This window comes from Mastigoproctus giganteus, chromosome 1 (genome assembly GCF_048544385.1).
Source record: "Mastigoproctus giganteus isolate SK-2022 chromosome 1, ASM4854438v1, whole genome shotgun sequence".
In the NCBI taxonomy this organism is placed as follows: domain Eukaryota; kingdom Metazoa; phylum Arthropoda; class Arachnida; order Uropygi; family Thelyphonidae; genus Mastigoproctus; species Mastigoproctus giganteus.
The window spans coordinates 258,522,170-258,810,527 of record NC_143575.1 but is presented as its reverse complement, the minus strand read 5'-3'; the positions used below and the strand labels follow the sequence as shown (position 1 = coordinate 258,810,527).

Sequence of the window (288,358 nt, the reverse complement as noted above, 5' to 3'; positions counted from 1 at the left end):
CCACCAAATACGGAGGATGCGGAAAGGTCAGGGAATTACAACCGCATATCCCCGGAGCAATATGGCCTTAGTTGCTAATGCTCCTAAAACCAAATAACAATATAAAGAATCCAATCAGTACATACAGAATATGCTCCCATACCATGATACCACCTCTGGTCAATTGGGTAGTGGAAACAAGAATCTGGTTGAACGAAGACGCATCAAACCACATGATATTCTTCCATTGTTCCACAATCTAGTTTTGGCATTGGTGGCACCGCGGAACCACTCCAGTTGAAGGACTACCAAATCCCAAATTCTTCCTCTCCCTTCCCATAGTTCGGTTGGAAATTGATCTTTCTTTGTCTAAATTGAATTTTTCAGTTGTTTTCTGCACACTGTACTTTCTATTTCGACGCCAAATTTGCTTTATATTCCTGCGGTCTTGTTCTTGAAGTACCGTCTCGCATTTCTTTCTTTTAGAGCTGCATTCTCTATTCGTGTTCCACTCATTGTGTATGTTTTTCAGATTGTTGCTTTCGACACACCAGCGATTTTGTTTCCTCAATTGTGCCTCCCACTAAACGTGCTCCAACCATGTGACAATCTATATTTCCATACCGTACGTTTAATTATCTATTGACTCGAATTAAAAATTGTTTCTAACTTTTTGGCCAGTAAGTGTACTTGTCATATAGACAAGCTATTTGCTTGAAAACAGAATGCTGAAAATCTAAATCACTAACAAGATGCAACGCCAAAAATATCCAACTTGAACACAAATAAGCCCATAAAATGTTTAAAATTTAATAAATCAGAACCACGTTGATAAAACCAAGAAATATTTTGTAAACAGTGCGCAAAGAAGCATGCCAAAACATAGTTAATAAACACAAACCGATGGAGAAATTCTATAAATCAAATGGGTATTTTCTTCTTAGAAAGCAAATTCGTATTACATTCCTGCTACTATCCATTAAAAAGATTCTCATGTTCCAAATGAAATATTTTCAGATGAACCACAGAAAGTAATTCGAAGTTTGTTTTTTTTCCTGAAAGTAAAGAAAGAAAGAAAAACATATAAAAAACACTTTCTGCCTATTTGTTACCTTGTGCGCATTCAAACAGCACGTCTTAGTAGAAAGAGTACAAGAAATAGCTCTCAGAGGTTGACATCCGGGACATTCTGAAATACTCTTCCACTACTGTGGTCTAGTTCAATGGAAGCTGTCCAGAGCATGGATATTTTGATAACTTATTTATGGCGCTCTTAGAAACTCGGCAGCAGTTCCCTGAAAAAAAAAAAAAAAAATAGATATTATAAAATACTATATAAGCGATTTTAAGATGCAGTTACAACGCTGAAGTACAACGCGCAGTGCAGTCTGCGAAGACACGTTCTTACATGTCTAGACAAGTTTTTTGACTGCGGAATATGTTTGCTATCTTCAACGCTGTTTTGATTGGGTTTAGAAGGTCGATTTTCTGTTTTCTGGATGAAAAACCGGAGTTTCTTCACATCACAGACGGGACTCGAACTCAGGTCTTTTCCACTCGGAGCTGGGAAGACAGCGATTCTACCAACTGTGCTACTCACGAGGGGAAGGAGTGAATGCATTTCTCTCTTCTAATTTTTATATGCTCTGCTGTTCGAACTGTTGTCGTAGGTGGTTTTATCTCACAGCATAACACTAACTGAAGACGTACTGTTTGCGTCGATACATGGGTAAACTCCTTTACTGCCTATACTACAACTGCAGAGCATCAATGATTCTGTGATACCAATGTAATCCAGCACGCTATGCACTTTTTCATTTCTATAGAACAGGAGGTATGAGGATATTAGAACTCTGGGTTCTCTCAATAAATGTGGTTTTCACTAAGAATAACTAAAAAAAAAAGAGAAGTAGTAATAGTTTGTAGATGGTAGTAATTATTAATTCACTTTTAAAAAAGAATACTAACACATATTAGAAGCTTCGAAATGCAGATCATATAAGGATAAAAAAAAAGGGCTTAATTTACATTTTAAAGGATTTTGAATGGCGTCAGTATTAGAATTCAACAGCCGTACTATTAATATTCGGACATCCCTCCATTGATAGTTGGGCATCCTATCCAAGCACTACTTGTCAGACACAATAAGTGGTGCTTGGTGCTATAAATATCCTAGTAGGCTTTCAAGGTGACAGCAGTGTGAATGTGGATGTTAGATGCCGTGATCTACGCAGTTAACAGACTCCCAGCGTCTGGAATGATAATAGGGTGCCACATAAGAAATCGGTGCGTAAAGTGACATTTCAACTGCATCAAAGATCAATATGTTGAGGACTGGTAATATAATCTGGAAATGTAATCGTGCTGAGACTATCACTAAACGACCCGGAAAACCTTCGAATGTGATGGAACTTGGAGAAGAGAGCTCTGTTCTCTCGGAAGGCAAGTCGACGTTGTTGCAGCACACAACAAGCCCACAATGAGACGATTGGGACACATCGAAACCAATCGCAACTTAAGTACAGTGCGCAGGTCGCTGCATGACAGAGGCTGCGTCATGCAGCAGTCCACAAGTCAATAATAATCTTGACAAATGCCACACGCAGTGGCATCAGAGGTGGTAGATGACTTTCATCAACCGGTGAAATACCACCACTTTGCTTATTGGAGGCTTGAAGTGGTGAAACCCATGTTTAGTCTCTAGAGCAAAGTTTCCGGCATCCCCCTCCCTCCGTACTTCTCCTTCAACCCATGCACAGTACTAAGTACTATAGGTTTGATACCTTTTGTGTTTGGGGTTTTTCATAAAAAAAAAAAAAAAATTAATGGTAAAGCAGTGTACAACTCAGTCCGGTCCCGTCAGAGGTGTCTAGTTACTAAGCTTTGCTGTCCTCAACTTCTACGCCATTCTTCATATGGACATCTATCAGCACCTTTCACTAATTTGGTGCCCTTTTTTTTTAACCCTTCCTAGAAGTTCTATGACTTTCTTCAAGTGTGGGCTCTAGACCCGAACATAATATTCTCAATGCGGTCTCACAAAGTCTTATAAAAGGTACAATGATATCCATTTCCTTACTTGCGAAGAGTCCTATGTATCATAGACAGGACACTAAGCACCTCCCTAGCTGCTTGTTCACACTTCAAGAAAATTTCCAATCTGTGTTCTTTTTACTCAACCGAAGAGCGAGAAAACTGAGGCAATAATGAAGTTCAGCCCCACCAGAGGATGAATTTACGATTTGATTTATTCACATGGACACTAATGTTACACTTCTTTGCTGCCATTGGGCCATTGAAAACGAGGAGTTCGATTCTCTATTTCTCATTGGAATGGTAGGTATCTGTAGCTATCTATAGATATCTAACGTGGCTAGAGGGCTAGAGCAACGTTTGTATTATCTTCCGCGAGGAACTAGCATTTTTCGTTCAGCAAACAAACAAATTTTGTCTCCAAATATTCTTAGACAATAACATTTGCAGACAAAAATACATGAGTATAATGAGAGGACCTACGAACTTAAGATTTGGAAATTCTTAAACAGTTAAGGGATTATGTTCGATTGAAAAGAAAGATCTCTGGCCAACTATGGATTGATTATTTACCATCACGGTATACCAGCTTAAAAGTTTTTTAAAAAGTTTTTAAACGTTTTTTATAAAGAGATTCTACCAACTGTCCAGGACGGCATGATTTGGAAGACAGACCAAAGATAAGGATGTGGTTTCTGAGAAATTAAAAGATATATTTATCTACAGGACCATTGCAAAATGTAAAGAACGCCTGTAATGGATTCAGTAAAGAACCCTGTTAACCGGTCGGTGGACAATCGAGTCTACTGTAGATTGCTTAGCTATTTATAAAACTCCTTTGTGCAGCAAATTTAGATTTGACACTGATCACCCCTATAGCTTCATACCTTGTATTTGTCTTCATATATATTCACTTGTCCAATGAATTCTCCTGGGACTTTCCTTTCATAATGCTCGTCCTAGTGACCTCTTTCAGATGTGGATGTCACATAAATGGACTAATTATCTTTGTTAGAGACTTACGAGATGGCCGGCAACAGTGATTAGTAGCTGAAATCTCTTTGTCCGCATTACATGCAAAAGTCAGTAATGCGTACAGCTTATCTTGGATGCCTAAGTAAACATCTGTTTGTCTTCTTCGCTATGAAAGATTTATGGGACTATTCCTCAGGGCGCATCAGACGTAAGATCAAACATTACTAGTTCCAGAGAAAAGATTAAGGTTTGAAAAGATCGGCGGAGTGTGTTTTATTTCAAATCGCATTGCAATACCTTTGTTGGAAACTGGAATATATATTAGTATTTCTTACATAGAAACTTCGACCTTTACCATTGGTATAGTCTTTCCACAAATGTTTTTCTTAACAGTCTTGCCCTTCATCAAATAAAAACTTGCAGGCTTTCGCAATTCTTAAAGCAAATTCCTCTTTTGAAATTGAGCGACAACGAGCATCATACAAATCCTTTGCATTGGATGTTCGTGTCAAACGTACCTGGAGATGTATAAATGAATAGCATTTATATGCATTCAGGTGAAAATTTATGCGAAGCCTTTGTTCATAAATAGCAGAGCACATATGGAACTTCCCTAAATTTAAACTGTGTATAGACTACCAGTATAAACAGTTTTCATTGGGGAGCATAACTCCATTTATAATGGAAAAAAAGTTGCCGGGATTTCGGTTGCTTTCGTCAAACTTAAAGCTAGAAAGACAAATCAGAATCATGCAGACAGGAAAAATAATCACACGAAGGTTCTCAGCAATAATGGGATTGTCGTTGGGTTTTAGGCACATCGGCAACCCAGAACATATTTCATGTATACTGAGGTCGAGCGATTTGGTGTTTGCTGGATGAAAAACCCCAGTTTTTGGGCGAAAAAACCATGTTACCCTCACCTGAGATCGACTAACTCAGTCACATTGTGAAAAAGACCCAAAAAATTCCTCGTATCATTGGCGGGTTTCGAAATCAGGTCTTAAGAGAATAAAATTTTAAAAATTTCCAAAAATTCCCTTCCCATTAAGGTTTTTCCATCAGATATTACTGAACATAGGGACATTTAGCCATCTTGAAAATAGAAAGCACGTTTTCTTTCGTAAATTTTAATATGCAAAATAGGTATACATGCACTGGCAGCACTGCGCATGCCCATGTCGCCCTCTGCAAGTTCGCATAATTCCTATTTCGGCGATTGATTCTGCAATATAAATTCAGAATTCAAGGTCTTGGATGCAACTACACGTATTCTCAAAATTATTTTTTATTATTATTTACACTTTGTTCAAAAAGTAAAGTTCCATCCATACTTTTTAACGCAATTGCATAAATATCCTCCATACCAAAAAACACTGCCGCCACCTGTCTGTTTCTGCTGGACCAGGACCGGAGTGATTCCTCTCCGCAATTTGTCGCCATATCCTCCATCTACCGTCCAAACGAAAAAGGCAACTGTTTTCGAGCGCCAATGGTCCAATGATGCCATTCAGAAGTGAGCGGGGTTTTTTTTTCTAAATGTTAGTTTCTGCTAGAAAAGGTTTTTTTATTCCCTCTAAGAATTAGCTACTGGTAGTAGCTACCAGAGGACACCGTAGCCTAAAGCCTAAAGAGGACGTCGTAGCCTAGTAGTCAGGCGCGCGGGTGCATAAGTACACATTCCTTGAGTGACCAGGGTTCAAACCCGTGACTACTGAATACAGTGCTGTTTCTTGTATTCTGTCTATCTTGTGAATTGCTCTGACTGTTTGGTCGTCCCAGAGTATAAACAGAAAATTTATTAGTCAGGATTTTTTTTTTTTAAGTGGTTCTGGTTCTAGATATTTTTGCCATAAACATCTGGTAGTAACTGTTTTTTTCTCTCTGTAAGTGTTAGTTTCTAGTAGTAAGGGTTTTTTCCCCTCTAAGTGTTAGTTTCTGGTAGAACTGTTTTTTTTTTTTTTTTTTTGTTTTTTTTTTCCCTCTGTAAGTGTTAGTTTCTAGTAGTAAGTGGTCAATTTCTGGTAGTAACTGTTTTTTTTTTTTTTTCTCTGTAAGTGGTGTTAGTTTCTGGTAGTAAGTATTTTTTTTTCCTCAAAGTGTCAGTTTCTAGTAGTAAATGTGTTTTGTTTTTTTTTTCTAAATGTTAGTTTCTGTTTATAAATGTTTTTTATTTTTTTATTTTTAAATATTAGTTTCTAGTAGTAAGTCTCTCTCTCTCTCTCTCTCTCTCTCTCTCTCTCTCTCTCTCTCTCTCTCTCTCTTTCTCTCTGGTAGTAAAGTGTTATTATCCGTTTTTTAAGTGGCAAAGTTCGTTTCAAAGTGCTAATTTCTTTAATTTTTTTATTTAACAGACATTTTCTGTTATGTTCGCAGTTTTCTACATTTGGGTACCATCATTATGTTATTTAATCAACTGCTATCTAATTAAAACAAATAAAATATATTTTTTTACTGTTTCTATGACAGGAGTTTGTCATCCTGGGCCACTTAAGAATGTCAAATGACAAAGATTTAGCACTAGATGACACTAATGATGTCTAGAACCCTAATACACACACAGAGATTAATTCACATCCCGCCCCCCCAAAAAAAATCAAAACCCACACAATTAAAATTAAAGCGAATTGGGAATAATAATTAGGCGTATTTACTTTCAGAAAACAATGAAAAGAGAATTAAGGGGCAGTACAAACTGTCACTGCAAAAAGAGCTGCAGATTGTCCTTTTTATATTAATTACGATTGAGATGTTTTTCAGCTTTCGACAAGTTGATGCTAGCATGTTCCTCTTCAGTATATCTCGACTGGAAGACGCTCAAGATAAAGCAAACTTTTATTCGGCATACATCTTAAGAAAATATACAAGAATGCAATCTCAGAAGTTTTTCCATCGTATTCTATTTTGCTGATTATAAGCGAATTGCAAAGGTGTACGTCATCTGTTCTGTAGGAACTATGATACAGCCTCTACCAATTGTGATAGTACAGCCAGAAGAAGTAGTTCCTTCGACAAATAACAAATTTGTCGACAGCAGCACATATTTAAACCAAAAACTCTCAGATTTATATCCCAACAATTTCTATGTACGTCCATTTCTCGCCCTGTCTGGTGCGTGTATGCAATAGGGCGCACCAGAATGCGTTTACAATATCAACTGTCATTTTGAAGAACGACCAGGACGGAAGATCATCACTGATACAGACATGCGAGTTATTGTAAGGCTACAAAAAAAAGAAAAATAAGATACAGTTTTCTGTGTGGTTGAATTCCATCCAGACTAAAATGAATTCTGACAACAAAGCAGGAATGCCATTATTAAGTAATAGCGAACAACTTTAATATTTTCATCGCCTCGATATTTCTATTAATGTCCAACACTTCATATTTTTGGACCAATTTTGCATTCGTCTGGAAACGGTGTGATTTTTTAGGACTCGAGTCTGACATATTCGTACTGGAATTCGGTTGAGTTGTTTTCGATTAGAGCCAGGAAAAAGAAGATTATAAAATGTCTGGAAACTTGGGTGTACTAATCCCAAACTAGAGATTTCTTCTAACATTCCGACATGGGTTAAAAACAAGTTAGATAATTTACGCAATGCATTATACTTGTATTTCAGAACGTCTGATGTTTATTTCATAAAAGTGAGAAGTTTTTTGTTGGATTTTTTAGAAGCATCAGCGTTTATCTCTTTTTGTATATTATCTGTAAATTGTGTGTTCTGAAGTCGATTTTCTGTTTGCTGTATGAAAATACCCAAGTTTCGGGGAAATTTGTAGGAAAATACCCAAGTTTCCGGGAAATTTGTATGAAAATACCCAGGTTTCAGGGAGAAAAAACCATGCTACCCTCGCCTCAGACCGCCTAACTCATCCACGTTGTGAAAAAGGCCCATAAAGATTCTTTCCGTCATCGCCGGGACTCGAACTGAGGTCTTTTCCACTCGGTGTGGGGAGGATAGCGATCCTACCAACTGGGCTACCCACGAGGACTGACTTGCAGGAGCTTGTGAGCAGCATGTAAGAATTCTTCGAAGTTTTTAGTCAAATCCAGCTTGAGTCCATTGGCAAGAGAAGTTGCTCGGATAAGAAAGATCTTTTGGTGTAGGTACTGAAGTTTGAAACCTAGGAATATGAAAAGCAAACTGTTGTCTAAAAAAAAACTGTCATATTAGGGCTACCTAGAGCTAACTCATCTGCCCATGTGGTGTAATATACGTATGTTACCCATGTGATGTAATATACGTATGTTCTCTGGTCGATTTGCCTGTTTTGCTGGACCCTCCACCCCCAAGTTTCTGGGAGAAAAATCTTGCTGTCCGCACCTGAGACGGGCTAACTCAGCCAAGCAGTGAAAACGCCCATAAAAATTCCTCACCGCACTGACGGATTCGAACCTGGGTCTTTATCACTTGGTTTGAGGAGGATGGTAATTATAACTATCCTCCTCTGAGCTGGGCGCGCAGGCTATCCTGTTCCAGCAGCTTGAATGTGGAGAGATGTTGAAGGAGATCTGGTGCCAAATTGCTCCAGTGAACATCTATTACAACATATCAGCGCTCAACCCTTAACCTAATTGTGAATTTTCCGCCCCAAGAGGGGTACTAGTACCATGGGGTGGTTAGTTGTGTCCAATTACTATCATTATTATTGTTACTGTTCGTCGAGGCTGTCCTACTGGTGTTCAGGATCGCGGCTTTCTGAAGTTCCATGTAAGTGTTTCCCTAGTCTGCTATTCGCTGTTCGGTAACCTGAACAGTCGGGAATCTTTCCACCCACTTGTGTAATTCCGTCCTGTACATTGTCATGTCTGTCTCTAACTTTGTTACTTCGCAGTATGCTCCCATGATTACTTCATGCGTTGGCTTCTTCTTCTTCCCTCCTGAGCAGTTGTCCAGGAAGTACTTCCAGTTGGTTGGTCTGGATAGTCTTGCCGTTTAGTTTTGGTAGCTATACGGGAAACAGCGCCACTCGTTCCACTGTCGTCCGCGGGAGACGACTGGGCTAGCCGAGTGGGTAAAGTACCTGCCCGGCAACCCAAAGGTCGCGGGTTCGATTCCCGCCTCGGGCTTGAATCAAAGTACTGCAAAAACCTTGGGAGGTGCAATATATGGCCACAGAAGCCGATGCGCCAACAACTACCAAATCAAAAAAAAAAAAAAAAAAAAAAAATCCGCGGGAGACCGCCTCCGACTTTTAGAACTGATCCCTTTGCCTAAGGCCTGAACGCGAGTGACTTTAGCCTGCGCCACACTCGATGCAGTATGTTCAATATTTATACTTCTCATCCTCACCAGTGGTGGGTAGTAGTTATGAGGGCGACAGCAGATGGCCACTCTGCCTCAGCCATCGCTTCGACCTGGGAGTAGTAGTTCCAATAAGCTACTTTCGCGATTTTTTATTATTTTTTTTCTGCGGTGGGATTTGAACCTGGGTCCATGATATTGGTGGTCCGGCATCGTAACCATTGGGCTTATCGTACCCCCATTATTATTGTTATTATTATTTTATTTATTTTATTATTTTTTTTTTCATCCCTTAACTGGACTGGTACCAAGTACATGGAAAGGTTGCTTGTGTCAGGTTACTATTATTATTATTATTATTATTACATTATGGCAACAAACCAAGACCTAATTGTGAATAATTTAGTCCTTTCAATCTCCATAAATGTATTCCAGTGAACAGAATGGTGGCGCCATTTTTTCTGCCTAATAATTATACACGGGATACGTTTTCTTCACACACTGTCGCTAAGAGTACAACTCAATCGCTACTCATTTGCATAAATACCAAAAAGATTCCATGTAAGCGCAGTCTCTTTCTTTAGTAGAGGTTATCTTAGCCTTAACACTCGGACCAGCAAGCACATTCAGGAACGCTGCTTTAAATGATGGGGGGGGGGGTGAGAAAGAAATCGAACAATTACCGTCATTTAGTCCCGGCAGGTGGGCGTACCTGGAGAAAATCGATCGACAAGTAAACTGTGAGGCTAACTAGTTTAAACGTCCAAAGAATTTTTTTCCCTCCTTTATGATACAGTAACTCGCTCAAACTACACGAGCGAAAAGAAAGGAAAAGAGCGATTCAAAGGAAAATGAGTAACACAACATCCTAATGGTTAGAAATCTCGATGAGGAATGCTTAGAAGTTCTTTTCAATTATTATTTCACAAAATGCCAGGATAAAATAAGCGAAATAACAGCTGAAAATAATTAGCCTGTGGACTTACATACATTTCAGTCAACAATCACCGGTGATCAACAACAGCGCCATCCAACGGCTGAAACACTTGCGCAATCACAATGTGGAACTACTACAAATTAATAATAATTTGAAAATTGACTGTCGTAAAATTATACACCTCTACAAGTATAATATAAAGTAATATAAATCATGGTACAAAGTTCTAAAAGTTAATATCTCCTAAAAAAGCATGAGGATGTTCAGTTTGGGGGTCCTGATCATTCTATACTGCGTCCATTCGAAAGTCAAGTTTCTACCATACTTTGCTAGTTTGCTGCTCTTGATATCATTTACCTCTCCTTGTACACAGCAACAACGTCTTTTATGGGATGCGGCCAGGTCAGCAGACTTGAAGTCATGCTCTGGAGTTTTTCTGCTCAATCCATTGTCCTTTCAGCCATTGTTATAACACTGAAGTATCCTCTAACCTTTGACAGTTCCCTCCACAAAGGAAAACGGCCCTACCCTTTTTTTTATTCGAAAGAGAACTAAGAAAAAGTGCATTAATCATCGGGCTGTCTCTTATATATTCAGTAACAGTTCCAGGATTTTTTTTCGTCCCAGATTCGAACAGTGGGACATTGCCACAGATAAAAAAAGGCAGCTTCATCACTGAATACGAAGACATTTCATCTTTCAAGCCATACGAGGACGTTGAAATTTCTTCTACAAAGTTTCTATTCAGTGGTGAGGCTTTCTTTCACGAGCAGCTTCAGGTGTTTGGGGGCCACAGAAAAGATGTTGGCGACGTTCCTGGAATAGAGACGTCACCAACATCTTTTGTTGATTTATGAAAGGCATTCACCGGCAAGATATTGTTTATATTCTCTCGTGTAAAAATGTAAATAAACTTTCAAGTGCTAGTTGTCCAATAAATTTTAGCACATTTGCATATCTTCGGTGCTTTTAATACCTCCTATGAACAGCTCCTTCTGGAGACAACGCCAACGCTAATTCTCCTGTAATATGCTGGCCCTGATCACAACAGAAACTGCATCGTACGTATTTATTACTCGGGCTTGAGACATTACTGACACTAGGAAAAATGTTGAGAGTTGTACGGGCTCAATGGCGCAGGTCACTGTGCGACAGTTGACATGGTAACACAATATGGGGAATGCAAGAACAATATCCTAGATGACAATACACCACACACTGTGATGCACTGTATACGTATAATCTTTACTGTATACAAAAGTGATATATACAATATACTCTTCACAGCAGCAATGCCAAGGGCTTTACAAAGGCTGGTGACAATGGCCTTGGGGAACGGGGCCTACATCGAGATTGGGGTTCATCCTCCAGGGCCAACAACAGAATAAGTTTCATGAATTATTTACAATATATTCGTACAGACATACTTTTGACATTATTTACAATATTACACAGACATTATGCTCTTTAATTTTATTACGCTTCCCTCAAAAAAAAAAAAAAATCAAATTATTATATCAGGGTTGCCCGTGATTGATTACATAAACCTGTATTTGTGTCTGTAAATTGCGTGTGTTCTCTGGTCGATTTGCCTGTTTTGCTGGACGAAAAAACCCCAGTTTCTGGGGGAGAAAGCTTGCTATCCACGCCTGAGACCGACTAACTCAGCCACGGAGTGAAAAAAGCCCATTAAAGTTCCTCGCGTCATCGACGGGATTCGAACCCGAGCCTTTTCCATCCGGTGTGGGGAGGACGGTGACGATACCACTGTGCGCGCATTACTGTGCTTCCCACATTACTGTGCAGTTTGCCTGGTTTAGGTTAGACCATCAAGGATCTGTCTCCGGTATTTCCCATCCTTTTCAAATTTGTAGAGGTCGCCGTCGATTGCTTGGACTGTGATGAGCATCTGCCTGGGGAGAAAACGGTCACTAAGGGCTAGTCTATTAGAGTGGGCTATAGGTTTCGGGTTGAGGGATTCTCCAGCCGCACAGTTCCCAGATGTGTTTGGCTCCGATATACCTGGTGCAACACGCCGACGGACGCTTTCGTGTGTGCTGAGAGCAGCGTAAGTCCATGGACCCATCATGAATAGTGCCCTCTATCCAGGCAGGTGGTTGCTAAATATATGGAGTTTTATTTTTTTTTGGCAAGAACTAGTATCCCTGGTGTGTATGAACCAACGTCTCACTGGTCTACCAGCAGCTCTTAGGAGACTCTTTCTGTATGGGAAAAATGTTCATTTTTCCCAGAAGAAAAGATATCTTACAAAACGATATGTACCATACCTTTGAACTCGCATCGGTACTAGTGGTTCAAGGAACACTGTGAAAGTATCATCCATCTTGATTGGCCTCTGAATTCAACTGTGTCAATTCAATGAAATGTTTTGAGGTGAAGTGAGGAGTATGCATACGAAAGTGAAAGTGAGGAGTATGCATACGAAAAGGCCCGGGTTCGAATCCCGTCGATAACGCGAAGAACTTTACGGGCTTTTTTCACTCCGTGGCTGAGTTAGTTGGTCTCAGGCGTAGATAGCAAGGTTTTTCCCCGAAACTGGGGTTTTTTGTTTAGCAAAACAGGCAAATCGACCTGAGAACACGCGCAATTTACAGACACAATATACGTGAGTATATGAAATAACTTTCAGGGTGACCATAATATAACGTTTTTTTTTTTTTCACTCCGTGGACAAAAGAAGACAGTTAGGTTAATTAATGACTCATCTCTAACAAAGTTTTTCCACTCTTTGTCTCATAGACGTTCTGTTTCTGCTGCATGCCGCCTTTTCTACAGATACTTCCATGGGCACTGTTCTTCTGAATTGGCTTCTTTAATTCCCGCTCTTTGTTCCAAACCTCTCTGAACACGTACCGTAATCAATCAGCATCTTTTTACTGTCCAACGTCAACTAACAGAACCGATTTTTCTTCTTCCTCATTTATTCCTTCAACTTTCGTTTTCTGGGACAACCTTCCTTCGGACGTATTTCCTGAAAATTGCAATCTATAGAAATTCAAGTCTAATGGCAAAAAGTATCTTCTTTCGCCTTCCCAACCTTCAACCCAAGAATAGTACTAAGTGCTATAGATTCTAATACGTCTCGTGCTTGAGGGTTTCATAATACAATAATATATTTATTCAAGTCGTCCAACGGCCAGCCATCCATCCGAAGGAATCAGCTAAACGATGATGACTTGCCATCCTGAGTATTGGAGATGTGGCTATGCCACTGAGCAAGTCAAAGAACGGGAATGAGGTGATGTGGTCGCAACCCATGTTTTTATAGCGATGAAAAATTTGCATAATGTGGGCGTTGTAAGATGGTAGATCGATTTCTATTGGATACTCGGAATTTTCATGCCAGGATTCCCATTACATCAAATAGTCGCCTTCAGCAGCACTGTTCACAATAACATATTCATAAAAACATTTTGTTCTCTTAATTTTGTCGAGCAGTGTAGATCCATATATAACTGATGCACTGGACATTTTTTGTTGCCTTACTCTAATTGGAGGATGAATGCTCTTCTTTTTAAATTTGTACACACGTTTTCCTTTAATTTCTATGGCGGGATTTTTCTGCGAAATGCCAAGTTGACAGGTGTACCTTTGCCTTACTCTCTCTTGCTCTTCGTCTCCACATGACCTGCGTTGTAACCCACCATCCATGTCCCAGATGTTGCACCAACGGAAACTCTCAGATCTCGAAGACACAGAGCATCTTAAGCCTTTTGCCCGTTTCCTGCAAGTTTTTTCTTTCTTTTTTTTTATTTTATTGACGATAAAACAAAAATCGTTGAGGTACAATGAAAGTCAAAGCCTCTGTGACAACTAAAAACATACGAGGCAGTGAATGGAGTGTCGGACAGAGACAGGAAGGAAATAAAACAGGACATGTGCGCAAATGATAAATTCACATTGATTACAGAAAATCTCATTTTGCTATCCATTTCTGTCATAAGGGAGCTTCCGGGAGGATAATGAAGTTTCAGTGGAGGAATATCCAACCATTGTGACTTTATTTACACTATCAATGGTTTCTTCGATTCCAAATTACGATACGCAGGGATAAAATGATTACTGATCATTGGTATAATAATCTAAAATTCTTAATTTTATCTGAATTTTTTAAATTTTAACACTCATGTACTACACTGAAGCGGGACAATATTATCCCGCTTCAATTGATAGGCCTTTATATCGAGAATGAGATCTGCAAGACGGAGGAAGAAATTATACACTGCTCGACAAAATTAAGAGAACACGTAGAAGACGTGGAGTAACTCGTGCAGCTTGCGATGAAGCGGGACAAAATTGGGTACAGTTCTGTTCTCGAGTCCCGGTTCAGCCTACAAACAGATTCTAGACATTGTTTCATCTGGAGATGTTCCATATTTTTGATAGGGATAACGTAACGTATCGAAAACAGATTCTCGAACCCTATGAGCGACTTTTCAGGGGTGCGATTGGCCCATATTTTCTTTTCATGCTCGACAATGCCACTGCACATAGAGCTCAAGTGGTGAAGTAATATCTTTAAACTGAAGATATCCAACGACTGCAGTAGACAGCAGGATCAGCAGACTTAAATCAGATTATAACATACATGGGACGCCTTTGGGCGTCGCATTGCACGCCGACAGCCAACTCCTTCGTCAATTGATGAGCTAAGGTCTGTGCTGGTGGAAGAATGGAATTTGTTTCCACAGAATCTTATAGACACCTTTACATCGAGTATGGGGTAACTGCTGTCAGGCCTGTTTAGCCGTTTGAGGGGATCGTACGCCGTACTGATGTCATATGACTTTATTTTCTAACATCTTCCATCGACCTCTGTAACGTGACCTTTTTGGTAATTCTTATACGACCCCTATAAATATCCCTTATACCTGTCCGAAGTTTCTCGCTGTATCTTCATTTCATCGTTATTCTATTGTCCACCACCATACCAAATTTTGTCATAAACCTTGTATATTATTTTACAAAAGTTACGAGGTGCAAGCCGAACGTTTCCGGTCAATCAGTTTACAAAAATGGATTTCTTACTTTCCTTCTTTTCACGCCAGCCTAATTATTATCAGATTAAAATAAAGAAACAAAACTACTTACTTATTCGTAAGTTAAGAGTCAAACACCACAACACAAGCGTGAGCTAATAAGATTGCCAATAACCAGAAAGGAAAAGATATTTTTCTTTCATCAAATAAATTTATCCAACCGAACAGATAAAAAAGAATTTAGCGATATTAATTAATTAATTAATTAATGTTCATCGCAACATAAGAATTAGAAAACGATACACCAAAGATAAAACACAGCCATAATTGCCAAAAAGGAGCCACGGATTTCACAAAGGAGTTTAACATAAACTCGGAACCAAAAATATCTGCATAATCAAGCCATTAACTGATATTCATGTAACCATAATGAATTGGGAAATCTGTTCCCTCTGCAGTATTTCCAAGAATCACTTAATCATGTGACTAATAAGTAAGCCATCTTCGCCGGCTCTACTCGGCGCAGTCCCTTTCCATCTATTTTAGTCGGGCCCAAATCCCATTAGTGCAATGGAAATCCAGTTATCTTTTGGACTTCTCTAAAAGTCGTTGAACTGGCAACTTCAAAAGTTTAGATTAAACACTTAAGGGACACACTAAGCGACAAGTATTAGAGTTGTAAAAGAACGCTCCGAAGATTATGATAACATTACCACCCTTGTTTGCTCTTTCTATCGCAAATCGATACACTGGCAATAGCCAACCTGCATTCACCTCTAGCAAAATGAATTCGCAGCGAGAACTGACGCCTTATTTTTCACAACGTAATACTGAGCGAATGAGGTTATTCCATCCCGCATATAAAATTATATTTATAATTCGTAAACCCTCTAGATGGATGAGGTGTCACGACCGCGGCTCCCTCTGTCGAATGCTATTTAACTGTAGGCATCCTAGAAGCTATATGATAAGTTGTAGTAAAATTTCTGTAAATTCCGTGTGTTTTAAGATAGATTTTCTGTTTGCTGGATGAAAAATAGGATTTTTTGGGAAGAATAATCATGCTACCACGCCTGAGACCGACTAACTCGGCCACGTTGTGAAAAAGGCTCTTAAAAATTCCTCTCGTCATCGACGGGACTCGAACTGAGGCTTTTTTTCACTCGGTGTGGGAAGGATGGCGACTGTGCTACACACGATGGCATATGATAAGTAACTTTGTATTTTAAAATGCATATGATTTTCATATTTTTTGGTGATATATACTGAAATCAATAGTATTGGTTGCGTTTATCGTTTCAGGCTGAAGTAGCAACGAATTTAGCAATTCAGGAGGCGATAACGAGGACTAAGAATCGGTAACCAGAGAAACAAAACACTGTCAATAGGAATTTAACCCGGAAGTGGTAGCTTGGAGAAAAAGTGCCAAGGGACGTTTTCTGGAATTCTTTGTTTTAAAAAACTTATGTTCTTGTTTTTCCCGGTTCCTTTCCCTATCCCCTCCTCCAGTGAATGTCATAACCACTTATTTCTGATTTACCGAATGTTGTATACAGCGAGTTTTCTTTGCGTATGTTTAGTTTTGGGATAGAAATTCCCCACGCCACCACTAACGTTGGTGTAAAATTTTTTCCGCTATTTTTCTAGTTTGTTGAGAATTAATGTCTGTTAGGTGACCAAAAAAGCACTTGCAGATTTTTGGATAAAATTAAAACATACTTAAAAAAATAAACGAAAATGGTGTACATCCCCTGTGGTTGTTGGCCAGAGGGTAGACGCGCTTAATCGAAGATACCAGCTGTATTCTACAAAAAAGCAGCAAAATCTCAAGTTAGTGAAGTGAAGGTTTTGATACTATCTCTTAAACGTGTGTGCAGAACACCTTTATAGGATAATAACCGATGATGGAATCGTTTGGTGTCGCTGTAAATAAGCCACTTTTCGTTGCACCTCCGAAATTCGGTTCAAAATTGGCTTTTTGTGACTGAAAGCCCTAACAAACAAATTTACAGACTGCAGTTTGCTGTCGTTTGTAGGTTAGTATTAGTAGTGGTAAATGATGCAAGAAAGCAGGCCTATTAGGCATCAGCCAAAAAAAAGAAGGAAAAAACGCTTCCCATATCACTTGTTCATACACTGTAATAGTTTTTCCAGTTCTTCCTGGAATTTATCCAAACTGCCCACCTCTACAACAACAGATGTAAGTTTGTCCCAACAATCAACTAACCGGTGCCTGAAGGCAAATTTCCGCACATTTATCCAGCAACCATTCTTCCTCATTTTCAATTTATGCCTCATCATGTGTCTTAAGCAAGAGGAAGGATTCCATCAGCATTGAACTTACTCAATTCATTCAAGGCCTTAAACACTTCAATCATATCTACTCGCAGATGCCTAGTCTCCAGATGCTGCAATTTGCAGACTTGGAGCCTTTCCTGCTAAGAACACCCTTCTGATCCTCTCACTAAGCTCTTCTCTGCACTTCAAACAGATCCACATCCTTCTGTAAATGAGACATCCAGACCTATATGCAGTACTCAAGGTATGACATATCTATTGCCTTATACAAGGGACAATCACCTTTTTATCCACACTGGCTTAGTATACAAGGAATGTTAATTGCTGTAGTACTGTTTCCGGTGTATCAGCAACTGAGACCACATTGAGACGTATATATTATATCTGTAAATCGTGTGTTCTGTGGTAGATCTGCTGTTTACTGGACGAAAAATCCGAGTTTAAGGGAGGAAAAACCACGCTATCCGCTTCTGCGACCTACTAACTCCACCACATTATGAAAAAGAAGCCCATAAAAATTCCTCGCGTCACTGACCCGAATTCGAACTCAAGTCTTTTCCACCCGCTGTGGGGAAGACGGAGATTATTATTTACTGCATCAAAAACTATTATACCAAATGTGCTACCATCAATATTTTATCTGAGAAAACCGAGTTCTATTATGTTTAAAAATTGAAGTTCATTCGAATGAAAACCACAAAAACCAACATAAAATGCATATTATGCAAAAACTGATAATAATCTTCTATCTGATGATTGAATCAAAGTCTGTCGGCAACAAGGAATACCCACATGGCCTTAGTAACACTATAATTTGATCATCTACTGGTATTATTCGGTAGCAGTAAACTTTCAACATCTGGATGAGTTAGTCGGTCTCAGGGGAGGGTAGCATGGGTTTTTTATCCCGGAAACTCGGGATTTTCGTCCAGCAAACAGAAAATCGACCACAGAACACGCAATTTACAGCCAGTATACACGGAGAAATATGGCCTTAGTCGCTGATGCTCCAAGAACCACAACGACAACTTCTTCGCTGGATAATATTTTCATTTTATTTTATTTCTCTTTTAGTAGTAAATGGAAAACGACAAACTCACTACCAGCGAATAACACTGAGAAAAACTTCTATACAGTTACATATGACTGTTGTCAAAATGCAGAGGATACTTAGCGCATGAGTACAAACATGAAGACGACAAAGGTTGGAGTAGTTTGCAGTCAGCAGATGCCTTGTTAGAGTAATTGGTCGACTTCATTATTCGGATTGGTTACGCTTTATCTCCAATAGCGTTCACAGGAAAGGTGTTTCCCGTTGTGAAAATCGTGAGTAATGGCGAAAAGGAAACTCATCTCCGGACTCCGACTGCTGCCGAAATAATTTGAACAGAGCTTCTTTCCAGAAAAATAAAAGTGCTGAGAAGGCGTTTGAAGCAGACCAATAACTGTCTTTATGACCACTTCGAAATAAATAATACTCTTGTCAAATATTATTTTATAAGTAATTTATGAGAGAATTTCAACACGTTTATTGCAGTAATCGGGGTTCCAACATTAGGAGACAAAGATAAATTGGAACCAGCGGCAGTTCGCTCTCATTCTATTAGATGTACGACAGAATAATTTTGGATTTGTTTTGTTTTCTTTTGGACCGCTTTGAATGAGTGTCAAAGAAATCAGGTCACGAGGTAAGTGAGTCTATTACGGTATATTTACGGGATCAAAACATTCTCTGATGACCCTACACCTAGTTTATTCTCATTTGCAAAGCATCAACAATACGTTATCCTAGAGTTTGAACCCGGAAAGATCCGAGTTCGAATTTCTTGGCTTAAGAGACCACTGATGTCCTCCACTACATGCGATGGCGCAACAGCTTAAAAGCAATTACGGTTCCAGGAGTTGTGGATTGAGAACCCACTAATATTGAGGTAGGATTTCTCCGAGTCTTGTAATACCCGCATAATTAATTTTATTGATTCACTACATCACTGAAATCAAAAGAAATTCCTTTGGATTGAAGAGGTGCCAACGTATCCCCAGCAAACATAGACGGCTCCAAAAGCCAAGTGGGTAACTGCAGACAAGTCAGTGGCAGCGAAAATCATTCTGGAAGGTCAATCTGCTGTCAGTGGTAGAGGATTCTAAACGATAAACAACATGGATTTCTTAAGGGAAAATCATGTTTCACTAACCTGGTTAGCTGTTTTGACAGAGTCATTAATGAATTGAATGTCAGAAATAATTTCCACAATGTTTATTTTGGTTTTAGCAGAGCACCTGACTCATTCCCATAAAAAGTCACTATATAACCTGAAACAAGTTGGAATTACGGATAAATCGAAAGTATCCCCAATTCACAAAGAAGTATCAAAAACTGACATGAGTAATTAGGCTTGTTAGCTTAACTTCTATTCCAAGGAAAATAATGGAGTCACTAGTTAAAGAAGAAATGCAAGACCATCTACACAGGAATGCAGTTATACTGCAGTCAGAGCATGGATTTGTTAAGGAAAGAGCTTGTTTGGCCAATCTGATTGAATACTACGATACAGTTACAAAGGAGCTAGACTGAAATAATAATTGTTATATATTTGTATTTTAGGAAAGCTTTTGACCTTGCACATAAAACACTGGTGTACAAATTGGAGTAGTGTAACATTAATGGCAAATTACTGCTGTGCATAAAGGGATGGGTGAGTTCGAGAATACAGAGAGTGATTGTTAATGGCCGCTGCTCTTCAAGGACTAATGTTATTAAAGAAGTCCCCCATGGTTCAGTGCTGGACCCATTGTTTTTTCCTATATTTAATAATGATAGTGATGAACAGTGGCGTAGCCAGGTTATTTTTTCAGCAGGTACATTTACAAAAAAAGGAGCCAATTGCCTAATGCCAAAAACGCGTCACAATACCAGATTTCGGCGTCTGGGGGTACAATGTACGATGCAACGCTGGTTGAAAACGGTTAGCAAGGCAAAAGGCGTTTCAAAACGCTATAGGTAGTTTAGTCATAATGTTTTGACTCATGAGTGTAGGTAATTTATTGTATTTTTTATTATTATCTTTTTTTTAATTTTTTGGCTGGTATAGCAAAAGCCTGAGGCTTCCTTGCACCATCTAATAGTAATTCTAATCCATGAATATGAAATAATAGTTTGGGTTAAAGATAAAGTATTCTAAATTTGTTGCGTCCATAACTCAAGGAAATTTTAAAAGGGATCGAAATTCTGAATGAAACTGTTTTTAAAGCACAAAATTTACATAAGGTTTTTTCCTTTATATTAAAGGAAATAAAAAGCGAGGAGGGGCAAAATTGCAAACGTTTTTGCTACGACTTCGGCAGAAAATCTAATTAAAAGAGGACTGCGTACCCTAATTGTGAAACTTGTTTTCAATGACAAAAGCAGATAATCACGTTTTTACTATTTATAATTATTTCATTATTTATTTATTTTTCAATTTTCTTTTCTTGATACTGCTTACAGTGGTAATGTACGTTCTACCATCAAAACGCAGGTAATATAAAATATTAGGGATGAAACTTTCTTTCGCATAATATAAAATCTGTAAGGTGAATAAAAGTGAATATGTCGTCTAACTGGGTCGATATTACAGAGTATTCATATACCCTTCAAAATAATCACGCAGTCACGTGATTATTTTGAAGGGTATATGAATACCATTTAGTTTCGCTGTTGGTCGCTGGATGGGTGTGAACGGATTTTAAAACCAGGTACTTCAACAGGATGGATCATTCAGCAACTTTTCCATAAAATTATTACACACAATGGCCAAAAAAATACGAATCTTTGTATTAAGACAGTCACAGACAAAATAAATTCAAAGAAAATAAAATAAATGCAAACAGATGAAAAGAAAATTGTGCACCAAAGCAAAAGTTCTTATCTTGGGTGTATGCTCCAAAGCATCCATCTCAAGACTTTTAATGATTGGGAAGCAAGCGGTTCTTCCACATCTCATAGGCTAAAATGTGGCAGAAAAGCAATACTTCATGGGCGAGGCCATCGTACTGTAAGGAGGGCTCTACGGGAAAATAGGATATACAATGTGCAATAAATAACATCTGAATTCAACCAAACCAGAACTGCCCTATTTCAACCTGTACGATGCGCAGGGAATTGAATAAATTGGGTATTGGCAGTCGCCTGCCTATTTGGAAGCCACTTGTTTCAGGGAAAAACAGAAAAATCCGCTTGCCGTGGTGCCGAAAGCGTCATGATTAGGTAGTGGAACAATGGAAGAAAGTCATGTGGTCAGACGAATCACGATACACTTTGTTCTGCACTGATGGTATGCAGAGAGTGTGGCCAGAAACTCAAGAAGCAATGGACCCTGCTTGCCTTGTTAAGAAGACAATCCACGCATCTGGAGGTGATATCATGGTATGAGGAATATTTTGTCGGCACGGACTTTGTGGTGGTTGGATGTCATCCAGGGTGTGCCTGAATTTTGTATCAGATCTACTGCACCTGCAATGTTTCATTTTTATCCCGAAGGTGATGGCCACTTTATGGATAACAATGCAACAGCGCATCGTTCCAGAATTGTGTAAAAATGGTTCGCAAAACATGACAAGGATTTCCACCATCTTCCCCGGCCCCCAACATTCATCTGATCTCAATCCTATTCAGAATGTGTGGGGATGTGCTGGAGAGAGAGATTGGGCAATGAAGTCCCCTTCCTTCAACTTTATCTCATCTGCGCGATATTTTGATGGAAGAACGGCTGCTTAGATCAAAACACACAAAAACATCTTATAGAATCCATACTTCGCCGCATATTGCTCTTATTCGAAAAAAAAGGAGGCTTGATTCGATACTAAAATAAATTATCGAATAAAAAATACGCAATAAAGGTTTGTATTTGTTGGCCAGTGTTTGTATTGTCCATAGAAATCTTTATATTTATGAAAAATAAACTCCCCTATGATGTAACCAGGTTCTTTCATTTCAAAGTAAGTCTATTTTCTACATAAAGGAATCCGAAGAAAAACACATTCATCCAATCCCACATTAAATATGTACTACACTTAGGTATGCCGTTGGCCTCCACCAGCAAACATTAGTGAAAATTCGGTCTTCGCCTGTCATCAAGACAGTAACCACTTTCTCTACTTACTGAAGACGTTATCCAGTCTCTAAGGAACAGCTTTACAGAGAAAAGCTAAGTTCACAAGGGAAAACAGAATACTTACAATATTAAATTTTGCATAATTGATCTCTAGTTTTTGTGGGACAAAAGTGATAGTCCAGTTCTGAAAAAGGCTGCCATATAGGATTTTAAAACATAATATCTGCTGTTATTAAGGGAAAGTCAAGTTGATATTAGGGACTCCTGCAGAGAATAATTAGATATTTCATGACATAAGTTAGGTCCAGACATTGGTTAATTAAATATTTAAATACTTTCTTTGCCTTTTAGGAAACAAAACGGGTTCTACGATGCGTAAATCCGATGTGAGATTATGAAAAGAACTGTGTTGAACTTTAAAAAGTTCAAATAAAAAAAATGGGTTTTCTTAAAAGGTGATAAGACACCAGATATGTATCAACAAACTTGTATGTACACCAAGGTTCGACAAATCCGGTCGCCTGGTCGCCACTGGCCACTAAGAAACTCGACTTGCGACTAGCATTTTACAGGTCTGCGAATTCTTTGTTTTACGATTGCTGTCTGTATGACTTTTAACGAAAGTACAGTAGGATAGACTCCTAGTAACGAAGCTTAACCATCCACAACTAATCCATTCAGAAGAAAAGCAAACAAATATTCGAAGATTGTTAATTTGTGAAAAAGTTATACTGTTTGCCTTATGGAGCTTTGTTTACATGCACGATTTTCGTAAGTGGGTTGATCCGTGTTCTGAGATCAATTTTCTCTTTTGCTAGACGAAAAACCAAGCTACCCTTGCCTGAGACCGACTAACTTGGCCGCGTTGTGAAAAAGGCCCATAAAAATTCCTCCCGTCATAGAAGGAACTAGAACTTAGGTCTTTTCCACCTGATGTGGGGAGGACAACATACAAATCCGTCCGTGATCACACACTTACATACTTCATGTAAGTATGTAAGTGCATTACATGTGTCCCTCCACAGGGGTACTCCTCTGTCCCTTTAATTTCTAGGTGGATAATCTTTTATCTTCACCTCCTTTCTTTCCCAAGCCCTCGTGGGTAGAACTGCCGTCCTCCCCACACCGGATACAAAAGACCTGAGTTCGAGCCCCGTCGATGACGTCAGGAATGTTTATCACAATGTGGCCGAGTTAGTCGGTCTAGGAGATGGTAGAATTTTTTTTTGTCCAGCAAACACAAAATCAACCTTAGAACACATGCAATTTACAGACAATATACACCGAGAGCAATATGGCTTTAGTCGCTGATACTCCTAAAACCTTATTACAACTACAATTTCTTTCCCAAACTCTTAAACTATTACCCAGCGCCCCACTTCCAATAAAAATATTTCGACCATTTTTTAGGTGGAGGGTGTCTCCTCGGCAAGCTCAGGTGCAGACCAGAGTTGACCCCTGTCAGAGTCTATACCTACTCCCTACCATTATTAATATCTTTATTGTAATCAGCGAATAGAAATAGAAATAAAGCTTTACATGGAAGACTGATGCAATACCGATAACAGTAACAATGCAATGCCATACCCGGCCGGCTGTCTCTTCGTGGGGGTTAACGGGAATTGTGGGTGTCCCACTAGAATCCCCGAGGCTAAATTCCGGAGGAACAAGAGACCAACACAACCGAACACCACACTATGTAGACCAACAACAAACTCACACTATCACTACTGGCGTTTACAGAGTTTTCTGCGACACAGAGTATACAAATACGTAGTTGTGGGGGGGGGGATCCTGGTGCCGCTGGACAATCAACACTATACATTACTGCCCCGGGTGACTGGGTAGGTTCCAGTGGTCTATACCACTCTACCGCCAACTGAAGGCCACACTCAGCACTCTCGCTGTATGGGTTTTTTTCTCCTACCCTGAAGCCTCATGGAGCCCGTTTCGATGGAACCTTCTCCCTTTCGATGGAAATTTCTACCTTTCGATGGAACCTTCTTCTTCTTTTGATGGAACCTTCTCCCTTTTCGCCTGATGGAGCAAACGCTCCACTGTCAATTTAGGGGATGCCTTCACCTACATCTCCTCCAGAGAATAATGGGCAACCTGGCTACCTCCTAACGGTGTGTGGGAGCGATATGGGGTCCCACCATGGGGCCGACGGCCGAATGAAAGAACAGAACAATAGAACCTAATACAATACTACACGTACAACACAGGACAGTTTTCTGGAATTTACATTAGTACTGTTCTACATTTCTTTACAGCGTACATATGGCGCAGATGTGGAAATCACAGGCTGCGCCTGACCCTAAGCACTATGCCACCGTGTGCATTACGTGCATAATGCACAATGAAGAAATATGGTCTAAGTCTTTGATGAGCTTAAAATCCAACAAAAACAACAACACTGCCCACAGATAGCATCAGTTTAAATTAAAACGCTTCTAGTAAGCTTCTTCATGTCAGAAAAATGATAAAAACTAAATATCACCACACAGAAATGCATTTCAATACAAAAACCTTTCTCTCTAATGAGTAATAAAAAAATCTCATTTTCATAGTTGTCATGGAAACGGACTTTTGATCTAGCTCTTAATATCTTATGCTCATAACTTACCTCATTCACGATGGTCTGTCGGGAGTTTTGAACATTTTTATTTAAGTGCTCTCTCTTCCAGATAGTGTGGAAAAATACAAACACACGGAATGCGCCTGCAAGATAAATAATTGCTTTCTTTCGGGTGATGGATGACCTTAGATGTGTTGTTGAACCGAACCGATCTTAAGAAAGAGAAGGAGTGCCCACGTGATAATCTCGTTTGGATCTCTAATTTTGTTTGGAGGAGCATCGTAATCCCTGTAGATGAAACGGAGCTTTTTCCAAGATGGATAAAATGCAGATGCTGTTATCGCTTTTAGTTACTGCAAACGGTAATATCAAATTTCGTTCGGTGTTGCTAGGGGAATTGATATGAGTTTTGATGGTAATGTACAAGCCTCAACAGGGCCTGTACATGACAGGGCCTGAGGTCGATTTTCGGTGGCTGTTCAATAAAGAATAATCATAATTTTTTTCAATATACCTTTATCAATCATCCATTTTTGATGGTCCTTTTCAAAGTAGTACCATTTGATGATATGCACTTAATTTCTGCCATTCTTCAAAAACATGGTGGAAACCATTTTCTGATATGCGTTTCAGGATCACCTCCGATGTCTTTACATGTCTTGACGCCTGGAAAAATTTTCCTTGCAGCTCGTTCTTTAACTTTGAAAATAAAAAAAAATCATAGGGTGCAAAGTCAGGGCTGAAAAGTGAACGAGGATAATATTAGGTATCGCACTGTCGTGATGCAGCATCCACCCATCTGCATGGAGTCGTGGTCGTCTGCAACGAATGTGATCCCCAAAGTGCAATACAGTTCTGTAGTTAGGTTCCGTAACAGTCGTATGACGTGGCACAACATGCTGGTAAATCATTCCTTGAATGTCAAAAAAAGAGATGACCATAACCTTTCCTGTAGAAGTCACAACGTTTGCTCTTTTTCGGTGTTCGTGATGTAGATTTCCAAACAGAGCTCTGTTGCTTACTCTCTGGGTCGAAATGATGAAGCCATGTCCCATCCGCCACTATCACCTTGTGCAGAAACTCACCATCTTCAGTAACCATCCATTGCAGATCCTGCAAACCTCTCCACGCGAACTTGCTGTTGCTCAGGTGTGACTAGTCTTGAAACCCAGCGAGCACAAACACATGTCATATGCAAATTGTCATGGAGAGTATCGTGCGTGCTTCCTACTGATATTCTCAAATCTCTGCTCGTTGCCTTACTGTTATACTACGATATTCTCTCACGATTACAGAAGCAGTGTTTATGGTTTCTGTGGTGAAAGCAGTGGTTGCAGCTCCAGGACTGCCGATTTTTGTGATTGAATCACGTCCATCGTTAAACATTCCAAACCATCTGAGAACTGTGCTATATGGAAGAGTAGATTAACCATAAGCCTCTTTTAAAATTTCCTGTTTCAGATAATGTTTTCTTGAAATGGAAACAAAATCTGAGAGCAGGATACTGTTCCTCCCTGTCACGTCCATTGTTTCGTAGACGAAACTGAACAGGCATAAACTTGACCGACTGCCACCATGCGCATGAGTCAACTGCGCAGTTGCTATATGATGCAGCTTGGTTTGGTCTTAAATTTCGCAGTTCTTCTAGAACTAGCAAGCAGTACGCTTGTTCGTGAAAAATTATAATCATTCTTTATTGAATAGCACTTATACAGGGTGTTTCAGTTAAACGTTTCAGAACTTCTAAGAGGGGTAGGGTACATCCTGACAACTCGAAATCATATAGCAATGTGGGGTCGGAAATGCTTTCCTGAAGCGGTGTTGTACACAGAAGCACCATAAAGAAAAGAGACCGTAAGTGAGAAATCGTTTTAATAATACATGAAAAGAAGCAAAAGGTACATGGATTAAAGTAAGTGTTCGAAGTTTCTTCCACGGGCTACAATGCACGCCTCACATCTCCGACGCATGGACATCCGAACATTCTGGAATACTCCAGGCGAATTTCGAATTTCTTCGGCAGCTACTGCGATTCTTGCAACCAGCTCCTCAGCATTGTCAACAGGGGTGTCATAAACTAGCGATTTCATATGACCCCAGAAATAAAAATCAAGACATGATAGGTCGGGTAACCGAGCAGGCCAACACACGGGACCACCACGTCCGATCCACTGTTGACCAAATGTGACATCCAGGTAGTTGCGAACATCTCCGCTATAATGGGCAGGGGCTCCATCGTGTTGGAACCACATTGTCTGTTGCGTCGATGCAGAAATCTGTTCATCTCTCAAAAGTTGTGGCAATACTTGCTGCAGAAAGATCAAGTAGATAGGTCCGGTTAGACGACACGGTAACAGGTAAGGTCCGATGAGGTGATCGCCCATAATACCGGCCCATACATTGACCGAAAATCGAATCTGTGCTGCACGACGTCGTATTGCATGCGGGTTCTCGACTGCCCAGATATGGTCGTTATGCGTGTTGAAAATTCCTTCCTTGTGAAGGATGCCTCATCGGAAAACAACACTTCAGCAGAAAAAAGGGGATTTGTAGCACATTTTCCAAGGTACCACTGTGCGAAAGCAATACGAGGTGCATAATCCTCCGGTTGCTGTGTCTGGACACGCTGCACGTGAAACGGATGCATGTCTTGTTCTCGAGAATCCTCCAGACGCTGCAATGGGAAACCCCGACTGCGTTTGCTAGACTTCGTGTACTCGTTCTTGGATTCCCCTGTACATGCTGCAGCACATTCTGTTCGACGGCTGGAGTCCGTGCTGTTCTTACCCTGTCCCTGTCAGCTCTTTCAAATGAACCTCTCTCAGCTAACCTCTGGTGCAGTCTTGCAAAGAAATTATGACTGGGAATACGCCTCGTCGGATATCGTTCCGCGTACAAACGCTGTGCGGCTGGCCCACTACAATTTGCAGCCCCGTACGCCAAATGCATATCGGCTAACTCTGCGTTCGTGTAATAATGCATCCTACTAACTTGGCGTTCTTGTTCAAGAAATTCGAAATTCGCCTGGAGTATTCCAGAATGTTCGGATGTCCATGCGTCGGAGATGTGAGGCGTGCATTGTAGCCCGTGGAAGAAACTTCGAACACTTACTTTAATCCATGTACCTTTTGCTTCTTTTCATGTATTATTAAAACGATTTCTCACTTACGGTCTCTTTTCTTTATGGTGCTTCTGTGTACAACACCGCTTCAGGAAAGCATTTCCGACCCCACATTGCTATATGATTTCGAGTTGTCAGGATGTACCCTACCCCTCTTAGAAGTTCTGAAACGTTTAACTGAAACACCCTGTATAACATAAATAAAATTCTATTTCGAAAAATGCATAATTAATGGTAAGGAAGTAATCTAGCGGTCCTAATCTTCAGAATTTTATCTGTCTTGAACCATAACTCAAAACGGCTGGTCGCTCCTGATTTCCTGATTTTGAGTTTTAATACATTTATATGCAAATTTAAATTGAGTACAATAAACATACACTAATTCCCCTCACCTACCCCCAAATCTCCACGCCACCCTTCTTGGTGTGCGTGGCCTAGATTCGACCTTGAGTGGAACATAATATTACTGGTTATCGGGTAAAAATGGGTTAAATTCACAGAAGCAATGAATAAATAAATAAATTTTCTCTTTATATTTCGTTGGACCACACGGTCAGAGGAGTTCAGAGAATACGAGAAACAGCATCGTATTTAGCAGTCACGGGCTTGAACCTTGGTCACTCAAAGCATGTGTACTTATGCACCCGCGCGCCTTTTTAAAAAAATAAAGCATAATTTTACAATATAAGAAATAAAAAAAAATAATAATTTTAAAACCAAAAAAAAATAATACTGTTCTGGTTTATTTACATTTTATTCAAAATTAAAAAAAAACAAAAAAAACAACGCAAGTCTTTAAATACGGATATGCATTTAAAATTGTCTGTAGATGCAATTATAGTATAAAAGGAAAGAATTAAAAGAAATTGCAAGCATTTCCCGAATAAATAAATAGCCATTTTGTTGGAGAGTAACATCCAATAGCCATTATCCACACAGAATATGAAGCAATCAATACATGGAGCGGTTTCTTGAATCTCTATTCGCTAAGACCCTCTCTCTCTCTCTCTCTCTCTCTTTGAACGATTCCTGCTAGCTTTTACTGAATAAAAGCTCGCCATGAGCATATCAGAAAATAATTTTAACCATTCAACTAACGAGAAAGAGGGAAAGTACTTTGTGAATGTCGATAATGGATTTCCTACCAGCTAAAGCCAAGAATTTGCCACCGTCCACGTGATCACATAACGTAACGTATAATGATCTGAAGTAATGAGACTTAACTTAATTTCCACGTACTTTCTAATTAAATTTCTGTACTTACAAACGGAAGGCTGAAAATAATAGTTTGTTGCTTAAGGGCACATTCGAATTGCCTTTCAAATCTCGCCACCCAAGGTGACAGTTCTCTGACGTCATTAACAGTTTGCAACAGACGAGCGCGCAAAAAAGGTAAAAATTTCTTCTATCAAAAGCTAAAAATGGAAAATGCTCGAGGATTTCGAAAACTTTATTTATTCACGTAATAAAATTTCCCAAATAACTCTGCATCACTTCGTTCTATATCAGGATAAAAGACTAGAAAATAATTAAGAATAGTGTCACAGTGTTTGGGGAGGGGGCGCCACCGGTGGTTTCCCACAACTGTGCCATTTGTACTCACATGAAGTAAACAGACCTCTGGAAATGTCAGAAGTGTGCTGTTTTGTGTTTGAGTAGTGTTATGATCGGTTATTCTTCTGGCTTTTGGCCGCAGGGGCCCTAGTGGGACTCTAAATTTCCTGCCACCACTGCTGGGAAGTAGCCAGGTAGTCCACTGCCTCTAGCTAGTCTCTGTCAGGAAGCTTAAGCGACCCTGGCAGAGACTACCCAAAGACTTCGTTCCCACCCTACCTCCCCTCCAGATAAGGGAGGCAGGGAGGTTGGAGACCCCTGGACTGGGGAACCACTCCCCAAGGACCATGGAAAGAAAACAGGTTGCCCGGCTAGATTTACCCTGCAAAAAGAGGGGACGCCATATGGCATTTCACACCCGAATTCATCAGTAGCACCTAGCCATACTAATGTCATCCTACAACCGAAAGTGTCAGCAGGTTTGTAGTTAATCCTACCCCGAAAGGATGAGCAGTGTATGGAACCCTGAAAGAGGTACTAGTTTATTCCAACTGGGCTACAGAACAAGAATGGCCAACCAAGACCAGGTCGTCTGCAAAGGCCAGAGACACAGCACACTCAAGGTCCATTTCTAGGAACTCGTCCAAGACAATAGACCTGACGTAGCCCAGTGGTCAGGAGCGAGAGTGCATAGCACGCGTTCCTTGAGTGGACCGGGGTTCAAACCTGTGACTACTAAATACGATAAATATTTGTATTGACGATTCATTGTAAACTCTACTGACTTGGTTGTCGTGCCGGAGTATAAACAGAAAATTTAAATTTAAATTTAAGAATGGTCCAAGGACCGAGTCCTGAGGACAATCGCGGGTGATCACCCTCGAGGATTTCTGATACTTGGTGATAAGCATGATCTTCTGCTGTTTAAGGTACAAGGAAATACATCTGTAAACTTCCTGAGGATGCTTGGACCACAGGCGATCAAAAGCACCAGCAAAGTCCACTGTGATGGGCAGCGAGTATTTAACAGAACAGTTTTTCGCCAAAGAGCCCTGACAAATGGGATACAGTTCTGGTCTCTTATGAGTCTCGTGTTAGCCTACAAACAGATTTTAGACGTTATTTCATCTGCAGACAACGAGGAATGTTTTACCATCCCTCCAACATCAGAGGACGGGACACTTACGGTGGAGGCAGTGTACTTATATGGTCAGAATAATGATCAACGTCCGCACCCATTTTAATGTTTTTGATAGGGAGTATATCTGTGCAGAGATCTGAGAACAGATGCTGGAACCCAATGTACGACTTTTTAGGTGAGCGGTTGGCCCAGATTCTCTTTTCATGCACGACAACGCCACTGCATATAGAGCTCAAGTGGTAGAGGAACATCTTGAAACCGAAGATAAAAACGATTATATTAGGGTTATTCGAAAAGTTATTTCATCTACACCTGTTTATTGTGTCTGTAAATTGCATGTGTTCTTTGGTCGATTTTCCTGCTTTGTTGGACAAAAACCCCGAATTCCGGGGTAAAACCTTGCTATCTACGGCTGATTGAAGCCGAAGATATCAAACGACTGCCGTGGTTAGCACAATCAGCAGATTTACACCCGATCGAATTGGAGGCCCTTGGGCGTCAGACTGCACGCCGACAGCCAACTCCTCGATCACTTAGTGAGCTAAGGTCTGTGTTGGTGGAAGAATGGGATTTGTTGCCACAAAATCTTATAGAGACCGTTATATCGAGCTTGGTCCAATAATGTCAGGCCTGTTTAGCCGTTGGAGATCATATGCCATACTGATGTCATGTGACCATATTTTCGAGCCTTTTGTATCGACTTCTGTAATGAGACCTCTTTGGTAATTCCTATATAACCCCTATAAATGTCCCTTATACCTGTCCAAAGTTTCTCTCCTCATTTCACCGTTATTCTATGGTACACCACCATACCAACTTTTATACCGAGTCATCGTAAGCTGTAGGAATTACACCACGTTTTCTAGTGTTCTGTTAATTTTGTCGAGCAGTGTATTTCGTTGCCTGACAAATTCCGACATTGAAATCCGGTCAGTAATCTTGCCGATTTACGTTTACATGGCACCATCTTCTTATCCAGTGGACTATTCTAAATAAAAGTGATTCCAATTAACGTTCAATGGCTAAGTGGCCAAATGTTAAAACAGCGTTGCCTCTTCGCGTTTGACTACGCTCTTTTGTACTCGTGATGACGTGTCAAATGGAACTTGACAACCTGTCAACTGACTAGTTTTAAAATCCCCGACAATTAATGTTCCTTGTAGTTCCCAGTCGCTTCGGTTTTTAGCCAGTGCCTTTTGATTCTTCATCCGTTTCAAAGCACGCTTCAACAATTAAATTTAATTGCTCACGTGCACCTCATTTAATTTGTTAATTAGTTAGCGGTCGTTGTCTCCAATAATCAGCCGTAAAACTGAGACAGATGGTGATTTTACTTTTTCATTGTTTTCATTTTTAATATCAGCTTTAAAATGTGAAAAGAACTTATGAATGTTTATTACATGTCAGTGTAACAACGGAATGTAACGAAGATGCGAGACAAAAAAAAAGAAATTGTTGGCTAATATTTGTATTGTTGCAGTCATATGACAAATACTTCCTACAGTAGTAATTGCAGGAAATATGATTGCAATGACGTTTCGCTAACCTCTTCCAAGCCAAGGATGTTTTCTCATAAAATTAAACATCTTTCGTGCGTACAAGGTATACAAGCGTTTTTTTTTTTTTTTTTTTTTGTTATTTATTTTATTGTTTTTCTAATGCAGTTCGACGAAATTCAAACAAATGAGTTTGTAATTTTGTAATGCGGTTCACTAGAACTCGAGATATCATACCGGTCACGAATAATGAGTCACGCTAGTGAGTTCTCGGCACAGACTAGTGGTGGAAGCGTTAACACGCCTCTAACGGAAGTCACGGATGACATAATCACCTCCGTGACGCATTTTTCTTGATCAATCAGATTTACTCCGTTAGGTGCCCCCCAAGGATGTTTCACATCAAAAAGTTGATTATGGTTCGGCACAAGATTAATCAAGCATTAACTATTAGTATTCTAAGGGATAGATAATACAACGAAACGAACTTTTTTCTGTATCTGCCTAAAAAACGGAAAAATTTCCTATCATTCATACGTTCTCCGTTGCTAAGAGGTGGCTATTAAATTCTGATTTGAATTTCACCAAACCCTCTGCCTCAACCACCGTGGTATGAAATTAATTGGAGTGGTCTACGACACGCTGCCCGAAGGTAAATTTCACGAGATACAACCTTCTCATACTCTCCAAAGCTTTATATGCTCCTGGTTCTCTCTTCGCCCTCGTGTTATTGGATTTTTTTAGGACCATCGGCAACTAAGGCCATGTTGCTCCGTGTATACTGTCTGTAAATTGCGTGTTCTGAGGTTGATTTTCTATTTACTGGAAGAAAAATCCGAGTTTCCGGGAGAAAAGCCATGCTACCCTCTCCTGAGACCCACTGACCCCAGAACAGAACCCTGGAGCTACCCTCAGGGTGCTGTTCTGAGGCTGCTCCTGTTAAACATGGTTCTGGACGGGTTCTTGGGTTTGGACCTCGGCGATGTGCGCTCCCAGGCCTTTGCCGATGATTTGGTCCTCATCATTGTTGCGGATAGCAGGGCCCTGTTAGAGGAAAAGGCCAACCAGTCAATATTGATATTGCAAAACTGGACCAGAACCCACTGCCTGACGATATCACCAACAAAGGCGTCCTCCATCCTGCTAAAAAGCAAGCTACGTAATCCGCCATAAGTAAAGGTGGGACCTACCACAATAAAACTAGTGACCCAGTTAAAATATTTAGGGGTTATACTGGATGATAACCTTTCCTTTAAACACCATCTAACATACATCACAGCTAAAACTAAAAGATACTCAGGATTGGTAGCTAGGATCCCCAGGAGGGAATGAGGGTTAAACCAACGGACCCTGTAATTGTTTTATAAAAAAACCTTTCTACCGATCATCACTTACGCCTCAGCGATATGGTTTCCCAAAAACAGCAACTGTAGTAAACCGACGTCTCCTTGATGCAACACAAAGAACCATCCTACTAACAGTTACAAGTGCGTGTACAACCAGTACCTATGCGCTGCAGGTCTTGGCCGGGTCTCTCCCCCTTGACTTAGAGATGATGCGCAGGGGAATAAGCTACCACATAGAGAAAGGAATCCCCTGTACATACCATGGCTATACTGTGGACGTTAATGCACCACGCAAAAATGAAAAGATAAGACTGCAAAAACACCTTATGCAAATTTGGCAGAAGCTCTGGGCCAACTCCAACATGAGAAATATCACCAAGAAATTCTTTCCGAACATCGACAGGATGTACCCAAGGCCCCCCAACTTGGTTTCAACCCGGCTTATACACCACCTATTTACTGACTGGAAACAGGGCCTCTAAAGCCAAGTTGATAGCGCTGGGTATTGAGGAGGATCCGAGCTGCGCCTGGGGAGAGCTTGAGTGCTGGGAGCACATTATGTACGATTGCACCCATTATGAGGACCTCAGGTGCAGACTGATCACCGCGATACAGTACCTCCCCAAAAACATGGAATCACATCTACTGGACTCACTAGAGGAATATAGGGCGCTTAAGGAATATGCACAAAAACTATTTGCTAGCCGTAAAACACTGATAGCCATCAACAGAAGAAACAGATAAAAAAAAATGAGACACAGAACACGCGTGTAGAGGACTCAGGGAGAACCTCCCTCAGGAACCTGCTCACTACTAATAATATCTAATACCTAGTGAACTCGAGAATAACCCAATGGAGACAAATGCATCCTCCCATGATGAAGAGAACCACAGCCATTGATAACGGACTGACAACGGCCCTGACCAGTGTTCATAGCTGAGAGGACAAACTTGTCCTCTCAGCTATGAACACTGGTCACTAATACTAAAAACCCACCAATGACAGAGAAGACCGACGAAGATCTCACACTGCATAGAAACTTCAAGTTGCCGCCTTGACAGAGCCATTATTAAAATTATTAAATTATTATTTTAGGGTTGCCCGTAATTAAACACATTAACCCGTATTTGTGTCTGTAAATTGCGTATGTTCTATGGTTGACTTGCCTGTTTTGCTGGACGAAAAAAACCCCAGTTACTGGGGAGAAAAAACTTTGCTATCTACGCCTGAGACCAACTAACTCAGCCACGGAGTGAAAAAAGCCCATTAAAGTTCCTCGCGTCATCGACGGGATTCGAACCCAGGCCTTTTCCACCCGGTGTGGGGAGGACGGTGACGATACCACTGTGCTACCCGCGCAGACTGACAGAGCCATATTGGCTCAAGGCTCTGCACTCTCTCGTGCGGTGCAACCCATTTTCTCCCACACCAGGCAGGGGGGAGGTGACGGCTCGCTGTCTCCTCTCTCCCCTGCTACACCGTTCCTTCCCTCTGGTGAGGCATGGCACGCCTCACTGAATAATAGGGGGTCACCTACCCTATCGACCCTCTTCTTCCTATTTCACCCCCTAGTCTTCACTCTCCCCTCCCAGCACTTTCTCTTGCACAGCGCATAGACCTACACGTCCAAATTTAAAATACACAAAAAAAAAAAAAAAAAAAAAAAATTTCGCCCGACCTTTTAGGCACTTCAGAAACAGGCCTTCAGCGTCAAATCCCATGTTAGCGCCTTAAACGGTGAGCACCCACGCTCTGCAGGTCCTGGCAGGAGCTCTTCCGCTGGACCTCGAGGTGACTAGATGTGGACTCATGTATTTACTGTCCAAGGATATACCTGCCTCCATCTATGACTTTACCTTGGACCCAACCAACAGCCGGACGGTAGAGAAACAACAAATAGTGGCTCACATGTTGAAGATATGGCAGCACAGATGGGAGATGTCGCCAAAGGGTCAAGTTACAAGATACTTCATACCGATAGTCGCAAAAATGTACCCAAAAGCCCCCTCGTGGTTCTATCCTGGGCTAAATACAACCTTCCTCCTGACGGGCAAGGGCCCATTTAAAGCAAAACTGAACGCACTTGGAATAATAGAAGAGTCCACATGCACCTGTGGAGAACCTGAAACCTGGCAGCATATTATGCACGACTGTGAATGCTATGAAGAACACAGAAGTAGACTTATAACTGAGATTCAATACTTGCCGAAAAATCAAGAGTACCATCTCCTGGATTCAGAAGATGAATACAAAGCCCTCAGCTGATTTGCACTTGACGTCTTCAATAGACGACGAACAGAAACAGCCATCCACAACGAATAGATGACCACAAATAACAAATAAAGGCAAACTGATAAAACATCAACACAGAGGAAAGGATAGCAAAATACTAAGGACAATAAATGAAACAGCATCGAACTAGGAACCAGTGGGAATGGCTCCAGCCAGGATGTCGTCGCACCCAGGAAGAACCCACACACCTAGAAAAGGACCAAGCCCCACCAACGAATCATCATCAGACTGCACTTGCTGGAGGGCACTGCAAATTGCCGCTATGGCGAACTGGGCAGGGCTCCCTTGCCCAGCCCACTTTCTCTCCCTATCCCTGGTGGGGTGAGGGGAAGGACTTTCTGCCCCCTCCCCACCCCACCCACCCCCTCATTTCCCTCTGGTGGGGCAAGGGCATGCCCCACTGATATACCTGGGGTCGCCTTCCCTATTGACCCCATACTTCTGTCTTTTCCCCCCAGCCTTCCATCTCTCCCCTACTCTACCTATATCGCCAGCGAAAAGCGAATGCCCCACACAACGTAAAAATTTTAAATGCCAAACTCGACACACTTGCAACCTCTTTCGGCCTAATTAAATTCAAGCGTTTATCCCCCCCCCCCTTTTTTTTTTTTTTAGGTCCTAGCCACTGAAATCTCAGGAAATTAGGTGGCAGGACCTGCCAGAGTACTTATCTAAAAATACTGGTGTACCTGGTCTGCCTCCACGGGGCTAAGTGTGGGCAACGTTGGGCCTTAGTACGGGTCCAGCGGCTAAATGGCCAGATGAACAACGGTACAGAACACAACACATGAACAATTCCCACACACTTTTAAATCTCTGGCCTTCCCAGTGAACTGGTACACCCACAATGAAAGCAACGCGGAGATGGGGGAAACCCCTGGTGCCGTTAGACACTAAATACACTTTACACTTTACTTTTGACCCACACACTTCTAAATCTCTGGCTCTGACAGGGTGCTGTCACCGATACATAGAACATTCGCGGAGACGAGAGAAATCCCAGGAGCTGTTAGACCCTCAACATACCACATACCTCATTTCCAGACCCTCCAAACGAATTATGAGTTGTAAAACCACTATACTGTCTCGCAGGACGGTCACAGGATACTTAGAATTGGTTCCGAAAATACACACGTCAAAAAGCCAGAACTGGTTCCTAGAACATGAGAGTGGTGGCCTGTTCAAACACCAGGTCTCAATGCAGTTGAGCATCTTGGGGTTTATAAGGTGAAGCAAGCTCTTCGGAGTACAGATCCGCAACAAATGTGAAAATAAATTGGGTCAACAAGGACCAAAGTTGCTGTGGCCGCTTTAACCACCTCATTGAGTTCATGCCAGGACGAATCATGGTTGTTCTGAGAGCTAAAAGAGAACCTACACGGAATTAGGGAGGTTTACCAACCTAATTCCGAGTATTTTCATCCTTCAGGTCTCATAAAATGGCACTCACTGTATATTAATCTTCAAAATAGCATTCGATTCGTAACTCAGTTCGAGAAACTAGTCATTTCTGTCACATTTATGCAATCTAGAGCTTGCTTCACACCTATAGCAGTCTTCTTTTCGAGATGAACGTGGTCTTTCGTTTATAGGGAAATTAGCAACACTTCAACGTGGTTTGAATGTTCGATGAGGAAGTACTTACTAAGGGTTTTTCAAGAGATGAGTCTTTCCGTTCCGAGCGAAACCCCAGGGTCCTGAATTGAATATCATCATTCTTCTCTCTCTCTCTTGGTGATTTCTTTCTACTCCTCTCTCTCTCTCTCTCTCTCTCTCGGGAATTTTTTTTTTTTTTTTTTGGTTGGTGCAGCATAAGCCTCAGGCTTCCTTGCACCATAAAGCTAATAACAATAATGATAATGAAACTTGCATGTTTCATTACCTCTACCATACTTCGGGGTTTTCATCCTGCAAAACAGACAAACCAATCAGAGCACGTACGCAATTTAAAGAGAAGATATTTTGACGCCTGGCAGTAGACTCCTAGGGGGATATTCTAAAAGAATCCCACCTAAATCGCCATTAGTATTCAGGCCATTCAGCGATCTCACGCTACCAACTCCCTCTGCCTTGAACGCCATGAAAAACGCCACCCCAAATTCAATCGCTTTAATTTAGTCCCAACTAATCCATTTATACGTGTTAAACTTGGGTAAGTTAACAAGCTACTACCGAACAATAGTTGTTAGGGAAATGCTATAGTAATTAGTTCGCGTGCTCCGTTACAAGTGTGGCAACCAGAGAGCGAACTTGAATCACGTGACTGCGTTGTTGGCAGTCATCGCGCGGCAAGAGATAGTACACTAATTGCGATACTGATGTTGCTCGTTCCGGACAAATTAAACAAGCAATAGAAATTCTCCGCATATTCAATAAGCAACCAGAAGTGGGAGGATTTCGATCGCTTCCGTTTACGAGTGCTTAGTAACCACCGGAAGTGAGTGGAAAGATTCTGCCACTTCCTGAACGAAAGACTTTTCCACATTCGTCATGCTAAATGAGGAAGATAATTAGAATAAGGATATATGTAGTTAAGGGAGTGAGATATTGGTACATCTTATTGACAAACTGCGCGCTGGAGGGATGAAACACGTAAATTCCCGGGAGAAAAAACATCCAACTCTCGCCGAGACATGTAGAGATGAGATGAGATGTGGAATTTGTAATGGCTTGAGAAATCTCTCTGTGAGGCACAAATATAAAATTTCATCCAAATCCATCTGCTGGAAGTTGAGTTTTTACATGCGGACGCAGACGGACATAATGTTACGACTTGGTGCTCTACGCATTTTGGCGAACGCGTCTGAATAGGTAATTTTGACTTCTTTCAATGAGAAATAGTGGAAGTTTCTGAATAATAGTCTGCAGCCCGTCGTCAGTAAATGGTTCTTCCCAACTATGGCGTCATATATTCTAACCGGCCACGGGTATTTAACAGCTAAACTGTTCCAACTTGGTCTTGAGACTAGTCCCTCGTGTCAATGTGCTCCTGAAGGATCCTGGTCTCACTTATTCTTTCACTGTCCATTTTGTGATGCACAGAGAAATATTCCCTTGAATTCTGTTCCATCTGTTCGTAAAGGCCATGAGGACATTTTACTCGAAGGTCCAACTAATTTCATCAGAGGTCTTTATCGGAAGAATCTTGTGGATGTTGAATTTGTGATCGGGCTTATCTGTTGCACCTGTTTGGATTTTGACTGAACTTTCTCAAGGGACTAATGATATTAAACGCACAAGACCTGACCATCTGTTGGATAAATATAGGACTAGGCTGAAAAAATGCCGCGAGTTAGGTCAGTATGTGCATGTGTCTGCAATTCTGTCAGACACTTTAGGAGAGATTATGTGCTAAAAGCCTTGTGGATTAACTCGAGACTTGAGGGAATCTACAAGAATCCAGGGGAGAAATTTTATAAGCGTGGCCCACATTTCTGTAGGCATATTCATAATTATTATTCAAGTTTATGCAATTATTGAAGAAAAAAATTAAAAAAAATGAAATTGTAACCTAACTTTTGGACACCAGTATATTATGGACTGAGGATCTCTTTTTTTTTATTCTTTTTCAGCTTTTCGTAAGAGGGAGTTCTGTATTCCCTAATATGGTCCATAGATAAATTTCTGAGTTAATGCGACAATGAGGATTACAGAGGATCCCAGAAAGCCTTCCCGGATGCTGTTTCAGAGATCAATAGCATTTCCTGTAGGGCTCTCTGTCGCATCGGTTTTGTTCTCTATTCGTCTCTGCTTCATCCAGCTTATCAATCGACAAGAACCATGTCGATTGATAAGCTGTGCATTGTTTTCGACTTCTTTCTTCTGTGGCGCAAATGTCACCACGGTTGTGTCCACGAAGTGTGCCCCCCCCAGATGGGACTTATTAGATTAGTAACAAGAGCACATATGAGGCAAAACACCGAATTGAGATAAAGAGTTTATCTGGCTGTTCTTCGGTAATTTGAGAAATTTGATAAACATTTCCTCCAGGGGATATTCTCAATTGGCGCAATTGAACGATACATCGCATAACCTGAAACACAAATACAGCAAGAACAGTAATGAAGATGTTTATCGAAAAGACGCCAAATTAACACAAAGGCAGGCGATTGCATCCGAAGAGAAAGCTGAAATGAGGTCAGAGAGAAAAGAGTGAGCCAAGGGGAAAAAAAGTAAACTGAAAGGAAACACTCAAGCGTATAGATAGAGTTGTCAGATGAAAGAGGAAATTTGCACTGATCGTCAAATAGAGTAGGAAGGAACACCATCTCAAATGGCGAACATTTACCGAAAGAAAGAAAGAATATAAAAAAGTGAGACAGTTTATGGTTCTCCTAGTAAAATACTGACCCTAATATTTCAAATATATTTTTTTGAAAATTCATGATTTCTTTTAAAACATTTCGCTACAAACATAATATTTTTAAGAAAGAGAATATGGGTCATTCTTTAAGTACAGTACTGCACATACTTTAGTTCAGATGTTCAAAGCAAGATGTCAGAACAACGAACATATTACATACAGTATATATACACTACATCGCAAAATGTGTCCGGACACTACTGAGATTCGGGGCCCTCGTGGGTAGCACAGTTGGTAGGATTGCCGTCCTCCCACACTTTCTGTTTTCTGGATTGCTCGTCCGGAAAATTGAAAATCAGCCTCAATTTACAAACAATATACACGGAGCAATATGGCCTTAGTTGCCGATGCTCCTAAAACCCAACAACAACCACTGAGACTGGAGGAAATAAACCATGTCCACCATTCACGTGTCAGACGAATACAAAAAACACATTCGTTGATATAATAGATATATTTGTTGATCTGCTTACAGCATGAACCACATTCACGCTAGAATTCAGATCAACGAAATGGATCGGGGAATTGAGCTTACCGAATTACGATTATCATGATACCATATGTGTATGTATTGTGTTAAGCGCCAGAGCAACTAAGGGCATGAGGCGTCATTGTATTGTGTCTGTAAGCTGTGTTCTGCGGTTGAGCCTTCGTGTACAGCACAGTTGGTAGAATTCCCGTTGATGACGAGAATAATTTTTTTATGGCCTTTTTCACAACGTGGGTGAGTTAGTCGGTTTCAGGGGAGGGTAGAATGGTTTTTTCTCCCGGAAATTCGGGTTTTTCGTCCAGTAAAACATAAAATGGACCACAGAACATACGCAATTCACAGACAGTATATACAGAGCAATATAGCCTAAGTCACTAATGCTCCTAAATGCGTTTCTGTGGCTCAGGAAGGCCACAGAAACTGATATTAGTACAAGAACGATATGTAGGGAGTTGCTTGGCATCGGATTTTATGAAAGAGCTGCAGCACATACATCAAACATCGAAGCAAATAATGCATAGCATCAACTTCCATGTTGCAAAACCTACCGCAATGGATCTCTGTAACATCGGAAAAGCATGATGGAGCAAGTAAATGGTTGTCCGATCTGATGACCGTGTTTGAATAATCAGATCGGTCAACCGTGTGGGTTTGTCGAACACCTGCACTACACTGTTTACCACAGTATGTCATCCAACTATGCTGTTGTGGTAGAAAGCCGTTGATGCATGAGTTTTTTCCCCTCGTGGTTTGGATTTGGACCATTAGTCGTCGCTCCTGGAACAATGAATGCCAAGCGGTACATTGACATTCTGGACAATTCCGCTCTTACTACACTATGGCAATGGTATGGGGAACAATTTTCTGTTTCAAAATGACAATGCACCATATAATGCTGAACAGCATGTAGTGACAGTTTGAAAACATAAACACGCAAAGGTTTCACTGGACTGTACAGATATCGGTCTTAACTCTACTGAAAGCATAGAAAAAAAAAAAAAAAACATCTTTTACCCGAGGCCGACTTACTCGACTACGGTATGAAAAAACCCTGTAAAAGTTTCTACCGTATGTTGCAGTGCACGCGGCAATGTCGGTTATTACTATGCATCTTCTGGAATCTTCAAAGCGTAGTTTATTTTGAAGTGTTCCAATAAAAGGCGGACAATGTCTATGCCAACTCCAAAGTTTGAGAGCTGCTTTGAAATCAAATTTTTTGACCAATCGTAAAGGCGTTGTTTTTCATCAGATTGCGAATTTTACTGATGTGTTGAACAAAATCACTAGGTGGCGCCCTTGAAGCATGACAGTCTACCCATCACTGAAAGCTGCGTCTACGCCTGGTTTGCCAGAAATTATTTTATACAACATCTCTGACTGGGCGTTAATTTTATTCTTACCACGCAGTGTATAAATATGCGAAGCAAAATATTTGGATTGGCATCAACCCCTACCGCCTAGTACAGTTTCACTCAGGGGGTTGACAAGCTATTTCTTAAAGGAATACGCCTAAGTCTTATTGATAGATTTTTACTCCCAGCCGAAGTTAAGCTGCTATGAAAGACTTTACACATCTTACAGAGAGTTCTCAACAAAGCAATCTGTTCTTTCTTTCTCTCTTTTTCCCCCTCTTTCTTTCTGAAGTGCGAATTCGGAAAGGCGATCAATATGGTCTGATAACAAACATCTTGGAGGTATCTTGTGGACACTTCCTGTCACCATAAATTGATTAAATAAATGCAAAACAGTTCTTCAGTTGGAACATCAGAAAATACAAACTTTATCACTAAACTTTCTGGATTCAGTCAATATCGAATCCTTATCCGATAACACTATTTAACAAATAAGTTTTTGTTTACATTTAACTGTTTTTGTACGTGTTTTGGTGCTGAATCCAAAGGTATTGTTTTTTCTCTCGTATCAATACTTTGCCGACAAATAATAGGTTTATGTTTATGCATTTATATATTACATAGTGCGTACCAATACTACGACATATAAGAGCTCGCAGTATTCGAAATAATAAGTGTTTCTTGTTTTTTTTTCTATACGAGGAATGTTTGGAAAGTTAGTGGCCTGAGCATGAAAGAGTAGAGATACAGTGTTAAAAATTTCTGTACTTAATTTATAACACTTCAAATAGCAATTCACCAAATTGGGGAAAGATGGACAATACCGCTCACCGTACAGTCATCCAATATTTGGGAGAAAGGTGAACTAAGGACAAAGACAATTCATAGGATATGGTTACATCACTGGGGAAGATGCTCTTTCCTGTTCCATAGTTAAGAAGTGGGCAGCAGAATTTAAACGAGGGAGAGAGAGAGGGCCTGGAAGACAACCCACACTGTGGAAGACCTGAAATGTTCATCACTCCAAAAGAAATTACTAACAGCGTGATGAATGTTCTTTGTGATGAGCAGTGGCGTAGCTACCATGTAGGCAGGCAAGGCAATTACCTCCGGGGCCCTTTAAGGGCCATGCGTCTTTGACTGTCTCCTGTTTTTGCAATTTTCATTAAGTATGGGCCCGAACATGTTCTTTACCTCCGGGCCCGAAAAAGGATAGCTACGCTAGTGGTGATGAGTATGTGTCTCCACGGCGTGAAATCCAAGTTGGCGTATAAAATAGCCCTTGAGATAGTAAAAACTGCGTAATGAGCCTGTTTAACCATCTTAGTTGCATGTCCACATGCGTCACTTCCTCTTTCAAAACATCCCACAGGTGTTCAATTGGACTAAGGTCTGGCGAATTTGGAAGCCAATCAAGGCAGGTGATATCTTTATTGTGTTCCTCGAACCACTCATACACAGTGTGGGCCCGATGACAAGGGGCATTACGTCTTGGAAGATCCCATTTATTTCCGGGGGAAAAATGCAACAGTGCACATGGTCTTCTAAGAGCTGCCGGTAAACCTCACCAGTGAAACGTTTGTCCATACACACCAGGGGTACTAGTTCTTGTCAGCAAAACATGTCCCATATTAAACAGCCGCCACCACCTGCTTGAGAACTACACGGCACCGTCCATTATGGATGGGGTGGTCACAATTCTGTGATCACTGAGTGTATGTTTCCAAATTTGTTAAATTTGCAAAACTGAAAAGTGGCATATTTACTGGTAGACATGTTAAGCAAATGTTGGCTTCTCAAGAACTGGAAGGCAAAATAACCAACTGCTGAGGGAAATGCGTGGTAATTGTTTCGCCTTGTAGTGAATGGCTCCTCGGTAACATTAAACGAATGGGCAGTTGAAAGGTGAATTGAAAATAATGGGAAAAATATGATGCAGAATGCAATCATGTTCCATTACTTCATGTTACATCTTTACTAGATTTTTCAGACCAAATCTGGGTGTTCAGAGAATAGCATGGGAAGAGATTCCATCCTGAAAAACAGTCAATAGAAAAGAGGTATAAATACCAAAATTGGATAATTTAATTTTCTATTTTGTTTGTTTTTTAGCCCATCGTCTGTTTATCAACGTTCCGAGTTCGTCCCATTTGAGCACATCAATATCCGGGCATTTTACAAAAACTACGAATTTTCTTTAAAGGTAATGCCGATAACTTAAAAAGATTCGCCATTTCCCAGAGCCCACATCCTTGAAGTAAGATAACGTAGCTCACTTTATAACTGCTAATAGGCTTTCTACAAACATCGTGTCTTGCATACAAGAAAAGTCGGTTCTAGGGATAACTTTGAACATCGATTTGGACACAGGGCTTGCGGATACTCTTGGGAATTCGAGCAACTGCCGAATGAGTAACGCAAGAAGAAAACGGAGACGCCGAAAGAAAAAGAAGGGCCCTGTTTTCACCTTAAAGAAAAACGTGGGTGACCTTGGAAGAACGTAATTTTGTTCATAGCGTATTTCTTGGTAATCTGACACATCCTTTAATCGCTCAAAGAAGATCGATCGGCAACAGACTTCTGTGTGTGCGTGTGTTGTGAAGAGGAGCGAACGCATCCTGTGCATGCGCAGGATGGTTGCTCTCCTCTTCAGTCATCCGCAGCGGTTTCAATTAGCACACTTCACTCACTGTAATCATCTCTGACTTCAAAGATGCGTTTTATCAAAAAGGTAACTTCTAAAACAGGGCTAGCAAGGTCTAATTTTATTTTTATTTATTTTTTATTATTTTTTTTTCAAAATGCAAATGGAACCGGCCATACAGAACCGAGCAACTTTTATTGATTTTTGGATCTTCCCTTGCTGTAGGTAGTCATCGTGAAGTACTTTACAAGATTTAGACAGCTGCACATTAATATTAATGATATATATATATTTATTTATTTATTAATTATAAATATTTAATATATATTTATATAATATACAACGTGTTTCATACGTTTGCGCGAAAAATTCTGGAATGTATTCTAGGGTTAAGAAATAAGTTTTATGAGCACTGTTTATGAAAAAGAAACGATAATTACCACAAAAAGAGTTAAATCTACTACTGTGGTTATTCTGGACCTGGGATCCATGTCAATTCTGAATGCCACAATTTGGTGTATGACAATTGGTGGTTGGTGCAATTCGGCCAGTATGACGATTTGGTGTTTCACATAGAGATCAGAAATTATCAAAATCAATGAATGTTAATGAAGTGAGATACTACATTATTATATAACGTGGTATATTAAGTAATTTCTTGCCCTCGTGAATAGCACTGTTGCTAGGATTGCAGTCCTCCCCAAGCCGTTGGAAAAGACCTGCGTTCGATGATGGGAGGAATTTTTATGGGCCTTTTTCACAACGTGGCTGAGTTAGCCGATCTCGGGCGAGGGTAGCCTTGATTTTTTCGTCCCGAAAACTAGGATTTTTGTTCCAGCACGCGCAATTTACAGACAATATACACAGAGCAGTATGGCCTTAGTCGTTGATGCTCCTAAAATTATACCACAACAAGTAATTTATTATCAAAATGATACACTCTTAAAGGAATTGAACCATCTAAATGCCAAACACAAACTATTTATGACTACGTTTCGGGAACTCATTGTTTCCCGTCTTTAGGCCTATAGAGGGGATATCGTTTGAATCCAATAGGCTTTAAGACGGGAAACAATGAGTTCCCGAAACGTAGCCATAAACAGCTTGTGTTTGGCATTGAGTTGGTTCAATTCCTTTAAAATTGTATCGTTTCGATAATAAATTCCTTAATCTACCACTTGATATAATAGTGCAGTGTCTATCAATTATTCGCCCTCGTGAGTAACAGTTGGTAGAATCGCCGTCCTCCCCCACACCGGGTTGGAAAGATCTGAGTTCGAGTCCCGAAGATGACGTGAGGACGTTTTATAGGTCTTTTTCACAATGTGGCTGAGTTAGTTGGTCTCAGGCGAGGATAGCATGCTTTTTCTCCAGGAAACTAAAGTTTTTCGTCCAGCAAACAGAAAATCGACCACAGAACAGACGCCATTTACAGACAGTATACACGAAGCAATACAGTCTTAGTCGCTGATACGCCTAAACTCTACAACCTCTAAGCCTATAAAAAAATATATATAAAAATTTTTAAAAAAGATTGTTATATTTTAAATGGCGTCAACCCTCCTTCATAATTAGCCAATTTTCGATTATGAAAATTGATAGATATTCAATTTGACGGAATAAATAATGTATGTAGACACGTATGACGGAATAAATAATGAAATCGATTTTGGTGACGACAAGTTTTTTTTTTTTTTACAACACTGGTACTAGCGTTTTTCATCCTACGAACCACAGAATGTACTGTACATTAGACAAAGTAACAAAATGTAATTCACTAATACAATGACCACAGTTGCGAACCCCTTTATTCTGAACATTTTAACCAAATCCAACCCACTTACTAATTACAAAGTAGATGAAGGTGTCGCTTATTCGAAGTCATAGGGAGGCTGGCTATTTCGGAACTACTGTACTTTGTTAGAATAATCGATTTTTTAAAATAAAAATGAGGAGTTTGTTTTAAAAACCGACTCTTTGCATGTCTGAAATTGCTAATGTCTGCATTTCCTATTCGGTCACCATACTGGCATCAGTTTTATCATCTACAGGTATAACTACATGATTACGTTTCGTAGACACGTACAAATAACAGTACAATCTAACTATGCAGTCTAAACTTTTAACGCCATTTGAGTCATTTAACGTCACCTCATTTAAAATACATTATTCAGCTTTGTAATATCGAAATAGATTACTGTACGCAAGTTCCCACAAAAGGAAAAGTTTCTCAGAGGAGAATTCTAAACATCAACAAAGATTTTCTCAAGCCACAAACAAATTAAACTATGAATACAAACTACCCAACATGCCTTTTAAACAACATATCCAAGAAACATGACATACTGCACAGATTTACAAAACAGTTACCTTACTAGTCCGAAAAGACAATAACGAGTCTGAAACAGTTACCCCACTAATCCAAAAAGACAAGTTGATACTGTATGTATTACGTTACATCTCAGACGATTTCGATTATAAAATAATCCTAACTAAGGACAGGGGTGGTCTTAAAGTATAGACGCAAGAATTATTATTAGGACTACCAAGTCCTCCTTACCAACTGAGAGGCACCCCCTTTGGATTTGGAACCCATTTCAATGGGAGCCCCGGTGCATTGCACGTGCTGCAACCCCTTCCCCACCTTAAGGACCGTACTCAAGTGTTTACCAAAACTTCATGTAACGTTGATTATTAGGACTACCAAGTCCTCCTTACCAACTGAGAGGCACCCCCTTTGGATTTGGAACCCATTTCAATGGGAGCCCCGGTGCATTGCACGTGCTGCAACCCCTTCCCCACCTTAAGGACCGTACTCAAGTGTTTACCAAAACTTCATGTAACGTTCACGTGATGGGTAGCCGTGAGGTGGGATTTATGTAGCAGTTCATTTAAGAAAGGGGAGGGGGACACTGCACAAGAGAAATGGATTAACTTATATGAAATCTGGTACAAAGGACCCTAAGATTTTAGTTTGAAATTTCGAAAATGATCAGACTATTAGTTGACATGTGTCGGTACAGAAGAACCGGGTTGTGGGAGGTTATCAAATGGAAACTGGGACTAAAAGACCACTGTTAACGAACAAAGCAGGCGCTGATTTGGTGTCTTTATCAAATAATGTCCAGATATCCAAAATATACTTATATTTATTTATAAATAAGGTAACTCGAAACTCAAGTTCGAATAGCAAAGCTTAATATTCGAACTTGAGTCCAATCATATCGGTACTTTAATAAATCCTATAACTTATCTAACTGGGTAACTCGAAATTAAAAAAAAAAAAAAAAAAAAAAAAAACCGAATATCTATTGGTCTGATTTGATGAAATTTGGACTGTCTTAACAAATCTTTCTAAAACACCCAAATATAAATTTTCATGAAGTCTCCCTTGAGAATTTGGTTGTTACTTGTGGGCGGACATGATAAAGACACGCACTTTGTACATTCTATTTATTTTGTGCGAAGGGGAGTGGTATTAAAATATTTCACTCGACAAACTTTGGATTGGAAGACCACATTCGTAATTTTCCACCGCCCACATTTGGTCCAACTTGTCTGATATCCTTTCTATTCAGTAAAATAAGCAACAACCGAATTTCAACGTTCGTACTTTTCATGGAAAATACAAACGAAATAAAAAAAAAATAGAATACTTTTTTTGGTTGTCAATATAAATACCATTAGTACCAAACATTCATATTAATAACCACCGGGCAAAGTTCAATTTTCGGCAAAGTGATTCTGTTTAGTGCGTTTCATATATAACCCCTAATGACGTTACAACTCTCCTATTTAGCATAAACATCGTCAGTAACTTGAATATTTCATTTAATCTTCAAGATACAGAAATAACTTCGACAATACCAAAAATTTCTTGTTGGCCAAAGAACGCGTTTCCCAGAGCAGCTATTTATGCATTTCCTCTTCAGATTGCAAGTGTAGATGCAGCGTAAAATTGCACGACACCAGCTGGGAATGTATTTTTAATGCATATGATATTCTTGTGGCAAACAACCAAAAAGGAAATACAGAGCATTTACGTTATATTTTCAATGGTTACTAAAAAAACTCATTCTTATTCATTTACTCCAAAATCTCACGAAATTAAACAGAAGAATGGTACCGGATTAACCATCTTTCTAATCTACCTAAATTAATTGAATATTACATCGTCTTTTGAAATCCATCACTGATCTATGAAGTACAGTGAGAAGACTAGCCAATGATCTCCAGCCGCCAATTGTTTTTCCCCTTATAAAATAGACTATCCCTTTAAAATAACCTTGTCACGAGAGTATTGCATATACCTCCAGTAATAGTCTGGGTAGCTGTTAACCTACAGCAAGTCCCACTTGTTTATATTTAATGCGATAGCTGAAGGGTAAAGTTGTTTTTCTTTTAAGAAGAGTTAGCATTTGGTGTCCAGAAGTTTCTTAAAATGTAAGTCGTTGAAGCAAAGATTTCCAGATGAGTGTAAAAGAAAAGTATTTCTTCTGGTAAGGGAAATAACTGTTTTCCGCTGCGATTTGCATTGCCTATTCCGATATCTGTAACTTCACTCCGTTCCACCCCCCAGCTTGTCTAAATCCAAGGGAAATGCTACGCCAAGTTGTTATTCGTAATTTGATCAAAGATGATATTCCAGCATTACTGGAGCTTCCTAGAATGGAACATAGACATATGGGGCTCGATGCGGAATTGGAAACGTGGTTGAAATTTGATCCCCAAGGGATTTTCGTAGCTGTGAGCGACAGCGGTGAAATTGTTGGATCGTGTAGTGGTATGGCTCTGTCGGAAAACCATGGCTACATAGGAATGTACGTAGTTCGCTGCGACTACAGAGGGAGCGGAATCGGGAAGGCATTGTGGAATGCGGCTATTTCTCATCTGGGAGAAAGAAACAAGACACTGAGTGCAGTGGAGTCTTTATTTCATCTGTACAAAGACAAAGCAGGATTTTCGGTGATTGCCGACTGGACTGTCGACCTGTACATTTGTGAATATCCCAAGTTACTAACCGACGACATATTTCAAATGGCCCATTCGTTCAACACGAAACCAATGTTTTGTGACGAAATCATCACCCAGGTGGTTGAATACGACTGTAACCTCCATGGTTACGACAGATCACGGATCGTCACGTCGACCGTGAAGGAACGCGGCTGTATTTCCAGAGTTTCGTTCATAGGAGAAAGAGTGGTCGGGTATGGATGTGTGAAGAAGAGTCTTCAAGGATACTGGCTAGTCGCCCCTCTTTACGCCGACAACGAAGTAGTTGCTACGCTTCTCTTAAACGACATCATGGCTTCTATGAGAATCGACGATCTGGAAATGGGATTTGTCTTGAAGATGCCCAGTGCCAACACATCGGCCAAACGACTCGTGGAGAAACTTGGATTTGTTCAAACCCAATACAGACTAAGACGGTGCCACACGAAAACTGTCTACCCTGTGCCAACGGACAAGGTCTATGCCCTTCAAACATCAATGTTTTGTACTGAGTGAGTTGTATTTGATATCTAAGCTCTTAATTCGGTGATGGGGTATTACTCGGTTTCATGAAATCAGGATCACCAGTGCTTCCCAGAATCCGACGTAAGCGAAGTTCAAAGGTACGTTACCGGGAAATTCCAAATGCATTTGGAACAAACCAAATTCATCCTCAATGTCTCATTTTCCATTTGATTTTAAACTACTTAATTATAATTACTACTGAATATTAATTGTTTATTTTTTTAAATTCACGTGTCTAGTATTACTTCAAGGTTTAAACAATTTCAATTCCAAGGATGATGGCGTTAAAATTGAATGTTGAAGCCTGATTAGTTTAGCTGGAGCAATCCCTGTTTTTCCACTTAAATTGATTTAATCTTTGAATAAAGATTAAATCAATTTAAGTGCCCTTATTAAAGTCAGGATATTCTTCACTTTACTGACAAGTCAACGAACTCTTATTGTTGTATTATTCCTGCTATCACACATTTGCATGTTTTAGATGGTCTGAAGGACTAGAAATATCAGAAACGTTAACTGTTTAAAATTATCAGTACTACGTCCAACATTTTATATGAAGTCTCCTACAACGAATACTGTTCCTCCTAACTTAAGAAAATAGCATCACTAGAGCCAGACTCTTGATGAATGTTATATCGATTGGTTGCTCTTGGAGTTGAAATAGTTTATTCTTATTTTGGTTTATTTTCTGGTGTTCTTGGCAATAGAAGTGCCGAAGAGTACACCTTATTAAAGATTTCACTGAGTATCGTTTTTACTATGGCATCAACCGAAATGTTAAGTTTAACTGACAGATTTCAAACAGGATTTGTTAGTCTTTGTTAAACTGTAATGATTGTACCCCTTCATAGTTTCATAATCCAATATTAGTTAAATTTTCTACATAGCTTGTTATTCAAATTATTAGTATATATATTTGTTCCCTATTGGTCTTAACTCAATGTATATTCCTATATTAAAATAAAGTCTTATTCCAGAATAAGAAGCAAACTTTTTTTTTTTTTTTTTCTAACAAGACTCAACTTCTTTCTTGTTAAAGCTGGTGGGAGTAATATATGAAGGCCGAATTTCAATGTCTTTCGGGGAATTAGAAATACACTCAAGGTATTTTCGTCCAAAGGGTGGAAACAACTCGCCCAAATTACTCTGAAAGTTAAGTGTTAGAAATAAAGGTTAAAATGTCTATATTCCATTAACTTAATACACTGCCTCAGATTAAAGTCAAAATTGCAAAACATAATTAGGGGACAGGAATTTTTTTATGTGTATTCACATTAAGTAACGTTAAGGATTTTTAAATATTAAAAAACGATATTGGCAACCTTTCAAGACGCGATAATGGCTGATATCATACTGTGTAACTACTTCACTCTTGCTAACACGCAAAATGTAGATATTATTAGATTTCCTAAACCTAGAACGGTAGCTTTCCGAGTCCTCTTGAGAACGTTGGATTAGTCACACAAAACTCATTTTCGCATTTGAAAAGAAAGCGTCTAGAGGAAGTCGAAGGCGTAATCTTAAATTGACAGATAATTGTTTCAGGCTAACCGCTGGCTTTTCCAGTGAAGTCGTTACACATAACTCAGAGGGCCCTCGTGGGTAGCACAGTTGATAGGGTCGCTGTCCTCCCTACACCGAGTGGAAAAGATCTGAGTTCCAGTCTCGCCGATCTGAGGAATTTTTATGGGCCTTTTTCACAACGTGGCTGAGTTAGTCTCTCAGGCGAGGGTAGCATAGTTTTTTCTCCCAGGAACTAGGGTTTTTCGTCCAGACAATACACGCTTAGCAATATGGCCTTAGTCACTGATGCTCCTAAAACCATACTACTACATAACTCAGAAGTGGTCAAATCTGAATAAAGCGAAAGGGGATGAACAAAACCTTTCTGATGATCTTCACATCACCAGCTGATCAAACTTTCGATGGTTTGTGGAGGTGTTATGAGACGGGCTGAACTCCAGTGAGTACACCTTTCCATCGCGTTGTGGGCATAGCAAAATTCGGGATGGATTCAAGAAAAAGAAGTGTGGGTTTTTTAAGACTTTCATGTCTAGCTAATGAAAAAAGATTGTTAGTTTACGCCAGTAATTCGGAACGGATTCAAGCAAAAGAAGCCACTTCCTCCGGAGGTGTACCTATAAACTGTACTATAACATACATATTTTTATATGTTTAAAAATTTAAGCCGAATAAAACACGCTTGTTGGTTTTTACCTTCAGAGAGAATAGCACAGACAAGAATATGCCCAATTTATAGGCGCGACATGGCGTTAGGTAACCTAACGCCATGTCGTTGTGAAAGTTGATGGCTTAAATTCAAGGAGGAATTGGACATTCTTTTAGAGGAATGGATGTGTGAAATAAGTGGGGGGGGGGACAGATGCTACATAAGCTTGCTTTCTTGCATCACATGCCTCTACTACCTCAGTGCTAATTTTGAAATAACTAAACCAAACAGACATTTTTGCCACCTTATGATGAATAATTTTGAAGTGATACACCATCCATTGTGTTTAATATACTACTGTATTTAAAGCAAAGTAATAGTGAAGGATAGCCTTACGACATTAAATGTATAAAACTGAGGTTAAATGCATATGTTTATGATATCAGAAGTCAGTTTTTTTAAATTTATATACAAAACAGCTGATATTATGCAAATTCGGGCAGCGATACTGCAGAGTCAAGAATATTTATTTTCTTCCCCTAATGGATATGCTGACGCTAGGTTTGGAGTCCGTCATACTGTACCTTTGTCGAAAACCGTGCCAATGCTCGACAAGATACAGAGCCAGGGTGATGCTAAAACTAACTCGCAATTCATCTCATAGTTGCTAGATTGACCTGAAAATTTACTAATGCAAGGATAAATTTTTCAGTCACTAATGGTGGCGAAGCTGCCGGATTTTTCATGCTCTAATTAGAAATACCGTATTTTTCCGGACAATAAGTCACTCAAGTGTTTGAAGGCAAAGTTTAGGAAAAAATACTTTTGCATATTTTTAAACAAATTCACAATGATTGCAAACCAAAATTTTAGTGAAAAAGGAAGCTTTCTCATCGTCAGGGTACTGCTGATTCCACACTTCTTTTAAACATGGCAACTATGTTGTTATTCTCTAACTACACTAATTTTTCACCCATTCGTACACCTAGTAAATGACTGATCGCTTTATTCGTACTGTTAGTGTGAATTTTTTGGTGTTTCTATCTATTTGGTCACAAAGGGTTTGCTGACTGACGTCCAATAATTGCAGACTGCACACCTATTCCTTCGGACCGTAAGTAGAGGAATTTTGGGCAAACGTTTACCGAGGGGGAAGCGTATTGTGGCCATAAAATACTGTCTATAATAAGTGGAGGAAATGCAGCAAACTGCCAAAACAAACGTAACAGGTTAGACTTAACCCGGCGTACCAATGGGTAAAATTTCAAGCACGGCCTTGCATGTGGACTTTTTTTTAAAAAAAAAGAATACCAAACGTTAAAATATAGTAACTCATATTTACCCAGTAAAAGTAAAAAAAAAAAAAAAATTTACCCAGTACGCATTCTCAAATACCTTTCAACAAAAAGAAATTACAAATATTAGTACAATAATGTTCAGTAGTAAATTTGATACAGAATGTACAGAAATTCCTAAATGGTGGTTGGACCATATTGCTCGGTTTTCGAATCCTGCGACCCCCGACACCCCCATCTCCGCGTGCTATACAATTGTGGGTGTGAAACAGAACACTGTCGATGCCAGAGGTTTAAAAGTATATGGATTTTGTATTTGTGTAGTGTCGTGTACCGTTGTTCATCTGGTCATTTAGCCGCTGGGCCCCTAATGTCACCCAACGTTGTCCCACTCCACCCCGTGGAGACAGACCAGGTACACCACTATTAGAGTTATTTACTCTGGCCGGTCCTGTCACCTAATTTCCTGAGATTTCAGTGGCAAGGACCTAAAAAAAACAGCTATAGATAGGGGTCAGCCAAAACAAAGGGAGTGCTAGTTGGGCGATTTGATGTTAAGTTTTTTGGGTATAGGGCTCAAGCAATTTAGAGTTGATTCGAACGCTAGTTGCAAGTTATGGAAGGGAAGGGAGAGTGAAGACGGGGGAAAAGATAGAGATACGGGGTCCATAGAGAAGATGACTCCAAGTCAGTGGAACAGGCTCATGCCCCACCAGAGTGAAAAAGAGGGGTGGCGAGGGGGAAGGGCACCAGGGGTAATCTTCCCCCTCCCGCCGGAGAGTAGCGGCAAAGGACCACGCAAGCGAGCGTGGCTAGGGAGGCTTAATGGCAGCAGCTGAGCTGTGCTGGTGGGTTCTGTCACTCCTGGAAGGAAAGAAGGTTGTTTTTTTTTCCCCTCCTGAGAGGACTGTCATATCCAGGAAGTTTTTTTCTTTGATCTTCAATGGGTGGTGTTTGGGTGCCTAACCTGTCTAGCAGTGAAGACAGACTGCGCAAACTGAGTAAAGGCGGCGTAGCGCTGCTCGTCCATTATAATCAGGTGCTCACAATGCCGAGGATTTTCTTGGATTTTAGCGGCAAACCTTAGCCGAAACTCGTCATATTCATGGCAATCATACATTATGTGATCCCACGTTTCTTTAGCCCCGCAGTGACACAGTGGATCATCTTCAATGCCTAGGGATGTTAGCTTCGCTTTAAAGGGTCCGTGGCCTGTCAATAGATGTAGTATGGAGGCCTGATGAGTACCAGGGAAGGAGGCTTTGGACTGATGAGGTTCACAGAGGGAATTAACTTTTTGGTTATTAATGCGTTGTTGGTGGTGTCCCATGTCTTTTGCCAGGTCCTGTACATAATTTCAGAGATTCTCTTCCTTTCCTGTTTGGTGTTGTTATCAAGGTTAAGAGTGATGCCTGCTGTTTCGGTGGGACTCTTCTTCAACCTTTGATACAATCCTCTTCTTATTACGTCTAGGTGTAGGGGTATACATCCAGCTAGCACCTGTAGAGCTGGGGTGCTTACTGTACGGCACGCCCTTGTTACGGCAAGGAGCATAGAACGCTGTATGAAGTCTAGTTTACGGCGATTTCGGTCGAGGGAGGTCCTAGTACACGATACTGAGGCTCCATAGCAAGCTATTGGGAAAAATATGGCATTATAGATGAGGGTCAGAGCCCGGCGCTTAAGGCCCCAGTCTGCACGGCTTATACGGATGATCATGGCCGAGTATTATTTTTTTTTTTTTTTTTTTTTATTTTCTGTGACATATATTTCAAGTGAGGATGGAAATTTAGCTTCATATCTAAGACGATTCTTAAATACTTGATTTCTGGGTATAATCTTATGGATGTGTTGTCAATTTTGATAACCGGTTGGACCGTTCCCTTGAGCAATATAGATTTTGTTTTCTCTCCCGAGATCTTTAGTCGGTGAATGGCTGCCCAATCCTAGAGCTTAGTGCGCAATTTGCGCGCTCCTCTAGATCAGCTCTTGTGTCACCATGCACCACCGAAACCAAATCGTCAGCAAACGCAAGGGGGTTGAGTCATCCCCAAGTCCATCCCAAGGAACTCGTCCAGGACGATGGACCAAAAGAAAGGCCCCAGGACCGAGCCCTGGGGACAGCCTCGGGAGACCTGGCTAATGACAGATTTGTACTTGGTACTAACATGGACAGTGCGGTGTCGTCTCAGGTACTCCTTGACACAGCTATAAAGGTTTGAGTGGTGTTTTGGCTTGTCGGAGTCTTCTGAGAATACTTGGCCACTACAGCCGATAAAATGCTCCAGAAAAGTCAACTGTGATGGCTAGCGCATACTTGGCTTGAGTGCTTGAAGCAGTAGATATTAGTTTAAGAAGAGCATCTTCAGTGCTGCAACCAGCTTTGAAACCGTACTGAAGTGGAGAAATGAGGTTTTCTTTAGAGTAGCATTTTGACACAAGGTAACTCATCCGTCGACATCCCAACTTGATGTGCTAGCTACTATTTACATCACCAGAGAGCAACTCATAACTGCTATAAATGGACTGTCGCCCACTGCAAGGGAGTTGATGATTGTCAGTTGATAAAATGCCTCAGCACACTCATCATCGACCCACTAACAGGTTCCTCAGAGAGATATGTCAACCAGCCACCCTCATTAAACAACTCGGGCCAGTCTCTCGCTCAGCTAGCCTCTTCAAACTAAAAAACACTGCTGAAACATGACCAACCAGGTCATTCTCCACAAACTCATGCCATTTCTGGAAGATCCACTGTCATCAACCTAACCTCCATAAGCAGTACCATTCTCAGAACTAGAAGCTAAAGCAGAACTGTCACATATGTCGCTCTGGCAGTTGCGTTCGTCTCCATCAGCATCTCCTCCTTCTCCCTTATGTACCTCCTAGAAAACTTGTGCGTACACATACTGCATGACATGTTCATAAAAGCCCTTTTATCTGACAGAACGTAGTAGAAAGTCTTCCACAACGCACTGAAGCAGTCATTATGGCCAGCACGCTGTTAATTCCCCTTGATAAACACAGCTTTGTTCTTTAACTGCAACTGTACAATCATTTCTGGTAAAAACGTGGTATATCTGCAGTAACGATGAATGAGGCTTTTCCAGTAACTTGCGAATTTTATAAATAAATACAAACCTGCCTTCAAAAGACGAGGAAACTCAAACTGAAATCCCCATCAAAATTCTGTTCTTAAAATGCACGATAATCGTTCAGAACAAACGGAGGTAAAATGCAAGTGAAACCATTTCTACTAATACTTATTGCATTGAGAGATAATTACAGTTAAAGCTAAAGAGTTTTTTGCTTGCTGTAATTAACTCGCTTGTTTCACCAATTGGATTAATGGCCATCTCGGGACTTTTTTTTTTTTTTTTTATCTCTCTCTGTCTCTTTCTCCTCCATTCCTCGGTATATCTATAGGCTACGTTGACTGAGACATCAGAACGACTTTCTGGCGAGTAGAAAATACTACAACTGAAAAGTCAGATGACATGTCTATAGATGTTTATCTACAGCTGGTCCTCAAATGGGCTGTCATATTGGTCTGGTCTTTTAAAGAAATGGCCAGTTAACCTTTTGGCAAGTTCGTCTGTTTGAAAGTAGCGCAATATCAAGGCAATTCGTTGCAAAGGCAAGTTTCTTCTGCTCTGAAAATTAAGACCATTGCATTATTCATGCAGTTTAAATCCCTGGCCGGCAAAGCATTAAAACACAAAATAATCCTGCAAGTACCTCTTAAAGAAAGAAATGTCAACCTTTTTATGCACGGATTCTTAGACAAATGCGACCGCTGATACGAGTGCCGAAGTGTGTTTTTTTTTTTTTTTTTTTTTTTTTAATATTTCCTAATTTTAAAATGATTTTTTTCTCTTTTGTAAAATGTGCCAGTTTTTGCAGCTTATTGTAATTAACTCATAAAATATAAAAGTAATTCTTTTCACTTCGTTCTCGCAAAGTAATAATAACTAACTCAACATTTTTAATGTACTGTACTTGTTTTCGCCTGGATTTTAATAAAAATTATTGAAATACATTATTTCACGGATCTTCTCTGACTGACGTAATATATAAATTTTAATATCATTTATATATTTAGTAAGACTGATAACAAAAACGAGCACTTCAAAAAAACTTTCCTATGCGTTGTGCTTAAACCAAAATTTTCCTTTCTGCATATCCGCGTATATTGCCCATTAATTCTTTCAATTGGCACTCTGTAACAACGCTCAGTGCTTCACCTACAGTATAGGAATAACTTACGAATATGTTGGGAAAAATAAAATAAATACAATATCTAGATTTTCTTCGATTTTAGTGAAGTTTGGGATGACTCAACAAATCTTTCTGAAAGAGCAAATGTAAAATTACATGAAAATTCGTCGTCCGCTGAATTGCGCAACTGATAGGACCACCTGTGAGGGGTACTAGTTTAAGGGAACGGTCTCCTTGTAGAATATATTTTTCCTTTTGGAACATTTTTAATAGCTGTATAGACATGTCGTTGGTCATCCTCTTGGCATCTTTCATTAATTTTTTTTTCTATAGCCATGAGTGTAATCCATGATAAGTATTTCTTTTATTTCTTCCATCATGCCATAGTTTTCCTCAAATTTTGGGGAATATCAGTCTTTTATCCTTGAGTAATCTATGCTTCGCATCCATCTATTAAACTGGACCTCGAGAAAGAGGTTGACAAGCTTCATTCTGTAGCTTGCATTCAATAATTTTTCATCATCTTCATATAGCTGAAATGTGGCTTAAATATTTAAAACCATTCTCTTCAGAAGTGTTTTATTATTTATAGACAATTTACTTCTTAAAATTGCCATTCCCTTTAAAAATTAGACTCCCACTGCGCAAGTTGAAAAGATAAGAATAACGGATCAGAGGTAAGAAATATAAATTATACAGTGCTCAAGTACCTAGCGTTGCCTAGTGAAACTTCAAGAAAAATTCCTGAGTTTTATTCGTACAGTACTGTTACCGATCTTGAATATCGTAAAATGCACTCTGACCCTTTTATTTTAATCTTTGTGCCAAACGGGAGGCCAACTTTTGGCCGAAACTGTCATCACTGGAATTTTTAAAGACCAGGTTTATCAGTTACCAACACCAGAAAATTTAGACGAATTAGTTTCTATTGATCGTGTAACCTTTAACATATTAGCACGGATATGGTATGACTTTTGTTGGGGGGGTATGCCACATGTATGATGGTAGTCCCATTGCGATGTTATGGTCAAAAATTCGAGTTATGGCTTTCACTCGGTTGATCGGTTAAGTTTTATTAAGTTATATAAGTTTAAAAGTTTGTGACTATATTAGCATATCAGCGGTTTGCAAAGTGGTCAGAGGGCTGCTTGTCCATCGAAGATAATCCTCGCTCTGGCCGCACTTTAACTTCAAAAAACAATGATTCAATCGTTCGTGATCTAAGTTTAACTATCCGCGAAGCTGCTAATGAAATTGTTATTTCTTATGGGACATGCTAATAAAACACTAGATTGAGGAATGCAACGTTTCAGCCAAATTTACGCCTCGCAATTTCACTGTTGATCACGGAGAGCCCTCGCATGTCAAGATCTTTGTCGTCCAGATGCTGCTGGCTGAAGACTTTATTTATTCCAACATGACGAATCGTGAAACTTGAAGGTCCGTTCCTCTCAATGGAAGGCTTCTGCAATGTGTCCACCTTTTCCAAAAAAAGCATGACAATCTCGATCAAATGTAAAAATTGTTTTTTTTTTTTTTTTTTTTTTTTTTTAAACTTTCAGAGCACTATTCAATTATGAATTTGTCCGGCATTTTCACACAGTTTACTACAAATAATGTCCACTACGGAATACTACCAAACAGTTCTACAGCGACTGGGTGAAATAGCCGGAAAATTGAACTTCAAAGAATTGGAGCTTACATCGTGACGACACCCATGCATGCACTCGGTGCTTTCTAATCAAAAATTTCTTGTGAATCATCCCCTCACTATAGTCCCAAATCAGCCCAAAGAAGCCTATCAGGAATGCTTCCAAAAGTTGCAAGAAGAAACGTTGCAATCGGTGTATACAGTGTCAAGGAGACTACGTTGAAGTAAATCCATCCGAAAAGCCAATAAGCTTCATTTCCCAATTAACAGTTCAGTACCTGAACTTATTGATTATACTCTACCTCATAAAACAATGACAGCTGGAAAATTTTAATAAATCGTTTGCAATTTATACAAGATGATCCCATGCTATGGGCGACGTTTGAAAAGTTCGTGGCCTGAATATGAAGGGTTTATTTGAGTAATCTGGTAACATGTTACTTTACAACATAGTTCCCTTGGAGTCATTACACTATTGCCACCGATGCTGCATTGCGCTGATTCCAGCAGCGAAGAAAGTTTTCTCTTGGGCTTCCAGGAATGCATCCACTAAAAGAATAATATCACTATCGGTGGGAAAACGGATGCCAGCCAGGTATTTCTTTCAAATTAAAAAATCGATGAAAGTCTGATCCTAGATCTCGTGAGTATGGAAGATGGTCCAAGGTTTCAAAGTCGCACTCATGCAATGTAGACATGCAATGTGAGCAGGAGCGTTGTCTCGGTGGAACAAGACTCCTTTGAAGAGGTTTTTCTCCGCGTTTGGCTTTGATGTATTAATACAAACTCCTTATAATGTCTGCGTAATATGCCACTCTGACTGCCTCGCCTTTCTGAAGGTAATCCACTAGCAACACTCCATCAGCATCCTGAAAAACCGATGGCATCAACTTACAGCAGAAGGAATCGGCTTGGCTTTCTTCGGAGGAGAGCAGCTATGTTCCCACTGTTTAGATTGATCCTTTGCCTCTGGCTAAGTGATGGAACCACATTTTTCATGGTCAGACCGTGCAAGGAAATTTGCTGGATCTGCTTGAAAACGATTCAAATGTTCTCTTGACTTTACAACTCTTGTGCATCTTTGACCTGCTTTCAACAACTTTGCAACCCACCGTGCTGCCGCCTTTTTCATAGCAAGAACCTGTGTTATGTGACACACGTTCAGATGAAATGTCCAAGATGCTGGCAATGCACCGAACTGTGATCACTTATCACCAGGTCATGCACACTATCAACAACTTCTGGAGTGATGAACGTTACAGGTTTTCCACAGCTTATTTCACGTTCCAGGCTCTCTCTCTCTCTCCTGCCCACTTCTCAATGATGGAATAGGAAGGTTGTAGAGTTTTAAGAGTGTCAGCGTCTAAGGCCATGTTTCGTGTAAATTGCGTGCGTTCTGAGGTCGATTTTCTAAAACTCGGGAGAAAAATCAGTTACCCTCATCTGAGACCAACTAACTCAGCCACGTTGTGAAAAAAGGCCCATAAAAATTCCTCTCGTCATCGAGAGGATTCGAACTCAGGCCACAAGGGCTTGCCTATGGCGTTAGTTTCTTTGCTATAATAATTAAAAAATAACTTATTGAAACTATATACATTGAACTTGGCTTAAAATGCGAAGGGCGTTTGAACTTTTCAAACGCCCTTCGCATTTTAAGAAAGAAGAGGAAAAAAAGGTCTACACCCAGTTACTGGCACAAAATTCGCCATATCATTACCTTTCGGAAAATTTAATCTAAAAATATTCGAGAACATTTGCGTGCTTGCTGAACACACAGTCGACATTGCTAGATCGTTTAAGAAGAACCTTGGTTCATCAACGAACCTACCAATATTGACTTGTTACACTCCAAATGCTGCAAAAGAAAAATTAATCTAGCTTTACTCCGGTCACTAAAGTACTCCATGGATATGGTGGACCCTAAAGTAAACAGGGATGACTTTTCTTTTCGACCGTACTGTAAAAATAACATTTTATGAAGGCGAAGACAAAAGAAGAAAGAAAGAAATGTGCCCCGTTACAATATTAGCTCATATCTAATGGCACTTTTGATATTTTAAATCGTTAGTTCAAACACTCTTCTCCCTTCATTCTGTGACTGAATTACACCTCTCTGGATTATCTATTTGAAACTTATCTAAATAATCAGCGAATATTTTTTTCATGAATATTTTTTAAGAAATACAAATATAGAATAAATGTGGAGTTTCCATACCCAAAATAAGCCTATCAGGAATGCTTCCAGAGGTTGCAAAAGCGTTGGAATCGGTATAATTTTTATTTATTCTGGTAATTTTGTTTCATTCATAGTTCTTATAATTCTGTTCCCCACCTAGACCAGTAATACACGCGTTTGAGTTGACCGTGGTCCGTGTCCATGGTAACGTTCTTGTATTCTCCATCTTCTAAACTCTAAGGGGTTTTTAAAATGGGGAGGAGATCACAAATTTGGTTCCAGACATGGCTTCAGCCTTCTGCTGCACAAAAGAGGGTGGTACTAAAACAAGAGGATTGCTAATACGCGACCCTTGGTAGCCCTTTCGCCCAACAGGAAATCGCCTACACTTCCAAGCAGGAAAATTAAGCACCGTAATTAGGGATATAAAGGCACAAACGTGATCCTCAATAGATTTAGAAAATATAAAACTGCTGCACGTTGTCCTGACACTGGTCATTTTAAGCTTAAGGTCACAACTCTGTTCTGCGTAACCCCTTAAGTAATTAAAGGATTAGGTAGAACCCCATTATTCACCCGGAGGTGTAGTTAACAATGACATGCGCTTTATCCATGACACTTTGCCTTTTATATATCACAAGACATCAGAGTACGATAAACTGTGCTTTACTCTTTAAAATAAAGAAGCCCTTCTTTAAGTCACATTCGTAGCTTCTTTTACACTAAATTCTCTTATTGTAGACTATTTACTTCCATAGTATGAACCAGAGCTGTAATGCTCAATACGTTCTACGTTAATATCAATATTTGTAAAATAATAAGAGGAGTTTACCTCAATATAGTACGCAGAATACTTCCGAATGATACTCTCCAGAAATTAAAAGGAAAAAATCGAAAAACTTGCATTAGAGTAGCAAATAATTAAAACTCAGTTTAACCCAATTAAAAATCAATTCAACGCAATTAAAAGAATTTTAACGAAAAAATTGCAAAACGATTTTTTTCGGAAGTATTCTACGTACTATATTGAGGTAAACTCCTATTATTTTGCAACTATTTACTTCCATGCTTTTATTTGTGGTATAGTGGTTCATAGCCGCTAAGACGTAACATTGGTTGAACAGACGCTATGCGAAATAACACGCGAAAATAAATTACAACAAATAAATGAATAAAACTGGAAATAAGGTAATAGTTGAATATGTTCCAGGCAATTAAAGCGTTGAGGCATCAGTATATCGTTTCTGTAAATTTCCTACAATCCATAATCGGCTGATTTCTTTTGCAGCGTGAAAACCCATTGTTTATGAGAGAGAACTTGACTATCCATATTTGGATCATCTTCAACGAGAAATGTCATCCCTTTCTCGAATGGTCTGAAAGCTTCAGTCATCGGTAAGTCGTGAGCTTCTTGCTTGCGGTGATGGCTGCATTCCCTCTTCGCATGCTTACTCTTTGCTGCTCCAACTCCACTCCATCAGATCCAGCTTAGCATGGCGCGATTCCAGCGTTTCCACCACGTTACTAACATCCACTTCGTCAGAACCAATCTCATTTTCCAATTTCGCAATCTGTAACTGAATTTTGGGGACACCGGCGAGTTTCTGAACACCGCGAACGCAATCCGGCCATATTTTCTGCCAAACATTCATCACAACTAGAGTGACTATTTCCCAACTATAGACTTCATAACATTTCTTGCAGAATTCCTGCGCTGATGGCACTCCAATTTCATTTCAAAGATTCCCTTGGGTACATTCCCTGCACCTATTTACAATGTGTCCCATCTTATCGCACCTAATATCATTTAAAACGTAGAATCCACAGAGTAGTACGATATTTTACTACTCTGTGGTAGGCTCATGTAACGATGCATAAATTCGGCAGTGCCTTTTTTGTTGTTTTAAATTCCTACTGGCCTATCTCCTAGTGTAGGTGACCCTCTTGGATCGCCTACACAAGGAGAAAAATCCAAAAAAGTGTCTGATTTGGAGTATTCCAGATTTTTTAGGTTCTACTGTACTGAAACAGTTTTTAAAAACGTGATAATAATTATTCCTAGGTAAAATTAAAAATCTTAACTCAAAATATAATGGGAAATTTACTGAACAAATATGAGAAGTAAAACAAATTACCTTGATTCAATGTATAAACAGTTTTATATTGCAAAAGAGAAATTAGTAATTAAAGTTCCTGCTAAAAATATTAATTACTCCTTTATACTTTTTTTTTTTTTTTTTTTTTGTTACCTAGTAGGCCTGACATAAAGATAAGCAAAAATAGACCGATAATAATCTGTACATTCAATTTACGCTAGGGAATTGGAAAATTGGTTGTAAATAAAACATTTAGTTTTATTTATAACCATAACGCTTGTGAATAAACAATAATGGCGTATGTTTTGAAGACATATTACATTGACTAATGTAATGACGTATGCATTATTTAATACAGTAACTATCATTAATGAACATTAATGAATATTAATGATAGTTACTGTACTTAAAATGGTAGCGTGAGAATACTTATATTACAATCGGTCTAACCTGAATACAGCAGCAGCAGCTATTTTTACAACATACTCCGAACTTTTAAATACTGTATTAAAATATCATCGCACAATTACAGCAACATAACGACATTGAAATTTAATTCCAGACAAAACCGCTAGGCTAAATGAACTGCCAAATTCTTGGGAATCAGTAATTAAAAATAAATAAATATTGAAAATATCAAGAAATAGCAGGATTTCATAAAATATCGTATTGATAAATTCACATCATAAGAAATAATACAAAATATCCGAAATGTTTTTATTTTGCAGAATCTTTGCTGTGTGATATTTTACGTTTTCCTTCTGCAGTATCGCCATTTAAATTTTGGCATGGCGTGCGGGAATCACATACCTTATTTTAGATCACCTTTACTCAGAGTAACAACCAGATTTCATCCGGCCACTGTGTTCCACGTGAAATATGGCATTGTCATCCGTATCATCGAGTACGTTGATGTGATGCTCGAACAAACGTATCTACTGATATCTCCCTTGGCAGCGTTTAGAAAATTCATTTCCTCTTCGCGAGTGAAGAATGTTTCGCCATCGGGGTGGAAATTAACTCCGTCACAGACACGTACTGTATCTGTCTTTCAGCTTATTTGTCACTTTGAGTGGGGAAGGCAAAATGTGAACAGTTGACAGACTGAAAGTAAAACAGAGGCGATAGAACAGAAATAGAAGAGCAAAATCCAGGGAGAAAAACTAGAAATTAAACTAGGGTAAAGAGAATGGTATACAGTTTTTGCTTTCTTCTGGTGATCGTCACTGTATTGAATATCTTGTGCGCCTCTATTCTTAGCATAATTTATTTTCAGTTATTGTATTAATGTCCTCTTTCAAGATATATATACCATTATCGATAATTTCATTATTCTGTATTGTTATTTAAGATTTTATTATAAAGACTGATCAATTTTCATTTCTTTTTTGGAATTTAGATGGTTATTACAGGATATTTGCATATTTATTCCATTACTTATTTTATAATTTGTTTATGATTGTAAGTTGGTATTATTAGTTTAGTCTTTCTTCGTGCTGGTGGAACGTCTCGCTTTTTTGTTCTTTTACAATAAGTGGATAAATTTCGTGATGATGAAGGCCATCAGCAACTAAATAAATTTTCTTGAACTTTGTTTTGTGGTTTGTTTCAATGGAAATAAATATCTTCATTACATCATAAATTATATTTGGCATGCAGCATTTCTTCGAATATAGAGCACGGTAAACAAAATAGCATGACATTCATTTCCAAGAGGAAAAAAGGACCGGAATCATTCTTTTTGATCATTTTTTATCCAAAAAGAATTTTTGGGATAAAAATTTAGGAGAGTATTCTGACCTTTCCAAAGATTTTATTTTATTTTTTTCCTCTCTTCTAAAAATAGTAATCTAAACACTCCTCTTTGAACCTATCGTGTTCTCGTATAGTGAATGGCATAAGAAAACTATTAAAAGAGGATTTCAATATCTGTAAGTTCCACCCTTCACTAGCCAGCGTTGTTTTCTCTCACTTTCGACAGGAGTTGAGAAATAATGCCTATCGGGCATTATTTCTCAGACGAGACAAACTTTTACGGGCTCGTTCATCGTGACCGAGCTAGTCAAATTCGGGAGGGGGCTGTGTGGTTTTTCTGCCAAAAGTTTGGAATCTTGTCGAGCTGATAAAATACATGCGATTTACAGACATTATATACTGAAGTTTCATGATCATAGTTACTCGGTAATATAAAGTTCAAGTGTAAACTTCAGGAAAGCAAATATCCTTTCCTGAAGTTTACACTTGAACTTTATATAGAAGGTGTCTAGTTGATGCACGTGTTCTAACTTTTTTCATGGTTTTGGGGGAAAAAAAAAATCCAAATTAGAAAAAAACATTACTGTAGTTTCTAAATCAGACAAACAGTGTTAATGGAAATGTTTGTACAAAAAAAGTCTGCAGCAGGAATTAAACTGCTGGTTAGGAGTGAAGTGAATCGATGAGAGAGGTACGGTGAGGTACTGATTAACATAATCACTCTCTTTTCAGGCGAGTCGAACTTTTTACGAGATTTTCGGAGAACCTTGCCAAGATGTAAGAAAGTAGTCTGTGATAGCAATTTGTGATTTTTAAGGCCAGTAGTTGTTTAGTAGAAAAATAGCGCTGGAAGGAAAGAGGAAACCTGCCTGTGTGTGCTGAGGAAGCTCTAAATGTAATATATTAGGATCATTAAGTAACCAGAACTTTATTTCTGTCATTACAGAAAACATAGGAGCCGAATGACCCATTGCGAAAAGTGCTAGTTATATGCGAGCATTATCACCCCATTTCCCTAAGTAATGATATGCTGTTTCGATCGCGTATTTGGCAGTTTTGTTTTAAAACAGCGATACAACTAGTAGCGTATAAGCAGGAAGTGATGGGAAATGTTGATACACGTTAAAGTGAGAATTGTATGGAACCTGATATATAGCAATAAATTCTACATGATGCTGTATATTGATCCATGCAAAGCTTGCGCAATTTCAAGTGAGAAATCATGCCTTATTCGGCACGATTTGGCTCATTTAGCCAAACAAAAACAGGTTTACATCACAGGTATACATTTCTCTTAGAAAGGAAGGACAGTCTTCCAGTGTAATGCAATAGAAGACAAGTAAACAGAAGCAGTATCTAAAAATCTTGGTGCCTTACGAAGACATTATGTATTACTCTAGCTTCTTAACAACCAAGCAATAAATTTGAAAAATATAACTGAGTTATTATTAGCCATATGGCGTAAGGAAGCCTGAGGCTTATGCTACACCAACCATAAAAAAAAAAAAAAAAAAAAAAAATTCCAAAGTTATCCTGAGAGAGAAGTAGAAAGGCGTCACCAAGAAAGAGAAGAATGATGATATCCAGCTCAGGACCCTGGGTTTGCCAAGCCCATACTCACCAGATGTGAGCCCCTGGCGTTCTGGTTACTCAATGATAACCTCTTTATGGAAACAGAAAATAGAAATTAATTAGGTATGAGTTAAAGTACGAGTACAGATAATCTGTTTATTATATTTCATAGAAATATTCTGTTTATTATATTTCATAGAAATATTTGATCTGTTTATATCGTAAGTTGTACAAGTTATACGGAATATACGTTTTAAGATTACTGCTTAGCGACATTAATGCTACTGCTCGACAAAAGTAACAGAACAAAATGTTTTACATGAATATTTACAGTTTACATGAATATTTACATTATGAACAGTGTGGCCGAAGGGGAACATTCAATATAATAGGCATCCTAGCATGCAAATTCCGAGTTTCCGATAGAAATCCATCCTTACAGAGCCACGCATTATGCAAATTATCCACGCCTATAAAAACACGGGTTGCGACTACCTTACTTCATTCCAGTTTTATGGCTTGCTCAGTGGGACAGACATCTCCAGTACTCAGGATGGCATCATCGTTGTTTAGAAACTTTACATGATTATTTGAGATGACGGGCTGTTGGACGACTTGAAGCCGGGCAGTCGCAGGTGGTTTAATGTGTAACGCAGTGTCGTGTCAGCACTAAGTAAGCAGTGTCAGGACCCATTACAAGAAGAGCTGGGAGTGGCCAAGGTCGCCTGAGGGCTACATAAACCAGAATAGACCGTTGTGGCCCAAACAGCAAGATGGAACCCTACAATGTCCTGTCATTACCAGTCTCTTAAGGTTGCTGTGGCCACAGGCGGAAGCATTTCCAACCGGACTGTGTTAACAAGACTCAGTTCAAGTGGACTCTACGCACGAAAGCCAGTGGTTTATTATTATTATTATTAGCTACATGGTGCAAGGAAGCCTGAGGCTTATGCTGCACTAACAAAAAAAAAAAAAAAAAAACCCTGAGAGAGAGAAGGGAATCACCACGAAGAGAAGAATGATGATATCCAGCTCAGGACCCTGGGTGTGCCATGCCCATACTCGCCAGATGTGAGCCCCTGGGGTTTGTATCCCATTAACCCCAAACCACCACAGAGCTCGTCGAATGTGACTTGGAGTGGTGACAAATGGGGCACAGTTCTGTTCTCTGATGAGTCCCGTTTTAGCTTACAAACAGATTCTAGACATTACTCATCTCGAGACAACGAGAAACGCAATACCACCCCTCTGTCAGCGAAAGCAACACTTACAGTGGAGGCGGTGTTCTCGTGTGGGACGGAATAATGATCAATGGCTTCACTCCTTTGTTTTTGACAGGGCTACCGTAACTGCGAGAATAGATCGTTAAACCCTATGTGTGACTTTTTAGGAGTGCGGTTGGCCCAGGTTTTTCATACACAACAATGCCACTGCACACACAGAGTTTAAATAGTGGAGGAATATCTTGAAACTGAAGATGTAGACATGTATAGTGTCTTATGTAGGACGGCAACTGAACGAAATTTCAACTCCGCCTTCGTACACTGTGATGATTTCAGAGCACTCTAACAGGCCAGAAATGTGTGTAATATCAAATGACTGCCATGACCAGCACAATCATCACACTTATATCCGATGGAACATGTGGAATATCCTTGGGCGTAGCATTGAACGCCGTCAGCCAACTTCGGTCACTTGATGAGCTAAAGTGTGCACTTGTGGAAGAATGGGATTTGTTGCCATGGTATCTGGCAGGCACCCATATATCGAGCATGATTCGTCGCTGTCGGGCCTGTGTAGAGGGGATCATATGCCTTGCTAATGTCGTGATATTTTGGAACATCTTGCATCGACTTCTGAAATGACCTTTGTCGCAATTCTTGTGCAACCTCTAGAAATGTCCATTATACCTGTCCGAAGTTTTTTGCTGTCTCCTCATGCCATCGTTAATCTATAGTACACCACCATACCAAATTTTGTCCCGCTTAATCGCAAGCTGCGTGAGTTACACCACTTTTTCTATGCATTCTGTTAATTTTGTCAAGCAGTGTATTCTGTCAGCTTCAGCTGCTATATGACAGGTCATACTCCCTCCCATACCCCGTTAAAGTGAGGTTTTGCTAAAAATCTTTCTCATATTATCTGTGCTTCATCAATTTCAAGCAGGCATTTGACTCTGTAAACAGAGAAAATTTAATGAGGCAACTACAAAAAATCCCACTTGATCATGAAATGTTTGTAAACAATTTCTACAAAAATACAAGAGCAATAGTAAAATTCAACAACCTTAAAACAGAGAAATTTGAAATAGAGAAAGGAGTCATGCAGGGATGCCCTTTATCTTCCATATCTATTTAATATCTACCTAGAACTAATGAAATCAATTGAAGGAAAAAAGAGGCACAATAAAAAATGGAAAAAATATAAACCACATAAAATATGCAGATGATATTGTGATTTTAACAGAAACCAAAGAACAACTAAAAGAAATATTAACAAACATCGATACAGCAAGCAACAATTATAGAATTAATATAAATAAAACCAAAGTAATGCAAATTGGAAAAAACATATAAGACATAAACATTCAAAATCAACAAATAGAACACAAAAAAAAATTTGTATACCTGGGCTATCTAATAACTGGAAACCTAAGTAATATTGACCAAATTAATCACAGACTGAACATCGATGAAAGATGAACATCGACTGAACATATGGAAGAGCAATAAAATCTCAAAATAGTCTAAAAATTAAACTATGTGAAACTGTCATCATACCCACAGCAACTTATGGATCAGAGAATTGGAGAATAAATAAGAAAGGCAGGCAAAAAATGACATTTGAAATGAGATGTCTAAGGAAAATCAATAAAACAAATTGGCGAGAACATAAAACTAATGAAATAGTAAGGAGAGATCTAAATTTTGAATGCAGAATAATAGAGCAGATCTACAAAAAATAACTCAGTGGTTTGGACATGTGAACCAGATGAAACAACACAGGCTGCCTAATGTAGTACTGACAGGAAGAATTGGAGATAAGAGACCACCAGGAAGACCCAAAAGAGAATGGCTCCAATGCCTAAAGGAAAACACAGGCTTTCAGAGCTATCAACAAATGATTCAAGAGATTGACAACAATGGGGGACGATATCTAAATAGGGCCTCAACCCGTGCCAAACAGAAGAGTAGAATAATGATGATTATCTGTATTAGCATATATTGTACACTTTTTAATTTGGCAATAGAGCTACTAATTACTCAATTATTCCTATATTCTATTATCTTATGAGATGCTGTAACAGGGACTACCTTTTTTTTTTTTAATGTAAAAAATTACAAACACAAAATTAATGCTTTTGAAATTAGCACCAAAATAATTCCACCAATTTAATCATACAAAATTTATGACAAAATAATTACAATGGAAAAGCCATATATCTTTTTTCATATAATTTTTTTTTTTTTTTTAATTGAGTAGAGTAAAACTGTTCTTGGTGCTAATTTTAAAAGCATTAATTTTGTGTTTGTAAAGTGGCATGGAAATTTAATTAATACTATTGTATTCTACATTAAAATCTGACATACAGATTTTACGCTTTGTACAATTATTGTGATTTACTGCTATCTAGTGTCTTTTGGCCAGTGGTTCTTAAAAACAAAGTTCGGTTTTTTTTATGTTAACAACCGAGGAGATTCATTATTAATGGCATGATCACCTTTTATAGAAGCACTCATTGTGCAAAAACACCTACAAGCATAAAACGTTAAAACTACTGTACTGTTTTTTTTTTTTTTTTTTTTTAAATTAACATCCAAGCACTAAAACAACGGCATTAAATCTGATTCTTTCAATTTCTGATTCAGTATGTTCCTAAAATTTTAGGAAAAGGAACATCACGAACTCTTCAATCGCAGATAGATCTCACCAAGTTTATTGGTACAGATCTGTGCAAGAAAAAGAGGTAACTTGGATTAGTCCCATTCACCCTGACACTAACTCACCATAAGGAAATAAAATTTATCTAAATTTAATAATATCATTGAAACTTATGTTATTTAAATAATTCCATGAATTTAAGTAAATATCTTAAAAACAGAAGTAAAAATTTTGAGCAAAAATTTAATGCAACAGGAGTTCAATACTTTGGCCTATTTTGAAAAATGCCTCTTTTGTATAGCAGAGCAAAACAACTCATTTGCTTATTAAGTTTATACAGCTAAAGCTCTCATGAGTAGAACAGGGGATATAAAATCACCATCCTCCCCACACTGGGTGGAAAATGCCTGGATTCGCATTCTGTCAATAGTGCGAAGAATTTTATTTCCATAAAGTTGCTGAATTAGTCTTTCTCAAATGAGGGCATGTGGTTCCCTTCCCCTGAAATTCTGGTTTTTTGTCCAGCAAACAGGCCATTTGACAACAAAATATACACAATTTCCAGACACAATACATTGATTAATTCAGTATATATTATTTATTTTATTATTAATTTTTTTTCTTGGTACCCTTGGTCTGGGCCCAAGGAGTATGGGTTTTGCATTGCACTTCTGCCAGTGGGTACAGGATTCTGTCCAACTCATGGATGTCATATGATAGTAGACATTGGTCCACCTGGTGGTTAGGTTACACTTAGTTGCAGCCCACCTCCTTGTGGTGTAGACACATTGAGCGGGCTTTCCATATGCACTGCACAAACATAACATACATTTTTGACCTTTTTACAAAGTTCTGTGTCATCACAAAGTAACTCAGCAGAGTTGAACTAACATTTTAGTGCTGCTATACATAAGATACTATACATGTCTACATACATAACAAAAAAATCAAAGGCTAGTTGGGCAAGAAAAAAAATCCCATTGCTTCTGGATTTGATCATGTGTATCTGAAATAACACAAATTCTTCTAGGAATTACACTACTAGTTTAGCTGTGATCATTGTTCTTATAATATCCTGATTTAAATTATTAATTAGTCATTTGTGCAAGTGCAGCAATTATTGAATTTCAAATTTAAAAATTAACTCATTAATGGTTAATATCATAAACTCAATAAACTTGTTGACACTTCATATGCTTTAATCTCTGTAGATACAAAACTCAAGGCTAATATTGTGAACGAACATACAAGTATATTCAAGAATGGTTTTCATAATGTATGATAGAATTTTTTGTATCTTCCAGACTTTTGCCATCTCATTACTTTTATTATATCATAACAATGAATTAAAAAAAAAACAACCTCTCCCATGGTGCACCTACAACAGAAAAAGTAATTTACTTTGTGGAGTATCACCAATTATATCTTGTCTAAGGCATACAAACCAAAATGTCCGAACCTGCTTTGTTACAAAGACACACTTTTTCATGAGAGTGGGAAAGAGAATCTATCCCCTCAAACTCCTATTACATTTTCCCCCTTCTGCTAAACAAAAACCAGAGATTTCAAGAGTAGTATGGAAGCAGATTGAGGCCAATTTCAGACATCAGGAATTTTCAGAAACACTAGTCCAAAGCCAGAGGCGAAAGTATAAATAATAGACTTACGCAAGATTTCCAATGGGACTTCAACACAGGATGACTACTATACATAGTGCACTCAAAAGTTTTGGGAAGAATTGTCATGTCTGTGCATGTAAATACATGTACATATTCAATGACTGGTTTGGGCATATATGTTGCCTTTATGTAAAGACTGGGTAAAAGAGATGATCAAGTGGCAGCTGACTATAAAGTGACATTGAGCCATAGTATTGCAACAGTAACATTAAAAAAAATGAAAGTACATCCTTTTTTTGTATTTATTATTGATTTGAATATTATAACTAATGTTATAAGTGATTAAATATTATATAGCCACATTCATAGATTAAGAAGAAAGCAATGTTCCACTTAAAAAGTGCATCTCACTCTGTCCATAATAGAAAATAACCTATGCATGAACACAGTGATGCTCTGGAGCTTTTATCTGCCAGCAGAAGGATGGAAAAGGTTTGGTAATTTCTATTCACAATGAATAAGATAATTTATTTAAAAAAAAAATTGTCTGTCACTTGATGATAAACTCGGAATTAAATGTGATTAGGAAGACACCTACTAATTTAAATATTGTGAAAAAGCAATGGTCTAACAAAAAAAATTATATCATACTATCAGCTGTCACTAATATGTTTTCTCTTTCATTGGGCCATGTTCATTTGAAAGTCTGAACAACCAAAATATTAAGTTTTTGACGTATTTAGGAAAGACTCTCATAAACTACTGACATGATGAGAAGAGCATTTGGAGAAAGTACATTTTTAGGACTCATGATGTCTAAAATGCTTCTGGCATTTCCAGAAAGCTGACTATAACTGGAAGGTAATGGTTTGTGTGAAGGGAAGCACATAACAATGAGACATTATGCATTATCTAAGATAAGAGTCATTCAACACTACCATAGCCTGATTGACAATACTGCCAATATTGCTGGCGTGTAACATGGAATACCATGTTATTCCTGATGACACGAATATGTAATGCTTATTCATGAATATGCAATGCCATAAACATTGCCTAAGATAGGATTACTGAATGTTCAGCCATGTACACAAGGACATGGTCTTACCTGCTGCAGTGGGTTGCTATTCCTTAGCCAGTCTGTGAAAAATAGTTGTAAAACATGCTCAGTTTATAGTTAAGCAGAGGTTTTTATTATAATGACCTGTTTTTTGACAACTCAAAGAAACAAATTCAAAATATTGTGTGCTTTGTAAATTTGATATTTGGAACAAGAGGGATCCTGACTGTCCTTAAATAAAAGGGGGAGACATTTTTAATAATATTGGATTTCATTGTGAGAGCAAGGGTGACAAGGCCATGATGGGCCAAGTCCAAGAAATGAGAAAGGTAAGGATTAAAATATTTAAGTATACATATTTAAATTAAAGGTGTATTGGACTTTACATATAGTCCTATTAACAAAGAGACAGGACTTGAACCAAGACATTTTCCCCACAGCACAGAAGGATGACAGTTATGAGGGATGCTTGAAATGTAACGAGACTACTCACATTATTCAGTGTCTGAGGCATCCCCAAGCTTATGAATCTTTCCTTTTAAAAGTGTCTTTCAAAATATATACATATCAAGGACATTACACAACAGTATATGACAAAATGTTCCGTCTTCAAAATTTTCCATTAAGCAACTCACAAAACAGTTCACACTTATGGCACATAACCTAGAGTCACTTTGAAACTACCAAACAACATGTCAAAAATTGTCATATAGCCCTGTGTAGACTACAATACATTTTCTATAGGTTAACTTCACAAAAAAAAAAAAAATTTTTTTTTGAAGTTAACAACCAAAGTCACCCTGGGTTGTTAACTTTTGGGCAATCTTGAACTTTCCTTCAAGGCAAGTCTATCTGTTGATGATGTTGTCATAACTTTGAAATTACTGTTCTTGATGTATTGAAGACTTTTTTTCCTGTCTCCACTTGAAAGAGTTTGCGGCAGAGATAAAAACTGGATTTACAACTATTGTGTTAAAAAAATAAATAAATAAAATAAGCAGAATACTTAACATGTGTAATTAACATAAGAGTTCATTTAACTTTTGACACTTAAGCAATTACATTAAGAAACTTCAAAACCACATATTTCAATTCAATCTCATCCTTGAGATTTTTAGTTGCAGTAAGAAAGAACTAAAAGGGAGTTTTCTTACCACAGAAAAAATAGTGAAATGTATGGCTTTAATTATATTAATGTTAACTATATGCAGTGAAGTGTTCTACCCATTTTATAAAGTATACTTATGTATTTTGCAAAAATTCTAATAAAAAAAAAAAAAAAAAAAAGAAGTTTGAACTCAACTTTTGACACCAGTACATGTGGATATTACAAAACAGAGATTTCAACACCCTCTTAGAGAAGCACTTGCAATCAAGAATTACAGATCCTTCTGCAAGTATTTGTAATTACTGACTGAAAATGCTTAGCTAATTCTAAATTTTGTATGAGTGGCCATCATCCCCCAATGACAACCACGCATGCAACATTTATATTTCATATACAGGGTGGGTGGGAAGTCACTCCCTATTTTTAAATTGTTATATCCGATAAAGTAATGCATGTATTGGAATTAACAGTATGTTGTTTTATTGTGTCTTGTATGCCATGCTTATGCTGTTTTCATTGTTTCAGATCCCTGTGACATCCCATAGAAATGGCCAGTATACAAATTCATTCTGATATTCCATTGAGGAAAGAGCTAAAATTGCCACCAGGTATGAGGTGTGGCAGTCAGTTGTCCAAGTGCAACAGTGGTGGAGGAGCAACATGGCAGGCATGCTGTTTTGAATCCAAAAACAATCAGAAACTGTCACAAAAAGTTATTGACGACTGGTAGTGTACTGGACAGCAAGAGATCTGGTAGGCCTTTGATGTCAAGGTCTGTAGATACAAACTACAGACCTGAAACTGACTCAACTGAAAGAGATTTTGATCAAAGCCTTTGAAATCCACATGGCAAGCCTCAAGAGAGAGTGGTTTAATGCATCATGCTGTGCATGTTGTTCTCCATAAAGACAATATCGACCATGGAAGCCACATTATGTGCAGCAATTGTTCCCGGAAGGTTGGGACAGGCGTGTTGAATTTTGTGAAATGATGCTCGCATGAGAGGAAGCTTTTCCAGACCTGTTCAAAAACATTCTTTGGACAGACAAGGCTGTGTTTCATGTAGGGGGGGGAGGGATTGTTAATCGACATAACAGTCATTATTGGGCAGATAAAGATCCCCAGGAGATGGCTGAAAGGATGCAGAACAAGCCGAATGATGGTGTGGTGCGGTATAACTTCTTCTCATATCACTGGACCATATCTGATACGAGACACCATGAACAGTGAACGATACTTAGAAAAATTTTGTGTGGCCTATAATTTCGTCATGGGGAAACACTCAAGAGTTGATGTTTATGCAAGACTGTGCTCCCCTGCATTTTGCCTTGACTATTAGGGAGTGGCTCAATGAGCATTTCCCAGGACGATGGATAGGTTGTCGGGGACCCACAGAATGGCCTGCACGAAGTCCTGACCTAACCACATGTGATTACTTTTTATAGGGATGAGACAAGGAAGAAGTATATAAGAGTAAACCTAAGAATACTGATGAACTTGAAAACAAGATCCATCAGGTCATCTCTGGTGTTCCTGTCCAATTTTTAAGGAAGGTCACAGAAAATGTACCTGCCTATTTAAAAAAATGTGTGGAAAATGCTGGGGGTCTCATTGAGTTGTAACTTTCAGGGAACTAATGGCAAACAATAAGCTAAAAATCAGAAAAAAATATGTGCAGTGCTATTTTGTATATTTTAGGAAATATAACATTATTAAAATAGGGAGTGACTTCCCGCCCACCCTGTACATTGAGTGACAACTTTTATCAGGCACACCTATCTGAGAGTGAGAGTAAGTCTCCATTTAGCCCTCAGAACAGCTCGACTTCACCACAGCATGGACTCAGTGATGTTGAAAGTGGGCCAGCCACAGGGAGGATGCTGGACCATGTTGATTCAACTGCTTCCCACAACTGTTGCAAACTGGATGGTTGAGGATCTGTACTCTGAAGAGCTTGTTCCACCTCATCAACTGAAAATAACTGATGAGTTGGAATGTGTTCCTCTGGATTAAGATCTTCTAAGAGAGGCCACCACAGTAGGCTGAATTCATTCTGATATTCCATAAACCAGTGTTCTACAATTCTGACCTTGTGACATGGTGCATTAATCTTCTGGAAGAACCCATTCACAAATGGATACACTGTGGCTAAAAAGGGATGAACCTAGTTAAACAATTTCCAGATAATTTGTGGCACCCAAATGTTATCCCACTGGTATCAAAGGATCCAAACTGCCCCATTAAAATGTTCCCAACACCATTACACTACCATCACCAACATGCATTGCTGACACCTGATATGATGGGTCCATAGACTCATGCTATTTTTGCCATAATTTGGTCCTCTCATCAGCATGAAACATCTGGAACTGGGATTCACAGACCAGGCAAATGTTTTTCCAATCCTGCAATGTCCAGTACCGGTGTTCCATAACTGTATCTTGTTTTTTTGCTGAGAGGAGTGGAAACTGATTCAGTCATTAGCTACAATACACCATCTGTGACAAGGTACAAGTTGCATGTTTTGAAATATCTCTTTGTTTACCACTGTTGCACTGGGTTGTTATTTGACTGACAGTAGCCTTTCTATTACCCTGCACAAGCCTTGTCATCCTCTGCTGATTTGTTTCATCAACAAGCTATTTTCAGCTGCAGAGTGCTACTGGCTGGATGTTGTTTGATTGTTGGGCTGTTTATTCATTTATTTATTGTGTGTGTGTGTGTGTGGCCCATTCAAGAGTGAAAAATCACTCTTGAAAAATCACTCCTGTATGTGAAAAATCCAAGCATTGCAGTTTCTGAGTTACTCAAACCTGTGCATCTGGCACCTACTACCATGGAATGTTCAAAGTCACTTAAATCTTTTGTCTTGCTCATTCTCACATTGACCTATATATATACACCATCCCTACATATCTACCCATCTCCTTATTGATTAGTTTGAACTACTAATGCTATTATTAAAGGAGCAATCCATTTCAAGAAAATGGTAGGTGTACCTAACAACAATCTGGTAAAATATCAGTGACCTTATGTATACAAGTGTAATGTAAAATTCATGTTTGCTTAAAAACTTTATTTTACAAATTTCATATACAATACATATCAAACAATTTTTATATAAATATTTTTTTAATTAGTATATTAATCTAGAATATACACATTTTAGACATAAACCAATCACAATGGTTTCAATTCACTGATTCACATCTTCTGCCATCTTTACAAGCTGAGCATTCTTAGTTACACTGTCTCCAACTTTGAAAAAGATTTTCTCAACTATGCCAGCTTTAGGTGCCCGAATAACATACTGAAAAATAAAATAAACATAGCTATTTTAATTTAAATCAAGTATAAACAGTCTACTTTATTTAAAATACAGCTCTTCCCTCTCTCTTTGTGCCTATGCACAGATAATTAAAAAAATTGCTGATTTCACTTGAAGTGCAGTGTTTTTCAATATAATTGAAAGCTTCACAGTTACTTTCTTTTTTCTTGGTGTTTAAGCCAAATCCAGGCATTTTGTTCAGTATGAATCACAATCAAAAAAAGTCCCTACAAATTTCATCTCTCCATAGCATGTGTGTTAAGTGCTAAGGCTATGAGGAGAATAGTATATTGTCTTTTTTACTGCATGTATTCTGTGGTTGAATTTCCATGTTTGCTAGACAAAAAAACAAGTTTCCAAGAGAAAACTATGCAACCCTCACCCAAGACCCACTACCTCAGCAACATAGTAAAAAAAGCCTTAAAAATCCCTTGATCACTGACAGGATATGAACCCAGAACATTTTCTAACTGGTGTGTGGGGAGGACAGTAATTACATCCACTGTGGTACCAACAAGGGCTGTATAATTGTGGAGTGTAAAAGAAATTTGTTAATCAACCAGTACTGATACAGCAAGCAAAAGTAGTGGGCCAGTACTTGTTAAATATAAACCTTTTGGTTACTGTCTAAATGTTTATATTATTGGTCTACCTGAAGCAGTGGCTATTTACGAATCATGTTATATAATTTTTGAAAACTTCTAGGGTAATACTGAGCTATTCTTCTTTGAGAGAAGATGCAAAGCTTGCTCAGCTGTGGTCCTGAGGTAATATATGCAAACAAATTTGTACATTGCAAAACTGAGCCCACATGCTTCCACAAAAAGTGAGTAGCCCATTGTTAGCTACTGCACTGCTACATTGGCTGCAATAAAACAGTTATAGTAAAGTTGCAAATGCTTCTGTCCTTGGCCATCCAGAATATAAAAAGACATTTATTTACATTTCAAAGATGCTCCTGAGTAGTTCAAGCGTATGGAGTGTGAACTAAGCTAGCATTGACCAAGCTAGATATGGAAAGTTTTCAATCTCTTGTTGAATCAAGTGACAGTTATTAGTGTTAATATCAAAGGAAAATGGTGCAAGAATATCAGGCTTATTTATTTAGTATAAAATTAACCTTCATAAAAAACCTGTCACCTGACTGTCATGTGGATATCCTGGCTTTTTCTTAATTTTACCCAAGCTCTCCAGTTTTACAAGATAAATAGCAATCTGTCTTGATAATTAATAACCCTCCAGGTCAGTGGTTCCCAACTAGTGTGCCACAACCCTAGAAAAAATTCCATTGAGTTCAATGGCAATCACTATTTCGCTGTGCCGTTAATATTTGTCTTTTAACTTAAAGTGTGACTCGAGTGACAAAAGATTGGGAATCACTGCTCTAGGCAAAAGAAAATTTTCTTATATCCAGTCTGCAATGTTCTTCCTTAATTTACTTATATTCTCTCTAATCTGTGACTTGTTAAAGAAAATACAGTAGACTTCTGAATACAAGGTGGTTGAGAAATAAATTGGGCAGATAAAACCGCAAAATGAAAGAAAAGCTTGTGATAAACATGAATTTTTTTAACACACATATATGAGAAGATCTGACAAAATTTTACTATGAACATGCAATTTTCTCAAAAAGGTAAACAATGGAGCTTCCCCTTGTTTTCCTTCCTACAAAGAAAGTAAATTTTGAAGTATCATTTTGTCAGTGAGAGTGGTATGTCCTTTTTGTTCCATGCAGTCAAAGAGAGACTAAAGTTGACACTTTAGTACCTTTTCAAGTTTATTGATAAGCTGAAGTTTTTGTTTGATAGAAAGGGCAATCCTTTTCCATTTTAACATGATGGATGCATACAGACAAAAAAAAATTGGAGAAGGAGTAATTGTCCTGCACTGTTCAGAGAACTTCATGTCAGATTGTATAATTACTCCTAAGTGTTTTTTATTGTCAAGTTTATTGCTTCCTAAGTAATAACACAATCTATGATTACTATTATCAAAACAAAGAACCCTACATTTACTAGAATTATAGTTAACTGCTATTTTTAATGCCAATAAATAATTTATCTTTGAGCTTGCTGAAGTAGCATACCTTAGTTGTTATTATTATTAACCATCCTTCTAATCTTTATAACATCAGCAAACTTTAATATCAAATTTGTTTTACCTCCATCAACACCATTAACAAATATCAGACACAATGGCAATAAGGAAACCAGTACTAGTGGACCCACATAAACTGATGGTAATGATGATAAAATGGTGAATTTTGGCATTTATTATTGTGAGCAGTACAAGAATATACCCCACAATGAACCATTTTTTGAACTATGACAATACCCTCAAATGAGACATTAAGAATAAAAAATTTTATTCACCTTTTTCAATTTTTTTCTTATGAATAATAGTGAAAACAATCTAATGGTATAAACCATATACTTTTTCACTACTTTAAAAATTTTTGAGTCACATTTCCTGTCTGGTTGGTGTCGACAGGAATATTGTTGTTATTTCACTCCCAACCTCTCAAAAAGAAAAAAAAAAAAAAAAGCCATTAGATTACACTATAGGTAACTGATGCTAAAAATATCATCAGTTACAACCAGATGTGTCCACAATTGGAGGAACTGCAATCAAGGATTGTTTGTAAAATGAGGAGCCTACCACATTAAAAGGTACCTATCCAACAGCTTTTGGATGAAGCATTTCCTAGCAGGCAGATACATTTCATGTCCTCTACCGTCACCTGATGTGATTCACATTAATTTTCTTCTATACATGCAGAATGTGTGCAATTTATTGGTCCAGACCACTGATGAATTGGATGTAAAATTTGCACATGCTTTGGAAATGATTATTTAAAATGTAAGTGATAGTTTCTTAATTTTCTCAAAATCTGTTAGCAAGTGGAGATAATTGATCTTGACAAGCTACAAAGGTTTATTAGTGTGTAAAAAACACTTTTGGAATTCTTCACTCCAACAAAAATCATAAGCTGATAATGAGGTAGCATTATTAATTTATGAAAAAGGATGATTCTTTTCCAGATTGCCTGTATTTAAATTGCACCTCTGAATACTATGAATTCCTCATCGAAATTAGCAAATGAGGTAAATAAATTATCATCATCAGTAATTCTCGTAATGCAACTTTTTACAGTATTAATAAAAGACACGTCTGAAAAGAAGGTAAACTTACCTCCATTTTCATAGCAATCATCACCACAAGAGGATCACCCTTTTCTATATGATCCCCCTCTTTTACAGAGATTTTTTCAATCACCCCAGGCATTGGTGCTACAGCTCCTTTTGTATGTGTACCAGAAGCACTTAAAGTTAAAAATTTTGGTGTAGCTAGAAAGAACTCATAAGGCCCATCCTAAGTAAAAAAGAAAATTTTCACAAATAAGGATGAAATCTACAACTAACAATTAGGTTTATTAATTAAGAAGTGAAAATTATTTTAAAAAATTATATCTGTCTGTAAAAGAACTTCTTATTTTAACTTGTTAAAATAATAATAAATAAATAAAAAGTTCTCAAAAATTCTTTCAAAATATTTTGAATGCATACAAAAAGACAGCATTTATCTTTCAGAGAAGCTTTACAGCCTTCCATTTTCTACATTTATATCTACGAGAAAACACAAGCATCACATTCAAAGTTAAATGAATGTACAGTTAATAAGTTCTCATATGTGTATCAAAACACAGACACATCCAAAAACCAGATGTCATTTATAAAAAAATTCAATTAAAAAATTCCAGGTCAGCAGTGCTCAAAATCAATTCATTTGAACCTGGAGCTGAGCAGTTTTTCCAACTAATACTATTTTCTGCCAGACTACAGCAAATATTTAACATCAGTGATAGCGCACAAAATTTCAGACTGATATTATGAGATACAGCAATGTTCGGTTAAGCAGTACTGTGAAAAATCCTTTAAATAGATATGAAAAATTTCAAAAATGTCAGTCAAAAAGATATATGAACTTTCTTTGATAGTTCTTGTGTGGTTAGCCTATGTGGTTTATTGTTCAAAAACCAGCAATCTGCAAATTAAGGTTGCTGATTTTGGGACTTGAAAATTAAAATAGTGTCAACTCGAGTATCCACTTCCAATTCCTTAAATGCTGATTTCCAGGTAATTTGCCAGTGAAATAAAGATAACTTAGTTGATTTCAATCCTTCCAAAATTCAGTCCTATCTTATATCTCAAAAAGAATTCTTCTGCTCCTATGCTTATTTTCAATGACACTGATTTCTAGGCAAGATCATGTCTATTGGGGATTACCCTGACTTCCAATCTCCCTTGGCATAAGCACATTACAAATATTGCTTCCTCTTCCCCAAAACCTCTCTCAGGCTTCTAGATTCCATCCAAAAGCAGGCAGTTAGGTTAATTAATGACTCATCTCTAACAAAGTCTCTCCACTCTGTCTCATAGACATTCTGTTTCTGCTGCATGCCTTTTCTATAGATATTTTCATGGGCATTGTTCTTCTGAATTGTCTTCTATAATTCCTACTCTCTCTCTCTCTCTCTCTCTCTCTCTCTCTCTCTTCCAAAACAGTCTGAACACATACCACAACCTTTACAGAACTCACAGAACTAACTTTTCCTCATTTATTCATTCAACTTGTTTTCTGGAACAACCTCCCTTCATATGTATTTCCTTAAAATTACAATCTACAGAAATTCAAGTCTAATGTCAAAAAGTATCTGGTACTAAGTACTATAGGTTCTAATACTTCTCATACTTGGGGTTTGATAAAAAAAAAAAAAAATGTATTAAGAATGGAAGTGTTTTAATTATTCTAGTTCAGAATAAATATAAGTGTGGGCAACAGTTACCAAAGATGGAATCTGATCCTTACAATGGGCACATCATCTTATGACATATAATAGCCAACTACACCAATTCTTTTATAATGCAGAAAACAGCTGCCTAAATTTCAGTTAAAACAGAGAATAAAGCATCTCTCTTAAATACAAACTGAATATCTGTTTATTTTTAATAGGAAATTATAAGTAAATTGCCATCGCACGTTTTTTGGGACATTCCTACCACTTCTCCAGTGATTCTGTCATTGTTACTTCTCCATTACAAAAGAACAGGATGCCCCAAGAGTTAACATATAAGTCCATAAATCACATATGTTAAATCTTTGATCATTCTGTTTTTGTAATGGTGAAGGAGCAGCATTGGCAATCTAAAGAAATGGCAGAAATGTGCCACAATATGCCTGATTATGATCTGTATCTAATAGATCTGGTTATGATCTATTGGAAATAAACAGACATTAATTTCACACATAGATAAATGTGCTTCTTTCCTTATTTTAATTTACATAACCTATACACTATACCACTAAAGCTACATATAAATTTAAAATTACCCTAACCAAGAAATAACAACCTAAATTAAACATTTTAGATAATGCTAGTTTACTGTTTGCTAACAGTGCAATGAATGAATGCTTGCTTAAGCCTTTCAATGAAAAAGACCACAAAGATTAAATAATCAGAATGGTATATTAGTATATGATTATATATACACTGGCCAAAAAAAAAAACCTTTGTATAACAACAGTCACAACAGAAGAAATGCAAATAGATGCAAAGAAAACTGATGTGGGGTAATGCCTTGTTCAGTATAAAGACTGCACAGGCTGTTCAACTGCAGTAACCTCAAGCCAGAATGGTGATAACATGCATGATCTACCAGACTTTGAAAAAGGTCTCATCGTAGGTGCATACTTAGCAGGAGCCATGATTCAAAAAATAAAAGACATAACTGCTTTCTCAAAAACATCCATCTCAAAGGTATAAATGTGGCAGAAAAACAACACTTCAAGGGTGAAGCCATTGTGCTCATATCTGGTGAATATGGGCTTGGCACACCCAGGGACCTGAACTGAATATCATCATTCTTCTCTTTCTTGGTGATTCCCTTCTACTTCTCTCTCTCTCTCTCTCTCTCGCTCAGGGTAACTCGGAAATATATTTTAGCTGATGCACCATAAGCCTCAGGCTTCCTTGCATTATATGGCTAGTAATAATAATAATAATACTCTAAGGACTGTATGGAACTACAATACATCCAGTGTGCACTAAATAACATCTGAATTAAACCAAGACCAGAACTGCCCTATTTCAACTAGTACCATATGCAGAAAATTGAAGAAATTGGATATTGGCAGATGCCTGCCTATTTGGAAGCCACTAGCCTCAGAGAAAAACAGAAAAATCCACTTGCATTAGTGCCAAGAATGTCATGATTGGACAGTGGAACAATGGAAGAAAGTCACGTGGTCAGACGAATCACAATACACTTTGTTTTGCACTGATGTGGATAGTGTGGCGAAAACCTCACAAAGTAATGGACTCTGCTTGCCTTGTTAAAACAATCCAATCATCTGGAGGTGGTATCATGGTATGAAGAATCTTTTGTCAGTGCAGACTGGATCTATTGATACCAGTGGAAGGTTAAATGTCATGCAGAGAGTACCTGAATTTTGTATCACATTTACTGCATCCTGCAATGTTACACTTTTATATCCTGAAGATGATGGCCACTTTATGGATGACAATGCAACAGCTCATCATTCCAGAATCATGTAAGAATGGTTCAGAGAACATGGCATGGATTTTCACCATCTTCCCTGGCCCCCAACATTCATCTGATCTCAATCCTATTGAGAATGCGTGGGATATGCTACCGAGAGGTATTTGGCAAATGATGTCATCTTTTTTCAACTTTGTCACAACTATGTGATATTTTGCTGGAAGAATAGTTACAATTAGACCAAAACACACTAAAGCAACTTATAGAATCATCCATGCCATGCCACATACCTGCTGTTATTCGAAACAGAGGTGGCCCGATTTGATACTGAATAAGGTTCATATTTTTTTTGGCAAGTGTGTAAACAATTATAATTATAAACATTTTATTTAATTAACAAAGACAGTTTCATGACTACAGAGATGGCTGCAAAATCTTGTCAAACTCAGTGTTTTTAAAGCTTATGTATTATACTCATGTATTGATTAGATTTATTTTATATTCTATAATATTCATTATCATATTCTATAGTAAGATTCAAAATCTTTAAAGTACTTTCATATTAGACATTTTGAACATATAGCAAATTACTTTTCCATACAATATATTTAATATTTATTAAATAAACTGCTTCAGAAAGCCTTAAGGAATTAAATGTAAAAATATTACTTAGTGATGCATGGCCTTTTAGATTGTTTTTTTTTTTACCTGAGTTAATATATAGATAACATCATTCATTAAAACAATCTTGCTTGTAGAAGTAAAATCATTCACTCTGCATGCCAACTGTAAATTTCCATTGTTTTGCTGCAATTCACCTGCTACATGATAAATCTGACCATCAACAATCATCTTATAACTACCATCCATATTATAAAAAACCTGCACACAGTATTCTGAAACATAAAATATAGCAGAGTATAAGTATTGCAGATATAAGGTTGCATTTTACAGAGAAAACATTACATGAAAAAAATTTATTACCAATTAAATGAATATCCTGCATTTTTTATATAAAATTAAATTTCATATTCCCTATTATCACACTAGACTGCAAGAACTTTGCAGGGTATATTTCAAACTTTTCAAGATTCAATAATGTTATAAAGAAGATAACAACAGTGGGATCAGTACATTCTAAATTAATAACAGAAAAAATCTTACAATTTTAAATCACAAAATGCTAACATCTCACTAACTGTTTTCAACTAAACTAATTATAGCTATTTGACTTGGAAATTTTACTGAATATTTTTCTGTATATTGCCATATTTTTTAAATAAGTTTTTTTTTTGTTTATCGCTTGCTGTTTCCATTTGCATATAAAAGTTGTTAGAAGCATGTGTTTTCCTTTTTTTTTTTTAATGAGCAGAGTATAGCTCTGCTCATTAAAAAAAATCAATTTTTTACATACATTTTGACATCCTAATGTAATTTAACATCATAAATCTGAATATGATTTTTTCTGGAACATGCAGATCATGCTATATATATAATATGTAAACTGTGTGTGTGCACGTGTGTTTTATGTGATCAATTTTCCTGTTTACTGGATGAAAAACTTGAGTTTCCAGGGGGAACCACACAACCCTTGGCTGAGACCAACTAAACTCGGTCATGTTGTGAAAAAAGCCCCTAAAAATTTCTTGCATCAGTGATGGGATTCAAACCTGGGCCTTTTCCATCTAGTATGGGGAGAATGGTGCTTATATACACTGTGCTGTGCTACCCATGAGGGTACATTATATAATAGTGCCAATCATTTCTATCCTAAGTGTATAAAAATGTGTGTGTTAGATAGTATGAACCAGAGCTGTAATACTCAATGTTATATGTTGATATCAATATTTGTAAAATAATAAGGGAAGTTTACCTCAATATAGTATGTAGAACACTTCCGTATGATACTCTCCAGAAATTAAAACAAAAAAATTGAAAAACTTACATTAGAGAAACAAATAATTTAAAAAATAATTAAAAATCAATTTAACACAATTAAAAATAAGAAAATTAATCAGAAGAATTTCAAATGCAATTATTTTTAATTGTGTTAAACTGATTTTTAATTGTGTTAAATTGATTTTTAATTATTTTTAAAATTATTTGTTACTCTAATGTAAGTTTTTCGATTTTTTTTGTTTTAATTTCTGGAGAGTATCATAGGGAAGTGTTCTACGTACTATATTGAGGTAAACTTCTCTTATTATATGTGTATATGAAGAACACATCTTACTCTGTCTATAAGGTGCAGTGTGGACATTTGGATGTGAGATGCATCACAGTTCATGTTCCCTCACCTAATCCCACAGGAGATCCCTTTAGACGGGGCACACAATGCTAACTTCTGGAGCCAAGTTCTCCTTACAAATAAGTAGAGATTTAATTTTGAAAATGATTCTTAACATGGTATCCTCTAATGGAAAAGTTGTTTTGAAGGGGAATTTTCTTGATATATTGACTACCTGGTTCATATTGCAGCAATTACTATAATATTACCTGGAATTTTTTTTAATGTATTATGTTTATGTTCAGGTATGTGTTCACAGCCCAAATGCATGCTGTGTAGGCTGAAAAATATAACTCATGGGAGAAGCCAAATAGTTCTGAAACTAGTCATAACCATGCCTTCAAGTTTTTAATGAATAATGGATTCACTTCTTTGGTGATGTTATTTGATTAACACAGGATGCAATTGGCCTGGTAATGACTACATGGATAAATATAACCAAAGAGTATAAAGCCCAGCTCTGTAACTGGAGGAATAATAGTGTCCTTGCAGCAGTTACAGATAGTTGCATTCATTGTAAAAATAATTAACTGTAAACTACTCTGACTTAGTGGTAATGCCAAAGTATAAACAAAGCGGAACTTCTCTATTAGCATGTGTGTGTGTGAAGCTAACCATACTTGAATAAATTAGCCAGATATATACGTGACATGGGCCAAAATGATATGTAGACGACTGCACAAGTAAAAATTTGATTAAATCAATGAATTTTACACACAAAAGGCCAATTATTAATAGAATAAATTAAATGATAAGTTATGAAGCCACCATTCATTATATATTTAAAACATAATTAGCTGTAGCTATCTGTTTCTGATTGTTATGAAGTTATAACTAAGCCTAAAGATTGGTCCCATGGCCAGCCAAGTTTAGTAGTAGTACTGGCACTTGATGCAAGAAAGCAAGTGTAGGAGCTCATGCAGCATCAGCCAAAAAAAAAAAAAAAAAATAAAAAAAAATAAAAAAATCACACCATACCCTCCAAATGCCTGTCCAGTTCCTCCTTAAATTTATTTAACCTATCAACTTCCACAACGACAGATGGAAGTTTGTTCCAGCAATTAACCACCCGCTGGCTAAAGGCAAATTTCCGCACATCTATTCTACATCTATCCTTTCTTAATTTGAACTTATGTCCCCGTAGGTTCGTATTCTGAACAAGTGGGAGGATCCCATCAGAATTCAGCGTGCTCAACCCATTCAAGGCCTTATAGACCTCAATCAGATCACCGCGCAGGTGCCTAGTCTCCAGCCACTGCAATTTGCAGAACTTAAGCCTCTCTTGGTAAGAGGATCCCTTCATTCCCCTCACCAATCGTGTTGCTCTTCTCTGTACATGCTCAAGCAAATCTACATCCTTCCTAAAATGAGGCCTCCAGACCTGTACGCAGTACTCAAGGCGTGGCCTGACCATTGCCTTATACAGAGGGACAATCACCTCCTTTTCCCTGCTAGCAAAATTCCTATATATCATTGACAAAACCCCATGACCTGCCCTAGCAGCCTGTCTACATTGCTCAGAAAACTTCATATCTGACTGCACAATTACTCCCAGGTCTTTTTCATTTTCTACCACCTTAAGTGTAGTACCACACAGTTGGTACGTTTCTCTGGGGTTACTTCTACCCATATGCAGTACTTTGCATTTGTCAAGGTTAAACTTCAGTTGCCACTTCTTAGCCCATCTGCCCAAATTATCTAGATCCTGTTGCAGTAGCACACTGCCATTACTGTCATTAACAACCCTGCCAACCTTCGTGTCATCTGCAAACTTCGACATTAAGCCTGATATACCTTCATCAATATCATTGATAAATATACAAAACAACAGTGGACCCAACACCGAACCCTGTGGGACTCCACTAATAACATTAGTCCACGAAGAGCAGCACCCATTGATTACCACCCTCTGTCTTCTCCCACTTAACCATCCTTTTATCCATTGTAGCAACTTACCCTTAATACCATTCTGCTCCAATTTGTACAGTAGTCTTCCATGCGCAACAGTGTCAAAAGCTTTCCTGAAATCCAAGTATATGATATCAAAATTATTTTTTGCATCCAGTTCCTTTGTGACCACATCATAATAACCAATCAAATTTGTCAGACAAGACTTTCCCTTAACAAACCCATGCTGTGTCTGAATTATTGCTGCAGTCTTGTCTAGATGATCCTGCAATGCATCTTTAACCAGTGACTCCATTATTTTACCCGGAACAGAAGTTAAACTAACTGGTCTGTAATTACTCGTGTCACTCTTTGATCCCCCCTTTGTGAATTGGGGATACATTTGCACATCTCCAGTCCGTGGGAACCTCCCCTGAATCCAAGGATGCTCTCATAATTATGGCTAAGGGTTTGCTTAGTTGCTTTGCCGCCTCCTTTAATATAACTGGATAGATCCCATCCACCCCAGGTGCCTTTCTTATGTTTAACTTCAACAATTTCTCCTCCACTTTGCTCTCAGTTATTACAAAATCATTAAGCACACTGCTACAATTTGATAACCTTCTTCCATTTTCAAACTGTAATAATTCCTCACGTGTGAATGTAGATGCAAAATACTCATTCAGTTTGTTTGCTATCTGAGCAGGATCATCAACAGTCGAACCATCGATGTCAAGTGGACCAATCATAAAATTATCCCCTTCCTTTTAGAGTTTATATAAGTAAAGAAATCCTTGCTGTTTCTCTTAGCATCTTTTGCCAAAGATTTCTCGTAATCCGCCTTTGCCTGCCGAACCTCCTTTGTGACCTGATTACAGACTAGCTTATATCTGCTACAGGCTTCTGCGTCGCCTGATAATTTATATGCATCCCATGCATTTTTCTTCTCTGTCACGAGTCTCATTAGTTCATTTGATAACCATTTAGGCCTAAACCTTGAACAATATTTCTTCATCGGTATGAAAAGTCTAGTAGCTTCCACGATTAATTCCTTGAATGCTTCCCACTTAGAATTTACTGTTTGTAACATCGTCAGTTGATCCCACTGTACAGAATTTAAAAACTGTCTGAGACCACTGTACTCCCCTTTACGGAAGCAAAAACCCTTTCCTTTACCCCTGACGGTAGTTAGCTCTTTGAGTAAATCCCACTTCAGCACACTGTGATCACTGCCACCTAGTGGTTCCTTTATCTGCAAATTCTTAATACACGAATGATCACTGCTGATAATCAGATCAAGAGTATTACTTTCTCTGGTTGCCTCTCGAACATGCTGCTGCAGAAAACAATCATCCAATAAATCCACAAAAGTCTGACTAGTGTGTGAGTGACCAACCCACAAGTTCCAGTCAATATCTGGGAAGTTAAAATCCCCCATTATAAGACATTCTGATTTACTGGCCCACTCTATTTCTCTGTACAATTGTTCATTGTACTCATTCGAGTCATTAGGCCTATAACACACTCCTACTCTTATTATTTTTGCTTTCGCAGTGCTTATGTCACACCAAACTGACTCAACAGTGCACTGTCCATCTATATCAACTGGATGCACTTCTTTTGATTTTATGTTTTTCTTAATTAACAGCATAACACCTCCTCCCTTTCTGTCCTGTCTATCCTTTCTGTACACATTGTACTCCCCAAATTCCAGTTCTGCATTCCTTATATCTTTGTGACACCACGTCTCTGCTATCCCAACAATATCTGCCTTTGATGTCTTGACCAACACTTCAAATTCATCAAATTTATTTACTATACTTCTAGCATTGGTATACATGCAAGCATACATGCTCCTATGCCTATTCCTTGTTACCCTAACACATCCCATATACCCAACTATTCCAGGATGACTGCCATCCGTCCCTGAAACCCCCAACACCCCTCGCTCCAGGTCGCTTCTTATTCTAATAGAAGTTGTGCAAGAATCACCTTCACCTCTGCCTGCGGTTACTGTTAAACTATTAGTCTTTGTATCCCCCCAAGCTAGCAGTTTTCCGACCCACCTAACACTGCCTCGATAGCATCAGCAAATATTCTTGCACCCTTTCTATTTAAGTGTATCCCATCCCTGTAGAAGCAGTCTCTCCTGTTAACAAGTACAGTCCAGGCTGAAAAAAATTCTACCCCTTGAGCCTTGCACAATCCTTCCAGGGCCGAATTGATCGACAAGGCTCTCATCATATACTCCCTCCTATCGTGTCTGGGCAGAATTGCAGACACTTTCAAATGCAACCCTAATTCTCGGCTTTTTTTTCAACAGTGACCTGTACTTGTTGAGTAATTCTGCCGGTCTCCTACTCTTAATATCATTAGTGCCAACGTGTACAACTATATCACCTTTTGTGCCCTTGAAAGATGATATCCGCTCTACAACGTCATCAACCTTTGCCCCTGGCAGACATACCCTGGTCCTGTTCCACCTATCCTTTTTACATAGCATGTTCCCCGTTTCCCTGACAATAGAGTCACCAACAACTAATAGTTCCTGTGGGACCAGCGCATTCTGCCTTGGGGTTTGCCGCTGTGTTGCGCGATGACCAAGTGCAAGCTCTGGCGTTGATGTGGGCAGCTGAGAGCTTGATGGGCCCCTCAATTTATTTCCTTCGAGGGCATCCACCCTGTTTAGGAGAATATTATACTATATTTTCCACAATTTAGCTGCTCACTGGCAGCTCAACAGATAGCAAGCTATACAAACAATAGCTAATCATATTCTATACAAAAAGTGAGAGAAGGAGAAAGAGTAGGGGAGGGTTTATAAGCAAAAGCTTAACTTAGGTAGAAATGGGATAGAAAGAGAACCCCTATCTTTCGAGTATTCTAAAAGATTGTGGGATATAAAAATTAGAAACAAAAATTAAAAAGAATAAAAGACATGAGTTACATATCTGACAATAGTAGTTGAACATATTGGGAGTATAACTGCCCATCTCGTAAGATGGGGTCCTGATAAATATACATCAACAGCAAATAGGACAGAGTAAAAGTCTGGATAATAGTTTGTAAAGTGGATTGTTAAAATAGACATAATTAGAAATGGGGGGGGGGGAAGAGAGAGAGTGAGTGAGACAAATATCACTAATTTCAACAATAAAACCATACACTAAAAGTGCATGAATCAAAAGAAGCAGGAATGTATATGCTTTTATAACAAAAAAAACCATAACATAATGAATAAGAATAAGGAGATACATAACTAGTAAAATGTTTATTCATACTAGGTGTGGTTTCTTATTCTTATTTTCATTATTTTTTTATCACCAAAAACTGCACAGCCAAATTTTAAGATTCAGCCATAACTTTATAACTGTTCAGAATCACACACGTTTATATGAACTTTCTGAATTGTTTCAGGTTTTGAATCAAACCCGAAAGCTTATTTGACAGACCCACGTGCCATGGAACACATTGTGTATGTGTGTACATACACATACACAATGTGTTCCATGTTAGAACTGGACGTTAGAAGACTGGAAGAAGGTGTGCTGGTCAGATGAGTCACGTTGTTTACTCCACACCATGGATGGTTGTGTATGGATTTGGCATCAACATGAGGCTCTTCATCCATCATGCATGGTATCAAAAGTGCAGGCCGGTGGAGGCGGTTGTATGCTGTGGGGCGTGTTTCACTGGCAGGAACTTGGACCCGTGGTGAATGTGGAACAATGTATCGGTGGTCTCTGCTATCGTCAACTGCTTGCTGACTGTGTACACTCCGCTATGTTAACACTTTTTCCCAAATGGTGATGGTGTCTTCCAAGATGACAATGCACTGAGCCATCGGGCACTTGATGTGCAGGAATGGTTTGAGAAATACAGTTCTGATTTCCAGCATATCAATTGGCCTCCAAACTCCCTCCGATATCAATCCCATAGAGCACTTGTGGGACACTATGGAAAGGCATATCAGGCATCTGGATACACCAATCACCTCCATACCTGCATTGCTGACCACATTACACACAGCTTGGTTGGCCATACCTCCCGAACGCTTCCGACATCTTATTCAATCAATGCAACATCAGATAGCTGCTGTACTGAGGGAAAAAGGAGGCCCTATAAAGTATTAGGTAGGTGGTCATAATTCAGTGATCACTCAGTGTATAGTGATCTGTGATGGAATCCTAACTAACGATTAGTTCTTTCTTTTAAGGTAGGCAATTTCGCAACTGGTAGCAGTTTTATTATTTATTTATTTTTTTTATTTTTTTCGGAAAGAAGGACATGATTGTGCAAATATGCAAATTGTTAATCAGAAAAAAATGCCTTATCAACTTAGACTACTGTTTGTTTAACAGTTAACATTTTCCTGTGGCTCCATCTAAGAACTGAATGTTGAGCTATTTTCATTTGTAGTACAAAACTGGCCCATTCCATAAAATAAAGCTATTTGAGACCACTTCCAGCCCGATTGATTAAGCCTATCGTTCACACTGACGGAATAAAGGAAATGGCTTCCATATTAAATATATAGACATTAACTAAAAACCATATATTTCTTTTTTTTTTTTTTAGGCCAAAAATTTTCTCTGGTAGATATTTAAGAATCTTATCTTTCCAAAATCATGATCTTTTCATTATGGAAATCTCTTTATAATGAAACACGTCTAACAAAATCATATGCTAATAAATAATATTTCAACTTTAAAGGAGCAGACAATCAGCACAAAAATAGTGTGAATAACAGGGCCATACTAAAATTACATAAAAGAAAACGTTTATACAAAATAACTTTTACACCAAATATTTTTAATCCTTACCTTTATTTTCATTGATTAAATTGAATTTTCTTTCATATACAGTGTTCAGCCTCATTCCAATTAATAAATGATGTGGATCTAAGAATACACAAACAACATATGTCAGAACCCTTACATCAGTTCATAAATAAAAGATTACAGTTGAGCAAGAATGAACTTATAACCGGTAAGCCTTTAATGATGAAATTAAGATTTTTGTGAAAATGTTATGCTATAACCGTGCATTTACAGTTCAAAATGCATTGTTCGTTGAAAAAAAATGCGCAGTACATAAATACATCTCTGAATAGACATATACATTGTCTATTCAGAGATGTAGTAGTAGTAGTAGTAGTAGTGGCATGTGATGCAAGAAAGCAAGTGTATTGAGCTTATGCAGCATCAGCCAAAAAAAAAAAAAAAAAAAATCACACCATTCCCTCCAAATGCCTGTCCAGTTCCTCCTTAAATTTATTCAACCTATCAACTTCCACAACGACAGATGGAAGTTTGTTCCAGCAATTAACCACCCGCTGGCTAAAGACAAATTTCCGCACATATATTCTACATCTGTCTTTTCTTAATTTGAATTTATGCCCCCTTAGGTTCGTAATCTGAACAAGTGGAAGGATCCCATCAGAATTCAGCGTGCTCAACCCATTCAAGGCCTTATAGACCCCAATCAGATCACCGCACAGGTGCCTAGTCTCCAGCCACTGCAATTTGCAGAACTTAAGCCTCTCTTGGTAAGAGGATCCCTTCATTCCCCTCACCAATCTTGTTGCCCTTCTCTGTACACGCTCAAGTAAATCTCCATCCTTCCTAAAATGAGGCCTCCAGACCTGTACGCAGTACAGGTCTGGAGGCCTCATTGAGAGAGCTTATAAATGAAATTAAGAAAATGTATATTCCAAGGAACGCTAAGAGAAGATATGCAAATCTGAAAAAAAACTTATAATCAGGATGATAAAAATCAATTTAATTTAAAAGGTATTGTTAAGGGTATGAAATCATAAAAATGCTATAACAATATCAAAGTCTTAAAAGCAATAAAATTTGTATAAGACTAAGGCGCATTTAGGGCTAGAGCCTCAAGCTGCGAACAAATTTAGACTATGTATATAAAGTGCTTAGCATCATAATACACAGCCATTTCTGAATAAACAGAAAATTTTTAAGGTGGCATCGTTTTAGGTTATATCTCATATTGTGAATGCCTTCACAACGAGTTGCCATGATATTGCACTACTTCGAATAAGTAACGCTTCACCTAAGGAGAAGACTAGTGTTACTTATTCTCAGATAGGTACCACCACCCAGACAGCACTGTTTCAGGGCTATTTGGCCCTTCGTCAGTGAGTGGGTAGGTACCCAAGTGATGCAATGATGGCAAAAACAGTTATGAAGTATAACTCCACAATATGAGAGATGCCTGATGGTGTATGATGTATTTAGACTAAGGCGCATTTAGGGCTAGAGCCTCAAGCTGCGAACAAATTTAGACTATGTATATAAAGTGCTTAGCATCATAATACACAGCCATTTCTGAATAAACAGAAAATTTTTAAGGTGGCATCGTTTTAGGTTATATCTCATATTGTGAATGCCTTCACAACGAGTTGCCATGATATTGCACTACTTCGAATAAGTAACGCTTCACCTAAGGAGAAGACTAGTGTTACTTATTCTCAGATAGGTACCACCACCCAGACAGCACTGTTTCAGGGCTATTTGGCCCTTCGTCAGTGAGTGGGTAGGTATGCTAAGCACTTTATATACATAGTCTAAATTTGTTCGCAGCTTGAGGCTCTAGCCCTAAATGCGCCTTAGTCTAAATACATCATACACCATCAGGCATCTCTCATATTGTGGAGTTATACTTCATAACTGTTTTTGCCATCATTGCATCACTTGGGTACCTACCCACTCACTGACGAAGGGCCAAATAGCCCTGAAACAGTGCTGTCTGGGTGGTGGTACCTATCTGAGAATAAGTAACACTAGTCTTCTCCTTAGGTGAAGCGTTACTTATTCGAAGTAGTGCAATATCATGGCAACTCGTTGTGAAGGCATTCACAATATGAGATATAACCTAAAACGATGCCACCTTAAAAATTTTCTGTTTATTCAGAAATGGCTGTGTATTATGATGCTAAGCACTTTATATACATAGTCTAAATTTGTTCGCAGCTTGAGGCTCTAGCCCTAAATGCGCCTTAGTCTAAATACATCATACACCATCAGGCATCTCTCATATTGTGGAGTTATACTTCATAACTGTTTTTGCCATCATTGCATCACTTGGGTACCTACCCACTCACTGACGAAGGGCCAAATAGCCCTGAAACAGTGCTGTCTGGGTGGTGGTACCTATCTGAGAATAAGTAACACTAGTCTTCTCCTTAGGTGAAGCGTTACTTATTCGAAGTAGTGCAATATCATGGCAACTCGTTGTGAAGGCATTCACAATATGAGATATAACCTAAAACGATGCCACCTTAAAAATTTTCTGTTTATTCAGAAATGGCTGTGTATTATGATGCTAAGCACTCTATATACATAGTCTAAATTTGTATAAGATTAAAAATACATATGTTATGTATATAAATTAATAAATACATTTTTTATTTATTAATTTATATGCATAAATTAATTTGACAGGCCCACATGTATTTACTTGATTTTAAATTCCATATTTTATTTTAAAATCACTTCAACCACAATAATCTAAAGTGGAAAGAATCAACTGTTTAAACAGGTTAAAATTAGTGCACTGCTTGAGAAAAACACAGGAAAATATTTCATTAAACCTAACAATTTAAATGACCAAGTCTATAACATTAATGACCAGAAAGCTGAAAATTGAGTCTTCAAATAATGCTGTCTAGATTCTTAAACTACACTACAGAGTCAATATTCAAATTTGAAAAAGATACTCGTATACTGCCGGGCCACTTTATTAGGAGCTAATAGTATGTTGGACTCCCACTGGCCTGAATAAACATACCTAGTAAAACATATTTTATTTACATAAGCAAAGGATTGTGCTAATGAATATGCTTTTCCAGTTCAACTTGCTTGAAGTCTTCTTCATATTCCTTAAATTACTTTTTCACACATTTTGTGTGAAAGAGGGATTTTAGGAACATGAAAACTTCAAGCAACTGCTTCAGCAAACCTAACTCTAGCATTCACAATACTTTCTGGTGGGTTCAGGAGACCAAGGACATACCACAAAATGTGCCCCACACCTTCTCAGCAGCCAGTATTATCAGTACACAATGGGATGGTTTTAATGCATCAAGTGGTTTCCTCCATATGTGCATTTTTCCATCAGTACTGAAAAGCATAAATCGGGCTTCACCAGAACAAAACATACCTCCAGTTCTCCTGCATCCAATCTCTGCATTTCTAGCATTAATACAGCTGCATTTTCCAGGGGATGTCCAAGATCAGTGGTTTCCATAACGGTCTCCTATTCTCTTAGGGTATTCTTTGTAGAGTTATTTATATGGTGTGGGTAGTGGTGCTTTGTGATGTTTCCATATCAAATGTAAAGGTTAAGAATTCTGTTGTTTAACAATCTTGCATCTTTATCACCTAATAATGCAAGAACACTTCTTCAGAAAAAAAGAAAAAAAAAAACTGCAAAGTATTTTAATGAAATAAAAAAAGATTTCAACAGCCCAGAACAGCTTTTTTTTTTATGCAAGACAAGTTTTTAATTCTGATCAATTCAAGTGCTTAGATATTTCTGCAAGTGACAGGTTCAAAGATATAACCATGTTCAAAAAAGATAACATTAAAGGTCAATTAACACTGCTATGCACAAACGCTGAAGAATTAAATACCACTCTTAATTCTTTAAAACTTAATTATTTTCTAGTTTTCCAAAAAAGAATGATTTCCCTACCTTTCAAAGGTAGTGCTCCAATATTTTTACTTCCAATGAACAGTGCTGATGCAAAGTGATATTTTTTTCAAAATATGGCAATATTCTACGAAATGATCAGGGAAATACAAAAAGAAGGGAATTTATATATAACATGTTGTATAAAAAATTTCACTTTTGCTATTGAATATGTCAGGTATGACTTGAACTTCAATAAAGCAAATCAATTTGTGAATTGCTTTGCTTTATTTAAGTTTTGGTTTAAACCTCATTTAGGTTTTCAAGTCATATCTTTATTTAAGTTTTTTTTCTATTCATCTTCTAAGGCAGTTACACAGATCCAACTATTAATGCTTTGTTGATGTCAGAATGACATGTGAGAACTTTATCATTTGGATAACTAAAAATATACAAATTTTCTAATTTTGTCCCATGAATTTTAACTTTTTTTCCATGAAAAAAAGTAAAAAAAAAGTGAAATTTATGGGAATTTTGATTCACATAAATTTCACTTTTTTGATTGAAAAAAATTTGCAGCCTTTTAAGAATAGCCCATCATTTTTCTATGGTTCTCAAAGTAGTGTATATAACAAAGGGGTTTCTACAATGATTTGGTTAGAATCATCACAGTTTGCACTTGTTTGGATTCTGTAAAATGTTATTCACACTAAACTACTCATAAATATTATCCAAAAAATTCTGCATGACCTGAGCATCTGAGGTGGATCAAATCATTTTATAAATCTTCACATCATCTGCAAACAAATGCAAGTTAACATTTGAACACTGAAATATAGATACATCATTAAGATACACAGTGGACAAAAGAGGACCCAGATGGGAACCCTCTAGGACTTCACAAGATGAAAAAAAAGAAAAACAATTTCAACTGCTATGGATAATAGTCAATTGTACAAGAGATTAAGACAGTTTAGCAGAAGGATCATCCCAAAAAAAGAGCACATTACATAAAATTCTAGGATAAACTGAATCAAACAGATGTAAAATTTAGTCACTTCCCAAGGAGGTAAATTGCACTATCTAGATTGCACTGTGGATGCATTAAATCATGTTTTGATGTGTCCACTGTATACTGGCATTTTTACAACTTATTATACTGCCATTTTTACAGTTCATATTTTATTTATCAACAATGTATCTGCGTTATTAATATGTTAATTTTCATAATGTTAATAAAAAACATATTCATAGCATACCAATTTATTTTTTTGTAAAAATACAATTCTACCATAATGATATACCATGGAACATAAAAAAAAAAAAAAAATTGAAAGCAATATCTGGGTATACAAGACCATTTAAATTTATTTTACATTAAAGGGTGACACTGCTCAAACAGTAAAGTGAACTGTGATATGTCGTGTCACATGACCTAATGCTTAAAAAAGTGAGATGTAAATGCTATGTTTTATGGCAATTAACATGTTCATATTAAATTTAAAATAAATTTATGACAGGTTATATAACAATTTAAAGTTTGGGAGTGAATTACATAGAACTTGTATATATTCATACTGATTTTCAAATGGGAAAAATTAAACAAACAAAAAAAAAAAGATTAAAACCATCAGCATGTGGTAGAGAAGAAGACATAGCAAGGCCAATTCTCAATGTTTTCAAAGATATTTCTTTTAAAATTATTCCTGACCACCAATAGATTACAAAGAAAAATAACCTTCGTATACAGAAAACAGCATAAATTCAATCCTAAGTTTTTGTGGTCTTGTGCATGCATAAGACCACAAATGTTAACACAATTCTATTTACTGTTTCTAGAATTTTAGAATATTCTGTATATATTCTTACCTGAGTTTACACCTCCTTTGTTCTCATGAAGGAGAAGCCCTAAGGCAGCTTTACACAGCATCTGTGATGATGGAATCTGTTGTGAGAACAGCTCATCTTTATAATCCGCTATGAAATCAGTATTCACATTTCCCTTTTGGAATTGATTATGGCTGGCAAGACTCATCAGAAATAAGATATTGTTACTGACTCCTACTACCTAAAACATTAAAATAAGTGATTTTTGAAATCTGAAATAAAACAAAGGACAATTAACTAAAAACTGTATTTTCCTTTGCATAACATAAGTATAATAATATCACCTCCATAGATCCGAATAGTATTGTGCAAGACGAAGGGGCATATTATAATGGGATAATTTTATAAATTAATTACATGGAAATGATGTTACATGACAAAATAATGAAGAACTTGGCCATGCATAAGTTCTGAACATGTTTATTATAAACAGACTCTGTATCTGGGACATTCCTCCTTTACTTCTTAAATTAATGCACTTAGTTTATTCTAAGTGACTCTTAGAATAAACTAAAACAGTATATTAGATTTGACAAAGGGGTCTGAGTTTAAAAGTAGCCTGAAGTCTGACAACAGATAACCTAAAACCTGATTTCAAGTGATGTCACCAGCTTATATATATATATACAGGGTGGCACAAAATAAGTTGAACAGTTTGTTTTCTCTGTAACTTTAGAACAAAATGTAATAAATGAACTATCTAAACAGTGAATGAAAGTTTTATTCTTGGAAATTTTTTACATCATATGTGAAAAATAATATCGGCCAAATGACCACTGCCTACTTGCTCACAAACATATGCTCTTCTCACAGCATTTTCCATGGCTTTTCTCAGAGTTTCAGGAGATATTGCAGCTATCACATGCCGGATGTTCTCTTTTAGGGCCTCTATAGTTTGAGGATTATTGGCATACACTTTATCCTTGAGATAGCCCCATAGAAAAAAGTCTGGGGCGGCCAAATCCAGTGAGTGCGGTGGCAATCTCATATCACCATTTGTTGAAATAATGCAATTGGGAAAATGCTGCCTTAGGAGGTCCATTGTGGCTCGAGCAGTGTGAGCCGTGGTGCCATCTTGTTGGAACCACATATTGTGGTCTTCTGGTAGTTGTGGCATCAAAAAAGTTTCAACCATTGTCCTATAGCACTTTCCATTGATCATCTGAACAACACCATCATCATCATCCTCAAAGAAATAAGATCCAATGATGTGTTCGGCTGTTATGGCACACTAAACCGTTACCTTAGCTGGATGCAGTGGTCTCTGGTGAGTTATTCTTGGGTTCACACGGCCCCAAAATCAACAGTTTTGTTTATTAACAGAACTGAAAATGTGCTTTGTTGCTCATCATCAAATTTCAAATGAAATTCTCATCATTTTTTGCAATGTTTATGAAGGCACAGATGTGTTCCAGATGCACTTGCTTGTCTTAAGGGGCGCCTCCGTAGCCAAGTGGGAAAGAGCAGCAGTGCTTAGCACACACTTCTTGATTAGACCGGGGTTCAAGCCCGTCACCACCAAATACGGAGGATGCGGAAAAGTCAGGGAATGACCACTGCATTTCCCGGAGCAATATGGCCTTAGTTGCTAATGCTCCTAAAAACCAAATAACAAACAAACAACAAGCTTGTCTTAGGGATGAAGGGCTTGGACTAATTGAATCTTGTATGGAAAGTGATGCAAGTCCAACACAAAATTTGCTGCAGCGAGCAATGAGAGATCATAAATTGAGCAGAGTGTCTTCTGGTCGATGTTTGGGGTTGATCTGCAACACTCTCCCATACACATGCAATGTTTTCCTTTGATCAACCACTACGAGGTCTTCCAGTGTGTCTGGCATCAGCAGTTCTCCTTTCTTCAAAATTTTGAACTGCAGTGTAAATTATGTTCCTACTCGATGCCTTGCGAACGTTATAAAATTATCTATATGCTCGTTGCGTTAGAACTACTAACCGATTGTTTTCCAAGAACATTGTGACTATTTTGGTCTGCCGAGCAATTGTGTACCTCTCCATAATTAAATTCTCCAAGGGTTACCATGTAAGATAAACACAAAAAATTACAAACCTAAAAAGAACTAAAAAAGTTATGATTTTTTTTAAAATGGTCAGCTTATTATGCACCACCAGTCACATTATTATGATCACCTACCTAGTATCCAGAATATGTGCCTTTCGCAGCATGCACCGCAGCCAGCCAATGTGAGAGGGACTCAATAAGCCTGCGGAAGGTTGCTATGGATATCTGTGACCATGCAGACTGCAGTGCACCCCAGAATTCCTGTAGGTTCCTTGGTGGAGGATCCACCCATCTGATTTTTCGATCAAGGTGGTCCCATAGATTTTCAATTGGGTTAAGATGCAGGGAATTCGGTGGCCAAGGGAGTAGCTTGAAGTCTTCATCATGCTCCTCAAGCCACTCACAGACAATTCTGGCAACATGGCATGGCGTATTGTCTTGCTGATAGATGTCATCGCCCCCAGGGAACACGGTAAACATGTACAGGTACCTGATCGGCAATGATCGATAGGTAATCATTTGCATTCAGGGTGCCCTCCAGAGGTATCAGCAGACCCAAGCCATGCCATGAAAACATTCCCCCCAGACCATAACACCGCCCCCCACCAGACGGCCCTCTGCCAACAATCGTGTCCAGGTGTCTGTCCTTGGATGTTTCACACCTAATATGCCACCGTCCATCCACTCGGTGGAGCAGAAATCATGATTCATTGGAGAATGCCACCTGTTGCTACTTGGCCGGGGTTCAGTGTCAGTATTGCTTTGCAAACTAATGGCTTTGTTTGCAATGAGCGGCCATCAGCATGGGTGCTGTCACCAAGTGTCTGCTCCGGAGTCCAATGCACAATAGGGTTCACTGCACTGTCATGTTGGAGACCTTTCTGGTGGCCCCACGGTTCATTTAGATGGCCAGTTGAGCAACAGTAGTGCGCCAATCGGTCCTGACCAACTGTTTCAGCTGACGTTCGAATGGCACATGGGGCTCCACAATTGGCATGTCAAGTCGTTAAAACTGTCCCGTTCATCTAGTCTTGATACACTTTTGCCACTGCAGCGCATGAGCATTTTACACAAAGTCCGCTGTTTCAGAAATGCTGGCACCCCTGGCCCAATAGACAATGCATTTCCTTTTTGCAGGTCTGACAGGTCGCGTGCTTTGCCTATGAAAGAGGCTGTTACTGTGTTTACAGATGCTGAACATCAAGCCTTATATGCTTGCGGTGTGTGAACTTGACATGTGCACTGTATGATTCGCTAGGCGTGTCTGATGTCTGCATGAGGAGGTGGCCATAACATCATGACTGGACTCTGTGTGTGTGTATATATATATATATATATATGGTATTTATAAATGTTTGTAAAATATTTTTCTCACTTATGTGCATTAAGAAGGAAACCAGAAAAGGTATTCATTCCCATAAGTTTCATAGAATAGAACAGAATACAATTTTTCCTTTTAAACTACCTCAAAATCTTCCATTTGATCAAGGAATGTCAATATGGATTCCATTAGTGTTAATACATTGGTGATATGCTGCTACTCATCTTTGGACAAATTTGATGAAAAAATTTTGTTAAACTCAAGCAATGGCCCGATGGTGCATGCATTTGAGTGGACCATGGTTCATGCCTGTGTGAATGCTAAATAAGGTTAATTGTATTTATTGTCAAAATGATTAACTATAAACTCCTTTGACCTAGTGGTCATGCTGAAATAAAAACAGGACTTTTTTTTCCCTTTTAATATGGATGAATAATATGCTATTTTCTCAAGATACACTTTATGGAATCATATGTCCTGATACTATAAACTTTTAGGAGCTTACAACTAGCAATACGAAATTAATGTCATATTTATTTTCATCTAGAACAGAAGCTCAACATCTAATTATCTTTTTTTGGTGGGAGGAAGGGGGGGAGGAAGAGTCATGCCTGAGGATGTTTTGGAGGTTTTTCATACATCAACTACTTTGGTCATAGGCATTAGATCATATGGTATGCCAAATTCATATGGTGTTTATTATATATATTATGTCTGCACAAGTAATGTCTGAACCCAAACCATTACAATCAAGTGACCAGTGGTAAACTTACTGTACTGTTATGGAAGACAAAATATCCTGGCTTTGACCATTAAGTATCATTGCGATAGTGCAATGGCATAATTTTCCAATGATAACCTTCCTCATAAAGAACTACAGCTCTGTGGCCTCATCTTTATCAACTATACCGCAACCTCAATAATCAGACCTCAGATTCAAGAGTTTACTATTTCTGCTCAATAGACAATGCGGAGGCAGGCACATATTTAGTTCTAAAGCAGTTGTCTCATCAACTACTACTTCAAAAGGATCGGCAGCAAAAATCATAGGAGCCATGACAATAGGCCAGGCCTCTGTTATTGTAAGAACCTACAGCTGTGGGTCCTAGGACTTTAACTACTACTTCAAAAGGGTCGGCAACAACTGGTTTGGAAGAGTAAAAGTAGTTAAAGTCCTAGGACCTACAGCTTTAGGTTCTTACAATAATTATGCCCTTATTAATTGCATTTTATTTTTATTTCAGGTAAATTGATTTTTTTATTTCAGGTAAATTGATTTTTTACTTACAGTTTCTCCCTATTCTTCCATGGTTATTACACCTGATAGCTCAACTTCCCTACCATATACACAAATATACTGATTTTTACTTTTTTGTCTATTATTTATTATGGTTGCTGGTCTTTTCTGCATTTACCATAGTATCCGGATCCATAACTCTTATAGCTCATTCCTATTTGATAAGACTTTTGTAATTTCATTGCACCTTTATCATTTTTTATATATATATAATTTTGTTTCTCCACACTTTTCTGTCCTCCCAGTCTCCAGTCATCAATTTCCTCTTTTCCATAGCTGCCCTCACTCCTTCCACCATGTGCTTCTAAGTCTTCCTCTCCTTTTCTTTCTAGGTGGTGTCCATTCCATTGCAAAAAGATTGTTCAAGAGAACAAAAACAGAAGGGATAAATGAGGAAAGTTGGTTCTGAGTGTGGAGTTGAACAGTGAATGGATACTTACTGGATTTGGCATGTTTTTGGAATGGTTTGGAAGAGTAAAAGAATTACAGATATCAATTCAGAAGAACAGTATCCATGGAATTATCTAGAGAAGAGGCAAGCAGCAGAAACTGAATGCCTATGAGACAAAGAGTGAGGTCAATAAGAGACAAGTTGTTAATTAACCTGGATGACCACTGAATAGTCTTAGAAGCTAAATATATGGAGCAAAGATCTGTATAAGCAAGAGGTGGTCTAATTCAAAAGATTTAAAGATAGAAATGATGCACAAAGTTAATGTCTAACAACCCACAACACTGATAAAAATATTCTTCATGTTCATTAATATATAGTTAGTTTAATGCTTAACTGTTAAATAGCTATATTTAGCTAAAGGAAGAGTTACTCTCATTTTGAGAACACTTAGGCATGAGGAAAATTTCTTCTAACTTAAATCATCAATCTTCATGATTTAAGATTTTAGAAAAAAACAAAAAACAACAAAGAAATCAATTGCTGCAATGAACTCATAAGCAGAGTTCATGGCAGCAATCTTTTCAGAAAGTTATAACTGACGATGAAACATGGGTATTTCATTATGACTCAAAATGTCACTTTTAAATGGAAGACTTCTCGATTACTAGACGTCAAAGAGGTATGCATGTCGAAATAACAGAAAAAAAATGTGTTCATTTATAGTCTTCATAGTGATGGAATAATTTTCATAACTGACGATGAAACATAAGGATTTCATTATGACTCAAAATGTCACTTTTAAATGGAAGACTTCTCAATTACTAGAAGTGAAAGAGGTATGCATGTTGAAATAACAGAAAAAAAAATGTGTTCATTTATATTCTTCATAGCGATGGTATAATTCATTTAAACTCAACCTTTGGAGTTAAACAGTTATTCACTAATTATTTGAAAATTCTAAGATGGTTATAGAATTCTGCTCAGTGAAAAAGGAAAATTCCTTGCCAAACTGAATGGAATGTTCAATGTGTTAGGTACAAAGAGATACAGAATTACAAAGGAAGATGAACAAAGTGTCATTGTACAAAGAGATATGGAATGTTTAATGTGTTTACGTAACAGTTTGCAATGAACTTTCTTTAAGGAAGCTTTTGCAAAAAAAAAAGTTTATTACACATCTGAATCATTCAACTTATTCATCACATTTAGTCCCTGAACTTCATTCTCTTTCCTAAATGAAAACTCAATATAAAGAAATGTTTCCACACACTGAACACATACAACATGCATTCTGGTATTTTCAAAAGGATAATTATAGAAATGGTTCCAAAAGATATGCAATGGGAAAAGTAATGACTAATGGATATAAATGGTGTTCTGGTCCCCAAACAATTAAGCACAACACAGCACAGCTTGTAAAGGAAAAATCATGTTTAAACTACCTGCTTATTAGCTTTTCTGACAAGGTCACACAAGTTTGATGCCAGAAATAATTCTGGTATTTCTTTGTATTACAGCAAAGCATCCGACTCAGTCCTGCAAAAGAAGTTATTGCATAAACAAGAACATGTTGGGATCATATAATAAACATATAAACTAATTAAATTAAATTTAAAAAAATTAAATGGTCATTTTTAGCCAGCAAGTTATTAATTACTGGAATAAATTACTTGTGTGGGTTGCGAAGATCAGCTGGATAGGTAACTGCATGAGGAGGGGAAACAAATAGCTAGTTTATTTATTGATTTTATGTTTGGCTTTTGCAGCAAAAGCCTGGAGCTTCCTTACACTGTATGACTAATACTAATGATTATATCCTTCCAGAGAGTGTAAGAATTCAATTTATCTTTTCCATGAAATCTGAGATCAACATTTCATTTCACATATTAATGTGGAAAACAAAAATAGAAAAAAAAAAACACAATTACTGTAAACATCTGAAGACAAACTGCTGAAAAAATCAATTGAATGTTTTAAATGGCTGTAAGAATATTACTTACACTATATTCAGAAAGGGACTGATGTAATTTTCGTAAGGCAGCATGTCTATCTGGTCCCCAAACAATTAATTTAGCTATCATTGGATCATAATGTACAGATACCTGATCACCTGTAAAAGTAATTATATTAAAATATCAGTGACAGCATTGTTATTAAAAGCATCAATAGCATTATTAGAGTATAAGAATCAAAATTTTCATTAGCAGCTGAAAACTTTGTTTTTCTATGGCATACTTCAAACAAAATTAATCTTTTCTTAAGTGAATTTCACAAACGTGGTTTCTCTGAGTTTTCAGTAGGGGTGGGATCTGTTCAGTGTTTCTTTATTATATTTTGCAGTTTTATAACAATAAAAACTTTGTGCTTGCATGCTTTTAAATATTAATTCCTTCTTAATTTGAATTGAGTGCCCATCATTAAAGTAATATTGCCAAAAATGAAACCAGAATTTAAAAAAAAAAAAAAAGTAAAAAGAAAATCATTTTTTTATAATAAAGATAAATAATATACCCTCGACATTTGCTCATGTTTCACTTAATTCGATTCCATCATTTTATTGATCAAATTCCAAAGCCAAAATAATTGTCCAATTTTGGCTTTGTAAGGCAAAATTGGACATTTTTGGCCAACAGTGACTGACAAGTGTAATGTCTTCATCTGATTTTCAAAGCTATTTTTGCATTGCCATGAAAACTCTGTCTATTAGTTGGAAATGTTTACTTCTAAAACATGTTCACTTCTAAAAGAGTTAATTATCTACAGTTATTTAGTACTTAAATATAGCCAAAGCTTTTTGCAAGTTATAAGGTTAACTTATCTAAGCAAAATTATAAAATAGCTTTACCACAATGTTCTTGTTTATACTCCGGCACGACCGCCAGGTCAGTGGAGTTTACAATAAATCAATCAATACAAATGTTAATCATATTTAGTAGTCATGAGCTTGAACCCCAATCCACTCAAAGAGCATGTGCTACTGCACTCACACTCTTGACCACTCGGGTACGTCAATTAATCCCTGAAAAAAATAAGTTAAAATAAAAAGGAATCCAAACAGTTTCATCATCCAAATCTCTTATACCCAGTAGATGTACAAGTCACTATGATAGTACAAATCAGTCCTCCTGAACTATCAGCCTTTGATTCATTCTTCTGCATGCTACCCTATTTCCTTTTAGATCATTAGCCCTAGCCAGAGTAAGCTCTTTTGATTTTAAAGCTTGCTTGGCACCATTGATACAACTTCTTCTTAGTCTGCCTCTGGACTTGTTACCATTTTTTTGCTTCAAATAGCTGTTTAGCTAATCTCCTATCTCACATTCTTCAAATGTGCCCATACCATCTTAGGTTTATTTCTTTTACCCTTTGATTTCGTATCTGCTACCCAAAGATTTTTTTATAATTTTCTCATTTGTAAAAGGGTCATTATTTCTGAAGGTTCTCATTTTTTGATCAATTCCTTTATTTCATACCTAGCTCTCAACTGCACAGGATAAAATAATATTTTGTATTTTGGCTAATATAATAAAAAATAAAATTTTATATATAATATTGCTCCAAATGAATTTCTTTAAACTGGCTTCTTAAACATCCTGCTTCCATTATTCTATTATTTTCATGTCTAATCTTCCATTTTCATTAAAGACTGTTTCTAGATAAACAGAATTACTTAAGTTGTTAAATTTTTTTTTTTATTTAGTCTATACTGAATTTTCCTTTTCTCTTCCAAGCACTTCCAACCTTAAACCCTTTTCCATGCTTCATTCTATCCTCACTACAGATTTGCTACATTCATAAAAACTTTTTATTCCTCTCAAAAGATTGGCCTCGATGCCACATTTTTTCAAAAATTTGCATTTCAATCTTATTTTTCTAAAATAAGATTGAAATTGGGAAATATTTAATGCTGGCATCTGCTGTTTGGCCTAAAACCAGATTGTTCTCCCCAAAGGTTACATTTATTATTTCTAAACCTCTTCTCTAAGACAACTACATTGGCTTTATTCAGTAGGGTAATGAGCGTTTGTTTGTTATTTGGTTTTCAGGAGCATTAGCAACTAAGGCCATATTGCTCCGGGATATGCGGTGGTCATTCCCTGACCTTTCCGCATCCTCCGTATTTTGTGGTGATGGGCTCAAACCCCGGTCTAATCAAGAAGCATGTGCTACGCACTGCTGCTCCTTCCCACCTGGCTACGGAGGCGCCTGGGTAATGAGTGAAGTTAGTAATTTCCACATTCAGCTTTATTTCCCTTTTTATATATTGGTACAATTAATGTCTTTGCTCCAACCTTCTGGAACTTGTCCTTTGCAAAAAAACTTTGGTTAACATGATATAACCAGTGTAACTCTACATTTTGTCCTGCTTTCAGCATTTCATGTCTAATTTCATCTGCACTTACAGAATTTTCATATTTCACATTTTCCATGACATTTTCTACCTCAATAATTGAGATAGTATCTAAAATTTCCCAATTTCAATCTTTTATTTGGAATAAATAATCGGAAACAAATGCTTATTGCATTCATTTCCGATTATTTATTTGAAGATATATGCAGTATGGCATAGAAATATTTTGGTCTTGGCGTATTATAGTCTTAGTTGCTAATGCGCCAATAAAATCCAAACCAAACCAAACCAAACCAAAAAGCATAGAAATAGTCTTAATTTGTCATTAGTTAAAAATCAAATGTTGGCTTTAGCTACTGTGTGGACCCAGGACAGTCTCCTGTGACCTTCCCAAGATTTGTTATACTCTTATTTGTGTGCCATTCTACCTCAATAATTGTGGTAACAAACCATTACTTGTGTTTGTTTATTTCTGTTTATGTAAAAAAAGTGTAATTTATAGGTAAAACTATGTAAAACAATTAGGTAAGTTCAAAATAAATATAATATACATTGTTTCTTCAAAACATTTTGGTTATTATTTACAAACCATTTCCTAAATCAATTATTTTTTATGATACTTCATATTTCAAAATACAGTAATACTTCATATTTCAAAATACAATAATTTAATTGTAGCCCCAATTACACTTTGTTTCATATAAACTGGGTAATCTCATGTATGTTTAATTATATGAACTATTTGATTAATCGAACCAACCCTGGTCCTGATTAGTTTGGATAATCGATATTCTACTGTATTTACTCCATACTTCTAAAATATCCTTTACTTCTGGTTTAACTTGAAGGGTATTGTCTCTGATTACCTCGATTATAATATTCCTCATTGTTCTGAGTTTTAACTAAGCAAAAAAAACTTTTTCCACCTGACACTTGTTTTTCATATCTTTTAACAAAACCTTTTTTTTTTTTTTTGCCTAATTCATACAACCCCAGGGGCTCACATCTGGTGAGTATGGGCTTGGTACACCAAGGTCCTGAGCTGGATATCAGCATTCTTCTATTTCTTGGTGATTCCTTTCTACTTCTCTCTCTCTCAGGGTAATTCAGAAATTTTTTTTTCTTGGCTGGTGCAGCAAAAGCCTCAGGCTTCCTCACACCATAGACTAATAATAATAATAATAATAATAATAATAATAATAATAAATATCTTAGCCTTCATGCACTTTTATTTATGTTCCAATAATGATTTATCAGTTTTATTTGCCAAAAATTTTTTATTTTTTCTTCTTTATTGTTTCTTTAACTTTTTGGAGCTAACATATCTTTCTGAATTTTCAGTTCTCAAACTTTTTAATCACACCTCATAATTGAATTTTTCTTATAATGAAAATAAGAACTGCATCTGATAAAGATGCTAAATTGAGAAACACTACCCAAAAAGACAAATTTTTATCAATGATGGTTATGTGAAGCACAATTGATTTCTGACTCTATATGTAGTCTGTTTTACTTATATTGAATGATGAACATCTCTTAAAGCAAATAACTGGAGATTTTTTAATTAATAAAAATTTGAATAAACTAAACATTTATTTAAATTTGAATAATAATAAACTTAGAGTACTAATAATCCTAATTGCTTGTTACTTTGATTGAATAAAAATATTTCTGCAGCAACAAATAATAAGTCCTATTTTTTAAGAACTATTCTGAAGGCATTTTATTTTAATCTAAAGAACATGGAAAATGAAGTAGTTACAAGGTTTGGAAAGAGGTGAAAAGTAAGAGGACTAATAAAAAGCACAGTTTATTGTTTGTTTCATTGCATTAAAAAAAATTTAAATTTAAAATATGTAATTAACAAATAAGATAATCTGATTATCATACCTTGTCTAACACCTGTATCTATACGAACATGAGCAGATGGCAAAGGTGTGGAAAGATAATGAAGATCTCCAGCAGCTGGCATAAAATTGTTTTTTGGATCTTCTGCATATATTCGAGCTTCAAATGCATGTCCATGTAATTTTATATCCTCTTGAGTTACGTGAAGCTTTTCTCCGGAGGCAGCCTTAAAAAATATAAATAAATGTGTCAAGTATTTTTCAGAAAGTACATATCCACTTGCAAATACAAACCTATAAATTATAATGGGAATTGCAGTTTTCCTTGAATGAAACCATTGACAGCAAGAACAGTATTTCCAAAAAAAAAAAAAATGAATGGAAGGTTAAAACCAAATATATATTCGATTTTTTTTCTTATATAAGAAAATGCTTTTAATTTATAATAAACATATTTACTGTAGTAACACCACCCAGATTATGTTCTAAAGGAGTTAATCCTTCTAGTCATTATTTCGAAAACAGCCCCTACAGCTTCATACAACAGTGTATGACAATAGGGCATGTCCCCCCCAGCAAGGGAAGTAAGAGCAATTACTTAGGGAAAGGATGCAAAAAGTTCCAAAAATAAAAGAATAAAAATAATAATCTCATTTTAATAACTGCCCTTTATATTACAATAAACTTTCATATCAATATTTTTTGAAAAGCAATATGAAAATAATTACAAAATTATTTTTATACTGCTTTAAAAAACTGTGTCCAATATATATTTTTAAAAAAACTGTGTCCAACAGTAAGGAGAGGAATACACACAAAAGATACTCTAATTAGCAATATAAAAGGCAAAAATTGGAGCAAAATACTGATCGATAGGATGTTCTACTCAGATATATCAATTTTAATTTCTGAATCATTGAATCTTATAACTTTCCATTAATTCAAACTAACATGGGATGGTATAGTCTTTGAAATTTTATACAAAACTGAATTAAATGCCACACGTTTGTTTTAGTTCCAAAATGACAAAGTATTTAAACTTGCATTAATGACAAAAAAAATAACAAGGTGGATTAAAGCAAGGATGTAATGCCATAGTTCTTGGTCAGGTTGGCATAAACTTCACTCTCCATGGATTTGTTTTTTTTTTTGGAGGATTTCATCAAAGATATAGTTTATATTATGCAACCGAGTCCTTGTATGACCTATGCAATCACATCACTGATGCTGTTCATGCATATACTGAGTCATCTGAAAGAAATGTTTAGGTGTAGTACTCAACATATCTTGAAAATTTGAGTATTTAACAATATTTTCAAACTAAAGTCCCATATCAATATGAAATGGAAATTTGTATGCCCTTGTAATAATTAGAGAAATAAAATGGCTACTGCTGAGAGGAATGCATAACATCCTTCTCAGCGGTAACCATTTTATTTCTCCAATTATTACATTAGATTTTCTAATTTAATTACATTAGATTAGAAAAATTAGCTTTTTAAAAAGTCAATTTTTTTTTGTGCTGGCACATAAAAATATTATACCTTTTAAAATCCTCTTTAAACTTCTTAAAATCTCCTTTTTAAAATCCTCTTTAGTCTTTTTATTAATCTCCTGACATCCTATACAGTCAGAAAATTACTAAATATGAAATTCTCAATAATTAGATTTCAACAGGTAAACAACATCTAACTGCTACCAAAACAAAAAAATTACCTGAAGCTGCCACTCAACTAAATCGACTCCTGTTACCATTTCTGTAACCGGATGCTCAACTTGCAATCGTGTATTCATTTCCATAAAATAAAAATTGTGATTTTGATCCATAATAAATTCGACAGTTCCTAGGGGAAAAAAAAAAAAAAAAAATGAAACTAGTCAGTATTAATATTTCACCTATAAAAATATAAGCTAAAAATATATAAACTTTATAGAAAATTAAATATTAAGAAATTATCTGACTTAATTTTACTAATACACTTTCACGTTATGCTGACAAATGCTCTGCATACTTAATTAAATTCAATTCTCATTTACTACCAGCTAAAATATCCTTTACATGAATTGCAGGAATAAAAATTATGCACAAGTTTATATAATTACTTTATTTTAGCTGTATGCTACAGATCTGGTAAACTCAGCCACTGTTCACACCAAAAAGTTAGGAAAATTAAACATTTAAATGAAATTTAAATGTTTAATTTTCCTAACTTAATTAAAAAACATAATTGCAAATAAATTATTTATTATGTATTTTAGTATAGTAATGGATAATATTTCATTATTGTTGCATGTTATGTGCATTTGGAGCAAGGATGAAAAGCTTTCCACTGCTTTTCTACTTTGAGAATCAGTTTATGGGGAAGTGTACCTGATAGCTGTCTCATTGGTGTTTTGTACAATATTAATAGACAAGTAATTAGTAGTAGTAATGGAGATTTGTGATGCAATAAAGCAAGCATATGATCTTATGTAGCATCAGTCAAAAAAAAAAAAAAAAAAAAATTCACACAACCATTCCCTCTAAACATTTGTCCAGTTCCTCCTTGAATTTATTTAAACTATCAACTTTCACCATGACAGATGGAAGTTTGGTCCAGCAATTAACCACCCATTGGCTAAAGACAAATTTTCACACATTTATTCTACAACCGTCTTTCCTCAATTTGAATTTATGCCCTCTCAGGTTCGTAATCTGAGCAAGCGGAAGAATCCCATCAGAATTCAGTATGCTCAACCCACTCAAGGCCCTATACACCTCAATCAGATCACCTCGCAGGTGCCTAGTCTCCAGCCACTGCAATTTGCAGAACTTAAGCCTTTCTTGGTAAGAGGACCCCTATGTTCCCCTCATCAATCTTGTTACCCTTCTCTGTACACGCTCAAGCAACTCAACATCCTTCCTAAAATGAGGCATCTAGACCTGTACGCAGTACACAAGGCATGGCCTGACCATTGCCTTATACAAAGGGATAATCACCTCCTTTTCCCTACTGGAAAAATTCCTGTATATCATTGGCAATACCCCATGATCTGCTGTGGCAGCCTGTCTGCACTGATCAGAAAACTTCATATCTGACTGCACAATTACTCCCAGTACTTTTTCATTTTCTACCACCCTAAGTGTAGTACTACATAGTTTGTACAATTCTTTGGACTTCTACCCATATGCAGTACTTTGCATTTGTCAATGTTAAATTTCAGTTGCCACTTCTCAGCCCATCTGCCCAAATTTTGCAAGAGTGCCAGAAAACTGAGAAAGCATATTGTTTGTGGGATTGATTGGATAATTTTTCTTGCCAGCATAGCTCTCTGGCAAAGCCACTTAGTGATCATGGAAGTGGTATGCAACATATGGAAATACTGCTCCTCTCAGTTAGGGAGGTACTGCAACTATTTTCCCAAAGGTTCTGCTGAAATAATTCCGTCTTGGATGCAATGGTTCCTAGTTTCAGCAAACTCTCCATCAAATGCATCACCTCTCCAAAGCATCTGTAAATTTTATTATTAGGTTGAGTTGATGAATGTTCTTCCAAATAGATGAAGTCTTGAGGCAAACATTTTGTTCATTGGCTTTGTTTCTGCACAGGATGATAGAGAGTGTTAGCAAAAGTCCTCAGCCAACACTAAAAATACTCCTCCCATTCCTATGTTATTATGTTGAATAACTTACTGATATGATCAAGAACTTCTAAGGCAGCTTTATGCAACAATGTGCACTCGTCCCATGTAAGATCATTTCTTTCTTTCCTGATGCACCTGGAAATGTTGCACAATGGTGCCTCTTTATTTGCCAGATTTAAGGGAAACCCAAATAATGAACCTGTTCTCCCTCCTGTTAGCAGTATGGTAGACTAATTTGTATGATAATGTATTAGCAGTATTCAAGAGAAAATCACTTTCCAATCAACCGTTTTTCAAGCATGACAATTTAAAGCTGTATTTGCCTTAGCAAATTTGCAGTTGAATATTGCAAATCTGTTAAGGTAAAGGATTTTTTTTTCCCTCATTTTCTCCACCTTTTCACACCTTAGTTTTCTGTCTCTTCCCATTTTTCTGTGGAAACTCAGGTCACATGGTATGAGTGGGGGGTGTGTGTCTGTAAACTGTCTGTCTATGGCTTGTTAATCTGCAAAAGGAAAACTCAGTGAAAATCCTAACAGAAGGCCACTTCCAGAAAAAAACACCTCTTCTGAAAGGTAGATACAGAAATTGTAATCTGTCCAACCTGTCCTGGTTACAGCATGAATAATGGAACACCAATGAAAAACTAACTTGTTACTTTGTTATTGGTAGTCATTTCATTTATTTTTCACTAGAAATTATGAACTATGAAATAACTAGGATAAATCTCAGATACCTGCTCCAACATAACCAACAGCTTTAGCAGCCTTAACAGCTGTTTCTCCAAGATTTCTTCTCACATCCTCTGTCAGTCCAGGCTACAAAAAAAAATTAATTAATGGAATAAATAAAAATAAATATAAGTCTTTAGCTTTATCAAAATATGCAAATAGGATGATTCATAATTAAGTGCATTCCAATCATGATGAATTTGGAGTTAAGTTAAATTCTGAGATAAAAATACCTATTCAGCATTAGATTCTCAATGATTTTGAGATTATAGTACTACAAAGTTTGCAGCATGTGTGGTCCAAATGCAGATAAAGATAAACCTCAACAATGCACAAGGGATAAAAATAAAGAAATAAGGGAGAGAAAGAGAACAAGTAAGCAATAATAGATAATAGAAGAAAAGAGATAAAAAGGAGGGGGGGGAGAGAGAGAGAGAGAGAGAGAGAGAGAGAGAGAGAGAGAGAGAGAGAGAAGAAAGGATAGGTAAAAAAAAATATTGTATAATAAATAAAAAGCATATAAAATTAATCAAGAAAGGATGTTGCTGTACAACTCACAACCCTGGCATCTTAATCAGGTGTCAACCACATGATGAAGATGACGATATTGCTGTTATTGCAAGAAATAACAGCAATATCATGTCTCTATTTCTGACGTAAAATTCATGGCAATAAGAGTAAAAACAAGTTATAAGTATAAGTTTTAGATTAAAATTAACAGAAATGAATATAAACCAAAATAAATGCAGTATTTGACAGTTGACATAGAAACAAATACAGATCTGAAATTTTAATTAAAAAAACATATAAAATGTAAAATGCAATGAAAAATTTTAGTGTTTCATTGCATTTTGAAATGCAATGAAGCACTTAAATCATACAATTACAGTATGTAGTTATCTACATACTGCAATTGTATGATTTCATTGAGCAGCAAATATGCATTAAATTTTGTTTCAAATTATGGAAAAGTGCAAAACGAACCCACAAAATGTTAAAAACTTGTTTTGAAGAAGAGTCTATGTCTTCAAAGACTTTTCAGTGGTTTGCAAAATTTCAAGGGTGGTAGCTTGTTTGCCAAAGATGATTCTTGCTCTAGCCACCTTTAAATTTTAAAAAGGATGGATCAATTGCACATGTTAGAAATATGATTTCAAAGCCAAGGTCATTATTAATATTTAATTTATTCTTCCTTCAATGTACTAAAATTACTTTGGCTGTCAAAGAGATATTAATCAAAAAGACTATACCAAGCTTTTAAAAAAAAAAAAAGTTATTACTAAAGGCAGTGAATACAACAGACAAAAAAATAACAAAAATAATCCTTCCATCACAATATTTCATATAAAAACAATAGAAAAATGCATTAAAAGTTAAAAATAAAAAATAATAAAAAATGTCAGAAACAAAATTGTAAAAATTAACTTCTCGCACCTTTTGGAATCCCTCATATTATTAAATCATATCACAACTAGGTTGTTAGCTCATACACTTAGGGTGTTTACCCACCTAACAATGAGGAGAATCTCTGAAATGGTGTCTAGATAGATTCACTGAAATGAGGATAACAGTATAGTTCTCCTTTTATTGAAGTGCTACTCATTTACAATATGCTTCAGTAATGCAACTTGTTTTTATTTTATTTTTTATTCTATTAATAACAGAAGATCCATTACATATAGGTTGAATTTCAATTTTCATTAAAATTCACGAAGAAATAAATAAAGTACTGAGAAATTAGTTATTTTGGATTTTAGGAGCATTAGCAACTAAGGCCATATTGCTCCAGGAAATATGCGGTGGTCATTCCCTGACCTTTCTGCATCCTCCGTATTTGGTGGTGACGGGCTCGAACCCTGGTCTAATCAAGAAGTGTGTGCTATGCACTGCTGCTCCTTCCCACCTGGCTACGGAGGTGCCTACTGAGAAATAGTTGAGTGTATATTATGTTATTAGACATGTGCAACAAATGAATTACTATTATTACTAATACATATTACTAGTCACTTAACTAGTAATTATTTAATGTGAAAAGTTAGTTACAGTCGAACTTGGTTATAACGATCACGGAAATAACGAGATCGTGCTGTAGCAAGCCAAAATGCATAATGATTTTAATTTACACATATTCCCATACTCACTATTATAACGAGCCTACCACACGGATATACCGAACAAATTTTGGTAACTATACAGACATTCTTAATTGCGTGGGTAGTTGAAAAAACCCAATTCTTGGAATAGATGAAAATGAAAAGGGCGATTAGCTTTATGACCATTTGCATCGGATTAGCGGCCAGTTTATGACCTTGTCCTTCCAGGGACGGAGACTATACAATAGTGTATTGGTGTTCCACTTGTTGCATTACCCTATTTACAGATTGTCTTTACCCTATTTACAGAATGAATACAGATCTTGTATTCACTGAACCATTAATTTATTTCGGGACTTCTAGAAACTTTGTATGCATTTCGAGACTTCTAAGAACGTTGCATGCATTTTGGGACTTCTAAGAACATTGTAAGCATTTCGGGGTTCTAAGAACTGTGTATGCAGATCAATTTATCATTTAAAAGTAAAATCAGTTAGAAAAGAACTCTTCCTTTGGAAAATTGTCTACTAACAAAAGAAAGTGTCTCTCGATTCGTGAAAAAAATCGAAATTATTTGTGAGTTAGAATGTGGTGCAAAAAATGTTGAGATTTGTAAAAAGTTTTCTTTGTCTTCTTCAAGTGTATCGACATTTTGGAAGAATAAAGGTGTTTACACATCAGCATTGGAAAAGAACATAACCAAAAAAAAAAAAAAATTTAGAAAGTGCGAGGTTACAAATATTGAAAAAGCATTGCTTCAATGGTTAACTACACAAAGAAGTGCTGGATTTTCAATAGACGGTCCAATCTTGAAGGCTCAAGCAGAAAAATTTGCTAAACAATTGCTTGACGAATTGACGAATTGGTCATGAAGATTTTGTGTGTAACAATGGTTGGCTGGATCAATTTAAAAACCGACATAACATTGTTTATGCAAAAATTAGTGCAGGTCCAATAATGACCTAGACATGATACAATTTGGGATTAAGAACTACGATACAGTATTTAATAACCTTAAGGACTGTAGACTTGGCAGTAATGATAATTTATTCTCACTAGATGTTACCTCGTTATATATGAATGTAAACATTGAATACACATTAGATATTCTTTGGGATATGTTAAATAATAACTCGATACCGATTAATTATACGAAGCTTCCTATTAAGGAAATTTTTCACTTAAACTCTTAGTTGAAGCCAACTATATCACCTTTCGAGACAAAGTATACAAACAAATTTTTGGTTTGCCAATGGGATTAAGCCTGAGTGGCCTAATATCGGAGATCTATCTCTCAACGATTGAACTTATACATTTGATGCCTTTTCAACCCCTTATCACATAATATGGGAGGTATTTAGATGATATTCTAGTCATTACCAATAGTAGCACTATCCAAGACATTTTACATTCATTTAATAATATTCATTCTAGACTCAAATTTACATTGGAGAGGGAGAATACGGATACTAAGTCATTAAATTTTCTAAATTTCACGCTTACTCGGGACACGAATAAAATCCAATTTAACATCTATCGTAAACCTACAAACACCAGTATGCTTCCGCATTATAACAGCTATCACCCGTTCGGCTACAAAAGGTTGATTATCTTTAATCAATTTCTCAATGCTTATAAATATTCAACGACGGAATCGGCTTTGGGCTCAGAAATACAAATATTAACCAGCAGATTCTTAAACAGGGCTTACCCACTTGCTACAATAGACAGAATTAGGGTACAAGCTAAAGATAGAATACAAAAAAAATACACCAACCAACAATAGTAATATCAAAAAATACTTCATATTTCTGTCCCATATGTTGAACAGTGTTACAAACAACTTAACAGATTCTTTAAAGATACCGAATTTAAAATTGGAGCCAGGCCAATACAGAAATTACACACTATACTGAACAATTGCTCAATCCTTTCCTCATTCGCAACACAAATAAATGACCTAGTATACATTTCTTAGGCACCTCTGTAGCCAGGTGGGCAGGAGCAGCAGTGTGTAGCACACGCTTCTTGATTAGACCGGGGTTCGAGCCTGTGCCCACCAAATACGGAGGATGCGGAAAGGTCAGGGAATGACCACCGCATATCCCCAGAGCAATATGGCCTTAGTTGCTAATGCTCCTAAAAACCAAATAACAACAACATTTCTTGCGGGGATTGCAACTCCTCTTATCAGAGTTCTACACAATTTCCTCTGAATTTTTGTGCTAATCAACTCATTTCATGCTTCTTGTTCAGAAACATCAGAATTAGCCTTTCATACCATTAATGAAAAACATACTTTTTTATTTAACGAGGCCAAAATACTTAGCGTCCAACATAATTATACGAGACTATTAATTGCAGAAACCGTCGAAATGAAATTAAATTACGAGAATTCTGTTAATGTTCACCGGCCATATCTAATCTCCGACTCATGGTCCTTTGTGTGCATGCATGAAGACAAATAATCCCTATTTAAGTTCCATGCTCACTCCTATTCGGTAATTTTCATTCCTGTGATCACAACATACGGTCGAAAAGCATTGTCAGCTTCAGGAAGGAAAATCGTTTTACAATTTTTTTTGTGAAATTTATTTTTTACTTAATTTTTAATTGCATTAAATTGATTTTTAACTGTGTTCATTTGATTTTTAATTATTTTTAATTATTTCTTACTGTAATGTAAGATTTTCGATTTTTTAATTGTTTTTGTTTTAATTTCTGGAGAGTACCATATGGTAGTGTTCTACGTATCATATTGAGGTATACTTCTCTTATTCTTTTACAAATATTGATATCAACGTAGAATGTATTGAGCATTATAGCTCTGGTTCATACCATCACTACCTAAGTTAGTAAGTAGTAAGTGTCACTATCTCAAAACATTATAATTTTCTTGTGCCACTTTTTTTTCATAATAAGGTGTATACTATTTATTTATTTTTTCATATATACTTCAGTACTTCCAAACTTATAGTGTATATGCCACTGTTGTATATGTGTACTAAGGGAGTAATATGGCCTTAGTTGCTAATGCTCCTAAAAACCAAATAACAACAACAGCTGATTACCACTCTTCCATTTGACATTTTGACATGTGTACTAAGATTGGGTAGTGCTCAGCTATAGGTTGTACTTCTGTGTTACAATCATGATAAACCAAAATTAATAGAACTCATACCCATTTACTTAGTACACCATACTATTATTTAACACACAGACATAAATCCCACTAATTAAATAAAAAAATTAAAACACAAATGAATACATATTTAGTTCTAAAAACAGTGGTAAATAAAACATCTTACAGCAGGTGCTTCTTCAATTATCTTTTGATGCCTTCTTTGAACACTGCAATCTCTCTCAAAAAGGTACACATAGTTACCATACTGATCTCCAAAGATTTGAACTTCTATATGCCTGATAATAAGAAATTTTCACATGAATATTCCCTGCAAGAATTATTTAAAAGGTCTATGCTTCACATAATGCACAATAATTTTTCATAACTAATCATTAACAGTATTACTAACATTATTCTAGCTAAAAGAGACATTTTAACATAACATGTTAACTATTATCAGTTTATCCTTTAATCTGGAAATATATCTTGGTATTCATATTGCAACTTTATACGCAGTAGCATGCCAAAATATTAGTATTAATAGTGCCAAATGATACAAAGAAGCAAACTTATACAGCATCAGTCAAAAAAAAAAAAAAAAAATACCCACATCATCTCTCTAATATTTGTCTAACCCTGCCTTAAATTTATACAAATTAGCCACCTGAACTTTTTGCCTTTTTCAATTTAAATTTATGTCCCTTTACATGTGTCATCCAAAAAAGAGCAAGGATACCATCAGAACTGAGTTTACTCAGTGTTTAAATGCTTATTCAGGCTTAAATGCTTGAATCAAGTCTCCTCATAGGTGCTTAGTTTTCATATGCTGCATTTGCAGAATTGAAGTCACATAAATAAAGAGTATCATTTTGCACACCTGATTAAAATTGTTGCTCTTCTCTGGATCTGTTCCAATAGATTTACATTCTTCCTAATATGAGCTTCCAGACCTGTATACAGTAATCAAGTGTGCAAATATAAGTAGTTATAACCTGAATTTAATGAGTTCTGGAATATTACCTGGTGTGATATTACTTCATTTCTATAGCAATTTCTTCAAGAATAGCATAATTCGTCTGTTATAGAAATTTTGAAAAGTCCTACATTAAGATTTCAACAGTGTGGTTTACATGTCAAATTACAATCACGTTTCAGATTTAGTTATGTTATATAAAGTATAGCAAATTTGATTTATGGATAGGGTTTAAAGAAACCTTTATGTTATATAAAGTATAGTGAATTTAATTTATGGATAGGGTTTAAAGAGAAACCAGTTGATCACATCTCAGATTTATGTTATCATACTAACTGTTATACAATTTCAGGGTGGTTCAGATTTCCATTCCTTCTGACATTATTACCACCTACCTCTGTCTTACACAGCTTTTCAAGATATGCCTGAGTTACTTCTTTTGAAATAAGTTTATTATTGTTTAACCATGTTTCACTAATCCTTGTGATGGTAACCTTAGATAATCTGGTGAATTTCAAGGGTGTTTTGTCACTCAAAAAAGAACACTGCAAAAAAACTGCACTCAAAAAGAACAATGCACAACAAGCAGTGTTCTTTTGTCTGAACCTGTTGTGCCTGTTGTAAAATGGAGTTTCAAGCTGTGCGGCTGAATTTAAGATAATACTGGGGATGCATTAAACCATATGACCAAAAAAAATTCAACAAACAGTGGGTGAAATTTAATATTTTTAACAAAAAACATATCTAAAAGGTAAAAACAACAAATAGCTACTAGAAATTCTAAGAAAGAAAATTAACCAAGAAAGCTGTATGCTAACAAAAAGCATTAACTAGAAATTAACACAACCTTAACCTATTTGCTAAACAGACTTTGATTTAATAGAAAATCTGTGCTTTAGGAAACAGATAAAAGTTCCACTGATATTTATAGGCAATACCTTTTATATATTGGTATTTCATTAAAGTTATGAATAGTAACATCATAAAAAATGATTCAGTAAGAAATAACTTTTCCTCAAGATAAAAATGCTATATATACATTTAAAGCTGTGACAAACTTAATATAATAGAAAGGGCATAAGTAAGAATGTATTAATGGCAGAATATAACATTGGATTGTCAACATGTTTATGTTTTTTTATGTGCAGTTAATAAAATTGCATTCTTAACCTCACTATTTCTTATTTAGCCTCATTATTTCTGCATTAAATATATTAAAAATAAAACTTTCTAGATAACGAAAACAAGAAATAATGACATCATGAATCCCCTGAAGGTGCTGTTATTCTTAAAGTCTACTGTACTTTAAAAGCAAATAAATTAGATTCCAGTGTCATGAATTGATAGTACAACAACATTCTCAATTTAAAGTGAACTAAAAATACACATACTTTTCATATAAATGGATTGTTATCATAATCAAAAGTATTTATTTATTGAATATCAATAAAGAAAGCAACATGAGCAATTATTCTTTACCAAGTTTGCTACAAATGCATAAAACAACTCATAGTTACAAATCCCTGTGAACTGCCACTGCCTTACACTGCATGTAAACAGTATTGCTCTCCAAGGAGTAGAATACTGCTGTTTATTTGTAATTACTCCAATGTTGATTTGGAATTCACTGGTGAGAAACAAAGCACAGACTTTGATTTTAATTTTATTGCACTACAAAACTGAAGAAAACTGTGCTGAATTGATTCACAACATGCATGAATTGTTTGATGTATTGGTAGAAAGCTCATCTTGGTCTCCACACATACAAATTATGCATTCGTAATATAGCTATAAATTATTCCGAGACTTTCTTTACCTTGGTGTATCTACAAACTTTTCTATTAACATAGCATCATCTGCAAATGATTTCAGAGCTTCACGTCTAGCAGATTCTAGTTGGCTCTCAAATTCATTCTCAGAAAATGCAATTCTCATTCCCTAAGTAGAAATGTAATATATGAATTAGTAATGATTAAAAAAACAAAGGGCATTAAAAATATACATATAAGGAAATAGTTTGTGCTGTAAATACTGAAAAATTCTAAAAGGGAAATAAAACAACATGAAATATATATGTACTAACAAAACTGTTATTATTGGTAAATCCAAAAAACTGTTATTATTGGTAAATCCAATTTGTATTCTGGATACAAATTGGAATTTGTATCCAGAATTATAAATTCTGGATACAAATTCCAATAATAACAATATTTTTTTCATTGGATAATCCGAATAGTATCAAAGAGTTGACAGAACAGAAAACCTTAGCAAGGGCAGACAAAGTTTGTAGTGACCGACCTTCCCATGGTGTAGACGGACACTGGACAGGCTTTCCAGGTGATTGCCTTCCTTTTGACTATGTGGCTAAAAACATCTAAACATCACAACACGCTGATGAGTGTTTGCCAAGTGCTAATATGGATACTGATCAGTGAGTCTCTGAAAGTGACCCACTTATCAGTATCCATATGAGTGAATCTTTGAAATGGCCTGTTATAATATTTTTCACTATTAACTAACTGTAATTTCAAATGGTTGAACAGAGAATTCTTAAAAATTTTGTAATGATCATGTAATCATTTTGAAATACATTCCAATTGTTAATAGAGCCCTGTGCTTACAATTTTAATCCAACTGACGAAATTTACACCTAAATAATTAAAATCTGATAAAAACTGAAAACAATGTTATTCAGTAAATATTATTAGGCATTATGCATAATTTCTGTGCATGCATATTTATCAAGAAAGATCAAAATCATTTTCATCACTCTATTAAAGACATTAAAGTATATCTACAGACATCTGGGGAACAGTGTACATTTTGGATATTAAAATTTTCTCCTATTCGACTTATTTTTTTAATTGAAACTTAAGAGTAAATTAAGTTAAACATGTTAATTGAAGTTTGTATTTTATTAAAAATGTGATATACCTTACCACCACCTCCTCTCACTGCTTTAATCATGATAGGGTACCCAATCTTCTTAGCTTCTGACTTTAATCTAGAATCTGACTGATCTTCACCATGATATCCTTCAATAATTGGTACTCCAGCTGCAGCCATTATGGCCTTAGATGTACTGTTATACAAATTAATTTATAATAATTTTAAAAATAAATAGTTTATATATTTCAATATCATTTTCAGTATAAATACAGTAATTTTAACTGCTTGTTCACAGTAATAAAACCAATGAAAGGATTTGACTGAATACTGTGTAACTGAATCAGTATATTATAAATCTAATATTTTATATTATATAAAATATTATAGGGAAAATGTACTTAGTCAAAGCTTAATAAAAAAGGTGGCACTCACCTCAATAATCCATTATGGTTACATGAATTATGAAACAATGGTGTGGGAAATCTCTGATTGAAACTAAAATCGGAAGTTAAGAATCGTGATTAAGAAAGTGTAATTTAAAAAACTTAGCCCAGAGGAGGGGGAGGTGCCATATACAGTACTCACATTTTGCACCATGAATTCTTTTTTTTTTTTTTATCGTTTTCCAGCATCACATACTTTATTATACAAATTAGATAAAGGGATATCATATTCTTTTACAATGTCTGTATTACTTCATTCCATTCTATCAACCTCTTGTATAAATTTTCAGTTTTATTTATGGGTTTAATTCTCTCTATTTAGGGTTTGTCACCATAACTGCTAGATGGGATTTAATATAAACAGATTTTAAATTAATTTAAAGGCCCAAGCCCTAAAAAGATATTGGCTCAGACCCATTTAAAATTGCAAAAAAAAAAAAAAAAAAACAATTGATGATAAAAAAACAAAAAACAAAAAAAAAAAAAAAAAAAAACAACGATTAAATTGATGTTTTTCAGTGTATTTATATTGCACCAAAAAAAAAAAATTTCTGAATTATCAAGAGAGAGAGAGAACAAAAGTCAGAAGTAGAAGGGTATCACCAAGAAGGAGAAGAATGATGATATCCTGCTCAGGACCCTAGGTGTGCCAAGCCTATACTCACCAGATATGAGTGACTTGTATATTAACCAAATTTTGTAATAAATAAGTATATTTACATAAAAAGCCTATGTAAATAGGCTTTCTATGTAAATATATGTATACTATGTATACTATCCTTCTCCGGGGGAACAATACATATTACATACAAATGAGAATTTTATTTTGTTGTTATGGGGGTTTAATGGCACATAAGCTACTATGGCTATAATGCGCCTCGAGAATTTTGTATAAACCAAGTTTGTATTAACGAGATTCTACTGTAATTATGCAAAACAAGTGTTGGAAAAGTGCCCACATTCGTTATTTTAACAAATGTTGCTTTTATCATATATTTGTACATATTCCTTTAAATTTTTAAATACTCCATAATATAGAATTTTGCATGCATTTTCCCTGCCAAAACTGGACAAATATGTACATATTAAAGAGCAGAATATTCTGAATCAGAGTATAAGCTCTGTTGCATTTGCAACATATCCTTCAGCATATTCAATTACATATAAACTCTATAAACTATGTTGCATTTGCAACATATCCTTCAGGATATTCAATTACATATAAACTCTATAAACTATGTTGCATTTGCAACATATCCTTCAGGATATTCAATTATATTAGAAAATTCTGTATTAGAAGATATTATAAGAAGATCAAGATAATTTTCAAGTGAACTCAATTTCTAATGTATTTATTACTGTGCTTAAACCTATAACAACATACTATTCATCAATGTTTTATATCATTATTTCTACAGCATGTAATATAATTATGATTTTATATACTATATAAATAATGATATTAAAGTATGCATTCACCTAGAATTGATAATCAGTTCTGGATAAATATATAATTGGATATCAATCATCATCAATAGAAACTTTTATATGCATACATGATATAGTTAATTTTTCATTTCACTGAAATATTAATATATACATATTCTTTAATAATTAAAAAATACTAACCTTTTAATTCCCATATCTCTGATTGCTGAGGACGGTGGACCAATGAAAATAATTCCTGATTTTTGACAGAGATCAGCAAATTCAAGGTTTTCTGATAAAAATCCATAACCTGGATGTATAGCTTGTGATCCAGAAAGCTTAGCTACTGATATTACTTTTTCTTTGTTCAAGTAACTTTGTTGAGATGGTGCTTGACCTATCAAATAGGCCTCATCTGCCTAAAAATATTATACTTTAATTTTAAAGTTAAGAAAGATAAAACAAAATACTACCTCATTTTGAAGAAAAAATTCTGCACATTACTATAAGTGTAACATAATTTTCAAAAATTCCTTACTATTTTAATATAGTTAACACACACAACAGTAATTAATTAAAATTAATTTATGCAATTCAATGAATATTTTGCTGATTAAATTAGTAAAATATTTTTAATGAGTTTAAAGCTATTTTAAGTGGCTGATTAACACAAACAACAGAACTTACTTTCATTTGCAATAAATTGGCATTTTCAATGAAAAAATAATCAAATAAGCTTTTCACAATTGCACTGGACACTTATTTTCTAAGGGAGTCATGATAGTTTGCCTCAGCACTGCATTACAAATAAACAACAGTTCTAATTAAGTCTAGAACTATTTATTGGGTGCCACTACACAGCTATACAGTTGTTTTGATGGTTACTGCCATTTTATTGACGAATTGCCAAGAAGCTGATTAATGATCAGTTAACTTACAAGTAGAGAGAGAGAGAATTCATCACTTATGGGCTGCCTGGCCATTCATCAAATAACTGTCTAGTTGTGTAGTGACATTGAATTAACAAAAAAAAAAAAAAAAGTACAAAATTATGAGAACTGTTGTTTACTTGCATTACTGAGGCAAATTATGATTCTTTTACAAAATAAGTGGCAAGTACTATAGTGAAGATTGTCTTTAGAAAAGATTATTTTATAATTTCTCCATTGCAAATGATTGTGATGAATTAACTTGCAAGCAAAAAGAGAGAGAGAGAGAGAGAGAGAGAGAGAGAGAGAGAGAGAGAGAGAGAGAGAGAGAGAGAGAGAGAGAGAGAGAGAGAGAGAGAGAGAGAGAGATGTCAGATGGTGATCAAAATTTCTAATTAAAAATAAAAGGTTTTCTAGTTTAAATTATCACTGACTTATCAGGTGTTGCAGTGATAGGTGACTGATCGTCCATTAATGAAGTGGTAATCATCAACATGACTGTAAGTGGTAGCACTATGCTACACATAAACAGCGTCATATAGGGTTAACACAAATTATTTTTATAACTTCACTGTTAAATATTCAAAAGTAAATGAGAAAGATTAAAAAAAAAGTCTCCCACTATTTTAGGAAAGCTCGAAAATCTTGCCTTACTGAAATGTTTAAACAATCTACATGTGTAACTTTAGTTGTGCATAAACACATCTAATTAATAACTAATTTCATATCAAATTCTTTCCAAAATTGTAGCATTAACATTCTTCAGTGCTGTGATAATTCGTGTCATCAAGTTATTGATGATTGTCACTGGAGTTCACAACATGTCTATGACTCAGCAAATGTGCTGATTACAGAATCAGACAACCACATCTCATCCAGTAGGTTGGGAAGTGGTAATCAAGTGAAGCATATATCCAATATGGTGGTTCTCTTATTTAAAAAAAGACTAACTATAACTATAAGCTGCAGACACAAACTCAAAAGCACAGCCAAGTAACTGTTGAAATTCACAATCCACTCTACAAAGAAGAACAAAGTAATCACTTGATCATGAAACAAAACACCAGATATTCACTTCTGATCTGCTGCATAGGCGCTTCTTTACAGTGCAGGAATTTTGTGATCCCCAAATCCTCATGTTTATGTCTACTTATTTCAAATAAATGAAAAATAGCTTCATCTGAAAACAGAATGAAATTAAGAAAATATTTGTTTTCCATTTAATCAAAGTTTGCTTAGAGGAAAAGTTTTCCTTGTTGGCTTTTTAGTGTTAGTATCAATAATAGCAAATGATGATAGGAAGCAAGCTTATACAGAATCAGTCAAAAAAAAAAAAAAAAAAAACTTCCCACATCACCTGTCCATCTCCTCTAATAATCTGTCTGATTCTCTTATATTTATTCAAACTACCCACTTCCACAACACCAAATGAAGGTTTGTTCTAACAATCAACTACCTGCTGGCATCCCTTTATTAATGGACAAGCACCTCTTGTATTTGCTCAACATGTTCTTCAAAGGCAGACAATTAACCATGATTATACGTTTGTTGTGAAAGACACTACTTGTCTTTTTAAACAGTTTATAACAAGAATAGATTGATGGCCATTATGATGGTTCTTTCTTTCTTGTAGGTTTCCCCAATACATCCTTTGAGGGATCACATTTGACATGAACACACCATTCAATGCACTCTACCTTCTCCAATACTAATATTGATTTCATTAATTGTTATGTGAAACAAAGTCAACTCTGTGGTACTACGCTGACAGTGGTAGAGAATGAAAAGGACCTGGGGGTAATTGTGCAGGCAGATATGAAGTTCTCTGAGCAGTGCAGACGAGCTGCAAGAGTAGCTCATGGTGTCTTGTCAATGATATACAGGAATTTTTCTAGCAGGGATAGGGATGTGATTATTCCCTTGTATAAGGCATTGGTCAGGCCACACCTTGAGTACTGTATACAGGTCTGGAGGCCTCATTTCAAGAAGGATGTAGAGCTGCTGGAACGAGTACAGAGAAGGGCAACAAGATTAGTGAATGGAACAAAGGGTTGCTCTTACGAAGAAAGGCTTAAGTTTTGCAAATTACAGAGTCTGGAGACTAGGCATCGGCGAGGTGATCTGATAGAGGTGTATAAGGCTTTGAATGGCTTGAGCATGCTCAATGCCGATGGGATTCTTCCTCTTGCTCAGAATAATCACCTGAGAGGGCATAAATTCAAATTGAGGAAGGACGGATGTCGGATAGATGTGCGGAAATTTGCTTTTAGCCAGCGGGCAGTTGGTTTGTGGAATAGACTTCCATCACTTGTTGTTGAAGTTGATAGCCTAAACAAATTTAAGGCTCAGCTGGACAGGTATTTCGAATGAACGGAGGGGTGAAATGGGAGTAGTGGTTGTGCTTTTTTTTTTCTTTTTTTTTTTTTTTGGCTGATGCTGAATAAGCTTGCTTTCTTGCATCATATGCCTCTACTAATGCTAATGCTAAAGTCAAAACACCTACTGCCATCACTGAAAGTGTCAATGCCATTGCAAAAAAGACTTCTGACTAAAAACCTATTTTTGTATTAACCAAAGATTTTATTTAAAGATATGAAATATAAGGTATATTTTACTTATTTGCTTTATTCTAAAAAAAAAACATTTCTTTTATCATTCAACATATTACCAAGGGTCCTTAGATTAAATATGATTATTTAAATGTTAACAGTAAACTCCCATTACAGTGCTTTCGAAGAGATTGGCCCAAAGAATAATATAAGAGGGAAAGCATTATAAGCATCAATCCACTCTGGAGATTTTTTTTTTTTTTCATCAATATTTTGGAGTGTTTATGAAGAATGGCTGCACGCTTAATGTCCTATGCTTGCATTTATAGCACATTAACCCTATTTTTGCTTAAAAAGAATGAACTTTTTAAAAAGATTTTATTAAACTAAACATATCTTGAGTATTACTGTATAAACATTGTATTAATATAATAATACTAATGCTGTTATTAATGAAATTTATTGATGCCATGTTGAATAAACATTAAATACGTGCAAAAGGCATTAATTACTACCAGCAAAGAAAGCAGACAAATAATGTTAAATTTAAAAAACTGTAGGGCATGTAAAAGCAATGATGAATAATTAGACACTGAGTTGTAATGTAATCTACCTCAAAGATTTGAGTTAAATATGAAATAAACAAACTGTACAATTAATGATTCTTAGAATTTTGTTTCTATCATCCCTTCCCAAAAGTCAAGAAAGTCAAGAATCATAAGGAGCATTGTACCTGGGTTTATTCCTTCTTGGGACATTAAAAAACAAAAAAATAAATCAATAAAAAAGCAATGCAACATTATAAGCATTCAAAAAATACATGCCAATTCACAGGATTGACCATAAGAAAAGAGCATCAAAAGCAGGATAGTGCTATAAGCAGGAGTGTTCTAACATAAAATTATGCAATATATATATGGATACATTTCCAAACTTACCATAGCTACATGCATAGACTTGTAATCAGCATCACTATATACTGCAACTGTTTGTATGCCCAATTTTTTAGCTGTTTTTATAACTCTGCAAGCAATTTCTCCTCGATTTGCTATAAGCACTTTGTTGAGAGGAGTCACTGAAACTATATAGTGAACCATGAGACAGAAATCCTCAAATAACAGTTTAAAGATAGTCTGAAATCAAATCTATTAATATATATTTAAAAAGTTGAATTTTAAAAGAATTTGATAAAAATAATGATTAAAATAGTGAAACTGAAGAGTACTTGAATTTATATAGCTTACCAAAACTCAATATAAATAAGAACAACCCATAAAAATATTTGAATGAAAACAGTTCTCTGCATTCTTTGGTAGAAAGAATTTACTGGAAAATTACTGGAAAATTTTCACAAAACTTTTCCAATAAATTCTTTGTATCAGTGAACAGCAAAGAAGCATTTTCATTTGAATATTCTGAAGAACTTACATTGATGTCTTTCAACCATTGTATTTAGAACTTCAAAAACAAGCTATAATCACTAGCACTAAATATATTAGCTTGCATATATATTTTTTAAAGAAATTAATAAAATGTTACCAAAATATAATCATCATTAATAATACTGTGGGTCTCTCTCTCTCTCTCTCTCTCTCTCTCTCTCAGGATAACTCAATTTTTTTTTTTTTTTTGGCTGGTGCAGCAAAAGCTTCAGGCTTCCTTGCACCATATGTCTAATAATAATAATACTGAAGCTATAACAAACTTCTCTTAACCATAAATTATGTACAGAAGAACTTCTTTGAAACCAGTAATATCACAGAAAGGCTAATCTATCATTTGTTTAAAATACAAATATACAAAGCATTGCCCATTTTGGAACTCCAAGCTCTCTAAGACCACAGCAATACTTATGAAAGTCTGCCAAATACCAGATGGACAAGATAGTCCTCATTATTACTAATTTTATATAGCTTTTGCTATATTAGATATTCAAAGTGCACTTATAGTTGCTGTTCACTAAAAGTTAATCATACTTTCTGCTGCCTAGGTAGCCAACCACATTTTTTGCTTAAGATTCCTTTGTTTTGTACAAATGTGGAATATGTATCGTGGCATCCAAGGTAAAAGTACTAATAATAAATGTTATATATTGAAAGTTATTAGAAGTAACAAATGACGCAAGGAAGCAAGCTTAAAAAAAAAAAAAAACTTTTGACATCACCTGTCCATCCCCCTAATAATCAATTCTTCTTTAAATTTATTCAAATTACCCACTTCCACAACCAGATAGAAGTGTGTTTCGATGATAAACTACCCTCTGCCTGAAAGCAAAATAAATTTAAAGCAATGTTTCCCATTTAGGGCTATGCTTCTAATGTACTCAAGATTTTCAAATTTGTTTGTGAAATGATGCATGGCTTGATCTGAACAGAGTAGAACCTACACACACACACATACACACACACACAGCAATATTCACATACTACTGCTTTTACATGGACATTTCCAGTATAGAAAAGTTGCAGTCCTCACTTGTTGCATAAATAATTCATCTGCATGCAAAAAAATATAAAAATTATTTCTGATAAAGACAAAGAAGGAGTGAAGGCAACTATCTCATATACTTTCACAAAATTAAGCCACACATGCACACAGAGAGAAGAAATTCAATTTTTAAATATGTATACTTACCTGATGACTTTCTCAAAAATATTTCATTCAGGTTTAATCTAGAAATTAAAAAACCAAAATTTATTATTAACTTATACATAAACAACTATTATATCAGTGATCTAATGTGATTAAAAGAAAAAAAACTACATAAAAAAACAACAACAAAAATTTCTTACTTATAGTGAATACATTAGTTAAAGGGCATGGTTACAATAATGAGAAATACATATTTCACTATATCAAAGCTGATTTTTATTATAAGACCATACATTTTTACTCTACCCAGGTCCTGAATAGAAAGCATAGTTAAGAATAATTAAAATTTACATAACAAGAAACAGAAAAAAAATATAATAATAAAGCAATAATAATTTTAAACAATTTAATAAAATCATCACTTAATTTAAATATTACATTAAATAATGACTTTAGTAAATTCAAAGAAGACAGTAGGACAATTTTGAGGGCAGTACAGGAGTCTGACTGCTACTTAATGTAAAATCTATAAAAGTCACTAGGAGTAGTAGTAGTAATAAAGACAATGAATGGTGCCAATGCTGGTTCAAATAGTCTGTGAACTTGGTGCACATAAATAGCTAGCAGGGATAAGGAGGTGATTATCCCTTTGTACAAGGCCATGGTTAGGTTACATCTTAAGTACTATATATGGCTGGAGACCTCATTTTAGGAAGGATGTATATCTGTTGGAATGGGTGCAGATGAGGGCAATGAGATTGTTGCTGAAAGGAACAAAAGGGTGTTCTTATCAAGAAAGGCTTCAGTTCTGCAAATTGCAGCATTTGGGGACTAAACACATGAGAGAAAATCTCATTAAGGTGTTTAAGGCTTTGAATGTATTGAGTAATCTCAATGTTGATGGCATTCTTCCTAAACAACTTAATAGCCCTCTTGCCAAGATTACAAATTTCAGGTAGCATAAATTCAAATTAATGAAGGATGGTTGCAATTTTCCTTCAGCCAGCAGGTGGTTATTGTTGGAACAAACTTCAATCTGTTGTTTTTGTTGTGGAAGTGAATTTACTCAAGATTCCTTGAGAAAATTCAAGGAAGAAGAACTAGACAAATTTTTGGAGGGGATGGATGAGTGAGGTGGGCAGTTTTTATTATTATTATTATTTTTGCTGATTCCGTATAGGCTTGTATTCTTGCATCATTCCGCTACTAATACTAATACAAAAGCTAAATAATTTTACCTATTATAGTAATTACACTGAACTGGGAGTTCTCACCCCATTAATTTGGGGCCCTGAAGGCAACGAAATTTGCCTTCACTCCTTTGTCTTTATCAGAAATAATTTTTATATTTTATTACATTTTGAAAATTTTTTTTTATTTACTTTTTTTTGGCTGGTGCAGCATAAGCCATAAGCTTCCTTGCACCATGTGGCCATTGCTAATACTAACTGTGCTGCATCTCAGTAAATCCAGCCAGCCTTGAATGGTGTCCGGAAGTGCTTTAGTACAGAGGGTTTATATCAATACAAACTGATATATTCTTATTTCTAGGATAATTTATAAGAAAGGTAAAAGAAAAGACTATAGCTCAATGTTCCTGGTAGATTTATGTGTGGATTGAAAGACATAAATATATTCACTTTAATTTTTATTACAAACAAACAATATATTTAAACATTCCTATTTATATGGATGAGTTACAACTGTTTAAGATGATTAACCTATTCAGATGTTGCAAATATTTTTGAACTCTGCTAAATCACAATTATAAAAACTATTTTCATGGCACTGCTAAAGTTTAAAATGAATATCCTTTTAATTTTTAATCAGAAAGTTTAAAGCCTCTCCTACAGTTGTTGCAAGCCTCATGATGCATATGGCTTGTAGGAAAAAATAAACTTCAGTATCTGTAATTCATGGTGTAGTATAAATGAATATTATAGAAAAAAAAATGGCTTCTTAATGGTTACACGGCTGGAAATAAACAAGCTAATCCCAGAACTCAACATCATAAACTGTACCATTATACACCACTATGAAACGCAATATGTGATAATGCACCTCAAACCATGAAACTGTCTCAATACGTAAATTGAAATAAACTTGTTAATATAATACACAGTCTCTCCCCATCAAGTTTATCCATACTCATAACATAACTGATTGAGTAGGTCAAAAATATCTATACTCATCATCCTCCACAACAATATATTGGTTTTGCCATTTGTCACTCATTTGGAAAGGTCTGGGTTTGATTCCTGTCTATGACTGAAGGAATTTATAGTCCTCTTCACTAGATGGTATAGTTAGCTGATCTCATACAAAAGGACTAGGGTCTCCCCCCCCAAAGAGTTATTCCAGGTTTTTCAGGTTGTACAACATGTAAACTGGCCCATGAACACACAGTTTTACAGACATAATAAACAACAACAACACAATAAAGTCTAAGACATTGATGTACCTAAATTCCATAAGTCTTATCAATAAATACTGCAGATTTCTCTATACATAATAATTCTCCAGCCACACAGACTATATTGCTGTATGGCTAGATGCAGTAATATAGTCATAGTTGCAGCAGAAAACAATAGAAAGAAACACCTAAAAGTCTTTTTAAATCCCCTCTAAAATGTCATTTGGTCACTAACTTAATTTATTATTATTATTTCTGGTATTGCACAAAGGCAACTAACAGAAACAAAAATACATCATAAATCTAAGGTTGAATAGGTCTGCAACAGGTCTGAATAAGAAAAGAAAGGTTCAATAGGTCTGCACACATAAAGGGTAAAATTTTTCGCTGCTGGAAGTCCTAGAACTAATCCAGTCAATCAATATCAATTTATTTAGCAGTTAGGTACAGTGATTCTGCTGCAAAGAGAAAGATCAAATACATAGGTTTAAGGAAAAGCCTTTAACAAAGTGGGAACATTATGGCACAAACCTCTCTCTGTTGCAGCATAAACCGAGGTACAATTACTTTGTAACTTAATATTTATATGAATTTCTTAAACACTTACATCTTAAATCCGAACTTCAACTTAAACAGCATTTTGGAAATCAACGGATTGTAACCACACACATGCAATTCTACCTAAATCCTAAAGGATGATTTTATTGAGGAAACAATTTTACACATTTCCTTCTCAGTAACGCTTTTATTTTCATCTAATCTTCTATGGTTTTCGGTGAGAAAATTATTTTTTTAAACCATTTTTATTGCTTCAAACAATAAGGGAAATACAAAATTTCAGATCACAAATTAACTATATAATAACACCCAATACTCTACAATCGTTTCTATACTGCAATCACCTGGCTGAAAGCACTTATACATGGGCGCTCTCTGGCGAGCAGAATAACAAATTTAGCATTGATAGTTTAAATTAATGTCGTATTATTATTATTATTATTATTATTATTATTATTATTATTATTATTATTGTGGCTCATTTCTTCCTGATTGGAGGATTCCACTCCGTGACGGGTACTGCTACCGAGTACACAGGGTGGTTGTAATGTCTGGTGTTACTGTTGGTCGAGGAAATCTCTGACTATGCTACAGGTGTTCAGGATTGCGACTTTCTGGAGTTCCTTGTAGGTGTTCTCTGGGAGACCTATTGTAGCTAGGCTGCTATGTAGAGTATTTGGCATGGTCGGGATGGTCGATACTTCTTACATATGCCACATTTCCTTGACCTCATGTCTCAGGTTCGTGTACTTCTAATTTTTTTTCTCATGGGTTTTCTGGACATTGCTAGTGTTGGGCACCGCTATGTCAATCAGGTAGGTAGCCCTTTCCATCTTGTCCACAAGGGTTATGTCCAGTCTGTTGTGCGGGATGGTCTTATCCGTTTTAATGGCGCGGTCCCAGTACAGCTTCTGGTTCGGGTCTCTAGTACTGTCTGGGGTTCGTACTTGTAGTATGGTACACTTTCTTTGGTCAACTGGTATTTCCTCGCTAACTTCTGATGTATTATCCTGGCTATCTGGTGGTGTCTATGAGTGCACTCAGTCTGGGTAATCACCTTGCATCCCGCGGTGATGTTTTGGATGGTTTCTGAGACCAAGTGGCATCATCGACATGTGTCATCTGACATTCCGGGCTCCTTTGCGATGTGTTTTCTATAGTTTCTAGTGTTTATTACCTGTTCTTGGATGGCCAGCATGAATCCTTTAGTCTCGGGGAAAAGCGTCCCGCTTGTGAGCCATGCATTCGAAGCAATGTTATCGATGTGATCTTGATGGAGGTCATTGTAGTGTCTGCCGTGGAGTGTCTCCTGTTTATAACTTCGTTTCTTGTGCCGTCTGGGCGGGAGGGGATTCCTCGCTCAGGTTGAGTGGGGTATACCACTTGTGGTATACCCCACTCAACCTGAGTGGTGGAGTGGTGCTGTGTTGTTCTCGAAGTAATCCTTCAGGATAACTATCGCTGTTTTCTGTTGCTCTATCAGGTCTATCAGGCCCCTTCCTCCCTCCCTCTTTCCGAGCTATTGTTAGTCTCTCCACCGCTGACTTCGGGTGGTGTTGGCGGCTTTTGATCAGCATTGTCCTTGTCTTTCGCATGATATCTTCTAGATCGGTATTAGTCCAATCTATAACCCCAAAGTGTATGTTAGTACTCAAGCTGCATAGATGTTTATGGCTTTAACTGTGTTCCCTCCGTTAAATTTTGCTTTCAGCGAGCTTCTGAGTATCTGACGATATTTTTCGGTCAGGCACTTCTTGATTTCCTTGTGCTCTAACTGCTGAGCCTGCATCATCCCTAGGTATTTGTAGGTCTTTCCTTCTGTCATAGCTTCGATTTCTTTACCAATCAGCAGCTGGTAGTTTCGGCCAACTAATTTTCCCTGGTGCAGTCTGCGGGTCTTGCATTTGTCTAGACCAAATTCCATCGTGCTGTCCTTGCTGAATTCTTCGGTGATCCGGAGTAGTTACTAGAGTTGTTTCTCGGTTGCCGCCTAGAGCTTGATGTCATCCATGTACATCAGGTGGGTGAGGGTGTACAGTTTCTTTCTTCCTTCTTTGAGGTTATATCCATACTTGCTGCCGTTAAGCTTTGTTGATAGCGGGTTAGTGCTAGACAGAACCACAGTGGGCTCAAGCATCTCCCTGAAAGATTCCTCTTCTAATGGCAACTGGCCCGGTTGCGATGTTCTCAACCTTAATGGTGGTACTCCATTTCGCCATCGTTGCTCCTATGAAATTGTTCACTATCGGATTGACCTTGTAGACCTTCAGGATCTCTATTTGCCAGCTATGAGGTACGGAGTCGAAAGCCTTGCGATAATCAATGTAGGCCGTGTATAGTAGTAGTAGTAGTGGCACGTGATGCAAGAAAGCAAGTGTATGAGCTTATGCAGCATCAGCCAAAAAAAAAAAAAAAAAAAAAAAAATCACACCATTCCCTCCAAATGCCTGTCCAGTTCCTCCTTAAATTTATTTAACCTATCAACTTCCACAACGACAGATGGAAGTTTGTTCCAGCAATTAACCACCCACTGGCTAAAGGCAAATTTCCGCACATCTATTCTACATCTGTCCTTTCTTAATTTGAACTTATGTCCCCGTAGGTTCGTAATCTGAACAAGTGGAAGAATCCCATCAGAATTCAGCGTGCTCAACCCATTCAAGGCCTTATAGACCTCAATCAGATCACTGCGCAGGGGCCTAGTCTCCAGCCACTGCAATTTGAAGAACTTAAGCCTCTCTTAGTAAGAGGATCCCTTCATTCCCCTCACCAATCGTGTTGCTCTTCTCTGTACACGCTCAAGCAAATCTACATCCTTCCTAAAATGAGGCCTCCAGACCTGTACGCAGTACTCAAGCCGTGGCCTGACCATTGCCTTATACAGAGGGACAATCACCTCCTTCTCCCTGCTAGCAAAATTCCTATATATCATTGACAAAACCCCATGACCTGCCCTAGCAGCCTGTCTGCATTGCTCAGAAAACTTCATATCTGACTGCACAATTACTCCCAGATATTTTTCATTTTCTACCACCTTAAGTGTAGTACCACACAGTTGGTACGTTTCTCTGGGGTTACTTCTACCCATATGCAGTACTTTGCATTTGTCAAGGTTAAACTTCAGTTGCCACTTCTTAGCCCATCTGCCCAAATTATCTAGATCCTGTTGCAGTAGCACACTGCCATTACTGTCATTAACAACCTTGCCAACCTTTGTGTCATCTGCAAACTTCGACATTAAGCCTGATATACCTTCATCAATATCATTGATAAATACACAAAACAACAGTGGACCCAACACCGAACCCTGTGGGACTCCACTAAAAACATTAGTCCACGAAGAGCAGCACCCATTGATTACCACCCTCTGTCTTCTCCCACTTAACCATCCTTTTATCCATTGTAGCAACTTACCCTTAATACCATTCTGCTCCAATTTGTACAGTAGTCTTCCTTGCGCAACAGTGTCAAAAGCTTTCCTGAAATCCAAGTATATGATATCAAAATTAGGCTTCTTGGTTATGCAGCTGATACCTTCTTGGTTATGCAGCTGGTCAGGATCTTGTACATCATTGCGAGGCAGGTGATTGGCCTGTTTTTCTCCGGGTTTCTTGTATCTTCGTCTTTAGGCTTCAGATATGTGACTCCTTCAGTGAGAAACTTCAGGATTGTCTCTGGGTGCCTTATCATTCGAGTAAACTGATCTGCTCGGTGCTTGTGTGTGTAGGTGAGCTTCTTGTACCAGTAGTTGTGGATGTTATCAATTCCTGGGGTTGGCCAGTTGTGGGTGTTCCTGGTCGATTAGCATTAGCATTAGCATTAGCAGAGGCATATGATGCAAGAAAGCAAGCTTATTCAGCATCAGCCAAAAAAAAAAAAAAAAAAAACCCACTCCCATTTCACCCCTCCGTTCGTTCGAAATACCTGTCCAGTTGAGCTTTAAATTTGTTTAGGCTATCAACAACAAGTGATGGAAGTCGGTTCCACCAACCAACCACCCGCTGGCCAAAGGCAAATTTCCGCACATCTATCCGATATCCGTCCTTCCTCAATTTGAATTTATGCCCTCTGAGGTGATTATTCTGAGAAAGATGAAGAATCCCACTGGCATTGAGCATGCTCAAACCATTCAAAGCCTTATACACCTCTATCAGATCACCTTGCCGGTGCCTAGTCTCCAAACTCTGTAATTTGCAAAACTTAAGCCTTTCTTCGTAAGAGAAACCCTTTGTTCCATTTACTAATCTTGTTGCCCTTCTCTGTACCCGTTCCAGCAGCTCTACATCCTTCTTGAAATGAGGCCTCCAGACCTGTATACAGTACTCAAGATGTGGCCTTACCATTGCCTTATACAAGGGAATAATCACCTCCTTATCCCTGCTAGAAAAATTCCTGTATATCATTGACAAGACACCATGAGCTACTCTTGCAGCTCGTCTGCACTGCTCAGAGAACTTCATATCTGCCTGCACAATTACCCCCAGGTCCTTTTCATTCTCCACCACTGTCAGTGTAGTACCGCAGAGTTGATACGTTGCTCTGGGGTTACTGTTTCCCATATGCAGCACTTTACATTTGTCGATGTTAAACCTCATTTGCCACCTCTCAGCCCATCTGTTCAACCTTTCCAGATCCTGTTGCAGCAGCATAGCGTCAGTATTGTCCTTAACGACCCTGCCAACCTTTGTATCATCTGCAAACTTGGACATTAAACTTGATATCCCATCATCAATATCATTCATAAACACCGAAAACAACAACGGACCCAACACTGAACCTTGAGGAACTCCACTAATAACATTAGTCCACGTTGAGCAGTGTCCATTGATTACTACTCTCTGTCTTCTGCCACTCAACCATCCCCTTATCCATAGCAGCAATTTGCCTCCAATGCCACACTGCTCCAATTTGTGCAGCAGTCTTCCATGTGCAACAGTATCAAAAGCCTTTCTAAGATCCAAGTATATAATATCAAAGTTATTCCCTGCATCCAGTTCTTTTGTGACTACATCATTTACTTTATCTTCTCGAACCTCCCACTCTCTCATCTCTTGTATGTCCTTGGTGTTCTTCCGTTCTACTTCTATCCAGGATGCTCTGCTGTTATGTCTTACTTCACTGCTCCAGATATTTCCCCAGAACTCCTCGATCGTCTTCTTCTCTGGTGGTCCGTTTCCTGCTTTCTCATCTTCACCCAGTTTCCTGTAGAAGGCTCTTTGGTCTTCATCGAAGATTCGGTTGTTAATTTTCCTCTGGGAGCTCTCTTTGTATCGGTGTAGTCTCTTTCTGAGTGCGAGGAGGTTCTGCTTCAGTGTGTCCAAGTATTCTCCTATTCTCTGATTTCTGGTCTCATGTTTGCTATGAATGCTGCCTCTCTTGAGAATGCTCTTCACCTTTCCAATCCAATCAATTTCTTACTTCTATTACCCTGTTGGTACTGGGTCAACTGACCTATCTTGACTCTTAATTCTTCTATCTTCTGCTGAAGTCTTCTTTCCCAAGCTGGCGGTTCCTTCTGCTGCTGGTCTCTCGTTTCTTTTCCATTAATTGTAGTAGCTGCTATGGCAGCACAGTATACGGCTGTGTGGATAGCCTCCAGCGTTGCACTATTGTTGTCAAGGTAATGTGGCATTATTTGCCGATTGAGGTGGTCGATTGAGTCTCTCCACAGAATTTTATTTAGCCTCTTCTTAGGTATCACGTGGGTTCTTGTCGGATCCATTCCTTCGAATTCTTTTAGGGCCTTCTTTCCCTCGTCTTCTATTCTGGATATCATGACTTCGTCTCTTTCCCCTGATTTCTGGAACAAACTGTTGTTGTTGAAGTTGATAGCTTAAGTAGATTCAATGCAGAACTAGACAAACATTTGGAGCGAGTGGATGGGTGAAATAAGAGGAAAAGTTTTTTTTTTTTTTTTTTTTTGGTGTTGCCATCCACTGCTTTCTTACATCGAAAGAATCTTACATCGAAAGATCTTACATCCACTGCTTTCTTACATCGTATGCCTTTACTAATGTTAACATTTCCCTGACTGCAGGGCCCTCATGGGTAGTACAGTTATAATCACCGTCTTCCCATTCCAGGTTGTAAAAACCTGAGTTTGAATCCCGTCAGTGGAGAAAGAAATTTTTTACGATCTTTTTGCACAACGTGGCTGAGTTAGGCTGTCTCAGGGAGGGTTTCGCCGTTTTTCGTTCAGCCAACTGATTTAAAATACACGCAGTTACAGACACAATATATTGATGTTTGGGGCCTCATAGACTTAGTTGCATCAGCAACTAAGTCATTCCTAACACACACATACACAATCTTAACCCTTCATTCCAGGAAATTATATGTATGACTACGAATATAAAAGTATTTCGGTATATAACGGCGATCAGCAGTTAGCTCGAAATTCATTTCAAACATTGATGTCGAACAAACACTAAGAGCTGACAGAGATTCAATAGGAATAATAATTGGGTATCGCGTGAAAAGGATGTGGATACTATTGCTCAAGAATTAAATATTCTGTAGACAATAGTTTAGTCAACTGGAACGACCCTAGAAGAAGCCTGAAGGAGGACTGAAGATAGATTAGAATGGCGTAAAATTATGGATCAAATCAAGAGCCCTCAAGCTTGAAGAGACTGAAGAAGAAGAAGCCGATGAAGTCAATAGTTTATTACGTATGTAAGATATATGAACTGTTGCCACTTGTATCAATGTAACTGAGTCTAGATGATATTAGCTATATGAAGTATACCAGTGTAACTGAGCCTGGATGATATTAAGATGACCTGGATAACCTTCTTCCCACATCGTCTGGAAAATACCCAGTATTCAATTACGTAAATTACCGAAGGAACTTTTATCAAGTTTTTTCCATACTGTAGCCGATTACACTGTCTCGGCAAGGAAAGGAAGGCTTTTTCTTCAGAATCTCAGGTTTTTAAATCAATTAAAACAGGGAAAACCAACCAGAGAATACATGCAATTTGCACACAAAACTAACTACATTGTTTAATACCCGTAGATGATAGCATAGTTATACTAGTGTGTTTCAGCCGTTACACCTAGACACCTAACCCACAGAGTAGCGGTTTGCTAAGCATGTGCATTCCTTAATCAGAACGTTCCGAAAGCTTATATTTCATTTGATATATTTTTATAATATCTTGGACTATGCAGTTATACTTAATAAAAATTCAAAAAGCATTTATTAGCAACTCCTTTTGAAAACATAACGCATTCACGCTGTTTGTGAATATGAGAAAACCTACCGCGACAATGATTTTGATGAAAGCAAAGAGCAACGTTCTGAGTAGGAAAACTACCATACCGCCAAGTCTGCCATCGCAGGGGGCCCCACAGCTCTTTGGTATAGTTGTTAAAGATCACGTGGAGGCTTTCGGCAATCAAAGGTGGAGACCAGCATCATAGTTTCGTCTTTAAAAGTTTTTGAGAAGTGTTATTTCTCATGCAGCAGCTTATTTTCAGTTATCTAAGTTTTAAATATTCCAGATATGTACACATCGAATAAAAAGAACAATATAAAGTCTTCTCAGCACAATAATCAACAGGTATGTTATCGTTTACTGTAGTTCAGGGAGGGCATGCATCTGCAATATTTAACGAAATATTTGCATACTGTCGGCCTGTTGGAGAACTTATTAATTTACATCTGCATGTGAATTTACAGTTTTTGTGAACGTGTGCGTTAATAAATTTACTGATGCAGCGTTTTCAGAAAAATCCTTAATATTTGTGCTGATAGAATATTGCAGAATTTAGAGAAATATCATTAGAACTGTTTTTAGAATACGCATGTTTAATATTACTAATTCAGAAGAACTAAATAATGTAATGAAAATGAGAGAATTTAAAAAAAATTACAAATATTGCGTTTCAGTAAAAAAGTAGTTTTGTATAATATGTATAATGATTTGTTTCCTGATTGCTATATTATAATTATATCTAATAGAATTAGTCCGTTCATGTAATTGGATAATTAATCAATAGGTGGCGTTTCGACCATTCCAACATTCTTAGTGGTTAAATCGTGGTGTTGATAGGCAGTATTTGGAGTTACAAATAACTTATGATTTAAACTCGAAATTTCTGATTAAATTATTCTTTTAAAATGGGCATTGACTACTATAATGTATTAGAAGTTCCTAGGTCAGCAACATACACTGATATTAAAAAGGCGTAAGTATCGACTTATAAATTCATAAGTACGTACTGCAGAACGCAGTAACAGCAGTATTATCTTTAAAAAAAAAAGAAAAAAAGAAAAAATACACCTTGTTAATGAAATATTAGCGCTTTTTTTTAAATATTTTTTTCATTTTTCTAGTGAGTAAAATTATTATCGTATTACCAGACACATTTTAAAGCAGCATATCCAGAAAAAAATTTTAACGTAATTGCGCGTTAATCGCAAAGAAATTCGTTCCTGTCCCTGCCAAAATTACCAGGAGTAAGTTGAAATCCATTTTTATTATTAATTGTAATGATAAATACATTAGTTATTATTTTCAATTTTTTAATATTATATATATCAAAAATAAAATTTATAATAAACAGCAAAATCACTGGTATTTTTCTCTGTGGTGGGGGGGGGGGGGAGAACTGAAAGGTTTGCCGCGATTGATATACAGTACAGTATTAGAATCGTGCAAAGTACGTAATGATGCATTGCACATGACATCACTTCCGGCAAGTATCCGGGAATTCCACTGTGTGTTCCGGTTTAAATATTTCAAAATGTGCTAACCCAATTCGTTCTGCTCAAAATATTTCTTATTAAAATATTTCAGGTAGCTTGTACAGTTCTAGAAATTCCGTCAATAATCTACAGAAAATTGAAGCACCAGAAATTGTTAAGTGCAGTGCTGGGTGAGAGGTTCATCATATACTACTGTTTTATTACCCCAGGGGCTCACATCCGGTGAGTATGGGCTTGGCACACCCAGGTCCTGAACTGGATATCATCATTCTTCTCTTCTTGATTCCCTTCTACTTTTGACTCTCTCTCTCTCTCTCTCTCTCAGGGTAGCTCGGGAAATTTTTTTTTTTTTTTTTTTTCTGGCTGGTGCAGCATAAGCCTCAGGCTTCCTTGCACCATATAGCTAATAATAATAATAATAATATGAAAACCACAAATAAAAATATCATAACAAAACATTAGATTTACCCACTTCATCCCGACGTTAAATGGAACTTAACAAATGTTAATTGAAAAATGCATGCTTTTACCACATGTTAGCCATAGAGCAAAGTGGTGATAATCACTGTTTCCACAGGTAGAAAAGGCCTGAGTTCGAATCCGGTCAATGACAAAAGCAATTTTATGGATTTTTTTCACAATGTGGCTGAGTTAGTCGGTCCCAGAAAGACGGTAGCATGGTTTTTTGATCCAGAAACTAGGATTTTTCTTCCAGCAAACCTACTGAAGAATACACGCAGTTATAGATATAATATATTGATTCCTCATAGCTTTAGTTGCTTTCTCACTTTCACACACACATATCTAATCCAACCACATGTGCGGTTGTATGAATTGTCTGTTGAAATTTGATCATTTCAGTACTCTTCAATTCTCAACTTGAAAATTAGGATCGAATTCTTGAATTAGTCAATTCTAATTGAACTAATTCTCAAGTCGAGAACTTGTTCTCGACTTTAGAATTAGGACTGACTAACTCAGCCACTCTGTGAAAGAAACCCATAAAATTTCCTCGTTCCTTGACTAGATTCGAGCCCTAACTTTTTCCAACTAGTGTTGGAGGACGGTTATTATAATCATTGGGCTACATGCGCAGGCTTTGTTAAAGAGAACGTTCGATATTTTTGATGTATTTGTTCATGTATATTTTCTTATATGTATTAAATAGGGCCGTAACGAGAACGCCACTGTGAAGATTCTGGAATGTATCCAGACCACGGAAATAGTTGATGAGATTTGGGGTACCTCCTCCCTTCCCTTACATCTTTGTGTGCAGAAAGGAGCATTAATTGTTGGTTGGTTAGTTGTAGTGTTTATCGAATAAAATCGAATATAAAAATGAAAATTTCACTAGTACTTTTTTCTCATTCGTCAGCATATCTCTTATATTCTCTTAAAGTATTCCCGAATGTACACGAAACCTGTACCCATGGGCAACAACAGTTACAGATTGCAGCTAGATGAAATTGGAAGTCGAAATAACCCATTCCGCAATTAGCAGCTGATTTTACTTATTCGAGAATGATTAGGTTTTTCTTTCTTTTTTTTTTTTTTTTGCTTCAGTTTTCTATGAAGAAACCCTGGCTAAATTTCTGATGTGTGCATTAGACAATGATATTTCTTCTTCTATGTTCGTTTTAGATACAGAAGATTGGCACTGAAGTATCATCCAGAAAGATGTTCAACTCCTGGAGCTGAAGAAAAATTTTATCTCATCTGTGAAGCATATGATATCCTCAGCATCCGTAGGTTGAGAAGTATTTTGATATAATTGTTTATTCAAGACTTCGAAATGTATATTAGTATAATGTTAACACAGCCGTGATCGAATGATAACCCACAGACTTCATTCCACCCTGGAAACAGTTCTATGAAACGCAGTAATATTTCCCTTTTATGTCCAGCATGTCAAATACTATCAGTTCACCTCGATAATTTTAAGGCTAAGCCTCCCTTTCAATCGTTCGGTCGGTTGGTTGGTTGATGTTAGGTTTTAGGCACATCAGTGACTTATGCCATAAAGCACCATGTGTATTATGTCTGTAAATTGGTTGTGTTCTATGATCGATTTGCTCTTTGTTGGACGAAAATCCCGAGTTCTTCGGGCAACTACGTCATGCAGACCTCGCTTGAAACTGGCTAACTGGACCACCTTGTGGAAAAGGCCCATAAAAATTCTTTGGATCATTGAAGGGATTCAAACTTGAGTCTTTTCCATTCAGTATGGGGAAGATGGCAGTTCTAAAAACTGTGCTATCCACGAGGGCTAATCGTTCAGAGTGTGACAGCATATTGTATGTATTTAACTGACCTTATACGGTGTCGTATAACCTCAACTAGGTTTATTTTTGATACTCCAAACACAGTCTTAAATTGTCTTCTTTTAATTGATAATAAACCTTCCAAAGAGGTCGTTACCTCTCCCTTCGATATAATTCTTCCTGCTCAGCATTTTTCACATTCTCTTAGTTTACTAATTACAAAGGAACATTGCGTTTTAATTAAGGAAAACAGTCTTTTATTTATCTACTCTTCTTGAGAAACTTAAAGCAATTATCACATTCCAAAGAGAACTTTGATGATTTTCAATTATAACCGAGTTGCTTTTGCATTTGCAATGACGTCGTTTACGACTAGAAAGAATATTGGAGAATATTCCAGTGGCTGATATATTTAGGGAAAATGAACGAATCACGCTATATACGTCTATTTTCAATTATTCCATTAAAATAAATGCATACATTATTACTATTGTAAATTCCATGAATTCTGGTTATTTCTTTGTTTCTTGGTATTTTCATTAGAACTTCGTTACACAATAGTCATTTTGATATTTTGTTAATCAGAAACTATAACGTTTACTTTTATAATGTTTGAATAATGTTATCATGGCATTTAATACCTCATCATAACATTACGAGCTAAATACTAGGGGTGATCATTTAATTCGCGGACTGGTCAAGGTCTTACCTTAATTGTCTTCATCTGAATCTTCTGTGGATTTCTCCTTCTCGAAGTACTCCCCTTTGAACTTAACACATTTTCGCCACCATTGTATCCACGCATTAAGTGCTTCTTGTAGGCCATTTTTCGAAAGACTGCGAAGTGCTTCCGTTCCGGCCCTGCGAACATCGTTGTGTCTGACGCGAAACGCTTACCTTTCAGAGCTTTCTTCAGACATGGAAACAGGAAGAAATTGAATGGGGCTAAGTCAGTTGAATAAGGGTGTGGCAGAACCTCGGCACCTATGGCAGTGATCACTGGCTGCACAATATTAGCCGTATGGGGCCTGGCATTGTTGTTATGGAGAAACCACTTCACACCCGAAAGTTCGGTCACACCGGATTACGGGCGTCTTACCAAGACACTCATTACCATACAGTGGCAGACTAAGTAAAAATCTGACCTTAGGCAAGATTCTCATTTCGGGCCCCACCAAGGGTTGCCACCTTTCAGAAATTGTAATGGAGGACACAGTTGAATGGGTTAAAAAAGGTCTTCTATTACTAAATATAAAAATACAGGCCTTGTATTATGTAGAAAGCTAAAAAGAGTCCTCTGCCTATAAAAATTTATACTTTAAGTCAAAATCTAAAAATGGAGGATATTTTCGTTGCAATAGGATGGAAGAGGACATCATTAGGCTAATCGAGGACTGTCATGCACAAAGGAGGTTGGCTGGCAACCCTAACCCTACCTAGCCCTAGCGACTACCGCTATCTGGTGAATCATTGTGTATACCGCGCCTGGCGCGGTATATATGATGATTCACCAGATAGCGTGGCGTGCAAAGATGCTTTGATTGATTGGCGCGAATCAACGGAACATTATAAATTAAATAAAATAATGAAAAAATGTATAATAAAACCGTTTTCGAGCCCCAAAAAATTACGGACCCTAGGCAGTTGCCTAGGCCAAAGTCCGCCCCTGTTACCATATGCTTTATTCATCTCTTTAACCGTTTCCAATGCATTTAAGCCCCGTCTACACGATGACTAATCACATATCGCTGTTCAATCTGTATGTCCGAAATGATACTTGCTTCAAAACGATCTTCAGTGACACGCGGCTAAAAACTCTCTTCATGCAACACTAGCTCGACAATTACTGGCATGCGAACACAGTCTGTTCAGTAGCGATCAGAGAGAGAGCACCTCTGGCAGAAGTTATGGGAAGTTCACGCGGTAAACATAAAATCTTGCACCAAGGTAGTGAATCCTGTCGACATGGGTGACCAGTGCAATGTTTCAGTCAGTTGGGTGTGATATAATCACTGAGAAAACAAAATTGAGAGTAGGAGTGTGTTATAGGCCTATTGACTGTGATGAGTATACCAAAGATCTACGCAGGAAAATAGAATGGACTAGTAAATCAGAATGTCTTATAACGGGGATTTTAACTTTCCAGATATTGACTAAAATTTGTAGGTTGGTCACTCACACACTAGCAAGACTTTTGTAGGTTTCTTGGATGACTTTTCTACAGGAGTATGTTAGAGAGGGGAAAAAATAGGAAACAATACACTTGAACTGGTTATCAGCAATGATTCTTCATGCATTACGAATCTGCAGGTAAAAAACCCACTGTGTGGCAGTGATCACAGTGTACTAATGTGGAATTTAATTAAAGGCATAACTACTATCAAGGGTAAATGGAAAGACTTTTGCTTTCGGAAGGGTGACTACATTGGTCTCAGACAGTGGCGTAGCTACCATGTAGGCAGGCAAGGCAATTGCCTCAGGGCCAGGGCCCTTTTAGGGGCCCGGCGTCTTTGGCTGTCTCCTGTTTTTGCAATTTTCATTAATTAAGTGGGGGCCCGAACATGTTCTTTGCCTCCGGGCCCGAAAAAGGGTAGCTACGCTAGTGGTCTCAGACGTTTTTAAATTCTAATGCAATGGGATCTAGTCTCCCGATCTAGCACTATCAGACTTCTTCCTCTTTCCCAAGGTGAAAACTGTCCTCAAAGGAAAAAGATTTCATTATAAAGAAAATCGCAACCACCAAACTGAACAGAATCTTTGGGCTCCTTCGATGACTCTTTTCAGAAACTTTCAGAAAGGTGTAATACGTGCATTCAATCAGGTAATGATTACTTCGAATAAAAATAAAACCATTTTTGAGCTCCTACACTTTGTGTTCTTTTTATTGCATCAGTCCGGGAACTTTTTTTTCACACCTCGTATATTAATTTTATAGATTATGCAGTATGCATAGGATTGTGCAGTGGTATTGGAGCCCTAAGGTGCATAGTTTCATTGGATCGCCCCGCTATCATTTTTCATAACTAAATTATAATTATTAAGCAAACATTTAGGGTTTTCTTTTTTATTTTGAGGGCTATGTGCTTCGCATCTATTGTATGCCTCTTTTGTAGAGCTCTAAGTGAGTATACATAATATTTCTTGTTGCCTTCAGAAGTTTAAAAGAAATCTCTTTCCAGCTAAAAGAAGAGCCTCGTTTGATCAATTTGGAGAAGAAGGACTGAAGAAAGGATTGACCTTCCCGGGGAACGAAGATGAAGAAACACCTGAAGAGACGCAAAAGCGTGTACTATTTGAACCTTATGTATTTCATGGAGACTGTTACAAAGTCTATAGAGACTTTTTTGGTGTGGATAATCCGTTTGCCGGTAGGTTCACTTTAAAATACTTTACCCTAAATGTGAGAATTTTCTTATTTTAGCAAAAATATTTGTTTTATATTTAATTAATACTTTAATTTCATTTCGATAAAAAATTTAAACAAAAAATCGATTTTTTTTATTTGACGTCATGATTAGGTATGATATTCTGAATTTGGTTCACAAATTTAGAATTGAAAAATATCCCTAATTTCAGTTTCTCTGTATTGTTTTTCGACCTGAAACATTTATTTGGCCTTTAGAAATGTATATGCCTAATATTGAATACGCACAGTTTGTTGGAGAAAGTGGTAGATCTAAGAAGACAGTTGGAGTCTCGTCGGAGCACCAGATACCGTTGACATTGGAAGACGTTTTCTATGGTTGTAAACGAACGCCAAAACTTCCAATAAAAGTAAGTAGTTTCCTTCATTTCTATTGATTACAAGTTTACAATGAATAGCATTAATACAGTATGGCATTTCATAACAAAATCATAATGAATAGCATTTGTACAGCGTTAATATCAAGAAATATTTTGGAGATATCAAACTCAATACGAATTTCATGTTTGATATTTGAAGATTAAAGATATGGCAATACCTATAAGTCCAACTTAAATAAAACCTAAAAACAAAACTTTTTCGTAACGAAATAACACTTCATGTTGAGAAATATTTTATAATCATTTGACTCGAAGTTAAAAAAAAAATAAATAAATAAATAAAATCTCTGTGTATTATGTCCATAAACTGCGTGTGTTGCCCGTTTTGCTGGATGAAAAACCCGAGTTCCAGGGCAGGAGAGCCTTGCTATCTACGCTTGAAACCAACTAACTTAGCCACGGCATGAAAAAAGCCCATAGATGTTCCGCGCGTTTTTAAGGTCCTATTCACACCGTTTCCACCCGGTGTGGGAAGAACCGCAGCTATAACCACCGTGTTACATGCGTAGACTGGGGCACAGATAAACTCTCGATTGTAGCACAGTAGATATAATTGCCGTTAGAACCAATTTCCGGCCAGATTAGTTGGTTGGCGCGTAATATACACGCAACGACTTACATTTTCTTTGAGATAATGCTGGTAGGACAGTAGCTGTCCCGGACAGCACAGTTGGTATAATCACCGTCCTGCCCACACTGGGTGTAAAAGACCCGAGTTCGAATCCCATCAATGACACCAGGAATTTTTATAGATCTATGTCACAACGTGGCTGACTTAGTCGGTCTCAGGCAAGGGTAGCATAGTGTTTTCGTCTAGAAAACAGAAAAATAACCATAGGATACACAAAATTTACAGTCATATTACTATTATATACGACTCAATGTGCACTAAGTCGCTGATGAACTTAAAACCCAACAAGCAGGAAGACAGTAATATGCTTTTTAACTAAGCAGCTTTTCGATCATACTATTCATCTACCGTATAACCTGAAAATACTGTAGTCATGTCCTATCAATCTACTGAGATGCTATTAGAGAGCAGCGGACCACATCATCGAAGTGCACTGAAAGGACGGAATTCATGGGATATCTGGTTCCTGGGTAACGCGACGCTCTCACCCCCTCTTGCTAGTGGACGAACCTACCACTTGGCAGGTATACAGGGTGTTTCAGTTAAACGTTTCAGAACTTCTAAGAGGGGTAGGGTACATCCTGACAACTCGAAATCATATAGCAATGTGGGGTCGGAAATGCTTTCCTGAAGCGGTGTTGTACACAGAAGCACCATAAAGAAAAGAGACCGTAAGTGAGAAATCGTTTTAATAATACATGAAAAGAAGCAAAAGGTACATGGATTAAAGTAAGTGTTCGAAGTTTCTTCCACGGGCTACAATGCACGCCTCACATCTCCGACGCATGGACATCCGAACATTCTGGAATACTCCAGGCGAATTTCGAATTTCTTCGGCAGCTACTGCGATTCTTGCAACCAGCTCCTCAGCATTGTCAACAGAGGTGTCATAAACTAGCGATTTCATATGACCCCAGAAATAAAAATCAAGACATGATAGGTCGGGTGACCGAGCAGGCCAACGCACGGGACCACGCGTCCGATCCACTGTTGACCAAATGTGACATCCAGGTAGTTACGAACATCTCCGCTATAATGGGCAGGGGCTCCATCGTGTTGGAACCACATTGTCTGTTGCGTCGATGCAGAAATCTGTTCATCTCTCAAAAGTTGTGGCAATACTTGCTGCAGAAAGATCAAGTAGATAGGTCCGGTTAGACCTATCTACTTGATAATCCATGTACCTACGGTAATCCATGTACCTTTTGCTTCTTTTCATGTATTATATTAAAACGATTTCTCACTTACGGTCTCTTTTCTTTATGGTGCTTCTGTGTAGAACACCGCTTCAGGAAAGCATTTCCGACCCCACATTGCTATATGATTTCGAGTTGTCAGGATGTACCCTACCTCTCTTAGAAGTTCTGAAACGTTTAACTGAAACACCCTGTATAGTTACACTGCATTCACGTGGACGGTAATTCGATGTCAGTATGGATAAACATCGTGAGTTAACCAACTTTGAAAGAGGGATGATAGTGGGTGCCCGACGCATGGGTCATTCTATCGCGGAGGTGGTACAGAAATTGCGCAGTATCAAGAATGTATCGGGAATACGCATTTCCGGAATAACGTCTCATCCTGGACACAGCGCTGCTGGCGGACAAAGGTGGGTGGATGAACGTGGCCATCTGTCTCACATTATTTCAGCCAATCGGAGAGCGGCAGAGGCACAAATCACCCACAACTTCAACGAGGGAGATGCCAGAAACGTCTCCACCAAGACCATCAGGCGATCATTAGCCGCAATAGGTTATGGGAGCCACCGACCCACCTGAGTCCCATTGCTAACACCACGGCACAGGACCCTATGCCTCAACTAGGCGAAAGAACATCGCACTGGACCTTGGATGATTGGAGACGGGTCTCCTGATCCGATGAGTCCTGTGCCGAGCAGACGGGAGGGTGCGTATCTGGCGGAAACCGCACGAAGCTGTACACCCGTTATGTCAACAAGGAACTGTTCAGGCAGGTGAACTGTCGGTAATGGCCTGGAGTGTGTTCAACTGGCACTCGTTGGGACCTCTGGTACGTCTACACGCAACTCTGAATGGTCGAGGTTACGTGTCCATCCTTACAGACTATCTGCATCACTTCATGGTCATCATTCACCCACAGAACAATGGACTCTTCCAGCAGGACAATGTGCTTCCCCACAATGCTGTGGTGACTAGAACATAGTTCGAAGAGCATTCCGCAGATTTTACCACCATGGAATGGCCTCCCCGTTCACTGGACATGAATGCTGTGGAGCATCTTTGGGATGCTGTGTAAAGGTCCGTTTGAGCTTTGGATCTTCCACCCAGGAATGTGATGGAATTATGGACAGCAGCGGTGCAGCAAGCCTGGATGGAAATACCTGTGGGACACTTTCGTAAACTAGTGGACTCGTTGCCTCGCCGTGTGATTGCCCTTATCCGGGGAAAGGTGGGCTTACCCGTTACTGTGTAGGTATCCCATGATTTTTGTCCATTCAGTATGGATAATATATAGAATATTGGATAAACATACCTTTGGATATATTTAACGATGAAACGAGAGCTATTTTTACCCGTGAGTTCTATGCGTGGATGTTTACCAAGAACTGATTCTAAGAAAATATTCATGACAACCGGCCACATCTTCTTTCCTTTTCTTATGTCTAGTGGAGGTCTTTGTGGGGCAGATTTTGAATGCACTTGCCGTGCCATTCTGCAGTGGACCTTTCTACTTCCTATGCCATTCCACCTCCTGTGGTCTAAAAAGTGAAATTCTACGTGAACAGTGGACAAACAATATGCGTTGTATGGTGAGAAAATCTGCTTTGCAATTGCCATTGTAAAAACTCGCTGGTTACGTTTATACCAAATGATCGAGTATTAAAATTTTCGAAATATGTAAGTCTCTTTCCTTCTGGAAGAAAAACTGGCGAAACTTATTGTAAAGGTTTTTGAATGACCATTGAATGAAGCATACTTCCATTTTATGCATAGAGTGCTTGGCTTGTTCAATGAGCAATTGCTACAAATAGAGGCCAGAGTTACATGTATGAGACGATCGAAATGCCGAACTTATTCATCGAAGAAAACTTCTCTCAAGCTTGCAGAATTTTAACATCTCGAATTTATTCACCTTTTAATGTACGCTCTTAGACTAAAATGATCATCCTGTAGATAGTACAAGGACAGCTTTTCTGTGTTGGATTTCCAGGCTTCCTGGTTTGGAACTGTTTCGCAAGTCGATTTAATTAGTACATTAATGAAGCGTTTATATTAACTGATAAGGTCAAGTGGATTGAATGAAGAATGCAAGATCATCTGCATATGAAGAGAGGTTAGCGTTAGCGATAAGAAGGAGAATTTATTCTACTGCTATGGTTCGATTACCATTGAGACATGAGGAATTTTCATTTTTGTTTGTTCGTTAGTGTCATATTATGGTCAGTAGTCCATCTCTGGTAAAAGAAATGTTACGACCGATAAGGAATACCTGATATTGATTGAAGGATGGATTTTTCATCCCGCAAAATAGCCAGCCTGATATAGAAGATACCCAATTTAGATAAATGATATAGTGACGCTTCTTGAGATCAGTTACCTGAGCTGTAATTCTGAACAGTCCAACTTAATCTTTTGACTTCGAACTTTAATTAAGGTGTGATAGTAGTCTATACAGCTGACGCACATAATCAAGTTCATGTAACATCGTGCGGTTTTAGTTAAAAATAAACTAGCGCATTTATGCGACCGTCATGGGTCCAATCACCGCTCACCCCACATCCTGCGGAAAACACCTGAGTTCGAATCCCGTCAATGACGCCAGAAATTTTGATGGGCATTTTTTACAGCGTGGCTGAGTTAGTCGGTCTTAGGCGAGGATGGCATGGTTTTGTCTCTCCTGGAAACTCGGCTTTTTCGTCCATTAAACAGGCAAATCGACCTCAGAACATGCAATTAACAGACATAATATATATATGGCGCAGTATGATCCAAGTCGCTGGTTGCCTAAAACTATTTAACAATCAACCGGCACTCAACGCATATTATTTATACATTATGTAAATAATAAAAATAATGCTGCAAGTAGTCATACCTTTAAAATCCACCAACCATATATATATATATTTTTTTTTTTCTTTTTTTCTTATAGTTGACAGATTTTAAAGGCAGATCATGTACTGTCCAAAAAATATTCACCATAAATATCCCCCGTGGGTGCCATGATAACAGACGATTTACTTTTCCTGAATCTGGAGACCAAGGACCCAATGTGATACCAGGCGATATAAGTTTTGTCGTGAAGATTAAGTGAGTATATAAGAAATTGGCAATGTACAGAGTGAGTGGCATAGTATTTTGGGTCAGGCGCCACCGGTGGTTTCCCACATCTGCGCCTGTGTACAGGGTGAGCGAAAAGTACAGTAATGAGTCAAAACGTTTTGGTCACCTACCTAATAGCGTGCTGAGTCGTCTATACCCTTGATAACCGCTTGCGGCCGGCATGGTATCAACTCCACGAGGCCGCCGAAGGTAGCTTCAACTGTCCACTGCATCCCACAAATGTTCGTTAGGATTGATGCCGGGGAAATTTGGCGGCCAGTCTGAACATGGAATGCTTGTACATGATCATTGAACGATTCCTGCAAAATGCAAGCCTTGTGACATTTGGCTTCGTCTTGTTGGAAGAGTTCAGTGCCATCTGGACGGAAAAAACTTGGTCTAAAACAAAGCCGATGTAGGATCTGGTGGTGAGAGTGCGTTCGGTGGGGATGAGGGGACTCAGTGATGTCTATGAATAATAAATAAATAAGATCTTTATTGTAAAGTTCATCGGTACACGCAGGTACCACGACCCTACAATACCCATCATGGCATCATGCCAGGGGTTAACAAGCGGCAGAGATAACCTCGCCGGGATTATAAAGATTAAATTATAGGAAGATTATATATATATACTACCATTAAATATTGACAAAAGTTACATTATAATAAAATAAATAATTGAGCATTCATTAGAGGCAGCGACTTGCAATTCCTCCATATGAAGCCGAAATATATTTTAAATTAAATAAAATACAATAAAATAAATTCTCCTTTTAATATAGTATTATAAATTATTAGGAGGGGATCACTTAGATATGGGATCAAACATTTCATGATAAATTGTGGTACTTTGTCAATTCCCGCTGTACCAGTTACAGGCAACTTATTAATCGCATATAAAGGTCTTGTCTTGTTAATTCGATGGTTTCAGGTGCATCTCAGCCATGGGAATATCACTAGGCACATGGTGGTTTTGCTGAACTGGTGCAATAAAGTCCATCCACATTTCAGGATCAAATTGGAGGGAATACATTCCCCAAACCATGATACCACCGACACCGGCCTGTTTTTGTCCAACCGATCAGTGTGGATGTAGCTTTACCTGCCCGCCGTCGGATATGCACCTGTCCATTGGCATGCTGGAATCTTGATTCATCAGTCCAGGTGTCTCTTTTCCAGTAGTCCAATGTCCAGGATGAGTGCTCACATGCCCACTACAGGCAGTGTCGTCGATGACAGTCGGTCAACATGGGAACATGAACAGGTCGCTTAGGCCGCAAGAGAGGTTGCTGGATGGTAGAGTGTAGAGTGTGTTTTGTATCAAACGGCACCACTGGTTTCTCCCATCTCCGAGTACTATACATGGTGGGTGTGAAACAGAACACTGTCAATGCCAGAGGTTTAAAAGTGTATGGATTTTGTACATGTGTAGTGTCGTGTACTGTTGTTCCTCTTGTCATTTAGTCGCTGGGACCTAACGTTGTGCACACTGGTTGTAGTCTTCTGTTAATTGAGGAATCACGAACCGTCTCTTGTCTCGGACAGCACATCCCTACGTCCGCTCACCTCGACTGTCAACCAGTGGCGGCCTTCCTGTCGCGGCACGTTAGCGTGCCGAAACAGGAGGACCACCACCAACGTACCGTGACTACGGCGAACCGCGAACTGTCGACAACCTGCGGTTACCGAGATGCTGGCGCCCGACTTCCTTACTCCGCAAGTCATTCCTCGTTCAAACTCCATCAGGTACTTCCCTTTTCTCATTTCATGGGTTTCGTACTGACGAATTGATAGGCATTACCCATGTCGCCTTCGTGGATAGCACAGTTGGTAGGATCGCTGTCCACCCACACCGATTGAAAAAGAATTGAGTTTGAGTAGTCCCGTCGTTGACAGGAGGAATTTTTATGGGTCTTTCTCATAATGTGGCTGAGTTATTCGGTCCCTGACAAGGACAGCATGTTTTTTTTTTTCCAGGAAATTCGGCTTTTTTGTCCAAAAAACAGAAAATCGACTTCAGAACACGCAATTATTACACGGAGCAATATGGTCTTAGTTGCTGATTCTCCTAAAACCGCGCAACAACAGGACCATTACCCGTGTCGTCACAATATATGCTTCGCCGGTCGGTGACGTCATTCCAAGGTGCCGTGGGGGTGCGTCCACTCGTAGAGACAGGAGAAGTCACTGTTTTGGTTTCTAAATGTATAGTAGCAGAGTTAAAATAAGTGTTTGAAGTAGCTTCCACGGGCAAACATCTACTTTTTTTTGTATCTTGTGGGTCTCCTGCTGGAAATTAGGCTATCACCGAATTCCATATGATAACGCTCTATTAGCGTTCTTAAAAAATATGGGAAAAATTACTCGTCTCTGCGATATCGCTCATCGCACAGTTGTGTTTCCTGAATGGCACGTGAATTAACAGCCGACCATGTTTTGGGAGTTGACTTATCCTAATAAATGGAACTACGCCTAACCGTCAAAAGATGTAACCTCCAGAATGTCTTCTTTATTAGGTAAGGAAGTCTCTAAAACCATCGGCAGTTTTGTTGTTGTTGTTGTTGTCGTAGGGTTTTAGGAGCATCGGCAACTAAGGCCATATTGCTCCTTGTATATTGTCTGTAAATTGCGTGTGTTCTGTGGTCGATTTTCTGTTTGCTTGACGAAAAACTAGAGTTTCCGATAGGAAAAAACCATTATACCCTCGCCTGATCAACTTGGCCACTTTGTGAAAAAGGCTATAAAAATCCATCCAGTCATTTACGAGACTGGAACTCAGGTCTTTTCCACCCTGTGTTGGGAGGACAGCGATCCTACCAACTGCGCTACCCACGAGGGCTCAGCAGCATTGCACACATTCACGCTATCATGTCCTTGCAGTTAATGTACTGATGATATTTTATGTAGGTGCATCTTCAAGTTTTTTTAAGCACTTTCCTTGTTGAGCCAGTCACACAAGACGGCTGCTTGCTGTAACAATCTTCGAACTTTTCCCTCGCAGGTAGCATACGTGATATAAGCATCGTTCTCTCCACACCAGTTGGAAGAGATGTGTTTAATGCTGTCATTGACGTGAGGAAGTTTTATGAGCCTTTTTCAAACGTGGCTGATTTAATCAGTCTCAGGCAAGGATTACTTGGTTTTTTTCTCCCGGAAACTTGGGTTTCTCTTCAGCAAGCATCTCACGATCTGAAGGCGTTGCTTGCTAGCAGGCAGGTTTCGACCGAAGGGCTATTTGGGATATCCTCCACTTAGTGGTTTCCCAAACGTCAGGAGGATTCAGATCACCAGTGAGTATTTTAGTACTTGGGACTAGCCGTGCATTATAAATTTTGATATTTAACCTCTGATAGTCAAGAGCTCTTGCAAGTTGTGAATAGATACAATATTTTTAAGAAATCCACTTCAACAACCAGTATTCATCCGCCAACATTCTGTCAATAGTTAGGGGGGAGAGCACCAGCGGATGTCCAAATTTTCACTGCACATAGGATTCCTGGGTATGTAGATGAGTCACATGATCATGAAAGGTTAATTTGGAATCGAAGATGTGATCCCTAAATCAGTGTGAAAAATAACTTGTGGAATGGGTATGGGAATCATATTGGCTGGTTGATGGCTGGGCTTTTCTTGAGAGAAAATATCATTACGGCTGATTTATTAGGTTTTAAGCTAAGACCAAAGCGAGACAAATGTTGAGACGATCTATGGAGGGTAGATGCAAGCGGTGAGCTAGGGCTTGTGGGTCATCTCCAGCTTTTAATACCTGTGAAGGGCTTTATGTTATCTGCACAGCAGACAATATCAGCAACAGAGATACTGTTCCTGATATCGTCTACATAAAAGTTTGAATTCAGTCAATACCGTCACCTAAGGCGTGTTTGTGAGACTTTTCGCTCAACCTGTATGACTATTGTTAGTTCATATGATAATAAATTGTCCGATCTCAAAGATTCAGTTAACGGATTTACATGAGACATTAGTTTTGACTTGAAATTGTTTTTTTTATATATATATAATTTCATTTTTATCCATGTGAGAAATTAATATTTACAACTTCTAAATAAATCTTGCAGGCCTCATCCTCAGTTTGTTCGAGATGGTAACAATTTGGTGACCAAAGTAGATATATCGCTTGCTGAAGCTGTTGCCGGTACTGTTGTAGACATCACTACTTTCGATAAAAAGCTTCTGCACGTTCCAGTAACTAGTATTGTTAGGTAAGACCAGCCAGGAATCCTTTTCTTCAATATATACACTGCTCTGCCAAAATATTGAGAACATACGTAATGGTGGAACAGCAACAGTTTTGCGAGTAATGGATTCAACTGGATGTCGACAGATTTTCTGGGTCCAGAATGACCTTTACATCTGTTAGATTCGTTGTAAGTAGCGGAGGCTTGTCACGGATGGCTTATTTCACCGGAAACCAATCTACATGGCACTACTTCTCTTCTAACAGGTCTGTCGTACGAAGTGACTCTCGCTGGTAACACGGTCGATGTCCCCTGAGTAAGGGGACATCGACCGTGTATCACTTTCCCCTGAGTAAGATTTTTCCCTGCGTGGCCTGCGCTTGTTAACAGGAGAGACTGTTTTTACAGGAATGGGATACACTTGAATAAATGGGGGACTTTAACTTCCAGTTAACTTCCAGTCAAATTCAAAAGGATTTTAACTTCCAGTCAAATTCAGATTAAACCCACAAATTCCAGTCAACAGATGTTGACTGGAATTTGTGAGTTTAATCTGAATCTGATGCCGTACTAGCTTGCTTTCTTGTTCTATTTGCTTCTACTACTATACTACTAACTGACCCAAAAGGCCTGAATTCGTTAAAAAATTGTGAAATCTTTAAAAGTTTGAATTTAGTCAATTACGTAAGGAACTTGTATGGGCTTTTTTTTTTCATAAACTGACTGAGTTTTTGGTCTCAAGCGAAGGTTACAGGGTTTTTACTCCCGAAAACTCGGGGGTTTCCTCCAGAAAACAGAAAAATCGACCATAGAATACATGCGTTTTACAGATACAATATACTGACTCCTCATCGCCTTATTAGCTGAGGCGCTGAACACACACACACACACACACACACACACACACATGCACGAACCCCACCACATGAACCAACCGTCCTGGCCTGTTTATTCATATGCGATGGATAGCATGCATATATCGGAACGATGTGTTCTCTAATAAATTGGTAGGGCAGTGCATTTCGCTTGTAATAATACTCACATCTGGTGAGTGTTATTTCAAGTTATAAATTACTTTATAATTTATTTTTATTTATATTAACAGTATTTAATGTCGCTTGTATTTTGTCAACTTGCCTGTTTAGTTATTACAGATCCTTTGTTTGATGTGTTCAAGATTAATTTGTATTCTTTAAAAGTAAAGTCTTAGGAATGTACAGTTATGTAAGAAATAATAACACTATTAGTTCTTACGTATACGAGGTGTGATCGAAAAGTTCGGGCCTGAACTAATATTTAGGAAATGACGAAACTTATCTACTATTCGTTGGATCTCTTTCGAAGTTTCTATTTTGATACTGTATTCACTGATTCTACCATTTTGCAACTTCTGGTAACTTCTTGAAAAGCTTCGTTGGAATTGCTAATAGTTCCTGGGTGTATTCTGAATAATTCTATCTATTGGGAATCAAAAAGATCCTGGGGGTAATTGGGTTAGATATGAAGTTCTCTGGGCAATCCAGACGGGCTTCCAAGATAGCTCATGGGATTTGGTCAGTGATATACCGGAACTTTGCTAGCAGGAATAAGGAGATGATTATCCCATTATACAAGGCCGTGGTTAAGCCGCATTTTGAGTACTGCGTACAGGTCTGGATGCCTCATTTTAGGAAGGATGTAGATTTGCTGGAACGGGTGTGCAGAGAAGAGCAGCGAGATTAGTGAAGGGAACGAAATGGTAGTCTTACCAAGAAAGGCTTTAGTTCTGTAAATTGCATCCTCTGGAGACTAGGCGCCTGCAAGGTGATCTGGTTAAGGCTTTGAATGGAATGAGAGAGCTCAATGTTGACAATGATCCTGCAAACAATGATGTTTGTAGGATTTGCAGGATTGTGCGGAGGTTTTCCTTCAGCCAGCGAGTGATTGATTGTTGGAACAAACTTCCATCTGTTGTTGTGGAAGTGGGTAGTTTAAATAAATTCAAGGAAGAACTACATACATTATTGGAGGGGATGGACAGGTGATATGTGAAGGTTTTTTTTTTTTTTTTGTTTTTTTTTGCTGAAGCTTTATAAGCTTGCTTTCTTTTATCACATGCCAGTACTTCTACTACTGATAATAAAAATACGATACGTGTGATCTTCATATTTGATCGAGATTGTCTTGGTCCTTGGAGCAAACAGTCTTCTGTTGAGAGGACTGGAAGACTCCGTTTCCGGGTCATAGCCACACACTCATTCGGCACCAGTAACGATGAAAGAAACAAAGTGTGGGTCAGAGGAAGCATGCTGACGAAGATCCTGACGTGCAAAAATTCTCCTCTATGATCACAAAAGCTGAAACGCGTCGCATTCCTAAATCTTGTGTTAAAATTCGCATGCAGAATAATCTGGAGTAAAACTAGACAAGTATGGTTTGGAATATACGTCGAAATACGAAACTCACGTTTTAACACAAGATGCCACTTTTAATCCGACAAATTAATAGATGCCACTACACAGCATCTATTAATTGGGCGGATTTAAGAATGAGGGTGGATACATTAGAATCATGGAATACCTTCAAAGCAAATCATGAAGCAATGAATGCATATATACCGTGAAGAAAATATAGCACGAGGAGAATGCGGGGATGGACGAATACGGACCTAGCCAGCCCAATAGTGCAGAAAAAGACAGTTTGGGAAAGTCACAGAGTGATGAAAAGCACTGAAGCCTACAACAGCAACAAGTTGATCTGTAATGGTACCACGATAAGGTTAGGCGATCAGGAGTGAGATGAGAAAGCACTGGCTAAGAGAGCAAAGAGTGGGGAAAAGGATTTTTTCGTGTATATGCAAAGAAGAAGAAGAAAACGAATCGTTTCGGACCCTGGGAAAGTCTTAGATAACCCAGCTGATGTTGCTGATGAATTGAATAGGTATTTCGTATCAGTTTTTACTGACGAGAGAACCTTTATGCTAAGGAGAGTGTGTGAGGGGAAGGCTGAGCCTTATGAAATTGGTGATTTCGAAATTACAGACGACTATTAGAAAAACTCTTGAGCCTAAAGGCAAGTAAGGCTCCTGGAGTTGATAGAATAAACCTAGTAATTTTGAGGGAGGCGACAAGAGAATGTATTGAATCATTTAAGTTAATTATGAGTGCATCTTTGGACTCGGGAGAAATTCCTTTGGATTGAAGAAGTGACAACATATTGCCAATACATAAAGGTGGCCCTAAGAGTGAAATCGGTAATTACAGACCATTTAATGGACTTCCGTAGTAGCGAAAATATTATAGGCAGTGATTAAAAGTGCATTCCAGGGACATTTAGATAGAAAGGTAATCTGAAGGGCACAGAACATGGTTTTGTTAAGGGAAAATCATGGTAGATTATAATAACCTGTTAGGTTATTTTGACACAGTTACTCATGAGCCAGATGTAGGGAACAATTACGACATAGTTTATTTGGATTTTAGCAAGACATTTGACTCAGACCCTGATGAGAGGTTATTGTATAACTTGGAACATGTTGGGATTACTGAAAAGATTCTTAGATGGATTGCAGAGTGGCTGCAGGGCAGAAAGCAGAGGGTTGGTATTAATGGATATTTAGGTTGATGTAAAGTCAGAAGTGGGGTTCTCAAGGATCAGTTCTTGGACCACTGTTGTTTCTGATTTTTATATCGACGATGGGATAGAAGGCTTATTATCAAACTTTGCAGACGACGTAAAGATTGGTAGAGTAGTTAATGATCAGTACTAAGCAGCGCTCCTTCAGTATGACTTGAACAGACTGCAATAACATTCAGAAAAGTAGCAGTTATGTTGTAAGGCAAATACAAGATTTTATACTTGTGGAACAGCAACCCCAGAATAACTTATAAACTTGGTGCGGTCGAATTAAAAACAGTAGTAGAAGAAGAAAGGGATCTGGGAGAAATTCGCAAATATTAAGTCTTCTGAGCAGTGTAAACAGGCGCCAGGGAAAGTCCATCATCTCCTATGGATCATTTATCGAACAATATCCTGTAGAGATACGGAGGTCATAATTCCACTGAGAGGGCAATTGTAAGACCTCATTTGAAATACTGTGTCTAAATATGGAGATCTCATCTGGAAAAAAAAAAAAGACATTCAGCTTCTTGAAAGGGTCCAAAGAAGGGCACTCGCGTGGTGAAATCGGTAAAAGGGCGACTATACGAGGAAATTCGATTATGTGGGCTACAGAGCTTGGCAACCAAGCACCTGAGTGAGGTTTATTCATTTTACTACTTCCCTCTGAGAGGGAAGTAGTAAAATGAATGAAGGCCGAATTTCCATTGTTATAAAGAATTCCAGAAGTAGGGGCCACACAAGAAGAGGTTTAGACTAGATTGTAGGAGGTTTTCTTTTAGCCAGCGAGTTATTGATTACTGGAACAAGTTATCTTCGCAGGTAGTTTGCTAATACTAATAAAATAATACTAAATGAACATCATCTCTTTGGAGGCCTTCGCTGATTCTCTTCAGATACTTTTAGATCGATGTAATAAGTACGTTTAGGTGATTACTTTGAACAAAAAAATGAAACCATTTTTGAGCTCCGTCACTTTGCGTTCTATTTATTTCCCAACTCCAGGAGCTTTATAATATTCACCCCTCGTATATGTTTGGAGCAGCGCATAACATCTCTCTTGAAGTTGTTATGCGTTATCAACTGTTTTGCCACTTTGTCTCTGTTTGGTGTACTACTAGTTAACTGACGATTCAGTCAAACAGTTCTGGGAAAGGTAACAGTGTCGTAAATACAGTTAACAGCAACTAATCTAATCGGGAGTCATCTATCAAATTCTTCAATAATGTTTTTTCGTATCTACGATGTGAAAACATTAGTCTTGGGACATTTTCAAGTTTAGAACTTGAATTACACTTTTTTCTAATTTTTGTTACTTGATGTGCAATGGAAACATGGAACTGTAACAACAGTTCATTTATTTTGCAGTCCTGGCTACAAAATGAAGATTCCCAACGATGGTATGCCTATTGAAGGAAGTGGAGATAAACGAGGGGATCTTATACTTGACTTTAATGTGGTTTTTCCTATTGATCTAGCTAAGGAACAGAGGTCATTAATTCGTGAAATTCTACTGCAAGATATTTCCGAACTTGAGAAATTAGAATCAAAGGCAGAAAAAAGGGTCTTGTCGAAGGACAAAAAAAATCGGAAACAATCAAAATAATTAGAAGATATAATTAAGATTGATGAGATTACATAATATAAAGCCTATTACTCCGGTTTTATTTATTTATGAGGCAACAAACTCTAGTAGACCTGCTTAGGATCATTTTTCTATTAATTTTCTTCTACATATTTTATGTATCTCCTTTCTAAGATTAGGAACATTGACAAGTGGATTAGTCCAGCTAATTTTTGCAACATTAAGCGAAAACTATATTCAAATAAATAAAGTAGAGACGTTTACTTTACTACTCACCTCTTAATTTTTATTTTTTTAAATTAAAATTCTGCTTCGAGTATTTATTGGTTTATTTTTCTTATTTATATTATAATGTTTTATGTCTTTCAGAAAGAACTGATTTTGTATCCTAAACTACTCGTAAAGGCATAAATAAATTAGTTGGAATCAGAAAATACTCTTCAGAGATTCAAAAATTAACTACATAAAACTATTTATTCTTGTTTAGTTAAAATTCGACTGCAACTTCGCAAGTTGATCAGTCCCTAATAAGTATTACAGATTGAAAAACAGAAAATGACAATTACAGTAAACCCTCGATTTAACGGACTAATAGGGATGAAGGGGTGTCCTTAAATCGAATGTAACCTGGGGGCATGTTTATTGTTCTTAATGTAAAAAAAAAATCTTTAATACAATATAAATTTCTTTTAACTCCGCTATCACTTGATGCCATTTTAAATTGTAAGGATTGCAAAATTATTTAATAAATAAAGTCACAATTCAGAAATTACAGAAATACTCTGTATACAACCTGACCGCACGATAGTTTGAGGCAGACTGAGACCGAAACTAAGCGAGTCGGTAGACCTGCAGTTTAGTGTCCCGAGTCACGTTCAGCTCGCAAGTCACCACCTGCTCTTATCTGTAATATGGGAAAACAGCTATTTGAACACGTTTTCGGAAAGAATAAAAAACAATTTCCTGAATTTGATTATAAAAATAAAAGTAGGTAATTATCAAAACAATAATGGAAATAGGTAATTATTATTAATTTTTAATTAATAATAACACTGAAGTTTTGTATAACCTAAAAAAAAAAATAATATGGTCGAGATTAATATGTACATTACTGTATTATTATTTTTCCGGTCCGTTAAATCCGAAATCTGTTATATCGGGGTCCGTTAAATCGATGGTTTACTGTAATGGTAAAATGACAACGAATGCTATTTAAAAAATCCAAGGGGCAATAGGATCTTCCCGGTTAGACCTGCTGGTTAGAAGATAGTAATACATTTCCCAAGAACATCCTAAGGGTGGGCAGGAGCAGCAGTGCGTAGCGCACGCTTCTTGATTAGACCGGGGTTCGAGCCCGTGCCCACCAAATACGTAGGATGCGGAAAGGTCAGGGAATGACCACCGCATATCCCAGGAGCAATATGGCCTTAGTTGCTAATGCTCCTAAAAACCAAATAATAACAACAACAACAACATCATAAGCATGCTCTGTAGCAGTGGTTCTCAAAGTACAGTCTGCGGACTGGTCAATTATGCTAGTCACTGAAGCCAAACGAGAAACCGGATCAAAACCATTCCCACCAGAGACTAGATTGAGGATGATCCTATTTGAAGAAGTTAATGCTTAGCGTTAACTGACAAGTGGCACCTGTTGTCTTCCACAACTCCGCATAGTGAGCTCTGTGTCGTATACAAACTGTAAAGACTGAGGCAGTGTGCGTTTGTGTAACTATAACTTTTCTCTTATACACTGGAACGCCAATTGCCCTGTGTGAAGTGAGGGCGAATGAACATGTAACTTTTCCATACTGAATTTTGTTGGTTGTCATGAGCAAAAGTACCCACTTGTCTCTTTGTACTGCGCAAGGAGATCAAAATCTACCTGCAGGACAGTGGTTGAAGTCCACTTCTAGGACTGTATACATCATATGGAAAAACCTAATATTACCAAAAATGGATATTTTCAAAATTCAGTTTGAAAGTGTAATTTATGACACCTTAGTTTTAAACTTGGCCGACACACACTTAAGGCTACACAATTCGAAGGAAGTCCTTGCGGTAGCACACTAGCCGTCCTCCCCACACCTGGTGGAAAAGACCCGAGTTCGAAACCGTTGATGATGTGAGGAATTTTGTGGGGCTTTTTCACAAAGTAGCTGAATTAATTGGTCTCAGACGAGGATAGTATGGCTTTTTAACTCCGACATATTATATACGGCGCAATGTGTCCTAAGTTGCTAATGCGCCAAAAATCCTACAACAACAATATGAAGGAATGGGTTGCGGATTGGCCATCCCTGTGATAAGTGTTCAAATCGCATGAGTAACTTCAATAGAAATATCAGTCCTTTCATAATCTTCACCGAATGGACCTTTGTGCATTCACATTAAAACTAAAAGAATCGTAACTAAAACCAAACTGAAAAAAAAAATAGAAGTTTAGAACTAATGGAGCATACTTGCCGATATCTAAGACATCTTGAAGGTTGTTGTAGGATTTTAGGCACATGAGCAACTTAGGCCATATTGCGCCTTATATACCGTCTGTAAATTGCGTGTGTTCTATGGTCGATTTGCTGTTTGCTGTACGAAAAACTCGAGTTTCCGGGAGAAAAAAACCATGCTATCCCCGCATGAGAACAACTAACTCAGCCATATTGTGAAAAAGGCCCATGAAAAATTCCTTACATTATTGACGGGATTCGAACTCAGGCCTTTTCCACCGGGTATGGTGGAGTACGGTGATATACCAACTATTCTATCCACCATTGCGTCTTGAATGTATTTCAGTCTTGAAAATTCATCACATAACAAAATACATTATAACTCATTTTATTAATAATTCAGAACAACAAATATGGACAACTTTTTATTGGATCTATTTTATACACATACAACTAATTTTATTTTCATAATACTAGAAACCACATCAATAATGACGATACTGTAATGATACCAAATATTTTCATGAGAATTTCGGTAGACAGAAGTGGCAAATACCTGTTTTTCATACCATGTGTGTCTATAAAGCTGTAGGTATAAAACAGCCTAAACCAAAGTGCGTTACGGTTTATACACATCAAAAAAGTCAACATTTTTGCATTAATTAAAAAACGAAACATTGAAAATCACAGTTATGTAAGAAAAGGCCCATAAACTACACGAAAATCAGTATTAAAGCTCCAAACTTCAGCACTTTTAAACCTTAAATACACTGTATAATAAGGAGTGAAAGAGTTAAGTCCAAGTATTTAGAGTACACACGTTGTGTTGTAATATATCTTATAATGAACACGAACAAAGAATTGTAGCCATTATACTCCCAAGGATTTTCATCCTTGTGAGTCATCGTTTATGCCCTATTTGTAATTCAGTTATTTGTAATTCCATTTATGTCATATACAATAAAAATGCCGTTCATAATAAATTTAATTGATAACGTATATCGATTACATAAAATGTACAATAATTTTTTCATTATTTTCAGAATATTAAAGTTCTAAGCATCGCATTCCAACATTTTGTAAAATTTCAATACACGTATTGGATGAAACAATTTTTTTTTTTTGCTCGTATATTTATTTATAGTATCCCATTCATAATAATATACGAGGAGTGATTTAATTCACAGACTGGTGCAAGATTTTATGTTTACCACGTGAACTACCGCTAGAGGCGCTCTCCCTGATCGCTACTGAGCAGACTCTGTGCGTGCATGCCATACTTGTCGAGCTAGTACTGCTTGAAGAAAGTTTTTTTTAACCGCGTGTCACTGACGATCGTTTTGAAGCAAGTATCATGTCGGACATACAGATTGAACAGCGATATGTAATTCGTTATTGTGTCAGACGTTTAATGCATCGGAAACAGTTAAAGAGATGAATGAAGCATATGGTAATGAGCGTCTTGGTAGGACGGCCATATTCCGGTTTGACCGAACTTTCCGGTGTGAAGTTGTTTCTCCCTCAAGACAATGCGAGGCCCCATACGGCTAATATTGTGCAAGCAGTGATCACTGCCATAGGTGCCGAGGTTCTGCCACATCCCCCTTATGCATCAGACTTAGCCCCGTGAGATTTCTTCCTGTTTCCACATCTGAAGAAAGCTCTGAAAGGCAAGCGTTTCGCGTCCTGCACAACGATGCTCGCAGAGCCCCCAACTCAAGCACTTCGCAGTCTTTCGAAAAATGGATTGCAAGAATCATTTAATGCGTGGCTACGAAAGTGGCGAAAGTGTGTAAAGTTCATCGGAGAGTATTTCGAGAAGGAGAAATCCACAGAAGATTCAGATGATGACAGTTAAGATCTTGCACGCGAATTAAATGATCACCCCTCGTATTTTTGAGTTTCTATAACCAGGAAAATTTTACATTCTTCAAATGTGCATCACTATATGCTTTGTATTCATTATTAAATCAAAAGAGAGCATTAATCATATGTGAAACATCACAAATTAATTCCTTCAACAGACTATGGATATTAAATGAAAATTTACATGCACAGAATATTAATTTAATAATTATTTTAACTTGTTGATATTATTTCAGGAATTATTCTATTACAGACAACAACAAAGTAACAGTATATTTTTTAAAAAAATGCACATCAAATGTTATTAACCGTCAGGTGGCGGAATGAATAAATAAATACAGTTAATATTTTCATACTATTAAGATATACATAAATAATATAATAATGTGCTACTTCATTTTATAACTTAGATGTTAATGTAAAAATGAGAATTTACTCTATACATAATAAAATATAAAAATACTCATTGCACATAATGTTGATATAATAATTATTTTTAACTTTTAAAAATTATTTCAGGAACTAGTCTGTTACAGACAGACGACAATGTGATGGTATTTAAAAAAAATTATATCGAATATTATTAATCGTTAGATGGCGCAATTAATAAATAATAAAAAAATTAAATATTTTAATACCATTAAAAGATATACAAAATAAATATCGAAATAAAGTAATACGCGACTTAATTTTTTAATATATATATATCAATATAAAATTACAGAATGTACTATATGCATAATAAAAATATAAAAATATTCATTACACGTAATTCACATTTCCTTACTACAAGGATGGCAATAAAATTATACTAGTTATGCGAATAAATCAATATAAATTTGTGTTCAATTATTCACATTGCGTCACATTTTTTTAAACCTTTAAAATATATGCAATATCAAATACAGTAAAACTGCAAATTTAATATCAGTTTCAATCAGAAAATGAATTAAACGTAACTTATTAGCCCAGTATGATTATTATTATTTCATGGTAAATTTATACTAAAATAGTAAGATGATGTAAAACTCACGAAAGAGTATATATGAATTCGTAACTGCGTCAGCTTTTGTCATGCATATAGTTGTATGTAGTTATAAATTTAAAAAAAAAAAAAAATGGAGGATAAGCTTAGGACTGGGAGGTATTAAATGAAACTTGTTAGTACTGTACTGGACAACAACTGTAGGCCGTTATTTTGAAAGAACGTTGTTTCAAAGAATAGAAACAGTGTTACTGGCATACCTCACTCACGTAAGATTGAAGCCCTGGATCTCTCTCTCTGCGCATGACTAAACTAGCTTGTCCAATTGTCTAATACAGAGAAGGAAAGGTTCGGCATATTCCTTTTAGGCAAGTTTCAAAGTACCCCTGGACCTGCAGAGGAGTGAAACACAATTTTGTTTTGTTATTTATTTATTCATTGAGATGAGAGAAAAGTTTGTGGCTGTCTTACAACATATGGCCGTAGTTGAAGTTAGTGTCCTAGCGGATAGTACTGTGGTTACAATACCTACCTCCGTACTCACCGGGTAGAAGGCCCGGGTTCGAATCCCTCAATAACATAAACTTTTATGGGCATTTTTCACTCCGTAGCCGAGTTAATCGATCTCCGGCGAGGACAGCAATGTTCCTCCCACGGAAACCTGGGTTTCGCTTTCAACAAAACAAGCAAGGCGACTAGAGAACACGCAGTTGATGGATTATCATACATGGGTGAATGAGGTTTTTTTCAGATAACCCTAATATGAGAGTTTTTTTTTTTTTTTTTTTTTTGTAATATTTGAAGTTGTAAAATTCGAACCCAACCCTTTTCCACACAGTGTGGATGGTGATCATTACCACCCCCCCCCCCCCCCCCGGAAACTTGGGTTTCTCTTCTAACAAAACAAACAAGCCGCTTAGAGAACACAGTTCATGGTTATCACACATGGATGAATGAAGTTTTTCTCGGCCGCATGGGTGGATGAAGTTTTTCTCAGGTAACCCTAATATGAGAATTTTTATATATACTGTATATATATTTGAAGTAAAAATAAATAAATAAACTTTGGTAATTAAAAAAAATATATATTTATTATTTTCACTTTAATTACAAATTTTATGAAATAAACAAGATTTATAATAAAATATTTAAAAAAAATACAATTCCGTGATTAATTATCACGGAATTGTATTTTTTGTAAATATTTGGAGCGATGGAGGATTACTGTTTCTCGGTCTACTGGTTCTTAGCATTAGGCTAACGTAATGCATACCCTGAATACCAAACGACCTTTACAGGTTCACAGTAAAGGTCACACACACACAGAGACGGCGGGTTTTTAAACGACGTTAATACAGGAACTTTCATCCAGTTACATGAAATTGGGAGTACTTCCCCATCCTTTCATGCTTGTCCGTGGCCAACAAGATTAAAACTTCCTTATCACTCAAAGTAGAACAAACTTTGCCTTCACAGCGAGTTGCCCTGCTATAGCACGCCTCTCAAACACTAAAAGAAATCTGTCATTCATCTAAAAGAAATCACCTGCGACCTGATGATTATGGAGCAGAAAGTCCTGAAGCAGGCTGACATAGCAGTCTCAATTTTAAAATGAATGGATTAACCATTTGGTAGATTAACAACTTTAAAACAAGCGAAGTTACTTGTTTTAAAGTAATGCAATACCACGGCAACCCGATATGAAAGCAATGTTTGTTCTGCCATGAGCTTTAAGACCATTGCATGAACTAGGCAGTAGGCAGTTTAATTCTTGTTGGCCGCAAAACACATGGATGTGTGCGGCTAATATGTTCATTAGCAATTTTATAAAATTATTAGATATTTTATAATTTTGAAACTCTAACTTCTCTAATTAAAATAAAGTGACTCTGTACTAAACGTTTTTACTATTTTATTGCATAAAATAATAATTAGATGAAATATAAATAAATAGCATTTAGAAACACACACACACCAAATTGTGTTTCTTTTTCGGTATATTTGTACAATCCGATCACGTTTGTGAAATGTGATTATAAAAGTTCAAAAATTCCTGGATTCGAATGGCATCTCATTAACGGAATTCGAACCCAAACCTTTCCCACACAGTGTGGATGGTGGTTATTACCTCCCTCTGCTACTCGAAAGGACACTCTAGCGCTGTAATCAGACTCCTCCTACTATACAAATGAAATATTCCAGGCAATTTGCCAGCGAAGGGACTATCTCAAGCAGGTGACTATACGTTCGTGGTTGGTTACCGCAAGAATTTTTTATACAGTGTATACTGTATACCGTATAAAACGTATATATGCATCAAAATATTTGTTATGTTACTATGAAATTTGAAAATAATGAACTGACAATTACCAGCGAATGAAGGCTCTCGGATGATATTATGGAAATCTCCATATTCGGCAATTAAATTTACATTTCGGGCCAATGAATGTTGATAATCATTGTAGCTGACCGATGGAGTTTTATAAGATTTTACAGTGATTCCAAAATATGAAATATTAAAACCTATAGTAGTCTAGTAATATGGATGGTGGAGGAGACAAGAAACTTCAGAGAACAGTAGTAGACGGAATAAATTAAAGAAGAAAAGTTATTTCAGTGAGTTTTAAGTCTGGCTATGAATGGATTTCGATTAGTTGATGCCCGTTACTGGTTTGGAAGGAATAGGTGTAATTACAAATATCATTTCAGAACAGCACCCATGAAAATATCCAAAGATGGTGAGAGGGAACTGAACATGTGTGTTATAGGAAGTAGAGTAAGTTTGTGAGAGATGGGTCATTGATTAATCGGATTAACCTCTTCTGGGTGGAGTTCAGGTGTATTAGAAAGATTCTGAGAGTATTTATTATGGGACTGATAAAGTTAAATTTGATAAATCAGTATTACTCCTCTCAGATATAAATAATTTTACAGAGATGAGAGGAAGTCAACTGACTTATAGGCCGCCCTTGGGGAACAATATTCTATAGTAAGCCGAGCTTCAGATTTGTACAAAATTAACAACTGCTCAGAAAAATGTTGGAACGAAAGAGAACACCTAGGTTTTGTATTCAGAGGAAGTGATACGTTTGGGCCAAGAAAAGTTAGATATCCAAGTAAACTGTTCTTGTTCTATAATTCTGAGTATTGAAGAAGATGATCATAGGTGCCACGGATTCTTTTTGTGCAGGATTAGACAGGGCTGAGTTAAAGAAAGCTTGAAGCGATAGAAGCAAAAGATGACCTGCCGAGGTCATTCTTCAATGAGACAGATTCTTTCCTTACACTATCAATAGCAATGGACATAATTTTCATAAGTTATAGGTAGGTTAAGCTACATTATCTTTGTCTAAAATTTAGATTATCTAGAAAAATAACCTGACCTCCACTTCGCCACTTAACTCCCTACCCTGTGAGATTTACAGATCATTTGGGTAAGGCAGTCCTGGATTAGGCAGTCTTAGCTGCCCCTGTTAAAGTCTCTGTAAAAGCAGAACAGGAAGGACAGCAACAATAAGACTGTTTTCTAGCATCAGAAGGGACAGAAATATGCAACAACGTAGCATCCTCCCAGCTAAGACTTGATCACAGTAAGCAAGTAGAAGGCAACATACGCAGAGGATTACGCAGAGGATTAGTGCTCTAGGCCAAACAAACTATAGCCGCTCATAGGTGTTCATCAACTTCCCAGAACAAAAGAGAGAATGTTTGCTTTGTTGCAGAGAGATTGTCTTTTGGATGTAGCTTAGAGTTTCAAACTTTAAAAAATCCTTAAGGAGAGATCTTTTTTACAATGTAAGAAAAGTTAGAATGTATAAAAGTCGATAGATATGTTTTAATGAAAAAAAAGTCTCTTTGCATGTTAATATAACAATATTTATGTAAATGTTGACGTAATAGGGGTTTTAGGAGCATCAGTGACTAAGGCTCCGTGTATATTGTCTGTAAATTTTGTGTGTTCTCATGTCGATTTTCTGTTTGCTAGACGAAAAATCCATGCTACCCTCGCATGAGACCGACTAACTCGGCCACGTTGTGAAAAAGGTCCATACAAATTCCTCAGTTCATCGACAGGACTCTTCCAGCCGGTGTGAGGAGGACGACGATCCTACCAACCAACTGTGCTACCCACAAGGGCCCATTTATTTAATGAAAACACTCAATTTACAATTACGAAAAAAGTTAGTGTATAAATAATCATATTATAATTATGAATTACTATCTATGTTCAATCTATACATTACAGTCAATTCACTTTTAATCAAATATATTTTGCACCTATTCTTCTCATCAATATTAATTGCGAATTTTCTTTCGTTGCTTATTTTTAAAGTACATTACTAAAATTAATTTTATATAATAATAAAAACCAATCTTTTGAAGGCATGGTAATTTATTAAATGACTTTATACATACCTTGTGTACAGTTTTTTGTATTTAAAAATAATCGACGATGAATTCGCTTAGTTAAAAGAATAATTCGGGTAAGTTTGCATCATCCCCTAAGTGGTGATGAGGGGAGGTGAAAATGTAACAAACTCAATAATTACAATACTATAGGCTCTTTTATAAATTCGTATTGGAAACTGGATTTCTCATAAGTTTATATTTTAAGAAATATTTCTTATTTTACCACAATTTCATTTTTCGTATAACTAGGACTTACGTGCACATGTTCACAACGCGTTTTGCTATTCGTTAATTACTTTGGCTATCTATAAAATTAAAAGAAAGTAACTTGACTTCACTCCACTTCACTCCAAATTTGGGCTGAAACTTAGATGAACAAGTAGCAAACTGCTGTACTTCTTTTATGAATTTGTGATATTTCCAATTCTCCTATAGGATGGACGGAAGAATTCCAAAATGGCTTATACAATTGGCGTGGCTGTATTCCACTGAACTGTCGCACCCTGCCACCTGAAACAAAATTTATATTTGTAAAATATCCGAATTTTAATAATTTAACAATTTACTAACTTAATATTAAAATTTCGATATAGTTATCTTTGTGCAATACTGTCACTTATATTTATTTACGTTATCCACAAATATACTTTATTATTTTTTTTTTAATTTACAGACATGCGTGCATAATTTTGTCGACCAAACGACCTTTTTTTTTTTCTGAAATCGTTTGATAAGGCCAGTGATGTCGCTTTCACCCATTCCGATCTTCTGCTGAATATGAATAAAATAAAATAAAAAAATAAATAAAAATAATACTCACTTGGTCAAAATAAGTCTTTCGAGTAAAGATGAGCTGTATTCTTCTTTCACTCTTGTAAGCCGAGTATCTGAAATATAGACGAAAATAAAATGCACACCTTTCACTGCTAATATAGTCTAAATTTAATAATCTAATTCTGGTGACTCTGGAGGGAGATATATAATTAAATTTTAATGCACATATCGCAGTATGCATTAGATATCGCTATTTTCATCGACTTGTGATGCCTAGAACACCAAGCGATCGTTCAAGTCAGATGGAACAAGCGTAAAATTCTAAAGTAGATTTTAACTTTTCTTTTCCAGCATTTTACTTGTCAAGTGTGCACTTGCCATTTGATCATATTAAGTTCGTGTCTTCAAAATTAGCTCATTAAAAATCTCTCATGTACACCTATTGTTCCTCAGAATAAAGAATCACTTAGAGAGTCACTTTTCGTATCAGTTAACCGTGTTTAATTCGGTTAGCTGACGACTGAGTTAATTTTTCAGAAAAGTAGCATAAGATAATTTTTTTTACAGATTCTTCCTCTTTTTCCTCATTGTATATGCACTGCATAACTTCAGAAGTTTCCTCAAATAATAAAAGTAAAATCTTGTTATGGTTATTTCGTGCGAGTGCATTAATACAGCTGGTCCACAATGATTCGCTTGCTAGTCTTACTAGCTCACTTGCTCACTGATACGTGCAAGTGTTATTAATGCGGGTAGACAGTCTCTCTCTCTCTCTCTCTCTCTCTCTTTGACTACTTTGTTTTGTTATTTAAGATGCAGTGGTGTTATTATGTGGGCCCTGTATTTCTATTAAATTTCGTTTCGGTGCATCCGAACATATTGCCCATTCATTTCCTCAACTCCAATATCCAATATCCAAACAATATCCAGTACATCAATTATAATATATGGTATATGGATAGCTCTATGTGATATGCATGAAAAAAATAAATAATAATTGCCAGATTTCTATTGGTCTGATTTTAATGAAATTTAAGAACGGTCGACAAATCGTTCTAAAGAGGGATATAAAAAAATTATGGAAATCCATTCACCGGGAGTCGAGTTATTACATGTGGACGGACGGACGGACAAAAAATATTAATTATTGGATTTATGTTAGTCCGATTTTAATGAAATCGTTCGGATGGACGTTCGGATGGATGGAAAGACAATTCAATTCAATTTATTTCTCTACCTCTTGTAGAACGCTACCTGAGCCTTTTTGGCTCATTCACGTTACAAACTTATTTTACACATAATCAACATTATGTATAGTTTAAAAACAAAATTCAGTCACTTGTCCCCCCCCCCCCCAAAAAAGCCATTCATGCAACATTCGAGTACAATAAACCAATTCTTAAATATATAAAACTCCAAAATAAATAGCTCTAAAACAATATTATTTAAATTCTATCAAATAATCTCATAAAAGTATATTGTGTACACTATATAATAAACAAACATATACACATTTACAATTTCTCATAAAAAATATGTTCAATATAAATCCTAAAAACGCGTACAATACATCGAAAACGCTAAATACAATATTTACATATTCACATTAAATACTTAATCCGGCCATATTAAAACTTTTTCCAAAAGCATCTTACGACTACATCATATAACATTTAATCATGTTAGCATCAGTTGCTATAAATATGAAATAAATCCAAATCATAGCAAACAAAATAAATCAGCAATTAATAAAAAATTTCAAAAAAAAGTAGAGGATATCCACAAACCTTTACAAAACTAAAACGTTATTGCGTGAATAGGGTACATGATACAAACCCGAACCACTTCCAGATAATAGAGGATATCTTCAAGTTTTTATTCACCAACTGGAAAAATGTGCGCGCTGCAGCAGATGGCAGCATAATTGCTAAAGAGTAATCATGACGGAATTTACCAACAAAATTACAATCGCTTGGTTTGTCGTCGATCACCACTTTCTGTACAAGCTATAAGTTGTATAGTTTCATCCTCAGACGGCGAAACAACACACTACACACTGTTGACCTTGATATGTTATTCTTACAACTGGCAAGTTTTATGGATTTACCCGGGGTTCGCTTTGTTCGGCAATCACCTCTGCCGAAGTGATTGCATAAACAGACTTCCTTTATGAATTTTCCGTACCATTGCAGAACTGTTAGGTCTATTCGGTGGATTCTTTTTACACTGTGTTCGAAATTTACGTATAACACCGATATCAGACCACAACTCGTTGAATCAAAGTACGCACTGCGCTTTCTTAGGGTTGGTAAATTCCGTCATGATTACAGTTTTCGATTTATGCTGCCATCTACTGCAGCGCGCACGTTTTCCTGTTGGTGAATTAAAATTTTAATATATATTATATCACTAGGAAGTGGTTTCAGGTTTTTTTTTTTGGTAGTTGTTGGCGCATCGACTTCTGTGGCCATAATGCACCTCCCAAGGTTTTTGCCGTACTTTGATCCAAGCCCGAGGCGGGATTCGAACCTTTGGGTTGCCAGGCAGGCAGTTTACCTACCCGGCTAGCCCGGTCGGCTTCAGGTTTGTATCGTGTATCCTATTCATACAGTAACATTTTATTTTGGTGAAAGGGTTTCGTGGACACCTTGTATTTACTTTTATTATTATTATTTTTTAGCGTTCTTGTGGAAGAACCAATGCTCAATGGAACTTATCACCAGCTACCACAGTAATCACCATGGAGGCAAATGCTAAAATAAAATTCTTCCTTGGAGCTATTTTATTCGTATACAGTCCGCTGATATAACAGCGTTTAAAACCACTAAGCATCCTGAAAAGCTTTTTTGTTGTTTTTCAAGCAAGCTGCTTGGATTACTTACTGATATTTAAAATGATTGGTTCATTCTGGTAGGCAGAACTGTTGTAGTAATACAGGTCGAAAGCGTGTTCCGCCCGAAAATCTTTCACCAACTCTGTTCTGGGATTAAACAAAACACCATACTGATCTTCAACACATGTCACCCAGACTGGCAGCGTAGGAGTTTTGAACCTACTTCCAATCTGAAAATAGAGAAATATTAGTAGCCATTTTGCTGTTTCAGAGAGTGATGGGCATAATCGAATGAATAATCAGTAATCAAGAGATTTCAATAATCGAATGTTTAATAATTACTAAATACTAATCATTCGAAGAAATAATTGAATGACATAATCGAAGGATATAATGGAATGAATTATTCGAATGGTATGAGTACGATAGAAATAATGAAATGATATGAATATAATATAATGCTCGACAAAATGAACAGAACACGTTGGCATAACTCGTGCAGCTTGCGATGAAGCGGGACAAAATTTGGTATGGTGGTGTACCATAGAAGAACGATGAAAAGAGGAAACAGTGAGAAACTTCGGACAGGTATAAGAGACTTTCATAGGGGTTGTATAAGAATTACCAAAAAAAGGTCACATTACAGAAGTCAGTACATAATGCTCAAAAATATGGTCACATGACATCAGTACGGCGTATGATCCCCTCCAATGGCTAAACAGGCCTGACAGCAGTGAACCATGCTCGATATAAGACAGTCTATAAGATTCTATGGCAAAAAATCCCATTCTTCCACCACAGACCTTAGTTCGCCAAGTGACCGAGGAGTTTGCTGTCGGCATGCAATGCGACGCCCAAGGGCGTCCCACACATGTTCAATATGATTTAAGTCTGGTGATCGTACTGACCACGGCAGTCATTGGATATATTCAATTTCAAGATATTCCTCTACCACTTGAGCTCGATGTGCAGTGGCATTGTCGTGCATGAAATTAAATCTGGGTCAACCGCCCTTCTCTAAAAAGTCGCACATACAGCATACCGTTATCTGTTCTCGATACCTCTCGAGAACTGATAGCGGGCTGTTCTGGTTGACGTAGCCCTCGGGTGAGCTTTTCCAGCTATTCTTGTAATGGTTCCCGTTTCATGAAACTGCTTCCATAGTGCTGAGACGACACTGCTTAAGCCAACGTACCACCTCCGACTGCGACTGCCCGGCTTCATGGCGGCCATCTCAAAGAATCATCTAAATGACGATGACTTGCATCCTGAGTACTGGAGATGTGGCTGTCCCACTAAGCAAGCAAAAAAAAAAAAAAAAAAAAAAAACCAACGAGAATGAAGTGATGTGGTCGTATTTTTATAGGCATGAATAATTTGCATAATGTACGGCTCTGTAAGGTGGTAGATTGATTTCTATTGGATACTCGAAATTTGCATATGCCAGGATGCCTATTATATCAAATATTCGCCTTCGGAAACAGTTCACAATAAAATATTCATGAAAAACATTTTGTTCTGTTAATTTAGTGAGCAGTGTAGAAATAATCAAATGATTTTCCATAATCAAATGAATCAATCGAATGTATTATCAAAATAACTGAATGGTTTTCTATAAGCGAAATAATCAATTATAATCTCTCGATTATCCCCATCACTAGTTTCAGATTGGAATTTAATCACAGATATTTAAGATGAAATATTTAGTACATCATAAACAAGTATATTCTGAAACAAAATAAAAATGCCAGTTCGGTTCCCTATGCAGGAACTGGACTGAAAGTGAAAGTAAGCTAGAACACCTATTGTCGCATAGAGGCTGTTAACAAATTACACAATGAGATTTTGTAACTTTTCGAACACCTTCCCACCCCTGCAACGACCTCTTTGACTCCCCTCATCATTATTTGTTACAAAATGTTTTACTTCAAATCACATTATAATAGCAAAAATTGCAGGATTATATTATTTTGCGATCTCCCTCCACGTAAATAATCTTCATTTGTCTAGTGGTAATTGGAAAAATGAGGGGAGTCAGCGCGATGTTGATGCCACAAAGAAAAAAAATTATAGAAGAAAGAAAAAAAATTGACATTTCGAGAAATGCTGTGATAATTTTATGTGTTAACTCGAAACAGTTTGCATTTAACATTATATCAAGACTATATACAGCACATATCAGGAAATCAGAATAATCTTCCACAAATTTTAGTTTTAACTCAGTCTACGTAATATTAATCATAATATTTATATTGATATATTACAATATAATTATTAATAATTAATAATAATATTTATGTTAATATAATATTATTTATATTTTTACAATATTTGTATCTACACTCTCTGTGAACGAGACTGCTTCTTCACGTAAAGAAGGTGCAGACGAATTTATGGAAATGGTGTGGTGTGAGCGTATTTTCGTATCAGTGTTTAAACTGTGCTTTTTTTACAATATGTGCAATTTTGAATTATTTGTGTGATTTAATAAATGTTTTTATTTAAGCACATAAACAATGTTGCTTGAGTAGTTCCAAAAATTCTTTAAAACTGTTTAATAATTAGCAGTAGCCTACAATTCATAGATATGCTTTTGACTTCACTTAAATCTTCCATCAAATCTCTGCTGTTGTAGTTAAACATGGAGGATACACGCGAGTCTGATTGTTTAATAGAATGGGTGTCACAGAGTTATTATCCTTCCATGCGATTGTGGACTCCAACACGCGAGTTTCAAATTCGCAATTAATCTGCTGTGTTAACCTAAAAAAACTCATTTATTTATCCTAACAGAATGCAGCGTAATCGAAGTTTAAAATGCAAGCCACGCTAATGTCAGCAAACGGTAAGTACATCATTTATTATTACACCTCTGAATAATATTGTTATAGGTGACAAAACAAATTATAATAAATTTTATAGAAATATTTTGTTGAAAGCAAAAATACAGTATTAATGTAGTAAGTATATTTTTACCTGATTGTCTTGATCTCCTGTCCGAGCGATCATTAAAAATCCAATCTCACTTCGCCTAATTATGCCAGTTCGTGGTTTTACCTAAAAATAAAATTTAAAAAATAATAATTAATTGTTTGTAATCAATTAATTGCGGTTTTGCTTTTTTGGATTATAGAAGTACTGAAATTGGTTTCTATTTTTGTGATTTCTAGTCACCTCGACTTTAATAAAATCTATCTATAGTGGAAACAAAGTTGGGGTGAAGTAATAGGAGTTTGACACAATATATTATTTATAATAATTGTTATTAAATTATATTTATATACTTCTGTAGTAAATAAATTTTCAAAAAGGCTAATTTTATGTTGTTTATAAATAAAGAATACTGTTTTGCTGAATAATTTGAAGAATACTGTTTTGCTTCTAAGTTATAAGTTGTACTTTAAATAATTATGTTTTGGATTATCTGAATTTTTAAAAAAATTCAATTTGGGAAACTTCAAAAATTTAAGTGCACAAAAGAAAAAAAGTAAAATTAAGAAACAGAAAATTTAATTCGAAGAAATAATATTATTTCTGTAGTAGCAAGACTGTATACATATTAGCGAAATTAAAATAGTAAAATAACAGCTTTAATAACAAATGTCGTGCATCTTAATTAAATTAAGAGCTTTTCCCCTAGCAACATTATTTCTTTTTCACCCTTATTATGGATATTTTTTATATATACCTGAGTACTTTTTTTTGTCAGTTAGTTCTTTGCCCGATAAAGAAACGTCGATAAAATTTATTGATTCATTCTAGGTAGAAATGAAGTGAAATTAAGGTTATGCATATTCTAGGTCAGCTTGTTTTTTTTTTTTTTTTTTTTTTTTGTCCCACTGCTACATGGAGTCGACGTATTGATCTTTGCCATGTTCCAATTTTTTTTTTTTTTTGCTGGAAACATTTCTTCGTAGATTATATAAGGAAGAGATCCAGTTCTTGGAAATATAATTTACTGCAGCAGAATATATAGTAGTACTGCAGTGTTCAGTTTCGATTAGCGCCAAGGCAGCTCTGGTGGCGAGGCGTCAGCAGATCTTATCTATGAGCACATATATTGTTTGCAAAATGAAAATTTCCTAGAAAATGTACTTATAGAAGTGCTTAAAAAGTATCAAAAGCAACCAGATGTTCCACTTAAAAATAGCTAATTAATTTCTCCTAATTTAAAAATCGCTTAATAAGTGATAGGCAGAATGCAAACCTGGTCGTTCTAAACGACTGGCAAGGGAGGTATTATTATTGTAATCCAATGCATGGAATTAATGCCACTGGATTAGCTTGTAATTCACAGTCGGGCAATAAAGATTATTTATTTATTGTTTCTTCTATTAACCGTATTTCCCAAACCTTTGTATTTACTTTCACATTTATTTCCTTTTTTGTGTATGCTTGATATTTAAACGGGATGTTTGTTGTGTTTAACTTTTCCCTCGTGCAGTTACTTTTTAATTAAAAATGGCTCCTTCAGTTACGACGATCATTTGCTGAATTTTATTGGCACACTGTTTATCGTATTTTGAATTTTTAAAAATAACTTATTATACAAATAAGGGATCGTCGTTCTGTACGTAGCAATAAGCAAACTAGGTCTGTTAATTAGTACAATATACTTCTTCATTGGAATAGTACTTTTTGTTTAGAGTAGTGCAATACCAAGTTAACTCCTGGTGAAGCATCTACTCAATATGATCGATGCACCAAGTAACGAACCTAGTTTGTTCATTGCTAGCATGAGACGACACTTTTCCCCTAAATTTACTTGAAATAAATTACCGTATTTTCCTGACAATAAGACGTATCGGACCATAAGTCATGTTTAGGTTTTAGAAGGCAAACTTTGATTAAAATATAATAATAAATAAATTTAAAAAATATATTACGTTTTTGATATTTTCTTGGATAAAGAAAACATCAATAAAACCACTAGGATTCGACTTGTGAAACATGCGCAAATCTTCAGTCGCATATGCTAAGAAAGCACAACCTACGGTTGAGCTAAGAAAAAAAAAATTCTTTGCATGCCCCCAGGAAGAAAAGTGCGTCTTATGGTCTGGAAAATACGGTATTAAAATTTATATCACCATTTTTTTAGTATACCCACCACAGAATCTTTACCAGCAAAAAAAGCCGTTCCATTGTGCAAGTATGGAGTTGCCCGACCAGTCAAGAAGAGAGTGATCATACTAACTCCTGCTTCACCTTGTACCGTTAGTAAATGATTATCTTCGCCACATAGATCTTCGATAATCCTATAAGACGCAACAGAATAAAACTATTAATATAAATTTCTACATTACCTTTTCATTTCAACAGTGTGAAGCCAAATTTAAAAATTAGCCAAGAAAATTAAAAACAGCAGCAAATAAAATGGCTGCCACCACTCTCGAGAAACATTTTTTTATAACTAAGAAGTTACAAAATATTAAGTTACCTGTTTGGTTCACGCGAAAGAAGAACACTGTACACAAGGAGAAGAACCCCACTGCCGTTTTCTTGCTGAAACTGATATGTAAATTATTTAATAATGAACAATTTTAAATTCCCACATCACTATTTTATAACATCAGAACACTACTAAAAAAATCTATAATCTCTCAGGCTGATCATTTAATTCGTAGAATAGCAGCGCCACCGTACAACCACCCAAGTTTCGAAGAACTGCCAGTAGATGGCAGGAGAGTGTATGTTCAAGACAACACCCAAACAGCATCCAGGCATCAGCGATCCTGTGTTCGAAAACAGCTGCTAATGCGAGAAGATAATAGTGGCTGACAGGTTTGTGCAGGGTAACAGAAAGCCAAATAGTCAAGGGTAACAGTCAGTCGAATAACAATCCAGTACAAGCGGTGATCAAAGAGGCATTTAAGAACGACCAACTCGTATTTTATCACGGATGCGGTATCGCAAGCAACGACCGAACCGAGGTCTACCTCTATCAGCAAAATATAGAAGGTTTTTTTTTTTTTTTATGAAAACCCCAAACACGAAAGGTATCAAAACCTACAGTACTTAGTACTGTGCGTGGGTTGAAGGAGAAATATGGGGGGAGGGGAATGCCGGAAACTTTGCTCTAGAGACTAAACATGGGTTTCACCACTTCAAGCCTCCAATAAGCAAAGTGGCGGTATTTCACCGGTTGATGAAAATAAACCGGACACGAAGGATTGAAACCATTTCCAAGACAAACTCCGATTCCTACTGTTTCACGAAAATGACCAGATTCAGGCATAAAAAGCATGAATCCATGGACCCATCCCATCAACAATTCAGTCTGATGTTATTGGTGTGGAGGTGTTTTTTTAAGTGCACATTGGATCCTTGATACCAGTGGAGCAAAATTTGGCTGCCACAGGTTAACTGGAAATTGTTTCCAACCAGGCGCAACCCTTCATGGCTACAATATATCCATCTGCGTATGGGTTCTCATACAGGATAAGGAGCCGTGTCACAAGATCATAATTGTACAGAACTGGCTGAAGCAGCATGAGAGTGAATTCAGCCAACAGTGTGTTGTCTTTCTCAGCCACTAAGTCTTAATTGAGCACCTGTACGATAAGGTCGAATGAGCTGTTCAGAGTAGAGATCCACAATCATCCAATTTGTAACAACTGTGAGAAATGGTTGAATCAACTTGGACCAGCCTCCCTGTGGCATACTTTGGACACCTCCTTCAGTCCTTGCCACGACGAATCCAATCTGTTCTTAGAGCTAAAGGGGGGCGTATACTCGCTATTAGGTAGGTGTAACTAATAAAGTAGCCACTCAGTGTAAATGTGTTCAAGCTACAGAATATACGTACAAGTAATACTAAAGCACCAATTCTGTGCGTTGATGCGTTACGACTCGAACAGTATGGCATGGCGCGTTGTCTTGCTGATACAGATATAGGCCTTCTCTGAAGTATTGCCATAATGTTGAAAATGCATAATTGTCCAGGATGGCCTGGTATTGCACAGCATTCATGGTTTTATCGATAACGACTAATGGGCCCAAGCCAAACCATGAAAGGAGTCCCATACCATGACACTTCCTCCACCAAACTTCATTGTTGGGAGAATACAGTCAGGAAGGAACTGTTCCCCTGGCATTCGCCACACCCAGGAACGGCCATCAGACTGGTAGAGTGCGAACCTCGGCTCGTCTGTCCATAGGACTGTTTTCCACTGCTGTACAGTCCAGGATTCGCGATCCTTACACCATGTTAATTGGCACCTAGAATTTGTTGAGGTGACCAGTTCTGTTGAACTGTTGAGGTAATTCTGTTGATCGTGTCATCTTGCATGCCCACTTTTGCAATTGTCTGTTTGAAGCCCAATGTGCATGTTTATAGCGGGTTCTGTGACGTGTTACATGCATAGGACCTGTTTCCCCATCCATGGAGGGGTGTCCGGATATTAATGGTAGGACAGTGTATATACTGTAGACTTATTACACACTATAATTAAATTTATAATTATAATTAAATATAATTTTAATTCATTAAAATTATTATAATTTTAATAATTATTTAAATTTTAATATTATTTTAAGTTTAATTATTTTAATTTTTATAAGTATTTAAAATTTAATACAATTTTAATTTTAATAATTTTAAAAAGTTCTATAATTATTTAAATTTTAATAAAATTTTAATTTTAATATTATTATTATTATAATTCATTAATTAAATTTAATTATGATTCATAATTAAATTTATATACGTCGTAAATATATTGCCTTTAACACATACTCACTTTAACACAAATAATTAAATTTATATAAAATATATTTCCATTTGAAAAATCAGAACAAATATTTTTGAACGGTCTTCGCGGCAGAAATAGTATTCCGTGCGCCTTAATACATTTGGAACTAGGTAAATAGGATGCTTCCATAGACTCAAAATTGACTCACGGTGCTGTCGCGAAGTATAGCTTTGCTATAAAAGCATCAAACATCTCATATTGTGAAGCAAATCGCCACGAATTTCCTCAGTCACACAATTTACCTCTTTTAGGGGAAGCTGCTGTTTATTTGCAATGTACGACTGAGGCATGGTGTGGTGATCTGCTTCATAATATGAAATATCTAGACGTTTTCATAGCAAACATAATCTACTTTTCCACTGCTATTTATAAAAATAATCCTTTAGAACCGTTGGTATATAATTGCTTATAAAATATTTGAGCAATTGTAATATATATTCTTCAGCATCCGCTCTTAAGAAACATTAAAATAGTTAACTATGTTTAAAATTATTAATTAATAATCGGATAATACTAATGAATATGAATACTCACCATGTATATGTATTTCACAATAAAGTTAAGTAGGTCTTCATATCGGGTAAACACAAAGATCTTCAGCTGTTTAAAAAAAAGAAATCGTTCAGGCATCTTTTACGTATTTTGTTAAAGCTTGCTTATAGAAGACATTTTCTGATAGTGAAATCGTTACCTTTTCTGTTAGACCATCTGGTACGAAGTCGAAATCTTTTTCTAAGTAGGCAGTATCGTCTGGAAGACACACTGTACTCTGGTTATTTTCAGCCCCAGCCTTCCATACAATGTCAGCTATAGCTTTGCATAAAGATTCCTCTTGTTCCGCAGCAGTCGGATGCAAGAGATCCTTGGCATTAACTCTGCAATAATTAAGCAATTATCTCTGCAATTATCATTAATAAAGTTTTTCCTACAACTATTTACTGTATACAGCGTATATATATGGTACATTTTCATACGCTGAATGTTGGTATTTTTGGCGCGTTAGCATGCGAGTTGCCGCAATAAAGTTCCCTGACTGGTGCTGCTGCGGTCAATGGCCGTTTGAAAATAAACGGAAGTAGTATTTTGGAGTTCAAACTTCCTCCAATGCATGGTGATACAGAGATTGTGCAGTAGGCTGGCAGGTTACAACCAGTTTCGTTAGTAGAGTTAACGTTCCATGTCACGATTTTCCAATGGACGAACCAACGAATATCAAATTTTGCTTTAAACTGGAAATATCTACAACAGAAACGTACGATATGTTGAAAACTGTTTATGATGATGAAACGTTAAGTTTAGTCACACGTTATCATTAAAGCATACCAGTGTCTTTGAATGGTATAAGCGGTTCAAAGACGGACGTAAGGATGTTCGCGATGACCCAAGGAGTGGACGTCCGTCAGCCTCTCGAAATGAGGTCAGAGTTGAAAAAGTTCAGGAAATTGTGGTAAGAGATCGTCGTTTGAACCTCAGAATGATGACTGCTGAGTTGGATATGAATAAGGAGACGATTCATCAAATACTGCATGCAGGTTTAAGGAAGAGGAAGATATATATATACAATTTTTTTGCCTCACGGATGAGCAGAAGCAACGAAGAGCGTTATCATGTGAAGACTTCATCCAGATTTGTCATTAGAATCCTAATTTTTTCGACTGTGTTGTCACGGGAGATGAGTGTTGGGCATTTCATTACCAAGGCGCAAAAAGTTTCATTTAGAGAAGTCATGGATTAAGACGATGCTGATCGTGTTTTTCAACAGAGTGCGAGTCACAATGAATTTGTACGTGAAGGGGATAGAGTTAATGCTACGTTCTACGTATAGATACTTCAAAGGCTATTGAAGCGCATTTCCCCGGGTGAGGCCCGCAATTTCGAGAGAAAGACAGCTGGTTCTTGTTGCATGACGGTGCTCCCACCCATTCCGCACTTGTTGTGAGGACATTTCTGACTAGAACATGGAATTGTACAGATCCACCACCTACTCTTCCGATTTAGCACTATCTGACTTCTTCCTCTTTCCAAGGTGAAAATTGCCCTCATAGGAAAGATATTTCAGGATGTTAAAGACAAAGAAAACCGTAACCGACGAACTGAACATCATCTCTTTGGATGCCTGCACTGACTCTTTTCAGATACTCTTAAATGGTGTAATAAGCGCATTCAATCAGGTGGTGATTACTTTGAATAAAAATAAAACCATTTTTGAGCTCCTTCACTTTGTGTTCCTTTTTAGTGCACTAGTCCGGAAAATTTATTGCCACACCTCGTATATGTGTAAAGCACGTATTGTCTGTCCTTCCGTCCGCATGTAATAACTTGACTCCTACTGTATGAATTTAATAAAATTTAATACTTGGCTCTTTTAGAAAGTTTTCTCGAGCCATTCCAAATATCATTAAAATCAGATCAACAGAAATCCAGCAATTATTATTTCTTTGTTTCGTCCTTCCGCAATAACTTGTAATAACTCCATTCTCAGTGAATGGATTTCGTCATAAAAATATTGTCAGTTATTTCTTAGCTTTTATAGTCTTTAGTTTTCATATGTATTTTAAATTTATTATTATTTATTCTTTAGTTTTCATATGTATTTTAAATTTATTATTATTTATTCTTTAGTTTTCGTATGTATTTTAAAATTAGTTAAAATGAAACATAACTGAACAAATCTAAGGTCCTACCTTTCTCCTTCTCCTTCTCCTGTGGTTCCAGGCTTCTTCCGAAAAAGAAGGTGTTTGAGTACATATCCCTGAACACACATCGTCACTGCCTTTGTCATATTCTGAATACAAATTAGGTATTCGTTTTAACTAACAATAATAATAATTTAAAAAATCGCTTAACTAAAAAAATCACTTAACTAATTTAATGTACTTCATTAGTATAGTTAATTATTGATAATCATTAAATATGTATTACGGCAATTAATACTTAAAAATTTATTTAATATTAAATTTTATCGTGACAAAACGGCAATTGATTTTAATCAAATAATATTAAGGGGGTTGAGAAAAGAAAAAAGACTGGTTAGCCACTTCAAGATGTGATTTACTTCTTTCAGATCAAGAATAAGAAGTAAAGCAGTAATAGAGCTTTGGTTTGTAAAAAAACAAAAAACAAACCTAGAATTATTCAACAGAGTTTTGCATTTTAGTATGTAATAAAATATTCTCAAGGTACTTGTAATTTTCATTTTATGTACTCAAGAGTACACTCGCTATGAGGACCATAGAGTACAAATCTCGAAATTAGGACTTAAAAACAAAACAAATCATATAAACATAGGTCTCATTTCGCCTTATTTCCGAGGTACAGCCATTTTCTTTGTTCCAGCAACTATCTGCTTACGTTTGCAGGAAATGCTCAAATTTATCACCGTGCGCCTGAATAAGCCTGCAAAAGCTTCGGCATAGACCTGCTCAAAAGTTTCAAATGTCTGTCGGATTTGCTCTTCTGGTGCTGATGGCTCTATTACCATTTGAAACTCGTTTCCTAAATGAACCAGTTTCCGCAAGGCGTTCACGTATTCTCTAAAAGGTTTTTTCATTTGGCACAGGACGATAAGGGAAGTTTTCTGCATTCAGATGTCTTGCCTCAGCAATATTGTATTTAGTAAGTCCATACATGAGATACATGTCTGTCATCTCGCGGTTTGAATAAGACTCCATTATCACAGCAAATGCACAGTTTCAAAATGTTAATAACAAGCTCCAAACCCATATTGATTATACATTTTGGACTTATCCTTGAACGTTATCTACACATAATCCTGTATATATTACTCACTCATCATTAGAATACTCGTATTCTAATGATGAGTTAAATATAAAGCCTCCCCCGATATAGATGAAATCTTGGTCCATGGATGGTCAGTTTGATTTTACTCCGTAAATATATGATTGAATTGCGATCAAAGAAGTTGACTGACTAAGGAAAAATATAAGAGTTCTGAATGTTTCTTGACCCATCCCTGCCCTTTTCTGGTACCTTACCATCGCACTATACTGTACTCTTGAACACTTTGCAACTTTATTCGAACAACCAGCTCTCAGTAAGTATTGCCAATATTCCCGGAATTATTAACAAAGTTTCGTCCTCCAGACCATAACACTACTGTCAATGGCCTGTGTAGAGTCTCAGCCTACAAAATCGATCCACTTAGTATCCTATTATCCGCATGGCCCAAAAAGTAGCGTGATTCATTCACCAGCAAATCTTTGCCCATTGTCATTGTTCCACTGACGACATTCCTAGTGTCTTACCATTTCCTATGAAGTTGGGATACACTCTGTGGGCTCTTTTCTTCTGCCTTGCATAGAGTTGGGCCCATTGTGCTGCTCAAAATGGATACTGGCAAAGACATGATCTATTACATAGCAAGTTCTCTATCACTGTCCCCCTCGTGGGTGGCATAGTTGGTATTATCACCATCCTTCCCACACTGGGATAAACGTGACTACAGTTAAGAGGTAATTAAAGTTTAGAAAATTATATTCCTTGTTTACTCAAAGAATTTTCACTATTTTTTAATCTTAAAACTTGACGTAGGAGAAAACATAGATATTGAACAGTGAAACTGCAAGTGTGCAAAACAGGACTATATTATATCGCCAAAAGTAAGAGATCTTATAAACTGTATAATTTTATTGCACAACTGACCCTCCAAATCAGGAAAAAGCATGCCATTAACTAATCTACGCTTACCTTGGTTGCTATTAAACCATAGGCAAATATAGACTGCGTATCATGAAATCTGAACGACCCCTTTGCCCATTCTTGTTTGCATGCTTCATTCCTGGACCCGAACATAGTCTCTTGTAGTTGCTGTAAGATAATAAATTTTGAAGATTCAGGGTTGCAGAACACAAAGATAAACCAGTTATGTTTTCAGTATTTGTATTTTTATGGCTTTTCCAAACACGAAAGAACCAATAGTAAATTAGGGCTTTGCATGACTGTGCTAGAGTACTGAAAGTTTTAACGATCTTTAATATACAAGCATATACATATACAAATAAAGTAAAGTAAACTAACATATGAAGGCCACCCAAGAACGATCTAATCTGCCGTGTATATTATGTCCATAAATTGCATGTGTTCTCTGGTCGATCTGCCTGTGTTGCTGGAAGAAACACCGGCTTTTCCAGGAGGAGGGAAAAAAAACCATGCTTTCCTCGCAGGAGATCAACTAATGAAAAAGCTCATAAAAGTTCCTCGCGTCATTGACGGTATTTGAATTCGGGCCTTTTTCACCCAATGTGGGGAGGAGAGTAATTATAATCACTGTGCTACTAACGCGGAATAGAGTACTGGCGAACATTGTTGTTATTAGATTTTTAGGAGCATCGGCAACTAAGGCCACGTTGCTCCGTGTATATTGTCTGCAAATTGCATGTGTTCTGAGGTCGATTTTCTGTTTTGCTGGACGAAAACCCCGAGTTTCCGGGAGAAAAAACATACTACCCTCTCCTGAGACCGACTAACTTAGCGACGTTGTGAACAAGACCCATAAAAATTCCTCCCGTCATCGACGGGATTCCAACTTAGGTCTTTTCCACCCGGTGTGGTAGAACGGCGATCCTACCAACTGCATTACCCACAAGGGCGTTGGTGTTGTCTTGAACGTCTATAAAATAAAGTAATTTTCTTGAAATTTTTGAGAAGTGGTTTGGCCAACGGAATAAACGAAATGCAGGCTAAATAAAAGTCAGTTGAATTTGGGGTTGGACTTTTTGGAATTTATAGGAAACTGACAAAAAAAGTAATAAACTTAGTTTTTAATTAAAAAAAAAAAAAAAGCTCGTGGACCATAATAGATAAGCGTCATGGACTCCCTTTAATCTATTTAAAAACAAAATTTAATTTCACTTCTCGTCATTGAAATTTCCCCATTCAAAAGTGGTGTATGCTTTAAGCATCAACACATGCACTCCTTTTACAAAGGCCAATTACAAATATTAGTGCAGACAAAAAATGATTAAGCCTGATACTGTTGTTATAGGGTTTTAGGCGCATCAATAATTTAGGCCATATTGTGCTGTGTATGTTATATCTATAAATTGCGTATGTCTGTGTTCTGTTTGCCTGCTTGCTGAAGTAAATTGGGCTGCAAGTTATGCAAGAGTGGTGTGAGGCTTAGAGCCGGAGGTCAGCAAACGTCCCATCATATCCCAAACGTGTTCGATGATCGACATGTTTGTAATTGTTGTAGGGTTTTGGGGCGCATCAGAGAGACCAGACGCTGCAATTTGCAGAACTAAAGCATTTCTAGGTAAGAGTACATCTTTGTTTCCCTCACCAATTTCATGGCCCTTACTGTACTCGTTCCAGCAGCTCTATATCCTTCCTAAAATGAGGCCTCCAAACCTTATACAATGGTATAAACATCTCCTTATCTCTGATAGTAAAATTCACGTTAACCGTTCCAGCTACAGACCGTCGATATACGGTACTTAAATTATGCTCATCCTGTTTATATATACACAAATCTGTAATGTTTACTTAATTATTAATAACATGAAATCTCTCTTTCAATCTACAGTACTTTGACTTATCAACTTTCTTATTTACGATCACAACAAGAAAAAATATTTAATTGGACGCTTACCACTGCCACTTCCACAGTGATTGGTTCTCCTCCCACCAGGGGTGCGTTAACAGAAACACTGCGTGCTGGTGTTTCTCTGTGCCTGGCATAAAGAACACGCTCTGTAAAAGCAAATGGGCATAGAGTTATATTGCAATCACTGTGTACATGGAATAGTAAATCATACATAATATAATAATAGTAAATGAATAGTAAATGTATACTATGGATCAATGGAATACGAAAATAAGCTAATATTAAAATAACTAATACAGTACTAAAATTTTTTTATACGAAATGAAAATCCCTTTGTGGCGTTTCTGTAAACAGATGGAACATATAAAATAAACATATTTTTTCTGATTATACTCCGGGACGACCAAACGGTCAGAGTTCACAAGATAGATAGAATACAAGAAACAGCACCGTATTCAGTAGTCACGGGCTTAAACCCCGGTCACTCAAGGCACGTGTACTTATGACCCGCGCGCCTGGCCACTAGGCTAGGGCTCATCATCGGCGCCAAATATTTTATTTAATATTAGTTTTAGTTTTCATAGTGCACAAAGGCCGCCGTAGCCTAGTGGTCAGGCGCGCGGGTGCATAAGTATTCGTGCCTTGAATGACCGGGGTTCAAGCCCGTGACTGCTGAATACGGTGCTGTTTCTTGTATTCTGTGTATCTTGTAAACTCCTCTGACCGTTTGGTCGTCCCGGAGTATAAACAGAAAATTTATTTATTTATTAGCTAATAAACGGCGTAGATTTTGGAGGGCATAAGTCACAATCGTTCAGGACCTCTGTTATACAGTTTCGTATGCTGAGAGCTTCATCAGAGGAGGCAAGTAATCCACTTTCCCCCTCTCATGAATTTCAATTGGCAGCATGGTTGAAATCCACTATGATTGTTTTTCTAAAACAACCATGAATGATTTCAATCATACTCGGCAGTTACTTGAGGCTCGACAATCAGTTTTGGTTTCTCATCGAAAGGATAGTATTAGTGGACACATACACTAAACTCAAAAATATACAAACACCCCTCGTTTCATCGTCCATTGGACCCTCTTGGAGAAGCAAGTGACTCAGCCTCACAAGTTAGCTGTTCTCATCATGGCACGTAGAGACGAGTTGACTGATTTGGAGAGAGAGGTTATTGTGGTATGTCGCATTGCTGGACTCTCAATTGTTTGATTGCTGATGGCTTACGGCCCCGAAGTCAAACATCGATGACGGTATCGTGAAATTGAAACGTAATCGTATTACTACTGTTTAGCAAGCACAGGAAGACCATAGAAGCTCACTCCACGTACCGGAAGATACTCGGAAGCGTAGTACGACAATCTCGTCAGAAATCCCTGCAAAATATCAACTAAGAGTTTAAGGCGTCAACAGGGATTGAGGTCTAGATGAACACACTACATACTGAGCTCCACCACTTCGGTTTTCATAGAAATGCGGTGTAGAAGCCACACATCATAAACTGCAATATGGTCTCACCTTGCATGGTATAACAAATGCCGTAATCAGTCTGCAGAGTTGTGGAAATCAGTTCTATGTAGTGACTAATCTCGCTTCACCCTATTCCGATCACATGCGTGGGTGTCGAGAATGTTTGCTGCTGTGGTGCATTGTGTAAATAATGAGGTTCGGAAGAGGTGAGGTTATAGTATGGGCTGTTTCAACGTGAACGCCAACACCTATCTTATATCGAACAATTTTATGCCCTACGATGTGGCAGTTCTTTGGTACACAGTCATGTTTGATTCCAGAGGATAAAACCCCATGCCATACCGCTGGTGCTGTTCGGGAATGGTTCATGGACATGCATGTACAAAAGTTGGATTGGCCGGCAAAGAGCCCGATTTGAATCCTATGGGAGAAGCTGGAACGTCGGGTGAAGGCCAGACTAACACATCCTAGGTCGATAGAACAACGTAAGCTTTCTATAGCCTGCTGCAATCTGTTATTCTTTGGTGGAATGCCAACCCAGATGGGCAGAATGTTTTAGCAGCCAAAGGGAAACTGATGTACTATTATAGCGAGTGGCAATGACATTAGCGTGAAACTAATGTGTCCGGATATTCTTTTGGAGGACAGTTTACCTTGTGGTACGCAAGGTCTTGAACCTAGACAAGACTATTAACATGCAATGGTGTTGAAGCATCCTCTCTTTTTACGCAGACTTTGCCATGCACAATTTCCATATTTAATTGTCTCCTGAAAAGGGGACTGAGAAGATATTAATTTCACTCGAAACCTGAAATGAGGTAGATTACATGTAATTACACTTGTGCGCACTAGTTAAAGAAGTTACACATTTTAAGAAATATCCCATATTTCGGCCATCGGCTATTTTGCTGCAATGGCATCCTTTGATGACTCCCTGTTGGAAGTACACAAGCCCCATCCAACTCCTCGCCCTATCTACTATTCTCCTCTTCTGTCTGCGCGGTAGCACAGTGGTATCGTCACTGTCCTCCCCACACCGGGTGGAAAAGGCCTGGGTTCGAATCCCGTCGATGACGCGAGGAACTTTAATGGGCTTTTTTCACTCCGTGGCTGAGTTAGTTGGTCTCAGGCGTAGATAGCAAGGTTTTTCTCCCCAGTAACTAGGGTTTTTTCGTCCAGCAAAACAGGCAAATCAACCATAGAACATACGCAATTTACAGACACAAATACGGGTTAATGTATTTAATTACGGGCAACCCTAAAAAAATAAGTAAATAAGTATTCTCCTCTTCGATCGATGGCATCTAGTGGATGCCGTTGATCTGCTTACTTCTAGGAAAACGCAGTTGCTTTTGTACCTATTTCTGAGGTAGATGCCGATAGTGTTCTTTTTCCTAAAATAAAATAAAAAAAATAATTCGAAAAGGAGCGCTAAGTGATTGTTCATTTTATGGGAATGTATTAATTAAGTAGCACTGATATTCACCTAAAAGCCTAAGTTGCTTTATTGAAAATATTACAATTACTAGTTAAATTACTCGTACGTTGAAAACCCTCAAGAAGCATTTGGTGATGCCGTCAGGCCTTTGGAGAAGCTCTTGAAGAGACCAGACTTGAACTACTGTAACTCGTACCAAGGACGACAGGAACTACAGATCCGGTAACTGAAGCCTCTTTCATCCAAGAGCTTCTCCAACAGGCCTGCTGATAAGAAATAGTGGCTTCTCGAAATATTGTGAAATTGCTTAAGTGTTTGTATTGAGATATTTTCGATGTAATTGTAACATTTTCAATAAAATAACTTGGTATTTCATGTTATATTAATTTCTTAATTCATTCCCACAAAAATAAATAATTTTCTGTTTATACTCCAGACGCCCACATAGGGTCAAAAGAGCTCACAATATAAATAAAATAGAGAAAGGGAAAATTTAACGTGTGTTCGGATACTTTTGACCATATAGTGTACCTATGAATTACGAAACTTTTGTATGTACTTTGGTTTTCATATAACCCAAAGGTTATATGAAAACCAAATGAGCTCAAATGTTATATGAGCAGGAGGAATTTTTTTAAAAAATTAGTGATCTAAATATTTGTTATTCATTGCAACCTTGAAAGGACGAACTATTCTTAAAGACCTCTCTTTCCGTTTGGGATTGGTGAAACCAATAATCCCTGCCAAAATTTCCTAGCCATTTGGATCAGATAGAATCAGACGGTTCCCTCGTTAAGAGACACCGCACACCTTATTTGTTTAAACATTCTCCTGGGCATAGCTATACATAAAAATAGGTTTCCTATGGACATATCCCAAAACACCGGGGGCATATTTCCTGGCTGCTATACTGATTGAGAGCAATTCAGCAATGAAGAGCAGGTTTCCTATCAAAAAAGAGCAGGATTTCAACAGCAATCATTCAATGGCTTATTATTCAAATGTATTAAATATTTAAGTAAACTTATAGTTAGAGATTTGATTTATGCTGCTGGCCAAGTGAACTAAGAACTTTAAAAATTCAAAAACTTCTAAGTGAGTAAACACAATACTAGAACTTGGTAACTATCTGGAGGCAACTGGTCTCCACTTGAGACCTGCTAAATTAGCACAAGTATCTATAACCAATAAGAGAATTATCAATGACCCTACTGTTTATGTTATACGATTCCACAGAATCTTGACTTCAATGTGATGGTGAACGAGATCTCACCCTTGCACGACACTTTTTTTTGGCGAAGCACAGTCCAAAACTGCAGGCGAAACGGCAATGGTTCTTACAACGCATTATATTATCGTTTTAGCCATTTCCAGTGTATCGCAAATATGGTCTTAAACCTTTGGGATTGGACAGTAGCTATTGAACTAAGTTGTAAATCGCTTCACTTGAACATAACATCATTAGGTAGAAACAATTAATAATCGCAATGGATGTTACACTTTGGCCCAACTTATTGCTGAAAGACTAAAAGAGCCAAATATCAAAACTTGGATGTAAAGACCTGTCCGACTGTGAAACATCTAGACAGACTTCATTAACTTCATTGTAGCAGGCTCAGTAAGCGAGACGACCAAAGCAACTCCTTTCAGCAAACAATTGAAATGTAAGATGAACTCAAAAACTGTGCAATTAAGGAGTAGATAAGATAAATTATGTGCGACTCATACATCCTACCACAAATTTAAGGAACACGGAAAAGTCAAACAGAACCAGGACCACAACTTGCATAATGAACAAAGAATCAAATGGCACCAGTGGAAATGAAACCCCTACAAGCGCTCCAAGACTTTTCAGACTACAAAAGAGTCCATAAAAGAATCTATCAAGAAAGATTAGCAGGAATAATAGACTAATAACTTCAAACTACTCCATTGAGCTATAAGGCATTCATTTTTTTGGGATAAACAAATCTTCTACGATGTAATGCAGATATAGTGGTGCTTTTAACTTAAAGTGTAGCTCTAATTGTTCTATAGTTAAAAATTAAAGAGTATCCAGCATACTGGAAATAGAAATGATGCATGATGATTATGTAGTTTTTTCTCCCGGAAACTCAACCTTTTCTTTCAGCAAACAAACAAACAAACAAATCAACCAAAGAATTCACGCTATTACAGATACAATATGCTACTGCCTCATACCGTTAGTTTCTTTGGCGCTTAGCGCACAAATATGTGACATAAATAAGAACTTTTCATCAATTAATGTTATTAGTATTAGCCAAATAGTGCAAGGAAGCGTCTGCACGGTAGCACAGTGGTGTCGCCACCGTTCTCCCGACACCCGATGGAAAAGGCAAGAGTTCGAATCTCGTCGATGACGCGAACAACTTTTATGGGCTTTTTTCACTCTGTGGCTGAGTTAGTCGGGCTCAGCCATAGATAGCAAGGTTTTTGACCCAAAAAAACTGAAGTTTTTCGTCCAACAAAGCAGGCAAATCGATCGGAGAACACATGATATTCCAGACAGACACAATACATATATGGGTAGTTGAAGTGACTTTCTAGGTGACCCTAATATAATAGTTTAGTGCAAGGAGGCTACAGGCTTCTGCTACATTAACAAACAAAAAATGTAAAAAATAGATAAGGAAACAAATTATGCATAGCCCTCGTGAGTAACAAAGTAAAATCGCAGTCCCCCCACCACCTAACTCCGTGTAGAAGAGACTTGAGTCCGAAACCCGTCAATGACGCGAGGAATATTTATGGGTCTTTTTCACAACGTGGCTGTGTTAGTCGGTCTCAGGCGAGGTTAGCTTAGCATGGATTTTTCTCCCGGAAGCGCGGGTTTTTCTTCCAGAAAACCGACCAGGAACACGCGCAATTACAGCGCAATATGGCCTACATTGCTGATGCGCATAAACCTTGCAAAACGTTATGTGCTTTTATCTCGTCCTTACGTAGATAACTTTTCAGTTGACCTTTGAATTCATTCAAACTGTCAGTCTCAACTACCTTCTGAGGCAACTTGTTCCAATAATCAACGACTCACTGGCTATTAGAAAACTTCCTACAATCTAGTCTAAAATCTACAAAAGAGATTCAATTCTTCTGAGATTCAAATCACAGAAGAGTCCACTTCTTCTGTGATTTGAAGTTATGTCCCCGAATTCTGAAATTCTTTATAACAGAGGAAATTTCGCCTTCATTCATTTTACTACTTCCCCCTCAGAGTCTTTAAACCTCAATCAGGTCCACATCTAAGGTTCCTGGTTGACAAGCTCTGTAGCCCACATAATCGAAGTCTTTTATCGTAATAGCGTAGCTACCGTTTTTCGTGCCCGGAGGCAAAAAACATGTTCGGGCCCCTACTTAATTAATGAAAATTGCAAAAAAAGGAGACAGCCAAAGACGCTGGGCCCCTAAAGGACCCGGGTCCGAAGGAAATTGCCTTGCCTGCATACATGGTAGCTACGCCACTGTATAATTGTATGGTCGTCCTTTTGCCGATTTCACCACTCGAGTTGCTCGTCTTTGGACCCTTTCAATATGCTCAATGTATTTTTTCAGATGAGGTCTCCATACTTGGACACAGTATTCCAAATGCAGTCTTACAATTGCTTTATACAATGGGATTATGTCCTCCCTATCTCTTCGGGAATAATCGAAAAATCATTAATAGGACACCATCGGCTTTCCTGGCTGGCATGTGTTAAAAACAGTGGATATTAACTAATGACACAACAAATAGATCTACTATCCATCTTAAATCAGTACACAGTGAAGTACGACCCTAATAAATAAGGTAATGTGTAGTGTGTTAGCATCATGAAATGTGTCAAAATAAGGTGTGATTAACCAAAAGCTACATCACGTGGCTTCTCACCTAAATTTGTATAAATTACCCTTCCTAGCCCAAGGCTGTTCCTGGGTGTCGCACAAGTGTTTATATAAACGAATTTTAATAATAAGTTATGTATATATTTCTAATAAATAAAAGTATTAACAAATATCTACCGGAAAGAGGAGAATATGCATTAAAAACAATAAGGCAGGCATCATAACTGATGAGACAATTTTCGAAAATAATCTTTGGTTTTAGCTATTTTACGCATAAATGATCCCAAAACGTTGTAGTGAGGAGAGTAACTATGATATATTGCAACATATTATCTTTCGAACCATTTATCCCATTTATGATCGAATAGTAGGCCTTAGAGAAATATAAAATTCTCTTTAAAATATGGCTAATTGATCCTTACTGGAATGAAAAGTATTCTAAAATCGAAAAGAATAATTAGATTCACCTGTACTGTGCAAGCAATATGGTTCTAGATATGTTGTTTTTCTTTATAATACACTATACTACTAAATACCAAAAAATAAATATAAAGAAGCACATTACCTGCACAAAGGATTGAGGCTACGCGACTAGATAGCATCCTGAAGAGCCAGGAAACTGGTGTCTGTACCTTTTCATAAACGTGTCTGAGTGAACAAAAATCACTTATGGATCTCTTCTGTTCCAGACAGAAGATTACGCAAAACGAAATGAATAATGACGTGAACGCCATCTATATTCTCTTGTCACGATAGAAGATGTATCCTGCTATCAGCTACGAAATCATTATATATATATTTACTTAAAGTTTAATAGATTTACCCGGATAGGACAATCTCCACGTCTATGAGACAAAATGAATTTCCTGTCTGGAAGCGCAGGTTTCGTGAACAGGCCAACTCGGACTTCAAAGGCCTTATCGAGAAAGTATATTGTATATAAAGTTAACCTTCTATAAGGTTAACTTTATATACAATATGTACACAGGCAACAGCCAGAAGTATTGGAAGAATATATTCATTATTTGTTACTTGATGGTCGATCGATAATGATGCCTTTATTTAATTTCTTATTAAAAGAGAACATGCATATTACAGTGCTCCCAATAATAGTGTGAGTTAACTGTGGTGGAACTTAAATATACAAACATTTTATATGTATAAATTGAAGTGGATACAGCATACCGGCAGGGCCGTGTCAAAACAATACTGTTTTCATTTTGTCGCCGCCTATGTACATGAAAAGATTCCATTACTACTGTTCATTTTGTTTCCCCCGAAAGCTTCAAGGCTTCCATCGTAACACGATCCTACGGTCTGTTTTTTCTTCATATCACAAATATTTTTGAATCTCTGAGATATACACACATGTGATTTCAGGAAGATCTGATTTTTGCAGAGTTTAATCCGTCTATTAATGAAAGTATCCTTGGATTTCCATTTTAAAAAAGAAAATTACATAGCCACTTTTCTGCTAATAGGAATATCAGATTCGCGGCTTCTTATACCCTGAGTGGACAGAAATTGTGGGATACCTACCCAGTAACGGGTAGGCTCACCTTTCGCCCGGATAAGGCAGTCACACGGGGAGGCATTGAGTACACTAGTTCATAAATCGTTCCACAGGTATTTCCTTCCATGCTTGCTGCACCGCTGTCCATAATTCCGTCGCATTCCTTGGTGGAGGATCCAAAGCTCGAACGGACCTTTCTACAGCATCTCAAAGATGCTCCACAGGGTTCATGTCCGGTGAACGGGGAGGTCATTCCATGGTTGTAAAATCTGCGGAATGCTCTTCTATCCATGTTCTATTGACCGCAGCTCTGCTGGGAGGCTCATTGTCCTGCTGGAAGTGTCCATTGTTCTGTGCGTGCACGATGACCGCGAAGGGATGCAGATGGTCTACAAGGATGGACACGTAACCTGGACCGTTCAGAGATGCGTCTAGACGTACCAGATGTCCCAACATGTGCCAGTTGAACACGCCCCAGACCATTACCGACCTTCTACCTGCCTGAACAGTTCCTTGTTGACATGGCGGGTGCATGGCTTCGTGCGATTTCTGCCAGATGCGCACCCTCCCGTCCGCTCGAAATGACTGCTGGAAAAGGGACTCATCGGAGCAGGAGACCCATCTCCAATCATCCGAGGTCCAGTGCCGATGGTCTTTTGCCCAGTTGAGGTGTAGAGTCCTGTGTCGTGGTGTTAACAATGAGACTCTGGTAAGTCGGCGGTCTTGGTGGAGACGGGTCTGGCACCTCTCTCGTTGAAGTTGGCGGTGATTTGTGCCACTGTCGCTCTCCGGTTGGCTGAAAAAAAAATGCGAGACACGTCGACAGCCACATTCATCCACCATCTTCCTCCGCCAACAGCGCTGTCCACGATGAGATGTTATTCGGGAAATGGCGTATTCCCGATACACTCTTCATACTGTCGAACGGGGATAGTGCAATTTCTGTACCACCTCCGCGATAGAGTGACCTATGCGCCGGGCAACCACTATTACTCCTCTTTCAAAGTCGGTAAGCTCACGACGTTTATCCATATTGACATCGAATTACCATCTACGTGAATTCAGTATACCTATATACCTACAAAGCGGTGGGTTCGTCCACTAGCGAGAGGGGGTGACAGCGTCGCGTTGCCCAGAAACCAGGTATCCAATTAATTTTGTCCTTTCAGAATGTGTTATTGTTCCGTTCAGTTTTCATGATGCACCAGTAAGCTAATATACACTGAGTGATCACTGAATTATGACCACCCTTATGAATACTGAATGCGACCCGTCGACCACTTGAAGTACAAGAGTGCGCAGTTAGTCGACGTACGTAGCATAGATAAGGTGTCGGTGGTTCAGTAGGTAGTAAAATTCCGAGCGTAATGGGTAAAATGAAGGATTTATCGGACTTTGATAAAGGACAGATTGTGGGAGCTAGACGAACTGGTGCCTCGATTTCCCAAACGGCTGAACTGGTGGGATGTTCGAGAGCCGCCGTAGTTAGAGTGTACCAGGATTGGCGTCAAATTTGTCAAACGACGACCCGACGGCAAAACTGCAAAGGTCAGCGAAAGGTTGAAGTTAGAGGTGAGCGCCGGGTCTGACGACTCATACAGGCGAACAGGCGCAGCACTGTTCAAGAGTTGACTACCCAATACAAACATGGGCCAGCCCGGAACAATATCTGCCATGACCATGCATCGCACGCTCGCACGTATGGGTTATACCAGCAGACGACCCCTACGGCATCCTCTCCTAACCAAGGTTCATCGGCGTAAAAGACTCGCCTGGTGCAAAGAGCATGCAAGTTGGACGTTAGAAGACTGGAAGAAAGTGTTTTGGTCGGATGAATTCACGTTATTTACTCCACACCGTGGATGGTCGTGTACGAATTTGGCGTCAACAACATGAGGCTCTTCATCCATCATGCATAGTATCAAAAGTGCAGGCCGGTGGAGGCGGTTGTACGGTGTGGGGCATGTTTTACTGGCAGTAACTTGGATCCCTGGTGCATGTGGAACAACGTATCAGTTGGTTCCGCTATCGTCAACTGCATGCTGACTGTGTACACCCTGCTACATTACACTTTTTTCCCGAATGGCGATGGTGTCTTCCAAGATGACAATGCGCAGAGACATCAGGCACTTGTTGTGCAGGAATGGTCTGATGAATACAGTTCTGACTTCCAGCATATCGATTGGCCTCCGCATTCCGCCGATATCAATCCCATAGAGCACTTGTGGGACCCTATAGAAAGGCATATCAGGCGTCTGGATACACCAATCACCTCCATACTTGCATTGCTGACCGAATTACACACAGCTTAGTTGGCCATACCTCCCGAACGCTTCCGACATCTTGTTGAATCAATGCTACGTCTGATAACTGCTGTACTGAGGGCAAAAGGATGACCTACGAAGTATTAGATAGGTGGTCATAATTCAGTGATCACTCAGTATATGTTAACAATATAAATACCATAGTCGCATTAAGTTATTTGTTACTCCATACAGTATCCTCATTATAGGATCTTGCTAAGTCATAGTATAGCAGTGAGATAATGCATCTTTAGTCTTCTCTAATTTCTTGTTCTCTTTGGAACATCCATGGATTCAGAAACTCTGATTCCATGTCCTGAAAACTGCCTAAGATTATATACTGGAATAGATCTGAAAAGAAGTGATTTTGAGATGTGACTTTTAAACCAAGTCTCGCATACTCGATGACGTGGTGCATTATAACCATAGTTATTTTTGCGCCATAAAAATCCAAACCAACCAACCAATAGCATACTTGTGAAGTGAAAACTGATATTTTTGAATAGGTTCTTTGCCTTCTCTTTTACGCACCAGGCCCTGCCAAGATGACCTTAAGGGGACAAAGTTAAGAAAGTTAGTTGGGAAATGTTGCGGATGTTATATGATATAATGTATAGAGTATGATATAATGTATAAGACCATAACACATTTCTAAACGCAATAGACGATTTACTGCACCTGAAGTCCGAGCTGAGTTCAACATCCACTGTACAGCTTGGTCTTAAATAAGCAGGATTTCATAGTCGTGTAGCGGTCCGAAAACCCTTATTAAAATCGGAAAATCGGGGAAAAAAAAAACCGGTTGGCTTGGGCTAAGCGCCATCAACATTAGACAATTGAACAGTGGAAAAACGAAATGTGGACGGACGAATTCAAAATTTATATTTTTGGATCCGAACGCAGAGTTTATGTGAGCCGATCAACTGAAGCGAAAATGGCGCCACATTGTTTAGTGCCTACACAGGCACTAAAGCACAGTGGTGGTTCCGTCCGTGATCTGGGGTTTCTTCTGTTTATCTCAGGTGGGTGACATCGTCAGAACTGAATTATAATACATTCTTTAACATAATGCAGTATCTTCTGAACTTCGACTTTGTGAAAGAAATGTTATATTAGAAGACAATGACCCGAAGCACAGTTCTAAGCTGTGCAGAGCTTTCTAGCAACTAAACAACAGGAGGGGGTATAACAAATTATGGTGTGGACACCACAATCGCCTTACTTAAACCCAATAGAGCTTTTATGGGATCACTAGACAGTTAAGTCCCTGAAGTCTGGCCATCTTCACAAAATTTGTGGGAACCTTGCAGGTCTCTTGGAATAATGTTAGTCAATACACTATTATAAAATTGATCGGCAGAATTAATGATATCAGGGTCGCCGCAACTGGGCGAGGGAACGTCACCTGAGGGCGCCAGATTTCGTTTTTGACACTGCTTTCTGATTGGTTAACGTTTTTCAGTATTCAGCATTTAGGGCGCTAAAATTTTATTTCGTTTATTAGCGGCATATAGGGTAGCAGCGCTACTGGTGGATATTTTAATAAAAAATCAGTATAGTTAATATTAATCATCTCAATATTTTTTGCTATAAATTATTCCGTGCTTAATAAAAAAAAATCTTCAAATACTTTTTTTTTATCAAACCTTTCATTTTCACAACTAATTAAAAAAAAAAAAAAAAACGAACTGTTGCCATACGCTGTGATTCCAAACTTTTAGGCGGAAGTGGTTTTGAAATACACGTTAACTCAGAGAAGTCCTATATTTTTTATTTTGTGAATAATCCCGTTTTTTTTTTTTTTTTTTTTGTATATTTTTGAATAATGAAATCATAAAGGCTATTTCAGTTGTAAGTTCCTCGTATTACTTTACATTTGAAACACCTTCAGAAAGCATTTTGTAAACTTACAAAAATCTATATGAAGGCAGGTTGGTTACTTGAGACAGATCTAATTAATGTATTAAAACCTGATATAAATAGAAAATTCTTTGTCTTATATTAGACCTATTGAAATATATACAGCGTCGATATGAGCTGGTGCTCCATCGTATAGTACTAGACTAATAACTGGTGCTGAATTTTGTCCCTTAGCTTAGTCTAAAATCCGGATTTTCGTACACTAAATTGAGACCAGATTAGTGTCAAATTTAGCCTTACAAGACTTGAAGTGGTGTTGGAGGATTGTACAGTTGAAATATACCATTGACATTCTAAATGGGAAATAAGATGGCCTTCAAATTGGTGTCTTCTTGAAGAATTCCTTATAAGAGTTTACGTTTCACTCTACGGATCTGTTCTTCGTTGCAAAGATTCAAGAAATTTGATTCCTTCTTTTTTAATAGTGCATATAAAGGTAAAGTGCAGCCATTATCAACCCACTGCAGGAAGCCTCCTCAACAATTCATGCTGAGGGAAATGGACCATAATCTGCCACGCTGGTCCAGTGCGGGTTGGCAGATCGACGGTATTCAGCAGGCAGGGGCTTGGACCCCGGTCTACTCAAAGAGCGTGTGATACTGCACTCCCGCTCCTGACCACTCGGCTACGGAATACATGTCGTTAATTAACAAAATTCCAGTGGACGACCATTCATGGCACAAGGATGTGTTTTACATGAGAACCATCAAAAATGTAATCACTGCTCATTTAGTAAAAAATGGTACCAATTATGGTACCATTTTTTATTGTTTCAGTAAACTCTATAGTGTATATCTAGTGTAAATGATCATTCTATTACTTGATTTTAATTTAGTGATCATACTTTCTCGTTTTGGTATTTTTTATCTGGCAATAAGCTGATTTCATATATGTACATTTGAATAAATAAATTTTTAAATGCCGATTCGACATTGGTTATGCGCTAGTTTACCAATCTAGCCTTTAAACCTTAAAAAAGACAGTTTAAACAAATTCAGTTCAAACTATGAACATGACAGTACTGTAATATTAATAAAATAACTTAATAATATACATACTATATACGAAGTATAGTGCAATATTTAGACTCAAAGCGCTACCTGTATGTTATACATTTTCGTTCTGACTGTACTGTTTTAAAAAATAGTGTAGTAAGTACACGTTGACCTAACCGACATACCACCGAATATGATTTAAAGTATTATCTTGTGATAATTTAATCTGGTAATAAATGTTTTTAAAAAGTCGACCATATTCAGAGAGTCTCAATGAGAATGCGTGTTATAAATGTTAAAACTTTGATTACACATTTGCTATACTTTTTTAGCACACAGTAGTCATTTTACCTTACCTGGAAGTATACCGTATTCTGTGGTCGACTTTTCTGTGATATTTGCGATCCAAGATTCTTTTATTTATATCTCTCATTATTCGTTCAATTTTTCTGTGGAAGAATCGAGGAATATGTAGTTTAAAAAATGAAAAAAAAAAAAAAAAAAAAAAAAGACTTCTATCTGTTTTATTACACACCCGAAATAGTAAAAACTCTTGGTTCGACTGTGAACGTTATGCTTACAATATTCTGGTTCATAATTTTAGCTAGACATTTGCTCAAAATCATCAGTTACTTAATGCAAATTGCCCTTGTTAACAAACATACTATGGTGGCATTGTAGCTAAAGAATGTTAATAATTACTCAATTAATTACTTAATAAGCATCAGTTACTTAATTAAGTAATTGATGCTTATTAATCACTTAATAAGCATCAATTACTTAATTAAAGCGTCAGTTACTTAAGCATTAATTACTTAATTAAAGCATGAATTACTTAAGCATTAATTACTTAATTAAACTCTGATTAATATTATAAACTCGATTCGTTTTTCGAATGGTATATGATTTATCTTTGTGAATCAAAACTCAAAGCCAATAACGTGAACAAACATATATTCAAGAATGGTTTTGATAATTTTTAATATATTGTTTATTAGTCTATGCCATATAGGAACGAAACCATGCCATGCAGCCAATCGGGCCTCCTGACTCCTCGGGCCCCCTCTGCTATGGAAGACCTGACAATGTTGTAATTTCGCCATAATGCCACATATGATGTTTTGTTTATCTCTTTCTAAGTATATATATTCTCGTTAAAGCTGATCTTAAATTTCCTTACGAATTCCATTTTGTTTATTGAAAATCAGACATTCTTAGAGAAATAAAAAATCAGACGATGTTCTTAGAGAAATAAAAAATCAGACGTTCTTAGAGAAATAAAAAATCAGACGATGTTCTTAGAGAAATAAAAAATCAGACGAAAAAAATTCTTAGGGAAAAAAATCGTAATTATGAGTATTAGGAAATTGAATAATCTCATAAACGTAAGTAGTTTTACTGTTAGATCATTATAACATTTAACCAGATTTCAAATAATTTAGTTCATTAATTAGTAAAGTTGATTAGCTTACAATAAGAGCAAGGTTCGTTCCCAGGTAAGGGCTAAATGGGGTTAAAATCCCCTTATGATTAAAATAATGTGGATTTTATTACTGCTATATGATGATTAAAGCTTAACGATTCCCCGAACACTGCTTTATTTGCCCCCCCCCCCCTCGTTTAGAAAATTCTAAGTCCGCCCCTGATGATAGTACATTATTACTTGGAAAAGTAGTCCTACCGTAACATCGAATGCTGTAAAATGTATTTACCTAAGCCATCTGTAAAATGCATATACCTAAGCCAGCTCTTAAATGTATTTGAACTTTTGAAGTGACTAAAATTAGTCATTTTTGGTATCAGACATTAGTTTCACATTGTGATTCGGTCTACTGATTTCATATTCCTGTGACAGGCTCATCGGTAAATTTTCCATCTTTCAAGCTGCTTTGCTTTTATTCTGCGCAGGAAAATTAACTTTATAATGCGTGATATAAAATACATTACGTATAATCTAGAAAATTGCGTACTGGACATATGCAACCTATGAATATATGGCACTTATCTCATTCCTTCTGCCGTTTAATTAACATTCTATCCCCCATCTAAACACGACTATCTTCCCATTTCGTGTATTTGAAACCACAGTGCGCGCACTCACACACAAAATCATATAACGTAAGGATATTCTAAGAATGACGTGACTTATCTGATAAAGGTAAGACAAAGATAGCCACAGCTATCATTACGTACCCTTGTGTTTGGCAAAAGGATTCTGTTGTAACACAAAACTCAAAGGTTTGAAACGATGCAAAGAAACTCGCACTACCTCACCCGTGTTTTCATCCACAAACATTTCACCTACGTCCTCCATTGGGACGGCTGAAGCACGTCGCAATTCTAACAGCGGTGTGGGTGTACCTGACAAACTATGACGTCATATTTTGGCCACGAAGTCCGCTAGATGACCACGGTAAGTGTGTGACGCCGAACAAACTGAACAAGTGCCTAGTATGGATTTTTTTCCTATTTGACAGAAACAAAGTTTGGTGGCGTGGTTATTTTAGAAAAGGAGGACAGTTGCTAATCTCGTCTGTGGAAATGACCTTAGATGGCTGGAGTCGGCGCATTATGTATTGCCGATGCACCAGAAAAAAAAGAAAAGAAACAAGACAACCAAAAACGTCGCCCCATACGCTTGTGGCGTGCACATCTTGCAAAATTATGTGATTAACTACATGAAATGCTGTTTTATAATTCAAATTGTCCTTGTTAACAAACATGCTGTGGTGGCATTATAGTTAAAGAATGTTAATAAAACTCAGGGAGTTCAGATGTTTCGTTGGTTGTCATGACAACGAACTGTAGCGGTCATAGCTGAAGTAAACAAAAGAAACAATTTCGTTAAGTGCATTAAAGAAACTTTCGCTCGTTCGCTTTTTTAACCCCTTTGTCGTTATTATAAATCTTCTTCCTGATTTGGTGAATTCTCTATGGCTTAGTTTGTAATAACTTCCGCCTGCCCAAAGAAAAAGTTTACTGATCGAATCTGATTACAAGTGAAGAAGAAATACAGTGGAACTTTTTTGCTGGATATGCAAAAGAAATCTTTCAGAAGTTGTTTTAGATTAATTAGGAGAATTGTTCAAGGAGTATTTCTTTTTCTATTAAATTTAAGAAGAGTTTAAGGATTTGAGGAAATTTTGTTGAAATTGGATTCAAATTTCATGTTCAATTAATATAGATCCTTGGGTGGACTGCGTATCAATTTTTATGGTTTTATTATTATGGCCATGGAAGAAATCGCTTGAGGGGAGAAAAACAGTTTTAAAAGATGCGGCAAAAAGAATTCATTATCACACCCTCCACTGCGTTTTCCACCTTTTTGAATGAGTGTCCTTTTTTTTTTTTATTCTGGTCCTACCCACATATTTTTGATAATAACAGATTTTCTAAATCGATTGCACCGTATTTAATAAAACAAAAGCCTATATTTGACAATAAATCGGAATTTTTTCCTTAAGTGTCACCCATGGTTTTTTGTGCCTACGTTTATTTCTAATAATATTTTCCTATTTTCTCCAGTTGCTCCTTCCTGTTCCTTTCTATCACTACTGATTTGCTAATACTGTAATGTTTTCAACCTTTTTTCCTTTGATATTTCATACTGTTATTGGACGAGTTAATATCGACTCCTTAAGCGATTATTCCTAGGTAATTGGAGTTACATAATTCTCCAGCAGCAAAATCATTATACGGGGTTAATTCGGTTCGTGTTATAATTATTTATCCAGCAACTTATTGAAGCAGGGGCCTGCAGGTGACCTGTCATTTAACTCTCGAGGAAAATTGTTAAGAGATGTGATTAATATAACTACTCCACTTACTGTCTCCGTTCGTGAAAAATCAAAAATCAAATTATTTCCGGTATCTTTGCTTTTTCTCAAATTCTAAGCCCTACTCTGAACACGTTCCTAACTCTGTTTCTTCATAACATTGACATAACCTTATCACTCTTACTTTTCTCGGTATTCCTTATTCAAAATCGCTATCGCCAGAAATTAGGTCATCATGGTCTCTTTTCATTCCAGTCAAAACATGCCACGTGCAGAAATTAATGGCTCTTCTACAATAAAAGAAAGAATATATATATATATATATATTTCTTTTTTGTATATTTTCCGACTCGCCCATTGCATGGTGTCATCCTATCTGAAGATCCATTACGTGACAAAGTTCCATGAGGAGAAGGAAGATTTCATGTATATCACCACTATCTACAGTCCATTTCCTACTTAATAGACTCTGTTTCCATTATCCAAACCACGAAAAGGAGGAGGTTAATTTAGTCGTTCCTCTTAGAGAAGGTCTAATTCGTACGGTTCGCTCGGATTCGCACTGCTACATATCAGAAATAGGGTCAAGGGCGAAACTGTTTCTCACAAGATGACGTCGTCAGCTTTTTTCACCTTTAATTAAGGGATATCATTGGTCTTACTCTTCCTAAAAAACAAATGCGTAGACTCATCCGTGGATGTACTAGCATATACCGTTAGCTAGTCCGAGTGAGCCTCTTTCTGTCTGTACTGTGGTTAGCGTTTATTTAGGAACGCTTAGAGAAAATCTAATCACAGTACTTTGTACATAACACTTCTGTACTAATAGTACAGTAAAAGGTCTGATCACAAACAGACGTGGTGAGCTAAATGGCGAATCGGGTAGACCTGTGAGTTTTAACGCATATAGTAGAGACAAAAATTTTCGCAACTTTTGAAAACAGCTACTGAAGAATGCAGTGCTAGTGTGCATCTTTATATCTGCGCACGCGTTGACATGTATTGTTACGTGCTGTTAGTGATTTAGTTTAGACATGGGTGCTAATTCAGTTTGTGGATGTTGGGACACGTAGAGGTGCAAAGTGAGTTTGTTTTTTTTCTTACTGCGGCTTCAACAACAAAACATTAAATTTTATCTCTAACTTAGGAGAAAGTCCTTTCCAAACGCACACAAAACTTGATTCTTACTCGTTGTTTACATTACGCCATCCTGGTACACATGTATTAAAACTAGTCTATCCGACGAGTCGATGAAAAGTACACCTACGTCTCCTACTTCTACATTCACAAACTGACTGAACGCGCATATCTAAACGAATCATTTACTAAGTACACTTGTGACCAAAATTTAACTGAATGTATTTTAAATATTGTACAAATAAAAATAACAGTCTCATTGATGAAACAAAACAATCTCTGTCTGACTCTATGGCATGGAAACTTTCTTCAGTTTGCTAGATCAGCAGAAGAGCTTCAATCTGGACATGCCAATAGAAGGCTTTATGAGACGTTGTCTTCAAGTGCAAAAACCAGTTGTCTGTGCTTCCTTGTTCACTATACACAAAAGGACCCATTACAATTAGTGCCAACAACGTGTCGCCTGAACCAGCAAAAACTGGCCATGGTGCTCTTTACCGATGAGTCAAGACTCCCGCAATATGAAAGCCCCAGAATCCGATCAAAGATCGGATTCTGGGGCTTTCATATTGCGGGAATCGAAAAACCAGATTCCATTTCCCTTGACATCACGGAAAGGACACGTTTGGAGGTGGTGTTGATTTATTGGTACAAGTTGAAATCACTATCAGTGGTGGTACAGATCTGCTATTTCAGTGAACTCTTGGAGCTGTAAACTATAGAGATGAGATCTCGATTTTCATGTGGCTTGTTAACAGGAGCTGTTGTTGTAGTAGGGTTTTAGGAGCATCAGCGACTAATTTTTTCCGTGTATATTGTCTGTAAAATACTTATGTTCTTGGGTCGAGTTTTTTTTTTTTTTTTTTATGAAAACCCCAAACACGAAAGGTATCGAAACCTATAATACTTAGTACCGTGCATGGGTTGAAGGAGAAGTATGGGGAGAGGGGGATGCCGGAAACTTTGCTCTAGAGACTAAACATGGGTTTCACCACTTCAAGCCTCCAATAAGCAAAGTGGTGGTATTTTTCTGTTTGCTGGACAGAAAAAACAGAGTTTCCGGGAGAAAAACCATGCTACCCCCCGCCTGAGATCGACTAAATCAGCCACGGCTTGAAAAAGGCTCACACAAATTCCTTCCGTCATCGATGGGACTCGAACTCGTCTTTTCCATCTGGGGTGGGAAGAATGGCGATCCTACCAACTGTGCTACCCACGAGAGTGCTTAACAGGAACATTTGGTTCAGACTTTCTGTTAATGGACGATAATGCATGTCTACTCAGAGAATGCATGTTCTCTGCCTGTATTTGTTGGGGAACTTAGTAATTTCCATCGCATAATTGATCCATGAACGTGTGCTGTCAACGTGGACATGTCATTGAAGCAGTAAATTGTGCAAGAGATTATGCAGTAATCCTCTATTTGTCTTGACCAATGTAGATAAAAAAAAAAAATCAATCAGCATTTTAACATATACTGTACTCTGTGTTCATCAGAACTGTTTCTGTGGGACTTTCGGCCCTCGTGGGTAGCAGTGTTCATATAATCACTGTCCTTCCCATGTTGGTTTGAAAAAACTTGAGTTCGAATTCCATCAATGACTCGAGGAATTTTTATGGTCTTTTTTCAAAATTTAGCTGAGTTAGTCGGTCTCAGGAAAGGGTGGCATGGTTTTTCTCCTAGAAACTGGGTTTTTTTTTTTTTTTTTTCCAGAAAACAAAAACTCGACCTCAGAACAGAAATTTACAGACAATATACAGGGAGCAAAATGACCTTAGTCGCTAATGCACCTGAAACCCAACAACAACTGTGGGACTTTTACCCCGGCTCAAAGGAGTACGGTCAAAGGTCATTGCTACGAGCCATTCCAAGCGCCGTGACAGAGTGTTTTACAGTGTTGCTTCAATAACCTTCAACAATGCTAGCAACGGTGTATCTGTGCAGGAAGAGTACCTTGGCAGAAAGAAATGTTAATAATTCATAAATATTTTGTCTTCTTTCATTTCTTTGGCTATTTGTGTATTTCTCTATTTCTGTATTCCCTGTATAAACGAATCAAAAAAAAAAAAAAAAAAACCAGCAAAGAATAACAGTTAAAACTCAACAAGGATGACTGAAACGTTATCTCGTCAATACCGCCCTCCAGAATATCATCTCCCAGTTAACATTCGATATTCGGTTTAAGGATGTTAAATTAAAACAGAAATTTATCATTTGAGAGTTACAATAACTCAGTTGGAGTTCATTAGTTATTACCAGTTTGCAGAATAATGTCCATCAGAAGACAGAAACGAAAGTGTCTCACCGAAGATTAAAATAATAACGCATCTATCCAAAAGCCAAAGTTCATAAAAAGAACAAAAAAAAAAAAAAAGGAAAAAAAAGCAGCAGAATACTGCTATTCTTGCATTCCGTTTATTATTACTGTAGTAGTAAACTGCATTAATTTTTCTAACAATATCATGAGTTTAAATAATTTTGTACTTTGGCTTGTTGAAAGTATGACTAATAGTTGTCCACTAGTTGTGAAATAAAAAAAAAAATCACAGAAAACTCACCACCATATAAAAGCCCGTGTTGAGCTTCTTTCTTGTTTCGAATTTTTCCATGATGAAAGGCACATTTAAGGGGAAGGGTTGGACTTTTGGACATCACTCTTGCTCGTGCTCCGTTCCTAAATTCTCTGTCCACGAATGAACTTGGTAGGTGTGATGCTCTCAGAACCCACGACTGTCCCTAGAAATATGAAAACCTTTAGTACATCGGCATTATCAGTACCACACATAGCAATCTTCATTCTGCTCTTAAATACTATATATAATATATATTATTTACTTTGTACTATTCTTCGTCAGAATAAGAGAAACACCAATAATTATAAAATTAGTTTTATTTTGGCATACTTCAATCCAGGGCTGAATCTAGAATTTAGTGAACTACTGGTGCTAGAACTGAGGAAAGGACAGAAGGAGGAGGAGTTTTCCTTGCCCTGATTTTGAGCCCCCTCCCCTCAATACTCTTTGTTGGGATTTTGAGCCGGGATCGGAATGAAGTTCTACTTTAGTTATTTATTTATTTATTTACTCATTCCAGCAATGAAAGCGATGATTGCAAGTTTGACCTTGACTCCACTTAATTATTTGAGCGTAAATGTAAGTTTATTAGTTCGAGATAAAAAGTTATACAGTAAATGCATTTGACTCGGTCTCGCATAAGAGGTTATTGTATAAGCTGGACCATTTTGGAATTACAGGGAAAATCCTTAAATGGATTGCAGGATGTTTACAGGTCAGGAGGCAGTGTTTAACAGTTATTTAACAGTTATAGCATATTTATCTGTGATTGTCTGAGATTGACAGTTATTCTTCAGATTGAACTACCTTGGGGAGTAAAGTGGGATTTTTCAAGAATAGGATTGAAAAACTCTTGTTTTTGATTTTCTTAAGTGATAGCGACGAAGGGATAGAGGGCGTGTTATCAAAATTTGCAGGTGATATCAAGATAGGTATGGTAGTTAATAATCAGTGCCAAGCATAGCTTCTTCACTACGATATAGATAGCCTTCAGAGATAGCCAGAAAAGTGGCAGCTATATTTTAATGCAGCACTTGGGAATAGCAAACCCGGAATAACTTATATGGTGCGATTGAACTAAAAGCTGTAAAGGAAAAAAAATATTTAGGAGTTGCGATATGGTTTGACATGAAGTTATCTGAGCAGTGTAAGGCAGGCAGCAAAGTGGGCCATGGTGTCATGTCGATGATTTATCAAACATTTGCTTGCAGAGACAGATAGGGCATCATACCACTGTATAAGGCAGTTGTGAGACCATACTTGGAATATTTTGTCCATCTATGGAGACCGCACCAAAAAAAAAAAAAAAAAAAACATATCTAGCTTCTTATAAGGGTCCGAAGGCTGGTAACGCACTTTGTGAAAAGGGCGTACATATGAGGCAAGACCGAATATTTGAACTGCAAAGCTGGGAAATTAAATACCTTAGAGATTGATTGATTGAGATGTATAAGGTTCTGTGAAGTGAAAGTAAAATGAATGAGGGTGAAATTTGATATATATATCAATAAATTAAGGATGACTGCAAGATTTTTTGTAGGTTCCTGGCAATGCTCTTTCTTCTAGTATTGGTATTAATGGAGGGGACAAACCACCTGCGTTTAGCAGTGTTAATGTGCAGTTCTGAAAATTCTTAATAATATTTTGCACCAATGGAAGAGCATGATCGGAGTACTCGATTTGGCGCCGACATGTTTCGAGTTTGCGAAATAATATATCACTTTACCTGACTGGGTGTTACTTTTATTCTGACTAGACGTATACATGGGTGCACAGTGTGTTCGTAGCTAGATGGCGCGTCAGTGATTGCTCTAATATTAGCACCGGTTACTCATCTGTATCACGCACGTTAAAAACATTTACTGTAATTCTTACTTCTGCTACTTATACTTAGCCCGTCTCAGTTTGGGAAATAGTTTCAAATACCTGACAAAGTTTTGCATGTTTATTTTATTTTCATTTTTATTTTTATTTTTTTTGTTTTTTGATAACATTTTCTTTCATTCGGAACAATCAGTCATCAGCCTGAAGATATAGCTCCCATTCCTTTGGGTTTCTTCACAGCTACAAAAAAAGAAATCCTCGTCTTAAATACGAGTATTTCTATTAGTAAGATAAATATTTTGCGAGTCTCCTGCTAGACGTTGATTAATATGTTTTCCCTCTTTTGCTGACCTCTTTTAACTTCAGTAATGAATGATAAAAGCAATAAATTCAGAAGTATAATTGAAGTTGCGAATCTCGTGCACCCTCGATACACACACACCTAATAATAATGAATATAACTGTCACGCTACACGTATAGCAGTTATGGATATACGTGTAACTAGGAAAGTACCTTATCTGTTTCATTCCAAACGTTGTGCACATGTGAATGACTATTAAGGGAGTCCGATAGAGAATCCGAACTGAACACCAACAACTTAGTAATGTCTAATTAAAAATAGAAATGAAAACAATAAAAGAACAAATTTAAAGTCAATGACCTTTGCGGAAAAGGCCTGGAGTGATTTTGTTATTTCGGAAAACATTTTTTTTTTTTTAAATAATATTCCAGAATTAAAGCAGCAAACAACTTATTTCAAGTTTTTTCGTTCGACTGTAATTTAAATACCAAATTTATTTTCTGCTTGTGTATACCACCGTAATATGAACATCATGCGATAATTTTTTTTTATAAATATGCAAATACAGCGAATGAACATGAATCTGATAGATCATCCAGAGCAGCAACACCTGATGTAATTCAGCCTGCTTATGAACTTGGATTATCCCATTAGTTTGCATGAAATCTTATTATTGTCAAAAGTAAACACCCTTCGATTTGGGAAAAATAAGCCGTACCAAACTGATTATTAACTACATACAAAGGTATTGGAACTCCATAGTAGTGTAAATCAACGAAAGGATAAAGGGCGGAATGCCAAAATTTGACGTAAAGTTAGTAGAGCCATTAAGGATCAGTGTCAAGCAGCGTTCCTTCAGGACGAATTGAACAAGCTTCAAGACGGTCAGAAAAGTGGCAGCTGTGTTTTAATGCAGCAAAATGCAAGGCTTACACTTGGGGAATAGAAACCCCAAAACAACTTATACACTTGGTGAGAGCTAATTAAAAACAGTAGATGAAGAATGGGGTCTAGGAACTGCGATGCAGGCAGATATGAAATTCTCTGAGCAGTGTAAACAGGCGGCCAGAAAAGCCCGTGGTGTCCTATCACTGATTTATCGGTCATGGGTCAAAATTCCATTGTACAAGGCAATTGTAAGACCGCATTTGGAATACTATATCCAAGTATGGAGACATCATCTGAAAAAAAAAAAAAAAAAAAAAAAATCATTAACCTCTTCGAAAGGGTTCATTGGCGACCGTACGAGGAAAGACTCCGATAATGTGGGCTACAGAGCTTGGCAACAAGGCACCTTAGAGCGGACCTGATTTATAAGGCTTTGAGAGGAATTAGTAAAATGAACGAAGGCGGAATTTTCACTGTTTTAAAGAATTCCACAAATAGGGACATAAATTCAAATTACAGGGGAAGAGGTATAAACTAGATTGTAGGAAGTTTTCTTTCAGCCAGAGAGTTGTTGATTACTGAAACAAATTGCCAAGTAGTTGAGGCTGACAGTGAAGAAATTCAAAGATCAACTGGATATTTACCTACATAAGGTGGGAAGTGCATAATTTGTATTTTCTTATCTACTTTTTAAAAGTTTTTCTGGCCGTTGCAGCAAAAGCTCGTGGCTTCCTTGCTAATACCCATCTTTTGGGTTCCTCCACGCCAAGAACAAAGGGTCGAAATGGACTAGAGTGTACGGAAACGCCGTACCGGTTTGTCACAGGCATCAGTAATTATCATGTACATTATTTCTCTATACATTAAAAAAGGTTTATGGCGAGGCAATTACGTCACTATAAATGCAATTAATTGTTGACAACTGCCTCCATAATGTTCACCAACCTCGTGCACGTGCTTCCCTGTGTAACATTTGATGTTCCATTCTAATGTTTTTTGTATATTAATGAATATTGTATATTTGTAAATACAGTAATTTAGTATTTTGTAAATAGTTTAAATATTTGTATAGTTTGTAAATATTTCAGTGAAATGTTTTAGTCCTGCTCTTTGGGATGCAACAATATTCCTCATGCATTATGAAACCCGAAGCAAAAGGCCTTTTCCTAAGTGACCTATATAAACGCAGGTAAATAATTACATTGTGATATTTATTCCACCTTGAGAATTCCGCGCACTACAATGCACAGGTAAATAATTACATGCGTCATTTCCTGATTAGATATCGATAATAGTGTTTTTATGTCTGGCGGCACCGAGGGTTCTCCTCTAACTCCGCGTTTTTACTCTGTGTAGAATACAATACTCTGCATAAGGCCAGAGTGTATGTTTTGTGAAGTATTAATGTGGGTTGTGTTGTTCCTCTGGCCACTTAGCCTGAGGGCTTGTGGAGAGCCACTAACATCCCCAGTTTCCATCACCGCCCCGGGGAGGCGGGCCAGGACACATTAGGAGAGAAGAAAGCTGTGGCGGGGCGAATCCTGGTGTAGCCTAGGCATCCAAGGAGAGCCAAAAAAAAAAAAAAAAAATTTAGTGGAGAGATAATGGGGAGTTATGAAGAGGGTGGGATAAAAGGGGCAGAGAACAGAGGAAGGGCAATAATTGAGGCACTCGCCTGATTTGAAAGGAGAGACAGTAAGGGAACCCCTGCTACAGGATGTCTATCCTGGTCCAGAGGGTGGGAGTTGAAAGTGGATGGTGGGGTGAGCCACCACGCAAAAGGGAGTAGGGGCCACCCAGTGTGGGGGAAGGAGACTCAACCATCCCAGGTGGTAGGAATAAAAGAACATAGGGAAAGAGTTTCTTATGGTGGAGCGTGCTTTTTGCGGCTCTGTCCCACACTGGTCTGGGGATTACCCTAATGGCCAGTGTCAGCATCCCACACCATGTTGGCTAGGAAAAGCTACAGCATAGTGTCAGCTTGGATAACCATGAGGCCTCTGAGGGCCTGCATAGTCATCAGTCTGTCCACTGAAGAGGCTAAGATAGAACATGCAATTAATAATAACTTTCATTCACTCAACATTCACACAATTTTACTTTTTATAGTTTTTTCTTACACTTTCTATTTTCTTTTATATATTAGATTAGATATCGATCAGTGCGTTTCGACAGGTGTCTTTTACGTAGAAAAGATTTGACTTACTCCATCCTACTTCTACATATTACGTAGAAAAGCATGCGCGGGGATTGACGAGCAGGGGGCGAAGCCCACTAGTTATTATTATTATTAATATCTGTTTATTGCTCTGCTTTAGAGCAACCGCCTGGACATACTTGATTATTGACAATAAGATATCTTATTAGTAAGCATTCTTTAGTAAAAATTACTTCACCATATCAGCCTGAAGCCCGATTACACTTCTCATTCCTCTCTATTTCTCTACTACTACTGCTACTGTTACTACGGAAAAGAAATCCTGGTCTTAAATACGAGTATTTAAGACCAGGATTTCTTTTAGCGACATAAACATTTTTTCAGTCTCTTGCTAGAATTTCCTAATCATAATATTTTCGCTCTATTCTTAACCTAGAATACTAGATCCTTCGGTGGTTTAATCGAATTACAAGAAATCCCATTTTTAGATCGATATTGTATTCTATCACTGATGCCACTTCGTGAAAACAGCTAATGCAGGTATTCCCCACCAATGCTTTCAAATTTTAAACCCCATGGAGCGACTGATTTTGAAAGGTTTTCGCGAATAAAAAAATTATAAATATAAAACTCAAGGGTACAGATTTAACAAGTTAGTTAATGTTAGTAAGTCAAGCAGTGCATTACGTTTCTGGCACGTTAGGAAATAATTATAATTTATGATTTACTTTATAACATAAAAAAAAAACACGAACAAAAGAAACAACCTTTATCGGAGAGCCAAGAACATTTTGTTTTCTGCGCATCCGCCATATTGGCCATTCGTTCCTCCAATCAGAGCACGGCAAGAAGGATAAATAGTATAAGGTATATGAATAGCCTATGTGATATGCATAAAAAAAATTCTGTTTGTACGATTTTAATGACATATAGGAAGGCTCTACAAGTCATTCTAAAAAAGCCAATTATAAAATCTCATTAAAATACATCCACTGGAAGTCCAGTTATTACGTGAGAACAAACGGACAAGAAATAATTGCCAGATTTGGTCCGATTTTTATGAAATTTGGCATGACTCGATAAATTTTTCTAAAGAAGCCAAACATAAAATTTTATGAAGATCCACCCCACTAGGAGCTGATTTATTACATGCGGACGGACGGACCTGGTAAAGACAATAGGCGCTTTATGCATATATGCTAATACACCTGGATAAACCTATAATATACAGTACTGTGGATGTACAATACAGCGTAGTACTGACCTCTGATTATCGAATATCGGTTTCTTCCTAACTTTGGTCTGATGATGGAATCCTAAAGTTGGCCAAAAAGTTGAATACACCCAGTTACCGGAGAACTGGGTGTAATAAACTAAACTTTTAATTTCGTGTGTAAAAAATTATTTTTTCAATACTAGATATTCAGGAGTAAATAGATTTAGCCTTAGCCATATCCATGTAATAAACTTTTTCCAATGCATTAAATTTTTAGACGCGTTCGCATATACAGTTTGACTTTATTATTATTATTATTATTATTATTTAGCTATATGGTGCAAGGAAGCCTGAGACTTATGCTGCACCAGCAAAAAAATCCCCAGTTATCCTGAGAGAGAGAGAGAGAGAGAGAGAGAGAGAGAGAGAGAGAGAAGTAGAAGGGAATCACCAAAAAGGAGAAGAATGATGATATCCAGCTCTTGTTTTTTAATAACTAGCCAGCTTAAATTATGATTTTCGTCGTTAATAACAATAATGTTAAAAATCAATAACTGGTGTTTCTTCACTAAACGCGAGAAGTTCATGCTGCCATCTATCGGCAAGGTTTTTAGCCAATTGCAAATATTGAATATTTTTCTCTTCCGAACGCTATTATGCATAAAATTATGTACGCTACATCTTAATAACATTATGATATTCAGAATGTTATATTTCTCATAGCGCATACATGAGAATCAGTGTCGTAACTAGAAAAAGTGGGCCCCGATGCAAAGTTTAGTGTGCCCCCCAAAGTTTAGTGTGTTGTTTTGTTAAAAATAAAAAAATCCTTAAAAATTGCCCTGGAAGCAGCGGCTATGAAAAAAAAATATATATTGTTCGTAGACATTGTAAATTTTATCATGAACGTTACTAAAAATCTTACAGTTTTACTCAATTAAATTTTTTTCTGTTTAGGTCAGGAGGGCAGTCTCCTGCTCGGTGATCCCAATGCGTCGTATTGGCATAGTTACGCCACTGATGAGAATGAACTGTTTGTTGTTTATATAATGAAATAATTAGTGATATTTTAATAAAAGATACTAACAAGGATAATTTAAATTGCCAGCTTTTTTTTTTCATATGTAAAAATAGTAAAAAAAAATTACTATATAAGGGCATGCTCCTTGAGGGTGCCTTTCTTTACAACTAGGTAAAATCTCTACAATTTTATATTTTTATTTGGTTTTCAGTTGGTAACACCTTAAAATAGCTCGTTTTTAAATTGAAAAAAAAAAAAAAAAATTAATTAAATAAAAGTAAATAAAACGAAAAAAAAATACTGCTAGAATAAAAAATAAAATGCTACTATAGTTTTACGATCTTATACTGTTCTGTTCGTCTTTGCGCTATGAAATACTTATACTAAAAAAAAAAAGAAAAAAAGAAGATATATTATATGAAACCAAAATCGAAGAAACCATAAACAGCAATTATAGAATTTTTAAGATTTATTCTTTTTGCGACTTTTCTTATCAGTTTACAACATGCGCAGAAATTGCCATTAGATGGCGCTACTATACAGGCGATGAAAATATTTATTGATTGAATCCAACACATCCGATGTATATTATGAATCATTGTACCAATGGCGTTGCTACCATGTAGGCAGGCAAAGCCCCTAAAGGGCCGGCGTCTTTGGTTGTGTCCTGTTTTTGCAATTTTCATTAATTAAGTAGGGGGCCCGAACATGTTCTTTGCCTCCGGGCCCGAAAAAGGGTAGCTACGCTACTGCATTGTACTAAAAACTATGCAAAATATAGTGTGAATACAGAAGAAAGATTATTACAAACAAAAGATATCAGTTTGGAGTTTATTATTACAGTTACTATTACAGCATTAATTATTACAGCATTAATACTCTCTTTAAAGTATTAGAATGTACATTAGATTTTTTTGGATATAAATATCGCAATAAAATAAAGTCCATTTGAAGAAGCTGTCGACATACTTGTATATTTTATTTTTAAACTTCTAATAGAAAAGAAATTTAATTGGTCTTTTTTTGTTTCTCTCAAGCCACAAGAAAATTCCGTCATTCATTACATAAAATGGCCTAACTTTGTTGCCTTTGAGAAGAGGCATCTGACGGCAATAGCTTCCAAGCTTCTATGCTAAAACGACTTGGTTAACTACGCATGTTAAAATTGCTTATTTATGATTCAGTCACTGATATATGTATTAGTGAACAGGCCAATTGCATGACACAGCTCAATTTGTACAGCAGTCTTCCATGTGCAACAGTATCAAAAGCTTTCCTGAAATCCAAGTATATGATATCGAAATTATTTTTGACATTCAGCTCCTTTGTGACCACATCATAGTATCCAATCAAATTGGTCAGACAAGACCTCCCTTTAACAAACCCATGCTGTGTCTTAACTATTACTGCAGTCTTGTCTAGATGATCCTGCAATGCATCCTTAACCAGTGGCTCCATTATTTTCCCCGGAACACAAGTTAAACTAACAAGTCTATAGTTACTTTTGTCACCTTTTGAACCCCCCTCTGTGAATCGGTGATACTTTTGCACACCTCCACTCCATGGGGACCTCTCCTGAGTCCAAGGAAGCTCTCATAATTATGGCTAAGGGTTTTCTTACTTCCTTTGCTGCCTCCTTTAATATAACTGGATAGATCCCGTCCATCCCAGGTGCCTTTCTTACGTTTAACTTCAACAATTTCTCCTCCACTTTGCTCTCAGTTATTACAAAATCACTTAGCTCCCTGTTAGAGTTTGATAAACTTTAGCATTCCCCTCATTGAATAACTCATCATGTGTGACTGTAGATGCAAAATACTCATTCAGTTTATCAGCTACCTGAGCATGATCATCAATAGCCAACCCATCTATGTTAAGTGGTCCAATCTGATTCATCCCTTTATTTTTCTTTCCTTCTTTATTTAGCCAGCGGGTAGTGGATTGCTGGAACAGACTTCCATCTGTTGTGGAAGTTGATAGCTTAAATAAATTTAAGGCTGAACTAGACAAACATTTGCAGTGACCGGATGTGTGAAATAGGAAGGTGGTTTTTTTTTTTTTTTTTTTTTTGGCTGATGATGTGCAGGCAACTCTCGGTTTACGAACGAGTTCTGTTCCAAGACGTTGCTCATTATATGTTTTGTTCGGTATGTGTATCATGCATTCCTGAGCTTTTACGATACTTATCATATAAATTAGCAGCTATTTTAAAGCATTAAAACCATGTACTAAAAACATCGAATGGTCTATACCAGTGTTTCTCAATCTTTTTACTCTCGTGGCACATTTTCCAAAGAAGAAAAATTTCGCGGCACACCTACGTAGTCATAGAAGAAGAAATTTCTAAATTAAATAAATAGAACGAAAAATAATATTAACAATTTTTTTATTTATACTTATATTATATCTGTGTTATGCAAACAATTCTTACAACCAAAATAAAATATAAAAATAATTAAATAAATAATTACAAAAAGAAAATATGTACGCCTTCAACAAAGCTTTAAATTATTTAAATATTTGATAGAGATCAAATGAATTTTTATTTAAAAAATTATAGTCAATGTGAAATATGTGATTGGCGATGTTTTGTTATTTCTGCTATATCAGGTCTTATTTCAGACAGAGCAACTCGTAGGTCATCTTCTACATTTTCCAATCTTGATCGTTTTTTATTTTTCATTTTAGTGAGAGTTGAAAATCCTAACTCACATAAATACGACGTAGAAAATTGGAGTAAAATATTTTGCTCTTTTAGATAACTTTGGATATTAATTTATTGCTCTTTTAGATAACTTTGGATATTAATTTATTGCTCTTTTAGATAACTTTGGATATTAATCTCTGACTGAAATGCAAAAAGTATCCAAATGAAATTCCGTATGTTTGATTTTTAATGTTCGATCGGATGAAAGGGAAATCAGTTCTTCCTCTTCTTCAAGACAAAGATTCTAGTTTGATGTATCATTAATAAAAGGATTTCGAATCCAGTCATATTTTTCCGATTTAATAGATGGAAAATATGTTTTCATTGCCTTTTGAAGCAAATCCAAATGGTTTTTCACCACTGGTGCAAGAAAATTTCTCATCTGTTCAGGAATCTTAGGAAACATAGCTAAATTATTTTCATCAAGTTTATTCATCCACAAGCATCATTTTTTTTATCAAAAGCAATTAACTTATCTGTTGATGTTAAGATATTTTCGTTTCGCCCTTGTAAACTAGTATTTAAAATATTAAGATGTGCAAATATATGTTCTATGTAAGCCAGTTTTGCACACCACAATTCATTCTTAAAACAATCATAAAATTTTTGTATTTTCATACGATTCTTTTGTTTTCCTGCTGTACTTATTTCATTTTTAAAAAATGTACAAAGTTCTGCTCGCAATTCAAATACACGGGTTAAAACTTTTCCTCTAGAAAGCCAACGAATATCATTATGTAGTAATAAACAATTGTAGTTAAATTCTATGCTGTCGCATATTTCTTTGAAAATTCGTGATTTTAAAGGTCTGCTTTTAATATAGTTAACAATTTTTATTACGTCATCTAGTACAATGCTTAATTCTGTCGGGAGAGTTTTGCCTACTAAAGCTTCTCAATGAATAATGCAATATATAGAAATAAGATTTGAATTTTTTTGTTTTGCAAACGCCAAAAAACATTTTTCAGGTCCGATCATTGATGCGGCACCATCTGTACAAATGCCTGTACAAAAATTCCATGATAACTTTGTCTTTTCGAAAATGTTATCTACACAATTAAATATTTTCCTTCCTGTCGTTCTTCCTGGCAATTCTTGACAAAATAAAAATTGGTTCATAATTAAATCTCCGTTAATGAATCGAACAAATCCCATTAATTGTGCTTTCCCGCTGATATCTGTTGACTCATCTATTTGCGGAGCAAAAATTTGACCATCAAGTTTTTGTTGAACATTTTCTACTATATTTTCCGACATATCGATTATTCTTCGACTTATAGTATCGTTGGAAAGAGGAATTTTATTTATTTCAGCTTCTGTATCTTTGCCGAACATACATTTCACCATTATACGACAAGCAGGACCGATCAACGTTTCTCCAATCGAATGAGGTTTTCCTTTTTGTGCAATAAGTTGAGCTACTTCATAGGAGGCGATTTGTGCTTTATCACACACTTTTATTGTGTTTTCCAATTTTTGTATTTGTTTGGCACTATTTTTCATTAATCGTTCAAAATACTTTTTGTCTTTAGACATCAAATTTTGATGAACTTTTTCCATATGGCGTTTTAGCTTGCTAGGAACCATTGCACTGTTTGCTTTTTTATGTCCACATACAACACATAAAGGTAAGGGGAAATTTATGTCTCCTGTCCACGTAAAACCAAAATTTAAGTAATCTTCATTATATTTTCTTGTACTAATTTTCGATCTTTTTGGCTGAGATTCATCAGCGCTGGTATTGTTCATATTGGTCTTTATTCAAATAGTGTTGGCGCCTGAATGCAGACGCCCCTGTATTCGGATATGTCATTTTCAATTCGTCATAAAAAGATCCTTCGTGTACTTTATTCTTATTAATGGTATTGTACGTACCATTAATAGTAATACTTATTAATGGTATTCTACGTATATTCGGACAATGATGTTAAAATAAAAACGACGCTAGTTTTTTTTTTTAAGATTTCGCGGCACACTTGGAAAATTTTGCGGCACACTAATGTGACGCGGCACACCCTTTGAGAAACACTGGTCTATACTACTCTATATGTAATACGTTTTATAAGAAGAACTCTTTATTGCATACAAAACGCACATGCCGTACACAATACCCTTCACGGCTAAAAGCCAGGGGTTACTGTAATGTATGTATGCGTTATGATTTATCGTTATGATTTATCGTATATGATACGTAACTTAAAATAAAATAAAAAAGAATAAAAAAACAAGATATCGTACTTGTTAATTTTAATTAAAAACATAAAGAGTTACAAAATTTAAATAAAGAAAATGAGTACTAACATAATATCTGTACTGTACATACGTATGTGCTCAACTTTTATTTGTCAATATCTCCATCAGAGTTCAATATTTTCCACATAAGTGACACTAGGTGCAGATGAGGATGGAAAGGCGTCTGATAATGAGGAAACAGCTGGGTTTTCCACTATTTTAAAATATGTTTTTATAGAAGATTGCACAGTTACATTCTTTTTTTTTTTTCCTTCAAAAATCTGACTGTAGCATGTTAGACAGTCATAAACGCCTCTTTTCACTTTTGCAATTCTTTCCATATCTTCTTTAATGATTGCCAATCCCTCAGAAATTGATTTAAAAGCTGCAGCCATTTTCTGGCTTGTAAATATTCTGAGAGGCTGTGGAATATCAGGTTCTTCTGTTACTTCAGAATTTAAATGTGTCTCTATTTCAATTATTTCATAGGTTGTTAATTCCTCAAAATGCGAGTCCAAAAGCTCTCTCACGTCAGTCACATCAAGGTCGAGGTCCAATTTATTGCCCAGTTCAACAATTTCCTGATAATTATTTTAATAAATACATTTTATAAAAGTTTATTTATTTAAATCTTATTATGTTCACTACACGTTTGGCATTTCGTTTTATAAGGAACTATATATAAAACGTATTGGCGACTTTAAGAAATTTTGAATGATTGTGACGTTCGTTATAATGCTTTCTGGGATCATATGCCTTAACTAATGCTAATACATCGCATATATTATGTTTATAACTGTGCGTATTCTGTGATCGATTTGCCTGTTTGTTTGCTAAGCGAAAAACCCGAGTTTCCAGGAGAAAAACCCATACTGAATATAAGCGAAAGTCTAAAAGGTCTCGTGTTTGATACAGGTATATTCCAGGAGCGGCTCGTCCACAGGCACTGTAGCATCTCCAGCTATTTAAATCTAGATATATAGTGAACGGAGTTATATGAAATTTGTGAAGAACAATGCAACGCAATGAATATTTTTATTAACAGGACCCGGATATAGTATGCGCATCCTCTATTTCCAGTAATCATTTCAATAATAAACGAATAAAAACACGAAATCGTTTCCAACTTTGAAGTTTAATTAACCGTAGGCCTCACATTTTGTATTCCAGTATCTGGCAGTTGGTATTCACCAGCATATTGGCAACTTGCCAATATACATTTTTTATAGGTGAAACGAATCAAAGTCACTGTAAAGCGCGCAGTGCAGATCGATCTCATCGTTGATCTGATAGGTGTGTAGCCACAATGTCGGTGTCTTTTTGTTATTCGCCCAAATTCTCATTAAGTAACTAAATAATATTAGTGTTAAGTCAATACTCAACATTCAGCAATGTAATTATGTGATTACAGCTTAATTGCGAAATAAGCTTGAATTTGGTAAGTTGAAGTTATATTATGAGGTGATATGTAAGTAAAACATTATTTCTACGACATACGATTTTGTGATATTTGATTCGATCATGGCCTCCATGCTCCCCCATGAAGTAAATCGCGTGACAGTGAATAAACTTCAGCCACTTAGAGTTTTTCACAATTATCTCTCCAAGAAAAAAAATGCGATTAAAAAAGAAAGCCGCCCCACACCAAAGATTCAAATTTTTCAGCGGGGAATAAGTAATAATAAGAAATATATTTGCAGTTTTAAAACTGAATGGTACCAAAGGAAAAGTTGGCTTTGTGGTTGCGAAGTTAAAAATGCATTGTTTTGTTTTCCACGTTTTACTGTTCGGAGGTGACTTAACGTGGACAAAAAGTGGCTTTACAAACATAAACAGAATGAAAGAAAAAACTAAAACATGAGCGTTCGAAGAAACATATTGATAATGTGATTTCACTATCGCTTTTAGGAAAAGTAAATATTAAAGAACGGCTTAGTGAGGCCTATAGACTTTCGATCTGCAAACATAACAGAAAAGTTACCAAGAATCGTGAGGTACGTATTATCTAAAATAATAGACTGCATTAATTTTTTTTGTGGAAAGTTTGAAATTCCTTTACTTGAACATGACGAAAAAGACGATTCTAAAAATCCAGGCGTATTCAGAGGATTAATAAATTTCGCCTGAACATTAGATTCCAATTTAAAGAACAATTTAGAAAGTAATGCAGCATTTAAAGGTATTTCAAAAACTATTCAGAATGATATTCTTGACTGTTTGCTGCAAATATGCCGGGATGAAATAAAAAGAGAAATTAAAGAAGCTTCATTCGTAGCTGTCATGGCGGATGGCACAACACATGTTTCAGAACATATATAAATGATAATTGTCCTGAGATATGAACTGAATGGAGACATTTTTTGAGCGTTTTTGGGGTTTTTTCACTCCGGAAAACCAAACGGCAGACGGAATATCGAAGTGCAGTCTAGATCAGTTAGACTGATCTGAACTTCACCAATTGAATCTGATGATGAGAAATGCATCAAGTAGTACCCGAGATGCAAGAATATTCTTTTCAAACCTCATGCCGATACCAACATTTTTCTCGAGATCACCACAGCGTCTCTCTGTTTTCAGAAAGCATATGGACAGCCATGTTGCCCGACCTTCCCCTACAAGATGGAACTTCAATATACGCACAGTGAACAGAGTTTATGAAAATTTTGAATCCTTAAAAAAGTGCATGGAGGAACTACAAGCTACAGCAAACGCAGATAAGACGATTTCAGAAGCAACTGGAATTTTGCATCTTGAGTAATGAAAAAACGAGTTCTGGTTAGAACTTTTCCATCAGATAATGCCTCACGTGGAAGTTATTTATAATCAAATGCAATCTCGAGAAATTGAGGCAGTTAAAATACATGAATATATAGGAAACTTTAAGAATGCCATTCTGAAAATCAGGAATTCAATGTACTGTGAAAATCCTTCAAAAACACTCACGATTGAATTGAAGGAAGTATGCGACTATACAAGTGTTGACATAGGTGAGAGATATTCTTTTACAAAGCAGTTAATTGCTGCTAAATTGTTTAACAAGGTACGGGAGACTACTGAGACATATCTCATGACTGAAAGAGAAAAACTTCTTACGGAATTACAAGTTTTCTATAGCAGACATGATCTACACAATTATTGAAAATTAACTGACTTGCTGAAATTTATCTCAGAAAATAATCTAGCTGAAGTTCTTGGTGAACTTACAAAACTCATAAAAGTTCTTTTGACCATTCCGATGACTACTTCAGGGCCCGAACGCTGCCATTCGACATTAAAAAGAATAAAAAAAATTTAAGGAGCACTATGAATCAGGAAAGGAATGCTCAAGCAATGCTTTCAATAGAGAAAAGCTTGGTCAACAGTGCACCAAACTTGAATGAAAAAGTTATTAATCTATTTTCAACAAATAAAAACCGAAGAATGGATTTTGTTTTTAAATAAAAGTTCAAGTCTGTTAATGTTAAATGTCTAGTTAATGTTTTGTAGTATTTTTAACTTGCTTATTATTATTACTATGTATGTCTACATGTCTTATAACCAAGGCAATTTAATGTAACTTTATGACGCAGCACCCTCAAACATCAGAGTCACGAGCCGCCACTGGTATGTTCGTAGCCATATAAATAAAAAATACCTTGTATAAATATAAAAAACTACTTTTTTCCAAAACAAGAGCCAATCTGCCATTTTAAGCACTATTTCCTTGTGTAGCACCCCAAAATCTACAAAGTAAACTTACTTTCATGCCCGTAACAAGGTATGGCCCAAAATTTGTTGTTCAGTACAATATTTTCCCATTTAGAATCGGTACGCTCCACAAATGAAAAAAAGCTTTTTACTAGAAGTCAGTAGGAAAATCACAACAAACGCAGCTCCAAAAACATTAAGTAAAGTGATATAAAGCAATGGAAGCATCCTTTTAACCCCTTTCCCCTCGGCCCCCAACAAAGACATTTGAGGCTATGCGATCAGAAGGAAAGATAATAGTGATTGTCATCTGGAACTGTTATAGTGTTCTCTTTGAGATACCAGACGGGGGAAGAGATTATAGGAAAACAATTACTGATACCTGTCCATAGAGAGGATATAGAGTTTTTCACAGCAGTTTGGCATTGAATAGACATGAACTCATCAACATAAAAACTAAATTGATCTGCATTGTCAAGAATCAGATCAATTTATGTTGATCTGATTAGGTAAAATTTGAACTTAAGAAAGATTGCAAGATTTAAATTTAAAATATATTACAGAATTTAAATGCATAAAGTATAACAGAAATTAAACTATTATCAATTATTTATGGACTACTGAAGTTACCGGAAAGAATGTAACTTAGCAGAAATACTTTAGAAAAGTTAAGAATTAAATTCACTAAATATTGTAGAAATTAATTTTACAAAATTACTAAAATAAGATTTAAAAATTACAGAAATTAAAGTTGAACAAATTTTAAATTAGGCAAAAATTTTGTTTACTAGACACCTGATGTTAATCTCCTTCAGTTAGATGCCGGCGCCAACTTAAAATCACTTGTCTGCTCTCTTCGACTGCCCACAGTAGAAGTTGGTCTGAAACAGAAGCCCATGGATTCTCTTGGGAATGTTCCATGAGTTTTCATTCCAAAAACTTATCAGCACCTCCTTTAAATCATGCAGTTTATAGACATGATATAAAATTCATAGAATGAGTCGAGAGCAGTTCGTAGCCTCAGTTGCCCTGACCCTATACCAAACTCACAGCTCGCACGCAACACAAATATAACCAATTGTTTTCTCTATTCTGGAGGTGCCTATAGATCTTGCTCTTTTGGTATTCTGAACAGGAATTCTGTAATGTATATCACAATTAGGTTTTCGAGTGGTGGTATACAAAATCAACAGATAAATGTTTACTATGCCATTCACTTTCTTGTTTGTTTTGGATCTCAGCAAAGAGGAATAATAAGCATAACAATGGCAAGGGGGTTTATAATCATGGATAGCATGTCAAAAGGCACCAGGTGCGGTTGCGTATCTACAACCTGAGCAACAGCTAGTAGTCATCGTGTAGGGAGTTAAAATTTCTGCGTAAGAATAGGCAATTAAAGTATCTTCTACTACTGTAGCACAGGATAAGTCAATCTACATTAGTGTCCAAAGAGTAACTTGGGACCTTACAACCATAAAATCTTATATATTAAGAAAAATATAAGCTTGATGGAATTATATTAAATCTTCTGTGGGAAAGCATTTTTATAATACTCAAATATATTGAGCTTTATATTTATTGAGCTAGGGGAGGTCCGCGAAGACTGGAGATGTGTTGATCTATCCCCAAATCATAAATGGGGATCAAAGGGCGACATCAGTAATTACAGACCTGTTCGTTTAACTTCTGTTCCGGGGTAAATAATCTTGTCTGAACAGTTTGATTGGATACTACTAAAAGAACAGGATTCAAAAAATAATTTTTATATCACATACTTGGATTTCACGAAAGCCTTTGAAACTGCTGTACAAATTGGAGCAGTGTTGCATTAAGGGCAAGTTGCTGCTATGGTTGAATGAGAGAAGACAGTGAGTGGTAATCAATGGACACTGCTCTTCGTGGACTAATGTTATTAGCGGAGGTCCCCAAGGTTCAGTGTTGGGCCCATTGTTGTTTTCGATATTTATCAATGATATTGATGAAGGCATATCAGGCTTAATGTCCAAGTTTGTATGCAGATGATACACAGGTTGGAAGGGTGGTTAATGATGGTATGCTATTGAAACAGGATCCAGAAATAGAAGCAGATAGGTCCAGAGGCAGATAGGTTCAGAAATGGCAATTGAAGTTTAACATTGACAAATGCAAAGTACTGTATACGGTAGTCATCGGCAATTAAAGTATACGGGTAGCAGTAATCCCAGAGTAACTTACCAACCGTGTGGTACTACACTCAGGACAGTGGAAAATGAAAGAGACTCTGGGGGGATAATTGTGCAGTCGGATATGAAGTTCTCTGAGCAATGCAGACAGTCCGCCAGGACAGCTCATAGGGTTTTGTCGATGATATACAGGAATTTTGCTATCAGGGATAAGGAAGTGATTATTCCATGATATAAGGCAATGGTCAGCCCACATCTTGAGTACTGCATACAGGTCTGGAAGCCTCATTTTAGGAAGGATGTAGAACTGCTGGAACGAGTACAGAGAAGAGCAATGAGACTGGCGAGGGGAACAAAAGGGTACTCTTACCAAGAAAGGATGTAGTTCTGCAAATTGCAGAGTCTGTAGTCTCGACACCTCCGAGGTGATCTAATTGAGGTGTTTATGTCTTTGAATGGACTGAACAAGCTCATGCTGATGGGATTCTTTCCTTTGCTCAGACTACACACATGCGGGGACATTATTCAAATTGAGGAAGGATAATTGCAGAATAGATGTGTAAAAGTTTGTCTTTAACCAGCAGGTGGTTGATTGTTGGAACAACTTCCATCTGTTGTTGTTGTGGAAGTTGATAGCTTAAAAAAATTTCAAGGAAGAACTATACAAATTATTGGAGGAAATAGATAGGTGAAATTGGAAGTGTTTTTTTTTTTTTTTTTTTTTTTGGCTAATGCTATATAAACTTGCTTTGTTGCATCATTTGCCACTACTATTGCCAATGTTAATTTTGGCCATCTGGGGTGAAAGTTGCAACACCTACTTCTTTAGTTTTATTCATGAATATTGAACTGCACTATTTGATAAATTATTGCCCTGTGGTTCATCTGTAACGTAATAATGACCATCGACCAGATGGTCATTATGATGCTACACATGAACACTAGGTCTATAATGCTGCGCAGATGAACAGATGCTGCAGATAATTATCTCTTTCAATGTTGATCTAGGGAGGTCTCAGTTAAATGTCTTTAGGCTTCATTTCATGGGCTGATTTATACTTTCCAAGAACTGTTGTTACTTGAAATGTGAGTAAATAACATCAACCACAACGTCCAACCCACATCAATCTATATTTTGATATGCTAAAATATATGGTCGCAGAATTAAAATGACTCCATAGTTATTCCACAGTCGTTTTACAGTCGTAGAACTGCTGATGTTTAAAATTGCAAGCAGCTGCCAAATAAGCCTAGTTTCCTTGCATCGTTTTGCCATTATTAATATTCGTATTAGTATTAATAATTTGTGCTATTAAAAATGTATTTAAGTTAAAGTTTGTTCAGTTCTAGAAATGCCTAAAAAGTAATGGACATGAAGCGTCTCAGTATAGGTCAATGGGATGGAATATTGTAAAACAGCATTTCGCAGCCATCGATCGCTTTGTTTTTTTTTTATTTCTTTTATTTTTTAAACGTGGTCCACCTGAATCTAAAGAAATACCTCGCTCTTTTATATAGCTTTTATGTAAGCTACATAAAACTCCTAATAGAAAAATATATGTATATATTTTAGTCATTTAAATATATCTTAAAACATTTTAACCATACTTAAAATGTACTTAAGCATACTTAAAATAAATAAATACATTTTCTTTTTAATGTTGGACGTCCATGTATGGCCAGAGGAGTTAAATTTTCTCAACTGAGTAGTAGAGAAATGGACTCAAAATGCTACGCTGGCAGTGACCCTTCACTTAACTATACTTACTAAATATTCCCGGATTTTTGAATATAATATGTGTGTACTTATGTAATATAGAATCTACGATACCTCATTGTGTTTATTTTTCAATTGACTCTTTCAAAAGTCGACTGTTTCGATTTATTAATATGTATATCACTAAGTCAGATCAATCGAAGTTCCTATTATTTCACATATTATTATTCCTATTGTTCCACACTAGCACATTTTCCTGAACCAGAGTATCAAGCTGAATAATAATAATAATTCTGGCGAACTGCATAACCAAGAAGATATCAGACCACTTGGAGATCCAGAACATCATGATCAAGCAGCAGAAAGGATGTAAGTAGATGAGCAAAGGATGCAAGGAGCAATTAACCATTGGCGCGGCAATTATGGAGCAAGCCTACATTCTGCACCGCGACCTGTACGCGGTCTATGTTGATTACAGCAAGGCCTTCGACTCCGTGCCCCATTGCTGTCTGATAGAGACACATGTGCTATAAAATCAAACCCGACACTGACACACTTCCTAGAAGCAACCATGGCGAAATGGAGGACCAACATCAGGATCAGAACATCACGACCAGACTGATCCCCATCAGGCGAGGAATATTCCAGGAAGATACTCTGATCTCACTATGATTCTGTCTAGCAGTCAACCCACTGTCCACCATGCCCAATAACCGTCCCCGGAAAGATTTTAAAATCAGTCATAGCCTTTTCTGCCCAACCTAACCACAGAAATCTATTCATATAAATTAAAGTACTGTATATTTCGTGTATTACTGTAGAATGAAATGTCGGATCGAGGTCAAATTTTAAACCTGTGTCCTGTTGGTCCGTGGAAAAATTCAAAAAGTCCAGTTACGATTTCACAGCGCTCGTTCCCTCCACCCTACAAAAATCAACATAAATGAACGTATTTTTTCAAATTAATCGACAAGGAAAATTCCGATTGCTACTTTTCAACATATATTCCGTTGAACCCTGGGACGGTTCTAAGTTTAATTCCTATATCGTAGCATACTCTCTCCAGTTTCCTCTACAAAAATATTATTATAAATTTGGAACAGGAGCTTCGATCCGTTTCAAAATTTCATTGCTTGTTTTGGATATTTTAGGAATCTTTGTAACAAATTTTCATATCGATAGGTTGACTTATCTTGTTATAAATCATGAATTTTATTATTTGATAACGCGCCCGAAATGTAGCGGCACTATACTGTATACATTAACCAACTTGTTTTTTTTTTTATCCTATGTTGTTAATTCATGTTTCTTTCGAGATCGATCATATATCATAACTAGGTGAGTAGATAATTGCTTAAATAATAGCGCGTGGAATCGCTTTTGATGCAAAGCGTTGCATAAACAGCGATTCCACGCACGACCTCCCACAAACTTTTCATTGTAAAAGTGATACCATGTTAGAAAAACATGAACTACAAAACCAATTAAAATTTAAAGGGACACAATATTGCAATTTGTCTCAGAAAAACTGCACCCAAAGTCTATTCAGGACTGGTGACCGGGATTCTTGGAAATTAGTTATATCGTTAGGGCGATTAGATACGAGTTTATTACGAATAAACTCGTAGCGTGTGTGAAATTTCTCCCTTGATGTTGGTTATTATTAATTTGAGCAGCTTTTATTTTTAGAAAAAAAAAATGAATTAAAAATCCACAAAAACTTACGCAGGTTATCGTAAATGGGAGAATTGAATTTTGAAAGCAACATAAATACAGTAATAGGAATAAAATAAAATGTCAAATTACACGTATTTGTATTAGTTTAATTTTATGCATAATGCTCCTATTATCTTTGCCATGTCCGTCCGTCTGTCTGTCTATTGACGTCGAACAACTCGATTCCTAGTGGACTGATATTTGCTAAATTGTATATTTACGCCTTTTTAAAAAGATTTGTCGAGCCAATAGAAATGCGGCAATCATTATTTATTTTTTTCTTTCCTCATATAATAATTCTACTCCCAGTATATGGGTTTTTATGAAATGTTATATTTTATCCTTTTAGTAAGATTTGTGGAGTCATTCCAAATTTCATTAAAATCGGATCAATAGAAATCCAACGATTATTATTTCTTTGTCCATCCTGCCGCATGTAATAACTCGACTCTCAGTGGATGGATTTTCATGAAATTTTACATTTGACTCGATTTGAATGATTTGTCGACACTTCCCAAATTTCATTTAAATCTGAGCAACAGAAATAGGGAAATTATTAATTTTTATACATATCACATAGGCTGTCCATGTACTGCATATTGCAGCTGAAGCAGTGGATATTACGGTTGGTTGCTATGCGTTGCATGGAGGATTGATTGGGCAAAGTGCGGATGCGGGGAAACGAAATTTTCTCGGTTCGCGCATAAAAGTCTGTTTTTTGGTTATAGATCACGAATTATTGCTATTTGCTAACGCACTGCGTACATTAACTTTACTTGTTTTTTTCTTAAATGCAAGATTTTAGTGATTGCTTATGATCTCAACTAAAAACAGCTAAATTTTTTATTATCTTATTTACATATTTATTATTATTTAATAATTGTACAATTTTGTTATTTATTTATAAAATCAAATTTAAAACCTCAGGTTTTATATTTCATTTTTTTTAATTTATTTCCAACTAAACGGTTTTATTTTATAAAGTTGTAAGGTTCTCTCATAGACACTATATTTCTAAAATAATTTACGTGGCAGCTACATGTTCGCGATTCGCATGCGCACTACGTAGTCTAAAGCGTCTGGCCACTATACTTTAAGGGAACATTGACAAGATACGGAACGTGAATTTTACTTTTTTTGAAAACCAACATCCTATAACAAACAATCACACGATTGCTCCCTACCCCCTTTTTATGTAATACATAAAAAGAAATACAGCATTTTAAGTCACATTATTTATTTATTTTTTTTTGTAAAAAGTTTGAAAAATTTATAAATATAAATATACAACATTCAAGCTGGGATGTTAAAGTAACATGTTATTTTAAAATAGATCAAAAACTATTAAGCATTTTATAAATTGAAAAAAATATATTTCATTGCCTACTCTGCAAATAGAAACTGAGAATGAAAAACTTTTCAACTTCTATTAAAAGTCTATTATATATTGCACTAATAATTATTTTAATACATACGATATAACAATTCGGGTGAGCACAGAGTTATTCAACAAAAAATATCCACAAGAAGGACTTTCCCTCAGACCAAGAGCAAAGGGGAAATTACAAGTCTGGCAAAAAACAAAGCTCTAAGTGAAAGCTATAATCGTTGGAATGTGTAACTAAAGACAGAGGGCGTGTGAAGAAATACATTGCTATGACAACGAGAAATCAACAAGCTACTTCTAACAAAATGAGGAAAAATAAAATATAAAAACTATAAACCTTGACCGGATGATAAATTACTGTATCCGTCAGGGGGAGCTAGTTTCCATAGATTATCATACTAACTGGTCACGCTCCATAGTGGTTCTTTATTCCTTCACTTAGACTTAATTTGCTCTTCATACTCCGCTAAAATTCGATAAAGATTTCTTATTAAAAGTATTTCCTTCACTATAGAATGTGTAAATTTAAGTATGCATGACCACGATCGCTTTAATGATTAACTTGAACTAATTGAATTTTTTGGGTAAATATTCATTTCCTCCTTCAAAAATTAACTATTAATAATTTATTTATTATGCGCTTAACTGTCAATTGCAAAGCACTAGGTATGCATTTTTTTTCTAGTTGTGATTATAATTCCAAACATAACTCTTCCAAAAATAATCCTCCATTACAGAACGATGCGCCCTTCTTAAACAACACGTACAGTGGACAGGTGTTTGTGTCCACCCTTTCTTATCATCAATGACGGGCTAGAAAAAAATTGCGTGACTCAAGACATCGACCAATGAATATAAAATATGCTCAGGCTCCTCCCAGTCAGTGACATTCTCACCTGGATTTTAGGTCCGTGTTAAAATAGAAAGGCTACAAACACGTGATTTTTAGAATTAACTGACGTGCATCGAGATGTTATTCTTGACTCAAGTAGAATACCGACTGTTTTTTCGTTGATTAATAGATTGTGGCGATTATTGCGCTGACCACACCTTAAAGACCATAATAGTCTGTTTATAGAAGACGCATTTCGAAAGCTAATTGCTCCAGTACTGTATGAAGCATTAAAAAAAGTAGGTCAGAAGAAAATTAATCTGGATTTTTTTTTTTTTCTTTTTTCATTAGACATCAAAAGAACTCTGGAGGACGGGATTAGTAACACTTAATAACTCTCATGCATCGTTTTTTTTTTTTATTTTGGAAAATGGTCGCCTTTATTCTTGACGAACGTCACCAAGAGTGCAGCGCACTTGGTGTTCCAAGTTAAAAGTCGAATCAATGCACACACGGTTTTCTGAAAACTGGGAATTCTAAGATTGAAGACTTCTTCACACCTCATAAACTTTTAGCATATATAATACTTAGTATATATATCTTACACGATCATAACTTTCTATAGCACTGGCTTAGGTTTAATAATAATGTAACAATGGTCAAAAATACCTCCATTTCCAGAAAAAGGCACAATGGAAAGTTGTAAAACTGCTACTCACCTATCCCTTACTCTCTCAGAAGCGGTCTGTTATAATATGTACTGGGACGAAAAAAAACACGTGGTTTTTTTAATGAGACTACCTCTTCACTGGCCTATTTCATTCTAGATTGTAGAGTGCACAGTTAAAAAACATTTTTATCTTCTTCCTGTCTGTCTACAATGTTTTCACATATACACGCAAAGTGCAACCAATATACCGGTTAATGGCACGTGGATTCCCTGTTACCGTGGCAACACCATTGGAACATAAAGAAATCAGATAAAATTTTACGATTAGCTACCATAGTACACTTTAAAACAACTAGGTACACAAAAAGCAGGTTCATGCTATTACAAGAACAAAATATATCACATCAGATTTTTGAAAAGAATGGACTTTGGGTCTGGATCAGTGCTGTTAAAGAGATGACAGCCAAAGGCAATGAAGAATGGGATCCTAGATGATTAGCTAGGGAGTACACGATGAAAGAGAGAAAATACAGCACCGCTATCGGTCCCAAAATCTCACGGAGAATTGGCTTCGATTAACCTGAGCTTTATTGGAGTGAAACTAATTTGTCAGTTGTCATCTCAAATTGGTACGTTTTTAGACCTCATTGGAGAGTATATGTATACGGAAAGATCCTACTTCTGGTATACCACCTAAAATGAAACCAGAAGTCGATAGCAAAATACAAATAAGTACGAATTATTTTCAGATGGGTTCGTTTGTTTGTAGCTTGTGCATTCGTATATCGTCATAAATTCTATGCATTCATGGTCAGTTTGCCTGTATTGCAAGATGAAAAACCCAAATTTTGCAGACAAAACCATGTGATTCTTCTGATTAACTTAGCCACGATTATTTATCAGTAATATAAGATAAATATTCTAAAATATTTTCGCATAACACTAATTCTTTTCGAAATGTCTTTACAATACGTTGTCTGATGTTTCGCCAAGGTGTATTTATGATATATGTGGAATTCCGTTTTTTAGTTAACAACTATGGTTGTTCGTTTCTGTTGATAGAATGCCCAGTATGAGTGATACAGTATACAACAATTCAAGAATGAACATGAATGTCACAATCAGTCATAAGGTTGCTTGGTGCCGAGGATTGCAAAAGTCTCATTGACTACAAGTAAAGCTTTGCACAGTGTCACCACATTTCGATTCAAATTATACCAAAGTTGGAATAAAGGCCTTATTACCTTATAATAAGGTATCGGGGCGGGGGGGGGCAATATCCTTGCTTATAAATAGTCAACAGTAGTAAATCGATCTTTCCAGCAACAGAATGAAAATTAATCTCGGCGCTGAAGATGTGCTCTATATTTCTTTTGAAATACTGAATCTCTTTTTTTTTTCTTTCTTTTTTTTTTTTTTTTTTTTCTGTATTTTGAATCTCTTTCATAAAATTACCATTTGTCCATTTTTTTTCAAACTATTTTCAACCAATGTATGGAAGTTTATTTTTAAAACAGATTTTAGTCTAGCCTAGTGGTAAAAAAATATTTTTGTGCTCATTCAACCCTGTCACTTGCTAGATTTGAGTTAAGGGCAGCTGGATTGTTATGTCATTATCTGCAGTAAATCCTCTTGATTGGAAGATAAGGTGTTTCGTTCATGTGCTGCAATGATGACAATATTTTGTGGCAAAAGTTGGACTGATTACAGAAAAAAAACAATAATACAAAAATTTAGCCATATTTTTTCCAACTTGCGTTGGCCAGGTATTCACCTGATCAACTTAAAAAGTTGCTTTCTTAGGGGTAGCACAGTTCGGCATAAGGAATTAGTGTACTGATATAAACATTTTCTAAAAAAAAACAGCTGTATTTTATATATTAGTTAAATAAAATGTCTTATAACTATCACGATATACTTTTGTTGGTCGTACGGGAGTTAATGACACTAAATTACACTAGTTTGCATGCTTGCGTGTTTTGTGCAGTAGAACTATTTCCTCCATTTACTTTGTATCTTAAATGTAATTTTATTTAATCTTCATTTTATGGTTTCCATACGAAGTTTTGTTTCACTATCTCACATTTAAAATCTTACGTGCTTGAGAGAAATCTCGTGAGACATTACAGTCCAAAAGCGTAAATAGATTTTAAACCGAACGCCCTTGATAACCCTCTAGAGTTAAATTTCTGGGGTTTCATCTAAACGACTAACCTGCAGTCACGAAATATTAAACTGTAATTGTTTGTAAAGTACTTATTTTTGCTTTTTTAACTAGAGCTTATCAGCTGCTGCTGCTTTTCGTTTTATACACCGGTACAGCCACCTAGTGGTAGGTGTGGTTTATATCTTAATTCTAACTGTTTTTACAGTAGGTAATATAACAGTGCCAAGCTAACAATGGGCTGGGCATTTTTTGTAGCTGTGTACTGATTCGATCTCTCAACTTTCTTCTACAATTCGCCTTCTCTCCGAAATGATACAACTAAAATGTTTCTCTGAAAGCGTGTCATGCCACTGACAGTTAAACCACAGATTTCGTGTCCTAGCTTCAACGAACACTGCACGTAATGTGTCATTTGCCATATTCGTGACGCCTTCAAAGAAACCGTAGCATGGGAGAAATTTTATGCCACTGTTGAGGAATATGTGTATGATTTACTTCAATATTTAATTTATATTGATAGATTTGATCAATATTTAATCGCACATATACAACCATGGCAAATATGTCGAGCTGTATACTTATACTCTGACGTTTTTCCTTAATTTTAGAAATTAGACATAGAAAGGAAATATAGTGCACTTTCGTGACCGCCTACTACCGAAGGCACGTTCCATCCTCATCGAAAATATACTTGGCGGAACGTTGAGAGTTATTCCAACTTTGTTAAACCAAAATTCTTAAGTGTTTTCAAGTACACAGACAATTTTTTATATATGTATAAAAATTAGGAATTTATGTAGAACAGCAGAACTGTTTCTCCACTTTTTATTATTCTATTCTATTCTAATTTTATTATTTATTCTTCATAAATTTATATTTTTTACTTGTTTCCAGCCTACTGTGATTATTATTTTACATAACATTTTAAATAACATTTTAAAATGTTTTAAATCCAAACATAAATTTTTAATATTTTATCACACAAATTTAGTTAATTTAATTAATTGTGGTGTTTAAACTTCGTGTTCTTTTTAAATTAAAATATTTAAATAAAGTAATTATTTTTAAGTTTATATCGTTATGATTACGACAAAATTGCTAAATACGTCTGTTGCCAAATATAATTTAAATAGTTCTGCAATTGAGAGTTATTCCAACTTTGGTCAACACACTGGTCAAAAAAATACGAATGTTTGTATTCAGACAGTCACAGAAAAAAGAAATGCAAATATGTAAATGCGAATACATGCAAAGAAAATCGTGACGTGGGGTGATGACGTGTTCCCTCGTTGAGTATAAAGACTACAGGCTGTTCGATTTCAGTCATTTGAAACCAGAATGGGGAAAACGCGTGATATGTGAGACTTTGCAAAAGGTCTTATCGTGGGTGCACTTTTAGCAGGAGCCACGAGTCAGGAAACAAAAGACAACTAGTTTCTCAAAAGCGTCCATCTCAAAAGTTTTTAATGACTGGGAAACAAGCAGTTCTTCCACATCCCGGAGGCGTAAATGTGGTAGAAAAACAATATGTACTTCAAAAGCGAAGCCGTCGTACTCCAAGGAGGACTGTACGGGAAAATAGGACATCCAGTATCTAGCAAATAACATCTGAATTCAACCATGCCCAGAACTGCCCTATTTCAACCCGTACTATGCCGTGAGAATTGAAGAAATTGGATATTGGCAGTTGCCTGTCTATTCGGAAGCTTCTTGTTTCAGAGATAAATAGACAATTTCGCTTGCAGGGGTGCTGAGAATGTCGTGATTGGACAGTGGAAGAAAGTCATGTGGTCAGACGAACCACAATAGGCATTGTTTTGCACTGATGGTAGGCAGAGAGTATGGCTAGAACCTCAAGAAGGGATGGACCTTGTTTACCTTGTTAAGAAACCCAATCATCTGGAGGTGATATTATGGTATGGGGAAATGTTTTGTTGGCACGGACTAGGTCCGCTGATACCAGTGGAAGGTCGAATGTAATGCAGGGAGTACCTGAATTTTGTATCAGATCAACTGCAATGTTACACTTTTATCCTGAAGATGATGGCCACTTTATGGATGGCAATGCAACAGTACATCGTGCAAGAATGATTCGGAGAAAGTGACACGGATATCCACTGTCTTCTTTGGCCCCCACATTCATCTGACCTTAATCGTGTTGAGAATGTGTGGAACATTCTGAGGAGAGCTTTTCGGAAACGAATTTCTCTTCCTTCAGCTTTGTCTCAGCTACACGATATTTTGCTGGAAGGATGGTTGCAATTAGACCATAACGCACAAAAACACCTTATAGAATCCATGCTGCGCCGCACATTTGCTGTTATTCGAAACAAAGGCGGCCCAATTTGATACTGAATAAAAGTTCCTTTTTTTTTTTTTTTTTGGCCAATGTGTAAAAAAATGTTTGTTTCTCTATTCCATCAACTTCAAGCAGAGGAATTGTCCTTCCATGTGTCAAGGACACCGAAGATTGTTGCCGTAAATACAAGGGACGTCCCAGAATTTTCTAAGGGGGAGGGATGTGTATAAAGGAGTATTCAGGAAATCATTAAGCTTTAATATCGTGTAGCAGTAAAACAATCCGCATTATTTTGATCATAAGGTGGCTATAATCCCTTTAGCCCCCCTACCTGGTCATGCCTCTGCATAAATTTATTAGTTTTGCATAAGGAAACATCGTTCTGGTCTTATCACAAATGTGCAGTCGGTGGAAACTGTTGTAGCAGTAGATAATTTGCTGTCTTTTGTATTTATTATGATAATACTTAACACTTCTCTCACTTGAGTCTGTTTTGTCTGGTTAATCATTCTGGGTAGTTACCAAAAGATCTTTACCCAGCCATAAGGATTCAATGAGAAATTGAATAAAATCTTTAAATATTTGATATTGTTTTTCACCATATTTAATCAAGCAGAAACTTCAGGTTTGAATGGGCATATCTACATTGACTAGCCTTATTTTCTAATATTTCCTGTATCCCAGTTATATTCTACTTTCCTACAGATGCAGCTAACCGTTGACAAACTGTTCACTACCCGGAAGCAATGAATCTTTGACCTTTTAGGTTACAACGGGCGACTGGCTACATAACTCTTTATTGTTTTTTTTTGTTTAGTTTTCTTTCAGATAAATTCTAGCCTCGATATTCATTCATTTTTTGTTATCTTTAAGGTTGTTTTTACCTAATGCATTTGTATTTTCGTGAACTACGCCGATATTTTTCCTACCTGTTTCCTAGCAACTGTCACATTCCCATTCGGCAATTTCCGTATTAGAACAGTATACAGTACACTTAAAACTGATTGGAAATTATTCCTATCACCTTTCCGTTTTGAAAGTGTGACGCTATAAATTATAAATGACCTATTTTAATGTGATTGTGTATTTGCTATCATTGTAGTTTAAGCAAAAATGGAACGATACTGTTGAGGAAGTCAGCCAGTAGAATGAATTTTGCGAGTTTCGTAAACGGAAGCATTAATTAACTTCTGGTACAAAGTAATGAGTATAGTGTCAACATTGTGGCATTAGAAATTACTGTGAATTAAGTAGAAGTTGTTTGCATATTCCTTTAAACATAAACGGTATAGATTTCGGCTTATATACACGTGACAAGTTACCAGTGGAAGAAGCTGTTATTAAAGTAGTATTTTGCTTACTTCTAAATAAAGAAAGTGATAAAGAGAATATGATAAACGCGGTACAGCGTAGAATGAAAGAATCTTTATAAAATAATGACATTAGTATTGATTTTTTGGTGTCTAATTACTCTAAAGAAGATCATCATCTCTCCCACCTTCCTACAACCGAACAGATGCCTTTATGCAACAAGATTAATTCCCTGGGAAGTTCTCGAATCAGGAGATCCGGAACTGGCTCTAGACATATTAACTAGATGGTTGCTCACTGTTACTATGTTCTCAGCAGCTAAACAGGTCAGTATCTCCGCTAGAACTAATGCTTGGTGGTCTTCGGAGCTAAAATTACAGTTTCAAGTGCAAACAGTCCCTCCATAAACAATGGAAACAGTCTGGTACAGCATATGACCGAACTCAGTACTCCAAAGCTAGAGCACTGTTTAACAGACTGAAATCGCAAGCCATTAAAGAATATACTGACAAGACCTTATCCAAAGGCAAAGTGCCATATACCCGTAACTATGAAATAGATTCCAATTTCAATCCAGTTGAATGGATCAACTATATAGCCAGATTCCAAGACAACATCACACAACCATATGATTACCAACCAGACCCCATTTCTAGTCCAGATGATGAGCTGTTTTCCATTCAAATCGATCGACAGCAGCTTCGTCAAGCCATCAACTCGCTGCGTCCGTCATGCACCGCTGGCATCGATAAAGTCCCGCATTTCATGGTAAAGTGCCTCAGTCCATATATCCTTGATCCTCTGCTCTACTTGTTCAACTCCATCCTCTCTCATAGAGTGTTTCCTGCATCCTGGAGCAAACACAGTCTTGCCCCACTACCTAAAGTTCAACTACCAAGCCAGCCGAAGCACTATAGACCGATTTCCACTGCATCCACGCTCCTAAAGCTACTGGAAAAAGTCCTTCTTCCGCATATAACACGCCATCTTCTTCCACAATCATCAAAGCAACCCATTATGTTCTCCCTAATAGATCAACTGTCTCCAACCTTCTGGCAGTCCAAACGGAAATTTTAAATGCATTTGAGGCCAAATCAGAAATGGCTGTTGTTTATGTCGATATTGAAGCTGCTTTTGATAGCCTCAACATCTCAGCCCTTCTGAATCTCCTAACCAATTTCTTTCGGATCAAAGGTGACGTTTTCGCTTTTCTGCATTCGCTTCTCCGGAATAGAACAGTGTACCTCACTCATCGTAACCTCTGCTACAACCGATCCATCAATGCTGGTGTGCCGCAAGGTGGCGTTTTATCGGGGTTACTTTTTACCGCCCTCCTTATTCCGTTTGTATGTAACAGAGATGATGTCATTACCTACGCCGACGATATAAAGTTCCTAACGGAAATATCACCATCAGCCGACAGGGGAGTGATCACATCGGAAATCTGTAATAAGATCACAGCTTTCTCTAGCCATCTCAACCATTTCGGTCTCAAACTGAACCCCCAAAAATCCGTTATTATGGTTTTTTCTCTGAAGAAGTGTCCCACATCCATACAACCCTCACTACAGGGTGCAGTTATTCCAAGTGTTACTAAACACAAAGATCTCGGTGTAACCTTCGACCCAAACCTTAGGTTCAACTGTCACATCGAATGTGTTCTACGCAAGATCAACCGAATGCGCTGGATTGCCCGTCAACATCTTCTTCATAACACAGACGCAAGAACCACAATCAGATATCTGGAAACCATTGTGTATCCTACCTTTCTGTATGCCTCTGAAATATGGGCATCCGCAGTACCTTCTCTCATGAAGCCCATCTTCGCCAGTGAATACTGGATATTGAAGTGGGCAACCCACAAACATCGACTCCCCCCTCAGCAGAGGACCACCAGCATGGCCGACCAACTCCAAATCCCGCGGCTGCCTCAAATAATCAGCATGAGGAGAACTGTGACCACAGTCAAAATGCTGGTTGGCAAAATCAACTCCCCTGACTTCTGGGATATATGCCAGTGGCGTGTTCCACTTCCTTCCTTACGAGCCACCCCTCTTCTTACAGGAACAGGCTGAAGATCAGTGACAGATTCCTACCTGGACAAGTACTTCCTACAGTACAAGCCCTGCTAATGATCGGAGTTGACCTGCAGAAATTCGCTTCTGATCGCAATTACAGGCGCTCGTTGGCCGAACTTCTTCCCCTTTTGTTTGGCCCCTGATGTCGACTTCTACTGATATCTCCATCTGCTATCTCCTATGAGGCGTATAACGGCACGTCGCAGGCAAATCGACGAACTTTCTCACAAGAAAATGCAATACCGAACATCAATTTGGCACTGTGAAATATTCTGACTTGTGTGAATATGCTTAAATATGTGCTTTGTACATATGAACGTGCACATACCTTGGTGTACTGTCTGCCTCACAACTATGTACATACTCATATCTATTGAATGGCTAATGCTACGTTTTTAATTGTTATGTAATCTTTTATACTGCACAAATTTTTATACTGTACATATTTTTATATTACCTATATCATTGTCAAGCCCCTGGCCTCCTGGCTGTGGCGGGCACATTATTGTATCTGTTCTTTACTGTACAATAAAGATTTTCTCTCTCTCTCTAGATATATCTCTGACATAAGATAAAAGAAAGTTAGAGCAAAGGCAAAAATTCTGGACATTTCGAAAAGCGAAAAAAATAAGTTTTCAATATTTAAATAAATAAGTTAATTAATTAAATAAGTCAAACATGAGCATATCAAGAAATTTACTAAATTTCATAAATTTTTATGGGGTATACATTCAAATGATTTTATATGAATATTATGGCTTCATAAAAAATAAATACACTGCCCGACAAAATTAACAGAACACGTAGAAAACGTGGTGTAACTCGTGCAGCTCGCGAGGAAGCGGGACAAAATTTGGTGGGGTGGTGTACCGTACAATAACGATGAAATGAGAAGGCAGCGAGAAACTTCAGACAGGTACTTATAGCAGTCCAAAGGGACAGCTATAAATGTCCCTTAGGACATTTATGGGTATTGTAAAAGAATTGCCAAAAAGGTAAGAAGTCGATACAAGATGCTCGAAAATATGGTCACATGACATCAGTACGGCGTATGATCACCTCCAACAGCTAAATAGGCCTGACAGCAGTGACCCATGCTCGATATAATTGTGGCTATAAGATTCTGCGGCAACAAATCCCATTCTTCCACCAGCGCAGACCTTAGCTCACCAAGTGACTGAGGAGTTGGCTGTCTGCGTGCAATGCGACACCCAGGAGCGTCCCACACATGTTCGATCGAATTTAAGCCTGTGATCGTGCTGGTCACGGCAGATGTTGGATATTTTCAGTTTAAAGATATTCCTTTACCACTTGAACTCTATGTGCAGCGTAGTGCATGAAAAGAAAATCTGGGCCAACCGTACACCTTAAAAGTCGCGCATGGTGTTCGAGAATCTTTTCTCGGTACCTCTACGCAGTTAAAGTACCTCTATCAAAAATATGAGAAGGGGTGCAGCCGATGATCATTATTCCGCCCCACGCGAGAACAGGACCTCCACCGTAAGTGTCCCTTCCTCTAATATTGGAGGGTTGGTACCGCATTCCTCGTTGTTTCCAGATGAAATAACGTCTAGAAACTGTTTGTAGGCTGAAACAGGACTCATTAGAGAACAGAACTGCACCCCATTTGTCAGAGCTCCAAGTCACATGTTCATGGCACCAGTTTTGACGAGCTCTGCGGTGGTTTGGGGTTAATGGGATACAAACCACTGGCTCCCTTGCGTAGATTCTACTTGAATTGAGCCTTCTTAAACAGTCCAGCTGGAAATGTTTTCACCTGTGGCCGCAGCAACTTCAAAAGACAGTTGATGACGATGACAGGACAGAGGACGATGGTGAGGATACCACTGTGCTACTCGTGCAGACACCAGGAACTATAGAAAATACATTGCCAAGGAGCCCAGAGTGTCAGATGGCACATGTCCACGATGCGAAACGATCCAGCACATCACAACAGATGCAAAGTGATCACCTAGAAGGAGTACACTCGTAGACACGACCGAGTAGCCAGTATAAAACACCAGAAGCTAGGAGGCAATACCAGTTGATCAAAGAAAGTGTACCGTATTACAATTACAAACTGCAGGCCGTTCTAGAAATACCAACCAACAAGTTGTACTGGGACCGGCCCATAATAACGGACAAGACAATCTCGCATAACAGACCGGACATAACCCTTGTCGACAAGAAGGAAAAGGCTACTATCTATCTGATTGACATACCAGTGCCCAACACTGGCAACGTCCAGAAAACACAAGAGGGAAAGATCAGGAAGTACACGGGTCTAAGACAGGAGATCAAAGAGACGTGGCATATGCAACAAGTAACGACCATCCCGATAATCGTGTCAACCACAGGTATGGTGCCAAAGACCCTACATAACAGCCTAGCAGCAATAGGTCTCCCAGAGAATACATTCAAGGAACTCCAGAAAGTCGCAATCCTGAACACCTGTAGGAGAGTCAGAGAGTTTCCGACCAAAAGTAACACCAGACATAAAACCACCCTGTTGCATTTGGTATTAGTACCCTTCACGGGGTTGAATCCCCATCAAGGAGAAATAATAAAACAACAATCTTCTTCTTCTTCTTTGTCTTCGCCTTTTCCCACGTTATATGGGGTCGGCATTCAATGTTCCCAATTCACACGTTACATCCTCTTCTTCTTCTCTAGTTGGATTAACTTCTTAACCGGAACACATATATTGGTTGTGGTATAGTTTTTACGACCGGATGCCCTTCCTGACGTCAACCCTCACCATTTATCCGGGCTTGGGATTTAAGCTGCCGATCTACTGAACCTGCCGCAGCCATGGAGTAGCTCTTATTCAGTGATGAAGCTTCCTCGTGATGTCACAATTTAATAATTTTACACAATTTATGCCGAATTTCTAGTCACCACTAAACAAGCAGGTGGCACTGCTGTAGTTCTTTTATCTCCTGGAAACATCCAAATGGCTGACTCTGTAGAATTACTGGGACCTTGAAAATACCAATAACGTATAACTCAGCAACACGTGAGTATTTTTAAATACAATTTTGTATCCTGAAAATAATAAAACAATAATAATAATAATAAATGAATAGTGGGCTTCGCCTCCTGCCCGCTTTGCTCGCTAATCCCCGCGCACGCTTTTCTACCTAAAATGTAGAGGTATACGGAATAATTAAAATCTTTTCTATGTAAAATCACACCTGTCGATACGCACTGATCGATATTTAATCAATAATTGACCTATGTAATTGACCTTCGTTCTTCATAAGGACGCCCTTTAGCCGATCTCACCAGGCGAGTTATCCTTCTTTGCACCCTTTCAAGAAGCTCGATGTCTTTCTTTAGGTGCGGTCTCCATACTTGAACACAGTGTTCCAAGTGTGGTCTAACATAAGCCTTATATAATGGGATTATCACGTCCCTATCTCTACTTGCAAAAGTTCGATAGATCATCGATAGGACACCATGGGCCTTCCTTGCAATAAATATCACTATGTAATTATTTACCAGCGTTCACTTAGGTCACCTTTTTGCCTCGGGGTTTCATAATACATGAGGAATATTGTTGCATTCAAAAGACAGGACTGAAATACTGTATTTGAAAACTATACAAATATTTCCAAATACTGTATACAATTTTCATTAATATACAAAAAACATTCCAATGGAACATCAATTGTTATACAGAGAAGCACGTGCACGATGTTGGTGAACGTTATGGAGGCAGCTGTCAATAATTAATTGCAATTGTAGTGACGTAATTGCCTCGCCCTCTTCTCCCATTGGCTCGAATAAATATCACTAGGAGGAAAACTTTTTTAATGTATAGAGAGATATACACCGATGAACCAAAACATTATGACCAGCGAGTCGTTATGCAAATCGAAGCAACTGCAGGTGAACTACGGCACCTGTGCGAGTCGGGAGGACACAGTATAAAAAACACCTGATGCTGAGCTCCATTAATCAGTGTTATTCTTGTTCTTCAGATGAGAAAGGCAGCGGACTTAAGCGAGTTTTGACAAAGGCCAAATTGTAGTGGCCAGACGACTGGATCAGAGCATATCCAAAAAAAAACCAAACTATTTTTAGGCCCCCAGAATAATTAGTATTAGTATTAGTATTAGTAATGGCCGCATGGTGCAAGAAGCCTATGGCTTATGCTGCACCAGCCAAAAAAAAAAAAAAAAAAAAAAATCCGAACAAAACAATGATAAAAACAAAAAAAAATAAAATAAAATAAATAACTAAATAATAATAATTAATAAAAAAAAAAAAAGAAATTAAACCTATCATCCTATGCACTTCCCTTACCCGAAAGTACTATCCAGATGACCTTTGAATTTCCCCAAACTGTCGGCCTCTACCACCCATGTAGGCAACTTATTCCAGTAATTTATAACTCGCTGGCTAAAATAAAACTTCCTGCAGTCCAATCTAAACATTTCCCCCCGTAACTTGAATTTATGTCCCCTAGTTCTAGCATCATTTATAATCTTGAAAATTTCGTCCTCATTCATTTTACTGATGCCTCTCAGAGCCTTAAACACCTCAATCAAATCTCCTCTCAGGTGTCTAGTTTCCAAACTCTGCAACCCACATATTCGAAGTCTCTCTTCATAAGGACGCCCTTTTGCCGATCTCACCAGGCGAGTTACCCGTCTTTGCACCCTTTCAAGAAGCTCGATGTCTTTCTTTAGGTGCGGTCTCCATACTTGAACACAGTATTCCAAGTGTGGTCTAACAAAAGCCTTATATAATGGGATTATCACGTCCCTATCTCTACTTGCAAAAGTTCGATAGATCATGGATAGGACACCATGGGCCTTCCTTGCAACCTGTTTACAATGCTCAGAGAATTTCATGTCTGACCGTATCGTAACACCCAAGTCCCTTTCCTCCAGTACTGGGTTTAGTTGAACTCCACCAAGTGAATACGTTTTTTTGGGATTACTGTTTCCCAGGTGTAATACCTTACACTTTGTTGGATTAAAGCACAGCTGCCATTTTTCTGACCATTCCTGAAGTCTATCTAGGCCTCTCTGAAGAAGCTCAGCTTGACAGTGATCATTAACTATTCTACCAATTTTAACATCATCTGCAAATTTCGACATCACGCCCTCTATCCCTTCATCAATGTCGTTTATGAAAATTAAAAACAACAGTGGTCCTAATACTGATCCTTGGGGAACCCCACTTCTTACATCAACCCAATCTGAGGAGTAGCCATTTATCACAATCCTCTGCCTCCTGCCCTGAAGCCATCCTTCTATCCATCTAAGGATTTTCCCAGTGATTCCAACCTGTTCCAGCTTATAAAGCAACCGCTCATGTGGGACTGAGTCAAAAGCTTTGCTGAAATCTACATAAACAATGTCGAAATTAGCTCAAAATCCAGCTCGTGAGTGACCCTTTCGAAATAGCGAACCAGATTTGTTAAACATGATTTTCCCTTTATAAAACCATGCTGAGTATCCTTGAGAATTTCAATTCGATCCAAATGATCCTGAATTCCACCCTTGATCATTGCCTCCATGCTTTTCCCGTAACTAAATTCCCGTAACGTAATTAAATTCATATGCCGTACTGTGTCTTATGTCTGTTAATTGTGCATGTTCTATGGTCGATTTGTCTGTTTTGCTGGACGAAAAATCCCAGTTTCTGGGGTTTTTCTTACAGAAAAACAGACAAATTCGTACAAACTGTAAGTCTGCGCGGGTTGCACAGTGCTATCTACGCCTGAGCCCGACTAACTCAGCCATGGAGTAAAAAAAGCCCATTAAAGTTCCTCGCGTAATCGACGGGATTCGAACCTGGACTTTTTCCACCTGGAGTGGGGAAGACGGTGACGACACCACTGTGCTACCCGCGCAGACAGATCATATCCGAAACGGCACTGCTGGTGGGAGGCTCACGTTCAGCCGTGGCTAGTACCTGCCGAAAGTGGTCCGAGGAGGAGGAACCCACGAACCGCCGGCGAGGTGTTGGACGACCACAGCTCATCGATGCTCGAGGTGAGCTAAGGCTCTCCCGGATGGAACGTGGCAACAGAAGGGCGACTGTGGCGCAACTCGCCGGTAATTGGAATGCTGGTGACGGGAGTAATGTATGACTATACACTACATCGAACCCTGCTGAAAATGGGCTGCGTAGCCGCACGCCGTTCCGAGTGCCCATACTAACCACTGTTCACCGTCGACAGCGCCTACAATGGGCACGCGAGCATCGAAACTGGACCTTGAGTGATTGAATGAGTGATTGGAAGAAGGTCGTCTGCTCCGATGAATCACATTTCCTGTTGCACCATGTGGACGGCCGGGTACGTGTTCGTTGTTTACCTGGGGAAGTGATGGCGCCTGGATGCACCGTGGGATGAACACAAGCCGGTGGTGGTGGTGTCATGCTTTGGGCGATGTTCTGCTGGGATATTCTGGGTCCAGTCATCCATGTGCTAGGGACTAAAACAAGTATATCGAACAGCAAGAAACGCGTATACGGAAAGAATAAATAAATCAAAGCAGCAATCCTGGGAGCGACTTATCTCTTACACGGGAAATTCTGACCCCTGGGGGGGGTAGTTTACAAAATCACCACTAACAAACTCCCCAGGGGGGGAAGTAAACACCCCTACGGAAACCCCACAGGGAAACCTAACCACCACCTGGAGGGACTCAGTTTCAAATATCTTAAACAACGTTTTTCATCCAAACTTTAATCCAACAACAACTGAGCAGCATGAGATCTGCAGATAAAATGAAACCTATTGGATTGGACAAGTAGAACCGCAGTTCACACAGGAAGAACTCCTAGCCGCGGCACACTCTTATCAAAGGGAAAAAATGTCCAGGGCCCTACTTGTTCGAGCCTGAGATTGTGAAGAAGGTTGTGGAGCTTGCCCCGGAGCTATTGTTGCACCTATTCAATCTCTGTCTACACACTGCCACATTCCCAGATGACTGGAAGGTTGCAAATATGAAACTGATCCATAAAAATCGGACAAAACCACCACATCTACCAAGGTTCGTACAGGCCCATAGCCCTATTGTCCGTATGCAGCGAGCTCCTAGAGCGTCTCCTCCGTGTACGGATCCAAAGCCACTATGGGAAAGCGAACCTAGTATCACCAAACCAATATGGTTTCAGGTTGGGGCATTCCACGGTTGATGCTCTACAGGCACTGCTCACAGAGGCCCGCCAAGCAGACACGAAATACTTCCTGATGATTACAATTGATTTCGCGGGGGCGTTCGACACCGAGCGTCCCCGCAGACTCAGGCAAGCAAATGTACTGGACAATTTGTTCAATATCATGAAAAGCTACCTCTCAAGTAGGGTGATCATAGTAAACGCTCCTTATCAGAAACTCAGAAGACGGATACACGGTGTATCCGTCTTCTGAGTTTCTGATAAGCCCCCAAGGCTCGGTCCTGGGGCCGACTTTATGGAACATGGTGATGGACGAATTTCTATGCCTTGACCTCGGGGAGGTTCGTTCACAAGCGTTCGCTGATGACCTCATCCTGACAGTGACTGCAAATTCCAGGGCCCAGCTTGAGACCTTGGCAAACCACGCACTCCAAATCCTCCAGGACTGGGCAAAAACACACTGCCTGACCATATCACCATCAAAAACAAACTCTCTGCTTCTTAAAGGAACTCTCTGTATTACAAGACCGCCACAGATTAAAATTCGAAACAAGACCATAAAGTTGTCGGAGCAACTGAAATATCTTGACATAGTACCAGACAGAAAACTCTCCTTCCAAACTCATCTCAAATACATCAGAACCAAAGTAAGAAACTATACTGCCATGGTTGCTAGGATCTCCCATCGGGACTGGGGTCTCAACAAGCGAACCCTCTCGTTGTATTACAAGGCTATCTTCATTCCTGTGATTACGTATGCAGCCGGAGTTTGGTTTGGCAAGGCTACGACTGCAGTAAACAGACGAATCCTGGATTCCACTCAACGCACGGTCCTGCTCTCCATCTCTCGTGCCTGCTGCACTGTGAGTACTCACGCCCTCCAGGTCCTGGTGGGGGGCTCTCCCCTCGACCTGGAGGTGGTGAGAACTGGAATGTTGTATCATCTTTCTAAGGGCATGTCTCAGACCTGCTTGGGACTCGAGCTGAACCTTACCAACAACCAAAAAATAGAGAAGAGGACACTTCAAGCACAGATGCAGCGGGTGTGGCAGGACCGCTGGACAAATTCAACCAAGGGGGAAATCACCAGGAGATTCATCCCAGATATTATTGTTATTATTATTATGAGCCATATGGTGCAAGGAAGCCTGAGGCTTATGCTGCACCAGGAAAAAAAAAGTTCCCGAGTAACCCTGAGAGAGAGAGAGAGAGAGAGAGAGAGAGAGAGAGAGAGAGAGAGTCAAAAATAGAAGGGAATCACCAAGAAGAAGATATTAGCAGAGTCTATCCAAAATTCCCAATATGGTTTTCTCCAGGCCTGTATGCCACGTATTTGCTTACTGGCCATGGTGCATTAAAGGCAAAACTAACAACCTTTGGCCTAGAAGACGACCCAACATGCTCTTGTGAAGGAAATGAGGACTGGGATCACCTCATGCACGAGTGCCCCCTTTACGATGACCTCCGCTGCCAGCTTATCACAAAGCTGACTTATATACCAAAAGGCAAAGAAGACCACCTACTGGATACTAAGGAAGAGTATAATGACCCACCCAGTGATGGTAAGGGAAAAGCCATGAGCTCACAAACGCAGCCTGACACCCCTATTATAAACAAATCGTGTTGTTATTATATCTGTCCTGACAACTGCAAAAATACTGTTCATACCTGCTCCGTACACACAGATCCCCGTGATGCAGAGAGTGAACAGACACACACCTCACATCTCAGCAACCTGAATAGCCTTAGCAGCGTAATAGTGGAAGCATTTACGCAACTTGTTTACCCTGCTGCTATGCAGGCTGAAGAGCATATGCACAATTTAGAGGAGAAATTTCCAAAAATTTATGAATGTTTATCCACTCTACTCAGTATAAACCAAGAGCTTCGAGCACAAAACGAGGAAATTAGAAAGGAAATGAGCGTATTGAAAAACGAGATGATAGATCTGAAGAGCAATGTTATGCTTTCTGAGAGATCTGCATTGAGATCATTTCTGTGGGTTCCTCAGACCTCAAAACTAGCTAGCAGAGATGTTGACACTGTATCTCCTGAATTGGGAAAAGATTGTGTTGAACGTGTATATCCTTCCCGACGACTAGCTCTGGCGTTGGAGCGGAAAACCGACCAAAAGGCGCAGTCGCTAACACGCCGCCTATTACTGTCTATGAGCGTAATAGAGGAACAAGATATTGCATTGAACACCCCTCTGAGAAAGCTAAATCATATTCAAATGTACTCAAGCTAAACCTGCCCAAGGAAACAAACGATGTTCATGTGCCACCCGACCAAGTAAGCCCTGATCAGTACAGAAACCAAAATGTCACATCACACGCCCTTGAACTGCACGCAGGAATTCACTCGTCACCTAGTCCTAAACAAATCCAGACCACTACCAGGTCTGCCACCAACTTGGTGTTGGGTGCCAAACCGGAAAATGCCCAGACCACCAATCAAAACAGTTCGAATAGGAAGAAAAATACTTGGACGGGCACCGCACTAGATTCGAAGCTTCAGCCTTTCAAGCCGGTTGGTTCATCACCCCGACTCTCCCCAAGCAGTTTGTTTGTATCGTTTGGCCCCGGACACGTCAGCAAAACTCGTCACTGATGTACTGTTTGAGGAACTCCAGTTAGATTTAAAGATTCAGAAACTGAACACTCGTAGCACATCTTATGCTTCTTTTCGCATATATTGTGACAGAAGCCAGTTTGAAAGGATTGGAACGTGTACCCTCAAATACCCCTGAGAGGTGTCCACAATAGTCCAGACTCTAACTAGACGATGTATTTCTATTCCCAACTAACAACCGAACTGCTCTACGTGGGATTGGCCATAGCAAAAAGGTAATTCCATATTTCGCCCTTAACATACCTACGGAAAAGGGACTCTCAACGGTGATTGAAAACTACTCAAAATCTCCGTCATCTCTATCTCCGAATTTTACGATCCCTGTCATGGTTTCAACATATCGAAAACCAGCAACGCATCACAGACGGACCAGACAGTGTACTTCCCTCGTCAAGGTCAGGAGACCAGCTACATTCCAACTCCTATTTCAAAATGTGCGATCCATGAGGAACAAATTGAATGAAGTTGAGGAGCTCTTGCTGTCCAGTTCAATGGACGTAGTTTGCTTCGCAGAAACATGGCTTGATCACAGTGAAGAAACACTTTCTTCTACTTGGCCTGCAAGATATCAGATGGAGATGGTGTGTACATCTAGAGAAAACCGCAGAGGAGGAGGAGTAGCAATTTTGTTCAATGAGCAGGTATTTTCTATCCTCCACTCAGTATCGAGCCAGTCCGATTCTTTCGAGGCAGTTCTAGTCACACTAAAACTTAAAAACAACAACAGCCAGAACGTTTCTCTCGACATTGTCGCAGTGTATATCCCACCAGTTCCAGACGCACAAGTAGTTGATGAACTCCTCAATTGGCTGATTAACCACCTCCATTCATCACTGAAGCATATGTGTGTGGGGATTTCAATCTCCCAAATATTCTGGGGAGCCTCAAGAGAAGACTAAGTCAGCATTTAGACATATTAGGTCTTAAACTGGTGAGCACACCACCCACGAGAGGCGAAAGCACATTGGACCTCGCGTTCGCGTTAGCAAATTGTGTAGCTAATCAAAACCCGACAAGCAACATACAGTCTGATCATAACCCCATCATTCTCTCTGTGCAAACAGAAATGCCCATCACTTTTGGCAGGAGGAAAGTCACAGCCAAAACTATTACAGCGCCCAAATACCTCGATCCTGAAAGGTGTGTTTATGCAGCCCAGGCAATTCCATGGGATGTCCTTGAGGAATGCGACCCTGAACTCGGAATTAACCTAATGACAAGATGGATAGCCACTGTCTCTCTCTACGCTGCAACAAAGAAGCTAACCATTACAGAGCATTCAAGGGCCTGGTGGGGTCCAAAAGTCTCTGAAAGCTTCCACGCCAAACAGAACATGCACAAGCGGTGGAAAAACTCCGGCTCACCCTCGGACAGAACTGCATTCTCCTGAGCTAGGGCTCTTTTTATTAGGAACAAGAGGGAGGCAATAAAACTTCACCTAGAGGCTACCATAAATAAAGGGAAGCCCTTCCATAGAAGCAAATCAGAGGACGCCATCCACTCACTCTATCTGAGCAGTTGGCTCGACCACATAACTAGGTTTGCGGCTCAGCCAGAATCCACTACACCAATGGAATTACCAATCAATCCGATTTCAACCGCCCCGTTAGATTCAGTTCAACTCACCAAATATCAACTGATTGATGCAATAAATAGTTTAGCACCTACGGCCGCATCCGGCGCAGACGGGATTCTTCAGTTTATGCTGAAATGTATCAACAAATACATTTATTGTTGATCCCATTCTGTCGTTATTCAACGAAATCATTCATCAAAAATTCTTCCCTCCTATGTGGCATGTCTATCTAGTAAGACCGCTGGCAAAAATACGATCTGCTTCTCAGCCCAGTCACTTCCGTCCTATTTCTTCTGCATCAAGCCTATTAAAGCTATTTGAGAAATCTCTTCTGAAAACGTTAACCACCCAAATAATGCCACATCAGCCACCACAGATCCACTATGCCACCCGGTCAAGATCCACCGCTACAAATCTAGTCAGCTCCACTACCAAGATCCTCGAGGCATTTGAGCACGGTTCGGAAATCACTGTTACTTATATCGACGTCCAGGCAGCATTTGATTCCGTATCCGTTCACGCATTGGTAAGGCTATTACGTGAATATTACCTCATTGGCGGAGACGTGCTCTGGTCATTCAGACAATGCTTGAGAACAGGACTATTATTGTTCGCGATGCCAATCTGCGCTACACCAGAACTATTACAGCTGGAGTCCCACAAGGTGTGGTCCTCTCTGGTATTTTGTTCTCAGCTGTTCTTCTGCCTTTCGTGACGGGCCGAACTGATATTATCACCTTCGCTGATGATATAAAGCTGTTCACTGCTATCAACCCCGGAGACACTGCTGACTACACAAATGTCTTAATCGTACAGAAAATCCAGAACCTCGAGGCCTCCTCTCCGATTTCGGCCTTCACATCAATCCTGAGAAGTCGAAACAGTTGACCTTCTCGCTCAAACGGAACCCAACGATGGTGCAACCCATTATAAGAGGATACGCGATTTCTGCTGCTCAGCAACACACCGACCTGGGCGTTATTTTTGACCAGAAGCTCTCCTTACTACCACACATAGACCACCTGCAAAAAAAATTCTGTCGACTCCGGTGGATGCTTAAGCAACAACTTATGCATGTCGATGACCAGACCGTTGGGTGCAGGTATATGAAGACATGTGTCTATCCGGTCATTCTTTATGGAGCAGAAGTCTGGACCTCAACTGCCGCAACGCATCTAAGACGGATTTTTGCAGGCGAATTTTGGCTATTGAAGTGGGCCATATGAAGCCTGCACGAAGGACCACCCAGATGGCAGCATCTCTAAACATCAGACGTCTTCCTACCATTATCCATGAGAGAAGACTCGTCTTTTCTGTAAAAATGATGGTTGGCATTATTTCGGACCCAGACTTCTGGGCTAACTGCGGTTGGAGGATCCCAGTCCCAAGTCTTCGGGCCAATCCAGTCCTTCAGGCAACCCCAAACCGGTTAAAGCTATCCGATCGGTTCTTACCCGTGCAAATGCTGCAGTACGTATACTCCTTGGATGGCGACCTCTACAAGTTCGCATTGGATAAAAAATACAGGCAGAACTTACTCCATCCATTTCCTTCTCAGGACATTAGAACCTGCTCCCAAGGACCTGTCCATCACTCCCATGGATCCCTCACTACATTGTTCCAACTTTCTGCTCCTGCTTAGATGACTCCAGCACTGTAAAAGCACTGCTCCCTGGAGAATAATTTAACATGATAATATGCTGTTGTGTATATATGTTCATATGTAAATTTTTCATTTGCTTTCCTACACTTGTATAATTAGTAATAATATTATTTTTTTCTCCTATCTCATCCTTGTTTATTACATTGTATTAGCCTTTATTGTAATATTGTATTAACCTTTGTAACCTTGTATTAGACTTTGTAACCTTGTATTAGCCTTTACTGTAAACCCCTGGCTTGTAGCCGTGAAGGGTATTGTGTACGGCGTTCTGTATGCAATAAAGAGTTCTTCTTCTTCTTCTATCAAGCTCTCACCGACTATGCACAGCAGCTTTTCTTGAGGAGAAGACAACTAATCGCAGCAACGTGATAACTCTCTACTAAATGAACCCCTGCTCTAACTGAATATGCATTTTATTTATTTATTATTTTTTTAAAGGCCCTTGCCACTGAAATCTTAGGAAATTAGATGGCAGGGCCTGCCAGAGTACTTACTTCTAATGCGATCCCTCTTAAGCCCCGAGGAGGCAGGTCAGGTATGACCTGCCTCCTCGGGGCTTAGTGTGGGCAACGTGGGTGGGTCCCCACTAGGAGCCCAACGGCTAAAAGGTCAGAGGAACAACACAACATAAACATGTACCTTACACTTTTTAAAATCTCTGGCCTTCACAGTGTTCTGTGTTTCACAAACAGAGTACACAACACGGAGATGGGGGAAAACCCTGGGACCGTTAGACGATGAACACTTTACACTTTACCTAAACATGCGGATCGTTAATATGGCTGCCGTTACGACCGGACACGTTATTTCACGCTCCTGAATTTGTGTGGAAATTAAGTGTTTAAAATGTCTAATCAATTTAAAAAAGTGTTCCACCTGAAAGAGCTTATCTGGAGGATTCCCGAGGTGAGATTAGTTTTATTATCTACTGGGAATTTAGTAAATTACCAACGCTTCTATCTGTATCCTTTGTTGTCAGACTACAATGGTCACCATGTGGCTGGCAGCAGGACCATAGAGAGGCACTGATATAAAGCAGAAGCCACGTTGGTAGTTTACACTTGACTGGGGAGGTGCCCAAACTGTGTTTAAAACTGAGCTGAAAGACCGCACCACCAAACTCTGCCGTAAACCACCGAATTGTGTAAAATCGTGTGCTATCTGAACAATGACTGTTGTGCTTCCCCCCCCCACCATGGACTTAAAATTGTAATGTGTTATCTTCTTCCCTGTGCGCCTACTAACGTTTTCAATGCTATCACGTCTTTGCCGCCTTCAGATATCCCCCTAAGGAAGTGCTGAAGCTCCTGGAGAAGACCTTACTCCCCATCCTTACCAAGCAGATCTTACCCAGTAATCCAGTCCAAATTCACTATTCCCTTCCAAACAGATCAACGATCAGAAATCTGCTAGCCACCACGAATACTATCTTGACAGCATTCGAGAAAAGGCACGAACTAGCTGTTACTTACTTAGACATTGAGGCTGCATTTGATGCCGTCCAAGTAAACCAACTACTCACTCTCCTGGAATGTCACTTCCAGATCACAGGGAACATATTATGCTTTCTCTCCTCTCTTCTGAATAACAGAGTTATAAATCTTTATACAGGAGATTGCACCCTTACTAGATCCGTCACCGCAGGAGTCCCACAAGGAGGGGTCCTTTCCGGCCTTCTGTTCTCATCTATTATCTTTCCACTGGTTGCACATTCTCGATGTCTACTGAGCTATACAGATGATATCAAGATACTTACTCCCATCATCCCTGGTCAAGACCTTGATCTGGTAAAAACGGAAATTAACAACACTCTCACTGCAATCACATCTTACCTCTGCCAGTTCGGGCTCAAGATCAATCCTGCTAAGTCCGAATTCATGGTGTATTCATTGAAGCAAACTCCTTCTTCTCTCCATCCTTCGGTCGGTAACACCCTCATCCCAATTGTATCCAGCCATCGTGATCTGAGCGTTGTATTCGACTCCAAACTTCGATTCAACGCCCACATAGACATGCTCCTCACACGTGCTTCAAGACTCCGGTGGATAGCAAAACAGCATCTCCGTCATATCAGAGATCAGAGATAAAAAGACAACCGTGAAGTACATAAGAACAATTATCTTTCCACTTTTACTCCATGCTGCTGAAATTTGGGCGTCAGCGGCACCGTCAATAAAGAAACCACTCTTTGCCACAGAATTCTGGCTCCTAAAGTGGGCCAACAGGAAGCACAACCTCCCAGCTCTGATTCGTACCACGCAGCTTGCCAACTCTCTCTGGATTCCACGGCTTCCCGCCTTAGTCGACGACCAACGCCTCCTAGCAACAGTCAAGATGATAACAGGCATAATCGCAACACCTTCATTCTGGGATACCTGTGGCTGGAGGATTCCCCCTGCTGCCCTTAGGGCCAATCCCGAGCTCTACTCGCATTCAGCGCGACTCCATATCTCGGACAGGTTCCTCCCTCAGCAGATGTTCAAGCAAACCCAGGCACTTGACGCCGACCTGAACAAATTCGCTGTTGACCGGACTTACAGGAAACAAATTATGACTAGTAGGACTAATCAGCAATTACTGATGTGTACCTTGCATCTGTTCCTGTCTGATTGAGCTGGTGCTCTTATCTCGATGTTAAGCCAGCTCAATCAGACCTAACTCTCGGAAGGAGTTCTCTCCTTTGTATCAAAATATGTTTTCATTTGTAAAATTACCTGTTTTTGTAAATTAATTGTTCGATTATCCCGGAAGTTTCCGGAGGCTGTAAAAATGTAAACCCCTGGCTTTTTGGCCGTGAAGGGCATTAAAGATTCTCTCTCTCTCTCTCTTCACAACGTGGTTGAGTTAGTCGGTCTCAAGCTACGCTTTTCCCAGGAAACTCGAGTTATTTTTCAGCAAACGGAAAATCGACCTCAGAACACAAGCGATTTAAAAAACGGAGCAACATGGCCTTAAGTTTTCGATGCTCGTAAAACCCATCAATAACAACAACTGGTATAGAGGGAGATTCATGAGGAATCGTAAATATTTGGGAGGTTATAGTATCGATTATTCTGAGTAAAAAAGTTCATATAAATATATGTCCAATATTCAATGGACACAGAGATACAGGTGTTTGAAACTGGCGCGCACAGCTGAATCAGATGTGACCAAGAAGCAGTTATCATCTGACGCTGTTTAGTGTTAGAAGTATTGTTAAGAATGCCGCACAGCTTCACATATGCTCAATATGCCGTTTGGTGTTTGTCTACTGTTTTTGTGGTTGAAGTGCTACTGCTGCTTGTAGAGAATCTGGCAACGGTTTCCTAACTGCAGAATACCGGATTCAAGAGCGTTTACTAGTGTTTACACCAAACTGAGTGAGACTGGTACAGTTCCCAACGCTCATATTTCTTTTAAACGTGCAAATGAACAAAATGTGGATGAAAGAGAACACGTTCTTCAGTCGGTAGAACGCGGTCCTACTATTAGCACACGAACAATTTCTATGCGTATCTGTGTTCCACAGACAAGAGTATGGCGAACATTACGGCCTGTATTCATTTCACATACAGCAGGTGCAACACCTTCAACCAGGAGACGACACCCAGCGATTGAAATTTTGTCGGTGGGTAAATGCTGATTGCCGATTAATTCCATTAATACTATTCAGCGATGAAGCTACTTTCACCAGTGACGATATCATCAACTCTCATAGGTGGTCAGACGAAAATCCACATGCCAGTGTAGAAACAAATTTTCAACATCGCTTCTCGTGCGGTGCGATATCATCGACAATCAGTTGATTTGGCCTGTTGTGTTACAAAAGCGTCTTTCAGGGCCCATTTAGCTAGAATTTCTGCAAAACGAACTTCCACTACTATTGAAGAATATTCCCTTAGCTACAAGGATTGGTATGTACTTTCAGCATTCTTACACATTATACCCGTCTGGTGATACAATATCTAAATCGAACTTTCCCTGAACGATGGTTCAGCCACGGTGGTCCCGTTCATTGGCCACCAAGGTCTTCAAACCTCACTCCGTTAGATTTTTGTTTGTGGGAATGGGTGAAAAGCGCAGTATACAAAGAGAAGGTGAATACAAGAGACGAATTGCTCGCTCGCATTTTGGATACTGCTGCCCTCATAAAGGAACGTCAAGCGACCTCAGAAGAACAACGCGTCATATTACCACAAGAGTTGCAAAGTGCATTGTGGTTGGCGATGGAATTTTCGAACATTTATTGTGAACTGTAAAAAAATTTGTTAATTATTTGTTTTTTGTATCATTCAAAAAATCAATAAATACAAACGCTTTGTGTCCAGGCGATGCACTCCTGTCCGATCTATCTTGACCTCAGCAACCAGCTTCTTCTGGCCCTAAATGCACCGACAATCCATCCAGAGGCTAGAGTATTGGAATGAGACGAAGCCTACAAAGCATTCTCGACCTATGGGCACTGCGGTCTTCAACAGATGCCGCTATCACTCACAACAACCAACTGGCACACCTATGACTACTGCAGCTCATTATGTCGACTAGCTTCCCCACTGCCAGTCACACCAGATATTAAATAACTTGTCAGCCATAAGGATATACCAAACCCAGTAATGATTCTCTACTTCACGGGATGCACCATTGCGGTCATGTCACCAAGTCTCTATTATGTGGCCACTCGAGACCCGCCTCTAATTTTTTTTCCTGTCCATCCACACAGTAACTTCATCTTCTCCTGCAATGCTCCAACATGTTCTCTGCTGCTCCTAGAAGACTTCACCGGGTGATTCTCAACTTCTCTTGACAAAGCTTCCACCAGAGATTCTTTCCGGCGCCAATACTTCTCTCTGTAGGGGATAAACCAATGGGATTCCTTCCTTCACCTCTTCTCCTTGAAGCTTCTTTTCTGACGCCGCCTCTCCATCGGCGCGGGATTAGATGCTTTTAGGCTCTTTTGCTGGCCTGGGACACTCCCCAGGCGGGATTTTAACCACACTCGATGAATGTTCATCGAAGGGGTTCTGCTGACGCTGGTCAACTGACAGTCGTGGGATCATCCAGCCGTTTGGCCCTCTGCTTACCCTTGCTTCCCTCCCCTTTTCTTACCTTTCCTATCTAACTCGCTCCGTTCCTCTAATTTGGCCTCTCTCCTCTCTTGCTTTGCAAGTGGGGAGAGAGCCCGTCAGGCGTTCCTTCTACCTTCCTGGCCCGGCTCCTCGTGCCGGTGGACGGATGCTGAAAGGCTCCTTCCATGGTGATAGAGCCTACCAGTAACTAAGAGGCCAGTCAAACAACACACTAGTCACACATAACCCACACTGATTGGCCTTGCAATGTTGTGCATACATCACAGAGTACTCAACGCGGAGGATTTGTAGGGAGTCACAGGAACCGCTTGCAAAAAACACTATGTCCACTAAACGCTTTGTGCTCGCCAGTTTCAAACAACTGTATCTCCGTATCCATTGAGAATTGGACACGTGTTTATATGAACTTTTTTACTCAGAATAATCGATCTATAACCTCCCAAAATATTTACTAATCCTCCTGAATCACCGTACAGTGTTACGTGCGACGAACAAGGCATATCCGTGCAAAGGCTGTTCCCTACCCACCATTATGCGTGTATACTAGGAATGGCAAACATGAAACAAACAACTAGCTTTCACAAAGCCTAGTGTTAAACAGTGTTTGGACAGGGGGATTGAGATAAGACTGCAGTGACTTTTGTAATTCAACAGGATAGTCTCAGTGACGCAGCTGAACTCAGGCATAATGTGGCACTTTGCAGAAAGACTATTCGACGTACTCTCCATTGGCTGGAGTATCAGAACAGACGCTCGACCCGAAACCTGCTAACTGCACTTAACAGGTGTGTGTGTGTGTGTGTGTGTGTGTGTGTGTGTGTGTGTGTGTGTGTGTGTGTGTGTGTGTGTGTGTTAAGCTCCAACGCAACTAAGGCTGTGAGGCGTTAGCATTTGTGTGTGTAAATTTCGTATATTCTGTAATGATTGCTTGTTTGCTGGACAAAAACTAGAGATTCTTGGAGCAAAAGCCACGCGAACCTCATCTCAGACCGGCTAACTAAACCACGTAAAAAGAACTCATAAAAATATGTGAAGAATTTTTCGCGACATTGACTGGATTCGAAATTCAGGCCTTTTTCACCCGGTATGGGAAGGACGGTAATTACTGTATATTCGCTCTGCTACCGTGACAGTATCTCACCTCGTGACGCGAATATCGGTTGGACAATGGATAACTGGAAGAAAGTGTTGTGATCGAATGAATCTCGTTTCCGTTGTATGATGCCGACCGAAGAATAAGAATGTAGTAACAACTAGAGAACTAGAGGTAGTTCTGGCTGCAGTTTATTGCTCTATTTATTTTAAGCTGGCTGCAGTTTATTGCTCGAACTGCAGCGTCAAAAACAGTTTCAATCTCCTGTCGAAGCAAAGCATGGTGGACCCAAGATCTCAGCCTTAAATTTCAGAATAAACAAAGACTACATGCAAAATGGAAAGCAAAATCAGACCCACTAGACTGAATTGCATACTCAATAGCCCGTGCCCAGTTCAATAGAAGCAAATCTGAAGCCATTAAAGCCTACATCGACAAAACAATCAAGATCGGGAAGGCACCGTTTAAGGCAAGGCATGATGAATTCCCTCAATAACTTAATCTAATTGAATGGCTAGACTACATCACAAGATTTAAGCCAAAGTCAGCGTCAGACATTAAGAGCATCCACAACAGTTGTCAGCGAGATGTCCTCGCTTCCATCATCACCACAAAAAGAGAGCTTATCCAGGCCATCAATGATATCCCACCAACGTCTTGAACTGGATATGATGGGGTCCCACAATTCATTCTTCAGAGTGTTAGTGTTTTCATCAGTGATACACTCCTAGGTATCTTCAATGGAATCCTCACAACGCAAAGTTTCCCAACAACCTGGAATCAATATATTGTCCGACCAATTCCCAAAACACAAGGAGCGACATCAATTTCACAATTCGGGCCAATAATGAAAGCCTCATGTCTCCTCAAAGTCATGGAGAAGTGCCTTCTTCCCATCCTAACCAACCAGGTTCTGCCATGTGAATCACCATACATTCACTATGCCTTGAAACGTAGGTCCACCAATATCAACCTACTGCAAACCACCAACACCATTCTAGGGGCTCTACAAGATAGGGCTGAGATGGCAATTGTTTATCTGGATATCCAGTCTGCATTCGACAGCATAGACATCCAGCCCCTCCTACAACTTTGTGAGGATGGATACCAGATAAAAGGCAATATACTGGAATTCTTGAAGTCGCTAATTACGACCAGAGTCCTTCACTTGACTGTGAATAAAAAATCTTTCACAAGGAAAGTTTGTGTCGGTGTACCCCAGGGCGCAGTTCTCTCAGGGCTCCTCTTTATGGCTGCCATCCACCCATTCCTGTGCCAGCAAACAGAATTTATCAGTTATGCAGACGACTTGAAGCTCCTCTATTGGATCAACGGGACCGCCCGACCTTATTCTGTGTCTGAAACCATTATCAACAGCCTTAAGAAACTGATTACATACTTGGCACAGTTTTCTCTTAAGATAAATCAAAAAAAATCTGCACAAATGGTATTTTCCCTCAAATCAAACCCAACAACTAAACCTGGAAATCCACGGAACCCCCTCGCTCCAGTCATCAAGCACAAAGATCTCAGCGTTATATTGGACCCTAAACTCAGTTTCAAACACCATGTTGCAGACATTCACAACAAGGTCTGCAGAGCAAGATGGCTTGCCAAACACCTCCTTCATGTCACAGAGCGAGAGTACACGCTCCAATACATATACCGGTTTCTGCAGCCAGCCATCACCTACGGGTCAGAAATCTGGGCGTCGGCAACGAAAACCACGCTAAAAACCATTGCATCTGATGAGTACTGGCTTCTTCGGTGGGTTCTCTTCAAGCATAAACTGCCACCACTCATACATACTTCAGATATCACCCAACTTCTAAATTACAGAAAAGTCTCCAAACGGATATTTGCCCTCCGCTTGCTTGTGTCAATTAAAATGATAGCAGGTGAAGTCAATACGCCAAATTTTTGGCAGATGTGCAATTGGAGGATCCCCCCGAAACCCTTAAGAGCCCTCCCCTCTCTGCAGTCTGTGGCGTGGAGGCTCAGAATAGGGGATAGATTCCTGCCCATGGAGATGCTCCACGACGTCCAGGAGATAGATGTGGACTACATAGAGGACACATAAAAGTTCATAGAGGACAAATCGTACAGAAGACGCATCATCAGGGACCAGCTTTCGTCTTCAACCGAGTGACTGCCTGCCATCGTCTTTTCATCGCTTTTCATGTGTCTTCATTTCACATGTTAATATTAATTTTATATGTAAAATATGTAATTATACGTTTTATGCCCTATCTTGTATTAGTTATTTCATGTTAAATCCCTAGCATTGTCGCTGTTGTGGGTATTATTGCATCAGGCAATCATGTAACCAATCACTGCCTGCAATAAAGATATTTAAGGTAATAAACCCCCACATACATGATGCTGACCATACAGGCCGATAGTGGCGGTGCTCTCTTCTGAAAAATGTTTTGCTGGGATACCCAGTCTTTTGTTACTCAAGTCACATTTGAAGTTAAACGAAAAGCATTTAATCGATAAATGTTTTTAAAAGCTCCAAATATAAAAATTTCATTAAAATCAGTCCACTGGGAGTCCCTCTGTTATATGCAGATGGACGGACGGATATGGTGAGGAAAATGGGCGCATATGCACATAATATGCGAACATGCATAAAACCTGTCATATTAAGGCCATCTTAACCACCTGTGTGTATTATGCCGTAAATGCGTGTTTTACTGGATGAAAAAAACGAGTTTCCGTGGGGAGGACCATTGCTATACTCCCCTGATCGGCACTAATTCAGCCATAAAGTGAAAAAGCCCTTAAAAATTCTTCGCGTCACTGATGGGATTCGAACCCGGGCTTTAGTGATAACAAAACACTTCATATTACTGCAACCCAGGATAGAACTTATAAGGCCATATGTATTATGACCATAATTTGCATTTACGGGGGAAAAATCTTGCTGCCCACTCCTGAGACCAACTAACTCGGCCATGTAGTGAAAAAAAGCCAGTGCAATACAATACAAGCACAATACATTGCGGAACACTAAGATTTTTTAGTATGTAGTGACTGGAATCTTGTTCCGCTTCTTTTGTAAAGCTGTGTTTAGATTCACAGCTTGATCCCAGAGGTTTCAGATTTGGGTTATAGGCTGGAAAGAGCAGGTTTGTCTTATCATTCTCCTCAAAGTATTGATCGTGACACACAGCGTTATGGTACAAACACGGGTCCATTCCAAAGACCCTCGTGGGTAGCGCAGTTGGTAGAATCGCCGTCCTCCTCACACCGAGTGGAAAAGACCACCTGAGTTCGAATCCCGTCGATGACGTGTGAGAAATTTGTATGGGCCTATTTCACAACGTGGCTCAGTTATTCGGTCTTAGGCCAGGATAGAATGGTTTTTCTGCCGGAAACTCAGTTTTTCGTCTAGCAAAACAGAAAATCGACCACAGAACACGCAATTTACAGAAAATGTACATGGAACAATAGGCCTTAATCGCGGATGTCCCTAAAATCCAACTACAACAGCAACCACTCCAAAGAATTGTTATAATACAGGTTTAGAATGTCACAATAAACAGCTGTATTAATGGTATCACCGATGCCAACCAGTGTACGGAGTCCAAGCTACGTAAAAGTGTGGTGTAGAGAATTCCTCAGGAACGTTGTTGTACTCTGCCTACAATAAAGACAGGAGTAGGCAAGGTTATGATTAGGACTTGGACCATTTGTTTCAATACCAAAAACCATCATTTCCACGTTGCCAAGTCTCATTCTGTCACTGGTTAGTAGCAGTTAACATCCTGATGTTTTTGAGATTTGTATTTGTATTTCAGGAAGCTAATGACCAGGTTTATATTTGGATTATTTATTATTATTTTTAATATACTGAGTATGTGGCTCTCGACACTTGAAGTAGCTCTCAGAGAAATACTGGATGGAACAATTCATGCCTAAAAATAATATTTTGTATTAACAGGAAATTAAAAAAAAAAAATGACAAAACTCGCCAATAGCAATTGAATGTCTAGTGATTTTAATTTCCAGTTGACAGCTTTCAAAACTTGCACGCACTGTTTCTGTCCTTCATTTCTCAGATATATATACAGTTGTCTTTCTTTGTTAGAAAACACGTCTCAAACATGTCTTTCTTTGTTAGAAAACACGTTCGGGAAACTGAGGTGTGATGTACAGTGGCGGAGAAATCAGTGAAAACATCTGCAAAAACTGATGGTAAAATATGATTCTGCAGAACATCAGGGTTATTTTTCTGTAGGAATTCCAACATAATGCTGGACTTCGATTTCGATCTTACCCTTAATCGTTTCCTACGAATTGGCAATGATCTTTTTCCTTTCTTTTTTTTTCACTGTTTATCAATGAAAAACTCAAGATTTCGGTAAAAAAAAAAAAAAAAAAACGATACTTTCCCGAGACTGACGAACTCATCACATTGTGTAAAAAGGCCATAAAAATTCATTTCATTATTAACGTGATTCCAGCTCGGCCTTTTCTATCCAGTGTACTAGTACGGTAGCTATATCCACTTGCTGCCCGCGAGGGCCTCAGAGCTGCTAGAATGTGTACAGAGAAGGGTAACGAGATTGGTGAAGTTAACAAAGGGATGCTCTTACCAAGAAAGGCTTCTGTTCTGAAAATTGCAGTGTCTGGAGACTATTAATCAGCGGGGTATCTGACTAAAGTGCTTAAGGCTTTGAATGGATTGAGCAAGCTCAATGCTGATGGATTCTTCCTCTTGCTCACACTACACACATGAGAGGGCGCAAATTCAAATTGAGGAAGGATGGTTGCAGAATAGATGTGCAGAAATTTGCCTTTAACCAGCGGGTGGCTGATTGTTAGAACAAACTTCCATCTGTAGTCATGCAAGTGGACAACTTAAATAAATTCTAGGAAAAAACTAGACAAACTATTGGAGGGAATGGATAGGTGAAATGGGAAGTTTTTTGTCTGATGCTGTGTAAGCTTGCTTTCTTTCATCATTTGCCACTATTAATACTAACACTAATAATACTAACACACTTTTTAAACAGGTTATAAACTGAGGGCTGAGTAACTACAAGCGCCTTATGGAGTTAAGGAGAAATCAGAGGATGACTGAATTTATAATTAATTTTAAAAACATGACACAATTACCATTAAAAATTAACGACCTGTCCCCGAAGAGTCCCGTCGCCCCAACTGTATAGCACTTGTCTTGTGAGAACAGAATCCAAAAGCCAATCCAAAACGTTAACACCAAGTGAATTTTATTTAGTTAATTGAAATCCTCTCTTTCCTAACTATTTAATTTTAAAATATACGTAGAGTTTATTTGTATTTTTATTTTTTAAAATTGAATAATTGAGTTCCAAGTAATGTCTGTCACAGAAAATAATATGTATTATATTATTATCTTTTATATAAAAGCTACAGGAATTTATAGCAATAATTGGTGCCACGGTTTTAAAATTAATTATAAATTCTCTTATTCTGAAACTTTAACTCTATACAACGCCTATGATAAATTGGTGCCTATGGCCAAAGTCGCGTTCTCCATACCATGTTTATACTTCTAGGTGTAACTAATAAATTGACTATTTAGTATAGTGTGCGGCTAATTTATTAATTATAAGTTTGTAGAATATTCTACAAAAGATTATATTGGGTTATGTGCAGAAAATAAAAATAAATTCTGATTACTTTAATGATAATTTCTCTTATATTTTTACAAGTGAAATAAATCAGGAGATAAAATGAAAGAGAAAGTTATATAGCGCGGTTAAAGGGAGATGTTATAGGGTGATAAAAACGTATAGATAAGGAAACAGAAAAGGGAATTAGTACAGGGAAGTAAAAACGTATCGATAAGGAGACAGAAAAGGGAATTATTACAGGGAAGTAAAAACGATAGTAAGAAGATAGAAAAGAGAATTATTAGAAAGATAAAATCGAATAAATAGGAAATAGAAAAGGGAATTAGTATAGCGAGATTAAAAATATACAGATAGGGAGATAGAAAAGGGAATTATGTATGAAAATGAAAATAAAGGTCTGGAGAGTAAAGTGGGACACTGGGATGAGATTAAATGAGACAAATGAATAAAAGCAAGGACTTATTTATATCACGATAATAGTTTTGGGAGTGTCTTAATCATGGTATAGCACGATAACTAATGATAAGTATGCGCTCTAGAAGGGAAGGAAGACATAATTTATATAAAGGCGTGAGGAACTCAAATTGTACAAAGGATTTACCACAAGACTTACCCCTATCTCTTTCTCCCACGCCGTCACCACGAACTAATGGGATACCGCCAGGTGTCTCTACACTCGTACCACCTTGTACTATCGTGTTTACTCGTCAAGCCTTTATTCATTGTACATAAATCAGACATTCAACTTGTTCTGTGGCACACTTTTCGCTACCAGGAGCCCCGTCATAATGAGCTCTGAGAAAGAAGCAATCAATAATTTTAGTCAACTGCACATCTTAGACAGAGGGTGTGAGACCAACCAGCAGCTCAGGCAGGAGTGTGAGCACGTCACCTCATTTACAACTGTGTATGTGGGACTTAATTTTGCTTTGCATCTGCTGTTACTAATGGTATGAACAGAGAATATTCTTGGACAATAATTTTCGAAATGAAAATTTTTTCCTGAATTCTACAAAAGAATATTCTTGCGAGCTGTCCATCGTTAAATATTCCAGAGTATTTCAATTTTTAAATAGGAATCTGTGCTGTTTGTAGTGTTCTTTACAATATTCGTGTAAATATTATGCGCATTTTTATGATATTCTATTTGAAACTGACTTCAGTTTTAGAATACTAAACGTAGGCTATTTTTTATTTGAAATAAATTTTAGGTCATCCGCTAGAGGGATTTGATCTGAAAAAATTAATTTTATTTTGTGAAAGGGATCAGTAAGTTTTAAAGTGGCGCAAACGAAAGCCATATTTATTTATTTATTTTTCTTTTCTGCACTAACCAATGGTGGAAAAATTAATAGATACTGTCAGAATAAGATGAAGAAAATTTGACTGGAAATTCAGCAAAAAATAAATACAATCTAGAAAACTCGAAAACACTAATGCTTAGATATTGTAGCAATGCTATTTACGATGCAGCAATTTATACACATGTTAGATAATTTGGAATTTTTTTTCATGCATATATTTTTGTCTAATTAAATATAAGCAATTATTCTATGACGTTGCTAAACAGTAACGCCCAGCCAATTTTTATTTATTTAAAAACTGTTTATTTTTAAATAAAATGTCAAAAGAAAACTTAATCACAAAATTCGTTTTCTATAAATTTAATAGTTTTTTATGTCAAAAGAAAACTTAATCACAAAATTAATAGTTTTTTATGTTCATATACTATAGATATCTATACAAACGTGTGAAAAAGTTAACCAACTAAACAATGAACGAATGAATGACTGTCTCGTTGTATGCAAATATCATTAACACGCGTAAGGTAACGTTATGTACAGCTGATGGACTTTTAAAAGGGTTAGAGTGCTGAATTGTCAGAAGCCAGATCGTCAACATGGAAAATCGTCGTTGGTGGTGCCAGAACAGCCGGATATTGTCATTAGTAGGTACAGAAAGGAACTTCAGTACGTAGCCAGAGATCTGGTGGCATTAGAAGAACGTCAAAACAGGTGAAGGGCGGCAAGAGAATAGACGGATACTTCGAGTAGCTACAAGACACAGATTTCAGATTTGTCACAGCCTTTCAGACTACCAACATCTCAATGCCATTTCTGTCTATGTCAGCTTCGGGAAGCACGATTAATAGATGACTGCAAGAAAGGGGGGGCTGCATTCTTGCCGTTCGTTGTTCTGTCTGCCACTGACATCATCCTATCTTGTCAGCAACTGTAGTGACACAAAGAGAGAGAGTTTCTTGAGAACAAGAATGATATCGTGTCGTTTGTAGTGACGAATCACGTTTCTATTTTGGGGGGAACCACTGACGGCAGCATGTGCGTCTGGTAACACAATAGGGAAAAGAGTTAATCCATCTTGAATTAGCTAGTGGAATAGCTGCCCAAAACCCAGAATCAAGATATGGGGAGCCATCAGTTACAATAGCCGTTCAGTTCTGATCGTTATTAATTCGCATTCATGGCAAGACATTATATTAAAACCATTCGAAGACCTGCTTCTGCTCTTTACACACTCCATCTCAAATGCCATTTTCCAGCGGCTCAATGCCCCCCCCCCCCCCACATACAGCTGTAATATCCCGACCTCCCTAAGAGGGATGAACATATTTCTTTGGCCTGCATGTTCAGCAGATGTTCTCCATCGAACATATTTGGAATATGATGGGATTTTAACTACCTCCATCTCTCATCCTCCTGCCACTATTCACCAACTCATGGCAAAGTGCAAGAAACATGGTTCGATGTTCACCAATATGACATTAGTAGTAGTAGTAGAAGTGGCATGTGATGCAAGAAAGCAAATGTATGAGCTTATGCAGCATCAGCCAAAAAAAAAAAAAAAAAAAATCACACCATTCCCTCCAAATGCCTGTCCAGTTCCTCCTAAATTTATTCAACCTATCAACTTCCACAACGACAGATGGAATTTTGTTCCAGCAATTAACCACCCGCTGGCTAAAGGCAAATTTCCGCACATCTATTCTACATCTGTCTTTTCTTAATTTGAATTTATGCCCCCTTAGATTCGTAATCTGAACAAGTGGAAGGATCCCATCAGAATTCAGCGTGCTCAACCCATTCAAGGCCTTATATACCTCAATCAGATCACCGCGCAGGTGCCTAGTCTCCAGCCACTGCAATTTGCAGAACTTAAGCCTCTCTTGGTAAGAGGATCCCTTCATTCCCCTCACCAATCTTGTTGCCCTTCTCTGTACACGCTCAAGTAAATCTACATCCTTCCTAAAATGAGGCCTCCAGACCTGTACGCAGTACTCAAGCCGTGGCCTGACCATTGCCTTATACAGAGGGATAATCATCTCCTTTTCCCTGCTAGCAAAATTCCTATATATCATTGACAAAACCCCATGACCTGCCCTGGCAGCCTGTCTGCATTGCTCAGAAAACTTCATATCTGCCTGTACAATTACTCCCAGGTCTTTTTCATTTTCTACCACCTTAAGTGTAGTACCACACAGTTGGTACGTTTCTCTGGGGTTACTTCTACCCATATGTAGTACTTTGCATTTGTCAAGGTAGTTGCCACTTCTTAGCCCATCTGCCCAAATTATCTAGATCCTGTTGCAGTAGCACACTGCAATTACTGTCATTAACAACCCTACCAACCTTTGTATCATCTGCAAACTTCGACATTAAGCCTGATATACCTTCATCAATATCATTGATAAATATACAAAACAACAGTGGACCTAACACCGAACCCTGTGGGACTCCATTAATAACATTAGTCCAAGAAGAGCAGCACCCATTGATTACCACCCTCTGTCTTCTAGCACTTAACCATCCTTTTATCCATTGTAGCAACTTACCCTTAATACCATTCTGCTCCAATTTGTACAATAGTCTTCCATGCGCAACAGTGTCAAAAGCTTTCCTGAAATCCAAATATATGATATCAAAATTATTTTTCGCATCCAGTTCCTTTGTAACCACATCATAATATCCTATCAAATTTGTCAGACAAGACTTTCCCTTAACAAACCCATGCTGTGTCTGAATTATTGCTGCAGTCTTGTCTAGATGATCCTGCAATGCATCTTTAACCAGTGACTCCATTATTTTACCCGGAACAGAAGTTAAACTAACTGGTCTGTAATTACTCGTGTCACCCTTCGATCCCCCTTTGTGAATTGGGGATACATTTGCACATCTCCAGTCCGTGGGAACCTCCCCTGAGTCCAAGGATGCTCTCATAATTATGGCTAAGGGTTTGCTTAGTTGCTTTGCCGCCTCCTTTAATATAACTGGATAGATCCCATCCACCCCAGGTGCTTTTCTTAGGTTTAACTTCAACAATTTCTCCTCCACTTTGCTTTCAGGTATTACAAAATCATTAAGTATCCTGCTACAATTTGATAACCTTCTGCCATTTTCAAACCTTAATAATTCCTCATGTGTGAATGTAGATGCAAAATACTCATTCAGTTTGTTTGCTATTTGAGCAGGATCATCAACAGTCGAACCATCGATGTCAAGTGGACCAATCAGATTCATCCCCTTCCTTTTAGAGTTTATATAAGTAAAGAAATCCTTGCTGTTTTTCTTAGCATCTTTTGCCAAGGATTTCTCGTAATCTGCCTTCGCCTGCCGAACCTCTTTTGTGACCTGATTACAGATTAACTTATATCTGCCATAGGCTTCTGAGTCGCTTGATAATTTATATGCATCCCATGCATTTTTCTTCTCTGTTACGAGTCTCATTAGTTCATTTGACAACCATTTAGGCCTAAACCTTGAACAATATTTCTTAATAGGTATGAACCTTTTAGTAGCTTCCACGATTAATTCCTTGAATGCTTCCCACTTAGAATTTACTGTTGGTAACATCGTCAGTTGATCCCACTGTACAGAATTTAAAAACTGTCGGAGACCACTGTACTCGCCTTTACGGAAGCAAAAACCCTTTCCTTTGCCCCTGATGGTAATTAAATCTTTAAGTAAATCCCACGTCAGTACATTGTGATCACTGCCACCTAGTGGTTCTTTTATCTGCAAATTCCTAATACATGAATGATCACTGCTGATAACCAGATCAAGAGTATTACTTTCTCTGGTTGCCTCTCGAACATGCTGCTGCAGAAAACAATCATCCAATAAATCCACAAAAGTCTGACTAGTGTGTGAGTGCCCAACCCACAAGTTCCAGTCAATATCTGGGAAGTTAAAATCCCCCATTATAGGACATTCCGATTTACTAGCCCACTCTATTTCTCTGTACAATTGTTCATTGTACTCATTCGAGTCAGGCCTATAGCACAGTCCTACTCTCAATTTTGATCTCCCAATGCTTATGTCACACCAAACTGACTCAACAGTACACTGTTCATCTATATCAACTGGATGCACTTCTTTTGATTTTATGTTTTTCTTTATCAACAGCATAACACCTCCTCCCTTCCTATCCTGTCTATCATTTCTGTACACATTGTACTCCCCAAATTCCAGTTCGGCATTCCTTATATCTGTGTGACACCACGTCTCTGATATCCCAACAATATCCGCCTTTATGTCTTGACCAACACTTCAAATTCATCAAATTTATTTACTATACTTCTAGCATTGGTATACATGCAAGTATACATGCACCTATTCTTATTCTTAATTACTCTAACACATCCCATATACCCACCTGTTTCACGATGACTGCCATCCGTCCCTGAAACTCCCAACACCCCTCGCTCCAGGTCCCTACTTATTCTAATAGAAGTTGTGCAAGAATCACCATCACCTCTGCCTACGGCTACTGTTAAACTATTAGTCCTTGTATCCCCCCAAGCTATCAGTTTTCCGACCCACCTAACACTGCCTCGATAGCATCAGCAAATATTCTTGCACCTTTTCTATTTAAGTGTATCCCATCCCTGTAGAAGCAGTCTCTCCTGTTAACAAGTACAGTCCAGGCTGAAAAAAATTCTATCCCTTGAGCCTTGCACAATCTTTCCAGGGCCGAATTGATCGACAAGGCTCTCATCATATACTCCCTCCTATCGTGTCTGGGCAGAATTGCAGACACTTTCAAAATCAACCCTAATTCACGGCTTTTTTTCATCAGTAACCTGTACTTGTTAAGCAATTCTGCCGGTCTCCTACTCTTGATATCATTAGTGGCAACGTGTACAACTATATCACCTTTTGTGCCCCTAAAAGATGATATCTGCTCTACAACGTCATCAACCTTTGCCCCTGGCAGACATACCCTGGTCCTGTTCCACCTATCCTTTTTACAAAGGATGTTCCCCGTTTCCCTGACAATAGAGCCACCAACAACTACTAGTTCCTTTGGGACCAGGTCAATCTGCCTTGGGGGTTGCCGCTGTGTTGCGTGATGACCAAGTGCAAGCTTTGGCATTGATATGGGCAGCTGAGAGCCTGATGGACCCCTCAATTTAGATTTTTCGAGGGCATCCACCCTGTCCTTCAAACTCTCATATAGGCCCATAACAACGCTGAGTTGTCGCCTGATTTCCTTACACTCCTTACATCGCGCACACACAAAGACATCCCCCATAGCAATATCATGTTCCGTTCCAGATAGTTCGGCAAACATTTCACAAGTTGCACGTTTTTTTAGGCTGTGATGCGTTGGAGAATCGTCCCCCTCAGTTCTCCCACGAGTCACAGCACTCCTGCCACTTTGTGCCCGTTGCTTTGCTGCTCTAGTTTGGGGCATGATATTTTAAATTAATAAGATCAATAAATTAAATTAAATTAAATGTCAATACTACGCTATCTAATAGAAACAGTGAAGCGTATTACTGTTTCTATAATTATACGTTAGAGCTACCTAGCTACCTCAATTAAAAATTTGAATTCCCTATCACTATAAACAAAAAACAATGCCTGCAAGATTCGAACGGACTAACGGTTTTATAAAGTATTACGTATATTTACAAAAACTGTTTATATAAATTAAAATAAAAATAACCAGCGTAATTAGAACTATAAGACTACGTATTAAGTACAATATAAAATAACAATTATGTAAATAAAAAGCAAACACTTGTTTTTTTCAGAGCCTGTAACTCGCAGCTGTATTTTCTAAAGAGAGTCAGCGCCCTCTTCTACATTTGCCATCATTTCGATTTCCTACCGCAACCTTTGGCCTTTTCTGTCGATTTCATGGCCCCTATACTCCATATTAATGTGTGCCGCATTTTCCTAAGTAAATACTGCTGAATTGATATACAAACTTAATTTCTTTTGTATTGATATTTGTCAATCCACTTATTTTGAGCTCAAAGTTTGCGCTCCTTTTAGATGGGGCAGTTTAGAAAACGATGTCATAGAATTGAATAAAATGAAAAGTTTTATTATTAAAATCAATATGACACCAATTTGCATGTTACCATGAGGTCTGTGTATTTTTAAATTAAAATTTCATACAGTTATACTAAGATATTACCCTCTCAGTATAGTAGTAGAGCAGTGGCTGTTTTCATCGAGAGTGTAATGGTTTTGCCACTTAAGAATCATTTGGAGAGGTCTGGGTCCGAACCCCTTCAGCGATTGGAAAAATTCCTAATGGTTATGTCAGTCGGGATTCTAGTTATGCGATCTCAGGCAGAGGTAATAGGGAATCATGTTATTCCCACTTTTTCACTCCACACAACATACAAATCGGTCTCTGAAAACGCTGGACGAAAAACCCGAGTTTTGGGGGGGGGGGGGGAGAACCATGCTACCCTCGCCTGAAACCGACTAACTCAACGACGTTGCGAAAAAGGCGCATAAACATTCCTCACGTCATCGACGGGATTAAAGTCAGGTCTTTTCCACCCGGTGTGGGGAGGACGGCGATTCTACCAACTGTGCTACCCACGTGTGCATGTTATGTGTGCCCACTATGCTACCCACGTTGGCACACATAATATGCACACCTCATTATAATTTTTTATGAACCTTTTTGTGACTGTGGTCAAGTTTGTAATTTTCGAGGTTGGGTTACAGGCCTCCCGGGTAACACGGTCTATATAATCACCGTCCTCCCATCACCGGGTGGAAAGGGCCGTGTTCAAAACTAGTGAATGATAAGAGGAATTTTTATGGGCATTTTTCACAACATTGCTGAGTTGGTCAATCATAGGTGAGAGTCACAAGGTTTACTCCGGGGAAAACTTGAGTTTTTCATCCAGCAAACAGTGACCACAGAATACAAACAATTTGCAAACACATTATACTGTCACGTCACAGCTTAAGTTGCTTTGGTGTTTACACACAACCAGCGAGAGTTGCTTCCCCCTTTGGTAAACTCTGGCTTACTGAAAGGGAGAAGTTTGTCCAGATTTTGTTAATGAAACATTGGATGTAGAGCCGTTCTAAAATGCACCTCTCGAACAGCTGTCCATTGTAAAATCTATTTCTTTACAAAAACAACACAGAGAATAAGTATGAAGTTTGGCAAACTTGGAGTGGAAGCATTTTAGTGGGAAATGGCAAAGGTAGGAAAAACACTAGACTTTGTACATTCGATATGAAAACGAGCCCTCCACAGCTTCCACACTGTAGGAAGAGTGGAACTGTCCACCATATCAATTACCAATGGAATTCATTTTACCAGAAAGGACGACCAATGGTTCAACTTTAAAACAAGAAAAACAACCCCACATGGTTATAGAAACTCCTTCATATTTCTCAGGTTATTTGCTATTTGCGTGTAGGAACATTTAAATACTTGGTCAGTTATTTGTTTAGCAGATTTGCCTGGTTACATTTGACAAAAGTAACCAGATACCTGCATAGTTCAAAAAACCTTTCACTGGTACAATATTTAATAAGGGGTCATCCCATCCTTGGCTATTATTACACACTTTATCTTTGGTGGAATCCGAAGCAATATTTGTTAAAAAGAAAACTGTATTTTGATTGCCAATAAACCAAAATTTCCAATACACCGGTAATTAAGATAATAATTGCCGGCGTATTGGCCTAATCTATAGCACATACGTTCAGTTCATGTCAGAGTTGTTCCATACGTTAAGGTTGAAGTTCTGAACAGGTCTATGAAGCTTTTGCGTGCCTCTGACTTCAAACTAAGTCAGTATAGACTGTACCATATTACATGGTTCAATTTTATTCTGAAAAAGAAAAGGGTGCTTCCCCCATACTGCCGCCATGGTTAAGTAAGGGTGAAATGAAATTGTCAATAATATCAATGTATCGCGTAGTATTCATGGTCTACCGATGGTCCATCTAACCCCATATGAAACAAACCTAGACAGTGATAGCACCACTGCCAAACTGTTGGGACTGCTATTCTGATAAAAGCTTACTCCAAGTATCAACCGGACCCACCCAAACATGGGCATTAGATTCTTCACACCACAACACAGCTTTCCAGTGTTTCAGGGACCGATTATGATCGGTTGTGCCCCAGGCAAGTTGATGCTCTCCTTTGTGTGCTGTGATGTTTAGTTTTCGGTTTGGCAGATTACGGGGTATTTGCGCTATTAACATTTCCCATTCCTGGATGAAAGTATTCGATGGGCACCACTGATGGGGCATGAACCTCTCTTCTGAGCGTCCACTGATCTCTTTCTATTCATTTCTGCAGTTGATCTGAACATTTCCCAGCTGTAGTGGCCACGATATTTCCACTGGGTTGCTACTACTGTTGATGGGGTGTTGCAATTTTGCTGCAATGGCACCAAGATTTTATTGCTGCTGATGATGATGAAGATGTCGCTAAGCTACCCAAAGACTAGACCCATCTACTGCATTTCATTAATCTGCTTACTTCTGGTATCAATCCAGTTGTTTTATTTGGATTCCTGACACACTGAAGGCAGTTATGGTTTAATTTTTCACAAATCCGAATCTGAATATTTGTAAAATATCTGAATATTTGCCTACAACAGCCACACACCTACGGAATCGCCTACTGAGCTGTTGGAAACATTTTTAAAGGCGTTTAAACTTGTCACATGTCGTTTGATGCCGTCTAAAAGATTAAACAGTCATCTTCTCAGGTGAAATTGATTTTGACTGACAAGTAGCATGGGAGGGAATAATCAAAGGAATGAATTTGGTGACTCCACAATTGCACGAGTGAAGTTTTGAGGAGAAAGGGAATCGAGTTCCTGTTTCAAAATAACACTAGGCTGCATTCTGGCCTGATTATAAGGAATTTTTGGCAAAGAATGGAATTGTAGTGCCAAACACCACCGTCTTATACTTCTGATTTATCTCTCATGGACCAATTGTTCCGTAAAACCAACTCCACTCTGAAAGGAAGATGATTTCACAGAATAGAGGACACTAAAACAACATGACAAAGGAATTTCATTCTACCATCTCATTTTCTTTAAATTTACTCAGTCCTGGAACTTAATTGTGAAACTTTGTATATACAATTCCCCTTCTCTCATTTTCCTTTCTTTCCGTGCAGGAGAACGAGATCAAGGCAGATCTCCAAATAACCAAAGATAATAGGGTATATCATCAGTCGATTAGGCAGCAAACTCAAGTAAAGGACATTCTTATCAAAACTAAAGAACTAAAATGGTCTTGGGCAGGACACATAGCTCGAAGACATGATGACAGATGGTCTAAGAAAATGACTGAATGGTACCCAAGAGGAGCTAGAAGAAAACCTGGAAGACAAAGGCGGAGATGGATAGATGAAATGCATGAGTTTTTGGGTAGTAAATGGATGGCCAGTGCTCAAAACAGAAGGAACTGGAAAGTTGCTGGGAGGCCTTCATCCTGCAGTGGATTGAAAATGTCTGATGATGATGATGATCATCATCATCAGTCTGCTTCTGCCCTGTATGGATGTAAGAGTGTATGTGCACCCAAGGGAAGAAAAAAAGCGTTTCTATATTCAAATTAAATTAATGAAAATAAGATTGTGTAAAACAGGCTTCAAAAACGTACAAAACATACACCAACAACGACGTGAATAGTATTGTTTTACTATATGAATCATACCAAATGCTCAGCTGTGAGTAACCAATGTGCGAGAGTAAATACTACAGCGTCAACGTGTCTTCTGAACCTGAGTTTCACGTTCTAGGACAACTGCCTCATTGTTTACAGGGTGACATTTGTTAAACCGAGATGAGACATAATACAGATCTGTTTACTTTTGCTCAGTTAACTGATATGATTTCAGTATGCAGCGAAGACCATAAGAATTCAGTAGCTGCTTTTCGCAGATACGCCGAAAATTTCCAATTGTACAAATACTTCATGCTGTGAAAGTATCTCCTGTCACAAGTAAAATGTTGTGACGAATTTTGTTTAATCTGCAGCCGTATGGAAGACATTAGCATGAGTAGAAGCATATGATTCAAAAAAGCAAGCTTATGCAGCATCAGCCAAAAAAAAAAAAAAAAAAAAAAACGCTCCCATTTCACCCCCCCCCCCGTTCGTTCCAAATACCTGTCCAGCTCAGCCTTAAATTTATTTAGGCTATCAACTTCCACAACAAAAGATCGAAGTCTGTTCAATCAACCAACTACCCACTGGCTAAAGACAAACTTCTGTACAGCTATCTTACATCTGTCTTTCCTCAATTTGAATTTATGCCCTCTCAGGTGATTATTCTGCGCAAGAGGAAGAATCCCATCAGCACCGAGCATGCTCAAACCATTCAAGGCTTTATACACCTCTATCAGATCACCTCGCCGGTGCCTAGTCTCCAGACACTGTAATTTGCAAAATTTAAGCCTTTCTTCCTAAGAGCAACCCTTTGATCCATTCACTACTCTTGTTGCCCTTCTCTGCACTCGTTCCAGCTGCTCTACATCCTTCTTAAAATGAGGCCTCCAGACCTGTATACAGTACTCAAGGTGTGGCATGACCATTGCCCTATAAAAGAGGATAATCACCTCCTTATCCCTGCTAGAAAAATTTCTGTATATCCTTATCAAGACACCATGAGCTACCCTTGCAGACCATCTGCACTGATCAGAAAACTTCATATGTGCCTGCATGACTACCCCCCAGGTCATTTTCGTTCTCTACCACTGTCAATGTTGTACGACAGAGTTGATACGTTACTCTGGGGTTACTGCTTCCCATAGGTAATAACTTACATTTGCCACCTCAACCCATCTGCTCAACTTGTCTAGATACTGTTGCAGCAACGTACTGTTATTAGTGTCCTTAACAACTCTGCCAACCTTCGTATTGTCTGCAAATTTTGACATTAAGCTTGATATACCATCATTAATATCATTTCTAAATACAGAAAACAACAATGGACCCAACACTGAACCCTGAGGGTCTCCACTAATAACATTAGTCCACGATTAGCAGTGTCCATTGATTACCACTCTCTGTCTTCTCACACTTATCATATATTTGGATCTAAGATCCAAATATATGATATCAAAGTTATTCCCTGCATCAAGTTCTTTTATGACCACATCATAGTATCCAATCAAATTCGTTAGGCAAGACTTGTCTTTAACAAAACCATGCTGTGTCCGACCAATAACTGAAGTCTTGTCTAGATGATCGTGCAGTGGGGCTTTAACCAGTGCCTCCATTAATTTTCCTGGAACAGAGGTTAAACTAACAGGTCTATAATTACTATAATTACTGTCGCCCTTTGATCCTCCTTTGTGAATTAGGGTCACATTTGCAGATCTCCTGTCCATGGGTACCTCCCCTGCGTCCAAAGAAGCACTCATAATTACGGGGTTTGCTTACTTCCTTTAATATGACTGGATAGATCCCATCCAATCCCAGGTGCCTTTTTTATGTTTATCTTCAACAATGTCTCCTCCACTTTCCTCTCAGGTATTACAAAATCATCTGGCTCACTGCCAGAGTTTAACTCACCTCTGGCATTCTCCTCCCTGAATAACTCTTCATGTGTGAACGTAGATGCAAAATACTCATTTAGTTTGTTAGCCACCTGAGCAGGACCAACAATTGAACTGTGAATTAGGGTTGAATTTGAAAGTGTCTGCAATTCTGCCCAGATGATAGGAGGGAGTATATGTTGAGAGTCTTGTCGATCAATTCTGCCCTGGAAAAATTGTGCAAGGCTCAAGGGGTAGAATTTTTTTCAGCCTGGTCTCTGCTTGTTAACAGGAGAGACTGCTTCTACAGGGATGGAATACACTTAAATAGAAAGGGTGCAAGGATATTTGCTGATGCTATCGAGACAGTGTTAGGTGGGTCGGAAAACAGCTAGCTTGGGGGGATACAAGGACCAATAGATTAACAGTAGCCACTGGCAGAGGTGAAAGTGATTCTTGCGCTGCTTCTATTGGAATGAGCGGAAGTCTGAAAAACAAGATACAGGATATTTCAGAGACTGCTGGGAGTCATTGCGGTACAAGTAAACACATGGATTGTGTTAGGGTAGCTAAGAATAGGAACAGGTGCATGTATACTTCCGTATACACCAATGCTGGGAGTTTGGTAAATAAATTTGATGAATTTGAGGTATTTCTCAAAACATATTGTTGGGATATCATAGACGCGGTGTCACAGATATAAGGAATGCAGAACTGGAATTTCGGGAGCACAACATCTACAGAAAGGTTACACAGAATAGCAAGGGAGGAGGGGTTATGCTATTAATTAAGAAACACATAAAATCCAAGGAAGTGAAGCCAGTCAACATCGATGGACAGTGCACTGTCGAGTCAGTTTGGTTTGAGATAAGCGTTCGGAGATCAAAATTGTGAGTAGGAGTGTGCTATAGGCCTGATGACTCTGATGAGTATAATAAGAAACTATACAGGGAAATACAGTGGGCCAGTAAATAGAGAGTCTTATAATGGGAGATTTTAATTTCTCAGATATTGACTGGAATTTGTCAGTTGGTCACTCACACACTAGCAAGAGTTTTGTGGATTTATTGGATGATTGTTTTCGACATCAGCATGTTCGGGAGGCAACTAGAGGGAGTAATACTCTTAATTTGGTTATCAGTAGTGATTCTTCATGCATTAAGAATCTGCAGATAAATGAACCACTAGGTGGCAGTGATCACAGTGTGCTGAAGTTGGATGTACACAAAGAGGTAACTACCATCAGGGGTAAAGGGAAGGGTTATTGCTTTCGTAAAGGCGACTACGATGGTCTGAGACAGTATTTAAATTCTATACAGTGGGACCAACTGATGATGTTACCAACAGCAAATTCAAAATGGGAAGCATTGAAAGAACTTATTTTGGAAGCTACTAGGCTTTACATACCAACTAAGAAATATTCTTCAAGGTTTAGGCCTAAATGGATGTCAGATGAACTAATGAGACATATGGCAGAGAAGAAAAATGCATGGGATACATATAAATTAACACGTGACACAGAAGCCTATGATAGATACAAGTTGATCTGTAACCAAGTTACAAAGGAGGTTAGGCAGCCGAAGGCAGATTACGAGAAATCTTTGGTAAGGGATGCAAAGAAAACAGCAAAGAGTTCTTTACTTATGTAAACTCTAGAAGGAAGGGAATGAATCAGATTGGTCCACTTGATATCGATGTTTCAGCTGTTGATGATCCTGCTCAGGTAGCTAACAAACTAAAGAATATTTTGCATCGACATTCACACATGAGGAGTTATTCAGCGAGGGGAATGCCAGAGGTGTATTCAACTCTGGCAGTAAGCAAGATAATCTTGTAATAACTGAGGGTTAAGTAGAGGAGAAATTGTTGAAGATAAACACAAGAAAGGCACCTGGGGTGGATGGGATCTATCCAGTTATATTAAACGAGGCAGCAAAAGAAGTAACCAAACCCTTAATCATAATTATGAGAGCTTCCTTGGACTCAGGGGCGGTATTCATAGACTGAAGATGTGTAAATGTGACCCCAATTCACAAAGGAGGATCAAAGGCTGACACATGTAGTTATAGACCTGTGAGTTTAACTTCTGTTCCAGGAAAATTAATGTAGGCACTAGTTAAAGAAGCACTGCAGGATCATCTAGACAAGACTTCAGTTATAGCTCGGACACAGCACGGTTTTGTTAAAGACAAGTCTTGCCTGACCAATTTGATTGGATACTATGATGCAGTCACAAAACAACTGGGTGCAGGGAATAATTTTGATATTATATACTTGGATCTTAGAAAGGCTTCTGATACTGTTGCACATGGAAGACTGCTGCACAAATTGGAGCAGTGTGGCATTGGAGGTAAATTGCTGTTATGGATAAAGAGGTGGTTGAGGGGAGAAGACAGAGAGTGGTAATCAATGGACACTGCTCATCGTGGACTAATGTTATTAGTGGAGTCCCTCAGTTTTCAGTGTTGGATCCATTATTGTTTTCTGTATTTATAAATAATATTGATGATTGTATATCAAGCTTAATGTTCAAGTTTGCAGACGATACAAAGGTTGGTAGTATTGTTAAGCACACTACTGACGCTATGCTCCTGCAACAGGATCTGGAAAGTTTGAGCAGATGGGCTAAGAGGTGGCAAATGAAGTTTAACATTGACAAATGTAAAGTACTACATATGGGAAACAGCAACCCCAGAGCATCGTATCAACTCTGGGGTACTACACTGACAGTGGTAGAAAATGAAAAGGACCTGAGGGTAATTGTGCAGGCAGATATGAAGTTCTCTGAGCAGTGCAGACGGGCTGCAAAGTAGCTCATGGAGTCTTGTCAATGATATACAGGAATTTTTCTATCAGGGATAAGGAGGTGATTATTCCCTTGTATAAGGCAATGGTCAGGCCACACCTTGAGTACTGTATACAGGTCTGGAGACTTCATTTTAAGAAGGTTGTAAAGCTGCTGGAACGAGTACAGAGAAGGGAAACAAGAGTAGTGAATGGAACAAAGGGTTGCTCTTACGAAGAAAGGCTTAAGTTTTGCAAACGACAGTGTCTGGAGACTAAGCACCGGCGAGGCGATCTGATAGAGGTGTATAAAGCCTTGAATGGTTTGAGCATGCTCAATGCTGATGGGATTCTTCCTGTTGCTCAGAGTAATCACCTGAGAGGGCATAAATTCAAATTGAGAAAAGACAGATGAAGGATAGATATGTGTGCGGAAATTTGCCTTTAGCCACCGGGTAGTTGGTTTTTGGAACAGACCTCCATCCCTTGTTGTGGAAGTTGATAGCCTAAATAAATTTAAGGCTCATCTGAATAGGTAATTCGAACGAACGGAGGGGTGAAGTGGAAGTTTTTTTTTTTTTTTTTTGGCTGTTGCTGCATAAGCTTGCTTTCTTGCATCATATGCCTCTACTAATGCTAATCAATATCCAGTGGACAAATCTGTACTTGTTAAGATGAGAGATTGGATACACTTAAGGGATGGGATACACTTAAATACAAAGGATGGAAGAATATTTGCAGATGCTATGTAGGCAGTGTTATGTGGGCCGGAAAACTGCTAGCTTGGGAGTGTGCAAGGACTAATAGAGTAACAGTATCCACTGGCAGAGGTGAAAGTGATTCTTGCACTGCTTCTATTGAAATGGGCAGCAGCCTGGAAAACATGATGCAGGGTATTTCAGAGACTGCTGGGGGTCATTGCAGTACTAGTAAACACATGGGTTGTGTTAGGGTAGCTAAGAATAGGAACAGGTGCATGTATACTTGCATATACAGAAATGCTAGGAGTTTGGTAAATAAATTTGATGTATTCCTCAAAACATCAAAGGTAGATATTGTTGGGATATCAGAGACGTGGTGTCACACAGATATAAGGAATGCAGACCTGGAATTTTTGTACAATGTGTACAGGATGGATAGACAGGATAGGAAGGGAGGAGAGGTTATGCTATTAGTTAAGAAACACATAAAATCCAAGGAAGTGAAGCTAGTCAACATCGCTGGACAGTGCAGTGTCAAGTCAGTTTGGTGTGACCTAAGCACTGGGAGATCAAAATTGAGAGTTGGAGTGTGTTATAGGCCTAATGACTCTGTTGAGTATAATATGAAACTATACAGGGAAATACAGTGGGTCAGTAAATCAAAGAGTCTTATAATGGAAGATTTTAATTTCCCAGATGATGACTGGAATTTGTGTGTTGGTCACTCACACACTAACAAGGGTCTTGAGAATTTATTGGATGATTGTTTTATACATCAGCATGTTCGGAGGCAACTAGAGGGAGTAATACACCCTCACGTTTCACCCCTCCATTCGTTCCAAATGCCTGTTCAATTCAGCTTTAAATTTATATAGGCTATCTACTTCCACAACAAAAGATAGAAGTCTGTTCGACCAATCAACCCCTCGCTGGCCAAAGGCAAATTTCTGCACATGTATTTTACAACTGTCTATCCTCAGTTTGAATCTATGCCCCCTCAGGTTCTTAATCTGAGCAAGAGGAAGAATCTGATCAGCATTCCACTTGCTCAACCTATTTAAGGCCTTATTATTATTATTTTATTATTTTTTATTGTATTTTTTTTGTTAGCTGTATGGTGCAAGGAATCCTGTGGGTTATGCTGCACCAGCCAAAAAAAAAAAAAAAAAAAAAAAATTTCGGAATTACTCCGAGAGAGGAAGAGAGAAAATAGGAGGGAATCACCAAGAAAGAAAGAAGAATGATGACATCCAGCTCAGGACTCTAGGTGTGCCAAGCCCATACTCACCAGATGTAAGCCCCTGGGGTTTTATACACCTCAATGAGATCACCTCTCAGGTGCCTACTCTCCAGGCACTGCAATTTGCTGAACTTAAGCCTTTCTTGGTAAGAGCACCCCTTTGTTACCCTCACCAATTTTGCTGCTCTTCCTTGTACTCGTTCTAGCAACTCAACATCCTTCCTAAAATGAGGCTTCTGAACCTGTACATAGTACTCTAGGTTTGGCCTGACCATTGCCTTGTACAAGGGGATAATCACCTCCCTGTCCCTGCTAGCAAAGTAAGAGATTCGTAAGATGTGTAGAGATTATGGGTGGCCCTAATATAACAGTTTGAGTTTTTTTGAGTTTGAGACCTCACAAGTGACGCCAGAAACTTTTATGGACTTTTTCTAGTCCGTGGCTGGGTTAGTCCGTCTCAAACGTAGATAGGATTCCGTGTTCCCGGGAAACTTGTATTTTTTCGTCCATGAAGCAGGCAAATCGACCAGAGAATATACGAACATAATACACTTGGCAGATGAATGCTTTTCCGGGTGACCCTAGTGTGGCATTTATTAGACTTCACCTGAAACGTTGGTCCATATGCATTAGGAGTAGTAATTCTTGTCAGCAGAACGTATTCTGGCCCTTGATATTAGAAATAATGTGTATGCATCACCTATGCATAATTAAACTCCTTCATACTCTTATGTTTATCTCTCAGGTA

General features: G+C 37.7%; 4 protein-coding genes across 4 annotated transcripts; 2 read left to right on the top strand and 2 right to left on the bottom strand.

The window, feature by feature from the left end:
• The first annotated feature begins 49,267 nt into the window (after positions 1 to 49,267).
• LOC150091827 (uncharacterized) lies at positions 49,268 to 50,668 on the top strand. Its single transcript, XM_090385856.1, has one exon. The coding sequence runs from the start codon at positions 49,542 to 49,544 to the stop codon at positions 50,448 to 50,450; it is 909 nt and encodes a 302-aa protein (XP_090241982.1). The 5' UTR covers positions 49,268 to 49,541; the 3' UTR covers positions 50,451 to 50,668.
• A 27,589-nt stretch (positions 50,669 to 78,257) lies between these two features.
• On the bottom strand, positions 78,258 to 135,449 carry Mccc1 (Methylcrotonoyl-CoA carboxylase 1). The gene is made up of 16 exons (XM_090369901.1): positions 135,288 to 135,449; positions 132,310 to 132,347; positions 130,614 to 130,756; positions 126,399 to 126,616; positions 124,372 to 124,519; positions 123,254 to 123,375; positions 120,649 to 120,760; positions 115,253 to 115,334; positions 112,609 to 112,736; positions 110,936 to 111,119; positions 106,695 to 106,804; positions 99,645 to 99,843; positions 93,947 to 94,024; positions 85,658 to 85,845; positions 81,582 to 81,761; positions 78,258 to 78,371 (listed from the first exon to the last, which is right to left on the bottom strand). Exons 1-16 carry the CDS (start codon positions 135,317 to 135,319, stop codon positions 78,258 to 78,260), a joined length of 2,076 nt encoding a protein of 691 aa, XP_090226027.1. The 5' UTR covers positions 135,320 to 135,449.
• A 7,914-nt stretch (positions 135,450 to 143,363) lies between these two features.
• Positions 143,364 to 164,347, top strand: LOC150091825 (dnaJ homolog subfamily B member 13-like). The gene is made up of 7 exons (XM_090369890.1): positions 143,364 to 143,431; positions 145,593 to 145,696; positions 149,392 to 149,580; positions 149,835 to 149,986; positions 154,776 to 154,933; positions 159,025 to 159,168; positions 164,110 to 164,347. Exons 1-7 carry the CDS (start codon positions 143,364 to 143,366, stop codon positions 164,345 to 164,347), a joined length of 1,053 nt encoding a protein of 350 aa, XP_090226016.1.
• Positions 164,348 to 174,452: 10,105 nt separating this feature from the next.
• LOC150091824 (inactive ubiquitin carboxyl-terminal hydrolase MINDY-4B-like) lies at positions 174,453 to 212,999 on the bottom strand. Its single transcript, XM_090385849.1, has 12 exons — positions 212,914 to 212,999; positions 192,000 to 192,100; positions 190,097 to 190,216; positions 188,074 to 188,174; positions 186,081 to 186,264; positions 185,924 to 185,989; positions 183,076 to 183,146; positions 182,746 to 182,893; positions 180,615 to 180,695; positions 177,688 to 177,868; positions 174,852 to 174,918; positions 174,453 to 174,541 (listed from the first exon to the last, which is right to left on the bottom strand). The coding sequence occupies exons 3-12, from the start codon at positions 190,199 to 190,201 to the stop codon at positions 174,493 to 174,495; spliced, it is 1,053 nt and encodes a 350-aa protein (XP_090241975.1). The 5' UTR covers positions 190,202 to 190,216; positions 192,000 to 192,100; positions 212,914 to 212,999; the 3' UTR covers positions 174,453 to 174,492.
• Between the last annotated feature and the right edge of the window lie 75,359 nt (positions 213,000 to 288,358).

Excerpts from the sequence above, each read along its gene's own strand:
- LOC150091827 (XM_090385856.1), top strand. The coding sequence starts at position 49,542 with ATGCTACGCCAAGTTGTTATTCGTAATTTGATCAAAGATGATATTCCA.
- Mccc1 (XM_090369901.1), bottom strand. The coding sequence starts at position 135,319 with ATGCTGTTTAAGTTGAAGTTCGGATTTAAGAT. Across the intron at positions 120,761-123,253 it reads AAGTTTGTAGATACACCAAG|GCATATAGAAGTTCAAATCT; the intron begins GTAAAGAAAGTC and ends TCTTATTATCAG. Across the intron at positions 112,737-115,252 it reads TGTTGGTTATGTTGGAGCAG|GAACTGTCGAATTTATTATG; the intron begins GTATCTGAGATT and ends TTTTTCCCCTAG.
- LOC150091825 (XM_090369890.1), top strand. The coding sequence starts at position 143,364 with ATGGGCATTGACTACTATAATGTATTAGAAGTTCCTAGGTCAGCAACA. Across the intron at positions 143,432-145,592 it reads TACACTGATATTAAAAAGGC|ATACAGAAGATTGGCACTGA; the intron begins GTAAGTATCGAC and ends TGTTCGTTTTAG. Across the intron at positions 145,697-149,391 it reads ATATGATATCCTCAGCATCC|CTAAAAGAAGAGCCTCGTTT; the intron begins GTAGGTTGAGAA and ends ATCTCTTTCCAG.
- LOC150091824 (XM_090385849.1), bottom strand. The coding sequence starts at position 190,201 with ATGTTCGGGTCCAGGAATGAAGCATGCAAACAAGAATGGGCAAAGGGG. Across the intron at positions 182,894-183,075 it reads CTTTCGCGTGAACCAAACAG|GATTATCGAAGATCTATGTG; the intron begins GTAACTTAATAT and ends TGCGTCTTATAG. Across the intron at positions 174,919-177,687 it reads ACCAATCATTTTAAATATCA|ATACTCGGCTTACAAGAGTG; the intron begins GTAAGTAATCCA and ends TCTATATTTCAG.